A 288,358-nucleotide genomic window follows, 5' to 3' on the forward strand; every position below is an offset into this window, starting at 1 on the left:
CATATCTGGCACTATGCTAAAATAGTTTTTATATCATTATTTTTGTCATTTCTGTTAATTAGGATGAGCATGAATGCCATTTACTCATTAAAATTAAGAAAAAGTAATATAGTCATCTATTGTCTCTCACCATTATTTCAGTTCATACATTGAGGTATTAGGTACTCTCCAAAGTGAAAGAATTGTAATGGTGTTACAAAATGAACACATTTTTTCTGTTCAACAGATCAGATTTTCCTGCTTCAGGAAAAGCAATGGAATATACAGGTATGACACAGGGAGGCTTTTATATTAATCGCATGATCCCATAAGGTTACTGACAGAAACACACAGACAGAGATTACATTAATTTATCCAAGGGGAAAACTGGTCTCTGTGAATTATCAGAAATGTTCATATATACCTTACTGCTGATTTTGAAAGTGAAATATGCATATTCACCAAAAAAGACCCATTAAAGTCTGAAACTAATGAACTTTTCAATGTCTTAAAGTAGAACCATAATTTTTCATCCATGATAGAGTAACAGACTGTATTTCTCTCTCTGTCCCACTAAATTCTTCCACTTCACATGAAGACATTGATAAAAATTAATTACTAATATTACATGGATTAATTCTTAATAACCCTCTGAAGAATTATGATTTTTTCAAAGGAGGATGAAACTTAAAATGAAGGAGTATATAAAAGAAAAAAAGAACACAATATTTCTGAGTTTTAATTTTTAAAGTAAGAAAAAATATATATTAATGTTTTACTCATGGTAAATAATCTATTTGAATCCCAGAAAATAATTATACTTGTTACAAATGCCTACCAAAATAAATGACCTAAAGTCTACAACAGATGAAACTGCCAGAAAGAAAAGAAACAAATTATAGTGGAGTATTTCTGTTTGGAGATCTCAAGAATCTATTGAATGCATTGAGTTTCTGAGATGTAACAAAGTTTCATGGCAAAAGGTACAACTACATTATGGGACACAGAAACACAGGTATTTGTATCTACAGCTCTAGAGATATTTTTTTGAAGGTTTAGACAATGGTATTGATCTTTCTGGAGTTTCTTCACCATACTATAGTATTGAAATGCAACATTTTATATGAATTTAGATGTAGTACGACACCACAGAAATTTAGTTTCCCCAATCTAGTACTTTCATAGGAAGCCATATCTCTTTATAAATAAAAGAAATGTTCAATTTCCATGGCCAGTACTCAAAACAAAATTGAAACACTAAAGGATTTTAGTGTCAGGCTTTTCCTTAAGCATATTTTTTTCTTTGATCCTGTTTGAACTGCTCCTGTTAGCGCATTAATTTACAGGTGGTTATATGATGCTGATGTATCTCATAATAAGAACTTCACGTTTATTTCTATCTTTGGACCTGGTCTCTAACTATGACTGAAATCAAGGCAAGTTAGTTCCTTTTATCACTTTATCTTCCTACGTAGAATGAGGACTTGCAAGGACAAGAGAGGTACCCACTAGGTGCATATGAATAGTGATGGGAATGTCATCGCTACCATCTCCAATACTCCTGCAAAGCAAGGACCACAGAGGCTATGGTCTAGCAAAAAGCCAGGCCAGAAGGAAAAGCAAAATAAAATCCCCACTGCCATTTTTGGATGTCCTCTGTCTACAAGTATATGTGATGCTTTGCATATATGTATGTATGTTTGTGTATATGTATATATAATGCATGTGTATGTATGTATGTATGTAGTAAAATTATCTGAAAAAAGACAAAGTTGTCAGTAAAAGCTTAGAAACACAATGTAGGAAGCAACACATGGAACCATTTTTAATAACTGGAGAAAGGATGGGAGAAAAGTGTTTAATTTGTTCAGAGGAGCCCTAGTAAGATAAAGAATAGACATTTTTTGAGCAGATGAATATAGCAAAAGAGATGAAAAAATAAACCAAAGAAAGAGAAAGGGGAAAGTGATAAGCAAGCATTCCCCAGCACTTTTTCATACACTTAGAACCAGTGCAGAAAGCATGGAACAGATGGGTTTTTTTAAGATAAAAGCTAAACAAAAATGAAAAACATAGCCTCAAGTAGGCTATAACCCTAATTTTATGTGGAAAACATCACCTTCTCAAATATCTTGCATTGTGGGGAGTGTCAAAATTTGGATCTTTCTCTCAGCAAGATAGGAACAGTAAAGACCACAGTGAAATTGTTGCATATTAGCCTACACAGGTAAAAATAGGTACTGAGATATTTGTGTCTGATTTCTGAAAGTTCAGACAGTTAAGGGGGCTAAGGTCAATTCTGCTAGGCAACTTGGAGGAAGCATCTCACCTCCTCATCATCCTAGTCCTTTGAGGTATTCTGGGTCTTCAAAACACTAGTTGTAACCTGCATACTCCCTGGGCTTATGTTCAGAAGTTTGTTATGAGCAAAAAAGGAAATATATCTCATATACAGAACCATGAATTTACAAGTGATACTGTTGGTATTATTATGGCTGATATTGATATATATATGGCAGAAGTCATTACTATTCCAGGTAAAATTATACCCACGCAACACACCAATAATCAAAATTGCTCAACCAAGATAAAAGGGGCAGGGAAAGCAATCATGCAATGAAATCATTAATATTCTATGTTACGGCTGCTACTGTTATCTGCACTTCTTTATCTCTGTTCTGGTCACACATGGTTTCCTCATCCCTGCCCCTCTCACTTAGGCAAGTGCAGGGGAATGGTAGCTATGGTGATCTCTTAGCTTAGTGGTTTTGGTGATATCATATTCTCCAGGCCCTCTGCAAATTTTTGTAGTTTTGCATTTGCATGGGGCTCTTTTTATGTTGATATTTGTCAGTATGTTTATTTGCCATTTGGTCTGCTATTCTATACATTAAAAATTGTTTTCTTATCATCATTTGCTGGACTTTTGATATAAATGATACATGGAAGTACTACCGTATACGGTACTGGCAAGCATTATTAGCTCAAACACGTAAGCATTAGATCAAACATTTTAGTAAAAAAAGTTTGAAAAAGTGCAGAGATTAATAGTAATGCACAAAGCCTGTAATTTAGCAACCGCCACTGTTTGATTTTGCTAGTAGGCTTTAGCCACCTGACTGCTTCATAGCTAGTGCAATAAACAATTTAAGACAAACCAAGACAAGACCTTGGGCTATACTGAGATTCTGCTGGGCTACGAGGGCTACAACAGAATGGAGGAACTGAATGAAAGAAAAAAAGTTTCCCAATGTGTTCACAACAAAGGGAAAGTACAGTGCCTGGGGTCTTCTTTCCATGCCAATACTACTACAAATTCACTTAGTGGAGCAGCAGTAGCAGCTTAAATGAACCTAAAGTCCAGCCTTCAATTTTACTTGAATACGTTTGGCACTTCCCCATGAGAGTGCAGAGTTACAAGGAACGGGATCATGTTCAATTCACTTGGGCTTGTGTTCCCCTAATAATACTTGATATACTGTACTCAAAATTAAAAACAACTGGCCAAAACTGTGTAAAGAAATCAAGGTTTATCCATTGTCTTTCATGGGAATTAACATTATAAAGGAACCATTAGCGTTCTGGAAAGTTTCTGCAAATATTTCTCTTAGATGTGATGTATTGTACCCTGGTTTGGACTTCAGTAATGATACTATCAAATGAACAATTTTTTGAAAAGGCCACCACCATCTGGTGATTAATATTGGTTAACAACACAGTGATATCTCTTGTCAAGTGAGCCTTTTTTAAATCAATACCACTTTAGAAGTCCCATCTATTATAAATAACAACCTTTTACTTATTCAGAGTTTTCATTCCCTTGAGTTTGTTGCAACTTTACTTACCATTTCGGCAAACCTGGTCTGACATTCCTAACATCCTAGCTAGTGCATACATAATTAACAGTAAGCAAACTGTGTCAGGAAAATTAATAGTGACAGTCAAAGCGCCAAGACCGTTTGCTCATCTCTTTTGCCCATACGGATCCAGAAATCTTTCTTACAGTCTAACACAGAAATAGCATACTACCTGAGAATCTCATAAAATAAGTATTTAGATAAATGAAAAAATCCATAAAATGAGTATTTCCAAGACAAGACGATATTGAAATGACATAATGGAAACTTTGCCTATGCCTTGGATTTATCTATACAAATTGCAGCTCTGGAATAATCTAAATTTGAACTTTCTAAATAGGTTCTTTCTCTGTCTTTCTGGATCTTAGATAGAAAGCAGCCACTGTGAAGATATACACTTTTTAATTTGTTTCCAGAAATTCTGAAAATGTATGGCATTTCCACACTCTTTTTTTTTTTTTTTTTTTTTTTAATATTGAAGGCTGCATCTTTGGTTCAAAAGGCAGTCAAAAGATGGAAGATAAAATGAGGACAAGAAATATTCCCAAGTATCTTACGACGCTGCCTAATTGCTTTGAGCTTAGTTATGGAGGTTATAACCCAAACAGGCTTGGTAACAACAGTTCATGACAAAATGTAGCTGGGTTTTTGGAAAAGAGTTTTGTGAAGTACAGGATGACAGAGTGTTGATAAGTCATGAAGTACCAGGCGTCCAGGGAAGAGCAGTAGACAAGTACACTGAAGACAGAGAATTTGTAAAGGGATGAGTAATGAAGAAGCAGAAGTGAGAGGGAGAAGTACAAAAGGGTAAAACCACTTTTCTATTGATGAGCTACCAACTGAGCTTGGATGATTAGGGTCTAGAGATCAAGTCTTATGAGGAGTGGCTGAGGGAACTGGGGTTGTTTAGTCTGGAGAAAGGGAGTCTGAGGGGAGATCTTATCGCTCTCTACAACTACCTGAAAGGAGGTTGTAGTGAGGTGGGTGTTGGTCTCTTCTCCCAAGTATCAAGTGATTGGATGAAAGGAAATAGCCTCAAGTTACACCAGGGGAGGCTTAGATTGGATATTAGGAAAAAATTCTTCACTGAAAGAGTTGTCAGCCATTGGAAGAGGCTGTTAAGGGAAGTGGTTGAGCCACTGTCCCTGGAGGTATTTAAAAGACGTGTAGATGTGGCACTTAGGGACATAGTTTAGTGGGACTTGGCAGTGCTAGGTTTATGGTTGGACTCAATGATTTTAAAGGTCTTTTCCAACCTAAATAATTAGATGATTCTATGATTCTATGATTATCCTCAAGAAGCCTTTTCACCTATTTTAATATTGAAAGGAGCTGCTAAGGGAGGAATGGTGTCAGCAATGTCTGCAGTTCTATCTCTAGATTCTTGTTGCCCACAGTTTCAGGTCATACTTCAGTTAATAATACCAACACAGGCATGGTCTAATAGGTTAGAACATTAATCTCTAGTGAATATATGTAAATTGGTGGATTTACTTATATTTTATTATGATTACTGAGCTAAAGCAAAGTATTTTAGCTAATGTATTTCACTCACCAGTGTAGTTCTAGGGAACAAATGACTGGTAAGTTCAGAACTTCAACACTTCATGAGTATGCAGTTCTTGAAAAGACTGAGATGCCAGTATAGCCTGCATGCATATAAGTGCATGTATTTTACATGTGATATTTGTAACTTTAGGTAACAGTCTGCAAAGCTTGCAGTTCTGCTCAAGCAGAACAGACAGTGAAACATTCACAAAAATAAACTCTTAGGTGAACTCCTGGGGTAACACCTTTGAATTGAAATCTCCATCTATTCAGGCGGTTTGTTTGTTCAGACACATTTTTTCAATATTCATCACTGCCACAGTTTACTTCATCTCATCACTCTTGAAAGAAGCAAAAATTGTAGAATTATAATCATTGTAGAATTACAACCCTTAACTTCAGGATACCTGACTTTGGCCTCTTCAAAGACCTACTTGTAGGAATCTCACGAGCTAAAGCTCTAGAAAGAAGTGGGGTGCAAGAGAGGTGGTTAATATTTAAGCACCACTTCCTCCAAGATCAAGATCAGTGCATCCCTGGGAGCAAGAAATCAGGCAAAAGAGGCAGAAAACCTGCATGGATGAACAGGGAGCTTCTGGAAAAACTCAGATGGAAGAAGGAAGTTTATATAATGTGGAACAAAGGATTTGCCTCTTGGGAGAAGTACAAGAGCGCTGTCAGAGTATGCAGCGATGCAACAAGGAAGGCTAAGGCCCACTTGGAATTAAATCTGGCAAGGGATGTCAAGGACAATAAGAAGGGCTTCTTCAAGTACAACAGCAGTAAAAGGAAGACTAGGGAAAATGTCGGCCCGCTGCTGAATGAGGTGGGTGCCCTGGTGACAGAGGTGGCAGAGAAGGCGGAGCTACTGAATGCCTTCTTTGCTTCAGTCTTTACTACTAAGGCTGGCCCTCAGGAACCCCAGACGTGGAAGCAGGAGAGAGTGCCTGGAGTAAGGAAGACTCTGCCTTGATCGAGGAGGATCAGGTTAGAGATCATTTAGGCAAACTTGACACCCACAAATTCATGGGCCCTGATGGGATGCACCCGTGAGCGCTTAGGGAACTGGCAGATGTTATGGCAAAGCCACTCTCCATCATCTTTGAAAGGTCATGGAGAACAGGAGAGGTTCCTGAGGACTGGAGGAAAGCTGATGGCATGCCTGTCTTCAAAAAGGGCAAGACAGATGAGCCAGGAAACTACAGGCCAGTCAGCCTCACCTCCATCCCTGGTAACGTGATGGAACAGCTCATCCTGGATGTCATGTCTAAGCATGTAGAAGAAAAGAAGGTCAGCATGGATTCACCAAGGAGAAATCATGCTTGACTGATCTAGTAGCCTTCTATGATGGAATAACTGGCTGGGTGGATGAAGGGAGAACAGTGGATGTTGTCTACCTTGACTTCAGCAAAGCTTTTGATACTGTCTCACATAACATCCTCATAGGTAAGCTTAGGAAGCATGGGTTAGATGAGTGGACAGTAAGGTGGATTGAAAACTGTCTGAACGGCAGAGCTCAGAGGGTTGTGATCAGTGGTGCACAGTCCAGTTGGAGGCCTGTAAGTAGTGGTGTTCCCCAGGGGTCAGTACTGGGTCTGGTCTTGTTCAATATATTCATCAAGGACCTGGATGAGGGGATGGAGTGTACCCTCAGCAAGTTTGCTCATGATACAAAACTGGGAGGAGCGGATGGTGCACCAGAAGGCTGTGGTGCCACTCAGCAAGACCTATACAGGCTAGAAAGTTGGGCGGTGAGGAACCTAAGGAAGTTCAACAAGGGAAAGTGTAGGGTCCTGCACCTAGGAAGGAATAACCCCATACACCAGTAGAGATTAAGGTCTGACTTGCTGGAAAGCAGCTCTGTAGAGAGAGATCATCCTCCCTCTCTACTCTCCCTGGTGAGGCCACATCTGCAGTACTGTGTCCATTTCTGGGGCCCCCAGTTCAAGAAGGACAAAGAAATACTGGAGAGTCCAGCAGAGGGCTACAAAGATCATCAAGGGAATGGAGCACTTCTCTTATGAGGAAAGGCTGAGAGACCCGTGTCTGTTTAGCCTGGAGAAGACTGAGAGGGGATCTTATCAATGCTTATAAATATCTAAAGGGTGGGTGTCAAGAGAATGATGTCAGGCTCTTCTCAGTTGTGCCTGGTGACAGGACAAGGGACAATGGACACAAACTGGAACACAGGAACTTCCATGTCAACATGAAGAAAAACTTCTTTACTTTGAGGGAGCCAGAGCACTGGGTCAGGCTGCCCAGAGAGGTGGTGGAGTCTCCTTCTCTGGAGATATTCAAAACCCACCTGGGCATGATCCTGTCCAGCCGGCTCTAGGTGAACCTGCTTTGGCAGAGGGGTTGGACTACATGATCTCCAAAGGTCCCCTCCAACCCCTACAATTCTGTGATTCTGTGAGTTCAGACTTGGTTTGGATAGCCAAGTGAACATTTTGAGAATTTCCAGGAAAAATTACTTCTTTCTATATTGCTTTGGAAACTATTACAAGTAGTGTGCATTTATTTTCCAACAACTATTCTACATAATACATTACGTATAGATAGAACATCTACATCATCTCTAAACCCTATGAGGCATGCTTTAAACTTCCATCATTAATTTAACTACGTTGTAGAAAAATATCTCTGGTCAATGCAGTATATCAGCCACATGCACAGCCTCACTTGAGTCAACGATATTTAAATAAATGCACTTAGCAAAGTACAGGAAACTTATTACATGGTCTGCATGTTGCAGAATAACTTATTCATTAGAAATTAATGCAAGTCTCTTGAGTTTAGAAAGAAAGGCAGGTTATAATATTGAACTGGAACAGAATACAATTGCTCTGCTCCTAGCTCTGACACAGACTTCAGGTTTGACCAGATGTAATCCTGCAGAGGTATGTCACGGTGCCTCTATCTGGTTCCTTGGGGAGCAGACTCAGTTTGCAATGTTAAATCAGATACAGAAAAAATGGCAGCTCTTGCACGTACAACTGGTCTTACTATATAATGGCAATTACTATTAAACATTAACTTTGAGGAAACAGAGGACAGCAAACCAATCAAAGCCAGTAACAGCTGAGGCAGCAGAAGTGTCCACCGAACAGAAAGAAGTCATGTGAGGAAACTTAAGGACTGCAAAAGGGTCAGTCATCAAAGTGCCATCAATCTGCCTGTGGCAATCCAGGAACAGAAGAGGGAAGACAGCTGGTAGATCATGATGCTGGGTGAGAAGCTGGAGTGGAGGATGCCTCGTTCAAGGGATGGAGCTCATTAGCACTGCTTTCTTCCTACTAATCCTAACCTTTTAAGATGTCTTCATCGTTCTTGTATAACAGAGATATTGTTTCAACTACATCTATCTCTTGATGCTGTTTTATTCTCTCCATCTCTAACTCCCCCCTCTATTTCAATGAATGTCTCCATTGACTGTGTCTGACATTTAATAACTGTTCACATCATAAAACAGACCTTTCAAATTTATTTTTACTTCTTTTTATTTAAGTGACTCTGCTGGAAGCTGCACAAAAGAAATGGATCAATTGATCCATTTTTTTACAGTAACTTTTGTTCTGTTCTGGTACTGAATGGCAAATTACTGTAGCAGAAATGGTTTATGTCATATTGGTAATAGTCCTAAAGAAAGTTTTAGTTAATTGAGGCAAAATATCATCAATGATGATTTAGAAACTGAAGTTTACCAAAATGTAGGTTTGTTGGACGGACACCCTCAGCAAGTTTGCTGATGACACCAAGGTGTGTGGAATATTCGACATGCTGGAGGGAAGGGATGCCATCCACAGGTACCTGGACAGGCTTGAGAGGTGGGCCCGTACAAACCTCATGAAGTTCAACAAGGCCAAGGGCAAAGTCCTGCACCTTGGTTATGGCAATCCCAGGCACAAATACAGGTTGGGCGGAGAATGGTTTGAGAGCAGCCCTGAGGAGAAGGACTTGGGGGTGTCAGTGGATGAGAAGCTCAACGTGACCTGGCAATGTGCGTTCACAGCCCAGAAAGCCAACCACATCCTGGGCTGCACAAAAGAAGTGTGGCCAGTAGGTCAAAGGAGGTTATTCAATCCCTCTCCTCTGCTTTTGTGAGACCCCACCTGTAGCACTGCATCCAGCTCTGGAGGTCCCAATATAAGGACATGGACCAGAGAGTCCAGCGGAGGGCCACAAAGATGATCAGAGGGCTGGAGCACCTCTCCTATGAAGACAGACTGAGAGAGTTGGTATTGTTCAGCCTGGAGAAGAAAAGGCTCTGGGGACACCTTATAGTAGCCTTCCAGTGCTTAACGGGGGCCTACAGGGAGTGTAGGGACAGGACGAGGGGTAATGGTTTTCAACAGAAAGAGGGTAGATTTAGATTAGATATTAGGAAGAAATTCTTTACTGTGAAGGTGGTGAGTCACTGGAGGAGGTTGCCCAGAGAAGTTGTAGATGCCCCATCCATGGAAATGTTCAAGACCAGGCTGGATGGGGCTTTGAGCAAGCTGGTCTAGTGGGAGGTGTCCCTGCCCACGGCAGGGGGGTTGGAACTAGATGATCTTTAAGGTCCCTTCCAACCCAAACCATTTTACGATCCTGTGATTCTATATATCTTATCTATGTAGATAATGTGTTGATGTCTTTATGAACTTGGTTTTTATTTAGATTTAAAATATGTGGAGCTTCTGCAAAGAAATTTGCTACAGATTTTGTTGTACTCTCTCAGGAGTTAAAGGCCTATGACCCCCGGACAGGCCATACTGAAGAACATGAATGAAGTTTTGAATAAATATGGTATTGTGTATGACATTATCTCTGTCTGGGAATGCTCTCTCTATTTCTCTCATGAGTATATATTATACTATGTGAAAGATGAAAAAAAGTATTGAAATAGACTAAAGAAAGAGCTCTGTGGATGAACAGCTTTGATTGACTCCTAAGCTGTCTTTGCGGTCTGACTCACAAATACAGTCATTATTTTCCTTTAAAAGAATTATAACTATTGCAAATATTACATGTGTACTTTTGCAATTGCTACTGTTTTCTGGTGAAGGTGTGAAATATGAGAAGATCAATTTAACATATGAAGAGATTGCAGTGAGTGAGTCCTTGCTATCAAAGAGGTTCTGTAACTCACTTGTATAATTTCAGTTGTTACCTTGATCTAATCAGATGAATGAAGGTAATTCAGTGGAAAAAGATATAAAAGTTGACTATAATTCCACCATCATTTAGCTAGTGTATGATTTTGTACTGTGAAAAATGTAATATGTTCTTGTAAACATTGCTCATAAACAATATCCTTTACATTACAGCTTGGGAAACTGCTTTATTTTGGACATTAGTTTTAATTATTTTGGGTAGTCTTAATACTGTTCTTGTATATTTAAAAAAGTTGAAGTAGATAAAATAAGCAAATTTGACAGATAATATTTTAGAAGCTTACAAAGAACTTCCAGAACAAAGCCAGCTGATATTATTTGAGAAAAGCAGCCTGTTTTGCACCACTTAAAATACTTTGGAATTCTCTGTCATGCTGGTAATAAACCAACACAATGTGTCAAGAGGGGTTATGTAAATTCTTTTACTAAATAACCACATTCTCATCATTCAGTCTCTGGGAGCACCTGCTCTGCACTGTGCAGGTAGCACATTCACAAGGAAAAGCACTTCACATCATCCTCTACTGATACTCTGTACTCTTTTGTCCAGATGACTTTTGACCCCAACTGCAAAACTCCATATATGTGGTTTGATCCTCAGGAAACCGGCACTTAGGATGTAAGAAAGCTATGGCTTTTTTCGATTTATAGAGTCACAGTTATAGATGACATTGTGCACAATGTTGTGTTTACTCTTCAACAGATAAGGCATAATTAAAGTACTAATTAACGTCTCTGTCTCTCTTTTCCAGTCCTACTCCTTTTAAAATGAAATAAAATTAAATGCGGAAACACTGGGGGTTTTATGCATTACCTTTGCATTTTAAATGTTTGATTACAGGATCACAGACTTTTGACACTGCGTTTGTTTATCTGCAAAATGTGTGCCTTTTATGTGTTAGTTATAGAGCTCTTCACTTCTGAAAAGAGGTATGATCATGATCAATATTTCTATTGAGTTATTTAATTTAATACAGATGACAAACCTTATATTCTCTTTATTCAGGCCATTTCATGGAAGATGTTTCAGATGCATTTTGGTTTACCTTCACAAAGGTATTACAAGTCTTTTATACCCTATGGTGGTAGAGAATAAAAGAAGTCTGTGATAATAAATTTTCAAACTGTAAAAGAATGGAGTGAAGTCCTCATCATTTTGAGAGCAGCTATATACACATTGGCAAACATCTGCAATAGGCAAGAGCATGTCTCCATCTATTTCCCACACCTTTATTCAGCACTCCATGAATGTTCCTCCTGAGCTTGCTATGAATTTGGATGGAAATGCTTTTTATTATCATGCAGCGGTCAACTGATTGCTATAGAAAATTTCATAACTAAATATTCTCCTTCCTTTGATTGAAATCATATTTTCCACAAAGTTTTTAAACAATTATTGTGTGCCTCAATGGCCAAGTTTATTTTCTCTTCTGGATATTTCACTGGATTTATGTTATCCCTGTATTAGCCCATTGAAGAAGAATTTGCATCAGGTAGATATAAAACCAATTTCATAAACAGCTGGTTTTTAATAGTATTTTTAAATGACTCCGGAAGGATTTTCATCATGATGTAAGACAGTTTCTCTCTTGTGACTTGCAGGTCTAGTCTCTCATCACAAACACCTGGGGAAAAAAAAAAAGAATCATATTAAAAAATTACAGAATCTGCTAGCTGTTGATGGAAAATAAGTAAAGGATGATATTTTTATCATTATTTTCCACAGCGTCAAGCAAATATTCATTATGCAACAAACCCTTCAAGATCAGCCAGCTACCCAGGAGGCTGAGTGAATTAATTGTCCAGCTGCGAGGGAAATGAAAGAGAGCTACCTATGCCTTTACCCCATGCCCTGCTTCTCCACTGGAGGGTCTGCTTTAAGGAAGGGCTAGCAGGGTTTTTGTTGTGTGTTTGCTTGCCCACTGGGGCTTTTGTTTGATTTGTTTATGCTTGTTTTGCATAACATTGTACAAAATATCACTTGCACATCATTTTGCTCCTCCTTAGCTGACTTTTAAAATAGACATTAATAGGATTAATAGGACTTATAGAGCATAAATATGGAGTCTAGCTGTTTGAGCTTGTTTGGCTTTAATAAGAATATCAATAACCAGTAGAGACATGAAATCACTAAAGTTGAAAAGAAGAATGAATGAGTTTTGATTTTTTCTGTAACACAAAATAAACAGCCAACTATCATCACAAGCAGCAAAAAAAAAAAGGCAATTAATTTCATAAAATAAAAAAGATGAGAGGATGAATGAGATATTACAATGAGGTCACAAGCATTTGTTTTGTTGTACTACAATTATGTACATTTCAAATTAATTGTGCCCTGCTATGTAAAGTATTTCAAGAGTCAAATTCAGTACATACTGGTCCTACAAGATATCTGGTTACCCATCTTACTAAATATAAAAACTAAGTTTCTGTAAAACATCTAAATCACTTTAAAAAATATACTATTCATTCTTCCATGCTTTACATCAGTTTTGCATCCACAAAAAATGTGACCTATTAGTTTTTCAGCATTAAAGGTGAAATAAGAATGCCTACCTGCATGCAAAATTCAGTCTTCAGATAATAATCTGTTTTTCAGAAAGACAGCTACCCCATCTAATTTGGTAATGAGTTTCTATATAGCTGGTTTTTTGTTCTTTTGGATGCAAATAAAAGTGCCAGAAATGCGGTGATGGTGGGACTAGATCACTCAAAAGTTTGCCTACATTCAATCGAGAAATTCATAGTTTTATGAACTCATGCCACTTTCCTCATACTGAGATAGAGAACAGCACTAGTATTTTGGATAAGTTTATGATTGTAAAATGCATTTACACAGATGTTTAATCTGATATGGGAAGACACCCTGTAGTGGCGTGCTTTTTTAACAGCAAAGAATAGAAATAGCTGAACAAAATCAGTCATAAACCAGGAATAAACCTGGCAATCAGCAAAGAATTCAGAAATAACTATTGATTTTATAATTCACAGAATTACAGAATTAATAATTCAAAATTTAAATATTTGACTTATGACATGCCAGCTAGTTTGCTATCTTGAGCTTATCAGTAAACATCAGCTTTCAATTTTAATTTTAATTTTTTTTTAAAGCTCAAAGAAGCTTTTACAATTTGTCTTGGAATCAACCATGACTAAGATTTTCAGTAATGATTGTCTATATTTAGTGTCCTATATTCAGTCTTTGAGGAAGCATTGACTTTATGGCATTACGAACATCTTCTCTATCTGTGTAAAAGAAGCTAATGCTGCAGCTATAAAGTTGTCTCTTCTGTAAGTAAGGGCAGAAACAAGCTTAGAGCTTCAAAAATACAGAAAAAAAACCCCAATAGATAGCAGAGTTACCATCGACATTAGAAAAAGTGAGCAGTGCTGGAACAGATATCTCATCCTCTTTTGGTCATGTTTCTTTCCAAGACACCTTAAATTTTAATCTGTATCTTAATAAAATTAAAGAATGAGCCTGTTCTACAATGTCAATGGCAGAAATTCAGCTGATAACTTTTCATATTAAAATAAGGAATCATATCCTGTTAGTGAGGTCTAAATGTATTATAATTTTATATTGTGAATTAAGCATTAATATAAAATCTACAAGCTTATATACCTAGTCATTTAATTCCTGTTTTTTGAATGAAAATAAGCAAAATGAAAGAAAAAAGCTTTAAAAAGTGGTACTCTGCCTTTCATTGCAATGGTCTATAGCAATAAACAGTGGAGCTGCAGCTGTACAATGAAACCTAATGCCATGGTCAAGATACTGGCATACAAATGGTATAACATAACACAAAATGACACATCATAGCTTATTACAGGCTCAGTGACTCAAAGAAAGGAAGAGAGCATATTAATTAAAACCAGCAATAGTTTAGAGAGAGGAGAGCTGTGATGGAGGGAGGAAGTATACAGATAGAGAATGTCCAGAAGAGATCTACCATTGAAATGATTCCCTTCTGCCGCTAAAAAGAAAATTCTCTCTGTGACAAGACAGTCCATTAACTGATGTGGTCTGATTAGGCTTATTAATGCTGCTGGCTGTATTATAAGGACAAATGAGAGGTAGAGAAGCTAGGACTGTGCAGGCAAACAGATCCCACCTGGTTGGGGGCTCCAACTTAATTCTTTCTACACTGCATGAGCAAACCAAATGTCAAAGTTGAAGAGAGTCAGTCAAGCAACCGATGGGATTATAGTTCAGGATGAAAAGATGGGGGGAGGGTGGGGACATATCATGAATGCTCTTTCACCAGAGAAATTACAAACAAATGTAATCTTTCTTGATAAGGTATGATGAGTGCAAAAAGTACGAAACAACCCTGCAGACACCAAGGTCAGGGAAGAAAGACAGAGAGGAGGTGCTCCATGTGCCAGAGCAGAGATTCCTAAGGCCAGTACATCCCAACCTGTATAGATGCAGCATTGTAAACATGCTGAAGAGAGTAACTGCTTGTGAAAAAAGCCCACACGATAGCTAAGTTACTTAGAAAAGAGAGAAGGTCCTATCATTCTCAAAGAGTTTAAAGGTAGCTCTAGACATAAGAAGGTACTTGCTGAGATCAAGACTCGAGAAGTATACTATTGCCAAGGACACAATGTAGAAATTGCTATTATGTGTACAAGTATGCACCAGATTTGATGACATGCATATTCTGAATTAGGAGTACTATGTGTCTCCTTCACATATAAAAGTGACTGGATTCTAGTCACATGGATGGCATGCATGAAGCCAGGCATCTGGAGATAGAAACATCTGTCATTCTGCAAAGACTGAAGCATAGTAGATATATTTCTCATCTAGGTCAGTTACATCTGCATGATAAAACAGTGTGTGGAGACACAAGTTCAGTCAGAGTTTTGTTTGTATATTTCTAGGATTGCGCTTCTCAGAAAAGCTAATTGACAGTCCTCTCACTGTCATTCTGTTTCTGCTTCTAGCATAGTTTAAATGGTATTTTTTTGTGGGCTCTTACCACATATTTCTTGCCCTGAGCAGGTTTAAACCTGCCATTTTGTAAGGAAAGGCCCTAGAAAGAGCTTTATTTGGGCAAAACAACAAAAAAAGGAGTAAATATGGACAAAACCCAAACTATGGGTAAGTATGGAGAGGCAGAAAAGGAAAAGAGGGGAGATAAATTATGAGAGAATAATGGGTATCAGAAACATTAAAAAACTAACCAGTAGAGAAAGTGCCTGGAAATGTGTAAGGAATCTAAACATCTGTAGCTTTTGGACCATGAAGGACTGTGTCTTACAGAGCATTGCACATTGCCCTGGAGACTGAGAAGGAAGAACTGTAAACTTGGCTTACTAGTACAAGATGGCAAAGCACAGAGAAATGTGTGCACAAGGAGGAAGTAATGGTGGCCTGGACATGGACCATATGCAATGAAGAGCAACAAGAAGAAAGGTAGCAAACTGGTCCACTCAACATCTTAGACATGAGCAAACATACACTAATGTGCAACATATTGGGAAGAAAAATAAAAAAAAAAAAGGAGGATCTGTACACCTTAATACACAGCCAAAATTATGACCTAACTGGTTCAGACTTGGACTGGTGGCATAAATCGCATGACTGGACTATTGTTTTAAAGAACCTGAATTTCTAAGTTTCTTAGCATAGGCAAAGAAATAAGTAACAAAGGAGGGTGTATTTCAGGGGTATATCCTTTTGCACAAAGGCCCAGAGTACAGAGGGAAATAGACTTTTTGACATGTTCTGTCTCATGGCAGATACCATTCCTTCCTCAGTGGAAATGCATCTGGTCTACAGTGAAAATTGTCAGAAACGACCAAGAATTTATTAAGAAAAACCCGTATTAAAAACACAGATTCAAAATAGCCATTTTGGAAGAAAGATGGGAGCCTTAATGAAGGACCACTGTGGCTGTATCACAAGTTTTTTTGAAATCTCAGATGAATACAGACAACAGACAAAGTGAATAATGGCATCTACTAGGAATAAGTTCCTAGTACATTAGGACCAAAAATCAAAGTAACATCCTCATTCACTAGGAAATTCATTACTTATATGAGAAAGGGTCAAACTGTCCAACAGTTCTACCCATTAATTTCTATTTTCAAAATTAATGGAGGATATATAACATCTCAGAAAACTAGAAATATTTTGCCTGTCTGAAAGAAAAAAAAATGCCTCAAAATACTATGTATCATTCAGCTGAGGTCCAGTTCTCACAAGACATTAAATAATCCTACAAAATATTTGTAAGTACCTTAAAAGGAAAAAAAAAACCAAAACAAAACAGCAGACAAGCTAGTCAATTGGTGAAGATATTTCTATGCCTAATCAACTTTCCATTTCTGCAACGCATTGCCTCTAATAAGAAAGAATAGGTGTCACATATGTAGACACTAGTAAAGGCTGGGATACTATTTCATGTGCCGTTCCAGGGCAAGTTAGAGGAACATAACCTGGATGAAACCTCAAACAAGTGGATGCAGAACCGGTCAGCAAACTGTGTTCAATGAAGAGCAGCTGAAGATCACAATCAAAACTGAAAAAAAGTGTCAGGTGCTTTTCTGTGGGAATTGGACCACAGTCATTCACTATTCCGTATTTTCAAACTCAGTAATTATGGAATAGCAGGTACACTTACTGTTGTTAGATGTTCTGCATAGCACTCTGCTTCTAATGCCATCAATCAATGCTTTATACACAGCCATGCTATGGCCAGCAATCTGCAGATCATCACCCCTCTTTTACCCCTGTGCTTTATTCATTGAACATTCTTTCACCATAAGTATCATATAGATAACCTGCCACTCTGGTTCTGTCTTCAGGATGGAGTGATATGGCACACTGCAAGTCACTGTATGAGCTTTTTTTTTAGCAGATATATTGTTTGGCTTTTCGTCTCTATTTTTTTCATTAAAAGCCTTTAATATGTATTAGCCTTTAAATGAAATCCACACTCAGTCACCATTTCTTTTTCACTTGCATTCCTGTATTAAAAGATGAATACAAATTTTAGAACTAGCACATATGCATATAAAACATATTAAAGTACTAGTATATAAATGAGAATTCTGTAATCATACAAGGGAAAAAAAAGCCACTGAAACCTTTTAAAAGAGATCAGCATTAATTCTGATTGGTTTTAGTATTTAGCAATTCTAGGAGTTGTGTAATTGCCAACAATACATAGCAAAAAAAAAAATACCCTGTTGACCCACTAATAAACTCCAAATCCTGAAATCAATGCCAGGCAAAGGTCCACTGTCTAATCAAGGCAACTAAAGGATTTTAAAGCTTTCAGCTACTTTCAAAGGCACAAGAGGCCAGCAAGCATACAGAAACTGAGTTTCAACTCTACTGACATAATGAGCAAAAACACTGCATCTGTTTTTAGTAAACACATTAGTGCAAAAGCAAGAAAATTAAGTGTTGTTGCAGCATGGAAACATGATTCAAGCAGCTCTAACTTTCCCTGAGAGTTCTGTCTATCTAATATATAATCACTTCACGGAAACAAAGATAAATATAGAAGGACAGCTATTTTTTCTCAAATTGGGCTGTGCAAAACTGTACATTCAATTATTTTATCAGTTTTATTTGACCTATTTTTACTCTTTAAATCAGTGGATTTATGAAAGTGGCTGTTTCCCAGAATCTGAGATATGACTTTTGTTAGGAAAACTGTCTAATGAATCAAGCAATTTTTAAACTCCTGTAGCAGGTTAAATCATTTTTTTAAAACAGGACTAGATGTATAATCAAAGCAATTCTTTCTAATCTGCTTTTGTCTTTAAACCTGTTTTATTTATAGTGGTCTTTTGAGCAGAGATGGACAAAGTAGCAAAAAAGAGCAAATTCACACAAAACTAATTACACTCTCAAAGCACCAGTTTAAAATAAACTGGTTCTTATTCAAAAGGTAGGGCTACCCTCAACATATTTAAATTTTGAGTGTTGTGTCAGTATGGTACTTGAACACTTGAGCAGTAAAGAATTTCAGTTTTCCCAGCTGGATACACATAGTTGTCTAATGTCTTGCTATTGAACAGGGTTAGATACGTATTTGCCCAGAGACTGTTCATGCACAAAGAATGAGAGAGCACTGAGTATAGCACCTTCTTTAAAATACCAAGTGATATGAATTGGCCGTGTATGATTGTCAGTGTTTTTTTCAAAGAAGCTAACAGAATCACTACCAACTTGGAAAGACCATCCATAATCGGAAAAATCACATTCCTTTGACAGTCGCAAGAATAGACATGATTTGAGGCCATTTTAACGAGATCCCAATGATTGGTATTAGTCTTCATTTCTTTATCATTAACAGTAAGCTAAGTGTACGAGGATGATCCTGCTGAATTAACACTAGTTAGGGAGAGGAAAAGTGTGTGCATGATAAATGGATGCATCTAGATGCCACATTTCTGCATGTCCCTCAGATATAATGTTTTGAAAGCGACCTCCTCTAGGGCAGCAGGACAACCCTATGAGTGATGATTTAAGGTACAGAAAAACAGCCTACGTGTCTGGGTAGGCTGTTTTCTTTTTTTTATTCAGCACATGTTTTTTTAGTCAGCACACATGCATACCAAAATTGAACTGATCCTGACTGAAATTCTTACAAAACTAAGTAAACTGGTGCATTTTTTTAAACAAAAGTCAGATAACTTAGCTTGAAATCTGAATTTCATCGCTTGTGAAGCCATTTTACTATGCATCGTTGAGTCTTGACAGTGTTAACATATAAAGCCTTTTCCCTTCAGTGCAATACCTGAATTTTATTCAGAGATTATATTTTTTATTTATGAATCTTGTTCAGGGGGAAAAAATGGACTTTTAATTTAAGCTTCAAATGTGCTGCATGACTACTTAGCTAACACAACACATGGGAATAGTAATCTCCATCAAGTGAAGCAAAAATGACTGAAACTGTCTGAAAAGTGTTACAAGAGATTTTACGAGAGGCTTGATCGCTGCTGTGGAAAACAAGAGGGACAGGAGGCAGAGTTTAAAAAAAAAAAAGTAAAGAAAGAATTTCTGGTTACTTTTAAAAACTGGTTTAAGTTGTTTTGTTCCCTGCACAAAACTGCCTGGAGTTCTCTGGAATATTTTAAGCAATTAGATTTAAAGGCACAGGAAAATAGTACCTTTTGCCACGCCTGAAATAAAAAGTACATTGTCTTATGCCAAACACCATTATGCGTAGTGATGTCCGGTACCAACTTACTCAGAAAGCAGATGCACTGGATATATATTACGTAGTATTCAGCATTTTCTCCTCTGCAGTACTACTGGAAACAGCAGTACTGACCAAGCCTTAGGGACCATTGTTTCAATAGAGAGGTACACGTTTTTTGTGCGGGTAGTATCTTTTATCACGCTAAGTTATGTTTTAGAGGTTCTCCTATCTTCGTTCACACTGAGAAATCAATCACGCTTCTGTTTGTGCTTCTTCAGATTCAGTTTGAAGTTTACAGGAGTGGCAAAATCTAGCGGCATGCAGGGAATGCACAAGATTTTTCAGCTCTGCAGTCCTGTTTGGTAACTAGGGTTTGTTACCAAGCAGAAAACCAACAAATATATTCTCTGAGCTAGATGTTTTAAATCACATCAGCTGCCCTCAAGCTCTATCCAAAGCAATAAAATAAGAATAATTAGATAAATATTCCATCATCACAGCGAGCTTAGCGTCTGCCCACTAAACATGAGGTGATACTCTTATGTTTACAGAATACAGGTTGTAGGCAAGAACGGTTTATTCAAAGCCCACTTGAAAAGGGCAGTAACACTCTTATTGACTTTTACAGAGGTTAGATCGGCCAAGCTAAGGCAGAGATTAGGGGGAAAAGAAAAAAAAAAAAGTCTTTTGGAAATCATGCAGAATCCAGTTTAGAAGAAAAATCATTTATGTGTATTAAAATCATGGAAGAATCATGGCTATATATTGGGAGAAGATTCTAGAGCAGCTGTACGGGGTGCAGGTACCCTGGTGCTGGCAGCAGGCCGGGCCCCTGTGTTGCCGGGCCGGGGCTGCCCCGTGCCGGACACAGCCGGTTCCAGCCGGCTCCAACGGCCCCAGCGCAGGGCACAGCTGAGCCCCTCAGCCACGGGCGGGCGCCGCGGGGAAAGCCTGGCTCAGAAAGGGCAAAACGCTGCCCGGCAGCCAGGGCTGAGGGAAACCGGGTGACAAACAGCCCTGCGAGCCCCGAGGGGAGAGCGGGAGGACGGGAGGAGGGGCTCCGGGCGCCCCCGCGGAGATGCCCCCGCGGCCCCGGCAGAGACCTCTGCGAAAGGCCCGATGGTGGAGCAGGGAAAAGCGTGAGGAGGACGGAGCAGCGGAGAGGAGCTGTTACGGACTGACTAGAGCCCGGCTTTTGTCTTTGTTTCTCACCATCTTTCTCTGTTTTTAATTGGCAATACATAAAATGAATCATCCCCAAGCTGAGTCGGTTTTGCCTGTGACAGCAGTTGGTCAGTGATCTCCTTGTATTTATCTCACCCCACAAGCGTTTCCATCTTATTTTCTTCCTCTGCCCTGTTGAGGTGGGGGGAGTGAGAGAGCGACTGCATGGGCATGTGGCAGCCAGCCAAGGTCAACCCACCACAGGAGCTTACCAAGAACCAAGGACAGATCAGGCAGGAAAACAAACAAATTTAAAGAAGAAACTTGGTAAGTCTGTGAAAAGGATCGCATGATATAAGTTGATATAAATAGTAATTCGCTTATTGATCTCAGAGGGCTCTTCTCTCACGCTGTTGAGGGCTGGGTGATGGCAGGGCCTGGCAGCCAGGGCACGTCCCACCCCTCAGCCAGGAGCAGGGCAGTAGGAAGGCACGAGGGCAGCCCCAGCCCAGAGCATCAGGCACCTTCCTGGGAACAGGGACTGGCCAAGAATGGGGCAGGGTGTGGGCCCATGGCTGGGCCTGGCTCAGCAGAGCCCATAGCTGGGCATGGCAGGGCTGTGGGGGGCTGGAGACTGACCCTGCTGCGGCATCACTGAGCAGGGTCTGACCCCAGTGCGTGGTTGTCAAGTTAAATGCACAAGAACACTTTAACATAAATCATTATCTAATTGTCTGCCAAAACATGATATCAAAAATTAGCCATGAGATTTTTGAAAGCACTCCAGTTGCTAATTATTTATTTTCCACTACCTGAAGAACATAAGAAAAACAGAAAAGTTCAGGAAGTGTTTTTCTGCGCTAGATTTCCTATTTACTTGTATTTCTGCCATGCCTGAGAGTCAACTCATAGAAAATTCAATAAGTGTAAATCAAATTTACTTACAAATAAAAATCAAATAATAAAACTAGCCAGTGGAATTGCATAAGGGGAGCCTGGGCTTTGTCCCTTCAGCCTTTAGGCCAACAAATGAAATCAAGTCTCCTATTAGAGGTCTAAGTGCCAGAAAACCTAAATGAATACTTCAACTCCCAGGAGTAACGATAAGAAGGCTGTTGAAAGCAGAGCTCCTTATTCCCTCATGCCTATGTTCCTGCCATGAAACATGGTAAGAAGTTAACAGCCATGACTCCCGAGTACTGCACTGGGTGACTTTGTAGTCTTCATACAAAGAAACCTTTCTTGCTGTTGTGTGTCGGGCAAGAGTGGAGTGCACTGCAGTTGGATGTGTGACTTACAGCAAAATTCCATTTAGAAAGCCCTGCTAGGAAGCAGTTTCACTCCATACAGCAATATATAAAAGATCATCATGCCCAGTCACACAAAATTTAGACTTCAGGAACAGCAGTATCTTGATGTAGGTCAGCCTGGTGCTGTGTTTCTGCAGGACAGAGGGATAAAATCCATCATTACCTCTTCTAATACCACAGGCTTGATTTATAAGCAGTTACCTGCATTTTGGCGTGTATGGCATAGTTAAAATAGAAAATTTTTGAATAAAAGACATATGAATCTCACACATCAGTCATATTTTTCCTATACATAATATTCCATAATGCTCTGTAAGGCTCTTAAGTAATGTAGAGGCAACAGTCATGGCTAAAATATAGATTAGAACTGTGCCTGCCCCAGGCTTTTTGAAACAGAAAAATAAATGCCTTTAGTGCATACCACCCACATCATTTCTCTTCTAATACACCCTGGATATCTTGGAATGCAAAGCAATTTTCCCACAGGAAGACTATCAGGGTAGCATCTTTGAGCTAAGAGACAATCTGTGCCTATTTCAAATGGATCCAGCAGAGCAGGTGAGTCATCCCAAAATGAGGTGGTCCCTTCAGTCTTGCAGTTCATGCAACAATGCTAAAAAAGACACACACGCATAAATATAAATACATCATACAGAAATAATCTAGCTCCAATGCCACCTCAAATGACTGAGAATGAATATCCTAGTGAGTAAGTATAGATTCCAGAGGTCTTGTTTCATCTGTCTCAACTCTCAATAATTTCCCCACTTTAATGATTTCCCTATGCCAGACTATACATCACCGAAGAGAAAGCTTTTTTTTTTTCTTGGTGCAACAAAACCCCTTGGTTCCAGCAAATAAACATAATAATAAAGACCATGTTTTGAAGCTTTTCAGTACAGGATAAAAGCTTTCTAGTTTTTACGCAAGTGTATGGAATTTATTGCTGTGCTGTGACTTTCTGCTTCTCTCTTAAAAATGCTGTTTCTCAGTAGTTTAAACTCTTTATTCAAAACAAGTTATTAATTTTACCACATATTTAAAATGTAAAAAATGAAACAGTGTATCAAGGATGTGTTTGTGTGGTGTGAATCTGTGGAAGGTATGGATCTGCTTTACTGACTAAAGTTTGATCTATTAAGCAGAACTTTGTAATATAAGGCTTTTATTTTTCTGGTGTTCCTAGAATATTCTAACTATACCAGGTAGAGTTATTTATGTATATAAGCAAGATTTTCTCTTGCATTTTGTGCAGAAGCATGTTAAATGACCATACCTAACAGGATTATAAGACTTCTGTGGCCAGTATATTGATGCGAGTTCAGGATAAACAAATAGATGTTAACCATGGGTGACAGCTGTCACATTTGCAAATGACATTGATGGAATTAATAAAATGTTGTAAGTTACATATAAGCTTGTGTATCCTGATGAAATTTAAATACAAGAAATAAATGTTCCACTTATCAAGTAGGAAGGAATACATAGCTCACTGCAACACAATTGGTCCCCCCCAAAATCTTAGTGTATTATCAATAAACTCTACGTATGTGTAGAATGCAGTCTTCATTCTGCAAAGGGAAGATAGGAATTATAAGCTAAAACGTATTTACTTTATATGTATATATAGTTGCACATATGTATGAACACAGAAGGACCTTCATAGAGCCATTTATAATCCAAGTCCCATACATATCTTTTATTATAATCAATATGATTATATCATGTTCTGTTAAATTACATGTATGACTTTTTTCTCAGTAATCAGCATTTGGACTTCTTTAATAAAAAGCAGTCTATTTTTATTTAGATCATATAAAACATTTTCAGGTAATATACTTATGAGTAGTTCCTTTAAAAAGTTTAGGTATTGAAAAAAAGAGGAGTAATTCTAATAAGACCGCTCACCAATTTACAGGTAGGAAGTAAATGTGGGTTTGTGACGCATGCTTTTCCTTATGCATAATATAAATAATTTAGTTGCTTATTACATGGGTGATGTAAAATTTATAAGTTTGTATGCTTAAAATATTAATTTCCTTTCTTTCAAATTATCACATTTGTAACAAAAGATGTGATAGTTCAATGCACTCTTCTCAATTACCATTTCCAACAATAGATGGATTTAAACAGTTTGTTGAGTTTGATTTGAATTTCTTAAATTTTAACGTATATAGTCAGAATCCTTAATGTCAAAGTTTTCTTTGAGCTACCCTGATACTGAATAAAGCACATAGCTAAGTTAGTTTCTTACCAAGTATTTTGTCAGCTACAATCTCAAGCATAGTATGAAAGAACCCCATGAATGTCAGAGGTGACGCGATTAATAGTTGAGAAATATAATGGTTCGCATTTTTATTTCTCTTTAAAAGTGATTCTCAATCTTTTATGCGGTTGCCCTGTAATCTCAGCTCTCAGTAATTTAATTAAGTAATGACTCACTTCAGAGCATTTTAAATGGGATAATAGATGCCTGTGGACAGTATAGGATGAGTAGAGGCCAGCAGTTCGTTGACTTCACTTTCATAATTCATTGGACTTTAAATGGACTTGTGGGTTCATTTTCCTGATTGGCATTATCTACAGATGAACAAAGTCAGCTGAAGAAGGTTCATGAACTACATCTGTAACTGGAGGACAGGCAAATTTGAAAGACACAGAAGGGAATAGAGGTAAGTATTACCGGTCTGTAAGTGATTTGGTCATTGCTTCATATTCCAAACAACTATTAGGTATGAAAGAGTGGAACCAGTTTTAACCCTGTAGTCATTTGATCTCATTTTTAGTATCTCTTCCTTTTGCCAGAAGCCAGATTTTTTTTTTCCATTACAACTAGGCAAAATATTTTTTTGGGTTGAAGCAGTTTTTAAAAACAAAGACAGAAGGATGGTGCAGGCCAGCAGCACAGATGTCTGTACCTAACAACATATTGCAACTGTGTGATTCCCAAAGCCACACCTGATGTGGAAAAAAGGCTCTATCAGCTCTGTATCCACAACATGACTTTTACCTCTCCATTGAGCATCACGTGAAAAAGTATCTAGTTTTCTTTATTTTAAATCTGTTAACTAAAAACTCCTAGTTCTTCTACTGTGAAAAATAGTAATTTTTTTTTTTATTTCCTGCATGACAGTTCTAATTCTATAATTTATTTTTATAATTCGTTAAATATTATTCTCATTAATCATTTCTTTTCCATACTGAACAGTCCTATCTTTTAAAATCTCCTGAGAACATTGTTCTTGATTTCTGTGTGCTTTCTCTAGTTTTCTTATGGGACCAGACTGTTTTACTGAAGAGTTGAAATGTGGAATCACTCTGGGTTTTCAAAGTAGTATAAAGACACTTTCTAATTGGTTTTCTGTTATTGCCTAATAATTCTTAACACCAGATTTATTTATGATGGTTTTGATGACTGCTTAGCAGATACTTAAATAGAAGCAGTAACTCAAAATATCATCCCTGAGTAACAGCAATTTATTCTGATCTTATGGTGCAGGTGCATTTTGGGTTGGTTTTGCCTTTGTTCATTACCTTTCTTTTATTTCAATTTCATCCACAACTTTAGTACGTGCACTAAGTATCAATTGATTGCTTTGCAAGGCTTCACACTTTGCTTTTCTAGATTATCTTTGACTCTACCAAACAACTCCAGTCCTGGCATAATGCCTAACAGTACTCTTTATATTGAGAAACCTTACAAAGTATTCCTGCACTTTGTTTCCTGTTCTTAAATCAGTTTTTGAGATCGTGTCATTCAATAATACATTTGATGAAGGACCTTGTCAAAAGCTTATTGGAAATCCAAGTGTACTAAATCAATCAGATTATCCTTATTCAAAGTCTTGTCAACACCTTCAGGAAATTCTAGTAGATTAGCCTTCTACATGAACTAGATTTACTTTTCCCTCACATGTCCAGTGAATTGCTGTGTCCACTTGATTTTGCTGTTTGTGACAGTTTCTAGACACTTTTTAAGAACACTTTAAGAATAGAACAGGCAGGTTTTGAATTTTTCTAGCACTTGCATCCCAGGTTCTTAAAGCACTTAACAAAAAGGGATTTTTTTTTTTTCATAATTTTGAGCTCCTAAATCACTTAATTTTAAGGTTCCAGATCATTAGTAGAAATCATCACCAGGAAGCTTCAGCACCTTTCATTTTAGCATCTTCTGTTTAGTGTATATTGATATGTGGAGAGAGTTTATTTCAGACAAGTGCACTTGAACATCTGGGACTAATTAGTTACACAATGGACAAAATATGAGTAAGTTACTTGCTAATAGACATATATTAGGGTATTTGCTTAAGGACAGTTAGGGAATCAAGAGATGGGAAAAGTTTATTTGTTTATGGATGCATCAACATTTCTTTTTCATGGAACAGAATTTCAATTTTATTACACTGAGTTAAAGGAACAAGTTTTCTTCTACTGTTACTCTACTTACTAGCAAAATATTTGGCCTTGATTCTACATCATATGTATAAAATACATAAAATTACTTTCTTGTCACTAAGTGAACTACAGTTTCATGTCCATTATTACTGTATCCCATATGTTTAGTCCTCTTTCCTATATGTATTGTAAAGTTATCCTTTATCATGTTTAAAAAAAAGTATATCATGGACTTTTGCTCACCCGTAAATTTTCTGTTGTAAATACCTAGAAATATTAAATCACCCAGAAGGTCAACAAGAATCTCAGAATATAATGAGGAACAGACAGGTGATCAGACTGAGTGACTATCTCTTTGGCATTCCTATAATACAGGTTTTCTGTACTAACATTGAAGTGAGATTGCAAACAAATTTCATGTAAAGAAGCAGTCATTTGGTCCTAATTGTGTTTGCATTTCTCATTTCCATTTCAAACATAAACTAGTGACCTTGAACTGAAATGCTCAGTATTTATTTTATTTTTTTTAACAAAAATAAATTTACCATCTTCCTTTTATTTAAAAGTCTGTCAAGAATGGGATGTTCCTTAGCAATACCCAGGACCATACAGACTGCATCATCAACAGCAAACAGCACAAGATTCAAAGAGACAGATTGACCATCACAACCTCTCACATTCAGGATGAATCTTTTCAGGTTGTGGTAACGTCTGACATAAGACACCTTGCACACAAGGCAAAGCTTTTCAGTTTCAGAGAGCAAAAGTTTTCTTTTCCACAAGAACACATTAGAGCAGCATCTTCTCGACTGTCAGAATCATGTAAAACTGCACAAGACACCAAGTATCCCTTCCACACACTTAAATTGGGATGTTTCTATCATCTGACCCATTTTCTCACAAGGTGTTCTTTCCTTCTAAAATACGACTTGGCAAAAGGCAGCCTGAGTTCAAGTCTAATCTGTTGTCCAAAGTCACCTACTTCTCAGTTGACAAACTGCATCTGTATGTACATGTTAAAACTATCATTTCATTGACATGACAGCTGAGAATCTAGTATAGAAGTTGAAGGTCCAAGTTAGCCAAAGAGTTTGCCCTTTTTACTTTCTTCTTGTAGGGATAAAGCTTAGATAGTAAGCTGAATATAGCATAAAGTGCACAAATTGTGCATTTATGTTCCGTGTTTTTATGTTCCATAATTTGTATGACATCTATATTCTTTTGACTTTCTTTTTTCCTCCCACGCTAAACAAAGTGTGAGCAATAAATCATATTAAACTCACATAATATGAAATTTGCTTAGATGTGACAGAGCTGGAAAAGAGTCAGCAGAGGTTTTGGTGTGTACATCATGACAGAAGCTTTCACCAGTATCTTGTGATCTCTGTCAATATTTTGTGTGGATACAAATCAGGCAAAAAGTAATAGATACCTGTAAGTAGATACATGACCATTTTCACTTGCAGCCCTCTGTGTAGCTATTGTGACTGTTCTTGCAATGTGTAATCTTCATCAGAACAATTAAAATTCTGCTACAGAAGTGAGGAAATTGTAGTGGTTTTTCATTACAAAAGTGCAGTCCAAAACTTAGAACAAAGTATTTTCTAAATCCCTATGTAAAATCAGCAATCCAAAAGTCCAAACACACCAGTGGGAATCTGCATGTACATGACTGAGCCAGCAATGTGGGCTATTTACAGTATCAGCAATAGTAATTAGCCTCAGCTGAATAGTGTAAAGAAACACAAATAGATTTTAAATATATTCCTTTTCCACTGTAATTTTTTTCTGAATTTCATAGTCTATACCCTTTATATATCACATATAACTTATGTTTTTATTACCTGTAATAGGAATAGTCATAAAATATTTCAGGCAGGGGGGTTAGAACTAGGTGATCTTTAAAGTCCCTTCTAACACAAACCATTCTGTTAGTCTATGTTTAAATCATAAAGCTTTAGAATAATAATCATAATATGTTACTGAAAAATCTGTCCTGTATCACTGTTTTACTGACTGTATGACTTACCTGCCATCATTTTGCCACTAACTGTATACATCTTGTGGTATTTGCTATCATCTACTCTACTACCCTTCAGTTGCTCTTCACGCTTCCTACAATCCCCTTCCCTCCCTTACAAGCCTTTGCTTTGTAACATTGGATTCAGAAATCTTGCCTTTAAGCCAGAAATTCTTTAGCCAAATAATGTAATTTTCTATGTATGTGACCTAGGACACTAGAGTCTTGGCCAATATAAATGCTTAGTACCACCAAGATTGTTTAGGTTATCAAGCTGATAACCTAAGCTGATTTGTATTTCGTATTATTATGCATAGGAAAAATGTAAGGAATTCAGCTGTGACAAAGTCCCATTAAAAGATTTGCCCCAGAGTAAAAAATAAACACTAGTAAATTTTGCATCAGATACCACTTGTAAGTATTTCCATTTTTCAGAGAGATGAAGTTTTATTCCTAGATTCCCCTGACATTCTTAAGATAAATTACCATACTACAGTGCTTCAAGCATCCAGCACAAAAAGGGGAATGGTGGGGGTAGAAAAGAAAGAAAACATTATGAAACAATAAAGGAGGATATGAAGTGAACAATACATAACTCATGTTTTCAGGATCAATCATTTCTACAGAGCTTGACAAAAAATAATAATGCTGTTTTACCCAAAAATACTCATCAGGCAATCAGTGAAAACTCACTGAAATTTGTGACGTGGGATTATGAAGGGAATAGTTGAACTGCGAGATCCCCGTCTAACGTCCTGCTTTGAAGCCAGGCTTCCACATCCATGATAAAGTGCTTGGACCAGTCAGCTATTGATTAGTCCTTGCAGATATTCATGAGAAGTTCTATCCTGGACCTGGTCAAAGAACAGTCCTTCTGATAGAGTTTCCATCAAATTCAACAGAAGTGACTTCTTAATGTTCTGAAGATATTCAAATTTGTCAAAAATATTTTAGGGAGTCTTTCTGAAATGGTAAAATATTATTGAAAAAAGCATGATAAAGGTACATGAAATGATTATTTGGAAAATAAGTACAGAACATGAAGTGAGCACTAGAGGGGTTTTTGTTTTCATTATTAAGTAACACTACACAGGATAGAATATGCTTATGACGTGGTGATTTCAGATCTGCTTAAAGAATCTGAGCTTCTTTCATGTACAAGATTTGAGAGGTTTACTTTGCCTTTCATTTCCTTCTCTCAGAAAACTGGATGCTATATTTGCAGTTATATAACTCAATTAGTTAACACATAAAGAATACTTTGGCATCCTACATTAAAGAAATTCTCTGTATGGAACTATTTTAAAGAAATCTCAGTCTTGGGACAGACAAAACAGAATTAACAAACACCTTGTTCCAGAGATGTTCCCTTTATATGTCAGGTTTGAAACATTTTAGAGACATATAATAAAAGAAATGGCACCACAATTTCTGATTTGATGGTTCATGATAAAAACAAGTAAGAAAGGACAAGAACATTATTAGTTTTATTATTACCAACATCATATGCAAGTGACTTGCTTTTCAGAGCTGATAATCTGTTTTTTTTTCATAAAGATATTTTCAATTTTAGTCTTTTTAAAATAGTTATAGCAGCTAGAGATTAAAAAGATTTTAATCTCTGATTCATTCTCCTCCGTGTTACCATTTCCCAGTTGAAAACTTACGTAGCACAAAGCATTGAAACTAACTGGAAAATACAAGTTTGATCAAAAAGAATAAATTCAAAGAGGTTGCAAATAGCACAGATTGTGAGCTAATTTTTGCTGCTTTTTTGAGCGATCCAAATGTGGTCTTCATGATATAACCAGGATGTGTGTATTTTCATATACCTTTACACTTCAGGCATCGTTTTAAATCAATAGGCCTACACAAAAAAAGTAGTTTGCTAAGTAAGAGTGAATTTTACATTTTGTACACAACTAGTATTTGATTTTTGCTCAGGCCAAATCCTATAATGAAAAATTGGTTTTTAGATATGTTGTGCTTGTGACTTCAAAACATGGCTGAATTTTACTTTATCCTCAAACCAGTTCCAGAAGATACAGGAAAGAATTACTTTTAAACAAGGAACATGGGTATTAATTCAGATTTTAAGTAGACAATATACAATATTCATACTAATGTCAAGAGCAGCCTAATTTGTTTCAAAATAGTTAATGTGGCAGGTAATGGTGTGTGTTAGAACTGCATTATGCCTCAGAAATGTGTTCACACTGGAAGCCTTGCAAATGCGTTAATGTGGCAGTTCAGATATTTGAATAGTTCACCTGTTTACAGATACATTTATTAGGCTTTCCATTGAGCGCACCAGCTATTTGAACTCTACCAATGAACACGCATGATGACAAGGTCTACTATGAAGGTCCCAGGGACCCTGATTTTGTTCAGGCTTGGCTAGGAATCTGACACCTTTCAAGCTCTGTGTGCCCTCTGATCCTCTAAGAGTCCTAAGTCCAACGTTCTTTTTCCCTCCGAAGGTTGCTTTGCTGGATGAGGATGTTTTCGCAGGTTCTGACTGCCCATCAGCTATAAAATGCTATATTGCATATGCTTCCAGAACAACCCAAATTTAGAGGCAGCTAGTGTGGAAAGAGTTTGTTGGATCTTCAGGACTTTCAGATTGAGGTGTGTTGATGGATTTGTGAGGTGTTCAACAACACAAAAAATGCTACACAGAATCATGAAGCCCACAGAAAAAGTCCACTAAGCTCACAAGAAAAGCTTTCTAGCTTTTGAGGACTCTCTGCACCTAAATATGAACGCTACATTTGGCATGTATGGAAGGAGCAATATGGAATTCAAGAAACCTAAAATTTAATTTAACAATAATATAAGAGGATAATAAGCTTTGCAAGGAAAAAAAAAAGTTCAACGAATCTTACATATGAAAGATGATGTAAAATCTTTATAAACTTTTCTTAGAAAGTTCAAATACCTCAAATGAGGACCAAAACAAAAACCACAAAACCACTAGTTTCTCCCCTGAACTTGCATTTAGATTCTGTCTGACAATATTTGTTTTGTAAGTATTATCTTACCGTAACCTTTTTTTTTCCCCCCTGGGGCTGTGCTGAGGCACATGTGGGAATTGCATAGCATGGTAGTACAAAATCTAAATTGCCGCGTGGGCAATAATGTAGAGCAAGTAGGGTACTATAACAAAAATGTATTTTCATTTCGTTCAACATTAGTTTAATTTTTGAATTTTATGTCAGTCTCAGAAAGAAGGTCTTGCATGCAACAAGTTTCTTGTGAGTCACGGTACCAGTATTTTCTAAGATGTAATTTGTTGGTAAACCCTGTTAATTCCTTTGAGAAAGAATGGGTGATGCCTGTACACTTGTGTTGCACGTGCCTGAGCTTGATCGTTGTGAATGTCCTTGCCTATTTTTATTCTTCTGTTCTGTGTCAATTTAGGATAATAACCCCGGCCGTCACCACCAATCTGGATTCATAGATGTGCAATTCCCTAACTCACTCATGTGGATAATGTATTCATCCTATAACACTGTATTTCAGTTTCAGGACAGTGATGGCTGGAGTGGAATGGTCGCCACAAGTAAAAGTAATGAACCATTTAGCAGTTATACCACAGTCTGTTGCAAAGTATCTCTTGGTGTCCCTCCCTCTCTCCCTACCCATCTGTAGCAATAATCGTGTAAGGCAGTCTTTGAAATAGTGACACAACTGAGTGACTATACCAGCCATTAAAATCTAGTTAAAGTTACCATACCATTTCTGACATTGACCTCATTAACACTGCTGTATCACATCTCATTCTTAAAGGCAGAGTGCCTTCAGATAGTTATATTTCTTTGGTAAGTATAAAATACAAGAGTGAAGAAAAAATAACCCGTTCTAGTTGTGATGAGGAATACAATAACCCATCACCATAGCAAAGAGAATATTTTATTTGAAAAATACGAATAAAAGATTTTGTCCCTTTTGTTTATTAAAAGAAAATGTAACAATTTCTATCAGTAACACTTGCATAAGGAGGTATGCTTTACATAACTCTTTTGTTAAAAAAAATATATATATTTTTGGAGACTTTGGAAAAATAAGGATGGCCCAGTACTTGCAACACGCTCCTAATGTTCCTTAGAATGCACTGTGCCATTTATATGTACTGCAAGTACAAGGTCTTAGCACTTTATAATCCACAAAGTAACCCTAGGCAGCATAATTTCATATTCTTCTCTGCATTTAAAACATTTTCTTGGTTATCCTTTTTTGTGAGTCTATGAGTTTGGTTAACTCCAGACTAAATATTTAGATTTTCTAAAGGATGATTTTACAAAGCCTTAGGCCAAAGAAATGTTGTAATTCCTTTTAAATACCAGTGAGAATATTTTCACATAGACATTTCTTGCAGTATTCACAACTTAAACAACTGCATCAATTAGAATTCAAAACCAAAAACATTTACAATTATTTTGGTTTTCTAAGAAGAATGCAAAAAATAAAGTGCATAACAGAGTGAATTTACTTTCAACATTTACAGTCTTCTATCTGTATGTAATAAATGGTAACAGTGATACACAAATTAATTTGTTTTCAATGTATGAGTCTTAATCTAATGCGAGTTGAATCCAAGCTCTTCCTTGTCTTTAAGGTGTATTAAATTACATTTTTGAGTGGGTTTAGGTTGAAAATGTATTTTTACATTTTAAAATATTTATACAGACCATTTTCTCAGATGATGTGTCAAAATTGCAGCATACTGAATGCCCTCACCATTACAAGAAAGAGGGTTTGTTTGAAGCAGCGCAACAAATTAATTTGATGTAAGTGTACTATTAGTTGAATAGCTGTTGCAGAAATAAAATTGTAAATTGGAAAGCCCTTAAGCACGAATTCGTATGTGCCATTTCACTTTACTCAGTATCTTTCAGTTTAAGTAAAACTGGCAGTTTTCAGTGTTTAGTTGTTAAGCAGCAACAGGATTACTATTTAGGCTAATAGGAAAATATTTGAGAATATAAGTACACAAAGGACCCATGAAAGCTTTAAGCAAAGTCTATACAATCAGACTTAACCATAAACTAGGAAAGAGTTTCCCACGATACTTTCACTGAATGTATACTTTGTTTAAATCAGCAATGCTAAAAAATGATTGTGCCCTCCATGGCATACAGTGTTAATTTTCTTCCAGTTTAACCAAAGTTAACATATAAATGTTTAAACATAGTTTAAATTTGTTTCTAGGATGCAAAGAACCAAAGGAAAAATTTGTGAGATCAGGAAAAGAATTCTGTAAACCTGGTCTTTCTGCACCATGAGGCCTTTTTCTATGGCCCTGAAGATTTAATATTCTGCTATTTGTCATGCAAACAACACGGCACTGTGATGTGTACTTGAGTAAAAAACAGTAAGCATAGCAAGCATGCAGACTTATCGTGATAGAAAAGCACATTTGGCGATCACTGTGGATAGGACATACCAAACAGGACACACCGCAGCATCACTGAAGCAGCGTCTCAATAACCCTGCAGAGTTTTAAAGGATTCAGAATTCCGGGGGCAGTGGGTATGGTGCACGTGCTGTACAGCAGCAAAGAGAGCAGCAGGAATGGTGAAAAGGGGATTCTGATTTCTCTGAGATATGACCTCATTCTCTCATTAACTTAATCAGAACATGAGCATAAGGAGTGCTTATTTGCTTATGTCACTGCACTTTTGTTGGCTTTAAGCCTGAATGTTCTATGATACAAATAAAAACAATGGCGGGAACAGTGCTTCAAGCACAAAATACAACTGATTTTCCCTGTTTCGGTGTAGGACCAGAGGGAACAGACATAAAGGTAACTAATACCTGGCTCTCAAAGCTACAGTACGACAATGAATGCAGTTTTCATGCAGATGTTGTACAAAGTATTATGGCCCATGGTACTGATAATGCTGAAAGATTTTCTTCTTAGCACTCTACTCATACAATATGAAAATTTAGATGTTGGCATAAAGCAAGTGCAATCTAAATCAAAAGAAAATTTCTCCTCAAAATCCTGCATTACTAGTTGCTTCTTTTGGGACAAAACTGAAACGTAACCTAACTCTACCCCCAAAAAAGAACACATAAACCATTCTCAGCTTGAGTATAACTCTTACTGCATTAAAGCATCTCTTTAACTTTAGTGTACAATTGAACATGTCCTTAAATGCATTTCTAGAAGATTCTATATTTAGTAAAAATTAAAAATAAATAAATAAATATGAACACAAATTATTAAACTACTTCCAAAAAATCATCAGAACATTTTTGGGTTTTTTTCCTCTCTAAATTGCCCTGTGGGTTCAGATGTTGACAGTAAGGGAAACACTACAATTTTCAAGTTGCAAGCAAAACAGTGTAGTAAAACCCAATTCTGGAACTACAGTGCAACTAATGCTTTTTAGAGTTTGAAAAATTTCTTACAAAGCTACTTGCTAATTTTTCCAGAAGGATGTTTAAACTAAAAACAGTCAACAACTTCTCAGGAAGGAGTTCATTATGAAAAAAAAAAAAATAAAAAAAATTCTCAAAGCAGAACTGATCAGAAGTTTCAGTCATGTCTAAGACCTATCCAACTACACAGTGAAGAAGGGAAGGATTAATAATCTGCTTCACCTGTGTGGCCAACAGTAGGTCAGCAATAAACAGAGACCTTGCTTGGAGGAGCAAAAGGTACTCCCTTCTGTACTGAGATGAAGGTAAGTGACACCTAAAATGTATAGGGAGGAATCTAGTGGAGTGTACAGATCTGTATCACTCTCCACACCAGCCCAGAGAGTAAAAAAACAGTACACAGCTTCTGCTCTGGACAGTTTCTCTATCAAATGCATATTGCAAGAAGTCCACTTCCCTAACTGGAGCTACAGTTTTCTTACAAGGCAGTAGTGGATGGTGAACCTTATACGTCATAATCTTTCATGGGATATTATGAGCTCCTGGTCCTCTCATAATATTACCACGAGAAAGACAAACGAAAGGTTAACATTTCAAACAAAACAAAGGAAAACATCAGAAACTGCTGGATTAGGTGTTAAGCAGCCTGCAATGCTAAGCAGAACTTTTAAGCAGCTCTGCAACGCTAGAAAGTTACTTACATAAGAAATCAATTTATTTAATCTATAGGAACCACAATAATGGTACATTTTAATTTTTTCTTCCTCCACTGACTTAAAATGTTCCTATTCCCATGATGCTTGAAATAGGGAGAAAAAAGGTTGCTCTGCTTAGATGGAAATTACTCTAAGAGAAATTAAATACCCGTAGGTTGAACTAAAAAGAAAAAAGTATCATCATCTTACTCTCTTTGTTTCAGTCTTCTCTATTCCAGTGCCTTACCAGCAGCTTTTAGTCACACACGGAAATAGAGAGACATTATGATTGAGAACTCTGTGCTTTAAACTGACTGTCATAGCTCGTGGACTCAGACCAGCAAAAGACTTAAAAAGCTTCATTTATTGATATAAGCGAAGCACAGTGAACCAAACAACTGCATAGTTTAATGGTGCTGCCATTGTTGCTTTTATTAAAAGAGCCTATGCCTCATCTGCTTCACTGCTTAAAGAGTACTTTGGACCCATTCCATTTAAATGAATGATGTTCCCATGAAAAGACAAAAAGGAAAAGCACAACACTGGAAACAACAGTTCCTCTAGCACGCAGTAACAGAGCAGGTCTAGCGGTATGGGCTAGAGCCATGTTTGGGCTAACAGCTAATGATGCCCTCCCTCTGTTAGCTGGTTATGGATGACAAGATTATGAGGGACATAATGAAATGACACCATCTCAATGCGACCTGATAATTCAGGAAGATTAAATCATCAAAGGACTGTATATTTAAGAGGACAGGTGTGGCTTATCCCTTCTGCACTTCTCACACTGATGGTAAACCCCATTGGCTACCTCATGTTGCGATCACAAGGCCTGGAGCACAGCTAGAAATGCAAGATCACAACCACCTGCAAGAGATTTACTCCTCTGTTAGTGATCTTCCTAAATAGGCATGACCATAAACTTACTCTAGCTTGGAGATGTTAAGCATATCACAATAAAAACGTCATTGCTTGGCTTTACTTTAGGTATTGTTACAGATACGGTACCACAGACTTTATTGAGCAATTAAAAAATATACACAAGGGACAATAGCTTCTTTTTTCTGTATTTTTCAAAATTTGACTTTCTTCCAATCGGAGAACCCAGTTTCAAATATGAAAAGGGCACTTGTTCTACAGTAACTGCATAAAACTTGCTCAGTTCCAAGTACTGCATTCATTTTTTGTTACCGTTGCTGTCATTATATCTCCAGTCGTTCAGGAACTTCTCTGTTGTGGGAATTACAACTAAGTTGTTCTTTCTGATTCTATTTCCCCATAGAGTTCAGCTAGCTTCTTGAACTCAGGTCCCCAGTCTCCAAGGTAATTATAATCCTGGTCAGAGTGTGTTGTGGCTGAATCCAGAGAGCTGATAGATCCAGCTTCTGATCTATGACCCTCATAGGCATATGTCTGTAGGGAGTCATATGGGGGCACGCTGGGGTCCACATCAGCCTCTGCCAGTCTTTGCTTAATGAACTCCTGGACATCTATACTGTCGAGACTTGAGGAGGGATGATGCCTAGGCACAGGCTTCACTTCAGGACGAACATCCCTCCGGTATTTTAGCTCCTCAGCAGCTGATGGATTCCGTAGTGCTGTGATGTCAAATGCTTCTGTGTCTTCTTCTCCACCACCCTCATCATCATATGTCACAACGTTTTCCCGGACGTCTTCTTCTGAAATGATCAAGGGCTCCTTCTTGCTACGTCTTAGGGTGATGAAAAGGACCACAATTGCTAAAGAGAAAACTGCAGATATTAGATTAGGTTTAAAGTTTGTATTTGAAGTAAGTAGGTACATGTTAAAGAAACAGCAGTTACTAAGTCACGAATACAGAGGTGTATTTTTTTCAGGCTAATATTGGTATTCAGGATCATTACGTTAGGCATGTATCTGCAACAAAGGGTCACCAAACCTGTCCAGTCTGGAAAAGAGTGTACTTATATTCCTAAGTGAGCAATGCCTTTGTTGTGGAACGTGTTACCTGAAGATGGATTACCGTATGCCTGGAAAGCACCCGTGAAATCCAGACAGCTGTGTTTTGACATAGCGACGTGCCAAAGTGCAACAGGCCGAGACCACACAATTAAGGGGAAAATTAATAATGCTATACTGAAACTACAAACTTCCAATACAACCAGCCTGGTCTTCCAAAGGATCACTACAGAGCGCTCTCCTACTGTATCATTTCTTTGCGGGGATTACTGGGATTTCTTGAGCCAGTAATGAAATGTGCTAGTTAGATTATTAAGGATCTCATAAAGGACATAAAAGGGGATAACATTCTTTCAGTTAAACGAGAAGTGAGTAACTAGGGCTGACATTTTTCAGAAGCATTGTTTATGGCTTTCAGTGCTTCATTGAAACCAATATTTAGCATATGTATTGAATTAAAATGTTAAAGGTTTATTTTTTCTCTTATGAATATTCAATCTTGTATGATAAAATATAATATTATAAACTAAATGTATTACTATACATTTAAAAACAGCTTTCTGACAAAGAAGTTCTGAAGTAAGCTGTGAGGGAAGTAATCTTGAGAAAACGTAGAACCTTTGGAAAAAAATCCTCAAAATCTCCTATGTGGGTCACACTGCAATTTTCATTATCTCTTGTCATCTCTATAAGAAAGCAGAAAGACACACAAGTAGTACAGAGATATGTACCTAGCAAGTTGTGCCCCTGCCAGGAAAAAAAAAAAAAAAAAAAAAAAAAAAGAGTATTAACTAATGGGTAGCATTCAAATTGTCCTGGGAAAAAAAAAAAAAGTCGTCAAGAGAAAATGCAAGGGCATTTATCTAATGGAGTCATCTTAGAGTCTCATATGTCCCTTGCCCCTGTGGATTATGGTGTGCATTGCTATCAGCTTATTCCACAAAGGTAATTAAGAAATGGCTTTTGTACAGTGCTAATGGCGCTTCTTACAGTGTAATGCATTTCAAAAAGCTTTCCTCATCTCTTTTCTATCATTTTTCACACTGTTCTAGACAAGGAATTAGAGTCAGTGGCTTTTTGAAATTTTTCCAAATTACAGAAAAAAGATCTGCAGTGCTAATTACTTGATAACCTCTGAAAAATAATTTCCAGTGGATTCCAGATATTCATGAACGTACTTTAAAGGCATTTTTCCCTATTAATTTTAGCTAAACCTTTCCCCCCTAATCACAGCTCTGTGCTTATAATTACCTCCTACTATCAGGCAGCCTCTGGTTCAAAAACATGTCATATTAAAAATTTCTGCCCTGTCACATTCAGAGAGCCAGTGGAAGGATAGCATTACTCAATACTGAAAATGGCTTACCAAGAAGAATGACAACACAGAGTAGGATTGCAATTAAAGCTCCTGTGCTCAAGCCAGCCGAGGAGAGGAAAGCTTCAGCATGGCAAGTTCTCACTCGTCCATCTCTCTCACACACACAAACCCTAATTGTGAGAGTACTGCTGCTGCTGAGAGGGGGCACTCCACCATCAGAAATCAAAACTGGGAGGTAATATATATCTTGAGTGGTTCGACTGTATCTCCGTCGTCTTGTCAGGATACTGGCTGTATTATCTACAACATCAAAACCAGAATATCATTTTAATGAAGCAAAACAATAAAAATGTTATTGACTGTTTCCTGTCAAGTAGAAGCACGGAGCATCTTAAAACTAGACAGAACTAATCTGTGAAAATGCACAATCTGGAATTAAAACTTGGCAGGAAGCATTTGCAGCCAACGGAGGAAAAAGAGGCGGCATAGAGAAGTAATTAGCATTACATATATAGGATTATTTAAGCTCATGTACCTGTTTTAGAGTCTAGATGAACTTGGACAAACATTTTGGGCCCAGTTTGCAAGTGTTTTAATCCCATGTTACGGTAGTATAGGGACACTTGTAAATTTGAATACCTGGAATTCTCAGAATATCTGTTGTAGAAATCATCCATGGCATAAAATCCTCTTGATTCTCAGAAGAATGTTAAAAGGACTTTAGTAAAAGTTAAAATAAGAGTTTCATGTTTTACTGTTTGTGGTAGGTTTTGTAGACCAGAAAACATCTGAAAGGACAGTGGCCAAAGACTCATGCTGTGGAGAGGTCAGGAGGAGGAAGGGAAGAGGGATGGAGGAAGAAAATGGAAAGGAAGGGGAAAAGAGCAGATGTTACGTGTTCTAAACGGGTAGAGGTTAAAGGTAAGTAAGCAAAGGGGACATAGTGATGTAAGATTTTGTCACCATTATGTAACCTATAGATCCATCTGGCATACATTACAGTCAATGCAAATACTAATGCTTATTACACACACATTGCAAGCGCACTTATAGGCACTAATTAGGATAGTAAGCTGTCACCCATTTTCCTTTAAAAAAGAGTGCAGGGGAAGAAATGCTACCATAATATACAGTTATATATATTTTTTTTTATGTGTGTAGAATTTAACTTCATTTTGTTGCCACCACTTTAAAAGTACCGGCCCCTGAATAAGAGCACACAGATAAATCAAACAAAATTGGAGACAGTGAGAAATCAGAGACATGAGCAGTTGTGGAGAGAGAGAGATGGGGACTGAGAAATGGGAAGAGAGGTTGGAAGAAAAGAACTCTCCTCTTGTAGTGCTTGCCCATGATTAACAGTTATACATTTTCCAAATTGCAGAGTTGTGGGTTTGGGTTTTTTTAACAAACACCACAGGAGTGATAAGTGCAAAAATACATCTGCTAGGTCTCTCTTCCTGTTACAAAACACCACCAATTTTTTTTTTTTCACTTTCCTTACCACTGTGGTTACAGCATTGAATGGGTGTATCATAATCTATGGAAAAATGAAGTCTGTGGCACCTTGTGAAAATCTAGTGCAACAATACAGATAGCGTGGCATACTTTAGCCTATAGGATTTATTACTTTCCACAGACATATTTGAATGGAGGAGTTAAGTTTTTGTTTAAACTGGATACAAAGTGTTTACCAGGTGACTACTCTTCATGCCACATCTTCTATCAAGCTCTGTGCCAAATTTTAAAGCATTCATTTTAACTTGCTTCTCTCAACATTTTGCTTACATTTACAACATTTTGCCAACAGTGGTACTGAAAAAACTGGTAGTATAGCCCCACATCAGCATAATAACACAGCATAATGTATTTGGTAACAGGTTTCACACAAGAAATATATATGAGGTGGGAAGTGATACCCTTGCTGCTGAGACAAGAACTGAGCATCAGGTTCCACTGCACTGAAGTTCATTGGCTTTTCTTCTCCACCCCCTCTACTTATCTTCTTGGAAGTCTCCAGCATGGTGAGTTTGTTATAAACTGATTTAAGTTTTGTTCTTGTTTGCAGTGGGTACAAAATATTCTTTTTATTTCTTTATTTATTTGCAGTAGGCCTTGAAGTCCTCTTCTACTTGTTCATGTCAAGGTATACCTTTGATGACTAAATCCCAAGATTCATGCCAACTTCCTCTTTAGAGGCATGACACCAGCCACTTACAATGCTGTTTATATTCACTCCATTACAGAACCCTATTGAAACCAGAATGAGATGAACAGCTAATTCTTTCATCTGAAAAATTCTTACACAGAGTAAGTTCATCATGTTTTGGAAATTATATTTGCACAGAGGTCATAAAATATGATAAAATATGATAAAACATACTGTTTTCCTTACAAAGTTGCCAGATACTATACACACCTCCCCCAAAATAAAAAAAATGTTTTCAGTAACCTGCAGAAGAACCCTAAAACAGATGTGATTTAAAAATATACAGAAAATCAGCATTTTCATTTGATACATGGTTGTGGAAATGATTCCTATATACCTATTGCATATGACATGCAGAAATATTTCTTTCATTTTTGTAAAATCTCTGTTAAACTTTAGCCCTTTTCTATATTGCTTAATCTGGGCTTGTGAAACCTTATAAGAATTTACTGTGGTATTCTCAGCAGTGCTGATTTTATTTTTTTTTAATTATATGATTCCTAAGAAATAAATTATTTCCACATTATTCTGCAACTAAACTAAGGAGGAAAGTGTTCTGTGTTATAATTGAGTCAATTGCTTGAATAAATCAAGCTTGGTATCACGGAAATTCAGATTGCATTTATTACATAAAGAAAACTCTCCCTTAAAGCAGAGTGAGCAGTGGCCATAAACCCATAATTACAGACTGTGCCCACCCATGGCGGTCTTACTATGCTCTGACAGTCTAATTCTAAGATATACAGAAGAGTCTCTAGTCTAATGTTTGAAATTTGGACCATCTTGTTCTTTGATACATGTATGGTGTTCTGCTTTTGATTAACTGCAGTAAATGAACAATCCCAATGATCTATTTTAAAATACTCCTAAAACAATCAAATAATCTTATGGAACACAGATTATAAAGAGGGAGATTACCTGCATGTCTTTTAATTTTTGAGCACATACATTGGTATAATCACGGGGTAAAGTAAGCAGCTGTTTTATATTTCTGCTACATAATGTTAGATAAAAAACTTTCACTTGCTTTCTTAAAAAAAAAAATCTTGCCCATTTACCACTCTCTCCATTTTTTTTTTAATGCTAGACTGTCAGTCTAAACTTCCCTAATACTGCTGGAGGACACAGATAAGATCTTAAGTTCAATGAATACATAGAATCCATAGAATACAAAATGACTGCAGCTGGTCTGCCTGTCAGCTGCCAAAGTGGTGGCAGAATGACCTCTAGATACAGCCCAAAAGCAGAAATAAACTCACATATCTGTGATTTTTGTAGGGCATTTCAAACAAATATATATTCTGCATAAAAAGAAGTTAATGTGCTCAGTTTATATATAAGGTGACAACTGCTGCTTCTGCCTTTCTACATTCATAAAAAAGCATCATCATTTCCCCCATATGCATGAAAAACTCCGCTGACTTTGGCGTTGTTCGGAATCCAATTTATAATGGCTTCCCTTCCTTGAAATGTAACTTGTCACAGATTATTAGCAGAGCTCTTCTCTAACAATTTCTCTTTTTATCTCCTGCAGTCACAGGTTGTTAAACAAAACAGGGCTGGGGAATAAGTATGATCCCTGGAACACCGACTGTTCACACTGCTAAGTTTTAGTACTCTCCCTGGTATTTTGTTGGTCTGGGCCAACTAAGACTCATAACACCCAACCACAGTCAGAGTTAATAACATACATCAGGGACCCTTCCTAGTTGGCAGTATGGACAAGAGTGCACCAGGTTTGTCTCGTCCCCCTTTACACAGTGCTTCAACAGTATTCCAACAGCCTGCAGATCTTAAGCATCCCCAGACAGCCTCATGCTACACATTCTGCAGCACGTAACTTCCTTTTGTGCCATGATAACACTGCTCTGTTGGTCTGCAATACAACTTTCACATTATTTCATAAAATCAGAAAAGAGAAAAAAGCCATAATAATGAAATCTGAGCTCCATTGGGTACTACACAGGGTCCAGAGGAGGTGCGAGGCCAAGTGCTATGTAATGTACACAGCCTGTGTCATTAAGCTTCATTGCAAGAGAGCAGTAACAGTCCTGTTTTGCTTTGTGGGTTGTTGTTCTTTTTTCCTTTTTCCCTCAGCACCAATACTGCAAAAATAAACTAATACGTGAGTGGTCAGCTAGAAGTCCCACTGAAGTCATTAGAGAAGTGCAACACTCCCATGTGCACTTTTTTGCACATGTATTTATCAAGGGAAAGAAAAAGCAATTTCAAAGAAGTGACAGTTTAAGGAGAATTGTATTTCAATGTACAACAAACAAGAAGGTGACAATCATACAACAAAGTTATCCAGAAATAATACCTTAAAAACCTAAGGATATGTTCAAGGACTCGGTTTGAAATGTAATTCCCCATTGGTAGTGACAATATATCCATGAACTAAGCATTAATATTAACATCTGTCACATCTCTCATCCCAAAAGAAAAAATTCTTAGATCTTATACTACTAAATCCAAAAGGTGACAGCAAGTGCTATTACCAATAATGAGAACAGTCTTTCATTTCTGCTGAATACTCTATTTTATTTCTGTTACAGTGTGTACAAGTCCGGAACACTTCAGGTCAGCTACCTTGTCCATATAAGTAAGAAAATCCCACAAAATGTTGTCCATGTGAATCTTCCTGGCCCTATACCTAAAGAAGGCCCAGTATTCAAATCTGAGCAGGAAAGAATAACCTCCTCCTTCCATCCTCTGCCATAAATCTAAAAAAGAGCGAATGATCCAGTATCACTATACAGCTACAGAAGTAGTGATGAAAATGCAGGCTGAAAAGAAAAGCATCAGAGACAAAATATATTGAAGAAAAACTGAGGATTCCTGAGCAGGAATCTAGCTGCAATGAAAGGATTTAAGCACAGAAGACTATTGACAAAGATATAAAGGAAAGAGCATAGAGATGTGAGCATGTATGCTATAAGGATAATGGTGGACAGATGGGGGAAAAATTGTGAGGACAATAAATTAAACCTGTGAGAAAAATAAAAAGAAAAGTACAAAATGACAAAATGGGCAAACTGGACAATTCAAATGTTACAGTGAAAAAATCAGAAAAAACTACAATTAAACCATGCTTCTCTGGTGTGGAAGGTCTTGCCAAACAAGGCACTGACATTTTTATACCACACAAAATAAATACGAATGAAAAAAAAAAAGACATTTTTTATTTTAATGTTATATTTGTTCTTTTACCATTAAATAGTTTTTCTTGTATAGTTAATATCATAGAATTAAATATTAGTATAAGTAACAATTTTAGGCAAAGAAGGAGACAGAATCATATTTTTAATTTCAAATATTTGCCATGGTGAATTTATGTTGTTTGTAGTCTATTTAGTAATAACTAGATTTCTGTAGAAACAGATGTTGCATGACATATACCCAGGAGATTCTGGAACAACATGCAAAATTATAAACATTCTCAAAGAAACAATGTAAAAGCTTTTCCTTCAATGCAATGTCACAATTCTCAACACAAATAAAAAGTATGATTGTAATTTTTTGGGCACTGGCATGGAAATTTTCAGTTTTCAATATCATTAGAGCTCATAATTCTCACTATTGCTCTCTCTATTACAGAGTTACAGGTAGTAATTCTTAGTGCATGCCTCTGTGTACATGTGAATAAAATACTGGAATGTAACACAGCTCTCACATACTATTCTTTTTCATTAAAACTTTTAGAATAGTTTACAGATGAGATCTCTAACATTTTTACAGAAAAGGAAGCTGCATCTAAGAACTGATTTTCTGAAGGTCACTGAGAATCAAGGATAGTGGAAAATGACCAAAGCTAACGACATTGGCGTAATACAGAAATCATATCTCTCATGTTCTAGTCAGAGGTCTATTCTTCAGGACAGTGTAAAGGTGTAAAGGTATGCCAACAAAATGAATAGGTAATAAAAGTTTAGCCAAACTGTAGTACCAACTGCATCTTGACAGCTAGTCTGATATTCTAAGTTCCCATGTTTTAGTTGTTTACATTCCTTATCAAAAACTATCGGAGGACCCACTGAGAGAGGAGCTAGAAAGACAGCAACTTTTAACAGAAGGATCTTAACATGAAACAAAAAAATCCCACAAAATGTAAAAGCTACAGGCAACCAAGTATGAAGACAGACACTGATAACCTAGGAAAGTGTTTAGTAAGGGGAAAATAAAATAAAATAATATTATAGTAACAAAACTAGTTTGAAAGGGAGGAGAGGGGTCATAGATTGAGAAGTTTCTTTGATACCTGGAAACAGGTAGAGCATATAGACAGGAAAGACAAGTGTATAGGCCAGCAGCAATAGCACTAGGATAATGAGAACTACAAATCTGATTCTTATAGACCTAGAGGGAACGACCTTTTCATCTCAATAGATTTAAACTGTGAACAGTTTAAATACAGTAAAAAACACCTGAGAAATATGATAAGGACCAGGACTTGCTGGAGATGAAAGGACTGTCTGCTAAGGGAAATTAACAACTCCAACAAACAAACGGAAGGAAAGATATATCTGCACATTGCCCCATTTCATGATCTACAATTTCTCGTATTTGGTCTGTGCTTTGCAAACATGGTGATTAGAATTTAAGGTTCAACTCAAGTGGGTTTCAGGTTACATATGGGAAATTCTGCATGGCTCTAAAGAAGCAGCTCTTCACACTCTGAAGGCGTGGTAGTTTATTAAGCCACACTGCACGCTGTATACAAGGCTGTTTGTCACATTGTGGCGGTGTGCTGTCCCCTTTTCCCCTTTCCCACCCCCGGCTCCTGCTCAAGCCATGGCCATCAGCGGGAGTTGTTATGAGTTGCACTTGAACTGTGGGGGGTGGCTGGCAACATAACCAAAACACTGTCTGGAGTGGCAACCTAGGTATCTTGTTCCCATGCGAATATGACTATAGGTCAATTATCTTACTCCATAAATAGCGGACAGTCCAAGAGCCCTTTGAGCTCTCCTGCACAGCAGTGGGCTGCACGACAGGATCTCCCCTTGAGTGGGGACGCTTAAGGTTCTACTCCTCGAGGCTGAGAGATTCCTTGCCGCAACAGATTCTTGGTAAGTGACTAATAGCATGCTAAACTTTGAAATCTTAGCTAAGTGATATAAAGGATTGATTGCGCATATATAGTCCTTTAGACATAAACCGTTGACCAAGTCTGGGACTAGGATTGGATCCAGCCGCACCTAGACTCCTCTCTGAGAAGGAGTTTAGAAAGCAAGGGGGTCCTTTCTGAACCTCGTGACTCAACGGGAGGGTCTCCCTGACGGTTCTGTCTGACCCTGGCCTCTATGCAGTAAATAATCAAGCGTACCCTGGCATCGAATCTCGTAAAACACTGTCACATTCACAACTAACTTTGTTAAATCACTGTTTTATGTTAATAAACATTTCACTACTTCTCTCTCACAAGTGAAGTTAATCACTCCACCCGCGACACACATTCCTCTTTCGATCATCTCTGCCTTTTTACATTGAGCTTCTGAAATAAGAAAAGAAAGGAGGGCATAGGAAAATCAAGGAAACTGAGATACAATGATAACACTATGGAAGATGACTACTGGAACACTTTGGAGGATACTCATTTATTATTCACAATTTGAGAATTCCTTTGACACATTATACATTACAGGCAGACACAAGACAAATGGAAGTAAAAAAAATAGAGTAAAAACCTGTTTATAGCTTAAGGCATGTTTTCATTTTCAGCTCTGCTTGGATCAGCAGTTCAACTTCTGTAAATTTTCTGAGAAGTCATAACTAATTTCAAAGAAAATATACTGGAATGATTTGCATTTCTTATATTTCTAAAGTCAGAGCAGTTAATTTGTTTATGTGGGACTATATTGATAGTCATTTCTGTTTCATTTCTTCACTGATAACTCTTTTAAATATTTTTTTTTTCTTTTGTGCTGGTTTCAAAACTATTGCCAACAGGCTTCCTTTCTAGTTCTATGGGTAGCAAAAATGAAAAGCAACATAGCAGACTTTTGGGGCCTGAAACACAGTTGTTTGCTCGTGGGATGGTTTGTGAAACAACAACAGGTAGCTGCACTGAAAAGAAATGCATGAAGAACCTATACACTCTGCACTAACTTACCTGCCTGGTCATTCTTAGATCCATTTTTTTTAAATCAAAAAAAGATCACAGAAGTTCACAGGTCTGAGGAAGAAAAATGTCTCTGTGGTAGCTAGTCCTGGTTTTCTGTCCTTTGTGCTCGTAGTAGAATTCCTTTGATTACTTTCATATGTTGATTCTGTGATAATACCTGCTCAGGCATTCAACCTGCTTACAGTAACAGCACTTCCATAGACTGTACTTACAGTCAGCACGTGTAATGCTAACCTCGCACTTTCTCAGGTATCATTTCTCTCAAGTTACAACTTGTCTTCTTTACAGGATGATATTTCTTGGAAGGGTAGTAGTAACTTGCAATACTACATAACCAGAGCGAGCATACCGCTTTGATGTAAATGAAAGCAGGAACTATGTAGCTGTTTCCCACTTATGCTGGGTTGCAAAGCCAGGGTTTCAGCCTCACCTTTTTTAATGCCATTTCAGATGGTCTAGAGCAACTAAGAGATGGTCTGGTATCTGTCATGCTTATTTGTAACTTTAAAGCTCTAAAGTCAGTTCACCTGCCTGCTACAGACATCTTGTATGTATATCTTGTATGTATATGGCTGTAGATAAGAATTTTGCACATATCAGGGCAGAGGGATAAACAGAAGCTTCTGCGGGGGAAATCATGCTGGGATGGGATGTATTGCTCTCTGGAGGTTGCCCTCTTCCTAAATAAAAACAATGCCAAGTAAAACTGATCTTTTTTTTCACCCATTTTTGATCTGTGACACAGGAAAAATGTCAATTTGCATCACAGGCACGGGTGAATGAACAAATTTCATCTTATACAGATGCCATTGAACTCACTGTGCTCCAGATTTTATAGACAATCAGGTCTCTACTTCTGTGGGTATTGAAGTTCCTTGTGGCATAACATTAAGAAAAAAGAATCTCCAACGGGATAGTATCAGAAAAATGGCGTACCTTTTTCCAACTCCAGAATATTCCCCATCACTAGGCAATTTTCAAAAGGCTAGATCTTTGAGAAAAGTGGACAGAGGGGAAAATTAAAACTGCAAATATTTTTGTTAAATGAAAGCTTTGTCCTGAAGAAATAAAACAAGAGGAGAAAAAATGCTAAGCATTGTCTAGGGAGTTGTTCTTCCTTGATGTAGGACAAAGGTAAACTTTATCTACTCTCAGAAGTCAGCAGTCTCAATTTATTAAAGGAATAGAAAGTACAAATCTTACTGGCAGTGTTGGGTGAATGTGTACAATCTCTGCACAAACCTTATTGCCCAGGAAATTTACAATACCCATAGGAGCACCCATGGTAGACTGTATATCTAGTAAAAAAAAAACAAACACTGGCAAAACAGTGCTTTATAGTGCATAAAATTCATAAATGTTCTCTTGTACCTAAGTGAACTGTTCTCTGGGGGTTTACTCTTTTGTCAGCTCCCAGAAATGTGTTGTGTAACTTCCGAAAGAAGTCTCTAATAAGTAGCAAAATAGGCAGAAAAAGGGAATTGATTTTTTAGACTTGGAGGGAGAGAGGGAGAGAGAGAGACTATGCAAATGTGTGTCTCTATATAGTAACGGTTAGGGATATCATAACAATGACATACGCTCACATGCATTTTCCATCAAACTAACAAATTTTGACAAATATATCAACCATTCTTTAAGCATCTGGAAAAATATTAGGGCTCTTTCAGGATAAAAGAAGTACAATTTTAAAACCCAGTACTTAAAACAGCTCTAGTATGAAGAAGTTCTTTCATCTTTCCACTGATTCCCTAACAGAAGGTGGTTTTAGTCTCATGTGGCCCTGGCAAATTTTTAATGAGAGATCCAAAAGCAGATATTTCTGATTATACAAAAAAAAATGTAAATTCAAGATATTACACACAAATGAAAAAAAGTACTAAAAAATTATCTATGATAACATCCCAAAAAACGAAGTGAGAAGAACACAGATAACAATGAACCGAGTTATGTAGTATCTGAACTGCAACATAAAAGCACCTCCAGATTAAAAAAGTATTTGACTGCTCAGGTTTTAATAGAAATTGTAACATTTTTCTGGACAGAATAACTTGTAAACAGCCCTGTTTTCATTAAAAAGCCTTCATAAGTACAATTCCCAAACAAACAAGAAGGCATCTTCCCTGGGTTTGCTCTGTAAAATTGCAGGAAACGATTACACCTTAATGCGCTTTCTTTGTATAGCAAAGAAATTCTATTGCAGCTCTTGTTCTGTCTTGCTTACATGTGTACAGATAATGCATTATTTTGTTGGCGGTCCTCTTGTTCATACTCTTAAGTCTTTACTCACTGAATAGTACTTTGTCAGTGCTCAAACAGCGCAAAGGATCTACTGTAGCTTAAGAGTCCAGTCAGTAGGGAAAAAGGTATCATATTCTGTCTTTTCCATTTTTTTCTTTAAAATGAAACTTGTAAACACCTTGGATCTAGAACGTTATCCAAGCAACTCTTAGGTTCTGCTGGACTGTATATTTGGTATAGCCCTGTGGCTGCCTCCCGACCTACATTTCCCTAAGGGCTTTAAGCTCTGCATTATGAGGCTGCATATTCAAAGGCTGGAGCTGTAAGATTGTGGATTGTCACTGAGTAAAGACGCAAGTTCAGGCCCAAGAGATAAAAGCTTAACTGTTCATATGATCAATTATCTGGACTGATGCTTTAATATCTATTTCCTCTGCTGATCCAGAGAATGTTGAACCGAATCATACCCATGCAGAGAGTGGATATCGCTGCACTTTATACAGGTAGGTAGGGACAAAATACGAAATCTTATAGTCGTGCAAGTCCTCTAGATCTCAGTCAAAGTGCGTAGATATAAGCATTAATATTTAAATATCCAATTCACTGCTGTAGGGTCTTTTAATCTTGTAGCTCTAGTGATGATAATGGAGTAGGTGAACCTACATGCCGTAGTGTATTGGGCTCAAAGAGCAGAATTCTGTTGTTCTGGGTTATGAAAACAAGGGAAGAAAATGTCTACTGAGATTCTTGTGAAATGAAACCTTTGTCATGAAGAAATAAAAGGAGAGGATGACTGGATACAAAGATGACTGCAAGAGAAACATAGCTTTGCAGTGACAGCTGCCATTGACTACCTCTGTCAATGTGACATCGAGATTTTGCTTTTTATCATTCCACAAAACATTATTGAAAACTCTCTTAAGGCAATTGCTTTTTTTTCTTTAAAAAACATAACGTAACAAACAAATAAAACCCTCCAAGAATCCCAGGCTTTATAGAATTATTAAATCCGGAGGTAAAAATAGCAGCTATCTTGTGTTAAGAGCATTCTGATTCTTTCTAACAGCTGATGCTCAAAAACATGAGTTTTCAAAAGTGTCAGAGACTTGTCACAGACATAAGAAAAGCTTCTTTGGCCCATCATCTCTCAGCTATTTCCTAGAATAGAAAGCATCAGAAATTCCATTTCTGAATAGGAATAGATGATAAATATGAAAGTTTCAAATGCTACATAACTGGATATTGTGAATGCACAGTAAGTGTTTCACTGATATTTTACATATAGATTGTATCTCAAAGAAAAAGTCCCAATAAAGGGCAGCGTTTAGACAGTACAATCAAAGGATCATGTGCCAAGCAAAATAGTGACAATGTTTTTGTTTCTAAGATAAATTTGTTGTTATGATTTGAGTTAAACTGTCATTGCACTAATTATGTGGGCGAATTGGAAACTGCATTTCTGGAGCCTCTGTCCATGCAGAAGTTTTATGCGAGATGCCACAGGAAGTGCATACTTCCTTTTTGTATTTCCTTAGGTGAAATAAAAACATAATACACAACAGGCTTTTACCAGTCTCCCGGTAAACTTTTCCAGTTCCTTCCCCTGCGTCCCCCTGCCAAATCCAACTTAGGATAGTCCAAACACTGCCTTCTGCTGTTGGCGTTAAAGTCATTGCTCACTGCTCTTGTGGAGGTAACAAGAAAGCAGTAAATACTTACTGCTGCATACTTACACCCAAAGCATGACAGCGCCACATTAGAGATTTATGAAAAGTTCTCACCCTCTTATAGAACTGTGTATGTAAATAACTTATGTTAAAGTATAACACAGCATTTTCCATTGTAAAAAACCACGTATAATACAGATCCCGATTAAAATCTGTTCAGAAACATAAAATATCTACTTCATCATGAACTAACATTTTAATAGAGTTATTAAAAAAAAATCTTGATGTAAGTATCTTGTACTGAAATTAACATGGCCGTGGTCTCCCACACAAGATCACAGTCCAATACTCAGTGAATTTATTTCAACCTTGACTCAAATATGAAAATACACAACAGTACACTTTATTTCAGAAACAATCCTCTGGGTTTTGCTATAATGATCCATCATGATCTGAGTGGAATTGATACACTAATTTGGGAAATAGCTGTAGTCATCACTTAAGGAATATTTTTAATATACATGTTGTCCTTCAAGTATTATTGATTTTTCAATATTGATAGATATTGAATTGATCTCTTTTGGGACCAGAATAGGAGGGCCATGAATCGAGTCAGAACAAATAGCCTGACTTGTTTGGTTTTTTTTTTCCTGCTGTGAGCGTAGCTAAACATTGGAACAGATTCTTTAGGAAGACTGTGCAGTCTCCTTCCCTGAAAGGTTTTGAAAAGAGATAAAAAATATCTGTAAAGTATAGTTTAAACATCACTGTATGTGCCATATGTAACAGTGATGGAGTTAATCCTTCTCAGTCATTACAGATGAGTAGTGATCTGTAAGATCTCAGAAAATATTGCATGGCACTACTGCAAAAATATAGCTGTAAAATAAAGCCAACCCCCCACGCTTCCACACATGCTTATAAACAAAACCACACAACACACACATACACAAAAACTGAAGAGGAAAGCTACAGACAAGTATTTAAAGCTTACTCTCATTTTCATCAGGTTGCAAAACGGAAACCATGAGGCAATACTCAACAAATACTAAGGCTGATTTGGGTTTTTTTTGGAAAGGCTGGGTGGTTCTTTGATTCAAGAAATGTTCAGAAACACTTGGTTGGGTGACTGTGAAGGCACTTTTCCTTCTGGGCATACCTGCTATGAATTTCTGATTGTACTTTTTAGGTGCACTTTGTTAGGAAGGGCATGAAGCAATAGACTATCATCCAGGAAGCACTGAAAGACCTGTTCTTGTTATCACGTCCATAAAAGTAAGCACGAATTCAATTTTTTACGCTCCTAAAATTATTTTCACCTTTAAGCAATAACTGGCAATAACCTTGACAGTACCCACCCAGTGCTATTCACCTAGAAATAGACCAAATTGCCAACATTTTCTTCATTAATCCACTTTTTAAAAACATTCCTGAATGCATGAAGTATAAATGTTAAAATAAAATGGAATATAAAAATAAAATGCAACATCTGATTATTCACAGTTTGCAATATGTTGTATACGCTATGTCCTTGATATCAGCTAGTTTAGTGATGACAGATTACAGATTTCCCCTTCTGTCAAGAAACGCATGGAAATTGTTCTGTTCAATCCTAGACAAAACAGAGACCCATTTCTTTGAGATTTGTGTCTGATTTACCTTCATTGTCCCTTAGAGTAAAGTTGGGATTCAAAGAAAGCCCTTCATCAAGGGAAAAATGGAATCTTGCCCCATTTGCAGAGTTATCTTTGTCAGTTGCAGCGATAGTCTGAATTACCTGAAATAAAAATAAACAGTGAATGTGTTGAAATTTGAACTTGACCCAAATAGTACCTGACCTCAGCAGGATACTCAAACGTAGCTTATTTTAATTTTCTACCCCACTGCTGCTAAATTCAACTGATGATATGACTGGGACATTAACTCGATTTCTCTAGCATGAAATATTTTAGGAACCATACTTAAGAGCCAGGTAAAAGCATCAAAAGCATCTATACTTTCTGACATTCTGATGTGGTCAGGACCTGGCACAGAGATTTTCATGGTCTGCATGGCATCTTGGTGACTCAGAATTACAGTTTCACCTAAATATCTGTTTTTACGGAGCCAGAAATCAGGCTGCACAAGGATGGTTTATGCAGATGGTTTATCATCTACTTGCCCTCCCAATAACTGCATGCACTTCAGTATTGGTTAGGAAAAATAACTGCTTAACCAAAATGGCAGGTATATAATACCAGCTCTCTAGTTACAATTCCTGTTAATAATCAGTTTTAAATTGCTGGAGAATAGAACGCGAAGAACAGCAGCCGCTCCTCGTTTTAGTTTGGCTTGCCCAAAAGGAACAGTATTAGATGTAGCAACCATGTATGGGAGAGGTATATTTGAAAGGTAGGATCTTTGCCTTCGAAAGCCCTGGTGGTTTTTACAATCTACTTTCAACTAAAACTGAGCTAAGCTTTTGGAATGTGTGACCAAGCAATATTTCTACCTCTGCTATCATTTTCATGCTAGGCCTGGAAGATCAAATGCTACAGTAGAAGTTAATAAAAGTTGTTCTTGTGTATAGGCAGTGAAGCCCACACAGGCTGCTGCACAGAGCTGATAGACATCCTGAGGGAAACGTAAAAGGGGGAGGGAAAATGCTCTTTTCATGAGAATTTTTCTGTTCAGTGTTCAGCTGTAGTCTGTCTGGACTGAACCTGAAGCCTAAACCGTGTGGGCTAAAGTGGTTTGGTCTGTTTTAAAACTAAAAGACAGCACACAGTTCTTTACTTCCATTCACATAAGAGAAGCAGAACAAATACATTTTAAAGCCAATAGAGTACAATGCGCATTCTGTTGACTATATACAATATAGTATATTACATTGTCTATGCATACCTGAGACAATTAACAATACTGATGATAAATGCTGAAAATATTTTAAAAGTTTATCATAATACTTTTTTTGCTGAACTGTAGCAGAATAAGATAAATCTGAAATGTCTATAATCACGCAGTTTACCAAAGTCATGGCAAAAATGGTGAAAAAGTTTGGCAAAAGCTAATTGTTCTCTACTGAATTTTGCAAAGGTGGCATATCTGTTATTGAGACACCTAGCATGTAAAAACAGAAATATAAGATTATCTTTGATAGGTATACCTAGTTAATAACTTTGGATTGCTATGAGGCAAAGCAAGACCAAATAAAAGTTGATGGAAGAATATTTTCAAGAGAATCAGTTTCTGTTATTACTCAAATACTGAAAAGACTGTTAAATACCTGCAAAACTACTTGTAAACAATTCTGAAAAGACCTTATAAATTAATTTATTAAATATTCTTTATAAATCCTCAGTGGTGTTTATCAGAGAAATATAATTTGTTTTGCCATGCACCTTCAGCTTTTCTGTGACAGCCTAGTAGATGAACTTTTGTCCTGCTGCCCTCTCTTACATAAAAGGTTCAGTGACATTTTACAGAATCTTTCTTCAAGAGCATGCCATTTTGCAACAAAAATACCTTTGATCAAGACCTTGGTGACACAAGACTTTTTTAAGACTAATTTTGAAACTCAACAAAATATACTGTCCGTGTTCCCTGATTTCACACATGGAAATTCAAGTATCCCCTGAATTCACCAGCGTATGTAAAAAGTATAGCACCAGAAGACATAAAAATCACACTTTTCTATGTGGAAAATAAGAAATGTATGTGTAACAGGACAGGTCAAAATATTTTTGACAGAACTGTTTTTAAACAGAAAGTTCACATTCTTTCAGAAAAGGCTCTTGCTTTCTAAGGAAAAGATTTCTAAGACATTAATTCAGAGGTAAGGAACAAAAGCATGAGTCCTCTTGACACCCAAATGTACTCTTAACCTTTTTCTAATTAATAGGCCAACTAATTAACAGACATAAACATACACCTTACCAAATCTGATTAAAATAAAAATGTAGACACAGAACCTCAGATGCTGTAAAGCTCACTTGAGAGCACTGAAGCGATGAAACTGAAGGGTTATTAATTTTTTTTAAAGGTAAGAGTTGATGAAAAAAGAAAGAATTTCAAGAACAACGAACTAATTGAAGAGGATAGAGAGCAGGTGCTAAATTCTATTCAGATCCTTTTCAGAACTGAATCAATAAACAAGTAAATATGCACATGACAAACTTACAGCAGAGGCTATAAGCATCCTTCCCAGCCAACATTGATTTCCATTGCCTATTAGAAATAACAGCATCCAGGCTGTGGTAGCTCATGATGGCAGCACAATATTTATACACCCTGATTCTGAAAAAGTTCTTTGCGTGTGTGAGTGTGTGTGTGCGCGCACGTGCGCACATGAATGGTAATTTACAGGGATAGTGTCAGGGAAATGCCATTTCACTACTCTCACAACTTTTTTTTATTATTCCTCTGAAAAGCACCCAGAAAAAATGTTATCTTTGGAGAGCTATAGCGAATATGACTAGCAGATCTAGTCAAATATTTTCACAGGTTCATACTCTGCCAAGGCAAACACTGAACTTTGAAGCTTTTAGAAAACTGTCAGTGCTTCACTCCTTCACTTTCTAGAACAAAGCATCTGATTATTACTTTTTTTTTATTATACCACTATTTGCTCCCATTGTCTTAAAAATAATAAAACGAGTTGCATTTGAAGCAAAGGAAAATTTCATTTGTAAGTTCACTTTGTGGAAGATTGCAAAATTTCATTTTTCTATATCGGCTAAATTTTACAATCATTCACAAAATCAGTATATTTCTAGAAATCAGAGTTCTCCAAGTCTGGACACCATCTAAGATCAAATCACAGCTGTTTTATCTACTTTAATATATTATATCTACCAGACTTCACCTGGAAGCTGTTAGAGATACTTAGTTTAACTTCTCAACAAGGCAAATGCTAAGGTAGTAAAGCTGTCACTTCAGTGTGGAAATGGTCATCTTCTCACAAGCATTTTCTGTTTGAGATCTCTTAGGAGGGTTCATTTAAGCACCCTTAAGTTTTATTGGCTTTCTTCTTTTTTTTTTTATTTAAAAAAAAAAAGTAAATAAATTGAGCTGTGGAGGAAAAAAGAAGCAGGAGACAACGGCTGTGCAATTAAATGATAATGTGATACCTCTGCATAGAAGCCTCTTCTGAAAATAAAGCAAACACAAAAAGTCTTCCAAAGACAAACTATTGGTTAGTTTATCCCACACATAATAAATTCAAAACAGATGTGTACAGGGCTGGAGCCCAACCTCAAAGCACTAGTCAAGCAGAAGTGCCCAGCAGTACCTGTCGGAATTTGTTCTTTAGTGATAAAACTTATGAATCATTCTCACAAAGTGATGGGTAACTCAGAGTAATTACTGCCTTTACGGTGATTCCAAACCATTCAGCTGGGCATGCTTTTTAGCATATGGAACACTTGTCTTGTTCTGTAATCCTTGTTTATTTGTCCCTCCTTAATATTTGTTGAACACTGTCTTTTCTTTCATCTAACTAGACAGTAAGATGTTCTGGGTAAGAGCGGTGTACTTTTGTGTTTTGGTTTGGTTTTTGTACACCGCAATGGTATCGCAATCTTTTCTGAAGCCTTGTTGTGCAATGCAAATAAAAATTAGTGCACGTCATGTGCATAATGGAGTCCTGTTAGCTTAAGAATACAAATGCATGCGGATCCAGCCTTTCACATTAAACTACTGCTTGTAGAGTCCTTCATGGTAGCATTAATCTTGGTGTTGAACTGCAACGCTACAGAGGTCAGGAGCCGTTCACACTTGCAACAGTAGCTCAGAAAGAAATACAATGCTGACCTAAATCAGGAGCAAATGCTGTTATAGTAAAACTTATTTTATCCTTTAAACATCTCATAAATTTCCATTTGCAAAGCTACTATTGGAGAGTAGTGGATAATAAGAAACATTTGGATAACAAGAAACATTATCTCCTCAACACCAACACTACCCCTGGCAAACAGGGCATTTCTGAGGTAGCTTGACTACATGCTTTGGCTTATCATTAATTATAAAATTATTTAACAATAATTGTTAAATTATATAATTTTAAAAATATCAGAATATGTTGAAAGCAACTGCAATTAATGTTTGAGAGATTTTATTTATTTTTTTTAAATGTCTTTTACAAGGTCTAATTCTATATTTGGGTTTATTTGAGATTTTCAGAACATTATTTTTACTTTAATAACCATGTTAATAAGAGATATTCAGTTGATAGACCTTCTTATATTTTCAAAGGCTTTGAGTGAGGTGTCTTAATAAGAACACTGAAGAAAACTACGCAGTCATGAGATAAGAAGGAAGGTCCTTGCACAAATAATTGCTCAAAAGAAAGGAAATAGGGTCTTTTCTGTAAATTGTCTACTCCACAAGGAAGTCACAGAGATTTCCTGTTCCACAAAGATTTGTGCTGGGGCACTTGTTGGTCGGTGCAATAATAATAATAATCATCTTATAAAGAGTACAACTAATCAGCCCACCAAATCTACTTATGATTACAGAGTTGTTCAAGAAAGAAAAGAGAAAGGGCTGACACTAAAGATCTTCCAATATTCAGTAGCCAGGCAATACAAAGACAGAGGAAATTCATTGTGCAGAGTCATAAAGTCTTAACTTCACATAAATGATGATGATCTCTGAGCTGGCCATTAGTTTTAATGATATTGGTGTTATATGGCAGGCAATTTTTTGCATTCAATGCTTACTAGTGCTTAAAAAGCAAAGTCACTGTTAGAAATTGCTAGAAAAGGAATAGAGAACAAAGCAGAGATCATCATATACTATGAAGCACAAACTATGATAAGAATTATAAACCACTGCATACCTGCACTTTGAATCTTGATTCCTCATCTCAAGGTGAATGGAGAGGAATTGAAGAAAGTTTAGAAGAGGACAAGATGAATGACCAAAAGTCTAGAAGGGCTTTATCATGGCCTGTCCAAGTTAAGTAGAACTCTTCAGTCTGGACAAGGGACAGCTGAGGGGCAATGTGCTAGGGATTTATGAATGGCACAAAGATAATAAATAGGGATCAACTGCTCTCTTGCTCTCTCACAACAGAAGAACTAGTAAATATTGATTGAAGACAGCATGGGAAGATTAAAAAACAAAACAAAACAAAACAAACAAAAAAACCCAGCAAACAAAAAAAAGGAGGTGGTAGGTCTTCCTGAAACGTGCAATTAAACTGCAAAACTCCCTGCTCCACGAGGTAGTAGTTATCAAGAGTTTACGTTTGCCATAGAAAAAGCTAGACAGATTCATATGAGATGGTTATCAGAGGGTTATTAAAAACACAGAAACCCCATTTCCTTGGATCAGATGATGATTTGCAAATGATCTGAGACCAGGGAAGTACTAGGGGTAAGTATCATACGCTTGCCGTGTTCTTATACTGCTCTTTATGTGTCAGCTTTTGGCCACTGTTAGAGTCACAATAACTTTCGTCAGCTTATAGTCTGACAAAGTACAGCATTTTTATAGTCTCACTGTTAAAAACAGAAAGATGCCACTACACATTTATGTAGACTGCTTTTAAAGATTTGAGGAGAAAACTGTTATTACTAGTAATATATTCCTCAGGAAAGATATGACCTCGCAGTTGCAACTTACAATCTGTGTATTGATGCAAAACCAGCATAGAGTGCTGGGTCAAGGTTCAATGTATGCAAAAAAGCAAAGGCACTTGGTAAAATTGTCAAACCATGGACTGCAATGAAGTGTGTCAATCACAGGAGCAGCATCTGGAATGTGATTCTGGTCTCAGTTCTGACCCTCCCCATGCTCATAGGTGTTAAAAACCTGTTTGATGTCTTTTCCATAACAACCCTGAACAGACAAGGCCAATCAACAAGCAAAAAGTAAGGATGGCAGCCAAGTTAACCAGTCATTTCACCGAGCTGTATTTAAACCTTACTACCATGTGGCACTTGGATGAGAGATGTTAAATCTGCTTCATCCATTTTGTTCAGGATAGTGACTTGTCAAATTTCCTCACTTATCTGACAAGACTAAAGTTTTGCTGGTCTTGACTGAAGGTAGCTAGGGTATTTTTTTGCAGCAACAAGAAAGATATATTGAACAAATTCCCGAATCTTTTCCCTTCAGCCTAATACAGTTAAAAATTTGAATCCAATGTGAAAAATGAAAATGAAATGATGACATGTTCCCCGAATCAAACTTCTTACATATGTGGCATTAACAAATAAAGTCGTTCTTCTTTCTCATTGGGAGAAAAGTAACTGTGAGTTACCTGACCAGGCTTTGCGTTCTCGCATACGACTACATCATAATCTCTGGCAAGCTCTGGAGGGTTGTCATTGACATCCAGGATTCTAACACCAACTGGAACGTGGCTCACTAGCCCAGGATTGTCTGCAAAATACACAAGAGAGTGTTAAGCCTTTTGAAATATTCAGTATTCCATGACATCCTCAATTTAAACATGGTTTCTCAACACAATAACTGGATGAGACCTAGATACCACTGCAGAAATTTAGGTAGCAAGATTCTAGAAGATATTGTTTGCTGTGTTTCTAAGAAATGATCAGTTGCTTTGTAATGAATGTGAAAGTGTCATCACAGTATTGAATAAAATCTAATATGAAAAATATTAAAACGTTTTCTTTTTGTCAGTCCCTTAAAGAGTTTAGGAAATAAAATATCAAACTAATAAGAAAATATGAATGCATAGGCACACATAAGCCTTTTTCAAACTTGAGTTCAGCTTCCTCATAAATTATTATGCTATTACATGGATTAGTTAATGAATCTTGCTTTACCAGTGACATACCAGTAAGAAAACACTGTTTAAATAGCAGTGTCTTAGGCTATGATCTGTACTTGTGTGAGACTTCACCCTCAAAAAAAGAGTTCAACCTCAAAAAGCTCAATAAATAGAATGTTTTCAGTGAAAATATGCTTTCCATGATAAAATGGGGGGCAGGGGGGAATATTAGTCCATAATTCTCTTGTTCTTACTACTAAGTGCTAAGAAAATTTTATTTTATTGAAAGAATTATATATTAAAACTTTTTATAATTAGCTAAAATACGTCTTCTGAAGTATGTGTAAATATCAATCCTTTAGATGACAAACTTCATTTTACTTTCACTAATTGAATGAGAATATCAGTAGAAGACAGCAAAGTCAATCTTTCAAACGCAACAAGATGGAAGAATAGGGTCTTGCAGACTAACATTGTAAAAGTGCTTGTCCCTGTGTGTGATCATGAGAAGGAAAAAAAAAAAAAATTAATAGTCTAAACCTCATTCATCTTTGTTATTTTGATCTTAATTAATCCACATCATGTTTCTGTCAAAAAGGGTCGTTTGTGAAATGCCTTAGACTTGTCATGGCTTTAATGGCCTCTGCTCAGAATCCTGAAAAACATTGATTGGACACATATTTGTATTCAAAGCTACCAGTAATGTAGTCTCACAATGAAAGAATATTTGAGAATGTTGAAGTTTCTTCTGACAAAGTGAGAGATTTATCCTTCTTTCTTTTCACTTGGGATGCTAGTCAAAGAGCCTGGGGTTTAGAAGTTCTCTTCAGATTTTTCACATCCTCTTTTTAACTAATATGTCTATGTTCACCTGATGATTTTAATTAACTTTTAGAACTTTTTGATAATCCCTATAAAATGGGAATAGAAAGGAGATCAAAAAAGTCAACAGAAAAGGAAGACAAGTTAGATAATGTAGGAACCTCTATTACTAATTAACTTTAACAGTAGAAGTTATAAGAACACAATTATAGACTTACAAATTCCATTTTCTTGCTCAAATTTTCCTTGACTGCTGCTATTTTCAGTTTTACCCCAAAACTGTGAATATCATTATAGCAGGTGAACTAAGGGACGAAAGTGGGATATCTCAATTGTGTTTGTGCAAGACTGAGGCTTTCCTTTGCTATCTAGAAAACACTTTTAGGGGAAAACTTTTAGGAGTGTTAAAATCCTAGGAATATATGAAGTGAAGATGAGGAAGAATGATACTTGGCTGTTCACTAAGCAGTTGGGAGAAAGGAACCATTAACCTACTTCTACTCTTATTATTGAAGGAAGCAACCTTCTCTCCAGGAGACCCTTTGAAGCATGAATATTAACACAAAAAGATGTGTGGTCCTTCCCTAGAAGGAAGAAGGTCAGTCATGAGATTGTGCAGAACAGCACAAGCAGTAGAGATTGAATGTTTGTTATTGCTCCTTGAAATATAGCTTACAAACTCTTCTGGTAACTTGCTTTGTCAATGTCATCAGACAATCCAACTACAAAAATCTTGTAATTACAATTACAGAACACAATATCTAGCAACAGATGATTTACAGATGATCTACACCTCAAAGGAGATTTGGTATTGAGGCTTTGTACAGGAGGCTCTTGGACACAGTTTGTGAAGTATGTGAACTAGAAAGTGGTGTAAAGGAAAGACACGAAGCAGACAGAGAGAGACCACAGCAAAGCATAGAAAAGAGATGGATGGCAGGGATCACAGTAAATGGTTAAGGACGAGTAAATCCATTTAGGAGTGGATTCATAAACTATAGTGAAGGAATTGAAGATTGTAATACCAGAGAAATCCCGAAAAAGCTTTTGCCAGAAGGCAAAAAAAGTTGTGATTATCAGACAATCACAGGATCACTGAAAAATCTTAGTCGAAAGAGACTTCTGGAGATCACTGGTCCAGTTCCTAGCTCAAAGCAGGGCCATCTTCAAAGCTATAAGGGGGCATAATACGTCTAAGAGGAAGGGAGAAAAAAGCTGGGAGAGCACAGGGCAGTGGGTACCAGAGACAGAGAACTCTTCTGTAGGTCTGGCATGTTTGGAATAGTTACTGGGAAGGAAAATCAAACTTTTTAATGTGTGGCAAAAAATGGGAAATACTTTTGTTCCAGCACAGTCTGTCAGATCTCTTTGCCCCGTCTTGAATGTGTCCTTTTGTATGCCTGTCACTACAACTCAGTGTGGTCTTACTCTAGTCTGGTAAATTTGCATTATTTTCACAGAGATTTCGCGGAGATTCAGAGTTTACCTTTATTTGTTCTGCAGCTACTTTGCAGTACAAAGAATTGACAAATAGCTTACCAGTTCAAAAGAGTTCTTAAAGCACAAGGTATTATTGGTATCTTTCTGGAAGCATTTACCTCATGGGATCATTGAAATTTGCAGGCAAGTTTCCATACTGACAGCCCACACACTACAAAATGCTAATAAGGAAAATACGTACACAACTTACCAAAACAGTCTTGGAGTTTTGTCAGACTGTTTGTACTACATAGACGTGCATGCAAGATGATAGCACAGTTTATAATGGGGGAAGAGAATGAGAATGAATTAAGAGGGATGTTACAAACTTCTTTTTTTAAGGTTTGTTTTTGATGTTTAATTATAAAATAAATATAAACGCCAATCTTTTTCAGGTGTACAACTCACCTGCAACCTCCAAATCACTCTAATAACCAGTCCTTTTAGTAGTACATTTTTGTTAATTACACAGATTTCTTGCAGCAGTTTTCAGGCCTGTGCATTATAAAACAGACATATCCATTCTGTGTCCTATTAGCATTATGTCTCAAGACTTGATTTTTCAAACTGAATGCTCACTGTTTTAAGGGATAACTGAAACAGAAACGTTGCTCTGATTCACCTACATTAGGGACTTGTTTTCTTATGATTGAGACTTTTCCCAGAATAAGTAGTTCTTCTGCCAGAATGCTAAATGTCTGTAAAGTGAATCAATTTCATCCAGTATCAGCCCCTCCACCAGCACGTCCTCTGCAAACTGCCAGAAGTCCCTATCAGCAATCAGTCTGGAGTTGTGAATATTTTTTTCCAGGAATTTCTGTGGGCAAACCTTAAAATCTCTATTTAAGAAGAAAGCTTCTTTTTAATACAGCTACGGCTGTCTGAGACTTCCTTTTCATATTAACAAAATTCCCATGGGCTTTATGCAAATAAATTCTACCTGAATGACATTCAGAATAACAGTCCTGCCATCAACAGTCTTTTGTGGGTTTTTTTTTTTTGCTTGTTTGCTTTTTGCTTGCAAGTTTTTTGGGTTTTTTTTGGTTTTGTTTTGTTATTTTTTTAAGTTAGACTGGTATAGTCAAACAGTTATTATTATGAAAGCTTAGTGAATAATTTAACCCAGAGACAGCCTGAACTACTTTGAAAGGGTGAAGGATTTAGAAAAAAAAATTAATGTTTTCATGATCTTGAATAAAAATCTTCTCCTATCTTAGGATTAGATTGAATGTCTATGCTTTTGCATCATCAATATTAAATACTGATCCCAATCAGTAACCTTTTTTTTTCTCATTTTGACACTTTTTCAAGACGTTACAAGGCAAGCTAATACTTAGGAAGTTCAACTAACTATCTATTCTGGTACGTTTTTAAAGAGAAGTAGAAAATACTCATCACACTTCTCTAATAATGATTAGTTTTGACACATTAGAAGACTAAACATAGATCAAGGAAGAATAAAATATACTACAGAAACAGAACTAAAATGATGAAAGAATGTCTAGTATGTAAATAAGAGTGGTAATATTCAGAAAATACTGTGTTTAATTCAGGATAGTGTATACGTGACAAACTAAATTTTCTGGCAAGGAGAAAATTCTGCAGAATCTAGTAATAAGTATATTTTCCTATTCTGCTTTTTTAACATAGTGGGTATTTTTAAATATTGTTACCTGAAGTTGACTAGAAAATGTGGGGTTTTATGTTGTAGCAAAATTTGACTTTTCACTGATGAACACAAACCTGAAGGCACTGATCACTTCCCTTGGATCATGTTAGTAGTGGTAGCAGTAGTAGCAAAAGGAGCAATAGTGGTAATAATAGCACTGCAGTAGACAAAACATTTAGCGCTCTAAAGCTGGCAACACTCTCTGCCTTAATGCATGCAAAATTCTGCAACTCATAGACAACACTGGTGCTCTTCTCCTAAGCAAATCAAGGCACCACAAAATACAGGGGTTCTGTGTCCAGAAATGTCTATTTTGAGATTCTCGTACTTATTGACAAAGCCCTGAACAGGGAAATGTCTTGTGATCCCAAAGACTGTCTCTTCTTTGGGGACCCACCTTGGTAGCCAGGAAAAGCCATACCCTACACCATAACCAGATGACAACGTAGGAATATCCTCATCGTACCTTTCCCCAAAGACACAGAGGAGAAGAAAATCCATTGTGCCTAGAAGCCAAAGACCAAACCAAGATAAATATGGATATAAGCATCAAACTTGGAATTGGAACCATCACTACTTGAGTAGGATGGAGACCTAGCTGCCTTTCGACAACTGGGGGGTTTTTTTAACAGCTTTGTGTAGGCTTCCCTTATTGCATTGATAAATATATTTAAAAGAATGTCAGATTCTGCTACAAATCAGTTCAATGTGATCTTATGGTCCATTAGTAGCCAACTTGCCAAGGCTGAAAATAAACTCTGTATCATTGGAAAGTTTGGACAGGGTATCAATATTGTGACTATCTCTCACCATTAAAATATATCAGGTATCCAGTTTGTCACTAACCCACGAGCAAAAGAGTCTTAAAACTCAGACCTTGCAGTTTTTAAAATCTACTTTAATCTGGTCCACATTTAAGGAAATAATTTTGTGGCAGATTCTATTTCTTGGAAAAACAAAGTAATTGTTACCAATACCAAAACTCTGAAACTGAGCTAGCAGGCAGAATGCAAGTGAGGTCAAAGATGAAGAATGAATGTGATTTTTTTCCTGCTGTGGGCAGGGCTTAAGGTAACACTTTTATTTCTGGTTCTGCAATGTATCTATAGAGATAATCATAAATGTAGCAAAACAATACCTAAGACAAAAATTCCCTGTATGGGTGTTAAAAAAAAAGGACTTAATTTCATTATTTATGTGTAATCTGTATTGTTAAAAAAACCTATGACTTTTGAAGAAAAAAATTATAGCTGGAAAATCACTATGAGGAATTTTTATATTTAGTGTAAGAAAAAATTCACTTCAAGGAAAAACTAAGACACAAAGCTAGCAACAAACTCATTGGTATTAAACAATCATCCTGCTGTCCACCAGATACGGAGGGTTAGGATGTTATAAAACTGTAACAGCACTTTGTTCTGATTTAGATTACTTTCGTTTAGATCTTGAAAAGGGTTCCTTTTTCTAAAAATGTATTATTTGACACAAGGCGTTAAAGTTATTCTTGATTATGGGAAAAAAAAAGTTTAAAATGAGAAAATAAAATTTCATCCATTCTTGTTCTTTTCTAATTCTTTCAATGCTGTATGTCAGGAAGATTTTACTCCATAGACTTATTTCCTTCAGGCAATGCATATGTTGTTTTCATCTGTTTCAAAATAAACAGAAATGAATTGTGTATTTTTGTCTTCTCTTTTTACTTTTTGTATAATAAAGCAGTGTGCCTGCATTAACAGGTTTATTCTGTTTACTTTACATCTCCACTCTATCTTCAGTTCTCATTCTCCATATGACAATCTCATGTAGTGCTATTAGAAGTAATTTAATCTCTTACCAAAATCTTAAGAATGTCTTTTATGCTACAATGCAACCATAAAAAATGAAAAAGAACTGGCAAATTCTTCTCATATCTTGCTGTTCACTGATGGCAACATGAGGTGGCAATATCCCTGTGCATCTAAAGAAAAGATATAACTGCACCTCAGTCTAATTATATACTTTATATGTTTATTTAATGTAATTATAGGGTGTTCCATATTTATTCAAAATCTCAAGGGGTCTTATATGTAACTGCTGTTAATTATTATTTCTCTCCGTGCATCCTGTTTTCCTCTGAACTGGATAACTATATCTTTCTGTTATTGTTTCTGTTTCTACCAAAATTTATTGATGAAAAAACTGCTTATGTTATCATTAGAACATGCACTTGAGTGTTTTTATCCTAATTCTTGCAAGCTAACTGTTCCAAACTCTTATTCTTGTGAGCTGTCCTGTCTTTTCGCGTATTTTATTTCTGAACAGGGTTTATTTGCCCTCTATGAAAATATCTCTGAAAGTTGTTTCTTTGTGCAGGTTTTGTAATGACTGAATTTTGTCAATGAGGTATTGCTTTAACTCAACACTTTGTTGTCTTATTCCCTGAAGCTACTATGAGGGACATGCGTGGAGAATAAAATGGAGAAGACATATAAACAAAGACAAATATCTTTGGATTTGTGTTTTTTCCCCCCAATATCTGATTGTGTCTGATAGCCTTGGAGATCCTTGTTTTGTCCATAAAATCAATTGCATAATGATGTCTCTTAAGTGTTTTGATTTGTAATACACTGTGGTATCAAAGCTCTGGGTGTGCAGTATCCTTTCATCTGGTCATTTTTTACCATCACTGGCTAGCATTTCTGTAAGTCTGGGGGATCTGACAGAGCCTGGCAGGTACCCTATTATTTCAGTTCTCCTGTTCTCCATAGCCTCTCCACACCTTTACATGTTAGGAACTCTTTATTAACCCTTCAAAGATCAGTTTGTGCATTCATTGCATTCGAATTAGTCCTTTAGGTAAATAGTGTGAAATCTGCTTTTCCATTCTTAGCTGTTGCAGAGAATTTTGGAGACACTCAGGAACACTGCAAACTCATCCCAGAAAGATGGGTGATCTAGTAAATCCGGAAATCTATTTTACACACTGGTAAACTTACCAGCTGCATAAGAGAAATATATGAAAAACTCCCAATAGAAATTATCTTCTAAACCTCTGAAATATAAACTTTTAGATCTGCCCTGAAATATAAGAACTTATCTTGCTTTCAAAAAGTTGTGTTTCTTATTACAACCACAGATACTCATATTATCCATCTAAAAGTCCAGTACTTTATGAATCCCTGTAAGCCATATCTAGAAACTGGTGTCTGTTGAGCAGATATTGGACACACTCAGTTCAGTTGTTAGGATTAATATCTAAAAGGAGTTTCCTGACACAGTCTTCCTTGCTATGTCTCTAAGTAGAAATTTCTAGTGAAAGCTATAATCCTCACTTTGATTCTCAAATCAAGACATTCTCTGATTCCTTCAATCATCAGTGTTTATTTCTTCCTGCAGCTTTTATTCCTTATTGAACACAAAGACTTCAAAGATACTATTAGTTGTCCTATTTGCAGCACTGCTTTGAAAACTTAGAAGTACCTGTTTATTTCTGTAACTGAAATTGGCTTTGGAACACGCAGAAGTCCATCCGTTTATATTTTAGTAACACCTTTCTCTTGCAGGGGCTGTGATTTGGCGTTTTGCTGTTATTGTTGCTTTCGCTTTTGTTATCAGAACTACTATATGGTAGAGAGAAACCTTAATTGAATCACCCACAATTATTTTTACAACCACCTATTTTCTTTGAGAATACAACACTATTTGTCAGAAATAGTCCTCCTTTTTCTTCTCCACATTCAACACACATGGGAACAGTACCACAAAATCACAGAATAGTTGAGGTTGGAAGGCATCTACATAGATCAGCAAGTCCAACTGCCCTGTTCAAAGCTGGATCTACTATTGTACATCGCTCTGGTCCATGTCCAGTTGGGTTTTTAATACCTCCAAGAATGGAGACTCCACAACCTCTCTAGGTGACCTGCCCCAATTTCTGACCAATTCCACAGTAAAAACATTTATCTTCTTACGTTTAAATGGAATTTTCTGTATTGCCTCTTGTCATTTCGCTAGATACCACTCAGATAAGTCTTTCCTCATCTTTGTTCATCTTTACTCATCTTCTTTACTCCCCCTATCAGGTATTTAAACACACTGATAAGCTCCTTCTGAGTCTTCTCATCTCCAGGCTGAACAGTCCCCGCTCTTTCAGCCTCTCCTCATATGACAGATACTCCAGTTCTTAATGAATTCGTGGCCCTTCACTGGTCTTATTCCAGTTGCTCCATGTCTCTTTTGTACTGAGGAGCCCAGATCTGGACCCAGCATTCTACATGTGGCCTCAACAGTGATGTGTGGAGGGGAAGGAGCACCTCCCTCCACCTGCTGGCAACACCCTTCCTCATGCAGTACAGGATGCAGTTGGCCTTCTTTGCCACAAGGGCACATTTCTGGCTTATGTGCAGCTTGCATCCACCAGAATCTCCACATCCTTTTTTTTGAAAAGCTGCTCTCCAGCCAGTTGGCCCTGAATGTGTTCATAGGATGATTCCTCTCCAGGTGCTGGACTCTACATTTCCTATTATTGAACTTCACAAGGTTCCTGTTCTCCCATTTCTCCATCCTGTCAAGATCCATCTGGATGGCAGCAAGGACCTCTGGTGTATCAGCCATTACTCCAGTTTTGTGTCATTTGCAAACTGGCTGAGAGTGCACTCTGTCCTGTCAACCAGGTCATTAAAGAAGAGATTAAACAGTATTGCATCTGGTATCAGCTTCCAGGTATACTCCAGTAGTCATTGGCCTCCAGCTGCACTTTGGGCTGCTGATCACAACCCTTTAAGCCTGCCATATAAGACAACTTCCAGTCCACTTCACCATTCGTTTATCTAGCCCATACTTCAGCGTGTCTTGTTCTTACATGAGTTTCCCTCAATCTTCCTTAATTTTTAGCAGCTAGGGAGTTTATTTGTGAATCTGAATCACTTCTTATCATTGTGTGCTATCATTACAAAGAATTCAAATTGACAGATCCTACACCAGTCTTTAAAATAGCTCAGACTTAACTTTTTCCACTCCCAAAGGAACAACCATTGACTGTAACTGTATTTCTTTCCTCTAACACAGTCTTTCATCTGTTATAAAACTTTAAGTTTTAACTATAAATTTATAAAACTTGGTCTGTATTTTCCTATTTCCATTACTCTTATCAAGGACTTGGTAAAAGCCTTTAATAGACCTAAGCAAATTGTATCTCATTCCTCTTTCAAATACTCTTTTATAAATTGTTTCAAATATATCAAACAAGCTGATGAAATGTGAATAATTCTATGTGAAACAGTATTTTAAAATCCTATTACCATCAATAAGTAGTACGTCCCCCTATCCCAAACATAGTCTGTAGAAGCTTCAATATAAAATATAGTATTATTTTATCACCTTATTCTCTAATACCACACAGAGTTTTCAGGAAGTACTAGTACTGAAATAATCGAAGCAACAACTTCAGTGGTGTGCCCTGGACGCAAAAATCCCACTCTTCCTCACTGTATGCTGCTATTAAAGAACAACGCATGTTAAAGAAAAAAAGGATTGCCCCATCCATCCTCATGGCAATGAACTCTGGTGTGCTTTAGGAAGTATCCACACAAACAGAAAAGAACGCTGACTGTTACATCAATATTACTCCCACAGTGGAAAGTGGTAGAACTCCCACTGATTTCAGGGGGGAGATTTGATCAGTGCAGAGTGTATATCATTGTATATCAGTGTATACCGAGGCCAAAACTGAAAGTAAATGTCTTATGAAAGGTTCAGAAACAATAAGGCTGAAGCCTGAGGATATCATCCATTCGAGGGTAGAAATATTATGTCGATTCTAAATTTCTTTTGCATCAAATAAGCACACCTACAAATAGCTGCCAAAAGGATGACCAGTAGAAACTGAATTCTGTCAATGAAGTGTAGCGTAAAGTCAGGAGAGGAAAACGCTTCAAGAAACTAACTATAACCATAACATTATTTCAGCGGAACACCTCCTATGGTTGAAGTAGTACAATCTTTCTGGGCCTTGCAGATTCTGCTATGATCCTGGCTAAGTAAATGTCAAAAGCTACAAATGCCTTCTACCAGGTCAGATAAACTTGAAAACTGCCACTCTCACAGCTAAATAATGTTTTGTTCATAGCCTTCCACCTATTTTTCCGCTTTAGTCTTAGTTCGGCAGTTCCTTGTGCAGGGACCTGAAAGTGAATGACAGAGAAGGCTGTGATATGGAGTAGATAGCACTTAACATAAGAGTTTTCGCCTTGATGCTGTATACACGACATATGCTCCATCTTCCATTGTAGATCCAACTACTGATTTCACAATGGGTTTGGAAGAGTGCAGCAGTGTTGTAATTCTCAAATTACTGTAAGTAAGAAAATGGCCAAAGAAGTGGACACAAGGAACGGCTGCCTGTCATTTAAGCTGCCTGTCTCATCTTCTCCGTCTCTTCTTCACTGCTGTCTCTTCTTTTTTTCATAACCGAATTGTTTTTCAAACTGGCATTATAGATTTACTTATCTTCCCAACCCCAACTTTAACATTAAGAAAGGCAATGCAAGGTAGGCAAAAAAAAAAAAAAAAAAAATCTTTGTTTTCCTGTAACAAGTTGCACCTGCAATGGAGAATTCTAAGCAGGCTGTCTTAAAAATAAAAAAGGCATTTCAACCTCATTATTCATTCGATTCTCTTTTAGTTATAAACATAATCCTTCTCCATCCTCCACACCATTCTCTCAGCATGGTACGTGTACTACCATTCATTTGACTATGTGAAATAAATAATGTGTAGAAAGCCACATTTAAGTTTAATGCTATTGAGATTTATTTCTGCAAAATAATTACATTTGGATGTCTTCCCAAAAAGACTAGTGACTACTGCTTTTTTCAGTATGCCCCAATGCGGCTTTTAAACCTTAATACAAATTAACACTTACTATCCACCTGCTTATGATTATGCTTAAATTATATTTCTTTTCATGCTGCACTGAAATAAAACATATATGAAGACACTGTCAAGCACACTGAAGTGTTAATGGTTACCTTTTTTTAAAGGGCTTACCATAAACCTCTAGATTTTGCTATTTAAAAAAGAAATTTACTTAGTTACAAATGTGAATTTAGTTGTAAAAGCAGGTACAGTGATAAAAAACAATTTGTTATCCTTTCAAAATATGTACGTGCCATATAATTCTGTAGCATGTGCTAGTGATGTAGCAGCAGAACAGATTCCATTTTATCCCAGAGATGAAACAGATGAAAGCAAAGAGGGCTCAACGATGTCAGTGGCAACTCTTAAAGGTAAAATCTGTATTGTGTCATCTGGCAATGATGGAATACATACACACACACAAAAAAAAAAAAAAAAAAAGAAAAATATACAGGAATATACATAAAAGCAGTTCATAGTTTTGATTGAAATCACTGCCACTGAAAGACAGTATCACAAAGAGTACTTAGCAGGACTGCATCTATTGATCCAGCTTGGGATTTTATTTTTTTTTCCTTTGGTTTGTTAAGTTTTTTAACATTAAAGCTTTGATTGTGCCAAAATAAAGACCCTGTAATAAAAAGGTTAACTGAAATGTCCCTGCCTTATGTAAAAATATTTGTCTGGGACTACACAGTCAGATATTTCTTGACTGTTGCAAGGCTTACTGTTGCAAGTGACTGCGTCAGTGGACAAGGGAAGAGTACAGGCGTCATCTATCTGGACTCCTCTAAGTTCTTTGACACAGTCCCCCACAGCATCCTTCTCTCTAAATTGGAGAGATGTGCATTTGATGAGTGGAATGTTCGGTGGATGAGGAATTGGTTGGACGGTCACATCCAGAGGGTAGTAGTCAACGGCTCAATGTCCAAATGGACAGTGGTGACAAGTGGTGTCCCTCATGGTGCCATATTGGGACCAGTATTGTTGGGACCTTTAAAGGTCCCTTCCAACCCAAACTGTTCTAAGATTCTATGATTATCTGAGGCAATGGAAATTCATCAGACTTTGAGGCCTTTCAAATGCACAGGGAAGTATCTATGGTATCTTAATTTGGCAATTTGCCTATTAAAAGGACAGAGGTATACCCTGACAATCAGCAACTAATAGGCACCTGTCATATCAATTTATATTGGCATATTTAACTTGCAATTCATTAAAACAGGTTACCAGCAGATACAAGAAAGAAGGATGAATTTCTCAGACAGTACTATATAGTGTTATCTTCTAAGAAATACGAAAAACAAATGGGACAAGCTGTTGATTTTAGGACACTGAATGCTTGGAACTGTTCCTGGGTAAACTGGCAGCCATGTATCACTTACAGAAAACCATGGTAAATTTACTTTGGTGGACTCACATAGGCATGTAGGATTTTGTTTAATTGTTCTGTGGAATTAGGGAGTTTACACACACAGAGAAAATTCTCGTTTATCCAAACTGGCTAAAAACCCCATGATGTTAAAAACAATATAACATCTCAAAATAGTGTTTCATAAAATCTGAAAATTATTATTTTCCTTTCTGTTTTGTTTTTTTTTTAATACTATGTGCCAAATATATTATTTACCTATCTCAGAAGCAGCCACTGTGATGTTGTACCAAGGTGTCTCCTCTCTGTCAAAGATCTTGGCAGTCTTAATGGTCCCAGTACTAGCATCAATGGTGAAATACCTATCTTCTTCTGTGTTATGATCAATGAAATATCTATGAAGAAATAAAACAATAAATATATACTCATTATAGTATGTATCATCCAAAGTAACAGAAAGCTACATAAGAATATTACTTTCAAGCTTTTGAAATCATAGACATTTTTAAAAACACCCTAAGAACAATTCTATATTATGGAGACACCCAAAGTACCACCATATCTTATTTCTTTCATAATGTTACATTTCCTTTGATATATAACACTGTGAGTCACAAAGAGATAAATTTTTAACAGGTGATATTTTAAACAGCAGTATACAGTCCTGTCAAGGCTAAGATACGCATATATTTTAACTAAAAAAATAAAAAAATAGAAAGACAGAAAAAAAATTATATTAAGATATTATTCTTCTGCTTATTTGCTTGTGAGTGCAAACCAGTGTGCTCAGTCCCAGTACCTGTTTTGAAGCATGTCTCTCTGCCATGAAGTTGATGACATGATGACATAAGCTGTTTTGAACATAACCATTACAGGGACTAGTAGCAGAAACAGCTGATCCCCAGAGCTGCAATTGACACTAGCCTACGAGCAGAACTAAGCAGCCCTGCTTAACTCCCTCGGCTTCTGGGCGCTTTGCCTAGCAGGGAAAGTAAAAACCTTGTAGTGGGTGATAGAAGCAGGAGGAGGGAACGCAAAAGAAGAGATTGACGAGACATTTTTTCTCAAAGCTGGAATAATTTACAACAGCTTTTAACAAATGAAGCAATTACAGACCCCTATCAAGCCTTCTTCACTAACTTCAGACTTAATGAAAAAAATAAGGAAAAAGCTTCTGAGTCTTTTATATATCATAATTGTTTTTCCTGATAATTCGTCAGCCCTGACTTCCTTCTGTGAAGTTTTTGAAGTATGGAAGCCATATATAGGTCAAAATGATTTATTTGTCCGAGCCAATTGCTCATACGTGTACATCACCAAAAGTGTAATTGCCAGCTAATAAAAAGTGTTGCACATGAAGGCTGCCAAGCTCAAAAAAATTAAAAATAACTTCAGTTTTATTTCTCTCAAAATGTACTTATTTAGACTATTTGTGGAAAGGAAAAACAAACAAGCAAACATTTCATTGAATGATATATTAAAGTAAGATATGACATGTGAAAAAGCAAAGGAAAGAAAGCATTAGAGGAGAAGGCAGTAATTTGAGTGAGTCACCTTAACTGATCAAAGGATAGGATACTCAATGGAAAAGTCAGCCAGAAATTGATGGCTTAGGTTAAATCTTCCTTATTGGAGAGAACCCGAACCCAGCTCTCCCACCTGAAAGAGGTTATTTTACACCTGCCTTACAATGGGCTATTTTCACTTGTGGCACTCTTCCATGCTTCATGCTTCCAGTATTATCCGCAGTTAAAGAACTGCAGGTCAAGCACTGGAAATCAAAGCAATCAAAACCAGGCTAGAAAATCTTTCCTTCTTGCCTTCTCTCCATCTTTCCTTTCGACATTGTGAAGAGTGAAGCAGCTCCCATATGACTGTGGAAGCTGTTGGAGAGACAGCAGACCTCAGTTCCCAGCCATTTTCTGCTTCTCTGGAATAAGGAATTAACTTTCTGTCTCCCATCTGACCTACAGTCAGAACCTATGTACGGTTCATTAACTACCAACACCTGAGAATATCTCATTATAAAATAGTCCAGAAGTGCTCAATAAAGACACTTTGGATGTGCAAGATGGCAGCTGAAGTTGCTTCAAACAGGTAACAGACTAGAAACTTAAATTCTTAAAAATTATTTTCCTGTTCCCTACAATTTTTTTAAGAATTTAAGTCAGGAAATATTTTTTTTCAGAGGACATTATTTAATCAGTGTGTGCCCAACTGGATGAAAAAAAATCAAGACAAGTGATGTTGCCAGAAAAAGAACTAAAAAGATATATAAATTGCTGAATTTCTAGTTGCTGAATCACAGTAAGCATTGCAGAGACACTCCAAAAGTTGGTACACTTCTCAGTGCTCAGTAAACTCAGGAGATAAATTAAAAGCAAACTCTTGACCAACATTCATCAGTCACTGATCATGACACGCTGAATGTTACAGCTTTCCAAGAAAATTTATGTTCCTTTCAGGGAATATTGGAATCCTCTAAGGACTCATTACAAAACAAACAAACACAACTGTTCTGTTGACATTATTTTATGTGGCAATATTGGCCCAGGCTACCCACATCTCTCTGTTTGGGAATCAGGATTTGCTTTTCAATTTCAGAACAATTGATTTTTCCCGTGTCTCTGCAGGTCTCAGTCTTCCATGAAGCACAGATTTTCAGGTTCTCCAAGTGTTATTTGTCATGGAAATGTTTTGAAAGATTGTGCAATATCAGTGAAGAAGTTATATCTCCTATGCGCATGGCAAGTCTTACCTTTTACTAATTACAAAGACTTTGGAAAAGAGTGGTATCAACCTCTAAAAGTTCATAAAGCTGCCATGCTTGCCACAGAGTAGTGCTGAGATTTTAACTTTGTACAGAAGATAGATGTTTCAGGTGGAGAAATACCCCTTGCCTTATATCTTATACTCGGCAGTGTAGGAAACATTAGCTGTGAAAAGTAGTTGGAGCATCTTGACTATCCATTAAGGCAGAAATAATGAACGTTTGATTGTGTTGGGGAAGATGGACAGTGCGCATATACACAAACATCTTTTACAGAATGAATTGGAATGCAGACAGAGGAAGCACAGGAAGTATAATTGTCCCTCAGTTTTCTTGGAGACTTTAGCAGGACTCTTTCCTGGTAGAGCTTACAATTAGGCATGCGATGATCAAATTGAATTCCTTCTCTCCTACTACTTGTTTTTCTTGACTCTAGTGGTCTCATGATAATGACAAGAACTATTTGCTAAAATAAAATAAAATATGCTTCACTGACCTGTTTGTATGGTATTTGTACTGCAAATCCAAAACAATTTATGATACAAGAGTCTTGTCCTTGCAAACATTTATTACTGTGGACATTGTTTACTTATTACCAACATCGGGCACAGTGACTACTCTGTGAGTCAGTTTTGTGCTGACCACAGAACCATAAAAATAGGTCTATTTAGAATTTGTAGACAGTAGCTTAAAAACAGTATTTCAAATTGGGCTTAAATGAGAACAAAACTTAAATCAGTAAAAATACTCAGCTGCTTTTGTGTGTGTCCTTACCTCTGAGCAAAGTAAAGAACCAAAACCAACAAATATCTGTCCCAAATATGAAGCTTGTGTAGAAAAACTGAAGTTTGATTGTTATGAATTGTGACTACCTAACATTTAATTTTCACAGACATGTAGTGAAAGATGGTCTTATTTTTAAAAATATGAACACCTTTTTCTAAATCAGTTATTTAAATGTATTCCGTAGAAGCTCAGTTTAACTGAGACCAAAGCTCTTAGTTTAAATAACTCAGCATTGGATGAATAATTTCAATCGTATTTTCAGCGTCATTAATGGAAAGAAAGTGATCCTGAGGTAACTTATCGTACTAACATTTTTACTTCCAGTGATACTAGAATAATGAAAAATGTTTTTAATTTTTCCACAGTAGCACTTCTCCTTTGTATGCTGACTTTTGCATACGATTACAGACATATTGAAACATTGACAACTTGACAGAATTTTTCTTGACCATGAATAAATGAGTGGCCCTTTCTTAATTCTTTACCATTATTGTAATGTCCAGTTCTCCTCCATAACTCCAGATTCTTCCTTAAAATTGCTTAGTGCATCGTATCCAAAGCAGACATTTGCACTGCTGTGGTTCCCTTCATGAATGTCTCAGTAAAACAAGTTATAGAGGATATTCCCGCACAGTAGAAGAACTAGGACTGCTAGTCTAAAGCACTGCTCCCAAGTGCTATAAGAATATTTTGTACAAGAAACTCCCTTGGTAGAGCCACTCATTTTTGTCACACGTAAGAGGACATTTAGAACAACTTTCATTGTATTTATTAAGTGCTTAGCATTTTAGGCTTTTATGAATATTAGCCACTGATTTATCTACACATTGAGTCCAGTTACATCCATAAATATAGCATACTCCAGAGGCAAGGATGCTTCACTTTGGCGTCTGAATTTATTTCCAGTAAAAGATTTACTTTCAGCTAGACAATAGTGGCAACGAAGATAGTTGTACCCTTCCCCTCCTGTCCTTCCCTGCACCTCCACTGAGCTGCTTTTCAATGCTTTTTCTAGACCGCAAAAAGCTATAGTGCAAGTTTGGAATTTCAAAGAGTTACTTCAAAAGTGAATTTTCACCTTAATTCAGTTGACTGTTTCTTCTTACTTAGAATGAGTTCATTTAAAAATGAATTTATAATATTCATTGCAGATATCTGTTTACAGACGTTTACTCCTGACAATGCTGTGTATATTAGCATACTTTTAACCATTAAATCAGCACATCTGAGTTGCATGGCACATGTTAATAAAGAGACTTAATAACAAGACATGCCTAGGTGAACAGCTCTCCATAAACTGTTTACGTACAAACCAGCAACAGAAACCAATCTTAGAGAAACTACATTAAAAAGGATCATGAATATAGAAAACCTATTAGTCACACTATCTGAAGAGAATCTGAAGGAAATTAAATACCAAAACTCAATCCTGCTACCACTGGGAAATGCAAGATGTGCCGCCTTTTTATTAGGCAGTCACTCAACAGAAGGGCATTCCCAGCCTCCATCCATGTCCTTATTTCTGCTTCTGACCAGAGCAAGCCCCTGGCTCCTGTGACTTCATTCCTCACTTCCTGTCTTTTAGTGAAGATGTGGTTCAGTGGCAACAGATGTCCCCACTGTTTTTATTGGAAATTAAAAACATTTGCGTGAATTAGGAAATAAAGAGAAATGTATATGCAAGGTGGGCCTTAGGCAGAAGGGCACTCCAGACATATAAATCAGTGTGCAGTATTAAAGCAGTCAGGCTCTAATAATACAGACAATGCTTAGAAACTGAGCAAGTTTTAAAAGGTGCTAAAGGAGTTTAGGAACATTAATGATTTCCAAAACTTTTAGGAGAGTTTCTGAAGCTAAAACCCATAAGCATTTTCAGAATATCTCCTTCTCTAAATTATTCAGTCTTAAAATAATATTAACATCAGTTTGTCACTTGACAGACAAGTGGCAGTCTGCTACTATTCCAGTATGTTTCTCTCCAGTTATTATGTTTTAAGGAAGAGCCTTGAGTTCGAGTTTTTAAATAGTTTTGAGGTTTTAAATTGTATTTTTTTTGTTGTCTTTAATCAAGTCTTTAGCTTATCCTTCCATTATGCTATTTTTAATTATTACTCTATTCCCCAGCTGTAAACAAGAACTCTGTTACAAATTTCCACCCTGGCTACAGACCTGTTATTGCTAATGAACTTCCAAAACCACATTTCAGCCAGATGTGGATTCACAGGTCACAATACTCCTTTGGGCTTTTTAATTGAGATACAGGTAAATAGCCAGTTCTCTAATAATAAGTAAAACCGGTTACAACGAAGCATTTAAAAAAGTCATGGGAAGAGGATAGATGCTTTGCCAAACCAATTACTCACACCATCTGAAGACCTAACAATATAGAAATCAAATGCCACTATAAGGAAACCTGTTTAGTTAAAAATTTGAGCAAAGAAAGTTTTTCAGAGAGAGATGCTCAGACTCAAAGCATAGAGGTTTTTTTTCTATTAAAAATAACTTAGAAAAAGAAGCATAAGCAACAATTCAACAGGGTGAAGGAGGGAGTTATACCGAGACGAACAGTGAGAGAACTGATCAGCTGAAACTCCCTGTTTTTGGCCAGCTGGAGAGCAACAAGAAATGGCCCAAGGTGGGACATAACTCTGGTGCATGCCTTTCATCTCCTCTCTGCCTCCTGACAGCAGCACTCTTCATGAGCCTGGGAACCAGCAGCATCCCCTTGAAGCCAAACGAGGCAGTGGGGAGACTTTCTGTTGCCATGACTGTCTTGCACTACACTACCTCCCTTCCAGGGCCAATCTATTTCCCCGTAGTTCAAACAAACTTCTCCAGGAGAGAAAAGCAATTGTGAAGTGTGAGTCAGAAGTCGGCTGCCAAAACAGCAGGTAACCAATTTTCTCCCTGCAGAGCGTCTGGTAGATTAAGGAGACATTAGATGTTCCAGAGCTCCTCAGCGAAGACGGCTACTGAGAACTACAGCCTTCAACTGTGCTTTCCAGTTGTGAAAATGAAATACATTTGGAGAGAGCTCGGAGAAGGCAATCTCTCTGTTTACCATTCCTTTGCTTTTTTTTCAGACAGGCGTAGCGTAACTTTGCGAAAAATACTGTTCCTCTCAGTGTTTGCAGGAACTCAGTTTGATAGGCTGTTCCCACTGAGTTAGCTCTGGTGCTGGCACCCAGCTGACATCCCTCAGCTGATCAGCAGTACCTTGTTGTCTCCCATACAAGACTCCTGGCTCACCTCTCATACTACAATCTCAGCTCAACAGAACTGGCAGCCTTCCCTCTCCTTGGGCTGGAGATGTGAGGTGGTGGATCCTGCGAGGCACAGGGGGCTTGCAAGCAGGGAACCACTGCCTCCCAGGAAACCCTCTGAGAGGCAGCTACGACTGCATTTCATGCAGAAGTTGGCTGCCTGTTCCTGTTCTCATCCCCATCCCCTGTGCATTGCTAGCACACTCTTCACCTTGGACACTGGAAAATGGGAATGCTGTTCAGCTGAAGGAAATGAGCCATTTCTGTACACCCATCTTTTCTAGCTGACAATTTCTGCCTGCATGTGTTAACCGCTGATCATCTTTTCTAGCTAATTCTGCCAGTAAACGTAGGCTAAGAACAGCCCACACCCTTAGAGGCATAATTCAGAAGTCAAAGCAAGATAAAGGTTTGTCCCTTTTTCCTGACTTTATGAATCTCTTCAGAGGATTACAACTGTCCGAATGCATTCCAGGTAGATGTGTTGATGTCAGAACTGTTATATCGAAGTTGCTTTTTATTCAGAGATTAACATTCAGATTCCAATGCTGCTAAGAAATAAAGTGCAGTCAGTGTTACATAAGAATCACTTTTTTGTTCCTAAAAGGTTTACCAGCTAAATAATGGTATTCTACTTACATATTATCTTCTTTTTTTTCTCCTCATACTAGAGAATAAACCAAATAAAACCAAGATTGATAGATTTATGCCTATTTATTGGTGTTGAATGGCCCTCTCAAAAGACTACATTACAGAGATGTTCAGGTATGAAGGGTGACTCCTAAAACCATAAAAGAATTGTAAATACTGGAGGCATTCTGAAGTCAGTGGAAATTCTAGAAGCATAAAGATGATGTCCTGGCATGAAAAATCAGGCTCTCAGAGTCACCATATAAAAATGATCTGTCAGTGTTTTCTCTTACAGCTCTAAGTGAGAGATGGAGGTGGTTCTGGTTGCTGTGAGATTTTGACCACCATGACGAGGTGGGTGCTTCTTAGTCAGAACAGCTGTCAGAACAGCTTTCCAGTTCCTGCACAGAGAGATGGACGTTTTTGTTAGTGGGAGGTCTGGGACACACAGCTTGACAAGAATCAAAAATAATTTGAGGCCCCAGGGAAAGAGTCAGCAACAGATCTCCCACCTCAACACTATAAAGAAATGTTTTAAAACGGTTCCTCCGTATGAGGACAGAGAGAGAATCAGAGAAGAAACTGGAGAAAAATTCCGCTCTGTCTCCAGCCGTTCAAAATAGGGTGTTCTTTTTCTGTTTTGATTTACTGACAATCTTAGAGGAAAATAATACTGGAGGAATACAGCGAGCAAATGCATGAAGGAAGTGAGACTGAGGAGAAGGACAACTCGTCTCAGCTAACTGACTGTGAGCCACTCACATACCCTGGGAAGATATTAGTGTATTCCTGTAGGTGTTGATCCCAGCGTTATGACAGTGTCATGCTTGGAGGGTCTGAGCAGAGTGGAGGACAGATGTCTGCCTTTGCCTCCACAAGTGCAGAGCTGGCAGGATCCGGTGGGGGGGAAGTTCCCGCATCGGCATGTGAGGGAGGGACGGTCGCTCTACACGATGGCACTGATCTCAGCAGGCTGCCCTAAGTACAGCTAGCAAAGCGTCCTGTGCACAGGGTAGCAGAAAGCAACTGACCTTATTCCACTTATACGACATTCAAAGTGCAAGCAAGACAAACGAATACAACTAGGTGAAGAGGCTTTTATATTTTCCAGCAGGGGATCAATCTTATCCCCTCTCCCTGCTGCCAGTAGGGGGGAGCGGCATAGAAACTGATACTGATCTCAGAGGACAGGAAGAAAAAAAAAATACTTAGAAAATACCAATTTTATTTTAAACCTCCTCCCCCTCCCCTGATCTCCTTGCACAGCTCTCTCCTACACCTCCCTTCACTTAATATGCTAGTATTGTATGACCAAAATTTAAGTGACTGATTTTGAATCAAAAGTTCAGGTTTTATTCTACCTCCAGTAAATATAAACTTCACATCAGAAAAATAGTCTATAACCAGAATCCTCTGCAACACTTTATGTCTTTAAGGTTCTTAGAAATAATAATAGGAATGCATGAAACTCCATGGGTATGTTCTTTCACCTACAGATGACCAGGTCTCTTAAAATTCCATTTGCTGAAAATTAACATGACTTTCTAAAGAGTGATGCCAGAAAGTATTGAACTTATGTCTATCTTTTACTACCGATTAATAAGTTAAAATAAGTTTCTCTGCCTGATGCAGAAACTGAAGAACAATTTCCTACACCAGATTAATTGTTATAATCTTATGTACTTGTCATTCATTAATTTTTCAGTATTCTATCCGAAAGAAAGAAGAGAAGGCCGTCAATTTAAATCAAACTAAGGTAAGGCAACTTTGACTTTATTATAGCTTCTAGATATCAGGTGTGGTGTTGGAAATAACATTTTTGTACTCAGTAGTATATATATTTATCATAACCATTATGATATGATATCCATTATAATGAAATACCATAAGACCATTGGAAAGTGAGAAGCCAATCAGGGCTGAGACTGTGCTGGTATTCTTCACTAACTAGTGCAAAATTAACAACCTGATATTAACAAAAAACAAAAAAAAAGAAAAAAGAAAAAGAAAAAGCTCTTGCTGACTTTTCATGATTATTTTTGTTTGCTACTTTGTTTTTATTGTTTTGGTTTTGGTTGGATGGTTCTGTCTTTCCTGGAAATAAAAAAACTGTTTTCTATGAAAGGCAACCATGTACATCTTTATGTTTCATATTTATTTCTTCTGTGTTTTACTGATTTTTAAGAAGTAGTGTCAAGAGCACAGTGAAGAAAGAAGTTCATTTTCTAGTGACATCAGGAAGGCATTAAGACTATTTCAGTTTCCTATAGATAATCAATTTCAGTACTAGTGAATAAAATTCATTATAGTGAGGTAGATTACAGATCGGTTAGGGTCCAACACAAAAATTATTTGAATTCCAGTGCATTAATACAACAAAGCCTAATCAACCTTCCAAGGATGCAACAAAATATAAGCTTATTTCTAACCAAACCATGATAGACATCATTCTGAAAAGGGAAAGTGCTTATAGTTCTTACTGTTTGACACTACCATCACATGCAGAGCGCTGATCAGTACCCATACCCTGTTTGCCAGGAGTCCTCTGTTAAGTGGCTGGGAAGAGACCATTTCTGCCCAGAAATGCAAACAACCAAAGTCAAACATAATAAGTGGGAGTCACAAATGACCACAGGAGACAGAAGCCCTATCATTAGCGCTCAAAACAGTGATTTGTCTCAAGTATCACTGCATGACAAAGATTGCACAACAGCAGCAAAAGGAGTGAGCTGATGTAACAGTATTTTCATAATAGCATGACTTTTTTCTCAAAAACTACTCCTACCAGGATACAGTGTTAATAAACGCTTTCAGTTCCTCACAGGACAGTATCAAACTGGGATCAAGTTAATATGAGGGGACTCGCTTATGTCATGCAACTATTTTCACTATTATATCAGAGTTTCAGAAAGTATCATGGTCTTAAAACTATGCCTTTGCTCTTTTCTGAATCACTAGCTTGGAGGAGGTTTGGGGAAGAGTAGCAACATTATTTTGCTGAAAGCCGCTCCACTGAAAACAGACCAGATGCAGTCAGAAAACTCCAAGGATCATCAGGACTGTGCATGGTGGCTAGATGGACTTACCACCCAAGAATCACCTACAGGAAGATGGCAGGGTTTCAACAGGCACTACCGCAGCCCTGAGGCAGTACTAGCAGCTTAGGGCTGCTCCCAATGCACATATGTAACTCGCCAATTAAAAGCTGTTTTCACCCCTAATCTCCATAGAAGTCTTCAGTGTATGGATTCAGGGGGGGGGAAAAAAAATGTTTAATTTCTAACTAAATATTGAGAGATTTAAAATAAATAATACAGTAAAATAAAATTATAATCAGACCATTTCATAGTTACGCTTTCTTTCATATTATATGGAAAACTTTCAAAACCCGCTTGCATACCAGATATTATTATAAGGCATGACTTAACCCTGATCTTTTCAAGCAACAAAAGATTTTGGTATGGAAGGAGACTACTTGACACAACGCAATGAAAAGGGATTAATTTCTCATAAATGTTCCAACAAGGCAGTAATCCCTGCAAATGAATTACAATTTAGGATGTTTTCCATTAATTTAGAATACAATTTTTTAAGTAAACAGCTGTTTTTCAAACCACTCAAAAAATTCCTTATCTTCAAAATTAATACATCATGGAGTTTTAATATCTTTCTTTTTTATGCTGTCTATGATTATGATTGCTTTTCATATTTCAATAGAATAGTAATCTTTTATTTCAAAACATAGCATTTTTAAAAGTTTCTCTGAAAATGCATTTATATCTATTTGAAGAAATAAAAATCAAATTAAAAAGAAAAATCCTTTAAAACAGACCAAATTGCCAACTAGATAATGTCTGAATAAAAGAAACCTTTAATAGCTACATTTGTTATTACAGAGGTTCTTCTGCTGGTGTTGAAAAAGTAAAACACTAGCACAACTACTAGCATAACAAACACTAGCATAACTACTCCTCTAACCTTTATTCTGGTTATAAGAACTATTCCTGCTACCAAAATAAACTGTTACTTAATTGGGCAGTGAACAAATCACAGCACTATATCTCTTTTAGCAGCTGGACGACAAAGTGATATGGTTGCAACTGTGTGGGCCTAATGCTTTATCAGTCTCACACACAGCAATAAGTGTCCTCAGAAACTGAAAAGGATGCACAAGTAGATTAGGAAAAACTACTGAGCAAATTGCTGCTCCATAGCTTGTCCTGTGGACTTACAGCATTTGGAGATGTATCTGAGCCATTTGGCTGAGGAAACGTTACTCCATTACTCCATTGCTCTACACAGATCAGCTATGCAAGTCCTATGCATAGCTTTCTTCCCCGAAGACTGTGCGATCTGTGCTTTCTAGCAAAGTCATATTGAATCTTCCTTGTTTTATTTTTATAATCACTATTTTTATTTTGAATGAACTTGGAATTGCGTGGAAACAGGAGAGTGATGCCATCACATTACCCTCAGACTATCTTTCAGATTCATCAGGGTTTCAGCCAAACAGTGGAGTCGTTTCTTGCAAACCAGCACAGAAGGACGTAAGCGCACCGTGTGCGTGCTTCTGAAAAAAACAGCCTCCTCTGAGCTGCTCTTTGACTCATCGCTGTGAGCAGAGCGTGGGGCAGGACCCTGCCTCCGGTGGAGCAGCAGCTCAGCCTGGCTGGCCTGGCCCCCTTCTCAGGTCATGCACCACTTCCAACACATAGTTTCCCAAGCCACGGCCAAATCTTGAAACAACACAAAACCCTTCCGCACCATGTCAGTGTTTGTGTGCAAAGTGAGGTGAGGGAAGGGGGGGTTAAAGTTGCCTGTTCCCAGAACAGCCTTTCTTCTCTTATGGGAGGAGGGTCAAGGAGAACCTGAGGACACACCGACCCAGCCTGATGCCTCTTCAGAGTCCCACGCACCAGCGTGTTAATCCAGGCCTTAGAGGATCAGCACCTTCATAAAAAGCCTCCACACTCACAAATTATATTGATTGTCAGTTCCACCTAGACGGATAAAGCCTGGCTAGAGAGTGGACCTGGTCGTAATATAATGATATGCCAAGGATGTCTGAGCTGCTACTGCCCTTGCCAAACCCCTCTCATGTAACTGAAGGCTGGCTCCTTTCACAGTTTCATGATTCGGTACATTTTGCTAGCATTTTATATTTTTCTCCATTGGAACAGAGAGAGATGGAAGAAACAATGCAAAAATGAATGTTAATGGGGGGGGAATAAATAGGATAGACAAAGGTAAGGACGATTTTTCTCCTCAATTATTTGAATAATACGGGCATTCTGGCTTCAATCACAGGTTACAAATTCCTGTTTGGGAAAAAGGCGGCCAGTAGAAAAAGCAAAATATTTGGAAATATTTTTCCTTCCAAGCCCCCTATCTCCAAATTATTGCCTGTTTCACCCAGAAAACCTATTTTTGGCCTTCCCAGCCTTTGTACAAACTGCTGCTTCCTTTTTACCATGATTGTCTTACTGCTTTCTAGATGAAACACTTAGGGGCCACAGACAGTTGAATTATGGAGGAACTAGTCAAATCTGAACTTTCCCTTCCTACTCCCAAACTACCATGATGGCTAATCTGTCTGACTGTGTTAGCTGTTGTTTCAGAATTACAGTATTAAAGCTACAGGCACTTTGCAGTTATTTTCTAATTTATGTTATGATACTATAGCAGCAATTTTTCAAAGGCGATAACTTTCCACTAAGAAATTGCATATATTGATTGTGTGACACTAAACATTTTGGATCTTAGGCTATTAGCACAAAAGAACTATAAAAACCTGATGCTTTCATTGTTCTGCAAAAATTGTTTCATCTTACCAGCACTATAACACATACCCATCAGATTTCAACTCAGTCAAGAGACTAGAAATGCCCGATTAGCTCAAGAAAAACTGTTATCCAAGTAATTACTCATATGATTTCCACAAAGGTTATACCATTATATCACAATATATGTATTGTTCCACAAAATTCTCATGCTGTATGTCAGTTTATAAAGTAACTCATCCCACAAATGAAGCCAGTAAAAAATGTCACTGGATCCTGTAAAAGCTGAAAACATGTAACTGAAAACTTTACTCTAAACCAGTAATGAATTCAAGCTCCAGTACCAGAGCATTCAAGGTTAACTACAAATGCTTTTAAATTTAGAAGAAGTTAAATTAATATCCATATGTATATTTTTGGCATCAATGCTTTTTCAAGCGTGCTGTGGGGGTATTTCCAGCTCAATTTCAGTTCCTTAGCTCAGACCATGACCTATTTCCAAGCCAGTTCTGTTATCACATGAAGTATTCTGGCCAGAGGAGCAACACAGAAATCTTCCTTGCTTTTTGATTTGTTTTTATTTATTTATTTATTTATTTTTTCTTTTTAATGAGAACATTTTCTTTAAGAATGAATTTAATTAAGACTATCAAAATCTTTCCTTCCTAGTATGTCACATATTCATTTAGTTTTCAAATCATGTATCTGATGATGCAAGTTCTTGCTTCTCAGCACTTCTATTTACCCTGGACCTGTCAATTAGAAATGACATAACATGGCCCTAGCAACATCAGTAGGGTGCATTATTACACCCATTCTATTCTTTTGATATCCCACTAAAACTGAAACATATTACAAAATAATGGCTTCCTCCTCAAACACAATTTTGCTAAAATTATACCGCATGTCTGCGAAGAAAAGCATACCTAAACCAGTTCCTGTCTTGCACAAGCATCTGGGACAACTACAGGTCGAGGGAGGTCATTCTCCCCCTCTACTCTGCACTGGTGAGGCCACAACTGGAGTACTGTGTCCAGTTTTGGGCTCCCCAGTTCAAGAGGGACAGGGAACTACTGGAGCAAGTCCAGCGTAGGGCAACCAAGATGATTATGGGACTGGAGCACCTCCCTTATGAGGAAAGGCTGAAAGAGCTGGGACTCTTTAGCCTGGAGAAGAGAAGGTTGAGGGGGGACCTGATTAATGTTTACAAGTATCTAAAGGGTGGGTTTAAGGAGGACGGAGCCAGGCTCTTTTCAATGGTTACCAGTGACAGGACAAGGGGCAATGGGCACAAGCTAGAACATAGGAAGTTCCGTTCAAATACACGGAAAAACTTCTTTACAGTGAGGGTGACAGAGCACTGGAACAGGCTGCCCAGGGAGGTTGCAGAGTCCCCTTCTCTGGAGATTTTCAAGACCCGCCTGGATGCAGCCCTGAGGGATGTGGTTTAGGCAATCCTGCTCTAGCAGGGGAGTTGGACTAGATGATCTCTAGAGGTCCCTTCCAACTCTGAAGATTCCGTGATTCCATGATTCCGTGATTCCGTGGCAAGCGTGCAGAAGGCCAGCACAGTATTGGCATGACAGGGGAAAAACGTCGTTATGATCCTGAGCAGATTTACAGCTGGTGGCAGGATAGTGTTGGCTGCAGGCCAGTGAGGTGCACCATTTTACATGCTGCGGTACCAAATACCGGCCTTGTTCAGTGGGGTGTTTGGAGAGGTGCTATTACAGGAACTAGTGCACGCAGACCTTTGCTCAGACCAATGGCTAAATAGCAATTTCAGTGCAAACCAACAAAAGGTTGAGGATTACATTGTTAAATCTATTCCATACAGACTGATAATGAGATTGTTCTGACCTATGTTTCCCTTTATGTACTAAAATAGAAGACATAGTTTCATACATCCCATGTCACATTATCCCTTTAGCTGGTGGAATTCAATCCCATATAATGTGGATTTACTATACCTCACTAAACTGTTGGCAGCGTCAGGATCTTGCGCTGTCACTGTGCCAACAGCAGTCCCGATCTTCGCATTTTCATAAACTTCCATGACATAGGAAGGCATAGTGAAGAGCGGAGGTTCATCCACATCACCAACAATGATCTTCAACATTGTTACATCTTTGAATGGTCCCAAGTGCGAAAAGCGGAAATCAAGGTGAGTATTTGCTCCTTCTATATTAAGTGTATATGACTTCTTTTTTTCATAGTTGAGCGGCTGTTGACAGAAAAAAAGATTTATCAATGCCATTCTGTGCTTCGGTTTTGCCTGCTAGCAAGCTAACTACATCTTTTCCATTTAACTTAAACCAAATTTCTTCATGTTACTGTAAGGGGCAATATTCTGTGATATTCTGGCAGCCACTGACATAACTTGTAAGTAGAAGAATATACAAGAAGCAGGATGGATTCAGGTTTTCTCTACAACAGAATTGTGGGCAAGATACCGGTTTTGATTAAACTCAGGGTTTCAAATGAGCGTCAGATTATTCTTCCATGATAATGTAAAGTCTCTGACTTGTATCACCTTTCAATTTGTATTGGTCAATGCTAAATATTAAAAAAGGTAGAGACTGATGTATCCGGAATTAAATCAAGTTCATAGCATTAATACATTTAATTGACAGTGATAGGGATCCTAAAATTTCTTCTCTTAAATCCTCAACTGAAAAAAGCAACACCTTGCAGGAAAATACTCAGTTCCGAGAAGAGACAGGAACTTAAGTGTGTAAGAATAGCCTAAACATGTGCTTGTGTGCTTTTCTAATCAGAAAGGTGCATCCCTATATTCTAGACCATTTTCTTTTGAATTCTTCACCAGCAACAATGAGAGAGACAACTCTTCAGCCTATTTCACCATGCACTGTTGCGCTGCACATGGATTATGCAGTCATAAATAGGAAGAAAGTCTGCAGCTGGGGATATGCTTTCTACAGGGCCGAATGTTCCAATAAAACCCGATAGAAGGCACATCCTCGGCTGTACCATCCACCAGAAGCACCACTGCCACTTAAATATTCCTACTAGGAATCCTACGTCTCTACTAGGAAGGAAGAGCTGGGGGTCTGACTCATATACCACACAGCTGGGATACTTTCTTTCTTAGGAGGCCCATTTCCGGCTTGCTATTTACACTTGTGAAAATTTCATCTCCCTCATTCAGCTGTTTTTCAGATCATGGTGAACTAATTTTACTGACTTGATATATTTATTTTAACCCTACATTAGCATGCTATTACACCTTCTTATGCAAGACGTAAGATAAACATGACGGACGCAACTCTCAACTCTTTCAGTGTCAGATAGTTACGTAGTAGAGGAGACTAAACAGATATTTTTCTCAAAAGTATGCAAGTAATGAAGTTGCATTAGCAGACATAGAATTAAGCAATGTTTTTACTAGAAGCCATGTTTACAGGACCGCAACTATTCTGAGTTGGTTCCTCTAGTATCACTACAGTAACTGACTACTTTCCATAGACAGCCCATCAAGAATTTCATGTGAGAATTTATTTTTTCAATGTATTGTCTGTTAGTGCTAATTACTGAAAAGGCTTTAAAAAATTCCAGTTCCATTCAAGGCAGTAATAGAACAGATTTCAAGTTTCAGATTGCGGTTTTTTAAATCTGCTTCTGTATTGAGCAAAAGCACTCATTCTTAATTATAGAAGCCTCAATACTTACTGGGTTACAAATTTCTGCCTTCGGCCAATTTATAAATAAGGACAGATAGATTAATATTTATTATCATACTGAGCAAGGCAGGTAGTCTGTACAGATGTACATACTACCATTAAATTTCCAACAGTCTCAGAACACAGGCATGGCACTAAAAGAAGTTGCATATGTATGGAATTTTTTTTTACAATCAGAATTATTATGAAATTATGGCATGGCAGAATTCCACTATGACTAGCATCATTCTGTGTGGACCTGACCTCCTGCCTGAACAGAACTCAGTACAAGTATTCAAGCCTTAGACCAAGGCTAAACTGCTATTTCCTATCACCTCAAAGAGTGGAAAAGTAGTACTTAAGGCCAGAAATATGAGGAACTCAATGTGTGATTTGTCAATGTCAGTGTGTATTTTGTAGATAAAATCTACAGTAAATTCGACTGATGATGTATAAGAAAAATAGTTGGTCAGGATTTATATATGCTATATATATTTCTTTGATTTCTCCTCTGTGTATTGAAGGACGATTAATTAATTTTCTTAACTCTAATAGTATAAGACTTTTTTGTATTTTGTTTTCTTTGTCTTCCTTTCCTGAATGTAAAAATAAAAATGTAAAGGCATGGAAAATTACCATAACATGGTAAATCTAGTACTATAAATAAAAAAAAGCCAAGTATACTATTCAATTAAATCAACTCATAAGGAAATATAAGTTTAGTAAATTCTAACTCAGATGTTCATTCATTTATGTTGTATTTCTGTTATGAGCAGGGAAAAATTAAATAGTAATTTGCATTGCTCTGCAGCACATATATTCTAAGAGTAAACAAGTTTACAATAGGATTTCAAATTGTAACTATGACGCCTCTTTTGAAAATTAACTTAAGTTTGTACTGACAATAACTGGATTAGGTTGTATGGGAAGATTCATTTCTCCCTGAAAACACACAAGGAATAACACAAAGTCGAAAGTCTTGTTTTCCTTCTTTTCTGTATTTATTCAATCAGACAATACCAACACTTTTTTTGAGTGCGTGTGTGTCTATAAATACAAGAATAATCGATTCAGATAATCAGAAAAAGCTGATATTTCAACCATAGTCAAAGCAGGGTTTTTTTTTTACTTTTATTTTCTTTTTTCTTCTTCCCATAATGTCTCTGAATTAAAGATTCAGATAATGGGACAGAAGTTAAAAATAACTTACTCTTCTTCACTGTGAAACACAGAGGTTAAAAAGCAATACTATTTTACACATACTGTACTAAGGATTACTATTACCAGGGGTCACAACTAGTTCAGGTTGTTTTGTTGTTTTTTTTTTAATTTTCCTTGTTCTCTCCTGTGGAGAAATAAGGAAATTCACAAGCGAAGTAAGCCCTGTGATATTCCACATCTTTGAACAAATCCCAAGTCCAGTTGCTACATCACTTTTCCTTTCACTTTTGATAAAATATTAAAAAAAATAAATCTGGTTTCAATTTGAATTTACAGAACTGTATTTTGCTGGGCTTCTGCTTAACACTGTGCACATGTCAAAATTAACATTTAACACTTGAAGAACAAATTGGGCCCCCATTTATAGCCTGTCTAATGCTGTGCTAAGAAATTTGCTCACAGACTCATCCATTATTTCAGATAATCTGAGCTGTTTACCAGTAGCAGGTCTTTATTTCAGCCTTTTTTTTTTTGTTTGTAATTTATTCATCATAACATTCAGCTCAAAATAGCCAAGCTGTTCTAATTCAGCAAGAGTTTGGGCATAAAAATGATAATGCAAAATAATTTATATTTACAAAGAAAATATTTCAAGCATCCCATCAGATTCACAGTGGGACTCATTTAAGTCCAAACAGACAAACAGGAAGATGTGGCTCTGTTGTGTCTGACCCCTTGCTCTCTCCAAGAGAATCAAATACTCAAATAAATGACTTTTAAAGATGTTCACTTGTAACATGTAAAACCTAAGTTTAAATTCTCCCTCATTTAACTCAGAGAGAGGCTTTGAGTATCAGTCACCTGTCTCAGTCATTAGCTGTAGCTATAAAATGAGGGGCAGCACTTTCCTGAATCGCTAGAAATCTGGATGATAATTTCTAGATTTACTTAAAATTGTCCCAACACTGAAGATCATAACTCTTTCCTGGAAAGAAAAAAAAAGCATTTAAATTTTAGATGGACTTAAACAGATTTTTTGTTCATGTTTCTTATTCTCCCAAAGCACAATGTCTTTCCGTGGCAATTACCCACATATCTTCAGTATGTATTCATTGCTTATTATGATTTTCACGCAAAACTGAAAATACTAAATGTAGCTCAAGTGACCAGTCACAGGTATAACTGGAAAATACTGCTGTTCATTATACTGCAGTTTGTGTTCCTCAAATCAGAGTCTCCCAAAGGAATAGCAGAATTTTATCATAAGTAAATAGTTGTTTTCTGAACATTTCCAGTCTCATTATACAAAATGGAAGAGACATGGGCTTCAGACCTTTTTTTTTCTGGGAAGCCTGAATGACACTTGCTGACTTGAGGTCAGGAAAGTTCCAGCATACTTCTCCGAAAGTCACAAGAAGTGGGGAACGTGCTGAACAGTCATTCTCTGAAGGAACCAGAAAGTAATGGCTTTCACTGTGCTATTTTGTTTTGGTTTCCTCTAGTCTCCCACTCAAACAAGAAATTGCATGAGGCAAAGGGGAAAATCCTGCATAACAGTTTGCGATCAACCCCTTGTGGCAGGGTCTTTGAAACTGAAGGGTGGCTCCACAGGACTTAGCAGTAGGGGACACAATGAAAGTACCAGACATTTTGGGTCATCCCAGAAAAGATTTCTTCCAACACTCACGGACTTTGCATGCCTGTTGAACATGTAGGCACTAAGAAAGTTGATTTTTACATCAGAACCTCAAATAAGTGAAGTTTTAAAAGGTTTGAGGAGGACTTAAGATCTTCAGACACAATAATATATTTACTTATGGCTTTTCTGATGTGCCTGTGCCATGGTTTAACCCCAGGCAGCAACTAGGACGATGCAGCTGCTTGGTCAGTCCCCGCCCCCTACCCTGTAGGGTACAGAGAAGAGGAAGAAAAGGAGAGCAAAGGAAAAAAAAATTGTGGGTTGAGGTAAAGACAGTTTAACAGAACAGTAACAGAAGAGCATAGTAACAATAACAATAATAATGGTAAATGAATATACAAAATCAAGTAATACAATACAAGTCCCTCTCACTACCCAATGATCAGTTTCACAGCCTGTCCCAAGCAGTGATCACAGATTCCTGCCCACCAACCAACCCCCATTTATATACTGAGTATGACATCTATGGTATGGAATATTCCTTTGGGCAGCTTGTCCTGTCTATACTCCCTCTCAGTTTCTATGGGAAGCTGAAAAAGTCCTTGACTAAGGTAAACATCATTTAGCAACAACTAAAACAATAAGTATTATCAACATTCCTCTCATACCAAATCCAAAACACAGCAGCCACTAGAAAAAAAATTAACTCTGTCCCAGCTGAAACAAGGACAGCCTACTATACATTCTTCCAGAGAAGTATTAGAGGACATAACATTCTATTCTACTGTTATTGAATGTACTGGCCTATATGAAACAAAACCAATTCTGTTCTTAGAGAAGATTATCTGTTTTGGGTAGGCTATCAAACTGATTCAGCTTCAAATCCAATCTAAATTAAAAGTAATTACAGCATAGTATATAAAATACTTACTAAACAGCATACAAGATCTGAGTAAAAAAAACAATTAAGAAAATGAGATCACCCGTTTGTACTGTACAAGGGGATATTATAACTTTTCTGAGGAAAGAATGGAGGTATTCCACACTGATGTATGTAGCTTTAAGTGCTGAATTTCTGCTCAACTGAAACATGTTACCTAAGTAAAATGTCTTGATTAGAAAATGACTCAAATTCCTGTCATGTGTATGTATAACAGGCAACATGTGCATTTGTCATATTGTAAAACATGGTGAAAATTCCTCTGAAGCTATTTTGTCTGCCAAAACCAGTAAGAATTGTGATTTCACACTTCTTATTCAAGGAACATTTCATTTTGTTGCAAATTCTTCCCTTCCGTTTCATGTTCTCAATATGACCAAATTTAATGAACAATAGTCATGGTGAACTTTTAAACAGAGAACAACGGTCATTTTGAAGAAGACATAACAGATTATGGCATTAGTTAACATCAAGGCCACCAGGAAATAATTTCAATGGTATAAAAAAGACTTTTATGTGGCTGAAAGAGGCGGGTATTACACAACCTTTTGAAAAGACACTGAATTAAAGCTTTTTATTATATTGAGAGAGATAGAAACCTTTTAAAATCAATATGAATTATAAAAATAACATTTCCTTCAGTTACAAAATCATTTCTAAGGTGTTAAATAAAAATTTACATATATACATATCTGTTCAGATGCAAAAAAAATAACATTCTTTATGATAGTTTTTATATATTTTGTTTTCCCATATTTTCTCTGGTTTTCATTCCTCCTACCATTAATCAGGCTCAGAATTTATAATACCAAATATGAATACAAAATCACTTTTATTTTTCAGGCTGTATGGATATAATTGATACCTACAAGACACAATAACAACAAATCCACATAAGAAGCGATAATTGATGTCTTTTGGTCCAAGTGAAAACTGAAGAAATTATTTCCCTTTGTTGGAAAGGTTTTAAAAAATATTACTTAAATATAATAACCCATCTTTCCGGGTGATTATGAAAGTAAATTTAAATCCAGCCATTGAATATCAGCATAAATTGGCAGACACTTCAGGAAACATGCATTATGAACTCAGTTCAGAGGACTTAATATGGAGATGAAATTCTCTATGGAACTAGACTTGTGCATGGAATTCAGTTAAGAATGAAATTAAATGGCAAGTACACTTTATAATTAGTAGTTTAAATAGACTGGGATAAATATAGGAAATTGATATAAATGATAACTGTGAGATGGCATGACCAGTTACTTTTTGAGCCTTTACAAGCAAGTCATTTTTTACCTTACACAGTGCATGATATGCGACCCTTTAGATTATAGCTGGCAAGTCAAAGAATAATGGTCTGAAAACTGAATCACAAATTCATTGCCATGGATAAAGTTTCTATCTCAAGATTCATGCAGTTTGGGGACAGCAGTATAACTTTCAGCCAAATTTTACTTCTTCCAAAGAAATTTAATTTGCAAACCCATCACTCAGAAAAAAAATAATCTTAATAAAATATTCAGTAAGATTTATTTTATTGTAAATATTAAATATGACTATTCAAAAAGCACAGATTTTTTTTTAAAATGTTTCTTTCCTTGAATTTCTTTTCTCCCTGCCTTTTCTGCAAAGATTTAAAGTGTCTCAGGAAGCAACGCATAGCAGCTTACACTGCTGAAGTTCATGGTTCAATAGGTTTGTGTAGTAAAATATTTTCATCATGGTACCTTCTTATTCAGCACTCATCATTGTATTTTAATTACATACACAGGGAACTTTCAATATCTATTGCTTACCTTCTTCAGGGAAAGAATTCCTTCCCTTGTTTCTTTGTCAGTAGATATGGAGAACACTCCAGAGCCATCACCATTTATAATTGTGTACTTCATGTCTGCGTTTGAACCAGTGTCTGCATCATTTGCTTTGATTTTCCCAACTGCCGATCCAACTTGAGCTGATTCAGGAACATACAGTTGATAATGTTCTGAGGGGGGAAAACACCAAACACAATAACATGAACATTTTCTTGCCAAACTAAAGTAGAGAACAGTTATGTGCTTCATATACTTCTGAGTAAATGGAAGAGAATTTCATATGCAAGATTGAAAAATAAACCTATGAACTTATTTAGATTCCTGAAAGAATTCAAAAGGGAATGGTATTATACTTGGGATGCCTTCATTCCATATTCAAAATCCAAAATACCTAATTCAGGATTTTGTTTTTCACAGTTATTTTTGCTGTTCATCACATAACACAGAAATTAGCTCTGAAGCTTACTTCACACCAGTATTTTTAAAAGTTTATCTTTTATATAACTAAAACATATTTTTCTTCACCAACTTACCATCAAATGAGTAGTCAAATGAGTACTTTTGAACTGGAAAACCTTTGTATCTTATATTTCTAATTTGTTTTTATCTGACATCAGATCAGTTTTGCAACATTGCATCAACATTTTGCAACATTGAATCAACACAGATTTTGCAACATTGAATCAATACTTTTTTTTTTTCCTACAGAAAAATGTAGTAAATCTTAATATTTTACCATTACCACTTTGTAGTGTTTTTGTTGCAGCACAAAAGCCTTTGCACACATTTTATTTGGTATCCACAGTAAAGGAAAATGAACATAATGGGTACATAGAAGTATTACACAATTGTGCCTATAAAAAGCACCCATAACAACTATGACCTCCTTTCAGTGTTTTTATAACCTGTTAGGTTAATCATTAGAAAATGAAATATTAACAAAAAAAAAAAAAAGGTTTTCTTAACTGTCTCTATCCTTTAGGATTAAATCTCCTAACAGGTATAAAATTGCCTGGGGGACAAGAAGGTTCCACAAGTAGAAAAAAGTGGCAAACAGACACATTGTGATTACATAAACCTCAATTTCAGTCTGAAACTAGGCCAGAAAGATGTCTCAAAGAAATTTTCTCCAATAATGCTAGTGTTGTAACACAGCGGGGATGCTGAAGCCTACCAGCACTAAAAAGAATACACATTCAATAGAAGGTGTGCTCGTACCAACCTGCTTCACCCCCCCAAACAAACCCCTATCCAAATCCCTCCCCAACAGTTTTCACTGTTTATATCAGAGGGCAACCACCAACGCAGAAAAGAAAGCAAAATAACAACTTCTGTTGCCACTTATCTTCTGAAACTCTACAGACTATCTTCTATATTCCCCACAAGCATTCTGTAAAAGCAAATGCAATAGTGCAACACTGAGGTGCAGGACAGTGGGTCGGGAGATGCTAAATATCAAAGTTAACATGTTGTTACAGTTTGCTGAGTTTAAACCAGCCAACATGGCTGCAGAAAAGCCCTTGGTAAGCATGCAGAAAGAAAAAAGGCAAAATTTAAATCTAATTCAGAGATTAAACCTGCATTATGGCAGAAAAACACTATATGTTGGATGGATTGAAAAAAATTATGAATCTACAGAAGTTGCAATTGCAGAGGGAATGGATGTTATCACTAAAATACAACTAACTTTAGACACCTGTTAGAAAATAGAAGATTTTATTATTAATTTATCAAGTCTCTTGCACAATGGTTCCTAAACCTATTTATAGTCTTGAATTGTTTCTGTAATGCTAGCCCATAGCACTAATAAACAAATAGTAGTATGAAAAGGATAGATGAGTGCACTAAATTTTGTTAGTCCAAAAGGAAAGAAAGGTTTCTTAGCAAAACAAAAAATTACCAAGTTACCATGCATTAGGGAAATCTCAAGGGAAACAAGAAATGTCCATCGAGACAAAGTATAATTTAGCATGTAAAAAATAAAATACAATTAAAACACATCGTTAAATCTTTGCTGCAATTCTTTGACATGCATATAAAAGACATCTTCACAAATTCCCAAATAAATGCTCTGCCATGCATTCTTTTGCAGTGCTTCGTGCTTACAGATGACATCAACTGACACTTTCATATTGCTGGTTGCATTATTTCATACATAAAATGATAGCGATGGGATGAGATTAATTTTGGAATTTACTTATTGTTAAAATAAATGTGAAATGTGGTCTTTTGACACTTCTGCTCTGACTAATGTATTCCAAAAAGGAAAAGGTTGAGGCCATAAAGAATATGTTACGTAGTGGCCGCAAAGGATATGTTATATAATCATACCACTTCAGGAACTGGAAGTGTTATAACCCATACAATGGGGTGAACTAATTAGACACTTCCAAATAGTCAAGCTAGTTCAAATATATCCACATGACACTACACTCTGCTTTACAATCACACCCCAAGTGTTAGCCATCTGTTTCAGAAAATCATTTTACTGATACCAGCTTCAAACATTCTGAAATACTAAAACTTCAATCAAAACAAATATTTGAAATCCCTCATTAATTATCTGTCAGTATTGTAAAACTGAAATGTTTCAAAAAATGGATGGAATGATAGCTGTTAAAAAATAAAAACTCCTAGATCATAAGGTCAAAAATGTCTCCCAATGAGTATTTAATCACTGCTTCACAGAGACAGCCTGAAGATATCTCATACAGACATGAGCCAAACAGATTAATTACAAACACTACTATCTAAAACAAACACATGCATAAAAGGATAAAATTCAGCAACATGAAGGAAGGTTAGATAAAATATTTTGTAAATATTTATTTAGACTAGTGGTGAGAACTGGAAATGTTTTTACTAAACACTAAATCCTTGCAAACTTCATTACTGGAAAGTAGAGCAACTGACTAAAGGCTCAACTGAACATTTCCTGTTCAATTGATAGGACATTAAAAATAATGTGGGATGGGTGTACTGTGAATTTATGATTCTTTATTGTAAGCTATGAGTTTGTTTTAACCCTCTAAAAATTAGTAGGGAGGTTAGGAACCCTGGGGATCAGGTGCTGCTCTTCATCAAAACTGTTTCACCAAATCTCCCCAAGTTGAACAGATTGTGCCCAGCATCGCAGCCTTCCAGGAGCTGTTGTAAAGCAGAAATTTCAAACAATCTTGGGGATGATCTAAATTGTTCTAGACGAGGCTTATGGATTCTGTAGAAGTCGATACGGTTCTCAGTTTTTATGTTAACATTCACTCAGATGCATTCACTTAGCTCACAAGTTAATTATACTCTTTTCCAGTTAATGTACTGTATAGGATAGTCATACCACTTTGTAGGAATTTAATCTATGTTAATTGAAACACTTTTCAAATACATATAGGCGACCTTCATCTTTCTTTCAATAAACTATATGGCTTATCTGTCATTATGGTACATAAACAATTTATTGATCTGTACAATTATTAATATCTCATTTCAATTAGCCTACAGGCAACTTATAATGCTGTGTTTTACTCTCACAAAAGCAATTTCTCTGTCTGAATCTTTCAAAAAAGAAGTATGACAGCATTCAATGCAACTCAACAGGCATGTTATTCACTTTCTTTTACCATTAATCTATTTTGTTGATAATTTTGATTTACTTTTCTAGGTTATAATGTCTTCTTGAACCGTAGGAATTACCTTACTTAACAAAGGAAGGCAGGAGAGGCATAACATTGAACTAATAGAGAAATAAGTAAATATCTGGCCTGCTTGTTATTTGTTTATCCAAGGCATAGTTTTAGTAACATGAGGATAAATACTGCTTGGTGGTGAACCAACAGATGCACTCATTCATACAGCACAGCTCGTACACTGATGCCTTTGTTTAGCTACTAGCAAATTGATAAACACAGCAACTGATTGCCTTAACATAAAATAACACCATATCTTAAATAAATATCAAAGTGCTACGTGAAGAAAGTTTGCTTGAACCTATAGGTAGCTAAATACTCAGTCGTGAGCCAAATTGATACGATATGGAGAACAAATGGACAGTGAACCAGGCTCAAAGTCTGATGATTATAAGCAAAATATTCAACTGGCAACCAATTAACAGTAGTTGTTCTGGAATCAAAACTGTGGCCAAAATTATTTAATGTCTTAATTAATGACCTGAATGGTGTGTTGCATGTACTTGCAGCAAGCAAGTAGACAATACCATCTTGGGAAAAAGAGGTCAGTAAGCTGGAAGGCAGGCCTGCTGTTATAAGGGACCTAGACACGCTGGAGAAATGGGCCGACAGGAACTTCACAGCTTAAGTAACAGCACCAAGGAAGGAATGACACCATTCATGGCCCCAGTACATGCTCGGGGCCAACCACCTGTAAAGCAGCTTTGTAGAAAAGGACCTGAAAAGGATCCTTCAAGACAAGGCCCTTAGCAACTCAATCTAACTGAATCTGACTTAAAAAGGGATTTGGGTCAGATGAACTCTTGGAGGTCCCACACAAATTTTTGTTCCTGGCATTCATGAGGTTATGTCTCACACTTTCCTGCCAGCCATCTTTGATAAAACTAAAGTGCAGTACCAACTGTGGACTATGCTCAAACCTGCTTGGTGACCTTCTACTACAAAGTTATTCTTCATTCAGAGTTGGTTGTTTTCATTACATTCTGGATTTCTCTTTTGAGACTGCCGTTTTTTAGAAGTCCATTTCTCACAGTATTTCTTGGACATTTGTTACACCTTTCTTCACTATGCTTATTTTTAATATAATAAACCCAATTTTAATCCATCATCATTATGAATACAGTAACTTTTGTGATTCCAGAAGCTCAGTCAATTTTGTATCTGTTTTGTTCTGAATGATCTTTTTAATGACAATATCCCTTTCATACAGCTAGACTAAGGAAGAAATTTTTAATATGGTGTTTGGCTTATTCTTTCCTGACAAAAAAAAAAAAAACAAAACAAAATAAAAAAAAAGAAAAAAAACCTGCTTTTGTACTTTCTAAAAATATTTGAAGTGTAAGTAAGTGAAGTTATTTCTTATTTGCAAATATGACACTAACACAATCTTCAAAATTCAGACATTTTGCTTGCCCTGAAACTTTGGAGAACATAATACTCAGGTCAATTTGGAAAAAAAAAAAAGTTCTTCTTAGATGCAATATACTCCTTTGGCTGGAAGACTTGTGCATCCCCATGCCACTGCTTTTTACATCTCAGTGCAAACCATGAGTTATGTTTGTGATTAAGATTATAATCAGTGAAGAATTTAATTTACTCTCCATGCAACTTTGCCTTTACAAACAGTAACTAAAAGTACCTGAGAACTTTCTGACTAATTCTCAGACAAAAAGTATTCCGACTCTTGTGAAAAGTGTGAAATTTATGCCACTCATAGGTAAAAGCAGAAACAGAAAGAAACTACATTTTCTGTATTTTCAGATTCAGTACTTTCCCGTTGGTAATGAATACCCAAATACATATTTTTAATGCAAATTGTATGGGAAAAACAACATATACACTCAATAATTATCACTAATGAGCAACTTAATGGTTGGGCGTGATCTATAACAGTCTCTAGAGCTGCGCTGTGTTGAGCATATTCTTTGCCGTTTACAGGGGGACCACGGCTACACCAGGCAGCTTGGGTCAGCAGAGAGCAATAGCAACACCTGTAAAAGGGATACACTCCATTTAGACTCTGCTTATTTTTACTGAGTGTTTGTTTGTTTTTCCCTGGCATTAGCACAGCTAGGATTGTGGTCCCAGTGGGGTTTAGTGTCATAAAGGACAATTAATGCAGTTCTGAAGAACAACCCTTAAAATGGAGTGGTCCTGCTCCCAGTTCTCCACTCAGTAAAAAAACAAGACAAACAAACAATCTTCCTCATTCCCAAACCCACTATTGCCTCATTCAGAACCCTTATATAATATTATTATTTTTTTTTCTGTCCAGGACATTTCAAAATAATTTTGAGATGTATCATACATTTAAAGAATAATCTACTTTGTACATAGAAATCATCATAGACAATACTAAACTAAGTGAAATAAAAAACACTGCTAGACTCCATCCTACTGTTAGGAGTAAAGTTGATGCACACAGCTAGAATTAAAACTCAGTATACAGAACTCATATTTTCCACAAATATTTAGTCAGACTTTGACATATATAAATATTTGCCCGTCCCAACTTCCCTTTATATTTGATTCCGTAACCAATTACGTGATGAAGTTTTATTGTCATTAATTCTTGTCAAAGGAGAGTTTTAAATCAGATACTTGAAAAGTATTACATTTACTTCCTTTAATTTTTACAGTAAAAATCTGGTTATGGGAATCACCTGATCCTGCTCAGGAAACATAATACTATGAGACTTCCTATATGATAAATACTGTTAAACAATTTATGTCAGATTTCAAGGACAAATGAAACAATTTTGTAGCTTTAACTTCAAATATTGTGTAAATATAAGAACTTATCAATCTTCTTACAAACAAATAGAAAAAAGAAGACAATTAAACAAATCACGTCATACAATATTTTTCCAGTCTATGGAAGCATGTACTACTCAAACATACATACATTTTACTTCTTATATCTTAAATCTCTTACGTACTTAATGAACATCATCATCTCTTAAGTAATGTGTTCTTCATCTCACAACTTCATCACTTTAAGCATATTACAGATTAATGATTGATTCTAGCATGTTAAAAAGCTACAACATTAATTTTAGAATACCACTCAGATCACTGAGCCTTTTCCTTCTTAACAGTCCGTTTCCTCAGGACAATATTGATTCTAGCTGCTTTTTAGACAGCCCATTGTCCTTGTGCAGCAGCCTTGCTCGGCAGTTTATTCTAGATATTTCTTCTGGAGAATCAAAAAAGCAACATATTTGTCTTACCCCACTTTCATGGGATAATACAAGCATGTTATAGCATTTTTCACCTTTATATGGGCTCCTGGTTGTCAGAGTTAGAAGGAAACTCACGTTCTGTAAACTGACAGAAAGGAAAGCTTGCTAGTTCGTATCTACCTGCCCCACGTTCAGTTTCTGGTGTGACACATTAGACTTTTCTAAAGATAGAACAATGAAGGTCAGGGGGCTTGGAGATTTACAGATACAGATGATTCTCTGTAAAGGCAGAAAATCAGTATACTGAACACCAACCATACTCACAAAGGAGATGTCACTCAGTGGTCATTCACTTTGGAACCTGAGCACACACCTTATAAACACAATTAATTTAAGAAATTATCCACCTTTAACAATATGAGAGAAGCAAAATAGTCATTAGCACCAAATTTATGCCATGTGACTATTACGTGAATATGTACTATAATCAATTTTAATAGCTGTTTTCTTTAACAAAGAATACAGCTTCTAAAATGTATGCATCCCATGAAATGCATTGCCAGATTTTTACAGCAACCTTAAACATAGTCCTAACAACATTCTTGACAAAAGAAAATCTTGCTACCCTTCTTTTCTTACACAAATAACTAAAACCTGATTTATGTAGATAACATTAAAATTTTAAAAGTCTATACTGAAATACTGTTTATATCTGATCAGCTCTAACAGCTAGAGTTTCTAGGTTACAAGTAGTTATTTCTATGTCTTTTTCATATCAAAGTTCCCCTGTAATCTGAGATTTCCTAATTATATACTAAAATGTTCTGGATTAATCTTTATATGTGAAGTTAGTTGAGATTAGCATGTTGGGCGAGAATTCAGTTTTGCAGAAAACTCTCCGTATTAACCAGAGCTGTTTTAAGAATGCAACAAAAGGAATACTCTTTCAGCAGCCCTTAAATTTGCTCATGAGAGTCCATCCTTTAAATCTCATTATGTTGACTCAATTTCACAACAGTACTAAAAAGAAGCTACATTTAATTTTTAAGTACTACCTGTTTTGGACATAAAATTAATATAGGCTGCTGTATTTCCTTATCACCTAGAAATATTTCATTTTGTCACACTTCCCCTGGCATGTGCATATATGTTACTCATTTTGTCTTCTAATGAGGTGTTAATAATTGCCTTTCAGTAGATTGATCAGGCACACCAGACTCATCCTGTCTACTGTTTACCCAAAGAGCTGTTTCTGATGCCGGCTTTGTCTAACTGCTATGAAGGAAGAATGATCCTGCCTAAATCTTACCAATGGAAAGAATAATCATACAGTATGATTATAATCTGTACTTCTTTAGACATCCTTGAACACATATATGATAAAAAGTGTAATATGTAAACTATAATTCTAGAAAAGCACATCCTAAATTGTGAACCACCTGCGGAAACAGAGAATATGGTAGTACAAAAAATTTGTCCGTGGAACACAGAGATGAGAAAAATGAGACTAAAATAAAATTTGCAGGATGGTAGCTTCACTTTTGAAGAAAGGAAATAAAGTTATTGCAGGAATATATCTTCTGAAGAACAAAATATTAGGATTCTTTGCAAATCCAGCTTTAAACCAACACTCTACCTGTCTCTCTGGACTGATTTAAGGTCTTACTAAAAGACCTAGGCATCTCTTCAGCAATAACTGATACTTGGGACAATACATTTTACCTTCAGTATATTATAGCTAGTAGCTATTGGCAATAGTCACAAAGTAGTAAGTGTTGCAGCATGAAGTATGAAAAAGGCATTCCTCTAATTATAATGAAAAAGCATCCTGTTAAATAAGCAACATTTAAATGTAGAACAATTTCTGGAATAAAATGCTTCCTACTTCACCCTGGACATTGGACTCACCATCATCTCATAAAAAACCACAATGACCAGGGAACTCAATTAGTAGGTGTGAATAAAATCTAATTTATAAAGGTGCAGTTGATTAGATGTCATCAACCTTAAGCCAAACCAGTCATCAAGTACTTTTCTTGCTTTGTTTTAAATCTTAGTTTCCTGAGGACACACAACTTCTGTTATCATTTTGAATTCAATAGTCTGCGGTAACTTTTAACCCCTGTCTAATTTCAGGCAAATCTAAGAAAAGGGCAGAGGCCTCAAAGACATTAGGATTCTACCAGCTTCTGAACAACTACTGGTTGAATAAAGGAGAAACACCTGCTAAAAGAAAATCAGAGAAAATTGCACTTTACTGATCTCGTTTGGCAGCAGCCAAGCGTCACTCAGCAGGCAGGTGGCTCTGGACTAGTCCCACCACAGGAGGATGGGACAGCATTACAGTGCACGGCAGCAGCGAGAGGATGCTGATGGTTACGTATTTGGATCATAGGAACTGGATGTACTATGTGGAACTATGGATATGGAAAGGACCACATTGGAGTACAAATTCTAAAAGAAAATCAACAGCAGATACTTTTGTTCTTAATTAGCTAAGGGGTTATATTAACAAGGTTGGATAGTAGACACCTTACTAGCACAGAACAGAGTTAACGTCTCCTTCTGGGATGTAACCTTACTTTTTCAGAACTAACTGGAGTATCTTCATACAACATTCCTATTTAAACATGGCTATGTACTTTTCATACAATGACACAGTAAAAAGTGAAGTCAAACTAGTTACCCACACACATAATTTCACTATATACTATATACTGCCATGAAACAACCAAGCCTCAACAATGAAGCTTCATAAAAATGTTTTAAGCCATGACTTTTTTTTAAATTCTGCTTTATCCTAAAGAACTGAGCTAGATGTATTAAATGACAAAATCTACAAATGGGGTAACAAGGAAATAATTTCCCTGTAAAATTAGACTCTAAACACAATAACTAAAGGTTTCCTACATACTGTCCAGAGTGTAATCTTTAGTACTTCATGTACAAAACATGTCAGTGGAAGTATCTATCTAGTGTGATGATCTTGATGCAATCAAAATCTATTCATCCTAAACAAAGCAAAACATGCAGAATCTGTTAATCCTAAACAAGACCAAAGAGAATTAATGACAGAAAAGTATACAGAAAATTCTGGTGTAATTCAAGGCTGATAACAGTGTCATCAGTAGATGAAGAATTTTCTATCAGATTACTGAAATAAATTTATGACTATGAAATTAGCTCCCTCAGTCATCAATGAAGTGGATCCATCAATGGTAAAACCAACACGGACTGAGAGATGCTGATTATTGAAAAGCAAAACACCTCCTATGCAGAGTATTGTTTGTCAGCTTACATTAAATAGATAGTTCATTTATAACTGGACTCTCTAAAGAAAGGAAATCTACAGTAACAAAGAAAAAGAAATCAGTATTGTACAAGATGTCCTAATTGATAAGCAAAATGTATTTGAGGTTTCAGGTTATTCTGCTGAATTCAAAACCGTGTGCCTAGTCCTGAGACATACTACTGTGTTTTGCAAGCAGAATTTTTCAGCTATGTTTCCTATTCCAGAGATTATTATTACTATGTATTTCAGAACTGCAACCATCAGACTGATAAAATTATTCAGTAATGTTTCATACTCTTCCTCCTAGACTTTTTGATATTTTGGAAGTATATTAGTAATGCGTTTGAAAGAAAGTCAGCTATATTTAGAGTGAGTACAGAAAAAACAAAGTAAATTCATTTAAGTAGATATATTTACAACCTCTATTTCTAAGTTTTAAATAGATTTTTAAAGTATTTCTTTAAGGGTGACAAATCCTGCATACCTGAGTTCATATGCATCTCTAATGAACACTGATCTACCAAAGCCAGAAAGATAGGATCTTTTAAATATGTACTTTAAAGAATATTTCTAAATTAAACAAATAATAAAAGCATGAATCAGATGTACTTCACAGAATGTGCTCAAGTAAAGTACTCATACAGTTAGAGTCAGATTTAAAACTCACAAGTATGGTAATGGAGAAAAGGAAACTAACCAAAAGAGAGTGTGCGGTTTAGCTGAGGCTCAGCCTCTCCCAGTTCTGGTTAGCACTTTCCTTGAATTCAATTCTGAATGTGACAAGCCTCAGTAAGTCTCATTTAGCATTCTGTCTAATCAGGAAATTGAAGAGAAATTTAACTGAAAATTATGGTATCCAAAGAAAGGAGAAGAAAAATAAACAATGAAGTTATTTCTATCAGTGCAATGCTCATGTATTACTGTAATAGTCCATGATGCTAAAATGGCATAAATTTAGATTGTCTATCCTTCCGTTCTGTATTACTAACATACAGCTACCATTTTTTTGCAAAGGGTTTAAATTATACTTGTTGAAAAGGAATTAAAAAGCAATGTTACAGCCATAACTGTGGTATAGGAATCTTGTGTAAAGAAAGATAAAGCAAATGTTTGTACTCTACAAGATTTGTTCTAGGATTAGTATTTTCTGTTAAAAATGATAAATGTTAAATACAATTTTTTACTTTGCTTTGTTAAATAATGTCTTTTCATTAAATATAAAATTATGTTTTGTAGTTTTCAATGTTATTTTTTGCAATTATTAGAGTCCCTTAAAATGTATTGAATATAAACTGAACATTTTCTATTTCTTTAATTTCAGAAAAAATATTAATACAGGTAAAGAAATATATGTGCCAATGTACAGTTCCACCTCCCAGTCAGTTTAATATCCTAAACCTTCTATTCAAAATAAAAGAGGCCAGTTCTTGAAACCTGAAAAGTAGGGATTCATTTGTCTCTGAGTTTGCAGGAAACTTGGGACATTTTTTCTACTTTAATTATTTTAGATGTTATATTTGTTCAAAGATATGCCTTACCTTTTGCCTTTCCAATAGTTAGGAAGTACTAAATAGAGTGATGGATGTAATGACAATTCTGTGGAACATAAAACCAAAGATACTTTATTTAAGGCTGTGTTTCAAAGGTTTTATGTTTTTACGTGTTTGTGAGGCACAGAAAAAATATTCATTTTTACGATACTTTTAATGAGCCTTCTTACTGCTTGACCGGATTTTACATAATGAGTATTGCCAGGGAGCTTTGTTCTTCCCCAGAGCTTTGCAATCTCTATTATTGTTTATAAATCTTCTCATTCAAACAGCTTAACGCATTTCTCGGTGGATGTACCTATAGCTACTAGTCCATTATGTTCTACAAGGGATCATGCAATGCCGGAGTCCAGATTACAATGCTCTTATTGGCCTTGAGACAATCTGCAAGGGAAAGAAGGTTTAGCAATGCAATTACACTCCAGAAGACTTTTAAACGAATTGTCAACTGAATTCAGAATTCCTACAAGACTCCAGCTGCTCTGTCAGATCAATGTGCACACCATGAGTTGGATAGAAACAAACTCCTATTAGTGGTCATATTAAGATATTCTAAGAGTATTCTAGCATATACTTTTCATATATGCATGTCCGTACATTCAGTTTAACAACAACATCAACAATTCATTTAACTAGCGTAAAGGCAAACTCCACCGTAGCTCAACAACAGTGAGAAACAGCTTAGGCTTTGACCATTTGTAATGTAAAAAGTGATCTTTAAAGTTTGCATGGGTATAGAGAAATAAACAGAAGAAAAATATTGATAGATATGCATGGAAGCAGCCAAAGGCATGCTGGATCCAATCTTTTAATATGTTACCTTTTGGTGTTGTCTGCCATAGGAACAATGAAATTGACTTGTGGGATCAAAATCACACAGTTATTGAAATATACATTCAAAAAGGACTGGAGAATAACCCATATATGACAAAAGTTTTCCTTTGTCACCCATCTCGCTCTTACTGAGTGTTTAATGAAAAGGATTCTTCACTGGTTTCAATATTCTAGCTATGCTATCTCTGCTTCATCTGAAAACATTGGAAAACTGAAAAATATGGATGAATCCAAACACTTCCTGAGCTGCCTTCTCCCCATGAATTTGCATACTAATTGGATTCCACTAATAGCTTCTTACTGCGCTGAAAGTCCACACAATTTTCAAATCAATTATAGGGTGAAATTGTACATACTCTGAGGAAACCTGGGTGGATTGTCGTTGACATCAGTGAGTGTGATATTTACAGTTGTTGACCCTGACAGCCCTCCGACCTGCCCAGCCATATCTTTGGCTTGAATGACAACGGAATAATGTTCTCTGGCTTCCCTGTCCATGTTGTGCAAGGCAGTCCTGATGACTCCTGTGACGGAAAGAAAACAAACAAACAAAAGAAAGGTCAGGATTAGCTTGTTCTAGCAAGAGGAAAGACTGGGCATTGCCTTTCTTTTCAGGAAAGGTGGGGCATGACAGATTTTCTGGAAATGAAAAGCTTTTCTACAATCAATCGTTTGTGGGGTTTTTATATATATACATATAACTATATATATATATATAAAACAATGTTAATTGCTGCTGGACAACCAACTTGCTTGAGGATATGAAGAAATTAAAATGATATACACTAAACCAACTATTATATTAATAAATAATTGATCCAACTTATATAATAGTGCCAGCTGAAAGGTACATTGCCAAAACTCCAGTGTTTTCTCATCTATTGTAACTGTTTAAATAGCTACTTAATATAAATATTAAGGAATAGGAATTCTTAGCCCACTGAAGAAGACACAAATTCCTTTTTAAGAAAAGTTACATTCCGTATTAAAATATGACATCATTCTTAAAACTACCCAAAAGTCAAAATTTCTTAATTGAAAAATCTCAAAAAAACTATACTTTATTTGATACACGTCGGTCATATACATTTATGTTCACAAGTCTGACTTACCTAATACATGTCTGTAAAATGAAAGATAAGCTATTATTAACTACAGTATAGAAAGAAAGTTAAAATTGAGTGATCCTAAGATTCTATTTATTTTTATCCATCACCATCCAAACTTTTTTAACATTTAGTCAATTACACATGCAGAAGCAAAGATTACAACAAAGTAGGAACAGTCAACCTTGCGGGCTCAGTTTCAGTTATGGGGTATTTTTCACTCATGATGATGCCTGCAAATTAGCCCCTGGTAATTTCTTTTATCATAGGCTGACAGAAAACTCGTAGAGTTCAATAAAGGGAAATGTCAAGTCTTGTGACAGGGAACCAGTATATGCTGTGGACAGACTAACTGGGAAACAGGTTTACAGAAAAGGATCTAGGGGATCCTCAAGTTGGTTCTGAGCCAGAAATGTGCCTTTGCAGCAAATAAAGCGAACGGCATCCAAGGCTGCATTTTGAAAAACGTTGCCAGCAGGTCAAGGGAGGGGATCCATCTCTTCTGCTCACCACTGGTAAGGCCACATCTGGAGTGCTGGGTTCAGTTCTGGACTCACCAGTACATAAAAGACATTGATAGACTGGAGCGAGTTACATAGAAATAAATAAAGAAATATCTGAAATGTTAAATTTATTAACATTAAATTTTCAAAACCCTAAATTTTTAGCTTAACTTGGTTTTGGACTCTTAAACTGAGTAAGAAACCCTTAAACTAGTAAGATAATATACCTTAGCATGATCAGATATTGCTTATGGGTAAATTTTAAACATATAAGAGCCATTAACACAAAAAAACTTAAGAGCCTTGCTCTTCTAGAAAACCTGCTGTACAGCATGATTCTCAAGGGTTTAGATTCCCACAGTCTCAGATGACGTAAAAAATTATTTCCAGAACACTACTTTTCTTGTACTTGAAAATCACTTCCTTTGCATTTCTTCAGTAAACCCATTTAGCCAATATTACATATGAAATGGAAATTTTCAGGTAGCTTATACCATTGTTTCCATTCTATTCTGAAAAAAAATTACACATAAATAATAGAACTACCCACAAAGAATAATATTTTAAAGTATCCCTGAAGATTCGTAATGATTTTAACACAATTTTGCACTACAAATTCCTTTTCATTAAAAATGTAGCTTCTGGACAAGCTGGCTAAAAATAGTATACCAGTCTGTTCTAGTTTTTCCTCTAAATGACACAGTTGTAAACAGCTCTTTTTCACAAATTTCACCATGATATACTGAAATTAACCACAATTTATAGATACTATAACTGAAAGTCAAGGAGAAATTTGGATAAAAAGGAACTGATATGGCTTAAATATGTTACTTTATCAAAATAAATATGGTTCACAAAATCTGGTACTACAGTTCTGAAATTTCATTTTGCTGAAAAAAAAAGGAAGATAGAAAAGTATTAAAATTAAAAATGTCCTGCTTTGACAGTTTTCAAATAAATTGCTTCAATTTTTCACATTGAAACCAAATCTATTGGAACATTTGATGTTCATGTATATGCATGGAGGCAGTATGGGATTATTTTTATTTTTTTTTTAAATTCCATTTCATTTTGATACAGATCATATTTTTCACAGTGGAACATGTGTCTTCTGTACAATCCTCATAACTACACTAGTCATATTTTTAAACTAAATTATACAAACAGAAATTCCTCTGAATTACAATTACTTTCCTCTTCCTTTTTGCTTCAAGGAATATGGTACTGAATCAATGCTTGTAGACAGTTAACAAGGATTTGTGGATGACTAGCCATTTAATCTCTCCTACTTGCACCAGATTTCTCTTTTCTGAAAAACAAGTAAATTAAAATGGGCAAGTTTTTGATTACAAAAACTTAGAATCATAGAATTGTTAGGGTTGGAAGGGACCTTAAAGATCACCTAGTTCCAATCCCCCTGACATGCGCAGGGACATCTCCCACTAGATCAGGTTGCTCAGAGCCCCGTCCAGCCTGGCCTTAAAAACTTCCAGGGATGGGGCTTCCACCACCTCTCTGGGCAACCTCTTCCAGTGTCTCACCACCCTCATGGTCAAGAACTTCTTCCTAACGTCCAGTCTGAATCATCCCATCTCTAGTTTTAATTCATTCCCTCCAGTCCTACCATTACCCGACATCCTAAGAAGTCCCTCTCCAGCTTACTTGTAGGCCCCCTTAAGATACTGGTAGGCCACTATAAGGTCTCCTCGGAGCCTTCTTTTCTCCAGACTGAACAACCCCAACTCTCTCAGTCTGTCCTCATAGGAGAGGTGCTCCAGCCCTCTGGTCATCCTCATGGTCCTTCTCTGGACACGTTCCAGCACGTCCATATCTTTCTTGTAGTAGGGTCTCCAGAATTGGACGCAGTACTCCAGGTGGGGTCTCATGAGAGTGGAGTAGAGGGGGAGAATCACCTCCCTCGACCTGCTGGCCACTCTTCTCCTGATGCAACCCAGGATACGATTGGCTTTCTGGGCTGCTAGTGCATACTGACAGCTCATGTTGAGCCTCTCGTCTACCAGCACCCCCAAGTCCTTTTTTTCAGGGCTGCTCTCAAGCCAGTCACTGCCCAGCCTATATCAGTGCTTGGGATTGCCCCGACCCAGATGGAGGACCTTGCACTTGGTCTTGTTGAACTTCATGAGATTGGCATGGGCCCACCTCTCCAGCCTGTCAAGGTCCCTCTGGATGGCATCCCTTCCCTCCAGCGTGTCAGCCGCCCCACACAGCTTGGTGTCGGCAAACTTGCTGAGGGTGCACTCTATGCCACCGTCCATGTCGCTGACGAAGATGTTAAACAAGACCAGTCCCTGTAATGATCCTTGAGGGACTCCACTTTGGCCTCCACTTGGACATGGACCCATTGACAGCCACTCCTTGGGCACAGCCATCAAGGCAGTTCTTTATCCACTGAATTGTCACTCCACAAAGCCATATTTTATCAGCTTGGAGACCAGGATGTCATGCGGGACAGTGTCAAAGGCTTTGCTCAGGTCCAAGTAAATGACGTCAGTTGCTCTCCCCTTGCCTATTGATGTTGTGACCTTCTCATAGAAGGCCACCAGGTTTGTCAGGCACGATTTGCCCTTGATGAAGCCGTGTTGATTGTACCCAATCACCTCTTCGTTATTCTTCTGCCTCAGCAGTGCCTCCAGGAGGATTTGCTCCATAATCTTACCAGGCACGGAGGTGAGACTGACTGGCCTATAGTTCCCTGGTTCCTCCTTCTTTCCCTTTTTGAAAATGGGGATTATATTTCCCCTTTTCCAGGCAGTGGGGACTTCACCAGACTGCCATGACTTTTGGAATATAATAGAGAATGGTTTAATAACCTCATCCTCCAGTTCCTTCAGTACCCATGTGTGTATCCCATCAGGTCCCATGGACTTGTTCACTTTCAGGTTCATCAGACGGTCACGAACATGATCTTCACTTACGATGGGCAGTTCTGTCCAACCCCTGCCATTGTCTTCTGTGACTCCGGGAGTGTAGCTGGAGCCCTTGCCAGTGAAGACTGAGGAAAAGAAGTCATTGAGAACCTCGGCCTTCTCCATATCACTTGTCACCGTCTCCCCCGTTTCCTTTCTGAGAGGGCCCACACCCTCCCTGGTCTTACTATTAATGTACCTATAGAAATTTTTGCTGTTTCCCTTGATCTCATTGGCTAGATTTAATTCTGACTGAGCTTTAGCTTTTCTCACCAGGTCTCTTGCTGTTTGGACAGCTTCCTTACATGCCCCCCATTCCAGCTGTCCTTTCTTCCACTCCTTATAAAGTTTCTTTTTGTGTGACAGTGTGTCCAGGATCTCCCTGTTCATCCAGGTAGGTCTCCTAGCATTCTCTCCTGCCTTCCTCTTTGTCGGTATAGTTTGGTCTTGGACACGGAGAAGGTGATCCTTGAATACTGACCACCTGTCCTGGGCCCCCCTTCCCTCTAGAGCTTTGTCCCACGGCACTTTGGCCAGCAGATCCCTGAAGCGATCAAAGTCTGCATGCCTAAAGTCCAGGGCCGTAAGCTTGGAATATATCCTCCTAGTTGTCCTGAGGATCTTAAATTCTATCGCTTCATGGTCACCGCAGCCAAGGTTATCCCTGCGCCTCACGTTGGTCACCAGCCCTTCCCTGTTGGTGAGAATGAGGTCCAGCATAGCACCTTTTCTTGTTGGTTACTCTACAATTTGGAGGAGGAAGTTGTCATCGATGCATTCCAGGAATATCCTGGATTGCTGGTTCCTTGCTGTGTTGTCCCTCCTGCAGATGTCAGGTTGGTTGAAATCCCCCACGAGGACCAGGGTCTGTGAACACGAAGCCACTTTTATCTGCCTATGGAGGGCCTCATCTGATTGGCTCTGCTGGTCAGGTGGCCTGTAGCAGACCCCTTCTGTAACATCGCCTTCCCCTGTCTTCCCTTTAATCTTAACCCATACACTCTCAACCAGCTCCTCGTCCTTCCCCATGTGGAGCTCCATCGATTCTAGCTGGTCACTGATGTAGAGGGCAACACCTCCTCCCCTCCTACCTTGCCTGTCCTTCCTAAAGAGCTTGTATCCGTCTGTCCCTACATTCCAGTCATGGGAATCATCCCACAAAGTTTCAATAATGGCCACTATGTCATGGCTTTCCAGCAGCATAGTGGTCCTTAATTCATCCTGTTTATTGCCCAAGCTGTGTGCATTCACGTAGAGGCACTTCAGCTGGGCTGGCCATGTCGCCGTTTTGCGCAAATCCCCCTTGATTCCCTTGGGCTGTCCCAGTGCGTCATCTCCAGCTTGCCTTAGGGCAACAAGTTGAGAGCCCTGACTAGAACTCCATCCCTCTGCCCCTGATGTGCTGCCCCACTGTTTGTCACATGCAAGCATGAATTTATTGACCCCTTCCCCCTTCAAATCTAGTTTAAAGACCCATCAATGAGGCCTGCCAACTCCTGCCCCAGAATCCTTTTCCCCTTCTGGGATAAGTGCATCCCATTAGCTGCTTGCAGCTCTGGTGCCTCATATACCAAGCCGTGATTGTAAAACCGAAAGCCCTGTCTATGACAGCAGTCCTGGAGCCATGAGTTGACCTGTTGACTCCTCCTATATATTCCCTCGTCCATCGCTGATGTCAGAGGGATGGAGGAAAACACAACCTGAGCTCCTGATCCTTTACCAGTTGCCCTAAGGCCCTGAAATATTTTTTAAATGATTGTGAGCCTCTTAACTTGTTCCAAAGTTTAGAATTAAAAAAAAAAAAAAAAAAAAAAAAGATGTTGTCTAAAACAGTGAGGAAAGAAAATGAAAAAGAAAACTGTCACAGGCTTTTTGAACTTAAAAACAGTCTTAATTTCACCTCATATTTTTTAGGCAACACTGTGACACTGTTAACTGAGTACTTTTCAGCTATGTTTCCAATATTTATTCATCTTTACTAAGAAAGGAAATCAAGAAAAAAAAAAGCAAGACGCATATATCATTACAGGGACATTCCACCCTGTTTCTGGTATTTCAAGAAGAATCTTTATAGAAGTTTGACTGCTTTGTCAAAAATCATGTACAACATGTGGTGGTTTGGATCTATTGGAATGCAGTCGAGAAAGACACAGCTCTGGACCTCTGGCCTGCCGAGTTTAGTCATGGCTATTTTCATCTTAAAATCATGTGCAACATGTTTTCCCACATGGAAGGCTCTCTCAGAACACACTTTTTTTTGTCTAAATTCTTCTCTAACGTTATTCACATCCAAATGACATTAATTTTTCGGGTTTTTTTCTCTGTCAATCTCTGACAATTTCTACCGTCTTGGAAAGCACATTTTGCAATTGAATTTATCTTCCTTGACCACGTATGACCAGAAAGCTACCTATGTTCCAGGAAAGATTTTATGACCACCTTTTCTAATTACAACAATGACTCTTCCAAATTAATGAGACAAGCATTACTGTAAAATCACAGAATATCTCAAGTTGGAAGGGACCTATAAGGATCATCGAGTCCAACTCCCTGCTCCTCACAGAACTAAAACTAAACAATATGAATAAGAGGGTCGTCCAGGTAGTCTTATAATTAGTCCTGCAACATGACCTTTACTATTGTGCTAGTTTTGGCTGGGATGGAGTTAATTTTCTTCATAGCAGCTACTATGGGGCTACGTTTTGGATTTGTGCTGAAAACAGTGTTGACAACACAGGGATATCTTAGTTTCTGCTGAGCAGTGCTTACACAGTTTCAAGACCTATTCTGCTTCTCACACCACCACACCAGCAAGTAGGCTGGGGGTGCACAAGAAGTTGGGAGGGGACACGCTGGGACAGCTGACCCCAACCGACTATAGGGATATTCTATACCATATGATGTCATGCTCAGCATATAAAGCTAGGGGAAGAAGAAGGAAAGTGGGGACATTTGGAGTTATGGCATTTTGTCTTCCCAAGTAACTGTTATGCGTGACAGAACCCTGCTTTCCTGGAGATGGCTGAACACCTGCCTGCCGATGGAAAGTAGTGAATGAATTCCTTGTTTTGCTTTGCTTGGTGTGTGTGCTTTTGGCTTTACTTATTAAACTGTCTTTATCTCAACCCATGAGTTTTCTCACTTTTACTCTTCTAATTCTCTCTCCACCAGTGGGGAGTGAGAGAGCAGCTGTGTGGTGTTTAGCTGTTTTCTGGGGTTACACCACAACAACTATATAAGGCTATTAAACTTCATTATGTTCTTCTTGCTTTTGCCCTCAAAGACATAATCTTCTTCCTCTGTACTGGCAATTGCTCACAACTTCTTGCAATCAGGAAATTTCTTCATGACGGTCCTGCATTTATCCTCAAAACATCAGATAAAATTGATTGAGAAGAACATTGAAATGTCAAGCTCTGGAAAAAGATTGAGATGTCTACTACTGTGGATAGCTTCTTTTCTTTCCTTTTACCCAACACCTCTGGATTTGAGAGAGCCCTGAAAATAAGTTTATTTTTGGCAAGTTTTACTTCCTTCTTCACTCAGATTCTCCAAATTCATTCCTCATACTGAAATGTAGTCATTTCCTTTCTTTTTTTCCCCCCAAGTTTTCTTTAAGATAGCTCTGCAGCATCTGACAATGCGTCATGGTGTCTTTTTTAGCATTCTGTGAAGAATCATTTTACTTGCATGTAAGAAGAGCTACAACAGAAGGCTCAACTGTAAATGAGACTGTAAAAATCAAGACTTTTTAATTCAAGCGCAGACAAATATTAAGAAAATGTGTGCCAGAGCCAAGTGCCGAACTGTGCATTTACCGAAGTATTTAACTATGTACTTACCTGACAGTCTGGTACATTTGAAATAATTTATCTTATTATTTATACAAAATAAAATATTTTTTTAGATTCAGTAACGACTACAGAATTTTAGTCAGCTTTCTCTTACAGCCTGCTCCTGCATGATGTGTGAATGGAACCTTCCCAGAATAAACCATGGTTCATTTTAATATTTTGAGCTCAAAGTTTTTCTATCTAGTGGGAAAAACAAAAGAAAACAAAAGAAAACAAAAGAAAACAAAACAAAGAACAAAACAACTCCACTTTAATGACAAATAACTTTGTCATGGGCAAGTGATTTTTTTTGTTTGGAAAATTTCCATTTTGTTTCTGGTCACTAGAGAATTTCTGAAGGGCCAGTAGGTCACACTAAATGCCCCACAACGTATTTTCTTATATATCTGTCTTCTTATGATCACAACCAGTAAGTGGCTCAAAAAACTTTTAAATATCTATTTAATAACTAATTAAAATGTATTATTTTATTAATTACTGAGGAAAATAAACTATCGCAGATGGCAATTTCATTAAAATTATTTTTACTTTGTGAATAAAAGCTCTATTTTTATCACTGCTTTGCTTTAGGATATGTAGTTAGCTTATTTTATTGTAACTTAATATTCTGAATATATTGTATATATTAATATAATTCTGAATATAATGTATATATTCAAAAAGATTTCAAAATCTAATATTATTCTACCTTGAAAGAATTAGACACATCCCTTTTTAAGAGAAAGAAGTATGTTTTTTGTGTTTTTTGCATTTTAGGACAAATACTGAGCAAGTACCAATCAGCAGATGCATTTCCTTTTTCTTAAAACTTAAAAATAAACTTCCAATTTATAACTCCTAATAGACTTTGACTTGTATTTAGTGAATTTAGTTCAAACTATTTCTGTAAATAAAATGGGCAATATGAATATTTTGGTCATACCCCACATTCTGAATGCTTCTATAACAGATGTTTTTAATCGAGGCCTTTGAGGCAGATCTGCTTTATATAACTAATATCATACATTTTGCTCCTTTACAGGGACATCACTGTACACTTCACAGCTAAAAGTCAAAGCACTATAGAAATGACAATTAATGGTCAATTTTCTTCTATGGTCATGATTGTAGTACTGAAAGACACTATGCCCTTTCTTAAGGAAAATTATCATTGAAATAAAATACACGAATCCAACATTGAAAGACAACTGCTGTAAAAAAAATAGAAATTGCTGAAAAATAAGTAATTTTAAAAAGAAAGTAATACTTTTATTTTAAAAAAGTAGGTCATAATAATGTTCATTTGGTATTGAAAGAAAAGGGTGTTAAGCAGACTGATTATATTACAATGGATACCCCCCAGGAAAAAAAAAAATCAATCAAATTAAGAACTTGCTGCCATGCTGCCTTCCAGAAAGCAGACAAGAAACTCTAATGTGCCATATGCAATTTCTGCAAACCAAAGGAATGTCTGTTACAGAAATACCATAGCAAGTGGCCACCCTATTTGACCATGAAGTTGTCATTTTTTCTCTTGCCAACAGTTAAAGCATATGTCCATGGATGTCAGGTTTGCCATATCTGTTTCAGTTAGTATGGTTCACAGTTTTTTAAAGTACATTTCTCTCAGCCTCTTGTAGGCTGGTTTAATCATCAGGACACTATTATCAGGGATATTTTTCCACTGAAGTGTTGTACTTATCCCATTGTCTTCAGATTGCTTCTACCTCCAAATCAGTATGCTACGGAAGGGATATTTTCTGGGTTTAACGGTAGTGGATTGTTGTTTTATTCCACTAATTGTTGTCATTCCTGTAAACGTCAGCTTTTCACTTTGGTCCAAACATCTGCATCAAACTTTTCAGAAAACTGAACATTTCAACCAACTGACTGTTTTTGGTGCAGATCTCATTATCTAATCACAACCCAAACCCTTTTAACAAACCCAGGTTACACAACCTTATGCATCTGCAGTCAAAATACATTCTTTCAAAAAAATAAGGTATTCAAGCTTAATGGTGAATTCTTTATCTAATGGATTCACTGTTCAAAGAGAGATGGGACCACCAGAACTTCCACAGAACTCAGACCATTAACTGAACTAGCGCTTTACTGAACCTAGCAGTTTGATTTTGGCTAAAGTACGTCCTCCTGAAAGCATGTCATTTTGAACTGAAGTGATCCAGAGGCAGAAACTATTACTTTTTTCCTTGACTTAATATTCCAGCCATTAATCATAAAGTCAAAGATCTGCCCTTTATTTGGTAGTGTGCACTTTCTGTTTCAAACCATTGACTCTTGTTACTCTCTCTCAGACTATTAGTTCCCAGTATTTCTCCTTTTAAAAGTACTGCTATATTCTCATGAAGCTAACCTTTCTGATAAACTAAATAGCAAAAAACTTTTCACTGTAAAGCCTTATACAGCTTAAAAACTTATAGTGTCATTTGCTCTTTTCAGATTTCCATTTTTTTTTTTAAATTCCAACAAATGAAATTAATACTGTTATTTCAACAATGCTACCCACCCATTACCAACCTCTGATGTAAATTTAACTTTTCTAATCTTTTACAATAGATAAAAACTCTATTTAAGGGTTATATTGGACTTTTTTTTTTTTTTGCTCATTACTGCTTTGGGAACCCATTTTGAGCTGCTTTACTCTTAGCTTACATAGTTATAGTTCTCCTGAATACAGTCCCACCCTCCTCAGTTGTAATTGTAGGACTTTGCATTTATTGCACTAAGTGGCACAGGTTATTGAACAATCTGGGTTATTTTGATAGAATGTGCTGTTGTCATCTTTAATCACCATTCTGCCATTTTTGTGTCATCCAAAAATTTTATCAGCAGTAGTCTTACGTTTACTTTTAATACACACAGAAAGAAGCTGAATAGAGCTGGTCTTACACCAATCCCTGTGGAGCCCTGGTGGAATCTCTTCCTTTCATGATGATTCTGCCTTGATGACAACTTTTTGCTGCCTCCCAGGTAGCCAGTTCATAGCCATTTAGTATAAGCTTTGTTGATACTACTTATTGCTATGTATTTAACTGAAATATGGCATGTGACACTGTAGTTATCTTTTTCAGTATAACTTGACATTTCATAAAACAAAGAAATCAGGTTTCTTCAACATGACTTATTTTCCAGAAAAACACATTGAAAGGCATCATTGCTATTTCTATTTTTATACTGGCTAAATTCTTTCTCAGCTTCTCTATTTTTCTTTTTTTTTTTTTTTTCTTCCAAAATTTGCCAGCCTTATGTTACAGACTTCCTTCTGCTTGGCCTTCCAGCAAACTGACACGCATTTACAGTCTGCAGATTTCCTTGTTTACTTCTTTATTCAAGGAGAATCTATCACTCTCCTAGTTTTGGGATGGGACAATAATTATAGTTCTCCATTTATCTAATCCTGTTTCTAGAAGAGGCAACATTTCAGGGTGAAAAACAGGAAAATTCTGATATTTTTTATTTATGTACAGATTCCGAAAAGAGTTCACAAAGGGGATAATTCCTCCATTTTCAGAAATCATTTCTCAATATGTTATGTCCTGAAAATGTACAAGTTGTGTCTTTTGAAGTATAAATTACACATAAATTCCTATGAATTTTCAGATGGCAAAATAGAGTTAAACATTCTTTCAAGCAAATCTTCTGTCTGAGTGGTTTTGACCCCTCCTAAAATTGCTTCTCAGTTATTGAAGATGGGTTTTTTGTTTGTTTTTTTTTTTTTTCTACACAAAACTGTTGGAGATGAGATTTGGAAGGGTAGAATTAAGCCTTAAAGACAGATTTTGACTTGAGTACAAATATTCTTTGCCTAGTAGCAACATGCCACTATATGCTAGTTCTCCGCATAACTGTGCATGATGAAATAATTCTATTTATAACAGAAGACACTTCAGTGAATTTGCACGGGCTCATGTGATTTCCTTGGAACTGAATCTGAATTGGGGACATTTCTATAGTTCTGAAGAAACATATAGGACATATAGGTAGGAGCAAACAGGGCTAAGTAATGAGATTCTACAACTTCAACAATACCGTACTCAAACTCTGATGTGTTCCTGTTAATGCAGTAGGCATGTGTCTTGGGCAAAACCGCATGAGGCAAGCCTACAGAAGTATGATGGCACTGTTGTGTTGAAAATTTATTTTTCTTTTTTGGCAATTCATTTTAAAATGTATTTAAAAAAAAAAAAAAAAAGCATCTGTACCCAACTTAGGGCGGGAAGAAAAAGGATAATTGTTCGCTCAAAGATGGTAGCAAGTGACTGCAGGTCGTGTAATGAAACACTTAACATATTAAAGTTGAGTATAGCTATGAAACATACCTAGATACGGATATACATGACTAACAGAACTTAATGCTGCTAGATATTGTTGAATTCTCCATAACAGACTACTTGTTAAGTAAGGAACCAGAGGAACCAAGCAAATGATGTGAGTGTGAAGATAAGGCAACTTCAGATATAAACTTCTTATAGGTGTATTTAATACTTGGTGAGAAGTAACAACCTTATGACACATGATGAACAAAACAATTAAGTAAAAAGGGGATGCATTCAGTAACACCTGAACATAGCAGATGGGAATTAAGTACAGGAATCTTCTCAAAGGAAATCCCATTTGACAAGAAAGAGCTTAAAACTATCTGAAAACTACCCACCTATATTCACAAGCTTGGGAATAACCCTCTCTTAAAATAGAAATAATATTGTCTGCTGGTAACAAACACTGCTTCATGTAATGTCACTTACTGTCAGACCTCCATAAAAATGTATTTAATCTATAGTTTGTATGAAAATGGCAAAATAATAGACAGCTGAAGGTTAAAGCTGCTAATATTTACTCATAATCCAAACCTCCTTATTACTTCCTTCATAATGGAAAGAAAAACAAAGATGAAGCCCAGACTTGACCTCATATTTCTCATCTACTATCATTAAATTAGACTTTAATGCAAATTAAATTTAACTTTTTGTCTTTAATAAGTTCATGATAATGTATCCAAATAGTTGGAGATAATTAACACAGCTGCCCATTATGTTGAATAATATTTTGGTTTCTTTTCAAAGTAGATCATCTTGATAAGAGAGACAACGATTATAGATATGTCAAAAAAAACTTTCAAATAGGATCAAAATGGTGTCCTGCTAATTAAAAAACTGAATGCAACTTACAATCTTGGAAAGATTCCACATTTGGACAAAATTTCCTGTGCTCACCAATTTAATTACAACTGACAAATAGGGTCTAGACATATGATTCAGATTATCTATTAGTAAGAAAACTTGCTTAGCCAACAGACCAAGCATTTATTGGTGGTTGTGTTCTTTTCTCCCTGTGATACTTACTCATTACATACCCATGAGAATTCCACTTCACCGCAATGCTTCACTGACCCATGTGTAACACGTTAAGGACCTTACAGCAGTATAGCATAATTTATAAGTAATTGTTAAACAAAGTTAGAGTGCAACCCTACTGAGCATTTAAGTATGCTTGTTTGTAAAGTGCAAATGAAATACAATGAGACTGGTGTCAATATGGATATGTGAAATACTTTTTTCATTTATCCTAGTTTTTTGTGGTTTCAATTGGGATAGAGTTAACTTTCTTACTAGCAGCTGGTATAGTGCTATGTTTTGGACTCGGCATGGGCTGCTAGTAAGAAAGCTAACTCTGTCCCAACTGAAATCACGACACCTAGGTACTCGAATTATGATGAAATGATTTCTGCTTGACGTGTTATGATAGTGACCATGCAAGCTAACGTTTGTTCAAAGCAAAATCATTAAATTCAACAATTAGTGAAATACCATCAGCAAAAAATTCTTCATTTTGGAAGTTGCTTTAGTGCTAGGTTTGGTACATCAGAGTGTTGCTTAGTACTTGCAACAAAATCCCGATCTATTCTCACAATGATCCCGATCTATTCTCACAAATATTCTCAAATTCTGCATGGGAGAAAAAATGTCTAAGTGCACTCTGGGTAAACAGAATACTGACCAATGAACCATGGTAGAACACAAATAGATATTTTTGAATGCTGAAAATGTGTCTGTGGTAGCATTACTTGTACCACAGTTTTCTCAACTGTCTGATGCACACTAAAAGATGATGTTATATTGATAAGATTTAAAGAAATCCTATAATAAAACTTCTGACACACGCGCTCACAAACATTATTTTCTTTCTTAGACCCAACACCCACAAAATCTTTGTCTATTAGGTGATATAATAGGTAGCTATTGACTTCTGTTGAGATTCAATCAGGATTTGTTGACCTGAGAGTAAGATATTGATCTAGTCAGAGAAAAGATAACTTTCTACCTAGAGGTACAATAAATCTTACAGTTGGCTGAAAACAGAAGTCTGTGTTGTTCTATTGTTACAGATGCATTGCTATCAATAAAATGACCACTGAATTAGTGAAGTGGTGTAGCTTCTTGAAAAGAGGCACGCTTACACTACAATAAATTAAAAAGCACCACAGTAAGGTCACACAAAACATAAAATATGACCACTCCATGACAGGACAGAATTTTACAAAGTTGTTTCTCTTTCTGATTTGACTGAATACATTATTCTTCAAGGTGGTCAGCCTCTGCTAGGACATTATTAGTATTTAACACTTCTTGATTTGAAACTGGGGCTTGCCTGCATTTGGCACTATCCTGAATTTAGACAAAGCTCACATTTGAAAATACAAGTGCTGACACTTAAAAGCTCTTACTGAAGCAAGACTTAGTTAGGAATAACTCCACCTATGTTTTGTCATCAGCCTTGGGTAAACCAGGACTTTGTCAAAGATCCCACCTACAGTGAGTAAAGTTGCACAAGTTTATGAACCAAGTCACAAGTGCCACAATTTTATACACTTTTTTATTACAAACTTTTATAGTGTGTACTGTAAAAAAGGAAAAAAAAAAATAACAGATCCTCTTTCCTTTTCCTCTTCCTACCTATCATTCTTATCTACAGTCATTGAAAAATGCAAAAATAGCCTTCGTTTTGTACTTTCAGGTTTACAATTTTCGTTGAGAAAATAAGGAAACCTACCAACTTAGAACTTGATTTTCTTGATTAATCGTCAACCAGCTTAATAAACTACATTAATTTACGTGACCTCTTCTGATGAACACAATACTTATATAGTTGCATAACAAATGTACAAATGCACTCAAGCACAGTTTAGATAAACTAAAACACACAAATTTGATTAAAGACTACGTAAGCCTGTGTAACTGGGATCTTTCAAGTGTCTCAAACTTTTATATAATTTGGTTATGCATTGGCAACATAACATGCTGTAATATTTCAAACCTACACTGAATCATCATTAGCTGTTTAAATCTACCAAATTTCCGCTAGGAAATTTTTACCGACTGCAATGACATGCCAAAATATTTTAGGATACAATGGAAAGACAATATTGAAAAACTGCATGACCAAAGACGAAGAATTGAAATATAGATTTTTTTACAGATAGAAATATTGCAAAAATGTAAAATGCAAAAAAAAAAAAAAAAACCTAAATAAAAATGCTTGCAAAATTCCACATAACTTTTTTAAATAAGGTTTTCCTAAAAAAATATTTCAATGAGTTTACTTTTCTGGATAATTAATTTGTGATCTACACAGGATGTTAAAACAGACCAGCAGCAATGTCATAGAGCTTTTTTCCTTCTCTAGGGTTCTATCTAGTGCAAATACTTAGCTTATATGAGCCTGGAAAGAATCAAAAAAGTGGATTTCAGTACTCTCTCCTCTTTCTAAAGGACATCCTGGTGGATCAGAAGTTGATCATGAGGCAGCAATGTGCCTTTGTGGCCAAGAAGGCCAATGGTCTCCTGGGGTGCATTAAAAACAGCATGGCCAGCAGGTTGAGGGAGGTCATCTTCCCCCTCTACTCTCCCTGGTGAGTCTGCATCTGGAGTAATGTGTCCAATTCTGGTCTCCCCAGTTCAAGAAGGACAAGGAACTATTGGAAAGAGTGGAGGGCTACAAAGATGATCAAGGGACTGGAGCACCTCTCTTATGAGGAAAGGCTGAGAGACCTGGGTCTGTTTAGCCTGGAGAAGAGAAGACTGAGAGGGGATCTTATCAATGCTTATAAATATCTAAAGGGCGGGTGTCAAGAGGATGGAGTCAGGTTCTTCTCAGTGGTGCCTGGTGACAGAACAAGTGGCAATGGACACAAGCTGGAACACAGGAAATTCCATCTCAACATGAGGAAAAACTTCTCTACTTTGAGGGTGACAGCACTGGAAAAGGCTGCCCAGAGAGGTTGCAGAGTCTCCTTCTCTGGAGATATTCAAAACCCACCTGGGTGCATTCCTGCCCAGCCTGCTCTAGGTGACCCTGCTTTGGCAGGGGGGTTGGACTAGGTGATCTCCAGAGGTCCCTTCAAACCCCTACAATTCTGTGATTCCGTGAGTCAATGATTGTTTACCAAATGTACGTTTCAACTAATGATGTGAAGGTTATTCAAATGAAGCTGTGAAATGACCACTAAAAAAGCAAGGCTGCCTTCCTTAACATTGTTGACCTTAAATTAGTGTTACTGTATCTTTTGAATATGAGCACCAAATAAGAAAATATGATTCACTCTTCTGCTAACATTTGGGAGGAGTAAGAGTGCTTTTAAAAGTGCATAAGGAAGTAGGCTGCCTATTTAAAACCCAATCCTTCACTTTGTTTAAGGACTTATCCCAAGGCTAAATTATTATTCTTGACTTAATTGTTCTTGAACACTACCTCACGGGCTATATAAAAGTCCTTCATTTCTAATTATTATGACAAGATAAAACAGAGATTCTGAGCAGTATACCAGTTTTCATTCTGAATTTCTTTCACTGTGTTTCTTAAACCAAATGCAACACAGAAACTTATTATTTTCCCGGTGTCTTCTTTGTATATGCCTGTGGAGGAAGTCTTTCCTCTAAATTTAATCTGTAATAGCAAGCATTTCTGCGTATGTGTAGCTCAGTTTTCCAGATCTCCAGAATGACCTGAGGTAACAAGAAACAGTATACCTAAAGCAAGTTACAGGTACTTACATATACGGTAACTGATGTGTAAATAGAAGAACAGCATTTTGTTTCATGTACCAGGCAAGAACCTACAAAAATCCCCGGTATCAGGCCAGCCATGGGGAGTCCTAATCAGAGTGGACAGGAGCTTTTCCTGTGCAGAAAATGCAGCAATTATGGCTTGCCATATTTGGAACTGTCAAGGGTTTTTCTTGTCCACTCTTCTTAAGATCTTCTCTAAGTACATATGTGATGAAGGTGAGCAGGAGCTTACATTGTTGATTTGGCTCTGGTATAAATCCGCATACTTCAAAGAAAGATAATGAAGCTATTGTGAATTACGTTGGTAAACAATCTTATCTTTTATTTTTAGGCAAAAAGCTTCTTACCATGATTAGGCTAAGTTGTCAATCTGGTTGATGAGTTTTCACTCTGCAGGTGTTAATTGTGAGGAGTATTCGTAGCAGGGAAGACTGCCTTGTATGAGCAAGGTTGCTGTTACAGCTCCTGAGAATCTAGTGAATAATTACACCTTTTTATACCATAATGTTTCTAAAATCACGCCTGAAAAATAAATGAGGAACATTTTTCTGTATATAGGACAATTGCCAGCTTGACCGCAGAGGATATACTATCCTAATAAGTTCCTTTGAATACTTTCAAAGACTTAGTAAAAAGTTGTATTCTGATCATTAGGAGTCTGAACAGTAAACCTTTAAAACATATTTTGACATGCATAAAATTTTTGCATGGTGATCCATTACAGTGGCAGAATATCACTTAGGGGTTTTTATGAACTGTGTTGCAGAAGCCATTTACAGAAAGATTGCAGAACAGGCTTTTATTACCCTTTTTAAACATGTCATTTATCAAATGGACAATGACACATATATCCTCAGAATCTTAAGATAATTTAACAGTTTACACATATATAATTTGCAAAGGACATAGCTTATCGTTGTGCTCTGAACAAATTATTTAATTTTTTTTTCAAGAACAAGATATTAAAAGTTTCTAAAAGCTGTCTCAAAGCATTAAATCTTCTATTTTTGGTCCTAGCAAAATAATTTTCTTGCAATAGCAAGACAATATATATAAAAGGAGTAATTTTCAAACATACGCGTCTGGAAACAGTCATTTAAAAACGTGGCCTACAATTAAGTGTGCCCACTTATCCCTGAGAAATCACAACTAACACTGGGCAATGATATTTCAAAATATTGGCTTCACCGTTAGTTTCTTGTATCTAAAAAACTGGTCTTCAGGAGAATACAAAGGACGTGTTTAAAGATTCATTCTTGCTGTGTAAAACAGGGGAAAGTGATTAGCCTTGCTAAACTCTACAGTAGAAAATGGGAGAAACAGGGGTTCCATCATTTATTACGTCATAACTTGGATGATGTTACCACATATTAACTACTGATAATTTATGACTGCATATATAATATTGACAAAATTGTTACTAGTACATTTCGGATCACAGTCCAAACAGACCAGTGGTGGACTATCATTTCGCAGTCAGTCGATCTTCCCAATCAGTGGCAGGTGAGAATCATAAACTGGGACTCCCATGTCCTGGGGACTGAATGGATGGCCTTGACACACCTAGTGCTTCACAGAGCACTAGTCAAACTGACTTTTTGCTGCACATGCTTCTGGCCCAGAGCTCCTTCCAATATTTATGTGCAGTCATAATGCAGAGCAAATACTTAGCGATGATTACAAAGCAGCCCTGGCCAGCTGACTCCAGAGCAACCCCTTTGACCCATAGCTATTCTCCCTTTATATTTTCAAGCTCTAGAAAGGTGCTGTCCCAGTATGACTGCTGCAGTTTATACGCAGAATACCATTATATCTCGATTTCAGGGAAAGTCCTACACTTTAGAGTACAGATACACAATGCCTTCCCTTGCAAAATCTGTGGTTGTAGCTCTGTGCATTTTACAAGTTCTCACTATTTATTTGAGCTTTACATATCTAGCATGGAAAAAAACTTTTTTAATGTCATTCCAATTCCACATAGCTGTTTCTAGAGACATTTTTAAAAGCTATTTCTAGCAAAGGACTGAAGACATGTCCGTGTATGACAGTCTTGCACAAACACCATAAATTCTTATAAATCTGTCAAAATGGAATTTTTTATTTTCTGTTGTAAGACTATTGTTATTATAAAGGCATAAAAAAGACTGACTTCTCAGCACCTGGGATTATGAATTAAGTCTATATTCCATAATGGCACAAAGAGCATCTCGGTAATTGTAGATCTGTTTACTGAGTTTACTGAGTGCAATATTCAAAGGGACATAATGAGTGAACAGTAAGAAAATATATGAAAAAATTAACTTTCTCTCAAACTCCAAAGAAGAGTTTAAATTTTTCTTGACCCGCATATATCTTAAAGACTAAATTCCAGACCTTTATTTCACTCCTTCCATGAACAGGGATCCACAGACTGGAGTCCTGTTTCTCCATGTTGTACTATGGAGGACTCAAATCTGAAGTAAATGAACGTTTCCTAATTACCTGTGGATGCATGGCAGTTGCCAAAAAAGTCAAAGTTACACGCACAAACTATTCTACCAGAAATCCTCTGTAACCACCAGCCAAAACGTCCAGTTTTGCTCTCTGAAATGTTTCAGAGCTGTAGTGAATCTTCCCATTAAGCTATTTCCAGCCTTACATCTCCTGACAGCTGTGTTCTGATTGTCTAGCTATTGCCAATGCAGAACATAATAATGTGAAGATTATCTGCCTCTAAAGATTGCTCTCCATGGAAGGACGATTGTGGTCGCTGATATTAAACACTAACTCCTTAGGCAAAAGCACGCCAGTCTTGTCATTTCTCTGTGTACTCGAACAGGCACAATTCCCAACAGCTGGACAACAAAAGAGAAACCCCAACATGAAATATTACAAGTAATCCAGATCATTCAACAAAGATTGCAATGTAAAGATGCTTCTTACATAATTTTATTTTAAAAAGTCTTCAGAACTAATTGCTTGAAATGGTTAGGAAAAACATCAACAACTGTGGTAGTCACACTGTCTGACAAGGCTTGGTATAGCAGCGCAGGCACTAAATAACATAAAATGCAAACACTGCACACTTGAAAACTGAAGGCAAACAGAGACCTGCTTGACAAGTCCTACATATAGATGCAATCTATTCCCTTGGAAAGAGACATCAGAAAACCTGTATCATAGAATTGTGTCAGCAACTTCTGTATTCTTTTTCTTTCAGTAATTTTTTTTTTTTTAAACTGTCAGTCCTGCAATTATAACTTTAAGTCTGAAAGCCATGGAACATTTTTTTGACTTGCACCTCATTATTAAGGCTACACTTTCTCTGGAGGAAATATAATCTATTTTTAATGGTGCAAAATGGAAAACAAAACAATACATCACTATACTATGCATATATTTTAATGGACAGTACCAATGAAATGATGCTGTCTGATGTTCTAGAAGTGCTGATGCAGGTTCTTAAGAGTTTCCACTAACTTTCAATGTCCTTCAGCTTTACTCTGAGCAATTCTAAATAATAGAGGGTCATCTATGAACTGCTTATTCAGGAACACAGCACACCTCAAGAAATCCACTGAAATATTCTGCAACACTTTAGCATAGATTTTTCTTCACGTTAAGACTCATATTTAGATGATTTAAACACTGCACCAGGTCAATAACTGCGAATACTTCTGCATCGTTAAAAGGAACACTTTTTCTTCTCGTTTGTTTTCTTACGTGGTTACCTATCTTAGTTTGCAGTACGGTGATGTTCTTAATTCCCTGCTTATGAACAATACATTGAACTAAGTACAATGAGCTGCTTTGCGCAACAGGAATACTGGGTAAAGCATAAAATGCAAGAGTTACCAATAACTCATCCAAAAAGAAGGAGTCACACAAAAAAAGGAAGAGGTAAAGAAAATACGATAAGATATTCAACACTCCTTCCACACTGTATACGCATGTGTGTCTGTGTCTAAGTTCAATTCCTTCCTCCTGCTTTTGAATTGTGGAAAGAAGGGTCATGAAAGGAAATATTTATCATATGATATTCTAGCCTCCATTTTTCAAATTAACATAAATTACAATCTTACACTGAAAACAATGCTTCAAGACTAAACCAAAAAGATAGAAAAAGGGACGAGATTTCTAATCAAATCCTGCCATCCATCCTGTTTTTTTCCAGGTATGTTCTGCATACCTGTCTGAAATTTTATCCAGACAGGCTTTAAGACAGGTGTGGTTTTCAGATACACAGCAAATCTAACCAGCTGATGCTTTCAATGTGATGTCCCATACATCCCACTTTGGATTTATTACGGATGTAATACACAGCCAATAAGTACCTACACAGCCAGTTTCATGCATTCAGGGAGTAAAGAGACCGTCCACTGTAAATTAAGTCTTTACTTGCTCCATAGTTTGGTGCATCCTGGAAGTAATGAATTTACTGACCATGCTCAGAGCAACTACAGTTTGTATATGTAGGTGTCTGACACAGATGAACATGTATTTCTGGAAATGTGAGATGGAAACATGAGACCCCTTCCTCCACTGAGCGAGCTCTGTTTTTACTTGTCTCCTAGTGTTTCTATGTTTTGTTCTTTACCTACTTTTCCCAGTAATCCATTGAGCCCATTCATCCAAAGCAGCTCAGGAGCAAGCATGCTCATTCCAGGCTAGGCTAATCCTGCATCTCAAGAGAACACTCATTCGGTCACCTCAACAGCTCTGGGTTATTTTTTGCCTGCTATATAACAGATTTTAAAAATAAAAAAGTTTGAATTTCACATTTTTTAAAGAAATAGAATATATTTTCCAGGAAAAAAAAAATTAGTTTCACTTTTCCTATGAGTTAAGAAGTGAGTATTCAACCACAAAAATCACTGTGGCAGCAATGAAAATAATTAGTCTCTATCATCCCCCCTCCAGACCAAATTATTCTTTAATCTCTACATAGATACAATCTACAAGAATATCAAACACCAAGTGTCACTGCTATAAACCGATCTGCCCAAATATAAAGTAAACGAGTCACAGAGAAAAAAGTCTGCCTGTCCTAAGGAAGGATAAACTATATTTGAAATATTATTGACACATTTGCCTGACACATTTTAAAGATATCCATTAAGAAAGTTGGCATTTCTTAACCAGGCAATCTATTCCACTCCTTTAACAATCCCATCATAATTTTCCCTAATGACTAGGCTGAATCTTTCCAGATACAGTGCAAATTCATTGCTTCCTGTTCCATTTTCCATAACAATGAAATTTAGTGAGATACAGAAGGGCCAGAATACACATCACTGACTACAATTTTTTTTTGTTTTAGTTTATTTATTTATTTATTTATTTTTATGCAGTTACTTCATTTATAATCAGAACCTAAATTTATGAATAATATCTTAATAAGAAATTTATGTACAGAAGTGCTGTTGTTGGATAGTAGTATCCTTTTTTTTTTAATGATTTAATGAGAAGAAAGGCTAATCTGATATCTTATATTACAATGTGCCAGCTATAACTATATTTCACCCTTTTCACAGTTGTGTTAACTGACAAGTGTTAACTGTACCACACACTACGTTCTCACATACAGCTGTTGCAAAACACTGAAATAATTTTCCAGACCATTAGGTGCATTCCCCACCTAAAAGACTGAGATGCTGATAATAGTGCAGAGATAATTCAAACAAGTACATGCAGGTGCAAACCTGTCAAATGGCAAAACACTGCAAGGATAATGGGTTTTCAGTCATCGCTTATAATCCTCTACTTGAATGCAATGTTTGTGTTTAGTATATAGTTCTCCCATGCAGCTGGGATATTATTGCCCCACAATAGCAGAGTATTCACAGAGCCAAAAGAATGAAACCAAATTCTAGTTAAATAAACTGGCTTCACCAAGGAATTCTGGAGGGGAGGGGAGGGGAGGGGAGGGAAGGGGAGGGAAGGGAAGGGAAGGGGAGGGAAGGGAAGGAGGAGTCACCACATTTTTCAAATCTAAATGATATGGTTTCTCAGGTATAAGCCGTATGACTATGTTTACATGTATAAACAAATATGAAACTCAAGTAGAAATAACAATCATTTGTTTCATGACTTTCATAATTCCTGTGTAAAACATCATTATTTTGCAACAGATACTACAGAAAGTGAAATACTAAAAATGTTATACAGAAGCCTTAGTTTGTGACTTTAAAAACGATCCCTCTAAAAATTAAATTGGTTTGAATGACTGTAGCCATAACACCCTCATTTGGTACTATGGTTTCTGCAGCCCAGCGGAAAGGAATCTGGGGGCGTTGGTCGACATATGAGCCAGCAAAGTGCCTAGGTGGCCAAGAAGGCCAACAGAATCCTGGCTTGTATCAGAAATAGAGTGGCCAGCAGGACTGAGGAAGTCATCATCCCCCTGTACTCGTCACTGGTGAGGCTACATCTCAAATACTGTGTTCAGTTTTGGGCCCCTTTTGGCAGACATTGAGGTGCTGGAGCAGTTCCAGAGAAGGGCAACGAAGCTGGTGAAGGGTCTAGAGAACAAGTCTTATGAGGAGCAGCTGAGGGAACTGGGGTTGTTTAGCCTGGAGAAAAGGAGGCTGAGGAGAGACCTTATCACTCTCTACAACTACCTGAAAGGAGGTTGTAAAGAGGTGGGGGTCAGTCTCTTCTGACAAGTAAGAAGCGATAGGACAAGAAGAAATGGCCTCAAGTTGCACCAGGGCAGGTTTAGGTTGGATGTTAGGAAAAGTTTATTCACGGAAATGGTTGTCAAGCATTGGAACAGGCTGCCCAGGGAAGTGGTTGAGTCACCATCCCTGGAGGTATTTAAAAGATGTATAGATGTGGTGCTTAGGGACATGGTTTAGTGAGTGGTAACTTGGCAGTACTAGGTTAAGGGTTGGACTTGATATTAAAGGTGTTTCCAACCTAAACAATTCTATGATTCTACGATTCCAGATGTATTTCTGTTTTATTAAACTCTGTACTATTTAGAAGTATAGCTAAATAATGCGACAAAATAAGAGAGCTGTGTGTCAGTTCAAATGCTGCAGTTCCTAAGCTTGTCTCGTTTCCATCACAACGTTTTACAATTTTTTCTAAGCCTCGTGGTTAGATCATGCAGAAAATCTTGAACCGCAACAGAATCTCGTTACAATTTCATCAGTCCCCCACATCCAGTAGATGAGTTCTGTCCAGTTTGCAAGTATTTTGTATTTTCCAAATAAAAGATGATATACTTATTTTAGGAAAGAAGCAAAGGAACTGCAATTTATTTCAACATACAGGACAAGATATCCCCCTTCTCCACAGTGGATTGTGCTCTGAACCGGCAAGCTGATACTGCTGTAAGGGACATACTGTAAATTCCCTGACGAAGGGCAGAAGGCCCTCCAAGCCTTCAATGGAATGCCTCAAACACTCGCAAGGAAATAAATAATGCAGGCCTGGCCTTCAAAGAACTGATAAGGCTAACACTTCTGGCACCTGAAAGTGTGGGAGAACTGTCTTGTGAAGACAGGATAGTTCTGCCACTCGTGTGGTGAGCTTGCTAGTTCTCAGTTCTCAAGGCCATTGTGTCTGATGAGTGACCTTTTCTTCATTATCCACAAAATGCATATGAAAGCGTACACCCCTGCATATGCTAATGAAGATTATAGAGATCATGCTAAACATGTATGACTATGGCACTCGTCTCTCCACCCAAATCATGCTACACTTCACCTGGGAGAAGGGAGAAACCTGAGACGAGGTTGTCCTCAGCAAGGGGATGGACCATGCTGATTCAGCAAACATAAAAGGGGAACAAAGAAGAAACAACAGAAGAAGATAGTGCCTGGAAAGATTCTTCCCAAGAAAGAAGATTGTGCCTGAGAAGATTCTTCCCAAGAAAGACAACCGTACCTGGGAAGATTTTTCCAAGAAAGAAGAAGATTATGCCTGGAAAAATTCCCTGAAAAAGATGCTGGAACCAGCACCGGTGATCTCTTTATCTCTGTCTTTTTCTCTGTCTTTTCCTTTCTCTATCCCTCAGTTTCTCTTTTCTCTTAGAATTGTTAAGTAACAGTTAGAGTTGTTAAGTAACGACCTTAAGTACCGCTTGCCATAAGTCGTCCTATACCTGTTGTTAAGTAACACAATGCATACCTCACCACTTGCCATAACTTGTCATATACCTAACCAATTATCGTGGACTTGTTAAGACCTATGCTAACCATTTTGGTAAGCTAATAAATGTTTCTATATGGACCTTGAGACTTATCTCAACTTAGTCTGCACCGTTGAGAATTTACAAATCTGAAGTCACTTAGCCCCTCTCTTTACTGAGAGTGGGACGCGACAACTGCCCATCTTAAAAGTGAAAACACTTCAGTTACAAATATTTTTAATTATAATTTTACATTGCCTGGGTTGAGAAAATGTAAAATACTGTATGAATCTCTGGAAACTAAAATAAGCAGTGAAGTTGCTCATTTTGATCAGACAGATTCCTCTTACTAGGTACACAATTTTTAATTTGTGGGTTCTCATATCATTTGTCAGGCATGTTATCTTTCCTGATTTGATGCATTATCGTACATGAAACAGGGAAAGATAAAATGACTGATGAATAAATTTGAAGAAATGTATTCAAAATCTCTGATCTAAGGAGGAAAAAAGTAGGAAACAAAGTCAGACACTCAGAAATGTTGTACACTGAATTGGCTTTACACAGGTCCAAGGACTTGTCTGTCTCTAAAAATTCATCCATTGAATCCAAAAAATAATGTCCTGTTTTTAGGGAATACTGTAAAGCTTAAAGTTAAAAAAAAAAAAAATAAAATAATGAAATTATGAAATGCCCTGTTTATGCTTTGTATAGTATGCGCTGCAATAAAATTCCTGGCAATATATTAAAGGGAAAGGACAGCCTTAACCAGTGAAGTTTTATGTTCATCTTTGATGCAAATCTATATGAGTTGTGCATCACATTACTACTACATATTTACAATCTGAAGGGAAACAACCCATATGATATATGAGTTAAATATACGATTTTTAAGTCGTAGGTTTCTATTGATAATGGTCAGTTACAAATCCCACTTTTTGGCTAAAATATATCATTCTTTGGTTCCATGTAGTTATAGAGTTTATTTTTTCAAAGAGAAGCTGTTGCTAGTTTCAGATATGATCTCTAACTTGTTTCGCATTTGAACAGCTGTTCATGTGAATCATAGAATCAGAATCATAGAATGGTTTGGGTTAGAAGGGACCTTAAAGGTCATCTAGTTCCAAATCCCCTGCCATGGGCAGGGACACCTCCCACTAGACCAGACTGCTCAAAGCCCCATCCAGCCTGGTCTTGAACACCTCCAGGGAAGGGGCATCCACAGCTTCTCTGGGCAACCTGTTCCAGTGCCTCACCACCCTCACAGTAAGGAATTTCTTCCTAATATCTAATCTAAACCCTCTTTCAGTTTAAAACTGTTACCCCTTGTCCTATCACTACATTCCCTCATAAAGAGTCCCTTTCCATCTTTCCTGTAGGCCCCCTTTAGGTACTGGCAGGCTGCTATAAGGTCTCCCCGGAGCCTTCTCTTCTCCAGGATGAACAGCCCCAACTCTCTCAGCCTGTCTTCATAGGAGAGGTGCTCCAGCCCTCTGATCATCTTTGTGGCCCTCCACTGGACCCGTTCTAAGAGATCCATGTCCTTCCTGTGCTGAGGACTCCAGAGCTGGATGCAGTACTCCAGGTGGGGTCTCACCAGAGTGGAGCAGAGGAGTAGAATCACCTCCCTCGACCTGCTGGCCACGCTTCTTTTGATGCAGCACAGGAGAAGCATACTATATTTCTCAGTAGCTTTTCACAACTATGACCATAGCTTTTCCTTAGGAAACAACATTTATTTCTGTTCCTTAAACCATAATCACTGTCATCTTTTCTGTCCAATTTCATTTTATGTTCAGTAGAAAAACTAAAGTTTTTCCCCAGACATGGAGGAGATTCAATTTCCCTTTCTCTTAAAGCCTTCAAGTTATTCTCAACTATGGAAGTTTGTTTGCATGATGATATTAGCTAGATATGTTGAAATCTGTGAAACACAGTGTCATTTACAGTTAGCTATTCCTCATCAATATTTCAATTACTGATAGTATTCCTTCATGGACATGGAAGGGACATGTAAATTAAATGTCTGACTAAGACTCTTGACATTATTTCTGACTATCTCAAATATATTTTGAAAATGTTTTCCTTTGTTTGTCGAAGTTTGAAATAGAAAAATATTTCCCCATTCACAGTCAGGATGAACATAAAACAACGTCAGGAATCTTTATGAAAAAAGATTCTAAAGATCACCAATATTGAAGACCTTTGTTTTAGTAATGTTCTTTTATTTTGAGTTTAATGCCCACTTATGAACATAAAATCTATTTCAAATACCTTTTTTAAAAAATAAAACTGACTTATCTGTATGAAGTGTTTTAATTTCAGTTATCCAGGCTTTTTCAACAAGAATATATTTTCTAACAGAATCATGGTCAGCTGTCATGGAAAACTGTATATATTCAAAAGCAAGAGGGGGATTTTTTTTAGCCGCAAAGTTCTTATTTTTATATCTTGATGACTTTGTGAGAAAAACATGCATGCATGTAACTAAAACACTTGAGTATTACAATCTCCTGCCAGAGGTGACTGTTGGCAGCTTTACAGTAGTTTTTATAGCTAGTACGGAATACAGCTTGCTGGCTTGAAAAACTGTTCAATCATCATTCCTGTCTTTCAGGCTGGCTGCCTAGAAGGTGGTAGATTAACTTTATATTGTTAAAGTTATTTTTTGTTAAAAGCCTTTTATAGCATAGCCCCTAGCTATCTGTCAGACTTCCTTCTTGAGTCTTGTCCTGAGAAGTGACTATGCTTTTATGAAGTTGCTCTTTACAGATCATAGCTAAACCTCCTACTTTAAAATAGGTGATTTTATCTGTGCTGACACATTTGCTTAGATTTATCACTCCTATCACTTCCATTTCCACTCACCCTTCCCCGTCTTAGAATTATAATAATTTTTCCTTACTGACCACAGTATTTTTTAATAAGCCCTCTCTGACACCGAAGTGTCCTGATTGCCGGTTTTGCTTAGCTTTTAAACCTTTTAGCAAAGCAGTAGGGATGAGTTGTTAATAAAAAGTATTTTTCTTACTACAGGTGAGGTAAAATAGCAGTTGCATTGAAACATGCAATATTGGAGAAATATCAATATATAACCAGACCTTAGTTTGCAGCTAGATCCTGTTACTGTCTCTGACAATAAAGATACTTTACAGCCAAAGGTCCAAGACACATTTAAAAGCAAAGTTTGTGCAATACTCTTGTCGGTGACTCTATCAGGAATAAATACAGTGTAAGTGCATAGACCTAGAACTATATAAACCTGAAATGAATGAAACAAAATAAAAATTCAAGGACTGCATAAGCTTACTGCAAAACTGGCCATGAAGCGCATTACGAATACAGAAAAAGACTATTCCCTGATCAACTTAAATACAGTCTGTGGAAATTAAACCATGTACAGGTTTGAAGTGCAAGGAGAGAGACTTGCAAACTCATTTTATCTTGATTATTCCATTATATAACGACCAGTTACAGCAACATTTGGCTTTATTTTAAATATCCTTGCTAATATATGTGCAGTCGGTAGGAACTGTCAGGATTTTTTTTTTTCTTTTTTCTTTTAATAGTGATTGCCCCATGTTATTTATTAGAATCTGGAGGAAAACTAACAAGGAAGTTGTGGGTTTTCCCCCCCATGTCTCCTATGAGAACTGTATCTACAGAACATGGGGTTTTTTTCCTTTCAATATAGGAGCAGGGATGCAGAGACTATACGTATTGGCTAAATGTCACAACATGCAGCAAGAGAAGATGTTCTCTAAAACCAGCTAGAAATCAGCCACCCCTGCTTCCCCAAGGATCAGGTTGCAGCACCACCCTCAGTACAGTGTAATTAACTCTGCATGTTTGTGACAGAAAAGAAGGGAAAAGGCGCTGATGTAGTGAGTTTATTCATTCTCCAGACCAGAAGCTGCTGGCACTGAATCCCCGAGCAAGAAAAAATTGGTATTTTTTTTACGGAATATATAACATCTTAAACAGATATTGGATCTTTTATGAGTTATTACATTTATCATTTGGATAATATGCAATACCAGCCACTGGTTGATAAACAATGCTTACAGGAACACTGCTCAGAAAACAAACTTGTTTTCATTTTATAATACCTCAGTGCTAGTTTCCCACTCACTCTTTACACTGAAGAGCATTTTTATTTATTCTTCTCTCCCTTTCTCATCTACACTCTGCTTTTCCTCCTATGGCACTAATGCACTTACTTACTCTAAAATCCAGTAAGTTAACCAAAGGCAGACACTGGCTGATGCATTCATCATAGTAATTATGTGTTGCATGCTATGTTTCTCCCATCAAGTGCCTCCTACATATTTGATATAAACCTTTCAAATGAAAAAAGAAGAAAAACGAAAACACGTCTAAAAGCCAAGCTGTGTGATTGAATCACTTATCCTAGTGTCACTGAACTACAAAATCAATTAATATCTTCTATCATCTTCAGAAAGTACTGCCATAACAGGCAGCCTGCAACAAATTACACCAGATATTCCAAAAAGCAATCTCTTGTTCCATTTAGGATTAGAATGCAGGTAAATTGACCCTTTCTCTACATGTTCGCAGTGTAAGGGAGCAGGTCACTTTTCTTCTGCAAGCCTTTCAAAAAGATTCTGAGTGGCTTGCTACGACAAACCAAGATGTAATTGAAATTCTGGTTGAGGAATTTACAAAGGAATATTTAACTGAGGTGTAATTTCTATGTAAAGTACCTTTCCCCAGATGCATTAGTGCTTCATATAATTTAAACAGTGGAATTGACCTTGCCTCTAAATAGTTTTAGAGAAAAAGTCAACGCACACAGTGTCTTTTCAAGTAAACAAATCTGCACAGATATTTCATTACCGTATTCAGTATCTGTGTTTTGGTTTCCCAAATATGATTAATCATTTTACCATCAAGTAGATGTCTGATTCTTTTTTTCATAGCACTTTGCCAAAATTCGTCTGACAACATATCCAAGTTTCACAGTCCACACTACATTCTAACAACAAACCCTTCTCCCTTTCCTCTCTCAGTTTGGAAAAATAGCATTTTTCGGAGTAAGTGGAAGAGGACTGGTATTATGTCTGGGGGTGGGGGGAAGCCTAAATGGCGGGATAGTTCTTTTGCCGTTGTATTACTATTCTCTCACTGTAGGCTGGTGTCGGTTACTCAGACACAACTTCCTTCTGAATGCGAAGGTACATCTATTTATCTTTCAATTTTGTCAGAATGTTTTGTTTCTCACCTGTTTCTGAATGGAAATCGAGCTGTAACTCTTCACAATGTAGGTACCGACAATCATAAAGAATACCTTGCTTTCATTCACCGTTTCAGTTAGCCCAATGATCTAAGATAGCATTCACTAAATTGAATGAACATCTGGATTTTAAAGCTGGCAATTTTCAGTAGAAAAGCCATGACTGAAAACTGCATGAACCAAATGCAGCTTTGCTGAGGCACACAAAATGCTGCAGAGCTGCTTTACATAAACTTTCCTTGTGTGATAACTGATCTATGACATTGACTTCTCATTTACACTGTGCAGACCACCATTATGTTGTGTGGAAAGAGAAGTAAGAAATCTGAGCTCTGACTTCTTTGCCTCCCTTTCTTCCTAACAGGGGCCACACTTTTCCTTCTTGCCAGAAGCCATTTTCCTGAAGTCATAACAATTCTGAGATCATCGTTGACAGGTTTCATGGGTGATGTTCTTCAACCTTCACCATATCTTAAATAAACTGAAAGAAATACCACTGCTTCATTCCTTATTTTGGTAGTCAGGGCAAGGGATAGAATTAAGAACCATTTCTCCTCATGGGCCCCTAAGTACTCCACTTGGGGCCGGCTTTAAGGTATGATCCACTGACATTTTGTATGTTTAAATTCAAAGCATAATTTCATTATTGAATAAGGGATAATAAACCAGTCCACCTTTCACTGACTATTTTTTAAAAGGACAGCTACCTCACCTGCATTATCTAAACTATGAACAACAAATGTATTTCACATGTAAATATCCTGATATGGTTCAAAAATACATAGCATCCGAATAGCTACAAATTTAGCAGATAGAAAAACACAGAAAGGACAGTGTATTTCAGGAGCCTTCGTATAATCTTCCTTTTGGATATGTCATTTGTGCATTTGGTGTAGTTTCCCCCTGTGCAGATGGTACATTACTATCCCAGTAATGGAATATCTTCAGAGCCAAAACACAAATTAAAAATTCTGGCAATATTAGATAGTCTTAAAAAATGTCACAGGGGGAAAAAAATGAACAGTATCCAAAGGAAGTGTAAGTGTGCCATTTTTGGCTCACTTCAGAAACAAGCAATGGTTTATGGAAGTCTTAAATTCCCCCTTTATTCTCCTTCCTTCTATTCCAGAGGCCCCATATGACTGTAACCATCCTCCTAGCTAAAAGAGCTTGGATACAACTTCAGGTGTCTGCCAGAAAAGGATGCTTCTGAATGACACACAGTATTCCCAAGCTCCAAGGTACATTTGGTTTCTCTGCAGTAGTGAATATTTATATAAAGGGGTTTTGCAGCAATGGAACAGGGAGGAGGGAAATACTGCTGTGATTTTTTTTTTGTTGGATTTTTATGTTATGTCGAAAATGATATTCATTATTCTGAAAGAAGCAGTAAAACAAATAATGCATTTCCATTTATACACAAGCTCTGTTCATTCACTTCAGTACCAATCATTCTCACATGCAAATCCTTTAATTACATTCCATTCTATTTAGAGCCACTGTATCTATTCTTTACATGCATATATATACACAAGCCTCAACATACTTTTTTTTCTTCCCTTTGATGCTTTTAAGAAGTACCCTCCCTAAGCCTTTACCTAAGCATGGAAGTGCGAAATAGTACCTGTGAAAAACCATAATAGGATGAAAAATTCTTAATTCTTTTGTACTTTCTATGTGAACATCTGCAGGTATGCAAAAGTAGGGATATGAAAAGTGGATATGAAAAGTCTATGTGATTGACTGCTTAACTATGAAGTGGATGCCACCCACATCAACAGTTGTCAGTAATTCTATTCTTAGCACAAATAGCATGGAAGTCACATTTATGTCAGGCTGTTTCTTGGGTAGACAAGCCCTGTACTATGTTGATCTTCTTGTTTACAGAGAACTAATGCCCCTCAGGTTTTGGTGGGTTTTTTTGTTTTGTTTTCATTTTTGTTTCCTTTAATTTTCTAAGCTATGATAAGATATGAAGTGACACAGAGATAAACTTTATCTTAATAACACACTCTTCCAAGTCAGTTGAGGCTCAATCTTTTTAAGAACTGATTACTTGACACATTCATGGCCAGGAATGAATTCTTTACACACAGGGATGTCCACTTGAAAAATCAGGCAATAAATCTGAATCTAAATGCTCTCCTTTGATGTAAAGGAGCAACAACTCAGATATTAAGATACCAAGTTCTTTGCTCTTGTGTTGTTATTACTGGCAAATACATACAACTAGGATATATAATCTGAAAAGGACAGTATGGCTTCCTGGTTCTCTTCTTTTTGCTAATGAAGGTCTATTCTCTAGTAGGTAATCAGCAAATTGACAATCTCATGGTGAAGCAACACTTGATGGATCTTTCCTTTTTCCACCATGCTGGTGGAAAATTGTTTTATTACAGTGAACCCAAAGCATTACTGAGTAAGCTGAAACAAACATAGATTTATGAACTATTTTTAAAATGCCTATTAATAGAATAAACTGATTTTCCTTAGAAGCCATATCTCCAAATATTTTTGCAGCCATTTTGTAGAACTGAAATAAAAATGCAGTCTATAGAGACATAAACGATCTTAGCTTTCCCCTTGTATCCTGTCTATATCAATATGGTAAGGTGTGTAACACTGTAGGCAGAGGGGCTTCAGAGTCCATACAGTAACAAATCTGGGCTTTTGTAAATTTTCAAAAAACACCACTGTACAGTGACATCGCTCATACTGTGAACAGTTGAAACGCTTATTCACAGTAAATATTCCATGCATTCCTGATGACAGCTCAGATAAGGCTGGAGGAGCGGTGTTACACTGTGTGGCTTTACACATATGAGTAGCCTGTTTCTTATTCTAATGCCTTCCATGCTGGTAGCAGCCCTGACAGGGATCTTGGTCTTCCAAGTTGCAGCCTCACACTCCAGCACTCTTCCTCTTTCTCCCTCTCTCCCTTACTTGCTCCCTCCCTTGCTAACTCTTCACACGCCACCACACACCTATGAGGTCCCATGTCATCACGTGCAAATTCAAGAACCTCACAGCAAACATTTTTACTAGATGTCATTTAACCTGACTTTAGAACCTCCAATGGTAAGAGGTTTCAAACCCTCTTCTAACCATGCTATTCCAGTATGTAACTGTTCAGTTAGGACTTTTTTTCCCTTGTAAAACCTAAGGCGTTGGGGTTTATTTTTTGTGGGTTTTTTGTTTGTTTGTTTGTTTATTTACTTCAAATTTAAATCAAGGATGGCATTATATGAAATCTGGCAATCTAAATTAATTAATACTCCATCTGCAACAGACACAGAAAACAATCCTTTTGTTTTCTTTTCTTTTGTTTTGACAGAAGTACTCATTTCCCTCAACAAACCTTAAAAGGAATCGAGACTGACTACCACAGACATAGAAGGGTCTATTTAAATAGACAGACATATGTAAGTAACACAATTTCAGAAGACAAAAATTTTCTAGAAGAGTAGGAAAAAAAGTGATTCAGAGTAAAAAATGTAAGCTATGCTAAAAGATTTATGATTTTAAGGATTTGGATGTTCCACTGATACATCCGTTTGTGTGTGAAAGAGAACGGATTTTAAGCTCTTCATTTTTTTTCCCTTGTTATTGCTAATGGGCATTTTCTAAAGCCTTTCAAAGGATGACACTCTCCTAAGTAAAACAAGCAAACATGGAAGAGGCAAGGAGCTCTCATAGCTAAATTATTAAATTAAATTGTTTAATTTGGTAATCATCTAGGTCATGTTAAAATTTGTAAAACTGAAGAAAGTTGAGCTGTACAGTTCTATAAAAGCCACAGAAAATAGAAACTATCAGCTTAATTTGCTAAAGCATAATTTAATAGCAGCAACAGGCTTGAGATCAATGTTACTCGTTCATTCCTGAGATCAAGTAAAAATTAATGTATAAGAAAATAATATATTTTTTTATTATTATTTTTTAAAAAAACAAAGCTCATTAAAGACTACTAAATGAAACAGTACAGGATTGTGGCCTCATGGCTATCCCCAAGATTTTTTCTATAAACTGGGTTTGAATTTCTTCAGGAATTTCTTCAGGAATTTCTGAAGTGATAAATATTACACATATGTTATTCAAGTAAAAATACAAGCGCTACCCAAACAACAGATGGACCAGTGCATGCTAAAGCCAATGGTAATTCCCCTTTCTATATTAATTGGGCATTTGTACACTCGTCTGATTGAACTTTAAATACCTGCAATAACTAAGCTTGAGCTGATTGTCTAGATTTTCCTTCCAACTAACTGTGAGAACCAGATACTTCTAGGATGCTTTAGATGTTTCAATGAAATGAGAAGTCACAGAAATTCCCATTTCCCTCATCAAACCGTAAAAGGATTTGAGGTTGACTAGCACAGACACAGAAAGGCGAATTTGAAAAGACAAATTCCAACCTCACCAATGATGTTAAATAGGTACCAGTAACTGATAGAGCATAAAAGTTAGTAATGAATACTAGGAAGTCTAAAATATGAATGTGATGCTCTAGTCTTTACACACAGTGGTAATTTAGCCAATGTCAATTTCTCAAGGAATCCCGATCACTCCGTGTCAGTGTCCATCCTCTCCATCATTTCCCACTCAGCTTGTCAATTATAGCAGTGATCACACAGTATTCAGTCATGATCACACAATTTTTTCAGTCCGCTGATAAATTTTTCTTAATGTACTGCAAGCAGATCATATAAAGACCCACCACGACAACCATGATTACTTGACAACACCTTTTTCCTATTCTGCCTCCCTGGAACAGCTAAGAAAATCTGAAAGGTCAATAGCTGAGGTCTACAGGAATATTGTAGAACAATTTCTCTTCCACAGCAGCAGTGGACATAAGTTCTTGCCACCGAGTACAGGAGTCTCAGCAAAGGAGGACACCTAGCTGAGAAAAAGGGATCTAACCCATTGGTTGTGAGACCTGTCCTGATGCTGAAATTACTTTGCTCTCTTGCAGGATGCTGCAAGAACACTCCCACCACAGAAAGGAATGTCAAAGACGGAAAGAGACAGGCAGGTGATGGCAGTGGAAAGATTTAACTATTAGACACATCGGTAATGAAGTTTGTGACATCTGAGAGGACACAGATTAACCTGTTTGCTAGGTGTAAATGTTACATAGGTCTCCTAATATGTCTAGAAAGCTGGAAGGTGCAGGGAAGGACTCAATAGGCATACTTCATGTTGCTATTACTGATGCAGAAAAGTGCAGGAATGATGCTCTGGTGGCTGATTTATGCCTGCAGGGGCAGGGGACTGAAGTCCAGGATCTCCATGGAAAACTGCCAGGTTCATATATAAAGCCTGACATGCAGGTAGAGATTTATAATCTCACTATGTGGATGAGAGTATGGTGTAGAGAGGAAGAACTGTGGCGAAGCAGGGACTAGAGAACATTTCAAGACAAGAGAAACCTGGACAGAACCACCAGGCTACACTTTAACAGTAACGGAGCCAGGCTGCTGGCACTGAAAACTAAAAAGGTCACAGAGAAGTATTTAAATTAGGAGCATAAAGAAAGCTGACAAATACAGAAAAGTACCCTGTTCAGTCTGATGCAAGTCACAGGGAAGAAACTGCTATCATTTATTGTGCATCTGAAAAGGCCAAGAGGGAAATATAATCAGCACTATAACAGTAAATATCAGAAAGACAACTCAAACCACCTACAACACCAACACCAGCAAGAAATTCTATAAGAAGCTCAAAAAACTGGCCAGAAAGGTGAAAGATGAGCTGTAGTGTACAGAAATGTAAGGTGATACGGTAAATGCTGCCTATGCACACTGGCAGTTACAAATATAGAAAACAAAGGTTTTAGTTATTTCTGGCAGTTCTAGATCACAGGAATAATGGCAACTACCAAATCCAACAAAATGCTGGGCACACCTGAAAAGGTATTAAGAACAGGACAGAGGATGACATTGTGTCACTTAAAGTGTCACACATTAAAACTGAATGTGCCCACACCTCGAGCACTTAGAGAAGTTCTGGCCTTAAAGTGTAAGAGCACATCTTAAGGTCCAAGCAGAATTAAGTAAGGTACAGAAATGAACAAGTATATTGATTGTTTGGTGCAGGTGCTTTATGAGGGGGGACTAGAGAGGCTGACATTCTTCGATCTATTGGCTGAGAACTGCAGGAAGACATGTTCAAGGTTTACAGAATCAGGAAGGTAATGCATTTTGTTGCAGGAAAAGTAGGATTGCAACATCATGCTATTTTTGTAGTTTTATTTGTATGATTATTCACTATTTCAGCCAAAGACAAAGGAGTGTTAAGTGCAATCTCCAAGTCAGTAGATGACAGTAAGCTCTTCTCGGTAATAAAATGTAAGATAATATAAACACAGAACTATTATTCACCAAATCCAACAACACTAGAATTGAGGACAACTGATTAAACTCATAAGAGAGGCTGATATAAAACAGATAGAAAGTACTTCTTTAAAATGCAGGTAGTGAAGTTTTGGAACTTGTTGTCACAGGATAGTACCAGCAGGTTCATAAAAGGATAAACTCATGGACAACAGATTCATAAATGGATAGTATAAGGACTAGGCAAGGTGACACCCCCTTACAACTAGATTGCAACAGTTGGGGATGCTGCAAAAGTATTAGGGGAGAAGACTAATGAAAACGGTCAGGCTAAACAGCGTCTCCCCACTGACATTGTCAGAGGCAAGATACTGGTCTAGATAGACCACTTTTCTGACCCAGAAGGCTTTTATTATATCCTAATTTCTTAAGACTTCCTTGTTCAATAGTGTTTATTAGAATTAATGTGGATTTTCTATTTTCTGTATTCTCAATCAAGACTGAATCATTCATGTCTTCATTCAAGTAAAATCAAATAAAATATATCTAATAAAATACAGGCTTATGTCTGAAAGGATAGTTCAGTTCTATGAGAAGATGGCAGCTTGTGCCCAAGGCAAGAGTTGCATAGATTTTGAATTGCATTCACTCAGGAATCCAAAATACTGTGGTGTTTTACAGCAATGTAAATAATACTAACAGGCTATAAGATAAGGAGCACACAAAGAGACAACAACTGAAGATTTATATGTCACATGTGGGGAAACAAAGGAAATGATACTAGAAACAGAGGACAATCTGTAGACCTGATCTGATCTAACCATTTCCCTTGGGCAGCTACTACTTGTGAAATGATAAGCCAGGAACATTGCTTTCCAGAAGCAGCAGCAGCTGGTGCAGGAGTAGTTGAGAATAAAAGTGCAGCACAAAATTACAACAAACACAGCAGGTTATTATACAGGACTTAAACACAGCAAAGAGGTATGAATTTTGTTAAATGGATTAGCTCATTTTGTTCACTTGTATTTAAGTCTTCACTCTGTCAATAATCAACTCAAAAGACAGCCACAATTTTAGTCAGAAATAAATTAATTTGTCTGGAGGTGACAGTCAGGGTGCAAAAGGATATTAAATCAGAGAAAAAATGATAATTTGTACTCCCTCCTTCTTTTCTGTGTACATGAATTAGTACAGTAAAATCCTATTATTAAGGACTAGATTTTCAAAATTGTGTTTTCTCCAAGTAATTTCCCTTTAATACTAGGGACAACTAAAAGCATAACTTGAAGCAGCACTCCATCTTTTCATGAAGCAAAACCTTAGGATTCATCTAATTCTGCAGTCCAGAAAATGTGTTAATGATAGAAGTTAAGAAACATTGCAAACAGAGTATGTCAGCTTATGATTGCATTATAAAGAATAAACACTAGTTTATGATGATTTCAAGTGTTTTAGTTCTTCATCAGGGTAAAAGACAGCAGCCTCTATTATGCTTTTAAAATATTGTCAATACTTCTTAAACATGTCACTAAAGGGCTGTTTTACTCCAAAATTGCAGATCTCCTTTCTTCCCTTTACCTCACCGGTTCTCACAGGCAGCCGTATCAGATTGGGAGCCAGCTGCTTATTCAGACATGGGTGTAGCTATCCTCATTCACATCAGCTGAATATCTGGGCATTACTAATAACGAGGAATTTGTTTTCCTAGGGAAGACACCCAACATGTTGTCTCTGGATATATTTGCTGGTTTTCTTCCTCTTCCTCTTCCCTTCCTTTTTGTTTTTCTTTTTTTTTTTTTTTTAATACAAGAGTTTAGGTTATTACACTTTTGTTTTACAGCCTGAGCTCTGTTTTCCTTCACCTTATAACAAAGCCACAACACGCGATTACGAAGGATTTGTGTACCTGTGGAATTAGCCATTGTAACCACCAATAAACCACAAAAAAATGACTTCATACTCCAGGCATGAAATGATGATAAATGCAAAGCTCCCCATTAAACTACACGCTTACCTAAACGTGCGGGTTTACTCTTTTCACAACCTCAGACATACTTGATTTCGCAAAGTTGTATGTGAATTATGGTTTTCTTGTACCTTGTATTTTGAGTTCTCTATTTAATTCAAATGAACAAACAAACTGCAGTTCTGCAGTGGTATATGTTAAAAGCATTATGAAGATAATGTGAATGGAAATAACCTCGGAGTTCCCTCTTTTTTGTAATATTCTTTATAGTTTGTGCCCTGGCTCCTTCTTTGCCCACAGTTGACTTATTTTCCTTCAGGAGATTTCATTTCCCCAAATGTCTGTTTTTGTTGTATGTGGTCTACCTGAGGAGGGTAGATTTTCAGAAGAAATATTTTATCTGAGGATATATTTTCAAGGAACAACACTCTGAAAAGTGACAAGTGTTATCCATTGGAAAACAATTTCATTAAGGATACAAAGCAAATGTAGTTCCCAAATAAAGAGAAGAATATTTTCAGATGGAAGGCCTTAAAAAAATATGTAAATTTGCTGTTCCATGTTACGGCATTTTTTTTTCTTTCTTAATTTCCATTTAAAAAAAAAAAAGCTTTTCCAATTTGCTGTATCATTATTGTGGTAAGAGTTAAATAAATTATTAATACCTTGCTATTCATTTCAATGTTTTTTTTCACTAATTTAAAACATTTCCATCAAACTGTTAATTTTAAATGCAACTATTATTGTTTTCACTGGCTCTGAATAAATGATTGAACAAAAAAATTTGATTTCTTTTTTTTTTTTTTTTTTGTAGTTTGGTCTTCATTGAAGGATGGTATTGAAAAAAAATATATCAGTTTGACATGAATTTTTCTACCCTTTTCCTACCTATTCTGGCAATCAAACTATATAAACAAATTATTCTCTTAATCCTAAATTAGCAACACTGAAAGTACTAATCTTTTTCGAGATCAGCTGCAATGTCTTGTGGTTTCACTGATACCTACACTCTCTGCTGATATAATTTTGAGGAGCTAAACAGAGATCCATAACCTATTCAAGTGAAGAAAAGTATTAAATTCCTTCCTTTAGAATTAATTGCAAGTGATATTTTTCAAAATTAAGCAAAAATGTAGCTAAATCAACGACAGAACAAATAATATTTGATTACTCTTGAGAAAGCAGTCAGGACAACAAGTATAACAGCACAAAAACATTCAGTCAGCTTCTTTTCCACATGATTTTCTTCATCACTCAGTAGTTAAACTACAATAATTTTACTTTATACTATTCAAGACATCCATGGCTTTCAATGAAAGGAGAATTCAAACAACTGTGTACCAATATGTAACTTATTTTCTTGATATTAATGTTATTTTCTCTAAAGTGAGGCTGGGATACAAAACTGACCTTAAGAGAACTGAAAATGCAAATATTCTACATCAAAAGGAAAGTTTTACCTCAAAAATTATTTATTAAAATTAATATTATCTTTCCAGATATATTTATAAAACTTGCTCAACAACAAACGTACTGGAATTGTCAATAATAAGGCATAAGGTAAGTGTGTGCGTTAAAATGATGAATGATTTCATGGACCAATCCATATTACACCACCAACACAACAGTGTCCACTCACACAGTAGTAGTGAAAAAGGGGTGCCTGGATGTTGGTTATGTATTAAATATACTTCCAGTAATCAGAGAATAAGAGTATGTCAGAAAATAAGATACCAGAACATTTGGTATGACCCACAGCCCACTTCATGCCCCTGAGTGAGGAAACACAGAAACAGGGACAACAAAATTTTTGGCTCCAGTGAGTTTTTTCTCTTGTACTGGATCTGACAGGCGAGATTTTGGTAAGGGTACATGTTTTTTTTTAAAAAAAAAAAGAGACAGAGAGAGAGAGAACGTAAATTTCAAAGAAAGGTATTGCTTACATAAATATATTCCTAAGGGAATGTGTCTCTAGCGTCACAGACCAGTAAATTATAGCTATTATAATGAAATACTTCAATTCTACTAATTCTATTTCAGCTAAGATCTTCATTCATTATTTCATTTTGTCTTGACTAGACTAGTGCAGTAATTTCTTTCACGGTTTCTTAAAATCCCATTTTTTTAATGCAGAGACCTGAAATATGCACAGTTCATGTCCATCCCTGAGATAATTCTTATTCTTCTTCAACGTCACATTCAAAATAATTTTTGTTCTTGCAGTCTTGAAAATAATAGCTTACAAACTCTCCCAAAAAGTACACTAGTTGTTTTTTCTACCTTCATGTTTGTCTAAATCCATTTTTATTCTTTAATATGTTCATCCTGTTACTGGTAATATCCGATGTTATGGTAATATCCAATGTTATGGTAGTATCCAATGTTATGGTAATATCCAATGTTCCATCCTTTTGAAATAGCTTTTGCATGCTTCTGTACCTCATGGCTTCTTAATTTTATAAACGTGTTTCATATTCTATTTGTAACAAAGAAGGCAGAAAATTCTAAGTCTAACGTACAAGAAAATATTTCTCTCCTTGTCCTGGAAAGATATCCGAACTGTGTATATGTATGAAGTGCAGGAGTTTACTCCAGATTGCAACAGTTAAAATAATTCAGTCGCATTAATTTAATCCATTTCACATATGTTAGGGCATTAGCCAATGTAGACGCAGGCTAGTATTAAAACTAAGAACTCATACAATTACGAGATCATGGCTTTACCTTGGAGTTGCAGAAATTAATAAACACAAATAATAACAAAATGGGAAAACTACATCTACCAGTTCAAATAGGTCTGGATTATGAAAGTCTAAACCGTGATTATGTATTAGTAATAATCAGAGCTATGGTTGAATGTATTTATTGATTTATTCTATCATGCTAAATCTAAGTGTAAACACACAATCTCATTGAAGAGAGCAGCTCCAGATCGAGATTTCATAGTGGATATTAGATTGTATTGCACAGAATGACTGGAGATATAAGCAAGAAAGTTAACTGAAACTGGAATCCAAGATATTACCAGCATTTACTCTTCATAAATGTACTCTTCATGTACTAATAAACTCTACATAAATACTCTTCATGTATATTTACTCTTCATATACAGTGCATAAATATAATTTCTGTTTATAAACTAAAATATTTCTTTAGAAGTTCTAAAATCCTAGTATAAAGGATCTTAAATCTCTACATGAGATTGTCCTGTGTGCCTTCATAAGTGCAGCATTCTCTTTAACACTGGGAGAAAGAGTAGTTGTCTTGAATGCCTAAAGGCAGCTCCAGTTCAGACACACATAGGTAACTGTTAATTTCATTTAACTGCAGACAAACAAAGTGTTCTTTTACATGGTAGAAATACTTTCAAAATCAAGGTACTGCAGAAAGAACAGTTTCTCTTTCGGCATCAGCATCATTTAGCTTGTTTTGCTGGCACGCAAAAACAACTGCGCTTCATCTTTTCAGGAACATGGAGACAGGGGAAGCAGTGTGTGACGTGATTCAAAAGTTCATCATGTGCACATGAAGAGCACATAATATAGACTTGTAGACATAAGTCTATAGACTTAGAAAGTATTACACGGAAACAGCTAGTTTTTTTCCATAGATATACACTTTTGATCTATCTGTTCTATTATTATAGAAGATACTAGCAAAAGCTAGTTAAATAATAGTTTAGATTTTGATGTTATTTAAGAAAAATAAAAAGAAGTGACCTAAATCAGTGTCCTTCCTGTTTTGTTTTTTTTCTCTTTGACAGTGCCAAGAGAGGAACCATCAAGCATCTTATACTTTCAGCAAGTTTACACTGGGCAGAGTTTGTCAATTGCTGAGATTTATCTCCAAGATTTCTAGACCTGACCTACTGTAGTTTCTCAGTCATGTCATCCTGTCATCCATAAAGGCCTCCAGCAATAGCCTTTTGTAGATCTGCTCAATAGTAAGGCCCTGGAGCTCAAAATTATAAACATCTGTAAAAAAAATAAAACTGGGAGTGACCATTTCCTCCTTTCTGGTCAAATAAGTGACAACAATTACTGTACTGTTGTTACTCCCTTATACAGCTTCAGCACAATGGCTTAGCACTTCTGTTTAGCCCTGCTTAATGTGGCTGGAGCCCACTCAGGAAATCTATTACAATCTTTTTAAAAGTGCTTTTGGACATGCGGAAATGGTGGTTCTTCAGAGGATCGGAACTCGGTCAGACCTTCAACAAAATCTGTCTTTTTAGTTCCAGTAATATCTTCCTCCTGGTTGCCACACTCTCGCTTCAAATCAAAAATGTTTACAAAATGTGAAAAATAATACTAAAAATTAATTTCCTTCACTGGTCACATTCTTAGAAACTGCTTTTGCTGAACTAACATAATCATCAGACATAACAACAGTTAATTAATAGATCATTTCAGCTAAAATAATAAAATCTAGCAAAGTCTATATGCCTTATAATGGAAACTGTTACTCAACCTTAACTATAGGCATTGCTATCAGCTCTTCCCAGACTATCTTAAAAAACCCCAAACTTCTGAAAGCTAATATTTTCTTCCAGTTAGCAGAATATGTGCTTTACATAATTAATTCAGAGAGTTATCAGCAGTCTAACCTACCACCTACCAATTGCAAGTTCTAACTTTTAATATGTCACTTCTTCTGTTGTGGTCTCAGTACTACACCCCTATTTCCAACAAGCAAAATAGAAAAATAAGATTATTACATACTACTTCATAAACAGTTACTGAATCATGGAGCACAAACTGTCAATATATATGGAAATGGATTGTCTAACCTGACAAGTAGCAAACCCAATATATTCAAAAGACAAAAGATGAGTCTGGTTGAAAATTTACGGTAGATTTTTTTTTTTTCCCAAAATAAATGCAGTTTCCTCATATACAAGGGAGTTTGTGTGGTTTTTGTTGGGGGGGGATGAGGCAGGTGGGTGAGCAGGAAAAGTTCTTCCTCCTCACTTTTCCACTAGACAGGAATCCTTTAACTTACAGTAAACTATCTAAAAAACCCCTGTGATTACCAATCTGAACAGTGATTCTTGCAAATTGGAGGTTTGATGTTAAATCAGAGGTGCCTCATTTCTATTATTTCCTAATTGAAACTTTATACCTACTAACACATTACTAACAGTTTTATCTTGTTTCAGAAAACCAGTTAAAATGTCATTTTTCACAATTTCTCGTAGGACAGTTATTCAAAATATCCTCAGCACTAATCATTTATTTTCAGTTAAAACTATAAGGATAATGAAAAACACTCCATAATGACCCTTTCAATATGTTATCATGTGATATTTTAAAAGAGGCTGGGAAAAGAATTTGGATTTTTTTTAAAATTCCTATCTATTTCAAATAGACTTGATTTTTTTTTCTCTCTGTTGTTCTTTCTAATGGGAAAAGAAGACATCCTGAAACTAAGAAAGCAAACACTGACATAAAGACACTAAAGTACAGTTAGATCCTGTGTTGTTGTCTTAATAATTTCTGATTCAGTACTGAAAGGTTAGACTTCAGAAGCTTAAAACAGATTTCACTGAATAGTAAAAGAAAATTTCTTTGTAGAGAGTTTAATCAGATTTTCTAAAACTGACTTGTATTATCTCTAAGTCACGGAAGTAGCCTATCGCTGGTCAATGAACAAGTAGCAATGCCGTCATGTTACATTGCACTATGGACTACTATGGTCCACTAAGCCATTCTCTCAGAAAGTAACATAGTTATATACATATTGCTGTGCTTGTAAAATTATATCTATATGAAACTGATTTGGAGTGGAAGATCGGAAGCGCTTCCTATAAAACTAGATGGTACCACAATGTCACACAGGCACCGCGACGATTGCCACCAGTTAGGAGATGCTTTTTGCCATCAGTATGAGGAACGGTGATCCTCAGACAGACTTCCTTGCCGTTTGATGTATAGGTGTTTCAGTGTCTGTGTTATAAGAAACTGGCTAGCAAAAGGAAACCACATAGAACCATAACACAGAATCATTTAGAATGGTAAAGACCTTTAACATCATCAAACAGGTCTGTCTCTTTCCACTTTGACTAGTCAAAAAGAGAAATGCCAACAAAGCCTTTTCTATTCTTCTGTTCACTATGTACCAGGCAGGGTCTGTGAGCAGAACGTGTCCACAGCAGTCCACAGCTGCAGGGAACACCAGTTTGAAGTCTGGCTGCTCCCTTCACGATTCCCAGCAAATTCTGAGAGGGAACAGCTGCCCTCAGCCCCTGCTTGCTCCTCAGGACAGAAAGCACATATGCAGGCAGGGGACCCCAGCAGTTTAGAATATACTGGGGTGTCCCTTTGTACAAGTAAATAGAGAAAGCCCTAGAGAAGGACCCAGATATAAAGTGAATTGAGCTAACTATGGCACTACAGAGGCAGGTGCTCTGATATCCTCTTGAGCCACAGGCAGCTTGTAGCACAGCCAACATCACGGGCTGGCTTTCAAAAGTACAACAAAAGCTGCAAGTTCCGAAAAAAAACACCTGGCTGGATATTCTTCCAAGTCCAAAGTCCTGTAATAAAAAAATATTTTCCTCTATACGTTTGTGCCAATGAGTACTTCAATTCATATGTTCTACAGGGAGGAGTTATTCGTCACACAAAAAACTGTGCAAATTTCTTAACTACAGGTAAAAATGGATAGTAATGCAGCGAAAAGGTGAGGTAGATTAAAAAATTCTAGCACCTAACATGAGTTTAAAAGCACTGCTCCTTTTTAACCTATTACTTCTTACACTCTTCCTGTGTGATACAGCCCTAGTAAAAATGAAATTTTCACTAATAATTTAGGGTCTTTTAAGTAAAATAGCTGACTTGAGAGAAAAATGTAAAGGGTATTTGTTTTTGATTTTTTATTCTGCTTCTGCCTAGGAATATGTGTCAGCAGCTACATGAATCATTTTTAATTTCAAGGCCTTGAAATTCACCCTGAGGACTCCTGTCAGAAAGAAAAGATCTTCAGAGCTAAAAGAAGAAAATATTAAAAACATAGCACCATTGTGGCTGTCATCTGGCAACAGCTGTTAGTTGTATTATTAATCGAAAATGAATCAAGAGGAAAAAACTCTTATTAGATTTTGACAAGCAGCCTATTGCAGTGCTTGGTGAATGCAGTAGATACCCCACAACTAACGTTTGTGGAGGTTAGAGCATTCCTAAAGTCTTGCCAGTGAGTCCCGATTCAAAGGTGGACAAAATTTCTGCGAAGTCAGATTAAACCACATTCAAATGAAAGATATCTGTGGGGTTTTCATCTCTTGTGTGGTTAGCTGATCAAGACAAATACAGTCAATTCCATTTATCTCAGTGTTTGTTTCCACAGAAGATAGGTGGTAATAGGTTTCTGACATATAAGCCAGTGAAAAGTTACTATCCCTGGAGGCCACTCCTATGAGAAACAAGAAATTAATTGTGCCTAGTACCTTTAATGAACAACACATCCCGAGAGAAGCACATGGATGGTAAATAAGTATCACCCTGTCTTTGAGCCATGCCGAAAAGTCACAGCCTAATCATCTATGTTTAAATTTGAATTTTTTTAAGTTTCATTTTGCATCTGCTCTTCTCTGAAAAGAGGCAACTCCAGAAATGGTTATTTCAAATGTTTTTAGAATTATTAGCTGTTGATTTGATGTACATTTGCTTCATTTGTTTCAGTAATCCAGATAAAAAAAAAAAGAATCCTCTTGCAAAATCTTTATCATGGAAATACTACCAGGGAAAAAGAAGGTTCTGCTTGAAGAGAAGTGGAAAGACAGCACTTACGAGAATGATGAATATCCAAATGTTACGTCAAGAAACAGTATTTTAAAAACAATTACACAAGCCAAATTCAATTGTACTACACATGTACTTCAGATTACATTGCACTCGCTCTTAGTTTCCTGACTTAATAGGATATTAGCTGAACAAGGAAATGGTGTTTCAAAATAAAGTAAACAAACCTACATGTTGAATATGAAATTAATGTTTTCTGCACTTTAATGTATAACTATGTTAAAATTATTAACATTAGCGTAGCAATTATTAACAATAGCGTAACAGCAGTCTACCACTTTAAGAAAAAAATTTATTATTCCAATATGGTTTTTACCTTCTTTCATCTTTTGTGATAGTTTACAAGTAAGATTTTTACATTAGAAATTGATATATCTATAACTAATCTTTGTCATGGCAGTGATCACACAAAATAATTTGCAGATACATCTTACAGCATTTTGTAGTGCATTGTATTATTTTTATTACCTCAGTATACCTTGCAACTGTTTTTTTACCAGAGCATCCTGAAACTCTTGCAGAACATGCTACACTACACAAATTTGAGGTTATAAGCAAAATTCTTGGAGTAATTTCCAAAAAAAATATATATATATATATAGCACTTTATGTCAATTTTTCCAGACTCAGAAGATGCAATTGTTGACATATATTGTCAACACCATTGAGAATCCCTTGGCGATAGTATCACATCTGAACTCATTGTAATCTATTTAATAAAACAGAAGCTTATTAAAAAAATATCCAGAAGGGCTATTGCATGTGAATGCAAAGTTCTGTTAAAAAAGAACAGGATGAGTTGTGTCTGCTTTCCTAACTTAAAGCAGGTTTGTCTTTTTTTTTTTCTTTTCTTACAAAGTAAGCCGTTTACCATAAAGACGTACACTTTGAAAATAGAGGCTTCTTCTCTACAGCGCAGAAGGTTACTGTATTTAAGTAAATACAAAGGATCAGATAAGTAGACATACTCGTACGTTCTTGCAGTGAGTGATTCATCTACGTTTACAGAAAGAATATTATGGCTCAGATGAGTAGTCCATTTCACTATGATATTAACATTTTATCAGAACTGATTACAAATGGATTAAAGCCAAGACTTGGGAAACATATTCAAGTGAAAAGACCTGTTTTGTGTTACCAGTCCTTGCTATTTCATGTTGAAGACAAAAACCTAGAGAAAATCTCAAAATACGGAGAGATTCTCAGGAAGAAACAGCCTTAGCTGATAAGTCACTCATTTTATTTTCATCTTCCATTCAAGTAAAGTGAAGCCCACCTTGCATGGTGGTTAGATATACAGAGAGCTGTTGCACTTTCTGCCCAAACATTTTTAGACGCAACCTATTGATCTAAAATATATTTCTTGAAAGAACAGTTTGTGAGAGTGTAAAACCTCATTTAATCTACCTTCTTCCCTTAGGACTGTTCCTATGATGGCTATATCTGTTTCTGGGACTGCAAGTGCTTTACTAAATTCCAGGAAAGCTTCTAGTCTTACACCTTCCCCCATATTACAAATGGAATTGAATTTTTCCTTGCAAACACTGTAAGCATGCTCTCAAAATACTATGTAACAGAAATACTGAGAATTTTATGGACCAGCTAAGGAAAATGGAAGAGTAACAGCATCTTTAGAATATTTTGAAATTGTAATCATGACCAGAAATACAAAACATTTCATGCTTTAATCCTGAAGTGTGTACCAGGAGAAAAAGAAGACAAAACTTTGTGAAAAGAAAAAAGGTTTCCTTCGGACCTAAATTAAAGACTGCAGGGCACCAGGGCAGCCCCAGCCCCGGGCATTTTGCACCTCCCTGGGGACAGGGACCTGGCTTGGCAGGGCCCATGGCCAGGCAGGGCAGGGCTGTGCGGAGCTGGAGACCGGCTCTGACAAGGTGTTGCCTGGGCAGGGGCTGATGGCTCCTGGGGGCTGCAATGGGGTCCTGAGCCGTGGGCACGGTGATGGGTCCTGTTAGTGGATTCTGGACCCTGACAAGCAGTATGGCAAGTCTATATGGAGCAAATAAAGACAGAGCCTTTGATTTGATAACATACCTGTATGCTTTTGTCATGTAAACATTCCAGTTCCAAATATGGTGGTGATTAATCTGACCTTCAGAAAAAAAGATCTAATTCCTACTGTCGTTCACCAATTAAGTCACGGAATACATGTGAAAGCAAAGACAGATGAAAAAAAACCACCAAAACTAGTACTGAACAGTCTCCTGTAGTACTGAACACTCTCCAGATTCCTCTCCTGGAATTGAAGTTACAGAGTCTCAGGAATTCTGCTTATAGTCTCTCCTAAGTTTTAAATTTACAAATATGCTGGCAAATCATAAAGACAGTTACAAAGACATGAGGTAAATTTGCTGGCTATTGTGTTTGACTAGTGCCTATCTGCAGTCTTAAAGACCAAAGACCACTGCTTCACCTGCTGCTCTTGGGCTTGACAAAGTCAGCAAGGGAATGAAAACAAATTCTGGGACAAGTTCAGAAAAGATGGGCACCACCTAAAGGAAACCGGGAAATGTTATTGTCAGGCTTTGTGTTCCCTTTTCACACAGGCAGTGATGGCGTGCAGGCTGCAACGTCAAGTAGCGAAGGGAGGACAAATGCTGACATATAGCGGGTATGGTGGTTTCTTGAGGTAGTTTCTTTTTCCCTTAATATTCAGATAAAAAATGAATTATAGAGGTTTCCCAAATGTCATCTTTGTTGTTACTATATTTTAACACTGGTACACAATTGGTTCATAAATACCTTGTCCTTGTTTGTTTCTTAAGTAGATGGTCAACAGATACACAGCTGGTGTTAATTCTATAAAGATTTTGTTCAGTGTTTCTTAGGAGCTATCTCAACTGCAGTTGAATTGTTTTTGCTGGGCAATATTTCTTGAGAAATTTTGTTTTTACACATAGTCTTTGGAAAAGGATCATCACCGTACTAGGTTTGTTGTTCTGTATGGTTTATTACAAGACAAGTTGTTATCAGACACATTTATTCAGATTGTAACTGAAAATGTACGCATTGTTGTGAAATATGAAGACTGATGGGAAACCAGATGCAGGCATACTTATTGATCCAGTGTAGATTATGCATGAATTCTGAGTGGCTACATTTTTAAATCACAGGATTTGTATGTATTATAAAAATCTCTGTTTAGATGCAACTACGAAAGGAAACAGCATCCTCAATCAATTCTATATGCCTGATTTCCTTTTCACAAGTCTACCACTACTGTTTTTTTCCCCATCTCCAGTGTGAACTAAACGTAATTTCTCAAAATATGAAAGGCAAAAATGTGAACTTACTCAAACTTATTATTAAAGCAATAGCATTATTAACACAATATATTTGTAAAAAAACCCCTCATACAACAGAGACAAGAATTTAAGCCATTTAATAAATATATAACCAATGTGTCTCCAACCATAAGCAGGCATCTTAGCATTACCAAACTGGCAGATAACACAGCTCCTGGAATAGTACCTCAATATTGCTCCCTTTCATTTTCATTGCCGCTGCAAAGTTTCATTGCCACCCTTTAGCTGCATTTCTGAAATTATTATCCTCAATAATACTAATACCCACTACAGACTGTGAAGGGAAAATTAAATTGGAAAAGAGAATGTGGATCAAGAAGCAGAACTGTGTACGAATTAGGGCACCTCTATAAAGTTCAGCTTAATGCTTTACTCTATATCTTCATTTCAGTCCCTCAGCCAAAAATTTAAGGCAGGGAAAAATGAAGATACAATGTCCCAGTAATTCTTTCTTGTAGAACCAGAGGTGCCAATAGTAACCTATTGTCTAGAAATATGATACCTGTTAGCACAATTAAAGGCAATAAAATCACTGCTTAATTCCACAACAATAAAGACTGATCTGGAAAAGTATTACTAACATGTGGACTGGTCCTTGGAGGCAGAGCCTTTAAAGAGTCTAGTGCATTAATCTTCTGAGTCAGTGTCCTGGCTCTCATCCCAGATGAGCTAAACATTACAATAATGTATTTATGGCTTTAGGGTGAAATCTTATTCATTCTCTTTCCCTGAAGTTAAACACATTTTATCACACATGCAGTTTCCACACTTTGTTTGGATGGAACATTAACCTTCCTTGTTTAAAAACAGAGAACTTACAATTAATGGTTCATATATCCCTCGTGAAAAGGTCAAAGACACAGAGAGAAACACCTGTTCACAGAAGTAATCCTATTCTGGAAAAAACAGACATCTTACAGACACTTGCAATGGAATGCTTTTCTCACATCTGTATCTTTAAATTTTGTAATAGACATAGCACAGTGACCTTTAGAAAACAGCAGGCTCTTTACAATCCTCAGTACATATGCAAAGACGTGAATGTCTAGAAGTATGTAAAACCAAGCTTAATAAACGTGTCCCATAGAAGGCAAAAGCAAAACCTCACAATGGTGAGCAGATAACAATTTTAAACCTAAGAGAAAGACTAAAGCATGCGGCAACAGAATCCAGACTACATGATCATCTGTGTCTCACTGCTTTCACATCAGGACTTCAAATCTGGTTAAACAACTAAACGTAGTGTTTCACCAGTGTACTGGTCTTGGTTGGGACAGAGTTATTTTTCTTCATAGTAGCTACTATAGGGCTATGTTTTGGATTTGTTGTTTTAGCCTTGCTGAGCAGCGCTTACACAGCGTCAAGGCCTTTTCCGCTTCTCATGCTGCCCCACCAGTGAGTAAGCTGAGGGTGCGCAACAAATTGGGAGGGGAGATAGTTGGGACAGTTGACCCCAACTGACCAAAGGGGTATCACATGGTGTATATGATGTTCTGCTCAGCAATAAAAGCTGGGGGAAGAAGGAGGAAGGGGGGGTGTTCGGAGTTACATTAATTGTCTTCCCAAGCAGCCATTACATGTGATAAAGCCCTGCTTTTCTGGAAACGGCTGAACACCTGCCTGCTGGTGGGAAGTAGTGAATGAATTCCTTATTTTGCTTTGCTTGCATGCATAGCTTTTATTTCCCTATTAAACTGTCTTTCTCTCCCGCCGTGAGTTTTCTCACTTTTATCCTTCCCATCCTCTCCCCCATCCTACTGGGGGGAATTTAGTGAGCAGTTGAGCGGGGCTCAGCTACCTACTGGGGTTAGCCCACAATAACCAGGCATTCTGTTGGAAGTGTAAAAATGTATCTGTGTATTTACAGATCAAAGGTGTCTACCAACAATAGGAATGCAGTTACCATATTGCCGTAGTCCTGGTTAGAAAGCCAAGATAATAATATGGTCTGGGAATTTGCCAATTGTCAAATAACAGTTACAGAATCATGTGCCAATTCTTTTTTTTCTTTTTTTTTTTTTTTTATTAAGGATAACTTATGGCTGGACAACACAAATTGTCCATACTAGTTGTTCACAACACCAGATGATGAAAGAATTGCAGACACAGAAACAAACAAGGGCGGAACAACCAACGAATAGTTTCCCTATTTCTGAAATCAATCTCCAATACGCATGGTCCACCTCATAGGAGAGGGAAAAGAAGGTTAGAACATCAGGCAATTTTTTTTGCCCTTGTTTTTCTGCCTCCTATGCCTGTCCTTTTTAGCTATATGACTGATGTTGGAAGAGAGAGTGGTGGTAGGTAACCAGCAAAGAAAGCAGAGTGCCAGAATGCTAGTCCTGACAAGTGATTGATCCACCTTCTGCTCCTCAAAGTCCTGCTCCAGCAGGCAGACCACAAAATCTCCTGGGGGTAGATGGCAAAAATTGCATCAGGACACACAGGAAAGAGGATGGCCCAGCAAACATTAGTCACCATAAGAAACACTGCACTAGGCTGTAGAGACCTTTGCTCCAAAGCAGTGCTGCTGCTTCCGTATTACCCTTATTATGCATCTTCAGCACACCATTTTGCCCCTCCTCTTTGTATACTTTTGATTAGCAAGGACTCTGTGCAGTGTCTAGGCTAGTGGAAAACAGGGCCTAAACAACAAGGTTTCAGCTGTACCAATGCCCTCATAAAATCTTCAACTGTACCAAAACAGAGCCCTTAGAAAACTGAAACAAACAGCGGATTTTTCAGCTGCTCATATCTTGCTGCCCATTCATCTGGTGACCTAAGTTATACATTGAATAATTCTAGGGAACACTGTAATAGTATATATATATTTTGAACACACAAGAAAACTGTGAGAATTGAGTCCATTGTTCAGACTTTATCTTAAAAGTGTGAAAACTGTAGGTGTAGAAAATCCAATATTAAAATTCAAAGCAAAGGACACTACAGTATTTACATTATTCTTAGCTGAGAGTTCGCAGATGACACTCTCAAACAAGTTTTCATGACAATATTTTTAGATGGAGCATGTATTTCTGTTCCTTCAGGAATGAAGCAGTGCATTGTACAGTACTTGGTAGAACTAGAAATATGTGGTAAGACTCTTTCAAGTTTTGAGTTTGAATTTCTAGTGATTCTCTTGACAACAAACTATAGACTTTCTAACGATATACATTAGAGATGTAATTCATATTACAACAGTTCAGAAATTCCTTAAGGGAAAATAAATATATGAAAAACTGAATAGGGAATGCATTTCCTGCAACTTCAAGATAAAATTACAGTACCCATGCACAAAACAATCCTACGCACTGTTAGCGAGATGTATCAGTAATAAAAATAACTCAACTTTCAGATTGATTCTTCACTGTGACCTCCTCTTGATACTAAATAGAAACCAATCACATATAATTAAGTTGGATTTTCTGCTAATCACTGTAAGTGGTCTGCAATGAAAGCACTAGTGAGATTTTGAAGGTTCATCATAGATATTTCCTTACCTAAAGGAAACAGAAAGTGTCATTAGCAAAATTTTATGATAAATGCAATCACCCATACTGGTTTTTATAAAATTTAATTATTGAGCAACAACAGTTTAAGAGTCCATGTGTAAAAACTGTGATAGAGGAGATTAAGTTTACTTTAGGACCACTACAGGAACCTGGGCATCAGCTGCGGTGTCTTAGTGGAGTTAGAGGGATGTCAAAAATATTGCTTTAGAGTAGAAGCATTCAATTTATGTAAGATATTTCTATAGACCCATAAGGTCATTAAAATTATATTGGATCCTCTCAGCGTGAAGCAAAGAGATAGTTAAACACAGGATTCTCCAGTTTCGGTTCTCACTCTAACATGAACCAATCTGCTTATCGGCAGGGGATCATTAACTGCCGTAAACATGCTTATTTTAAACAAATGTCACTAAGAAAGATATTTCAACTAAAAAGTAAGAATTCTTAATATCGAAAATAAGGATGGTCACTCACATAAACAGCAGAATTTGATTTCTGAAATTATTTTACTAATATGATTTCCTGTGTGTGGCAGAGACATAGGGTCATGAAATGCCTCAGCATTACTTCAATTAGTACAGCAGATTTTTATCTGGGAGGCCACAACAGACTGTTCTACTAAAGTGTGCAAATGGTGCTCTTCCTCTTTGTAGTGGAAAGTCTATGAAATTCTTCTTTACACCAGTTTAAGATATTTTCCCTAAAATAAGGAAATGAGGTAGACCTTAATCCATTAAATCTATAATTATTACCTCAGTATTAAAATAACTTCATTTTAACAGATTCCATTAATTAACAATTTAAAGCATTAGTACTTATTTAGCAGTATGAAATCTGTGAATAACTTTATAAACAATCAATATTTTTTTCTTGTTTCCCGGAGGAATACACATGCAGCCTTAAAATATTATTTATTATAATGCCAAAAAATCTGCCATTCCCATATGAATGCCATTCCCACTTCTAGAAAAGGACATGAATAATAGTTACAGATGAGGACAAAAAGTCTTGAACTTCAAGGATTGCTCATTTGGTGTTCATGAGGCCCATCTTTATATTTGGAAGCATCTATTCAGCCATTGACTATGTTTATTATTTTTATTGTGCTCTCAGTCAGGAACAAAACTAGATAAGCAGTGAACATGTCATTTCTTAGAGGGATGCTTGAAGGCATTGTTCATTTTCTTATGAAGACGGAAAGCAGAGGGAGGTTGACACTCTCCTCACACTTCGTAATTAGTCTGTACTAATTTGCAGTGATGTTCTTTCATAAATAGGCATAAATATTTCTTTACTATTTAATATCTTCAAGTAAAAAGCCCTGAACAAGTTGATACATGATTAAGAACTTTGTAATACTACTGCTGTAACAGCAAATCATTATTAATACAAATAAATACAAATATGTAGTCTTTTTTCACAGTCATTCAATTCAATGATGAATGTGTTTCCCATCTATCCAACCAGTGTCTACATTTCAACTCGAAACTGCAAAGAACGAGGCTTTTACCTCTTATTTCATCACAGTTACAACCAGAACTGCTGATTTGAAAGGAAAAATGCCTCACGGATTAATTCACTCTGTATGTTCTGTTCAGAAAGGCTGATCCATCTGGGAAGAGCTGTGTGTAGCTAACATCTTCCAGATACGGGTTTACTATGTAAGCAGCAGAACTGGACTATGGGATTCACTTTCATTCCTGAAGCATGTGGCAACTGAAAGAGAGCTTCTACAGCCATTACAAAAGAACCCACAGTCTAATTCGAGGTTTCCTCAGAAAAAAATTAGCTTCTGGGGTTGGGTTACCAGTCAAATGTTAACTGTTATGAGCCACAGTTAACATATGCAAAGAACAATCCTACACCAAGTTCATGGATCAAAAGACCTTATGCTTTGGGAAAGGCGGGTATTAAATTTGAAACTCATACTCCCAAGAAAAGTTTTCATGTGTTTTTGGGCATTTCAAAAGATGCTCAGATGTTCTGTGGTGAGGGGGAACCATATTAAAATATTAATGTATGTTAATAAAATAATATATTAATAAGTATATTAATAAACTACTTGCTTGACTCTTTGTTAATAACTCATTTTTATTTTATTTTATTTTTACAGTGATGTTAATGGTACTGTAAAAGGATAAACGACTCATGTTTTCTGAGGTTCCCTGAATATTTTGATTTAAAAAATCACATAATCCTACACACATAATCTTTGCAAATGCACCAAGGATCTAGACGTTAACTTCTCTCTCTTTCATCAGCATTATTAATACATACTTATTTATAAAAATTCAGCAGAATATTTTGCTGCAACTGGGGAGGAAAGCAAAGAAGAACCAACAAAGGCTATCACGGCTAATTACTAATTACATAGCTAATTACTATTACATCCCATAGCTAATTACTAAAAGTAATTAATAAACATGAATACAAAACCCTTCCTAGAAAGCCATTCAAATTCAAAGGACTTTGAAAACCTTACACTTGATGTTATGCACGGACAGTAGTTCTGACATTCACAGTCATAACAACACAGTTGCAGCAAATTTCTACACACTCACAGAGTTTACAATTCTTCTTTCCCACGGGAAAATAAAAAAAAAAAAAAAAAGCAAAACACAGGCCCTGGAGCCAATCACCTGAAAAACTAAAGATTGTTAGGAGCTGGCAAATCTGGATGGAGATGAGGTTGCAGCAACTCCCTGTTTCTAATCTGTGATTCAGAAGCAGTAGTGAGGCTGCGCGCGTGTTCCCAAGCGGCACTCACACAGGTGCTGCACTGACACGCAGCGGGCAACACACCGATAGAAACACTCAGCGCTTAAACAGACATGGCACAAACAACCTCATCCTTCTCCGTCTGATCAGGAGGAAGGACAGTTTAGTTGGAAATACGCACATGTGCTCAACATGGATCCCTCCTGTAACTTGCCTTAGACACTTGGCATATCCAGTAGCTGGCACCTGGATCCCCAGTCTCCCCACTGCTGGCACCTGAATATACAAGTCCAAAGCCTGCAGCTCCCCTCCAGTTGCTGGTACAGATCTGCTTTTAAACTTGGACACACTCACACATCCCCACATCCCCGCCCACCCCAGCACACTCCACACCGTTCAGTAATGGGCCTCAGGTACTACCATGTATCCAGTAACTGGCCCTGGACCCTCCAGCCTCCCAGTTACCTTGCATGCCCACTGACACCCCCACATATATATTATGGGCTCTCAGTAGCTAGCTTTGACACTCAGGACATCCAGGAGCTGGCTCCTGACTCCCTGGTCTCCCCTTGCCTCATGCAGAAAGACACACAGGCGCAAACAGGCCTCTTGGTCAACCCACAGATCATACAGTCGCTCCCATAGTCAGTCTGGACTTCTGGACCCCTACAACAGTTCACTCATGAACTCCCTGGTCTTTCCAGTGTCTGGCCCAGACTTTTGGTCACATGGATACCTGGTACCCAAGTCACTCATCCAACTTACTGGTTACTCCAGCCTGACACTCAGTAGTGACCCACAGTGACACTCACTAGTGACCCACAGTGACACTCACTCCCATGCAATAAGCACGCACTCTGTACTCTCCAGTTTGCTGACACCACAGATCCATGGAGACCCACAGAGCCATGGTCCAGCTCCAGTTGCTGGCACTTAAACCTCCAGACACACATGCATACAGAGGGTCCCTTTACTCAGGAAAACTGTTAGAAGTGGAGCATAAGAAGATACAGGACAGACTGCACTGATCAAGCACAGGGCATGACTAGACAATGGTGCCGAGTAAGAGCCTGTTTACACAGGACTGGCCCCTTTTAACTCCTTATCTCTCTATTTTTCCTTGTTTTTTCCTCCCTAATCCACCTCAATATCTACCTTTCCTTGCTTGTTGTTTTTCCTCTATAAACATCCCAGAATAAATCTAGTACAATACCATAAATCTCTTCCCTGCATTCCATAGTGTGTCCCATACCCCTGTAAGCAGTAGCTCCCTCAGCCTGAAGGGTGATCAAGGCAGCATCTCCTGTTCACTCCTCATGATGGATTTCAGCCTTGGCCCATGGGGCTGAGGATCTCCAGGGACATCCGTGGGATCAGCCCAAGATCGAGTCTCTAATTAGGGCAGGGATACCTGGATACGTACTCTCCCAGCGCTGCACCTCTGCCCTCCTTCTTGTGTGTAGACATGAGCCTTTTATCAGATAAGCTAACAGAGGTGTTCTTCTGCCAAGAATACAGCTGTTTTTACTTCAAAGTTTGTAATTTGGTGCTGGCCTGCTATTTCATTTTAGATGTATGAATTATAAAATCCTATTTAAACTGTACTAAACTAAATTCCTAAAAATCTATAATTTTAAAATCTTCAGATAGTAAGTTGGTTAAAACAAAGTTTAGGCAGCATTAAGCTAGAAGCAGAAGACTTCTTAAGGTGAGTCTTCACACTAAAGCTATGAACAGCTTGATGTCTGCATCCGATAGGTCCAAGAACCTTTACTGATAGCCATAAAAGATCCTTAGGCTTCACAAAGGTTACATTCAGTCATGAACGTTGGGACCTTTCTTTGTCTTTTTCCCTGTTTTGGCCCTTCTACATCTTTACTGTAAAGGAAGTTTGTGCATGTCACGGTAACTTCAGAAAACTTTCAGATAAAATATAACTAAGATGGAATTGAACAATTCAAGCCTTCGGAAAAATAGGTTACAGAATGGCTTGCAAATTCAGAAGAGTGATGTTTTTAGAAAACAAGTGCCTTAAACCCCAGAAATTCAAAGGAAATTTCATAGTAAAACACCCAGTTCTTCAAGACTTTCCCATCTTTTCCAATATCCTACTTCTTCCTATTATATCATGTAAAATTAAATTAACTGCTATTCTGGAATTATAAAAAGACAACTTACGCAATCAGAAAGTCTTCTCCAGTTTTTTTCCCTGTTTCACTATCTACTTACCTCATAAGGTATTTTTTCGTTTGCCATTTTAATAGACTAAGGTATCAGAAACATTTTGATATTCTATACACATATTAAAAACAGTTTAAGTTCATAAAGTGTTATTAAATCCCTGTCAAAGCCTAAGGCTTGGGGACTGAAAATACACTCCCATCTGCTTTCTTTATAATATACAGTTATATAACAATACTGTTTTGTTTTGTGATACAGACCTGACACTGAGAACATCCATTATAATTCTTCACTGACTAAATAGCAGCTCCAGACTACAAGTTCCACACCATTATAAAAATAAAAAATATAGGTCATTGCCTCAGAGTGACAAAACAGAAGCAGAAATGTAGACCAGCATCGTATTTCTAAGTAAAATAAGGGCAGAGAAAGCTTGAACACTATACTGCTGTACCATAACCCTTAGTTGTTAATATGTACCTCAGAGTGGTTTTGGCCCGTGCCACTACTACTCACGCGTGGCTGGGCGAGGTGTGTGCCGGCGGTCATTCCCAAAACACCATATGTATGAACAGGCCTGCATCAGGATTGCCTCCCAGCACCTTATATAGTCCCCCAACAGGATTCCGTCAGGCTTTGCACTCTTAGTCCTTTCTAACATGAGCTTACAAATTTCTAGAATAATTTAGGTTGGGAGAGACCTCTGGGGGTCATCGAGTCCAGCCTCCCACTCAAAGGAGGCCTAACCTCAAAGCTAACTGTGATGGCACAGATACACTCCTCTCTGTAATGAAGCAAGCTTATGCCTCCAAGTTCCACAGAGGTTAAAGTACACAAGCAAAGACACTTAAATGTTAAAACATTACGATGAAAACTATTTACACTACAGTTACTTCACTTTAGCAAATCATTATTCTTCCTTACAGTCAAGTGTAGGGATCACTATATTTCATTCTTTCCCCTCACTATTAAAGCTTTGAAATAGGTAGTGAAAAATACTTACAAAATTCAGATGAAAAAAAAGTACTTTCTTAAATTATATTTACTCATTAGTAAGGACTATAAATGTGCGCTAAAAATACTCCATCATATTAATATTTAAGATAATGCTCTTCCGAAAATCCAAAACTAGTAAGAACCCCTATCCCCAAAAGAGATTTCTTCTCTCTTTAAAGAAACTAATTTAGATTCATTACACATATCCTACACTTTGTGGAAAAAAGGAGAGGGCGACGCATAGAGTTTAAGCATAAATATTTCAACTCATTCTACTTCTTGACTCATAGAATAAATTTTCAGTGAAATGGCAATACTGCAGTTTTATAAATACAAGAATAATATAAATTCATTATGGTATATGTGTTGAAGCACACATTCAATAATCCTCCCAAGCCTATCCTTCAAGCAAACCAAAGCATTTAAAATCATAATGTATTATGCACACTTGAGTCACTTCCTAAACAGAGGATTGAAAATATGGAAAAGTGCTATTCCAGTTTGGCTGAATGGTTTACATCACGGCATGGTACAGAATTAATTCTGTACGCAGTAGGCTCATTTTAGTATTCAGCAAAACACAGCAACCCCTGAATTTCACAGTGTTAAAGCAAGAAGTAGGATATAATAAGAATTTAAAAAAAAAATAAAATCCCACCACCTGCATTTTGTGCATTGGATTTCATTTACCAGACTTAATTAACAGCAACATATTAGCCAAATCACTCTGAGAGAAATATAAAATACTCACCTGTTTTAGGGTCAACAGAGAAATATGGCTGTCCCTGAAGAATACTGTACACTACTCTGGCGCTGTTTCCATACGTAGGGTCATCTGCATCTGTGGCTGTCACCTGTAGAACAGACGTACCTGTACATACAGGAAAATAATGGTTAATAAATAGAATTTTCTAACAAGTATAAATATTTTTAGTTGTTTTTTTGAAACCTCGACGCTCCTCACATTCTACAATTGAGAGATAAAGAACATTTTCTCTATATGTTATTATCCTATCGTATTTTTAAGGTAAACTATTTATACTCATTTGAAAAAAACTTTTTTATCTTTCTCTCTATATATGTATATGTAACAATTACATATATATAAATGTAAATAGTAACTACATAGCATGCATACATATGCATGTTCACACATATACAAGTCAAACTTGGATATTTCTTAGACTTCTAAACAACTCGTATTTAAAGACTTCGTGATTATCTTCATCCACAATACAAATTAATGTTGAATTGCATATTTAAAATAATTTGCTTAAACACCCCCTAACCAATAAGAAATAATAACGGAATCAAAAAATCCAGCTATTGGAAGGCATCAAAACTCTGAAAATGAAATCACTACTAGAACCTTGTTGGAATTCCAATGATGGATCCAAATTAGAATGATAAGGAGTTCAAAAGACAAATATTTGTATGCTGTTAATAAACACCATTAGAAAAATAAAATCAGTCTAGTATGTCACTAAGTGGGATAAGTTATGAGTAACACTTTGTAGCAAATAAAATGCTTAAGTACTGCACAGAGATGAGTGATATTACATTTTACTGTATTTTTCAAGACGTTTAATGATTAATCTTTTTTGCTATCACTGCCCAACACTTCACACAAGAAATCAGTAAATGAAAAATTGGCAAGTTAATAAGGTTCAGTCTTTATCCCACTTGTTTATCTTTCTATAGACTTCTTTGTCCCAGTATTAAAATACAGGAAAAATAATAACATTACAAGCTGTTCTCTTGTAATTCTGTGTCTGAAAGCGGCTTCTCAGTTAAATTAACCACTGAGGTATCACCTCCACTCTGGGGTATTCATTTTCACATCTTAGTTTTAAGGGGAAGTATGCTTTTGAATTGAATCCCTTGATCTCCCTCACTTGTCGTACTTTGATTTGCCTCATGGAACAGTTTCAGAGCATGCTAACTGGATTTCTTTGGATGAAACTAAACCAGAAGATGCACTTTAGCAGCATATCTGATTTATTCTGACTGCTAATGGCCACTTAGTCTCAGAGACCAGACAAGAGCTAGTCTGAAATAAGACTTCCAAAAAACATAACTGAGGATATCAGGTCCTCAGTTCCAACTGTTTAACTTCATAGATCAGTTTCTATTGCACAGAACTGTTTGTTAATGTGCACAACCTCAGTGTATACTGGGAATAGAAATACCTAAAATCAGAGAGTCTCACTTCGAGTACAGCAAGCAAGCATGCAAATCTTCACAGATTTGGATTCTTCACTTTGAGAAACTATTCATTCATTTGTGCCACATTAACTTGGACACTGAAAGTTGCTTTTTTTGTATCTCTACTGGAGATTTAATAAAAGGTACAGCAAATGTTTCTACATACTTAAATATAGTGTCTTCAGGTCTCTGAATACACCAAATGCATGCAGTCTCATAGACACATAGACGCACATTCACACAGCAGATATAAGGATACCTTGATGAATTTGAAGTTGAATATTGTAATAAAATCAAGTTGGACCTAGTACTCTGTTCATAGTTATTGAGGAGTTAATGGTAAAACTGACTATATTACTGTATTTGTGTTTATGTAACAAGGTAAACAGAGGCGAATTAAAGTTAATGCAATTTTCTTAAAATGGTCTAGGGAACTATTCAGTTGTATTTATTTGCTATCTAAACTTAGAATAAGAGTTCCTCCAAACCACATCAGGTCACTTCAAAGAACAGAAAATGCATATTTTCCCATATTCTGTAGCTTCTTTAAATACTATAATGATGTATTTCTGTAGCCCAGTTTGGCAATACTTTCTAACTTGAGGTAGAAAAGCTGTAACCTTTCCGTCTTCTAGTTAAGCTTGTTGTACTCAAGGATGAAGGGCTGTCCGCACTAATTTGTTGTTTTACCTTTATTCATGGCTTCATTATTTTATGTTGGAATCTCGTGGAATTATTAAAGATTAATAGGCTACCGATACATATTTTTATTTTTTTTTAATTGCATACAACAAAATCTTACCCATCCAATAGGTATAGTCAGTCACCTACCAGAGTTTGCTACCCGGAGTGCTGGGCAACTTCTGTACCTTTTTTTCTATAGGTCTTCCTGCTTCCAGGAAAACAGTGACCAACAGTTACCTACTCGTCTAACCGGCTGAGTTCCCATTTGCACTTTTTCTCTGAGTTCTAGAAAATCAACGTAGGCTTTGGAATGAATGAACAGATTTTGACTATTTCAGAACAAGAAAATAACAGAAATACTGAGATTTCATGGTTCTCATTCTTCAGAGACTTTCTTCTGTCCTCTCTGTATTTTAAAGGGTCGGGGATAGAATCTGAGTGCTTGTATTGCTCGTTGATGTGGGACAAAGAAAGAGGGCTAGTGAAAGGTGATATCTCACATAAGAAGTTGACAGGTCATTTTTGCATGAATGGAATGCTATTATACCTTAAAATCTGCCACAGTGATTTTCTAATACATCTGTATCTCTCTCTGAAGAAATACCTGATAATAGTAATTTGGTACTGAATAGTATTGGATAGTGTCAAAGTGTTTTCTTTCCATAGAAAGAACACTTAGAATCACAAGTTTTAACTCAACCCCCCACCCCACCTCTCAAACCCTCATTCAGTGCGATGTAGCTCATCAGATGCTTAACTTTTTCACTGTATTACACAAGAATGCTAAGCGTCTTATAAGATATACTGGCCTTTTCGCTAACTCTTCCCTGGTTTGCTGAGTCAAGAGGAAAGGCAGGTCGTGGAAGCTGGTGGTTAGAATGCCTTGTAAGAAAAAAGGTAAAGAGGGTACCTTTACCTTCCAATCACTCCTTTCAAAGTTAGCATCATTCAGCTCATCAACATGACAGACAAATCATGATTCCACATATATTTGTACCATTCAAATGCAGCATCAGTTTTTGCTGTTGAGCTATGTGTAATGAAGGATTTAGATGGAAAAGTATACAGTACAGCTGCCTTGCTATTTTTAACGTTAACAATTCTGAAGAAAATAATCTAATACAAAAATAAGGATCTAATTTCCCTGGAGACCTCAGAACAGATATGAACATCAGACCCAGAGGCATACCTTCCATACTTTATTCACCAACTTCTGTGAAAAAGCCTGTCAAGAAAAACTCGAAATTTTGCTATGAAAGCATTTTGACACTCCAGTTAGGCAATAAAAAAGACTTTTTTCCCCAAAGTGGAGGCTCTGCTTATTCATAGTACAGCTACCATTCCACATGATTTCCCGCTACAGTTTAGAGATTACATATTGGGAATTCTGTTTTCTTAGCTAATGCTCTATACAGAGCTGTGAAATATGTCTGTATGCTCTGAACACCACTCTGTAAGCTTTGCCTTTTTTCTATTATCAAGAAAAGGATCATTTCATTTGGGAAATCAAATTGTAGTTTTATTTCAAAATCTCTTCTTTTGTTTTGCTCTTTTTTTTAAATATGTTTACAATAAAAAATTTTGTAAAGTTATATATAAAAGAAAAGCTCAAGGGAAATACTTCAATTTTTCTCTCTGAAGACAAATTTTTAATGTTTAATGAGGCAGTTCAATAAAACATGTCTGTTGAGAACACAAATCTGTATGCATGACTTTCCATAGTTTGCTGCACTGTTAAAATCTCAAATGGATCAATATTGAACAAAAAGTAAGATAAGTGAAAAAAAGGTGAAGTTTAATGAACACAGGGATTTCCTGCCTAACTAAACTAATTCTTAAAATTGTCTTAAAACACTAACTAACAAATCAACACAATGTGTTTTAGTTTCATTCTACATTAGAAAATAGTGATTTCACCAGGAGCTCAACACTTTGAGTCCAGTGGCTATATTACTGATCCAGATCCTTACTGTAAAAAACCTCTTTTTTTTTTTTTTGTTCTCTATCTTCATTAGAAGATAAAAAACAAACAACACAGGAAGATAAATAGGGACTTTTCATACAAATCATATTTACGAACACCATGAATATTGTCTTCCAGATTATCCGAAATGATGACTACCTCACATTATGATACCCTGGAAAGAAGTTCAGAAAATTCCAGTATGTCTCTTAATTTCCTACATAGAATTTATTGAGAATACTCTTCTTATGCATGACCTCAACACTAGAAAATTTAATATGCAATATTTCACTCATTTTGAAGCTATCTGAAAATCAGCAGATATGGAAGGCTTTTACTGATTGAAAAATGTTTTTATTTCCTTTTACATTTAGATAATGATGACTCTTAAACCTTAAAACAGAGCATAGTTATAGGTCTCAATGAAATTGAGCTTCTTACACTGTAGAAGAAGTAATTTCAGATATAAATGTTGGTTCTTGAGCCAACTTTCAGGAAAAAGGTTCAATGAAGGCAAGGGATATGTGTTTTCTTTCAGCTCTTTCAGCATAGTTCATAAAGCTTAAATAATATGTTCACTTTGTGCCACAATGAACACTGCGATCTAATATTTGAAAAATAAGTTAACAAAAATTACCTGTACCTTCTTGTCAGTGACCTAAAAAAAGGAAGGCCAGAAAGGTCCTACAGCTTTTAGAGGCAAGAAAGTTTCAACTTGCGGGAAAAATACCAGCTAACTTCTTGAGAAGACAGACAGGAACCTGCTGCTGAAACTAAACAGCACAACAAAGATCAAAAATACCACCTGCCACTCAGCATGAGTGCTGTTACAGAGAGACAGTAACACTGAAAGTTTTTTAAATGACCATGTAAAAAAAGTGGAAGAATTTTTTAAAGTAATGAAGCATCCTTAGGAATTCATAAAATAACAACAAGAAGTTCAATTATGTATAGACTCCACAACTAAAGGTAAAAAAAATGTACTCATTACAGAACTAATAAAAATGGCACAGGGATCTTGATTATTTGACTGAAAGAATGTATCCTGTGGAAGCAATAATAGAATTAGTCTTCCTGAGACTGCAGATAATAAAATTATTTCAGTATGCAACAAACACAAACAAATCAATAAGGGAAAAAGAAAATAATGATCACAAATTTACAACAAAATTATATACTGACATCAGATCGCCTGTATGGTGGGATGTAAAAATTCAGCTTTATTCACACAAGAAGAAAGCTTTTTGGAATAGATATTTTAATGATTTACCTCAGGTACAACCAGTAAAGTATTTCATTTATAAAACATACACATTAATGCTTTATTTTATGACTAAATCTTCCTTGGTTTACCATAACCCACTCTGCTTTATAACTCAAGTTGCCATCCCAGATTAACTATTCAAATTGTTCTTTGGAAAACAGTAACTTGTATAACGCAGTTGTTCAGTAATACCAAGATTCTGACTACTATAGAATTATGACTAACATCTATGTAAGAATGCTACATCTTGAGAGCATGAAAAAAGGAGAACTTCTATAAATAGAATGAAAAAAAAATAATAATAATATTAGCTGCTTTTGACTTTGACTTTGAGGATAACATTGATTTCCTTTCCACTGTCTTTCCTCCTATGCAGAAAATAAAAGGCTTCCACAGGGGAAAAAATAATCAATTAATTAAAATGGTCTCCATTAAAGACAAAAGAAACTGAAGAAAGAGGAAGAAAGAATTATGCATTTTTGGAGACAGCCAATAAAGGAAATGAATTTCACATCAAGACAGTGTGTGATTGATGAAAGCTGAGATAAGAGCTTAGATGTTACTGAAATGAAGTGCAACTCTAACAGGAAAGCTTTGTGCCACAGTGAATTATCAAAGACAACTGAAGAGGTGTCATACAGGCCCACAATATTCTCACTGGCAGCTCTATCCCCCCACTGTCATACAAAGATGCATTGCTTAAATAGTCCTGGTGTTAAGGCATTACTCACTGAAATTACCCCTTCTGTACTTCCATAAATTTCTCATGGGAATCATATTTGCGATAGTATGCTTAAAATAGGTAATTCTGCATGTCCTGTTATATGCACTAGCATCACTGTGTAGATGGAATGGTGATCTATATGTTTATAGCTCTGAGAAGTAGCAGATGAGATCAAGAAGTCAGTATTTAAGAGGTAGCTTGATTTAAAAGAACAATAAACAATTTGCAAATGATTTTTATGGAATGAAAATATATTTGAGCTATAACGTGAAAATCTTTATTAGCTAGATACTGACCAAACAAGAATGGCTAATAAAGATTGTTTTTTCTGGTAGAGACCCAGAAGAGGCTATTAGAAATAATAATGTTAATAAATAGTTATAATAAAATGTGGGAGGAAGGGGAAACAGAAATTACAAGCAAAGATGAGGTAGCAATTCCTAGTTAGAGGGAAACACACTGTGGAAACGAGAATATTCGTAAAAGGGGAGTTGAAGGGTAATATGGGAACAATGACCTATGAAAGAAGAAGAGAAAACAAAATAAAAGGGGACCGAAGGAAGATGTTTCTCCCTTCATGCATTCTTGGTGCATAAAGGACCACAGGAAAAAAAAGGCTTAGAACTCCCCACAGCTGGGAAGAGACACCTGAAGTAGCACACTGTGGGAGGACTTGGAAGAGAGAGGACTGTAAATGAAGAAAGGTATTGCAAGTACCTACAAAGAACAAAGTGTTAGGACAAGACAAGTATGATGCAGACAGGTAGATAATTTTTCAGAACGTCATGTACAGAGGACATTTTGAGAAGAAAATCAAGGAACTATTCCTATGTGTCAGTGTAGTGGCACTGGCGCTGAGAGAAAGAATGAAGAGGTAGTAATAAAGTCAGGGGAAAAGAATGAGAATTGGGGAAAATTTTTATATCCTTTTAAAACATGATATTTAATAAACTTCAGAGTCTATTTAATACAATCTGATTTTGCATGGTAGATAGGAAAGAATGCTTATTCTCTACTTTATACAAGATTAACACTACTTAGGTCAATGAAGAAGCCACTGGTGTAAAAATCAGTCTCTGTTTCCAAAACGACACACCTTTGAAGTCTATGGTTGAGAAATAAATTTTAATATATTTTGATCTTTCGAGGACTAGTATGATTACCACCTGTTTGAAAATATTTCATATGCCACACTTCATTTGTATCTGCAAGAAAAGAATCGTAGATGTATTTGGAATGCACTATTTTTACTCTGCGTATCTGTAATGGAAGCTGTGGTTTTGGCCTGTTTAGTCTCTCCACATGAAATATGTCTTTGCATATGGCGAAACTGTATGCAGTCCAGACAGTATGCAGACTTCCACAACCAGATTAAATTTCCCTCATTACACAAAGACATATGTCTGAACTCAGCATAATAATGTCAGGTGGTACCATAAAAGGTGAACCAAATGCAGATTCCCAGTTTAAAATGAATTTCACCTATTTACACTAAGAAAGTTGTACAAGGTACCTTCCCATGCAAAATAATTATATTAACAAAATTTTGTATCTGACTTTCAAGTATGGAACCTAACACTTCTGTTAATTTCTAGTCTATTTATATGAGTTATCATTACCATTCAAAGTGATCAAATCATGACAAAACATTAAGATTCAATGACACTAGTCATTCGTTCTTATATGTATGATCGATATTGTTATGAGAGTTGAATGTATTTTAATATTTTTCCCTTTTAATTTTCAAAATTCTACTCTGCAGAAGTTAAAGTCTATCACCTGCTTATCAGACAAACAGCAAGAAGAAAAGAACAAATGATCTACTTTTCACTTGGGAAAGTTAGACATGACTTGGACTCGAAGGTTATTTCCTAGATGGGATGTTTAGGGATTTGGGGGGAAAGGGAAAAGTGTGTGTTCACGAGGTAACTGTTTATATTGTCCATTCAGTAATAAAAGACAGCAGACATCTTTCACAAAGACCAGTCATGACAGTTAAGTTTTCTGAAAGAAATATCTAGCACAAAAGTCATATTTCCATGCATCTATCATAAACTAGCTATGCAGCTTTGATGTTGTGATATTAGAGGAAAGTTACAAACTAATTTCAACACCAGACAAGCAACAAATAAAGAAACCTGATTGCATAATGTATCACCTCAAAGAATAAGAACATCTGAACTACATTTCTAGCAGGGAAAAACAAAGAGCAGTGGACTTCAGTTCACTTTGTAAGAAACTTAATCAAGGTAAATAAACATACGAGACTACGGTGTAAAATAATCTAGAAAACTACCGTTCCTTTATATTTGTTTCATTCTGTGAATTGCATAGGCTACTCATGTAGGCATAAGAGAATGCCATAAAGTGTGTAGTTGAATATGGATATATGAATACATCTTCTTTCTAGACTGCAAAGTACCATTTGCCCCAGAATGTCTGTTAAAGCATTCCAGAATAAGAGCGACTCTCCTCTACAGTCAATGTGCGTGTCTGTACTGTTTTCTTAATATGAATGTCCCAAGTAATTTGCAAGGTTACATTTAATGTCTTCTTATCATCTCTTATCAGCTGTAATATCTTTTACAAACAATCAACAATACAATAATGTGTCATAACTTTGTCAAACGGTATGTGGCATTTTAACTTGTTAAAAAATTGTTGAATAGAACAATTTGTTTTCCTTACCCATTTCAGACATCTCTGGCACAGTAACAATGTATGGTCCGTCTGTAAATTTTGGTGCATTGTCGTTGATATCCTGCACTTTGATAATAAATTCAGATTCAGGCTCGAGTGGCTTGTTTGTCCGTCTATCAATAGCTTGGGCATGAAGCACATAGTGTGTCTTCTGCTCTCGATCTAGGCTTTTGGTTGAATGGATGTCTCCAGTTGTGTCATCAATAATAAATATAGTCCCCGCCCCTTCTCCAGTAAGAATGTATTTGACTGATCCATCACCTTTGTCGGAATTGGAGTGCAGCTGTAGAATATATACACATAAAATCATATGAAATGACATATTAAATTTCATAAAAGGTTATTTCACATAAGATATAAAAACTATAATATTTCTGTTAGCATCATTCTACTTAGCTTTTAACCTTCCCACCTCTTGCCATAATTCCTTATGTGCTATTTCTATCAAGTCAATCATTTTGTTCAGGGTGATTTCCATCTAGCATAGTTCATTTTTTAAGCTGGGACGTCTTGGATTCTACGTTCATCCTAGAAAACTTCCTAAGTCAAGAAAATTCTGGTAACTGGGGTGGTCTTCATTTTACTTTGGTTTGGTTTTAGTCCTTCTAGTAGTTATCTCACAGATCTCGTTGCTAGAAACTCTTCCTTAAGCACTAAGCCTGAAGCAGTCACACTGAGGATTGTTTGCTTCAATGACTGTAGTTCAGTCTCACCACCTATGTTATCTTCTCTGGCTCCAAGGACACCATTATTTACTGCAAAAGGAAATTGCATAGTGTGGCAGTGACAGATGTCTGTCCAGGATTACTCTGTCCCTCAAAAAACCACATCCATTTTCTCTGGTTTTTGTTTGTCTATTGTTAATTAGAAAGTCACCTAATTTGATTCTGTTTAAATTATTTATAATGAAGTAATGACCTTTGACTGATACTTCCAGCATTTTCATTGTTCCTAACACACACTTTGTGCTATTAAATATACGTTAAATATATTATACCCTTCATTGAGTAGAAGAAAGTTTATATTTATTGGGGGGGAGGGAGGAGGAATAGTCACTAAGTAACCCGGTGTATTAAGAGATAACATGAAACAGCTACTCATTAAGTCTCAGTGCTTCTAACTTGACTTTAAAGAATTGCCTGTTTAGATTAAAAATGAACATGTGTTCTATGAGAAAGAGGGGTGATTTTTTCATAGATTGTGAGGCTTTGTGTTGTTTTTTTCTTTAAAATGACTTTGAGAACAGAATGTACTTATAGAGGTGCACAATGAGAACAAAGTGATAATACAGAAATGAACAGCTGCAGGTATTGTGCAGTTATATTGTGATGTTAAATCAGAAGGGAAACTTTCTAATTTTAAGAACTCACTCATTCTTATTCTTATCCCACTGCCCTGTCTCTCAATATCTGCAATGTGGTGTTACTAAGTTTCTACATAGAATCTGAGCAAAAGGAGTAAGCATATGAGGGTTCATGACATTTTTCATTTCATGTATTAACTCTATGAAATTATGGTGTCGCATATAATTTATATCCTGTTCAGTAGGGGGACTTGGGAGGGGGAAAATCTAATAAAATTAAGATTGTCAGCTCATATAAACTTCAGCATAACATCAGTCAACGCACCATATACGTATCTGGGCCACAAGAAGATCTGATTGAATAACCAATACAAAACTAGGTCACAACTGTGAACCAATTTTTTTTTATTTTGAAAATGGAAGAAAGAAATAGGCAGAGAAAGAGTATTTGCTTGGTTTTGCTGTTGTAGGACAGCAGGACAATCTTACACATTTTCTTTAGAGCAGTGACGGGCAAAATTCTCATTACATCTCTTCTTATCCTCAGAATAATACTGTATTCTATTAACAAAGGAATGATTCACTTAATGTAAAATGCCAGGGACCCAAAATTCCTATAAAGTCAAAATGTTTTCTGAAGTGATTTATTCCTAAAACCAAGAATAGTAGGTATTCTAATTTTTCAGAAACAATCAGAATTGTTTTTCTCTTGCTGCAGGTTCATTTTTTGATAAAATGATTCCTAAGTGTTAGTGTTTGCAAATGTTAACATTTGCCTTAGAAAGATTGTCTCTAATTTGGGGGGGGGGGGGGAGGGGGGGGGGGACAGGCGACAAAAACAAAAAAGAAACCTAGAAGAAAAAATGGTATGTCTAGGAAAATGGCAAATTTGCTGAGTTTATGAAGATATAAGGAACTAAAGTTAAAACTATCCCAAACTGAAAAAGATCAGAAGAATCTCCATTCTCATTCTCTCCTTTTAACTCTGCATGTGTATATGTAAAAACTTATTTGGGTATACCATACAGAGATCCCAGCAAAACTTACTATATTCATAACTGAAATTATGAAATTACGAACCAATTAAGACATTGGTTACATAGGTAAGAAAACAAGAGAATAAGGAACTGCTGTAGAATTTTAAGAAGTAAGTTTTCTTCAAAAACCACAAATATCAACATAAACATGGCATTCCAATACCATACTGCAGAAAGGCACATTCAGAAATTCATTGTGATAGCAGGAAATGCATGGAACATTGGATAAAATTAATAACATTAGATATTTTTTGTTGTGAAGAAACAACTATTTGTACTTGTCAATAGTGAAGAAAATCCAGGTACATTTTGAGTCAGAGGGCTTTTACATCTAACAAGTAATAAAAGTTAAGAAACACAAAAGATTCCCAGCTGATTGCATGGCCAACCAATTATACATTATTCCTGCTAAACATCATGTTACCCAACAAACTTCAATTCAAAAATGCAGGCAGGAATGTCATTAGAAGAAAATAATCTGTCAATAAACACTCAAAGCCTTCAATTTGCAACTATGTCTTTTAAACTGTAGTTGTAAGGCAACCACTGAAAACAAGAGAAAACTAAGAGAAGTTTCTGCTTCCCTACTTCCTGATATTTATTATATTGTTTTAAACATAACACTTTGATCTATGCTTTTTAATTTCTAATGCTGAGTTTTAAGTTCACATAGGAGGATTTTGCATAGCACTTCTACTGCATAACAAAAGGGTCTTTCCTTTGTCACTTGGTTTATATTTCATTTTTTTCCGTAAAGTAAAGATTAAATAACTGTTTATCTTCTTTAATACTTCCATCTCAGTACAAATTGGCCCAAGTAGAAAAATACCAAGGCTTCTCTCAAACACTTATTTGCAATATGTGTTTTGCTGAAGAGAGCCCCTAGGAATCCCTGCTTAAGACAATGTCTTCCACATTAATGAGAGATTCATGTCCCTGTGTATGGCACACTTCTTTCTTTTCCCTGCGTACTATGAAATCATCTCCACAACAGGTGGTTTATTCCACAAAAGCATTTCTAATTAGAATAGATGTGATCCACCACTTAGGTTACAAATACATGGTTTGGGAGACTGTGTTTCTGCAGCTGTCACTGTAATGATTTATAAAAGACAGCAAGGGAGGAAAATCTAGCTGGGTAATAGTGGACTCTCTTTGCTTGGGACTGCTGTAGCTATTTCTCTTTCAAATGAGGGATGACACTAAGCAACGTAGACTCAAGCCAACCCACGTTCTGTTCACCAGTTCAAACCTAATTTGTGTGGCCTGGGGATGTAATCTCAACCCAGATCCCCAGAAAAGGTGTGGATATTTCATTTCAATGAGATGCCGCCACCTCTGACAATGACTACTGCAAGAACATGTGCACACCAGAGGATGAGACACTCACATGCTGTAGTAATGTGAATAAATAGCTTAGATAAACGCAAAATGTGGTGTTATTTTTTCCCCTACTGTGCCAGTCAGAGACAGAAAGTTGGAACATTGCGGGAGTCTCTTAATTTAAAAAGAAATACAAACACATGGCAAACTGAAACATGATTACTCATCTTGAGATGAGCATTGAAAAGAAATGCAAGGGAAATATGCCAAACATTAAAACACAGCTCTCTGATTTCTGTATCAGAGGTTTTAACTATGACTATGAAAACATTACTGAAAATGTCTTTCAGTAAGTCTTAGTTTCTTATTGTCCACCTCATCTAATGATTATATATTGATCCGTTATATTAACTTTTAAACTGTAACTTAAAGAAACTGTTTTTTTCCTTCTTAAGTTGTTTCAATTTGCTGCCCTAAGCAATCTCACCTTAGATCCCAAACCCTATTTTAAAAATGACTTTGCAGACCCATAGTTTGCTTAGCTTGTATTTAGCCCTCCCTAGCTCCCCAGGGTTCCCCTGACCTTGCCCACGGCTCAGGACTTCATTGCAGCCCCTCCAGGGCCACCAGCCCCTGCCACAGTGATGCCACAGTAGGGCCAGTCTCCATTTCCCCACAGGCCTGCCCTGGGCACCCATGGGCAGACCTGAGGGACCATGTCCCATTCTGGCCTCAGCCTGGCCTGCCCTCAGGGAGGTCCCCAATGCCCAGGGCTGGAGCTGCCCCAGTGGCCCTTTGCTGCCCTGCTCCTGGCTGGCCCTGCCATCAGCTACCTGGAGGAGCCCCCAGTGCCCTAGCCCCAGGGATTTGCCCCACGCTGCTGCTCCCTGACAGCACCCTCTCCAGTCCCCCCACTTTCCAGACAGTGCAGACTTCTGAATTCCTTATGGAAATGTCATTTCTATCCTATGTGATGGGCTGGCTTCTGAAAACATAACTAATCACTGCTGATTTAGTTATGCTCCTAACAAGAACATACCTATTAAATATTCTGAATCTGTCCACAACCAGAAGTTGCCAGAAAGTATTTAATTTTCATCCCCTGTTGGACATTATTCCTGTCTTTATTTGTCTGCATTTTTAGGGAAAGGAGAAACTGAAAATATAGCTGAAGAGCATATCTGGAATGTCACCTTTATCAACCCAGTGGACTCCACTTCTTGACATATTTAATAACAGGTTGGATTCAGGATGATTTATGATGGTTCCTCAATCTTTAACTAGCTTATATCAGCAGTGTATGACTGATTTAGCAGAATAGCAACCAAGGTGTCCTTGTTTTGCTAAGACTTAAACATTCTTCTTCCATCAGTCTATTTAAATGCTTAACTTTCTTTTAGTATTCCTACACAAACTGCAGGACTACATTACCCAAAGGCATGATCTGAAGAGGTTTACCAAACTTCTCAGTTAATGAGTTTTCTTTATATTCTATTAATTTTGATACTACAAGTCTTTAAATACTTATAATTTAATGCACCAGCATATTAACTGCTTTACAATGAATGCACAGATTGTAGGCTTATTGTCCAGCTAATATAGTATTGTAACTGTTAGTAACTCCAAAGTGATCAGGTGGCTAAAGCCTAATTGCAAAACCAAATGGTTGGGTGGCTACTGCTTAGCTACTGGCCTTATTCACTACCCTTCAACTTCATACATCTTTTACTTATTTGTTTTAGCTAATGCCGAGCTACATCACACATCCAAACATTTAAGCATACACACTTGTCTAAAGTCAAGCAAATAACCTCAAATAGGCAGAAGCTACTGGAGAATATAGAATTGGGGACCAATGGGAAAGCAGCACAAAAATAAGGACTATAAAACCAATAAAAAAATTGAGGAGGGAGCCAACACCCTGCTCCTGCTGGGAATGTGGGATGCTAACAGCTCACAGTGATCACCACACTCCCTGCACTTGCTTAAGGAAGATAAACTGGGACCAGGAAACCATGCATGACCAGAAGAATGAGAAAGAAGCCTGGATAAAAGGGGCAGTTGTAAAGTATAAGAGTTAATTATATGACTGCTTCCCCCTGTTTGGTTTAACTGAAAAATTTGGATTCTTGGTCTGTTGTGTATGTGGCATTTTAAGCAGATTAGTAATGACTTTTACAGTATTTTAACTGGACTACCAATAAATTCTTGAACCCCAAGTAAAAAATGACAGGACAGGACAAAATGGCCTCAAGTTGCACCAGGAGTGGTTTAGATTGGATATTAGGAAAAATTTCTTCACCAAAAGGGTTATCAAACATTGGAACAGGCTGCCCAAGGAAGTGGTGGAATAGTCATCCACGGAGGTATCTAAAAGAAGGGTAGACATGGTGCTTAGGGACGTGATTTAGTTAGATTTTGTCAGTGTTAGGTTGATGGTTGGACTCAATGATCTTAAAGGTCACTTCCAAACTAGATGATTCTATGATTTATGATATAAGATATATGTTGTTCTGCTGAAAAAAAAAAATTATTAAGAGATTCCCATACATGTGCTAAATTCAAATCCGAAACTGATCTGAAAAAATCAAGAACTGTTGCACTAACACGATGAACTTAATCAGAGTAGAAGTCATTATGTAAATATAAACTTAAATTATTTTGAAATAACTGCATAGAATTAATTTAAAACCTATTGTTCACAAATAATAACCAATAAAAAATAATATGCATAGAATTCCAAAAGCAAAACCTGAGTTCTGGTAGTTATACCACCGTTATATCTTTTGAATAAAGTATTGTCTTCAGTTTGAGGAGCAGCAAGCTCTTTCAAGCAGGGCAACAGAACCTCCCCTTCTCAATTCTGTTGTCATTGCCAATCATTTTAACAAGACAACAAGAGGGCCCCAGCGCAACACTACCACAGCAAAGTCTACCAATGTGTTCCCAATGACAAAATTATTCCCAAACAACATGAGCTGTGACCTTTAGCAATATATTTGAAATATATTAATATATATTTAGTAATATATTTAATACATTAACAAAAATGTATGCATGTTAGTTTACTTATGTTCCGCAAAACTATTTAATGCTTCACTAAAAACATCAAAAAGTAGACACATAAAAGAATTAGTGGTACAGTACTAAAACACTGAGAGCAAAACATTTTAAACTTCTCTCTAATAAGAATTACAATCATGTTGACTTCCTTTGATGTTTATGTAGACACAACGTAATTTAAAAGAAATGATACAATCACTTAGCAGTAGTAAAAAACACATATAAAATTATTCTGAATGGTGCATACTGCAAAATCAGAGTCTAGCTGATTCTACTGAAATGTTCATTGTGCCTATGCAGTAAACGCATCCTCAGATTTGCCGCAGACTTACTTCCTTTGGTCTGAGCTATAAAATATGTTTTAATGAAATATACTGCTCTGGGCAATGTCACACCTTTTGATGGAATTCTCAGAGGGAATCATTAGCCCAGGAGATAACTGTGTTATCCATAGCAGTGCCCACAAATCGAGAAGAAGCTATTTCACAGCCTTGTCAAACAGAGGAAGAAAATACAGAATTGCAATTGCCTCCATCTGCTGAATGGGTTTTCTGAGATAGAAAAAAATAATTGGATTGCAATCATCCAAGAAAAACACAACTGAAACAGTATTAACTTCATAGTATAACACTACAGCATGCAAACATCTGTTCCTGAAAGATGTACTTATCTGAAGTCCCCTTCTTTGCTGCTGCTTTTGGGGAGACTGGGTAATGGCAGATGTATGCAGGTGCATAAGCAATCACATCTGAAATAGCATCAGGTGCACTAAAGCTGACGCAAGTGGTCAACATTAGCTCCTATTTTCTCTCCGTACAAAGGAGGACTCCAGTGAATGACAGGAAAAATAGAAAATGGAATCTCAAAACAACACAATAAAGGTTTATGTATAGAACTGTTGTTTTGTTTTCAAAGAACACTATATATTTTCAAGAAAAATTGAATCCAAAATTGTACTCTCAGTGTACTGTGTATCTAAATCAATATAGAAAAAAGTACTTCCACTCTGCTGAAGTTTTCATCTGAACTCTCTTTACAGCAGTAAGCTTTCATTTCAGACATCTTTTACTTGGGCAAATTCTATGATGGGCATAGAAACTATTCTTTTTTTCAAGAAAGTAGGATTTACACAGTATATTTGTTTTACATGTTTTAAAGAGCTGGACAGTCATCCTGTTGCAGAACATGCTAACCAAAGTTTTCTAAACGTATAACTATGTAAATATACTTCTTTGCAGGTCCTAGGGCTAAATGACTACAGCTCATTGAACCATTACTCTAAAATATGTCTGAAATTAAGTTGGTCTTTTTGTTTGAGTCTTACTGAATGTTGCCAAAGAAGGGCAACAAAGATGGTGAAGGGTCTAGAGGACGTCTCATGAGGAGCGGCTGAGGAAACTGGGATTGTTTAGTCCGGAGAAGAGGAGGCTGAGGGGAGACCTTATCGCTCTCTACAACTACCTGAAAGGAGGTTGTAAAGAGGTGGGGGTCAGTCTCTTCTGACAAGTAAGAAGTGATAGGACAAGAGGAAATGGCCTTAACTTGCAGCAGGGCAAGTTTAGATTGGATATTAGGAAAAATTTCTTCACGGAAATGGTTGTCAAGCATTGGAAGAGGCTGCCCAGGGAAGTGGTTGAGTCACCATCCCTGGAGGTATTTAACAGATGTGTAGATGTGGTGCTTAGGGACATGGTTTAGTGGTAGACTTGGCAGTGCTAGGTTAAGGGTTGGACTCAGTGGTCTTAAAGCTAAGTGCATATTCTCTTTGAAAACTCCAAGAGATGCAAGAGTCTGGGGCTTAGAACTTCACTGGAAAACACTGCACATTTGAGACAATGATGGAGTAAAAACACAGTTTCTGTTTACCTACACTATTTCTGCAGACTTCCTACAGATGCTCTTGACCTTCATTTCTGTTGCTTGCTCAGTAAAGCTACCCTTATTGCACGTTGGGGGTTTTTGTTTGTTTTGGGTTTTGTTTTATATGCACAAAGAGAGAATCAAACTCTGCTTTTCCTTTCTATATGCAGTGCAGAGGGAAAAAACGGGAACACATCCATTGTAACAGGGTCTTCCAAAAAGAAAATCTATTTCAGATTTTTCCAAATGAGAAAGAACTATTAGTTCTCTAAAATCTTGATCAATGAATTCCACATTAGGTGTTGGAACAGGTTGCCCAAAAAAGTTGTGGATGCTTCATCCTTGGAAATGTTCAAGGCCAGGTTGGATGGGGCTTTGAGCAATGTGGTCTAGTGGGAGGTGTCCCTGCCCATGGCAGGGGGGTTGGAACTAGATGATCTTTAAGGTCCCTTCCAGCCCAAACCATTCTATGATTCTATGTTATCTCCATGTATACAGCTTCTCCTGCTATTAATGTGAGTGATAGAAATAGCTCACTGGACCACAGAGCTATAAGTGTAATAGTACTCAAACTCTTATGAAAAGTATGATTTATTTGTTTGTTTGCTTGTTTGTCTGACAGCGCTACAGCAAACGCTGTTTACTCTATGAAAAATCTTAAGACAGCATATTCATTTTTAAGCTCTGGAAAAACAACTCTGCAGTGTACCCATTAGATATTCTAAATTGCTTCTTTCTCCTTTGCTCTTCCTAATAATATTGTGAAGATAAAAACAAATGTGTGATTTTCTGATGTAGTATTTTTGAGACACGAAAAATCAACAAGAGAAAACTTTATGTTAGGGAGTCAATTACTTACCCAATTACAGAGTTTGATTAGGAAAAAAATATTATGTGGAAAAGTTCAAGGAGAGATAATTAATTTACCAGCTTCCTTTCATCCCATCCCCCCAAAAATCTTTCACACATTTTAGGTTTTGATGTCTTTGAAGCTAATTTGCTGAGAAATTTATAAGGCTGTGGAAAGAAAACAGGTTAGCTACTGTCCAATGGCTTCTATTTCAGGTGAAAAAGTTGTTTCATTCTGAAGAAACTGAAAAGAACTGAAAAAACACATTATGAAGAACTGGAGAGACCATTGTTTCAAAAGGATTTAATCTCTGTCTTTTTGTGAGCTCCTTATCAAATCATGTTAGTACACTTTTCCAGGTAAATCAAATGCATGTTTTCATTATTGAGGGTTTTTTTTTGGTCATTTTATTTGTTAAGAGTTCTTTGTTATATACTTTTTAAATATTAGAAAGTGGTATGACAATATTGAATATCAGACTATAGATTTATTGGGGTATTGATTCACTGCTTCAACAGTATTTACCATTTAAAGGCATGGTTTTGGTTTTGCATCTGGAATGCCATTTCATCTCTTTTATGTGGCCTATAGCTTGTCTTCTTGTTGGGTAAAATTTGGATTTGTAAAAAAAATTGCCTCTGTATAGTTTCCATTACACAACTCACAAGTGATGGCTCTTCTTCTGTATCTCTCTTAGAAAAGAATATGATTCTTTTCCTATCACAGCCACTTTTCTTCTTCCTATAGTGTAGTGCTCCTCCTGTTTGCAAGAAGCAAAAAGTACTACACGACACAGGAAAAGAGCCTTGCATCATCATGATGAGGAAATGTTTCCACAAATTTCTTTAAAAGGTCACTAGTGCCTCAAAATAGGTGATAACGGAGAATGACAACTATGCTACTTTACTCCACTCCTGTGGATGTAAACCAGGGGATTTCAAGAATCTTTTTTTGTGTATTTCCATACTGGACACATGGATTACCAAGAACTAGTATAGTTTGTGAGCCCAAGATTTTTTAATCAGATAGTTCTTACCAACGAACCCATTTTTTTCAAAGGGGTAGCATGCTACTCCTGCTGGATTCTTCTAGAGTCATCATGCCCCTATCTGTCCATAAACATCTGTACTGCCACCACTGCAAGGCTTTGATTGTAAGACACAGTAAACCCCTCATTACTTACATTTCATTCAGTACAACTTCTGGACAAGTAAAACACAAGTTCTGAAAATGTTTACAAACCAATTTTATATCACAATTTATGACTGACTGGCATTTTGAGTTAACAGCATTCCTATAGAGGCCTTGTGTAACATGTAATCTTTTGCTACTTTTTCCACCTGACAATGTAATTGCAAGTCCTGCGTGATATCTTTTCAGCACAGTACAGAGCATTGCCGTCCTTTCGTAGACAACAACCATTCTTCATTGTGACTGACAACCCACATTCTAACAATGAAGAAAAGAAATGATGCTAGGCTTTTGAAATAGCAACCAAAAAGATCAAGCCCTGCAAATTTCCAGAAACCCACATTTAGATTCTAAATATGCTTAATTGTTCCTGCTTTGAATCCATGAAATGTCTATTTCTAAAATAGTTTTGGTATATTTTTGTATAACGGGATATACAAGAAGAATCTACATCCATGAATCGGGTATCTGCAGATGAAATTTTAATGTAAGATTGTCTAACACTTGACATTTTAATATTTCTGAGCAATAAATTTTACATTAAAATTCTCCCATATTTTAAAAAACATGGAAAGTGTGCTGAAGAATTTATCTTACATATCTTTAGATATATGGATATTTAAAAATTAAATAAAACCTTCTCCACAAAGTTCTGTATTTCTCACTGAAAAAAATATTTATGTTCTTTGCTGTCCATTGTAAAGTCACAAATGTTCGATACTTTGACTTGTTTTCATTTGTCTGCAGGATAGATGTATCCTGACCGTGGAACTATCTTGAATTTAGCATGAGAAAAAGCTAGCTGAGAACTACTTTCTTCCACAGTTAAACACCTTTGATGGTGTTTAATAGAAAGTACTTCAACAAAGCAAGTCAGAGCCTCATCAATTTACTGAAACTAATACATTCTTCATGTTACATTTAACACAAAATTTATGTTTTTCATTAAGGACTGTACTGTATTCATCATCATCTAATTCCAATAGGGAACACTAATGTTCTCCTTCTGTACATGTAAGGAATCCCAGACATGCTGTTCCATTCACTGCTATCACTTATTAAAATGAGTGATTAAAAAAAAGTCTGTTAAAATTTGACCTTTCTCCAGGATCAGTATTCCAAGTAAATGCCATAAACAAGGTATTCACACTCAGAGGTAATATATTTCTCTCCTTCGTGTTTGTCATATGTATGGTGACATATCAATACAAATGTCATTTATCATGAACATTTCAGTGATTTTTCTTCCCAGAGACTCTCTGACACCTTCTTCTCTCTCAAAAAATGTTCAAGCAGAATTGGATTACAATCTCTGAAGTTACTGGCTGACAAGAAATGGTGAGGTGTGAATGATGCTTTAAAAGGGTATGTGTAAAATGATAGGGAAATTAATATAAAAATAGTTCATTTCGGGAAGTAATGAAATGACCATTACTCTATCTGTTATTAGATATTCTTGCTAGCTGTACAAGGAGGTGTCAACACAGAGTACCTATAGACTCCTTTGGATGTACAGTTCATTCATTAACACATTTTCCATAACAGACTATTTTCTTCACATTTAAGGAGCCCAGGAGGAAGTACCCATATGGCCTAGCAGAAGACCTGGGTGTCTGATCCTTGTCTCCCAGTGTCTTTTTTCTAACCTAATTTCACTAATACTAGGAAGTTCAAAGATATTTATTCTTTTTCAGGAAAAAAAAAAATATATATAGCGTGGTACTTCAAACACTCACTGAATACAAGTTTTCACTCAGTCATCCTAAAGTGAGGGGGGATCTTATCAACACTTATAAATACTTAAAGGGTGGGTGTCAGGAGGATGGGGCCAGGCTCTTTTCAGTGGTGCCCGGGGACAGGACAAGAGGTAATGGGCACAAACTTGAGCATAGGAAGTTCCACCTAAACATGAGGAGGAACTGCTTTACTTTGAGGGTGGCAGAGCACTGGAACAGGCTGCCCAGAGAGGTGGTGGAGTCTCCAACTCTGGAGACATTCCAAACCCACCTGGAGGCGTTCCTGTGCAACCTGCTCTAGGTGACCCTGCTCTGGCAGGGGGGTTGGACTAGATGATCTCCAGAGGTCCCTTCCAACCCTATGATTCTATGATTCTATGTTTCTATGAAATATTACTCATGTCACTAAAATCCAATTTATTCCACATAAGGCATATTCTAGTAGGTTACTATGATCACTAGTGCAGTATAGCCCTAACAGCAGAGGTCAGGGCAACAAAGCAGACTGCTAGTTAGGCAGCAGAAATAAAAAAAAATATTTTGTAAGAGGTCAACTATTTTTTTTTCCTCGAGTGATAATTTTTAACATTTTAACATTATTTAATCAGCTGGACCCTAACAATTGCGACCCTAAAAATTTTATACCATCAGAACTAAAGAAAACTGAGACAAATGTTGGAAATGTAGTAAATATAACATTCCTTAAATGCGTACTCAAGCAAACTCTGGAGAGAAAGAGAAATGCCTCCCACGTCCTGCCTCCCACTACTTCTGTTACTATAAATAAAATCTTTGTTCAGTCACAAATCCATACCATGGAGAATTTCCTGTGTGCATGAGGAGCAAACCTACAGGATAAGTACTCAGCATCACAACAAATGGTGATGTGAGAAGTTAAACAAGAAGGATTGTATCAAAGCTATTCCTCTGTAAATGTCAATGAGATAAATTTTGTCTTTCATAAGAAGGATAAATTCCTGAATTGACCTAACTTGTAGGGAAAAAAAATAAAATAGCTCCATTCTGAAGAACAGGCATTAATCATTTCCATTAGAGTTTGGTAACACTAGCACTGAACAAGTTTTGTTTTATTTTAGAGTGACTTTTGATCTGGCTCACAACTAGTTCCAAAAGAAGTCACATTAAAAACATTGCAGATATCTTGTATCACTTGTTGTAATTTGTAGGAAATATGCTTCAAAATTAAAGTTTCTAACTTTCATTATTTGATACCTGACTTTTCCTACAGATGCATAAAATTAGAAAAATGGAAAAATTAGTGTATTTTAAATATGTTTATTTTTATTTAGTCATCAAATGCTTGGTTGGTTGGTTGTTGGTGGGTGGGGGGTTTTTTTGTTTTTTGTTTTTTTTTTTTTAAATCATATTAAGTACTTATCCTTACAAATATCCCGTGGTTTGAATTCCACAGGTTCTTATGCTTTACCTAAAGGAGAAGTATTTATTTCTTTGGAGTGGGTTCAGAGTTGCTGCTTATCATTTTCATTGACATTTTTCCTTTCTTTTGAATTATAAAATGCAGAACATGAAGGAAATCCCACTGATATCAGTGGATTTAGGATCAGGCTATTAATTGTTTCAATAATAAACAGTAATTTCAGAGATGTTTGCTTTGATTTATAATGCACTATTACATATTTTATATATATATAAAACGCATGACAAGATATAAATCTTTAAAATAAATCTAGGTAACATCATAAAGGGAGAAAAACGTAATTTCAGACCTCAGATTTTCAGAACTGAAGAGGAGGGGGAAGAAAAAAAAGGGGGTGTCATGGAATAATTTCCTATATCTGCAGTTAGATGACCTGGAAAAGAGCACTAAATTATTTCATTCTCTGATTATATTTTCAAGAATATGGTCATTTCACTGCCCCTGAAGTATTTGGTATTTCTGCAAACCAATCACATTGACATGAATATGCGATGTTTGGCCATGTCAAAATAGCAGTACTCAGACACCATTAAAGTAATGGCAAGCTATCTGGATACAGATATTAAAAAGATAGAGTTTCCCTCTCTTCAGACCCAGGACTAAATTCAAACCGAAAGAAAAAGGAACAAAAGGAGATAATGTGTCCTATTCTGAGGATGAAGGCCTATTAAGATAACAAATGATAATCCTTCAGCTGTCAGCAATATCTGCAGACATCACGTAGCTAAAATACTACTTAGGCACTATGTAGTACAAGTATCCATAGTGTTAATTCACACTAGGTCATGAGTGGCAGGATAAGATGGTTCTCTAAACATTAGATGGCTATTATCTTATTAATTGCCTGCTCAGGCCCAGCTGTCTGCGTAAGCAAGTTCAGAGCGGGAGCAGTGACCTCTCAACCAGGCTGAATTCTCAGCTGCAGACTACTCAGTGGTATGGAAGATCAAAGGGAGAAGTTACATAAACTGTAGAGTTCAGACAGAATTTTCAGAGTGGAATTGCCATTGTGTGGGTTTTGGGTTGGTTTTTTGTTTTTTGTTTTTTTTGTTTGTTTGTTTGTTTGTTTTCAGAAACTGCAGGTGATTTGTTGTATTGAACCTTTACTCCAAAAAGACAGAAGTCCTACTCATCAGCTCAGGATACCACATCCCCATCTGATTGATCTCCCCCCTTAGGTCCTTCAGGCTATCTTACATCCCCCATTTTTCAAAAACTGCCATCCTGCCTCTTCACTTTCTTTTGCTTTTCGCTCCTTTACCCTGTGTTCCCCTATGCATCCTAGCCTGTAAAACTCATCTGTTTGTACGCTCCGCTAGAGTTCTTAAAAGCCCACCTCCAACTGCATTCACGTTGAATGCACTGATAAACTGTGATGCCAAGGACACATGAAAATTTAAACATCAGCCTCTGGCATTTAAAATTTTTGCTGAATGAGATGGGAGGATGATTGGGTGCAAAGCTCCACAGTGAATAGAGAGTTATAGAAACCTATATGGCAAAAAGGTATACCTTTGCAGCAATATATAGATAAATATTCATGAATAATTATAAAAAAATATGCACTTATCACTCCTGCATGATTAAACAGGACATTTTGTAATAGAATAGAAACATATATAGAATAGAAACATAAATATAATAGAATAGAAACATAAATACTGTTTACTTTTAGAAGTTAGGTAGCCAATGCGGAAATTTCATTGAAGTAAAGAATTCAAAGCTATGGAGCTCTCATACACATACAGCACACATGCAATCTTTATCAAGCTGAGAAAGACATCTTATAAATACAAATATTTTAGCATACTGAACTCCCATTTTTCCCTTTTCTTTTGAACAGAGAATTAAAACAATTTTCACCGTTCTACCTGTATTTCTAATATAAAGAAGAAAGCTTCCAACAGTCAGCTTAAAGCACATGATATGGCTGTGGTAACAGCTTTGCAGAAAGACACCAAGGACACAGGCATTCAGTAAAACACGAGTTCGCATGCTATTTATTTCCTCCCTGGAAGTGGTGCTTTCAGTATCATGCTGTTATTCAGAAAATTAGCATTTGAAGGGAATACTTGCTTGTGAAATACTCAAAATTCTCAAGGACAAGTGAAGCCTTGTGAAAGCAGAATTTAATTTACAATAAAAATCCAGAAAATATTTTCCCAGCCCACAGTACATTTGGATTAGCACAGATAGTTACAGATTAATTCCCCTTGTGTCTTACTGTAGTAAAGTTATAGCTTTACATTTGTCTGTGTAATTTTACATCTTGCATTGCACACCCCCCTCATGCTATGTTTTGTGAGTTCCGTTATTTTTTTCTCCTCATTTAAAATAATTATTTCTCAAGTTTCATTTTGTCTTAAATATGTCCTCGGGAAAAATGAAAGCTGGTGAAAAAGAAACAAAATACTACCTGACAATAAACCACGAAATTTCTTTCTAGTGAATATGGATTTTTCACACCTACCCCTGACCAGCAGTAAGCATAGCTTACTGTATATGAATACATCCAACAAAAAAAAATTTCAGCTATCTTTCAATTTCAGTTCCAGTATATATTCAGTAACCAATGGAAGATTTTTGCCAAACTAGTCTGCTCACGAAAAATATTCTTCTCACTCCTATTCTGGACAATCTTCTCCAATAATGATATTAACATTCTTGTTATTATTATCCAACAGCCAACCGCAGGAAGTGGAAAAACTTTTCTGTTCAACTGTTAAAAAGCTTGCTAAAAATCAACTTGTTATTGCAATAATCTGTAAAGTTATCTTCCTCCTCCTCCCCAACCTGAAGAACTTCTTTTAGTTGTTCACTTCTTTAGGCAATAAAAAAAACATATTCTTCATGGTAGAGGAACAAATTCTTTGTCATGGCTGTGCTTCCTGGCCTCATGCAACAGAAGAAAAGAGAGCTGGTATTTCAAAACCTTAATTGATGGGGTAACTGGACTTGATTATTGGAAATGCTACCCAAGATTCAAAATACCTTTTTTCTAATAGTCTATATTTGCGTTTTCCAAGGAGCCTCTGCATGGAAGAGGTACCTCTCTCTGCAAAAGCTGCATTGGCTCAGGGAGTCCAGAAAACAATGATCTGGACCCTGGAATGTCCAGCATGGACCATACCGCACCAGGGACTCTTGGGACATCTTCTGATGTCCTGTGCACTTAATATCTATGCACTAAACAATCATGCTAAGCTAGATGAACATTTCTAGCTAATTAGTTTTGGATATGACTTCATTTTAGTTTGTGATTATAGTTATTTCCCTCCAACATCCACAACTCATGCATGTAGTTTCAGTAGTTAATATACAAGTAACTCTGACATGTGGACAACCAGTTTAGACCCTCCCCCCAAAAAAAGGAAAAAAAATAAAATAAAGCGGGTGAGAAAATGAATGAATGAATGAATGAATGAATCAATCAATCAATCAATCAATCAGATGATGCAAAATAGTACTGATTAAATGAGACAGAGTACACAAAAAATCTGTTAGGAGAGTTTTAGTCATAGCTGGTCCCACAACAAGCTATGGTTATGGAATGGATGATCTCTTGAGGTTTCTTCCCGACTTACAATTTCTGTTTTAAAAAGCATTTTAGGTACTTCACATATAAATCATCTCCTTCTAGTCTGTGATTCTTCCTTGATTAAGGATAGGTAAACTAGTTCAATTCTATGAATAAATCAGACTCTAACATTCAAAGTCAGCATTTATAAAGGGTTCAAAAAAGGTCTCATTTTTTTCAAGGAATAGTTATTTCATACATCAGCAACACTTAATTTATCTTACAGATAAGAGTGCTGAAATACTACCAGAACACATTTTTCTTGAGCCAAACAAAATCTGAAAACAAACCCAAGGATCTTGTAAGAGAGGTTGTTCTAGCTCAAATTCTTAAGAGGTGTAATGTTTGACAACTAACAGATTTAACCATTTTCTTATGTTTCTTAAACCAGCTATTTATGTTTAGGATTAGCCCTCATAGTAATATCCCTATGTACAAAAATAATATGTTATCATGCCACTAATGCTAATATTCAGAGTATTTATCATGTGTTAATTACTCTTCTTTCTTAATAATATATATACACACATGAGAGGGCAATATTCTGCTGTATTCTGCACACATACTTTATGCATAACACAAGTTCATCAAAAAAACTTCATCACTTATGAAATCAACAGCAAAAGTTTTTACTGAGGTGAGGCTTAATTATGGAGGAACATTTAAAGAAAATAACAAATTTTCCACTCATGGGAAAACATACTTATTTGTTAAATGTGTCCTTTTATCTCCTGCCCACCATTCCAACAGAATGGTGAGACCTCTCCAAATGTTTGGGGGTCCTCCCATTTAGAAAGGTTCCATCTTTTCTCATTTTTAAGCAAAGCATGACAAAAGCTTCTTCCTTCCCTTTTACAGCTATCAGGCAGGACAGAAAGGAACAATGCCAATGCTCTTAGGCATCTGTACACTGATCTGTACACTAAAAAAACAGTATTTATTTTTATTATTATTATTTTTAAAAAGGCAATGTAAAAACTGTGAAAGATAATGCCAGTCAGTAGGATTACTCAACTCATAGATACTATCGAAAATGTAACAGTACTCACTCTTATTTAAGTAATTCTCTTTTCCACTGCTCCAGGAATCTGAAGATCTCAGAGAAGTTACAGTGTAATTTAAGTTAGGATCATTCATTCTGCTTCATAATTGCAGCTGGTAATTTAATGGCAAATAAATGGTGAAGCCAAAACTGATTTGAAGCTTTACCCTCTTTTCACAGTGCTCATGCTTCCAGCTCTGGCTGTCAATCCCATCTCATCAAGCTCTCTTGTGCATACTTGTGCCTCATCCTTTCTCCCTGTTTCAGCTAATGACTCACCACTGCTCCATGCATGGTCCTTCTTGCTGTCCTGAGCTATGAGAGAATGTGCTGCTTGCACTGGTCCTTACACGAGACTGAGACCTAACACTATCACTGGCCAGTGAAGGGAGCACTTTTCAGCAATGCTTTCTGCTCCACCTCCTGAATCCAGATTCTGTCACTCTCTGTTGCCACCCTGCCCTCAGAAGACTATCCAATTCCTCAAGGCAGAGCATTGTCCCTTTTTCAAGAAAAAAATTGATAGCCAGCTTAACCTATTTTAACATTATAAGCATTTTTGAAAGCAAAACAGCAAAAAAGTTAGTAACCAGCCCCAATTTAAAGACATTAACACAGAGAATAAAGTAGCTCTACAGAAGATAATATTCAGATCCAATGTAAAAAACATCATGTGAGACTCTGACCCATAAAAATATTTTTGATATCTTTGACAAAATAGGAAATAAAAATGAACAGTGAAATATATACAAAGTATAGCACTGGTCTTGTTGTTGCACAGTTCTAACTAGTTTAAGCAGGAAAAGAAAAATTCTTCTCCTACTATGCATTTTATTTTCCAGTCATATAGTTAAATTTTGAGTTGAATGGGGAAACTTTTCTTCTTCCTCATCTGGAGGTTCATACATATGTACAAACAGATGCCTTTGGTGCTCACTTTCCCTCCTTGTCAGGAAACTAAAATCAATATTTAAGGCCATAAATCAAGACACTTACAATCACCTAATCAACAAACATGATGGTTAATTAACTAATCAATTAATTAATCAAGTTATATTTGTTGTACATCTCATTTGCATGATTAATCCAGCCACATAGCTTCTCAGTGTGTCCTTTGATAGCCATCCCAGCTCTGGATAATGGTCGACAACTGTCTCTTTGAAACTCCCAGTGGATGAATAACACAGATTCTTTCCCTCATTACTGCACCCAGGTCCGGCTGCCTCCACATAACAAAAATCTATCAAACAAAAGTCAAGTCCAAATTTAGCTTCTGCTTGTCATTTGAATTTTAACAAAAACTATAAAACATTGCTACAATGCTCAGGAACCTTTCTGAGGTCAGTCAGGGTTCTGCAAATTCCCCAAAAGTAGAAATACTGATTATGATGAAGCCCAAAACCTCTGTAGTTTAATTTCATTTTTCAGAACTACAACTAAAATTTCATTTGTAACTGCTTTGTTTTAACTTGAAAGGCAACAACAACAACAAAATCTAGGTGAATCTTAGTGATCTGCAGATATGAATTACAAAAAGTGTTCTGCATAGCCATCAAAAACAAGTCATCCATTTTGTTCTCATAGGTGAACATTTTAATTTGTTTCAAAATTCAGACATGTCTCATATAACTAATGTAGAAACCTAAAAATATCTATATTCTTGTAAGGGGGACAGGATGGAAAAAGCTGACACAAATGAGAAGGCTTTCAAAAAGAGATGAAATAGCCAGAAGGGTGACCAAACAAGTCATTCTACGCCTGAACTCTGTTTGATCTGAAATTAATCTGTACAGACACTGTATAGTGACCACCTGAGTAAGTTCTTTCAACACTTGCCCTTTCCCTTGCTACTATAAGCTGTGTTCTGTATTTCCTATGTGCTTTTGCTCCACACATGATATTTTTCCAATGACTAGCAGAAGAGAAACCAGGTTCTTCATGTGTCATCTTATGACCACACGTACTTCCCAAAACGTCTTACTATACAAAGCTGATCTCTCCTCCGGGAGAGCTTCACAGTCTAAATTTATAACTGGTTTCTGTCAGAAACTCTTCAGAGGGTGCATGAAATAAACAACAACTAGGACACAGACCTCAGCATATGGTTATGTTGTATACAATTCTCCTTGATTCTCTACAGACATGGCAAGATCTTCAAATACAATTTAGAGAATAAATCCAGTGATTTGCCATTTATATCGGCTGAGAAGCTAGTCTGTGAAATTCAGATTATTGACATATCAGCTTGGCTTGCTAGAGTTGTTTAGAAACTCAGTAGAACCACATAAAACTCTTTAACATGTTAATATGATATTAGATGTTATTAATTACCATATGAGATGCTATACCTATTGTCTTGTAGGCTACAGATCTCCAAGATTTAGTGCTTATTTCTGCTAAATCAAGACAGTAGAGATACAGATTTGTCTCTGCACAATATCTGCACATAGAAGAAAACAAATAAATGGTAGGTGCAGAGCCTGTTAATCATAGGCTTCAGTGGAGTGATGAACATTTCAAAATACAACACTGCTTGTTAATTCCCTTGTTTTGTGTTCTTGGATTATGCCTTCAGCCATATTGGAATAGATACTAGTAACAAGTCTGCATCTGTCTGGCTTAAAAAGCATTTGCCTGTTGTGGTGCCAAGAGCCAAGAAAACTGACGGCCACTACATGCGTACTTAGGGGGTATATGTTAGAGTAAAAGATCTGGAGAGGTACAACTCAACTGAATCAAAATTGAAGAAGAAACTTAGAAATTAATTACTTTTTTTTTTTTTTTTTTTTAATAAATGCTGCGACGGGAAGAACAGACTTCTTGTTATGTGATCTTTGGGAACCCAGTTTACTTCCCAGTGCCCCAGTTGAACTTTTCATAAAGCTAAGTTTCAGAAGCATGCTGTGAAGATGAATTAACTAATAACTCCCAAGAATCTTGGGACTCTGTAGGCAATACAAGCCAAAATAATTCACTTTTTTTTTTTCTATTTTGTTTTCCATTAGCAGTTCATGTAGCTGTAATGTATTAATGTAATATGTAGTCTTGAAACATACATTATCTTCCTATTTAGTATGTTTCAGAATGAGAAAGGTTTGAAGAAAAGCGCATCAATCAGCTTTCATTCAGCTTCTAGTGCCGACACACGTACACTATTCAGTTCACACATTAATATGATCTTTTATCAGCCTCCACATGAAGCTGAGGTAACACGAAGATTAAATAATCTCATAACTTCCAAAGGATCCTTATGAGGTCAGAGAGCAAGGCGCTCTTTTAGAATCACAGGTACAACACCACAAAGGAAGATTAGAAGTACCAAATACAATCATGAATTACTGGAAACTGGGAACCGCAGTCGTAGAGTGAAATTTCAACACATGAAGGGAATCTGGCTGGAAAATTGAGAGGAGAAAGCACTTCTGTTGAACCTCAACAAATTCAAAAAGTTTGTCTCCACTTTAACAGCACTGCTGATGGTGTAGGATGCAGGTATTAGGAAACACAGTAACTATAGGCTGGAAACAACTCAGCAGATGGGGATACCACAAGAAATGAGGGATAATTCAAATGAAGATTATTCAAGATAAAACAGAATGACTGGCAAACCAGAGCACTCTTGCTCTTCCATCTGTAAATTGCCACACTGAGAAGATTCCTTTTCTGCTCTTACTTGGTTTTCAATAGACTGAAACATTTCAGATAATTTTTCTAGGAGGAAAAATATTGTCATTTGGATGTTTCCACTTCAATAAACCAATATTGCACTTGTAGATGTACTTAGGGACTTACATTGATGAAGACACCTCCTGAATAGGAATGAGTCTTAAATTCTCATTTTTTGTGGTTTTTTTTTGTTTTTGCTTTGTTGTGGGGCGTGTGTGTGTTTTGCTTTGGGTGGTGGTTTTTTGTTTGTTTGTTTGTTTTTTGGGGGGGGGAAATATTGATTTCAGAAATGGTTCTAGCAATTCTGAAGAAAATTTAAGTTACAAAAGTGTCAACTGAGAAAGAAGGGAAACTTTTACATTCTCCCTAGGGTAGCTGTGTGGTTTGATACTTGTATCACACTTCCATCTAGAGATTTTTTCTTTATGGTTTGCTACAAAAGGTTGCCAGAGAAAAACATTGTTCTCCCATAGAAAATAAAATCAACACAAATAAATGTTAATATTCTATAGGTTAGAACACTTCCGAGACATGTAGAAGAATGTCTGTTTACTGTGTAAGTGATAAGTACAAGCCTTGTGTACTTAAGTTATGCTGAAATAGCAGCTTCAGTGATAAGGATTACTTATATTACTGTAGGACCTCATTGGCCCCATCTTCTCAGATAATAGATACAATAAACAGTAACTTCACGAGTCTTCTCCAAAAGCTACATCTAAGTATATCAAAAGAAAAAGTAGCCATAGTAAGGTTACTGTGTATTACTACTGGCATTATGTATTGCTACTTGATAGTATGTCTTTTTTTTTTTGTGAAAGAACCAGGAACATTATGCTATCTTTTTGATTTCTAGCCAAGTCTATTCATACAGGCTACCTAATTTGGTGATATGCATTCTTTCTGCTACTATTAATCACTGTAATAACTATCAGCATCCACAGTGAAGTCATAGAAGTCATTATATTTGAGGGACACAGAAGTGTCTCTTTAATAAAAAACTATTGGTCTGCAGTGGATTCATCAAGGGGAAAATGATACATAATATATGTATCGTAGATGAAAGACAGCATAGTTCAAGGTAAAGATTAAAAGGTATATTTGTAAGTAAGTGGCTACAACTAAGAGCAATTACAGAATTTTCACATCTGGCAACACTTTTTTTAAATGAAGATATGGAAGGAAGAGAACTCTGGGTATCACTGATTTGGGATTACTACATGGAGGCTACTCAGTGGGATCTCATTTTCCAGAAGTACCAAATATCTACTCCCTGAAGTCAAAACTGGAAAGAAAAAAATCAAACAAGCCAACAATATGATTCAGTTCCTAAACAGTGCACTAAATTAGAGACACTGAGTATCACTAGTCACTTGTAAGATGGAAGGATTTTTTGGGTTGTGTTTTCCCCCCCATAAACTGTAGTTAATGTTATAAACAATACCACTACACATATATTTGGAATCTACATCCCAATTTCACATGATCCTAAGTTTAATGATTTAAATAAAAACAAACTTTGAATGAGTCACTGTAAATTGCCAGTTTGCTTTAAGTATGAAAACCATCTATAATGAATGTATTCCTTGTGCTCTGAAAGAAACACGATTTCATACAGTATTGTCCTGGTTTGACAAAAACAGAGAAAAAATGGAGAAACTACTCCTCCAAATAAAATGTAAAAGAAGGCTCGCTCATGCTATTACAGACACGCTGAGGAAAAGTTATCTAAGGGAGAATGGACTGGAAATGTTGATTTCATCAGTAATAGCCTCTGACATAACCAAGCTTGGAATACTGTTTAATACGACAACAAATCCTTATGATACAGGTGTGTGATGGGCAAAAGTGATTTTTGTTAGCGTTTATTTGAGATAAAGCTCAGCTATCTATATTTATGGACATGCAGCTTTAACTTCTTGACTGCATGGATTTTTCTGTCAAACTGTGGCTTGCTCTTAATCTCAATGTGCCATGGTTTTTACCTGGTGAATTACCTCAATTCATTATTGAGACTAATTAGGAACACCGATGTGGCATTAAACATCAAAGCATCCTATACTAAGCAGTTTTACTAATTTCATATGTGAAAAACCGCATTGTTTTCTTTATTTCTAGTCTGTTGGTGCGTTTGGGGGTTTTTGTTTGTTTGTTGTTGTTTGGTGGGTTTGTTTGTTTGGTTTTGGTTGTTTGTTTGAGCTTTTGGGGGGTTTGGGGGGTTTTTTTTTTGTTTGTTTGTTTGTTTTTTTCCATTACTTCTGCTGCTTGTAGGAGGGAAGGAAAAGAAAGTGAAAAATCATTCCTGATTCACATTCATCACACAATTCATGATGGTCTAGGTCACTATCCAACCCTTCTCACTTCATCTCTTTTCAGTCAGAAGACCCCTCCTCTACTAAGGTGATCCTCAAACTACATCCAAGAAAGTGAAGCAATCCCTTCCCATAAAAAATCCTGTACTCAGAAAGAGAACAGATGTAAATACATTTTGTAATTCCAGAATTGAAGTCATTAATTGAAAATGTGGACTTGCTCAAATAAAGGTGACTGTTTGATGGTCTGGTTTGATGGTCTAACTAGTCATTCCTCATACAGAAACTGTTCTATATGCAAGATCAGCCTTGTAGTCCTTCTCAGAAATGTTTCTTTTGCAAGACTAGGGAAAAGATAAGAAAATGAATGAAAAGTATGCTTTGCATTTGAGACACAGGTGCGCTGTGGATTTATAGAGCAAGTTGTGTGTGTGTGCGTATGTGTGTGTGTGAGTCCATCCCTTCCCTATGATTTTTAATATTCAGTTTGTTCAATGGATTGTTTCTAAGTACCTAGCTGATGGAGGTTTACCTTAGAGCTAATATAACCTTACAGTCTCGTTAATGACTGCTGTCAACTCCGTTAAAATTGCTCAACTCAGCTACTGCTCATATGACCTATTCTGCACCTATCTGTATTGAATTTGCCTCAGTCGTGAAAGATCTTTGTGCTGCATTTATTTATGGTTGGTCTTTCCTATTCTTTCTTCTCAATACCTTTGTATAATTAATGAAATTTGACACCTGGCTATTAACCCTGCTTTCCACACATGGTTTTAAAAGCTAAGTGGCATTGGTTTTCCCCACGTGCCAGTTTTTGGAGGGTTTTGAGGTTGGGTTTTGTTTGTTGGTTTTTTGGTTTGTTTTTTTTTGTTTATTTATTTGTTTGTTATATTGTTATTACTGAACACTTTGGCCCTCAGATACCAAAGTAGTTTTAGATAAGTATTAATATACCAAAGTTATTGGGTTAGGTATTTCTTCTTGGATTACTGCACCAGGTATCTGTGATTAAGTACTGTTCATTTGTTGATTTTTTTTCCATAGCCTTTTCTAGAGTCCCTCAGTTTGAGACTCTTCCTTTGACACTTTCTTCATAAAATGACTCTGTTGTGCTCCCCAAGGTGCCCCATGGTAAAGACATTTAAAAAAAAATCTTTTAGCTTTTCTGCAACAACCTTGTTTTGCTCTCTCTACACCTTTTATACCTCAACTGTCTTTTATCACAACAGTCTCTGGTAGCATTCCTTATCCTGATGTTTCTAAAGAGGTTTTTATTTTTATTTTGTATAGCAAGTTTTTCTTCAAACTTTCTTTGATGGGCTACTGTGCTTCACAATAAACATCCAAGATTTCTCAGTCCTTTCTACTTCTCTCATTTAGAAATAACCATACTTTTAATTTAAAAGACTGCCTTTATTTGCCCTCTCTACTGCACCATTTAGTCATTCCAACTCCCTTTAGCCCTTTGCGTCTTTCTGCACGTGCTTTTAAGCATTGCTTAAGACCAAGTTTAGGTTTAGTTCTTCTTTTGGAGATTTGAAGACTAGATAATTTGTGAAGCAGCCATTTATTACGGCGAGAGCCTTTTGATAATAGGGTTCAACCTCAATGTAAAATTTATTCTGCCTTCCAGGGAGTAAGTGAAGTCCTCCATGACTGCTGCATTTTTCCTATCCTAGAAGCTGTCTGAACACCCTCAACACATCATCAGCAACTTTGTTATTTCAGTCAGCAGGCAAATTATAATGTTCTTGTAGTTTTAGTATTACATCTGAAGCATCCATACAGATGCTCTGATTTGTTGAAATGGTTATGTTGTCATGATTGGCCTCAAGGTTTTCAGCTAGAAAGTATTCATGTACCAGGAGTGTGCAAACAGGTCCAAAATTATACCTCTTTAGGATGTTATTGATTTTTACCATAAAAAATTGTAATTAATATTAAATAGTAAAATAAATATAGTAATACAAACATATTAAAAAATGCATTAAAAATTTAAAATGGGCCATTGATTCCAAAAGAGACTACATTTATATTAAGTAAAAACATTTATATCTGTTTTGTAAACATATACAGAAACCTCTTCCTCAACAGGCTTTCCTAATTTAAAGGAAGTGTTCTGTTTGTGAATATCACCCCTTTTATTATCAACATATTATCACAAGTATGGCTCAAGTAGGTCTTTTAACTAATATGAAAAGATCTCTTGAGTAGAACTGTTCTATTGCTGTCTTTTCTATGAGACTTTGAAAAGCTGTATTATTTATACTGATACCTTAAGTATCAAGTATGCTAATACAGTGGAAAATAACAAAACAAACAAACACGTTTTGGCAACAGTTTACACATACCTGACAACAAAACAAACAAGGACATACCAATACCCCATGCTACCCAAATTAATTATACACTAAACCCAAGTGTAAATTATGAATACAAACTATTATCCCTGATTATTGGGATTTTCATTTGTTTGTAAACTAATGGAAAATTTCAAACTATTGGAAGAGGAAAAATGAAGACTGATATGAATATGCAATGTACAGAACAGCTATACTACTACTCTTGAGTAACAGACTTAGAACAAGTTCTTCTGGTGAGTTTATTTGACAAGTCCTTTATCTGCAGAGAGGCATCTTTACAACTATCCTATCTCCTATCTTGAACAGCTCCACACAGGCAACCTGACTTTTCAAAAACCTCATCTAAATTCTGGAGGGAACAGACTCTTTAGCAAATGGACGCAAGATTATAAGAATATAAAGACATCTTCAAAGATATTCTGTTCTAGCCCCAGACACAGATTTACCTCTGCTCAGGTTTTTCCTCTAAATCATTGACCATAATCTGAATGCAGATATCACCTCCTCACTTTCTATACAAATAAAGGTGTCTGTGTTGTTTTCATTGTTATTTAAAATACGTTGTTTAAGTTGCAGCTAATAAACTCATGGGAATAACTATTTAAGTGAAAACTAACTCCTTGTCAAGAACTAACCAGAGTTAATCCTGATAAGCGGAAAAAAATATGAAGAAAATCTGAAAGAGTGCTTTCACATTTTTGTGCATTGGTATTTTCCACTACAGTTCGGGGAAAAAAAAACAACCTATGTATTTTAGAAATGAAATATTTACAAAGGTGATTAATCTGAAGATTTACCACTGTGATTTTAGTTGCATAGACTATGTAAGCGCTATATGATTAGAAATAATAGAGAAGTTTTAAATTTGAGCCTGAGACCTCCTGCTTTACTTCTTATTATCTGACAAATTTTTATTGTCATTAAAAAATGTGTATCCATTCTAGGACACAAAAAAATACAAGTTGAGCTTTAGACGTAATACTGAAACAACTGAAAGATGACATGTAGGCAAAGTACCTAATAAGGAAAAGAAGCAATTGCTGAGAAGGCAATACACTCAAAATCAACCAATATGAGTCATTACCTTTAGTGCTGTACAGAATATGCCATGAAAATAATCCTTTGCAAACTCCACTAAGAACCTAACAATATTGCAGGTTCATACTTGCCTTTTTTCAGCCATTTTGAGATGAATTAATAAATTGCTATGCCTGAAATATCTATTATTTTACAGCCATCTTTGCCATAGAAAAAGAGGATATCTTCCTGCTAAAGTATGTCCTGCATGGTTTCACTTGTCACACCCTTCTAGATGGAAAGAAGGAGAAAACACCAAACTGTGGTGATGTACGTTCTATTTGCCTAATTGTCATGTTTGACTTCCTGCACTTTTTTTAACCTTTGTTGTTTGATACACAATAAATAGGATTATTTAATCTAGAGTTTCAATCATTCAACCAAAGTGTTCCTCTCATTGTACAAAGAACCTAAGTAAAAGTCCAGCTAACGTTTCCTTTCATAAATACATCTCAAATGAGTTGATAAAATACAATGAATAGCCAAATGATGCAGCAGTATCTTTAAAAAGACAAGAGGACATATGGGCATGAAAAGATACTCAGGCAACTGAACACGAATGAATACCTCTCAGAATAAGTTTGAGAAGGTACTTGAGAACTAATTGACATGCTAATTCATGCTTGAGTGTGTCAGCATACCTTCACGTTCATCAACTATTGATTTAAGATTAGCTGGTAAATACCCTTAAAAATTAAGTTACAAAGTTCAAGATGAATATAAAAGGATGCAGAATTATCTTTATTTCCTCATTGTACATCTCATAGATGTAACTGACCCACCACTTCTTTTGTGGTTTGTTGGGTTTTTTTAATACAGAAATTAAGTATTTTTGGCATTTTACAAATTTGAACTTTGGCTGTGCCCTACTTAGGGGCCATTGGAGCCGGCTGGAACTGGCTGTGTCCGGCACAAGTCAGCAGCATCCACTCCACACAGGGGCCCACCCTGCGGCACCTACTGCCTCTGCCGGCACCGGGGCACCCGCACCTTGATGCAATTATCTTCCTGCTGCACACAATGTGATACAGAGTAAAGCGATGAGGGCATATGATAATAGTTAGTCAAATTCCATTTAAGACTGCATAGAGTCCTTGGTCCTTTATTTTCTATGGACTGGAAGGAGCCCCTCAGTGAGAGAAGCTGCTCTTACTTGAAAACAGCTCCACGAAAGGGCCACAACTTGGTATAGTTTATAAAGGTCACTATGACAGCAAGAAAAAGTAGTAGTAAACTAATAAAATGACTAGCTTCCAAAAAACTCATGGCAGTCATTCAGCTGGGGGAATCAATAAATGAATTCTCAGTTTGACACCAAATTACATTTCTCTAAGGAGACATAAAGTGTATTAGAAGTAATGCCTACGCAATCAAGCCTCCATGTGTGTATCAATACACACATGTGCTTGTGTGGACACCCCCGCATTAGTGCCCCTGGGGCCCATGGCTTTTGGAGCCTTGGACAATGATCTTTTATAATCTGACCTCATTGTAAGAGGTTCTGACTGAAGGAAATAATAGCATATTATTAAAGACCAGAAAATTTGTGAGGGAAACCAAACAACAGCAGGGGAAGCATTCACTGAAGTTCACCAGTGACCACGCCACACATACCTGTGGTTTTGAGTAACCATGGTACTTCCTGCTTTCAGACGTTACTCATTTGTACTTTAATACGAACAAGTATTAAACATTGCAAATAAACCTAAATATTACTCAGAAGCACAATTTAAAGTATCTCTCTAGTATTCATGTCAGACAAAAACTCAATTACTTCATCTTCTAACCCAAAGGAATTCATCTTACTTTGACTGCAAAACTTATCTCATTTTAAAAGCAAAAGGGGTCTGCCAAAAACCTCTAAGATACACCTCAGGTCTAATGGATTAATTTCTTCATAAAGTGAATTTAAACTCATACAATCCCACACCAACAACCCTCTATGATTTTTGACATGCACAAAGTCTGTGTGCGCCACAGTCTTAAGACTGTCCACGCCGCAAGTATTTCCTAATTTTTGACATTTCAAAAACCTAATGTGAAGAAAGCACTTGGTAATCTATAAAAATTCTTGAAATGTTACAGAATGTCAAGACAGTAATTAACATTGTTGAGGCTCTGTATCAAGAAACAGTATTATTAAACATAAAGATTAGCCTGGTCATTTTACATAGACATGAAAAATCAATGATTCTCTCAGTTCTCTTCCCTTGAACATTTCCAGATATTTAATTAACAGAAAAGTGTAGATATTTAAAATATAAGCATCATGTTCATCGCCACTAAGCTAAGTGATTTTGATTTTGCCAATGATGTAGCTTTTCTCATTGTCTTCACTGACCTTCTAGTCAAAAAAATCCTGTTTGTTATGCAAAAGTGTAGTTTGCAGTTAGTCATCAGCAAAAAACTACTAAAAAAAGAAGGACCCACCTTAAAAACAACAGACAACTTCAGCAATGTCCAGCTTCTGCCTTAGTTTTTAAAGTCAATACCATTTAATAAACGAAAAATTTAAATAGTTTAGGCAGGAACGAGGCTGGCTTTCCCCACAAAAAATCACTGCTAGAACAATTAAGTGAAAAATGGCAGTTCCACCTAAAAGACGTTGATTTCATCAGTACAGTCGTTCATTGTAAAGAACATGTAAAAGCCACAGAACTTCAGCTGCTGGTGTGTCAAAATCATAAAAGGGTAAGAAGTAAAGAATAAAAAAAAGGTCAATTTTTGTACAGACTTTTTCAGTCCACAGGAATCTTGGGGAAGATTAGATCACCTTGACAAAATTTTTTTGAACCATTAATTGAAATAATGGTCTCCACACAGCAAACTGATGTTTTGCAATACAGAACTGACAGAACGTATAAAGCTTCCTCACAAAAACAGTTATTACTTTGACATACTAGATTCAATGTGGCTGTTTTGACATAAAAGACCAAGTTTCTTCCCAGTGCAATTGCACATTGACTTAAATGAAGTTAAACCAGGTAAACACTTTATCCTATGTCTTTGGACCAGGACTGAACTTCAACTTGTTCGTGCTTTTCTGCTTGTTTGTTGGTGTGTCACCTCAAAATGCCCTTGTCAGTCTGTATACAGACATCTTCTGTTAAAGGACTGCAATGCAAGTACTATGCTTCAGGAAACTTCAAGTATGGCTGAACACGCTGGAAGAAAGCCTTATTGATCGGGTTGATGAAAACACTCTCTTCCCTTGAGTTTGATTTTCCCCCAAATAACCTTTGAATGTTTAGAGGTTCCATTTAAAAAATAATAATTGAAACCTAAAGGTCTACAGTGTTCAATGACTTGTAGAATTTGAGTAATGTGCCCTCAAGCGCTCAAAAATAAACCAAATAACAGCTGTTGAACAGAGGTAGGGTTACTATCAGCATGGAGGTGGCAAATGGGGCTGTCAGTACCAACAGAACTCAAAAAAAACCAAGTTCACATGTGCACATTTTTATTTTGAAAAGCTTCTTGGTTTGGCAATGGGCTTGAATTAGCTTTTTGTAAAAATAAAGTAGAAAATGAGATGGCTAACATGATATAGGACCATATAATGTTGTGCAATACTGACCTCGGATTTGATGACAGCAGTTAAGATGGAGAGGGCACATTTCCTCTGTTTCTTGGTAAGGCTTGGTAAGGTTGCCATGAGCAACAGTGGGAGACAGATAGCAGAATAAAGAAATAGGCACTGTCCTACATGATCAGTGTCGGCTTTCCATCAACTTCAATGGTACTGAATCAAAATGTTATTTAGCAACAGTAAGGGAGACAAGAATTAGGACCTGAGTAATCAGAGAGCAGAAAAGCATCAAGAACAAAATAGATAAAGAAGTACTGTAAAATCTGAGGTTAGTGACCTAATGCAATGAAAATGCTGTAACAGGGAAGAAGATGATTTTGAGTAATCAGAGAATAGAAAACCATAAAGACCAAAGTAAATAGAAAGTACCATAAAATCTGAGGTTAGTGACCTATGGAGAAACTGTAACAGGGAAGACTTTTTTTTAATTAAAAGGGATCTATTAAAAATACAAACCTCTATTTTTTCAGTCTAAGCATCTATAATCTCAGTCTTTCACAAATTTACTAAGAGGTCTTTGGAAGAAGCTGCAGACATCTCACTCTTAAATTGAATTAAAAATTGTGAAGCTAAAATCTTTGCTCAAATATTAAGTGTATCCATTCAGTGTTGGTCTTCCCCCTTTCTAAAACCCCTGGAAGAATTAAGAATTTAATCTCTAGCCACATGAAATATGTGGTTTTAAAGCTTGCTGAGCCAAAATCCCTCTCTTCCTTTTTAATTTATTTTCTACATAGGTCTATTTTAGTATAAAATTCTAAAGAAGCAACCAAAGTCTATAAAAGAACAGGAAATTCTGTGCTTGCGTATTTAGGTATTTATTGCTACCACATTTTCACTAGCTATACAGGAAATTATTTTATCTAAATACATTATTTGTGAAAGTAGCAACCTAAAAGGCAGAAAATTAGATGCATGATATTCTAGATGCTGATTATGCCACCTGCACACCTTTTTACAAAGGCATGAAAATGGCTAACAAGCCATGTGCAAAATCTTTATACCATAACATCTACACTTTCTTTTTTTATTCTCTTTATCATAAAAGAAAACACTTTCTTTATCAGAATAAATTCTGGAACTCTTTGTGTGTGCTTATGCTGAAACACCTGATATGCTTTATTTTATGTAAACCTCTAACATTGAATAAAAGCATTTTAATTGTAAAACTCCACTTTTGTTTCTTACTTAGCACTTATTCTAAAGTATAAAATTTTTCCCCTTGCTGTCATTAAATCTGAGATGTGAAATTGTCTTGATATGATCAGGAAAGATTAGATTCACTCTCCTGTATGAGAACTAATTTATTGCAATGAAATGTCACTGTATTACCTTGAAAAAGAATTTTGAATTACAAGTCTGTTATGCTGTATTTCTGTTTTCAAGAGTAAAATAACAAATTAATAGAATTACTACCTTGAAAATCCAATATAACACCTGGGATTTCTTTCCTAATCTAACTTTCAGTACAATAATTTCAGGACATTTTAAAAGCTGTTACTTTCCTCTTCCCTTTCCTGTATTCACACCCATACTTCCTTACCTCCCCTATCAACACAAATCTGAAAGTGGCTTTGAATTACAGGGAAAAATGTAGGAACTAAATAAAATGTCACTTCCCTTACCCTCAGATTTGTGAAGAATGCAGTTGAAAAACAAGACAGAGCTGAATACCCAAAAAGCCATTCTTATTTACCCTTCAGAGGACATCTGAAGTGGATTAAGAAGTATATGTTTGGTATTTCAGAGACGCAAAGGATGAACAGAGTAACCAAGTGTCAGTCTTAGAATGGCTCAGGTTGGAAGGGACCTTAAAGATCACCTAGTTCCAAACCCCCTGCCATGGGCAGGGACACCTCCCACTAGACCAGACTGCTCAAAGCCCCATCCAGCCTGGCCTTGAACACTTCCAGGGATGGGGCAGCGACAACTTCCCTGGGCTACCTCTTCCAGTGACTCACCACCCTCACAGTAAAGAATTTCCTACTAATATCTAATATAAAATCTACACAGTTTGAAACCATTACCCCTCATCTGATCACTACACTCCCTGATAAAGAGTCCCTCCCCATCTTTCCTGTATGCCCCCCTTAGGTACTAGCAGGCTGCTATAAGGTCTCTGGAGCCTTCTCTTCTCCAGGCTGAACAACTCCAACAACCCCAACTCTCCCAGCGTGTCTTGTTTGTTATATTCCTCTGCTATTCCATCTAATAGCATGACTCTCTCAGCCTCAAATGAACACTGATCTTCCCTTTACCACTGCACATTTACTTCTCTTTCCAAAGAAGGACAGTGAATGTGTAGTTATGATGTGCTTCCAGTGCAACTCACTTTTAAGAAATATCAGAAGGAGCAGACCTTCTGGAGGCAAAGAGGTGTGAAGGTTCAAAATGAAGAACGTTATGGACTGAAACGTGTACTCCATTCCTCTTCTTTCCTTAAATTCTTTATTTGTTATTTTTTACTGTTATTGTCCATATCCTGGCACACGAATTATCTAACCTGGAAGCATACAGAAAATGCGAGAGAAATGCAAACTGTATCAGCCATGGCAACTGAGAAATGTTAAAGCTTGCCGCCCTACAGCACAAGTTTTTCTAGCTTTTCTCAGGAGAATCTCCATTCCTCTGAGCTGGTGCAGTCAGTATCTGACTCCTCATCGGGTCATGGTGCATTCACCAGCCCTGCCCCTTTCAGTGCTCACAGATATGTATTCATTAGAATAGTTTTCATCAGAGAGATGCAAAGGACAAGAAGTCTCATGTAGCTGAAAGCTCAGTTCTGTGTATTCAAGATGCTTATTTAAGACAAGGATATTTGTTCCCGCTTAATCAAATTTCCACAGTTTCTCCATTGCACGCACACACACACATACTTGCACCCACAGATCTCTGTCAGAACTAACGTTGCTGAATACTGTTGATCATTGGGAATTTTTCAAGAAAACCTCACCAAATAATTCATCATTTTAGAAAAAAGAAGTCACTGTGGTTTTAAATTCTTTAAAGATACCTTTTTAAATACAAAACTATTTTGGGGGGTGGTTGTTTGGCAAAACATATCCTAAAACACTGAAGTCTTATCCCAAGTGCAACAACAGGGAATCAGTTGTATAATACCAGAACTACAGAAAATCCTTAACATCTACAAAAGGATCATTTCTCATTTCTACACAACCTCATCTTTCCAGGACCTGTGTTTTGCCATGATTCTATAAAAAACTTCTGAGTATGGCTAATACGGATTAATTTTATACAGATTTCCAGTCTCCAAATGACATTTTTTTAGAGAAAAGAAATAATGACTGAGGAATGGGGATATGCTTGATGTTAAAATATAATGATGACTTGTTGTCCTAACACTTGCTGTATAACAGATGATGGTACTAAATTAATCCATCCTCTTGACAGTCATTTCACAATAAGAATGACAAACCTTATTATTTTCATTGCCGGCCTACCCTATTCTTGTCCTCAGTGTACATTTCCATGACAATGACTGTAATCATTATAACAGCGTTGTACATAATGACTCTGCTTTCTGTGATGTTACTCCCAAATTGGGTGTGAAAAATGTGAAAGGACAGATCTCAAATGGCAAAACTCTCACCAGTGAAACAGAGTAGTCTACAGAATTAATAACTGACAGAATAGGCAGTGTGTTGCCACCAAACAGAAGCCTGGAATTAAAGGGCACTGCTCATATAGCCTTCTTTCATAAACTGAGGGGCTTTGAATGAAAACCTCTTGTCAAATTAAAGACACATAGAATGAGACCTTGATGAGGTGTGTACATTTAAATGCAACATCAGCAAAACATCTATTTTTCAAAATGAAAAGGAACTCAGGCACAACGACCACTGCTACAATTGTGCTAATTACTAGTGTTATGTCAGTCTCAGCCAGGTTTCCCTTTTTTCCTGAATTAAAAACATAAGCCTGAGATAATATGACTGATCTTTGCAGTAAATCAGGTCATCAGAACCATCACAACAAATGGAAAACAGAGTACAGATGCTTCTAAGTCCCACAAAGCTTCTGCAAAGATGAGCTTACTAATGTTGTGAAGTACTCAAAGCACAAAATGAGGAAAACGAAAGGGAATTCTTAGAGGAAAAGGGGAGAAAACCCAGTAAGTACAGAAGAAGAAATGTCCTCAAACAAGGCATGTAGTCAGATTCTGACCACGAAGGATTAAAAGAAATCATATTTATTCATCTCCATAAATGTAGCACCAATAGAGTGGTCAGAGGATGAAAGAAAATATATAGCTATCATGGGAACATAAAATTGAAAGGGACCTTTAACTCACTGAATACAGGCCTCTGTTCTTGCATGCATTCATATCTATAAATGCCTTCATAAAGACGAGCACACTTTACTTTGAAACCTCTTCAGATTTTTGTTTACACTTTTCCTATTAGTACACTCTTTCAGAACCTCCCTTATTTTCTTATTTCCACTCTAAATTAACTCATGGTCACCAAAACCTAATTTTTTCAATTATAAGCTGAATCAACTTAACTAACTCTTCTCTTTCCCTTGTGGTTTCTTCTGAAGTGTATTTATAGAGTAATTCATGCTCTCCACTATTATCTGCAGGAGTAATTAAATAAACATATTTTATTGTCCATGACCACCCCAACCATGGTATTCAATTTTCTTTGTACGGCTTCATATATAAACTCATTTTTCTTGGCCAAAAATAGTCACAGCAGTAAACAGGTTAACAGTATTTTTCACCATGGCTTCAATACCACTTTATCTCTGTTTTGATTATTTCAGCTTTTGCAGCTTGGTATCATATTTACCTTATTGAAGGTATTCAAGTAGAAGCAATAATTGATCTGGTGGCCAGATCTTTCTCTTCCTCTGTCACTTGCACCTAACAAACCAATAGTGTATAACAGAAATTCATGGTATTGTTCTTTAAGAGCCTTATCACATTGTGGTCCTGAGGTTTACTCTGTATCTCCATATCCAAATCTTATTCATGCTATCTAGCTCTTTCCACACAATGTTTTTATTCTCCTGCATCGCTTTGCATCAGCAACATGTTTGTAAAATGTTTCTTCTATTCCATAATTATTCATGAAGATGTTAATCAGTCCAGAATGGGTCTGGAAGCATACCTCCTCATTCCCTTACCCATTATAAAAGCTTCTCTTTCAATGCAGTCCATTGTCTCAATTTAGAAAGGTCCTTCCCCAGTTTACATTTCCTGCACAAATCTCAATAATTTTCAGTATACTGAAATACTTGGTATGCTACTAAGGTTGGCATAATTAAATATTTTTTTTTTAGTCTTTTTGTTAAGAGTATCTTAAATACAGATGTTTCACTTGCTATTTTTCAGTTCAGGTGATACTGTTCTAATTTGAAAGCACTTGCTAAAATACATCTGTGATTTCAGAAGCTATTGGTTTCCTTGGATATTTTTCATACTCTAAGATATAATTTTCAGGATTCCCAACTTGAAGGCAAACTAAAATGAAATAATTCCTTTTCCTTGCCCTCATCCCCGTTAATAATCTTTCTTCACCCCTCATATTCAATGTCTTTCTCCATTTTCATTAAGGAAATTAAGATTCATCTAGAGTGTGTAATAAAAAATTCTATCATAATGCTGAAAGGCAGTATTCAGGTGGAGAAAAGCTCCATCTGTCATACAACTTGCAATAAAGCTGGATATAAAGTTTTGTGTTATTTTAATGCAAATTTAAAACGCAAGCTATACAGACATTACACATGATAAATCAGACTTCAGTTGACCATCCTAAGACTGCATCAGCATGCACTTTATGCCTGAAGCTCACTATATATGTCAAAACATAAATGCAGGGCTTTTTGTTCTCACAGGCTTCTGAGGAACTGTAACAGGTAACACACTTCCTGCCAGTTTTTGTGAAGAAAGTCACGGAGGATTTCCCTTTGGAGAAGTCCTTTTCCACCCTACCCTCAGAGTGGGATGAATACCCTATGGATCCTAGACTGTATTTATAATATTCCCTGAAGCAGAACTGAATCCTATTCTGAAATAGTCTAGAAAAGTCTTTAGCAGTGACATATTTAAGTCCCATGCATTTGGGGTTCTAGAACCTGATGTAAGAGGATCAGCTGCACTCATTCCATGTTTAGTTGAGCTCCGAAGAAAAGCTATTTTATCATATTTTAGTATCTTTTATTTCTCTTTTTTCTTTATAATAAACACAAAAGGTATACATAGACAACAAGTTCAGTGTGCACGTATGTAGCAATCCAAGAGTCTTCTCTTAAAAAAGGAGGTGCCATCTAAGAAGATACCTGGTTTTCCTCTATCAATGCCACATTTCAGGGGATGGGAAAAACAAAACCAAAAGGACAATGACCTTACCTTTCCTACATACTGAGGATCTGGTCCCATGTGTTCTTCTAAAACAAAGAACTGATTCCACACCCATCCACGCTTGGGACGATGATGCACTTCTGTTTCGCCTTCTACGTGTTTGGTTTGATTTCTAGTCACCTTGATGGAGCCATGGTGAGCAGATCCATAACACCTCTGCACAAAACAGAGACAGACTAGGACTGGGCAGATACAAGATGTAATTCTCATTGTAGGATAAGCTTCCTGTTCAAGGTTTTCTTTCTCTTGTCTTTTTCAGCTGTAATCCTTTAATAAGTTCCCGAGACAGAAGGTGAAGCCTGGTTCAGAAATACAGTCCAAAATGTTTTTTTCTGCTTGTTCATGGTTTAGCTGCCCATTTGGGAAAGCTCAAATTATATTTACATCATGAAAAGCTGATTGGAAAAAATGGTATTTCTTCTGAGGTCTTCACAATAGAGTTCCACTGCCGACCATTTTCTGTCTAATAGGGAAAGAAAAGAAAGCCACTTACTTATCACTAAAATCAGAAATTTTCAGGTTTCTGACCTTAGATTGCACTCACAGCTGTACTAACGAGTCTCTCAAAGACTCTCATTGCAAGTAAAGTTTCTTTTCAATCCTTCCTGTAGAAGTGTTCTCAGATTGTTTTTATTAAAATACCTTAAGAATTAGTGTGGCTCTTCCAACCTATGAAAACATACACATTATTAAAAACTGGATGATTCAGGACAGTTCCTTTGGCCTTTACCTGTAAATCACTGACCTGGTCTGGCAGTAAAATAAAATCACTGCTACAGTGTCATTAGATAGATAGTGTTTGGCAAATCATTTCACATGAGTTCTTGATCTTCCATACACCACACAGAGATCTAACATGGTGAAAAATACCAAGGCTATGATTGCTTTTGGAAGAAAGCCTCCAAAATGGCCTTTGAGGATTCCGAGTCAAAATTAGAGCACACTAAAATGAACTTTCAGTCAAAAAGAACCCCCTGTGCTTTACATAAATTCCAACCAATAAACCACTATCATACTGGAACCTCAGAAAATTATTTCATACTGACAGAAAGTTCAAGTCTGTTGTTTATTTTATCAGTATTATTTTTGTAAAGGAATCTAAGTTCCTAGTGACAATATTTTCTCAACTTCAAAAAGGAAAATGTAACCTGTTATACTACAATAGTAAAACATGCAAATGTGCATGGAAGTTGATGTAGTGCTTAAAGCAAAGTACCTGAAAGAAATAAAAGAACTCTTCAACCTCAGAGAAATAGTTACCTTAAGGTAATTGTTTGTTCAGTTATCTGAAGATCTTAAAGATCAGTCATTTGGGAGCCCCAAAACATGCAACTAAATCTACAAATATCAGAACTGCCTTCCAATATTGGCTTTGCTTGAGTATCATAAAGCCATTACAAGTTATGTAAGCAGAAACACAATAAAATTAATTTTGTTTCTAAGTTTCACGGGAACCCAGCAGAACAAATTCAAAATCTCTAAAGAACCACCAAACAAGAAATTAGAAATCAGATGGAAAAATACTGCAGTTGAAGGAAGCTCATCAACTCTTTTTTTCTGCAGATTTTTTTTCCTCATGCTTCTTTCAAATCCATAATAATACTGGAAGTCCAACCATATTTTCTTCTGTATTCATATAAGTACAGTCTCTCATCAGAACAATGGAAGAATACTTCAAGACTGCTGTACATTAGAAATACTCTGAAAGGACATACTTTCTGTTGCTATTACTCAGTTCAGGACAGTAGATTATGCTGAAGTGAAGAAAGAACTCCAGCATCTTATGGTTGATCGGGAGTTCAGAATGAAACTCTGTACAGTATTTTCCATTGAGGAAAGAATTTTTTTAGACATTTTGCATTATCCTGCTTCTTATTCCCATATCAATGTAGTCTCCCCTCAATCCATACAAAAACCAAGACACTGGTCTCTTAAAAGCCTTACATCCCATCTCAGAACAGATTCATACAATGTGATGTATTATTACCTTCTTTAAGTACCAGTGTGATTTAATTGGATTTTTTCACAGCTAAATGTTGTATGAAGTCTAAGCTAAACCAGGGACAGAATCCAGCCATTCCGAGTCTCATAATTGTTTCTAACTACATATTCTTCTTCCTTGCTTTCCTTGCCTTTCCGCATTCTTTCCCGATTCTTGCTAGAAATCAGTTTTTGCCTTGAGGCATGCAATTTTTTTCTAAAGATTTCTATATTTACAGATGAGCTATTTAAATAGATGAGTCATTGTTATACTTCAGATGTACATTACAATTAAGCAGTACCTCACAAAATGATAAGGCTGCAGTTTTATCCTTTCAAGTATTATTTTTCTTCCCTTTGTTTCCATCTTGGGAAATGCCTGGGAGCAGTTCATAAGACTATAAGCAGTGCATAATAAGTTAAAAATTGTATATAAAGTGCATTGAGATTGCTCAGTATGGCACATTTAAAATTTATTTGAAATCATTACTACTGAAATTTCCCTTATAAAAACTGTGCGGGTGGTGGTGGCAGAAAATTCTTGCCTTATAAAAGAGTAAGTATATATGAGTGCAGAAGATACCAATAAATCAAGATTTACTATACAGAACTTTGTTTCTCCCCCCTCTCAGAAGTCATGCACAGAAAAATATCAAACATACCAAAATGGTGCCTCTAAACTCTGTTATTTTTACAGTCTAACTCACATATGACTTAGAACAAATAAGAGAAAAAAGCAGAAACTATGAAGGTCATCTTTATCTCAAAAATATCTGTTCTTTTTAGCATTAATGTTAACTAGGAGGCAAGAAATTTACATTTTGCCAAAACTACTGTTATTTAACTTAATTCAGAGAGTAAATGTTAAACAGCTGTCCTCAAAATTAAATTTTAAAATTCTTTATTCTGAACAAATGTTTTCTAAAATAATAATAACAGTAATAAAAATAAAGACTACAATGGCATCTACTTCCTGTTATGCTTAGAAATTCAGGCCTCAGCTGTTCCTGAATTGCGTGTGAAGACTGGAGAAACGCTCCCATTATGAGAAACTCAACAATTAGAAGAGGAAGGATTTTTAGTGAAGATTCTTTGAAGTGTTTTTGCTCTACTAAGCGTCTTTTAAAACCAAAGTCTAATTAACGCTTAGTACAAAGGTCCTCATTCTTAGTTACTCAGCACCCTCCTACTAAAGGTCTAGCATTAGCATTCGTTCAAAACCTGCCCCACCCCCTGAAAAGAAACCTCAACTCTGCCACAAAGACAGTGAAGTTTGTCTAAAGGGGGAAGTACAGATGGAAAGACCTTGAATGCTTAACACAGAAGAGAGGTGAGTAAGAAGAGAGAAGAGTAAAGCAAAGAACAGACGAACTTGAACCGCGAGTGACTAAAAAAAAAAGGATTGAACTTTTTGAAATGTCTTAAATTGTTGCCTTAAGCCAACATACTGAGACATTGACTGCTCAGTGCTCTTGTCTGCAGCTTCAGATTAAGTGTCCTGCTTTATGGGTTTGGTTATAATGATGCATGCAACTGCAGAGTAGACTTGTGTTATTGCTGTCTCCTGAGAGCCCTCATGAAAATGAGCTGTGTGTCTCAAGAGGCTGTCAGAGTGAGTTAAAACTAAAATAAATAATTAAATAAGATGAGGTGGGAAAGTTCCACCAGCATTGCTGGAAATCATTACAGCAGGGTAGTTACTGCTTAGTATGGCAGCAAGTCACTCTAATGAATTCCCAGGAAACCAGTGTAAGCACAGTGATGGAAAATGCGGATGCTTCACCACCATGAGGAGATGCATCCTTAGTAGTGGAGACTTGTCCTGAATCTCAGTGTCCCCTATCTCCCATAATCAAGTTGACCACGTATTTGAGTTCATCTGAATGATTCAATTTTGCAGATGCACATTCAGCACAGCTCTGCATATATTCTGTTACATCCCTCGGGGTCCCTTTTCAGTCCCACGGTGACAGAGTGACAATTAGTTATGGAACTTGTAATAAATTGCATTTCTCATATACTTTCTGACTTTTCCCTCTGCACTTTGCCCTCTAGACTTCCTCCCTGTCAGAACAAATTTTTCCATTATCATAATCCAACCAGCTTCAAATCAACATAATCATTTAGATATAAATAATCAGGCAGGAAAATATTTCTTTCTTCCTACATTGCCTGTGCTTAGTCTATTGCCAATGTTATATCCTTCAGGACTGCAGAAATAATGCTGTATTGACCTGGAGATGAAAGGCAGAATAATGGGCTAGTATCAGAAAGAAAAATTGGATGTTATTTTTTGTTTCATCCTTCTGAAGAAGAGGTTGAAAGATTGCCAAGAAAATATACAGTACTCCTGTGGACCTCTGGTAATTGGCAGAAAAAAGTGAAATTTCTAGGTAGATGAGGGGAAATGGTTCATCTATAGTTCATCTCTATTCTCTTTTCCCAAGGCTGGTAGAGCTGAGCTATGGGACTTTTCTTGAAAAAATAAGACACCAAGGTTTTCTCAGCCTATGCGATACAGACACGATATATAATCATTACTGCTTTCTAAATAACAATGCCTTCTGCACGTGCTAGTCAATCTGACAGGAGTGTCAAAACTGTTTTCAAAAGCATTTAAAAACTATTTTACATGTTGTTATCTTGCCCCTTTATTGTAGTTATGTTGTAGCTATGTGTATGAGACTAAAAACTAGAAAAAAGTGATTAAATAAAATATTCTTAAAATAGTATAATATTAACTTCAGTAAGTACAAATGTTTTGACACTGTAGTTCTATATTGACAGATCGTCTAGAAATGGGAAATTGCACTACTTTTCTACTTCAATAGCGTAAGGAAATGTTCTTTAATTTGTAAGATAACTGCATGAGATACTGAACTCACAAATTATTGCTAAATTTACTCGTAAGTATATTGTTATTCTGAAATCTGATCTTTATCTTCCTGGAACTCAAGCAGCTTCCTGAAGAAACTGAGAGAAAAGAGCATTGGAAATCCCCTCCTCACCTCTTTAAGCCAGCAAACCCAGCTGATGGGTGTACTGTGTCAATGGCAGTTATTCCTTGTACCTCTCTTTCACATTTACACACAGTCTTTTGATAAAGTCTGCTTCTAATCACCAAAAACCAAAAAGCGTCTATATTAATCTAGAACTAACTGTTATTTCACCCAGTAAATTATTTCACACAAACTCCCTGTTACAAAATAAATAGAAATAACCACCAAAAAAAACCCCAATAAAAAATAAGGATTGTTCTTTCATATAAGGTAATAGAAATTCTGTTGTGAGGAGAAAGGGGGTGTGTGCGTGAGAAAATAAAAAGGGATCCAAAACCGACAAGCAATCAGACATTATAAAAACATAAATAACAGAAGAAAATTTAGAATAGATGCAACAAAGACACTGAAAAAAATCACTGAAAAAAAAATCGAGACAGAGAAGCAAATTGGAAAGTTCAAGTGGTAACAGCTGAAGCTGTGAAAGCTAATATGTGAAGCTATCAGAGATGATTTTTCTTTCAGACCTGCAAGTATGTGTGTATACAAAATAAAAGCAGTACAATTTCTGTGAAATGTAGGAAATCCAGTTAATACAGTTCAAGAGAAAGACAGTTAACCTAAAGAAAACATTAACTGAAAACAAAAATAATGAAGCAAAATTCCACACAAAATATATGTATCTGTGAATTGGTATGCAGAAATTGCCAAGGGAAGTTCAAACCGAGTATTTATTTCCCTGCACTTTTCTCTTTCCATACCCAAAAAGCTCTTCTAAATTCCATATCAAGTCAACTGATGACACATTTGATTCAGGAAAGAAAATGTGTATAACACAATATAATAATATAAGGACAATGCATAGACTTAATGATTACAGGTTGCTATGCAGTATGTGTGATAAGCCATTATATTCTTAGGTTCAATTTACAATCAGAGAAACACATTATGTAAAATTAATTACTTAGATGAGTAAACACCACTTTTGCTGACACTGCCCAAATAAAAAACAAGAAAAGAAACAGAAATACCCTCCTTTTCTGTTTCTTCTCCCCCTTTACCTCCTACCCCTCAAAGAAAGAACAGTCATACCAAAAGTGAAGGAAGACCCAGGGGTAACAGGCACAAACTTGAGCACAGGAAGTTCCACCTAAACATGAGGAGGAACTTCTTTGAGGGTGGCAGAGCACTGGCACAGGCTGCCCAGAGAGGTGGTGGAGTCTCCAACTCTGGAGACATTCCAGACCCACCTGGACGCATTCCTGTGCAACCTGCTCTAGGTGACCCTGCTCTGGCAGGGGGTTGGACTAGATCATCTCCAGAGGTCCCTTCCAACCCCTACCATTCTGTGATTCTGTGAAGACACAGAAAACAACATTTGTATCCTGGGATGTTATTAAGGAAAGGGAAATCACACATTTTTGGGCATTCTAAACCAACGAAACCAAAACTCCAGACAGAAACTCTTCATTTGGGATACAAGATCTGGAAAGTAAATTATAACACTACATAACAAAAAGACAGTTAGACAGCATGGATATGTGTTTTACATGCCCTACTGTTGTAGTTAGATACTCAAAATTAGTCACTGACAAGTGATTAACCAATTACTCTCCCCAGCTGATTTTTTTAAAGTTGACAGTAGCATTCAGCTGCAGAGTTAGCATTAAATCCTTTTAAATTAATCAAATTATTTCAGATAGGAATGCGTGATGAATTTTTCAGTATTATCCTGACTGACAGACATATATCAAACAGTCCCTACTTATGAATCTCTCTTCTTCCTACTGGCTCAGACATCCACAGAGACGTCAGAAGCCTCCATTAAGTCTACAGTTTGTATCACATAAGTTTTCTTCCTAAATGCTCATAATCCAGGCTACTTTTTAAACCTAAGAATGTCTCTTTTTCTCTCTCCATTTCTTCCTCCATTCAAGGCAGATATTATGTCCAAATATTCCTTTTACTCTCAGTGACATACTTCGTGAAGTTTATCGCTAGCTTTTTATTAATTAACGTTTCTCATTTTACTGACTCAACTCTGTAAAATTTCAGTCGCTTCTAAGACATAGAAACCAACATAACATTATTGTTCTGTGAAGATCACAAAAAAAGTTCGTTTTCATTTTTCCTTGACTTTTATCTCCAATATCAAAGCAGTTCAGAATCCAGACTCTGTGTTAGCTTAACAGGCCTTAAAAAGTTACCTTTCCGGCTAGAATATGTTGATAGGTTGCATCATTTAAACTATCTGTGGTCATAAAACACAATAGACATGGTATGAATAAAAACTTTTGAGATTATTTAAGGAGGAGGCCCCACATTCCTTACAGAAGGAGGCATGTGAACTGGAATTCAGATTTTATTATGAAGAAAGTTGTAAGGAAAGCCTAGCAGCATCTGCAATTAAAAGAGAACAGAAATGCTGAGGTAGTGCAAGCAGCCCTGGGCAGAACCACTTCCTGCTAACACCTAAGTTAAAGTAGATTAGTCACGTGTTATATCTAGATGGGCTTCCCCAGAGGACAAAACCCCACTGGAACCCTACCTAACAGCATCATGAGGATGAACACAGAGTGTGAAAAGCTGAAACAGCCTTAACAGGAGATAAAATAGTGACAAGAAACATTCAAAAAGTTTAAATGTTGCTTGTCACAAAAGAAACTCCTGAATAGTTACTAGGCTGGCACCTGCTTTATCTTCGGGAGGTTTTTTTGGTTTTTTTTGGTTGGTTGGTTTGTTAGTTGTTTGGTTTTGTTTTTTTAATAAACAAGACTGTCAAGACTGTCTTGTACCATGGTCTTAAAGTAGCAGCTTTAATAGTTCAAGGAATTTATAAAAAGCGATGTGGACTAGTGATCAAGGTACTCTCTTCTGGTCCTATGTGGAGCTATTCACTACACACAAGCTTTAATGGATTGCTTAATGGAGAGCATTAACTGAGGCACCACTCACAAAGAGTAAAAATTAGCCATATTATAGCTGGGCAACTAATCCAACATATTCTCTGGCAAAGGAGATTGATACCGCATGGCCCAAATAAAGGATTCTAGGCACACTGACGCTCAACATGATACGAAAATGAAGATAACCTCTTCAGTTATTTTTAAAAAATGCTTTGTTTTCAAAAAAAAAAGGTGGTGTTTGGTTTTGGGTTTTTTTAACAACAACATTTAAAAAATTGGGGGGCATCTAGTCCTTTATATATCAAAAGAAATATTTTTTTTTCATATAAACCACCCATGCCATGAAAACCCAAACCTATCAGCCCTTGAAATTCCCAACAGAAAAGAGATTTTCATAGCTAGAATACAAACAGGCAAGTCACGTTAAGATCCTCACCTGCCCTGTTATATTGGAAATACATTAGAACCACTATGGAATTCAAGTCTTATTGTCATAACAAGATTTTTAAGTGTATCTAATTGATGCTTTGGCTAGATGACATGCAAGATGAGCTGTGATCTGCTATGCTGCCTTCAGCAATAAATGGCTCCAGTGAGTGGTTAGCTGTAGAGATGATTTAAAAGACTCATTGATTTTGGAAAAAAAACATTGGAGAGGGTTATTAGAAGCCATTCTTATATTCATGAATGGGTACAGGAAACTATTAAACACTACAAACCAATGGATTTTTTACCCTGTTGAGCAAACATATTTAATGAAAGAGAGTGCAAATGAGTAAAGAAACATATGATCTTCCTTGAACAAAGGGAGATCTGCAAAGTTTGCAAACAAAACAGAAAAAGTACTTAATTTGCAAACAGCACTGCATGTAGACAGGCAATTAACGACTACAACAAACAGTTGTAATATGACATTAAAACAAGATTAAGGGATTCAATGCCTGTCCTCAGTTGGCATACAAAACTTTTTCGTGTATGATAAGCAGGCACATAGCAACTTCAGGAGAACAGAAGTTCTCTGCCACAATGAACAAATGAAGACATATTTTTTGCAACTATACCCATATGGTTTGCACAGAGTGACTGTCGGAACCACAGCACAGTAACAACACAATTAGTCAGATAAATTGCAGCCACCATTTCTATAACTATAATTGCACACACAGCCATGCTAGCCACTACCTGCTGTGAAAAGAACAACTGTGAAACACAGAGAGATGATTCATGAATCTGACTCACATCTTTCTATTTTTCTCAACCAGAGACCAATCCATCTACATTTGTATCTGGAGTCCATGTAGCTAGTGAAGGATAATACAGATATGCAAGACAGTGCAAAGGTCCTTTTACATTCCCAAAGCAGCAGAGGCTTTTCTTCTGTACTGTTTCTTTTCCCAAGGAACTTGCTAGCAGAATAAGGATTTCAGTGATTTCTTGAGTCATTCTTCCCATTTAAAAAGGTCAGGTCACCCAATCAGGGAACAAAGCAAATACATGAGACTCTGATGAGCAATTACCCAGTTTAAACAGGAAGAACTTGCAACAGCCCACTTGTGTATAACCCACAGGTACTGTTTATCCTAACAAATTGTTTCTCAAAAATGAATAGCAAGAGCTCCCCTGAGTGGTATGGTAGCATCCCACATGACTAGTAAAAAATAAAGAAAGGGAAGGGAGATCCAACGTAAACATTAGATGCTTAAGAAAGAGTTAAAGACATTTACCTCCCATAGTTTGCTACCAGCTCAGCCCTGTGTAAGTGAAATTCCTTAAAATAATGTAAATTATTCATTATATTCTTGTTATAGAAATTCTGGCAGCACATTATATACTGTGTATATATACATATGTTTAGGTTAGAAAGGTGATAAATATGCTATTGTTTACATAAACTTTAATATCAGTGTTTTAGAGAAAAATATTAAATGCCCACACCTTTTAAACAAATCTTACTATGTATGCTTGAAATTTGAAAACAATCCTTTCCCAGTGTGTCAAGAGCAAACTTCACAAGACAGGAAGAAAACCAAATCTTTTGTTCCATTTTTAATGTAGCAATATTACTGAAAAAAATAAGGAAAATAGAACTGAATAAAGGTAAATAAGCCACTTCTAATTAATAAAAAGAAAATATTTTGTTTAAATAGAATATTTTAACATTTAAAATCAGCTAGGATTCAAAGCAAAGGTCTTTTTTCATTTTAAAACATCTAAATGGCATAATTAAATAACTTTGAGACTTTTTTTTTCCCTTTGAAACATCCCTTCTATAAAGTTTTGCTTTTCAAAATTTGAAACACTGCAATTTAATAGCTTCCTGACTGAATATTCCCAAAAAGCTCTTTATTTAGCGCAAGCAACTTACAGATTTTTTTTTTCCTTAAATAGTAATCATGTTGAACTTTTATTTATCACTGTCCATCACAATTATGACTGACTTAGCCCATTTTCTGTACGCTGGATTCAATTCCCACTAGGCGAATTGCAAAATTCCAAGTTCAGCAAAGATAAGCTTTCACTTTAAGTTCAGTGGCACTCAGCATCAACTGCTTTCCTCAGTAAGGGAGCATCTTGTGTATATTTTATTTTTTTTTAATCTATATAAATACTGTTTTGAGTTATAAATGTTCTAGAAGCAAAAACCCACAATAAAAATATGAACAAATCCTTAATTACAGCAACATAAAAAAAGAGGAATTTATGAAAAAATATTTCAGTGCTCAGAATGCCTTTTATGGACTTCAGTTTTTGAGAAATCAGCATTAAGATGTCAAATAGTGCCCAGCTTTTGACAGTTAAGACCATCTCTTTGGGTCAGTTATTGGCAAAATAATAAAAAATGCAAAGACCTTTTTTTCTTGTTCTTTGCAAAGAAGAAACAGTAACCTGAATTCTATTTCAAGTTTGAATTTGTTTTGAGCACTACATGAAACCAAAGCAAATTGTTTCTGGCTTCAGCGAAAGTGGCATGAAGAATTTATCTACTTATTTTACAACTTCCTGACACCATGTGTGCAACATCACAGAATCCTATAAAACAGGATTGGAAGGACCTTTGGGCATCACCTAGTCCAACACCCTGCTCAAAGCAGGGTCAGCTTCTAGGCTGGACACAACTGTTTAGCTGCAGAGAAGCTTATGGGAAAGAGGATACGTGAACTGGCCTGGGATTAATCTAATTGAACGGGAAGTCAGAAACCACCAGATGTGACAAAACTTGCTGGACGCAACAGATAACAATGTAAGAAATTCCAGACAGAGCCATGAGCAATGGCTGGATTTCAGAAAGATCTATGGGAGAAGCAGCTGAACTTCACAGACCATTCCAGAAGAATACAGGGGCTCTCTTGGAGAGTCAAGTCTTGCAAGGTCCACACTGCCCAGGTAACTATCTCAGTAATACTTTTTAAAGTTGAGACTACCTAGGAAACACTACCAGAAATACCGAGTTTGTGTGCACCTGTAGAAAAACTAAGACAAATAAGGAAAAGGTAATTTTGAGTAAGTTGTTGATTTGGGAGGGAACAAGAAGATGGTAAAATAGAAAACCTGAAAGAGTGGGAGGAAATGTAAAAGGCAGCAATTCATGTGATCAATATTTTTTGGAGATCTCTGTAGAGCAGCCCAGTGCCTGACCACTGCCATTTGGAGCAGGACAATAACCATGGTTTTTGCACTGTATTAGTGTCTGACTTGCTTCTGCAGTCAGAGGGACAGGGTATATTTTCCCTGGATCTGCTGAGGGAGGCTTGGCAGCTCTTCTCCTTGGAACGATGGAGGAATCCCTGGAGGGTACCACCTAATAACTTTTTCTTCTCAGTTCTCCTGTAACACCCATCAGGGACCCTCTCCTTTTAGGCCTCCATGGAGTCTGTCACAGCTTCTGCAGGCCTACAATAATTTTTATTACAAATATATTTAATGAAGGCTATAATTAAGTGGTACCAATTCAGTTAATCCCTACTCATTGTTTCACAGGTGTATGAAGTGAATCAACTCCTGCAACTACTGAATCAGGTCATTCTTTTTCAGTTCAAATAAAAAAGGAATCATGGAAGTCACAAAAGCCCCAATAAAAGTAAATCCTCTTCAGAAGTAAAACTATCACTCAGGAATCCAACAGTGAAGAAAATGAATAATTTTAACTGACACAAAGGTGAATGAGAGCTCTGTTCAACGGTCACTGGCAGTGCCAGGATTTCTTTAATACAGCTATAGGAATAAATATCATAAGTAAAGAGAAAAGGAGACATCCATATATGTTAAGACTAAATTTGAAGTCTTTATTTAAAAACGTGCCTTTTCAAATCACACTTTAACTGAGATCTCCTTAAGTATTTGATTTCTCCTGTGACATTACTTCTGCCAAACATACTATAATCACTGTCAACCACACAGCATTTCTGCTAGTATGTTGCTTTCTTATCATTTCCCTAAAAATGTTTTGGTTTTCTTCTACACAGTGCCAACTAGATTTTGTCTTTGGCTGCACTCATCCTTTCATTATGTTTAGCATTCTCTATTCTCTTAAAATGTATATACTGAACATAACTTTTTTTTTTTTTTAAATAGTCTTATCTTCCTCTCTTCTTTTCTCACTCTTTCAGCTCAGCTACTGTTAAACCATCAGGCTTCGCAATTTATCACTTCCATCAATAAATGTATTTGGTTCCATTTTAGACTGAGTTATTCATAATTCTTCCAATGGAATGTTGCAGCTTCCTCATCGATATCTATAGTAAAATATGTTATCTGTTAAATGCAAACAATATAACTTAGCGACACATTTTGCGAAGTATTCACAAGTCAGAATTGATATACAAAACAGTCACATAACTTGCAAAGGCAGCTTTGCCCAGATGGATGAATGAAGGGGATATAGATAAATGCGCATGTGTTTGTGCGTATGTAAACAAGAAGTGTCTGCCTATATGTAACAAAAAACAAATAAACGAACAAATTAGTGTAATTTGGTGTTGAAATTTTCTATGGATAATCACTGTTGCAAATAAAGAAATACCTGAGACACCTACTTTTGTTATCTTGGCAAGAAAGAAATCTCTAATAATTAGAAAAATACCAAATGTCTTACAGAAGCCTATCTGAACAGACTGAGTAAAGGCAATTTTGCATGACAGATTTTAAATGTTCTTTTACTTTGGAATAAATCATAGCTTTGTTTGTAGCAATAAATATTTTTATTGTCACTTTGTAGTAGAAATGAACACAAGCATCAAGCATTTACTTGTACTTTTCACCCTAGGGGCAAGCTAGACTAGCGGAATGGATTTTTTCTGAGTATCTTATTTTTTAAGATCTTTATTATGTTGGAGGATTCCCCAAATGCAGATAACTAGGTTTTCTTTCATGGCACATTAACATGAAAATGCAATGATTTGTACTATGTAAGAAACAGCTTCTGTATTTTCCATCAGTGCAGTCACTACAGATATTGAAAGTTTCCAAAATATCCCAAGAAAACATTTTCATAAGCTTTCTAGCTTGCCGCTTTGCAAGTTCAGAAAGGAATGATGTACTAAATTCAGGTGAAATCCAAACAGAACAGTTAATTGAAAACTATCTCAAAGTGAGTTTTGAAAAGGCATGGAAATGACTGCAGTATTTTATGTGATTTCTGAGGACAGTGTATTTAAATGCTTATGCATGGCTACACTAGAAGTGCATCACAGTCTTCTAATTAATATATATTATCAGAATTATCATTTCTGCTATTAGAATAGCAAAACATCTTTAATGCCTACTTAGATACTTTGAAATACTCCTGCCTCTGATCACTCCTTTCTTTATTTAGTAAATCCATCCCATATTTTTCAGAACTTTACACCCAAGCATCCAATTCAGGACCACATAATCTGTAAGTAAAAAATTCTACAAATCCCCTGAAATCCACAGGAAAATAGGGACTTTAAAGAAAAGGCACCTAATTTAGTTCTATGCCACTAATATTTATGTAGTTCTAAAGTTCATTTTTTCTAATTAAACACTAGAACCTATAGCTAAAGAAGATCAAAGAAGTATTCTTTCTGTTTAAAAATACTCTGATATTTGAAGGCTGTGTAAACACATACACACACAAACGCCCTCCACATAGGTATGTACGTGTGTACCTGTGTGAACAAAATCTCTGCAAGCTCATATTTCTCAGTAGTTGCACTGATCTGTTTCAATTTCTAACTAAAAGTTCTCTAATAAATTTATTTTTACTCACTTTCTATTTCCATTGCTCTAAGTTATGAAAAAAAAAACAAACACAAAAACCAAACCCCAAACATTAAAAACTCTTAAAACTTAATAAATATCAGTTCAACAACTGATTGTCATTTTAACTGAGAACTTCTTTAATGTTGCATTTTTCTTAACAGAAAGTAAAACTACTCTTATATGCATACTTATTTGCATTGTGTATGTATATGCATTATTTTTCTTTCCTTTCTTTAGGGAGGGGAATGGATACAAAGAATGAGTGGAATGTTTTTTTGTCTTGAGAAAGTTTGTGTTACGTAGTATGGTATTTGAAAAAGAGGTGAAAAATAAATAAAAATAACAATGTACGTTGGTAAATAACTAAGTCGAACTACCAGTGGAAGTCAATACTGACATGAAGAAGATGGTAATATGTTCTTTTGTTGTTGAAACTATCTGATACCTTTTTTCCAACACCTACACATATCACCGCTTACTTTCTCAGGAATCCAAAACAGTAGTTTGTCACAGAAGGACACCAAAACAAAAGAAAAGGTCCAACTCTTTCAATCTTAATGCATGTATTGGTGTCTTTGAACACACAGTATTTCATTAAATTCATTCATGAATGTGAGCATATAAAAGTAATTTTTAAAAAATGAATCATGTGCTAATACTAAAATACACAGTCATCTTCATTCTCACTCATCTCTTCCATATTTTCATATGGAAATATATTTCCATTATTTTATTTCAGATTGTTCTTTATTGTTCTTCCTAAGCTGCTTTTCTGAGGAAGAGAACCTGTCCTTCATTTCAGCCAAGGTAGTCTTTTGTAACTTTTACGTTATTCCACCATTATTTTTGTCTAGATATAAATTATGTCAATGTTCTACCTTGAAGAGTTCTCTATTATTCTAGAAATGCGAGTGTACATGATTTTTAATTTGAACGGCACAAAAGCCCGATTAATGGTCTTAAGATAAATTTAGGTTTTATACAGCTGACATTTTTCATGTACTAGTTTGTATTAATGTTTAAATAGTGAAATTTGTTAAATACACTAACCCCACTGAATTGCCATAGGCTTTGTATATGCAACTTTATTGCACTCTGGTGAAAATTTTAGCTTCCATTCTTGTCCAAGCAGCTTCCCAGGAACAGATAAACAGGTAGATAAATTGAGATTTAATGTTCAAGCCGTAACATCAGCAAATCCTCAGAAACAGAAGGGGAAGGAGAATCAAGGTTAATCAGTAGGATCAAGTCTTAGGTTCTGATTGTGCAAACAAAAAAAGACTTACTTAACTTTAGGCCTATTAATGAAAAGCTCATTCACATTAATGGGATTGTCTGCTTAAAACTAAGCTTAAAACTGAACTTATTAAAGATCAGGTCACTGGTGTTTTAATGGAGGAGCTGGAAAAACAGCTTCTGTAGACAAATAACTATATATACTTAAACGCACCAGGAAAATTTCAGAATGCAGCATTCAATTTTAAAATGTGTTTGTCTTAACACATTAATAATAGTATAATGGCAAGTGAAACATTCTAAGACTGTTTTCATATTGTTCATAAATAAGAGGTAGGGTACGTAATACTAGGTTTTCTAATGCGGATTGAAGGTCTTCAAGAAATTGTTCGCAGTATGCTTAATAGAAAAAAAATGGATTCTTTGCACCCCAAAGGCACTTAAAAGTGCAATTGACATGTTTTCTGGAGATTAGGTTTTTTCCTGTTAAGTAAACAGGATGAGGGTTTTGCACTCATCTGGCATTATTAAAAGAGCACCACAGTCAGGACTGAACAGCCAGACAAGTTGCACTGTTGCTTTAAGAAGGAAGCATTTCACAGAAAAGGTCAGTTTCTGAGCAAAACCTTGTCTCTCTATCTCATTTTGAGCTTTATTTGACAATGCTTACAACTACACTGTTCCCAAATTATTCTTTTCAAGTGAGTCATGAGAAGTGGTAGACTGAGGTACCTAAACGCAACATGTAAACTATCTGTGGACAAGCTGGACAAGCTGTTAATAATACCTTATTTATGAAAGTAGTCATTCAATGGAGTTAGTAGAGAGAGAATAATTTAATGGGTAATAAAACAATGAAAAAGAAAATTAATAAAAGTGTGACAGCTTCCAGACTTTTTTATGAGGCCTGGAATATTTACTATGAAAACAATCAAGAAAAATAGTAACTCAATATTGTGTACCTATAATTTCGTCTCTAACCAACCAACCAAAGTGAGATTCAAGCCTTTTGCTGGTGGTTCTTCTCTTGCATTTCAGTGTTTTGTGTTTCCTCACTGGCTATCTGCTGCTTTTGATGAAAGCAAATTGGTATTTCATTGACAAGAATACACAAATTTCCACATATTCTAGCATAGATCTAGCATATTACTAGAAAAGGATGGGGCTATTGATGAGGCTACCAGCAAACCTTCATCATCCTTTGAGAATTAAAAGAAGTACACGGTTATCAAAAGGAACTGCCACGAGCCTCACAACAGAACATCAGCACCAAGAAAATAAATTACCCACAGTGATTAGAAAAGCTTAAAAAGCTCATAAAAGTTCAGGGTACTGATCTGATGTAGATATAATAGCATTAAGGAAGCTTTAGGCCTATTCCTTCTTGATAGAGAAATTGCTTGCACGGGAGGCTAAAGCAACTTGGCAAATAGGAGACTTAGGGGCTACTCCAACAGGTCTGTCACGAGCATCTTTAATCCCCAGGTAATGGCTGATAGAGTAAGAGCTAGTGTAGCAATGATGCTCCATCCCAAACCCCACCCTAGACTGAAGAAACAACAGTGAAATGTTTTGTTTGTTTGTTTTCTGAGGGGACCTCTCTCTTAAAGGAACAGAACAAAGCTGGGTTTTTTTCCATGTTTATGAAGTCACCTCCTACACACCATTGTGCAGCTTGCTGCAATTTTAAAACTTGAATATTAGTTTTCTTTCTAAAACTCCGAGTTCTGAGGTGCTAACATTGCTGGAACTATACATCTTTCAAGACTGAACAGAGTGTGTAAAAGGTACATATGTCAGATTTAAGCAACTCTGACTAGTTAACACTTATGCATGTCCCTTGCATGAAGGTGAAGGGCTCCTATGTGATTATTGTAATAATTCCTCATGCATGAAAAGGTACACAGACACATAAAAAGATACATTTACACACAGATGGAAATATGCAGTAAAGAATGTCACATTCAGCGTTTAATCAAAAGATAATGAAAATAAATAAGATTCTTGTAGAATTAACACAGTTCTGAATCAACACTGATGACTTAATAAAGTAATAATATTTAAAGTATTTTCCCTAAATAACAGAGAGTAAAAAATGACACTCATCTGTTCTACTTTTCCAAAGAGTTAAATACTCTTTTTTTCCCCTCTAGAGAGCCTTCTAATATAAGGCATGAAATTTAGAGAACAGTAAGTTCTAAGTTTTATAACATTACATTAGATTTTGTAACAATTTACCTAATACTCTTTACAACATTTTATGAAAACAGATATTCTTCACCTCAGTTAATTAAATCAATGGAGAAGAAATAATAAAAAGGAGTTCAATATTAGATTGCACTATAAACATTACTCTTGAAAAACACCGTGGAAAGGATTTAAAGGAGAATTATTCATTAAATTGCACCGTTACCTCCTACAAGCGTTTTCGTAATTAATTGTGTTGGTCTGTTTGGAATCCAAGTTTTAAACTAATAAAAAATGTGTCACTTGGTTCTTTTTTAGATCTTATCTTTCAAAATATGAATTTATATTTACTTTAAAAATATACGAGAAAGAGTTGAATTGAATAAAGTGTATGTAATAAAAAAGAAAAAAGGAGGAAAAAAAAAGAAGAAAAAAACATAAACAGGAACGCCAAACGCTTCTAACACAACTGCTTTCTTGATGCGTCCATTTCCAGTTCTTCTGTCTGTAAATGGGGAATACATATCAGAGGAGTTACTTTTTGTAAACAGCACCTCTCCAGCTCTGACAGCAAAGGACTCGGACTGGGCTCCGCGGCATGACCAGGCATCTGGGTAAAAATGCAAATGGCTGCCTGCAGTGTGCTCAGACACTACATGTGCACTGATACACTTGGAAGATAATTTTTTTTAGAGCTCATTTAAATGTACCTACAGTATACCAGAGACATTGCCAATCAGTGACATCTACCTCTGTAAAAAAAGTCAAGAACAGACCAACGTGTTATTAAGTGATAGAGTTCAAGCCTATTTATTTCTCTAAGAAATCTGGCCTGCTATGAGGATACAAGAGTTTTAACACATGAACAAGGGGCATCTGTTACATAATTTTCCTATTTAAAACTCAATTATTAAAGGCTGCCAAAACAATTATATAGTAAACATAAAAATATTATGGGGTTTTTGTCCCCTTTCATCCTTTACTTTCACTATTTTTATTATGTGGACAGTAGCTAATGAAAATCATATTGTTTTTATGTAATTAGTTTATATACATACACTATCTTATTCTAAACACAGGCATTCTAAATACAGGGAAATCTCTCTATTTCCACATTTCTAAAATCCGCTTTCTACTGGATATCTATCCTCCATTGATAGCAAAGATAAAAATCTCTTCTTCATAACCAAGGTCTGATCCAATTTAATATAAGGAATATAAGGAAAATATGGAAGTCATAGACACACGGAGCTCAATATCATCTACTACCGCTGCATTAGTAATTGCATTATGAAAGTAAGGCACCAGAAACCATAATTTTTTCTATTAATTTTTTACTGTATTTTCACCAGGGAGAAAGGAAATGGGACTCTAGGGAAGCTGACTACACACACTAGTAGTAAGACACAGCCCATGAGGCACCAATCCTTTGATATGTACCAAAATAAATGACTGAGAGCAAATAATTTATGAGACAGTTGCACTTCTATTTTGACTCTAAACCACAAAATTCAATGTGTAAAAAATTTACATCCCATAATAACATCAACCACCCGAAAAACATCAACACACAATAACAATGGCTCATCTTCATTTGTCAGTATTTCTTAAATAAACATAGTGACTGTTATCACAGAATCACAGAATCTTAGTGGTTGGAAGGGACCTCTGAGATCATCGAGTCCAACCACAAAAAAAAAAAACAAAAAAAAAAAACAAACAAAAAAAAACCCCACCTACTAAACTCCACACCCACAACCCCACACATAACACCCCACCACAAACAATAATCTTGGGCACTAGAGCATGCCCTGAAGAGCCATGTCTACACGTTTCTTAAATACCTCCAGGGATGGTGACTCCACCACCTCCCTGGGCAGGCTGTTCCAGTGCCTGAACACTCTTTCAGTAAAGTAATTCTTCCTAATATCTAATCTAAATCTCCCTTGCCGCAGCTTCATACCATTTCCTCTCGTCCTGTTGTTATTCCCTTGGGAGAAGAGGCCAACCCCTGCCTCTCTACAGTTTCCTTTCAGGTAGTTGTAGAGGGCAATGAGGTCTCCCCTCAGCCTCCTCTTCTCCAAGCTAAACATGCCCAGTTCCCTCAGCCTCTCCTCACAGGACTTGCTCTCCAGACCCCTCACAAGCTTGGTGGCTCTCCTCTGGACACGCTCCAGCACTTCAATGTCTTTCCTGTAGTGAGGGGCCCAAAACTGAACACAGTACTCGAGGTGAGGCCTCACCAGGGCTGAGTACAGAGGCACGATGACTTCCCTACTCCTGCTGGCCACGCTATTCCTGATACAAGCCAGGATGCTATTGGCCTTCTTGGCCACCTGGGCACACTGCTGGCTCATGTTAAGCCAGCCATGTTATGTGCTAGTAGTGTCAATATACTCCCACTCTGCACAATTTCAGACCATCAGAACAAGTGTTCATCACTGTCCTGGTTCCGGCTAGGGATAGGGTTAATTTTTCCTGGTATTCCATGCCATGTGAGCCATGCCCACCCTGAGCTGCCGGGGGAGGGGGCAGAAAGTCGCCGCTTGGAGCGGGCGGGGGCGTCCCGGGTCCGGTCGGGGAGCGGCGGTTCCGTAATCGTGTTCGTATATGCCTCTGTCCGTGTTACTGTTGTTGTTTGCTTGTTCCCTTTGCTGTTCTGTTAAACTGCCTTTGTCTCAACCCAAGAGTCTTGCCTTTTTCTTCTGATTCTTCCTGTATTAGGAAGGCCCGAGCGAGCGGCACGTGGCTTTTTGTTGCCGTCTGAGGCTAAACCACGACAATCACTGACTTAATAGTCTCAGAAACCTCGAACCTCATCATATGCATAAATAAAGCACCAGATAACTAATCACAGAATCACAGGATTGTAGGGGTTGGAAGGGTCCTTCAGAGATCATCTAGTCCAACCCCCCTGCCAAAGCAGGGTCACCTAGAGCAGGATGGACAGGAATGCATCCAGCTGGGTTTTGAATATCTCCAGAGAAGGAGAATCCATCACCTCTCTGGGCAGCCTGACCCAGTGCTCTGGCTCCCTCAAAGAAGTTTTTCCTCATGTTGAGATGGAATTTCCTGTGTTCCAGTTTGTGTCCATTGCCCCTTGTCCTGCCATCAGGCGCTGCTAAGAAGAGCCTGACCCTATCCTCTGACACCCACCCTTTAGATATTTATAAGCATTGATAAGATCCCCTCTCAGTCTTCTCTTCTCCAGGCTAAACAGACCCAGGTCTCTCAGCCTTTCCTCATAAGAGAGGTGCTCCAGTCCCTTGATGATTTTTATATCCCTCCGCTGGACTCTTTCCCTGTCCTTCTTGAGCTGGGGGGCCCAGAACTGGACAAAGTAATGTCAAAGTAATGTAAATGTCAAAGTAATATTTCTTAATCCCTGACGCAAGCTCACTCAAATGTGTTGTGGTTTCTGGAAATACAGGAGAAGACATCCTTCAGACCCACAACACAGGTACTTCCTCCCATCTATTCCATTAAAATAAGAGAATAATTAGTGCCAAATATGTAGAAAAATCATTAGGTAGCAACTTTTCTGATCCTAGTGGATTAGGCAGGATTTGTACCAGTAATCTAAATTGGATTCTCTATTTCTAACAATAAGGTCATCAGTTATCTTATTGCCTCCAAAATTCAGGCAAAGAGTTTAGAAGTCTTATCATCTTCATAATTCTTTCCAATATTTTATTGAAAGCTTTTATTTTTACTTCTATCATTCTTACAATTCAATGACCGCTGTCTACCACACAGCCTTGGCATTGATTTCCAATAAAGTAATGCAATAATTTTTGCATGGTAACTTGTTTTCAGATAATTTCTCAAGCCATACACCTACCAACCACAGGAGATGGCCTATATTATTACAGTCATTCCTAAAGTATGAAATATTTATTAACACCCCCCCCCAATCTTCTATTATTAGCTTACAACCCTTATAATTTGTGTAATTTATCAATTCTCTCACTTTCTCAGTTCCGTCCTTCCTTTCTAGCAAACCAGTATTCATTATTCAGCAGTTGAAGTGAGCTTCCACCCAAAGCCTAAGGAGATGGCAGAAGGAGGTGTGCAGTCCCCCAGAGACAGTGGTATTGAATCTAAATTTCATGGATGGAGGAAGGTTGTGGCTAGGCAAGACAGATGATTTCCTCCAACACTCCAGAGCTATCGAAATATGCGGTCTGCTTCCTCTGCTTTGTTTTTTTTTCTCATTCCCTGCCATCTCACTTCAATCTATCCCACTTAATGGACAGAAAACCCTTCAGCTTTTTAGCTGAGTCAGTCTTGCTCTGGTTATTGTGCTGCAACTTGCTTCCCAAGGAAATGAATGAGCATCAGACATGGTACCACAAAGGAGAGAGGAACACAGCTGAGAGTCGTGCATCTGGTAGCAATGAACAAGAAGATTGGTTTGACCATGTCCAGTCTGCATTCCAGTTACATCCACACAAAAAATACTCCACGCTCCTTCCATCCACTGAAAGACAACACTGTTCCTTTGCTTCCCAAGCCTGCTGTTTGTTGCTCTACAAGGATCAATATTCTGTCCATTCAAAAAGCTGCAAAGAGCAGCTTGTCCCAGAGTCAGGGAGATCTTGTGGCATTCTCCTTCCCTTCACTTGTGTATAAACAAAACCCACTACAATATATTAAAGCCATATTTCTAATTCCTAAGCTAATAAAACTAAACCAGAGTAGTATGAACGTCTGCCTCAGCTGCTTTCATATTTTCAATTCTAAGAAAAGCAAAAATTTCAGGTTTATATTTTCATTTACTGTGAAGGTTTTAAAGATATTGTATATTAGGCGCAGAGTTTAAATATTTTTCTTTTGTGACTGTCCTCAAACAACAGCTTAAGTGCTTAATACACTTGCAAATATGTCTAAACATTTCTAAGCCTGAGCTTCATACATTAGTGTTCCAGTTAAACTTCTCACATCTAAATCTACCCTGTAAGATTCATTATTATATATTGCTTTCTGCTGTAGAAGTATTTTTCTCCTGGGGAGAAATAGAAAGCAGCTATCACCTGCATTTTGAAAAAGAAATTTTAATCTGACATGATTCAAAAAAGCATTTGAATTAACAGACAAGCATGCTGCAAATAAAGCTGACAGTCATTTATGCTATAAAACAGTGGCATTTTTAGTAGCATGCAAATACAGCTGACAGGCATGTCTTTATTCAATTAGTTCCTAGTTTTCAAGGGCAGATTTGTGTGCACACATCCAAACTGCGCCCTCTAATTTTAGAGACTTCCTATATTGAATATTTAAAACTACTTAGTATCCGAATCAATTTAACAGAATGTCACTTAACGTAGTTCTCAGTTTCCGCTTTCAATAATTTACTCGACATACCTCAACACTGCGCCTGACCTGATCCACAATTACATCCAAGCAGATCTCTTGGCCTTTTTTTTTTTTTAAAGTATTTCAGTTTCAGAATACTTAGACTTCCATGTGTGCACAATTTTATATGCTTCTCAATATTATAAAAGTTTCATACCAATCCATCTGTGTATCCTACTTACTTCTGTGGCTAAAATAGCAGGTAAAACAGGCACTTACTGTTCAGCGTTTACAGGGCACTTCTCCACTCCTCCTTTTCCAAATGACTTGCCAAATCAAACCTACTGCCTCTTTAGCTGCTGGGAGACAGAAACAGAATACCCCCACACATGTCAGAATTCAAGGAACTGAGGGAGAGGGTACTTTACTAAAAAAGTCTCTTTCAGAGGAAGTAAAAAGCAGGGTAACACTGGTATTAACACTTTTTCTCATAACAGCTATAATAAGAATCTCTGAACATGAAATCCCTTCACAAGAGTACTGTGGTGGGGCATACGGCTAACATCTTTAGACAACAAGAAAGAAAAAAATCACCAGAGGCAATGACATTAAAAATATATAAATAAATATTGAAGAAGCAAATCCATCGCCTTCACATTAGCTCAATTTTCTATCTTTTTACGGTACTGTGAACCATGAGTATTTCAACAGTGAGTTAATTTTTTTTCCTAATGCCTTCTCCATTGGTCTGCTGTATTAAAGGATTGGTTAGGGTTTGTGCCTACCACCATATTAGTATCACATCATTGTTTGGTTTTTTTTTTTTATTTTATTTTTGATTTTCAAATCAAAAGTCAAAATATGTTGCCCCCTCAATATGGAATTTAACTTTTTTGAAAAAATTTTTTAATTTATTATTTTTTTTAATACAAAAGCTGCAAATTTCCATTGGACAAAATGCAATTGAAAAAAAGACATCTGTAAGAACCTTGTATTTTCTGAAGTACATGATAGCTGCTGCTGACTTAACATTTCCCAAAGGTATCAGTATCAGCAAGCAATGCAGTGCTAACACTGTCCATTCAACACAGTTATTAATAATTGCAATTCTAACACAAATCAAATATGTCGGAATTATTTCTATAAAACTAGCATGATGAAGCATCTATGATTTACAGTAAGCCTCATTTACAAGACACCAGATAGCATCTTAGAAAATTAAAGTTTAAACAGTCATTTCAGACCTAATATGTTAGAGATGTCACCACGCTAAACACAGTTCTGTTTCACAAAGTATGTAAAACTCATCACAACTGAAACATGAAATAAGAACAGTCTGCTTTCTAAAAGGAAAGTCAGCGGCATTCTCATACCTCTTGTCAACACTAGACACAGCTTTTAAACAACCACTGCCAGTTACAGAATTTCTGCCTATTCGTATCAGTGGGTGGTGATGCTGAGAGACTACATGAAGAGCCTTGTTGCGCTACACATGCCCACTCCTTACAGACTGCTAGGGGAGAGCCCCTGTACTCCATAGGTAAAAATGTATTAAAAATGTATTTTTGAAGAGAAGCATTCTCTGAAGGAAGACAGCCATTATCTCCATCTTACAAACAGAAAAATGAGGCACGCCAAATGTCATGGGGTAAAATCTACTTGAAGGCAGCGCTAGGATACAATGAGGTCTGAACAATGTCTGCCCACTCTACTAGTGTAGGTACGTGCGGGAGAGAAGCACAGATGGGCTGCTACCGACTTCACATCCTTGCAATGCCTTTGGGGCAGGAGACTAGAAAGCAGCAGCAAGCTGCCTAACAACTGCTTATTGGCTTTAGATGTGGAGAAAGTCAGAGAGAGTGGCTGGGGCTGATGTGATCAATGAGGCCCCTGCTAACCACCCAGGTGTAAAACGATGAACAAGGGGGCAGCGGCCTCTCGGCAGGCAAAGCCCGGGGGTGAACCTCTGCGGGGGAGCGGGGACGCCCAACAGGCCTGGGCCACCACCACTGCAGGCACCGAATGGCCTCTCCCCCAAGCCTGCGGTGCTGACCACGGCCATGACCAGGGGCATTGTGGCTTCAGTGGGTGTGAACATGCACAATATACTGAAAACACGACTGTATCATACCCCCACCCCCACGCACACCCTGCCCCAGCTGTCCTCTGGCGATACCCAGACAATGCAGAAATGAAAACCTATGTTAGTCAGCGGAGTGATACTCTTCTGGTGACTGACCCAGCCCCAGACTCCCCATGACACCAACCAACCTGCAGAAGTACAGCGAGACAGCTGTAGCAGAACGTGAAATAGGTTTTTCTAATATCCAATCCATTCCAAGTACCTTAGCCACCAACTTACTTCCCAAAGTTTTTCTTTATTTTCACAGAAAAAAAAATTATCCTTAGTATTATATTTAAACTTCTCAACGCTACAATTAAAATTTTATCAAGAAAATAGCTTTTTATTTGTTTTTCTTAGGGAGTAGTATTTTTTTAAAAAAAATTTGTGTTATTATCATTTACATTTTTGCACTGCAATAAACCTCTGGTTAGAGACAAGAGATCCTGTAACAAAAAATAATGTTTCTTTTCTGAAGACAGAGTACTTTATCAAGTGCTTAATTTGTCTCCCTTCCTCACCTATTTCAAATTAATTTCATCTTTCTCATCTCCAGAATGACACCTGCCAGTGCAGCTGCTCCGCTAGGCATCTCTGTGTGCGCTCAAGTCCTGCAGAACAAAAACAGAGTCGGAGTCAGGAGACAATGTTGCAGGGGCAGAAACCAGGACATGGTGGTTCCACTGCTCTGGTTCCCAAGGCTAATCCACAAAAAATAAAATATTAGCACTACAAACTTTGCAGAAGAGACCTGGGAAAAAAAGGTCAAGGAATAGAAAGGCCAAAACACTCTTCTATCCTCTTTTTTAGAACTCATGGAGAGATAAAAGGGAAGGAGATTGCAAATCACCAACAGAAAAGGAAAAGGTGAAGTAAGGCCATGGGGCTACCAACCGGCTTTACCATTAGATCACACGGAACAGCACAAGTGAGAGCTGCTATGAGACCCCTTTCTTCCACAGAAATATCAAGCAGTACCTGACTGAATGGCTGCCTTTCTCAAATTCTTCCCTTGCTCACTTTCCCCTGCTGGCTCAATCCAAATGATTTCATGTTAATTCTTAAATACAGGATGTATTTAAATTTTTTATGGGAACATTCAGGATAGAAATATGCAAGGTGAGGTAAAAAGGCTACAGTGAGTTAAACTTACATGTCAAGAACTATCAATTTAAAAATATTAAAAAAATATGTTAATAATGCTTTTTGAAGAATATTTGAATGATTACATATGAAGCTGGAGACAATACTCGGAACTAATTACTCTGCAAAACAGGGTAATAGAAAAAATCTCAGCAATAAAATTAGAAGCTTATAGTGTAAAGTGCCATGCTGCTAGCATCCTGAGCCCTACAGTCCCACTGCTTTTGCAGCATTCCAATTGATAAGGGCATTGATTTGAAAAGAGAAATTCCAAATCCCTTTTTCTAGACAGAAAGAATGTAAAAACTCTGCATTTCATTTACTATAGCATTCAAAGCTAACCACATTTTACTTTCTATATAAAAAACCTATAAATTTCTTCTGTGGCTTTTGATTTCCCCTATCCCTTTGCAAAGGGTTACAATGAAATATCTTTGGGAAAAGAAAAGTTGTTGTATCTTATTTAGTTCTCCTTTGCATCACACAAAACCAATTGTGTCAGTGAATTTTCACCTAAAGATGAATAGAAAAGGGAAATGAGTACATCCAGGGTGTCAACAGCTCAGTGATGGAGACTGGTTACAAGTAGTGTCCCTCAGGGGTCCATACTGGGACCAGTACTGTTCAACATCTTCATCAATGACATAGACAGTGGGATTGAGTGCACCCTCAGGAAGTCTGCAGATGACGCAGAGCTCAGTGGTGCAGTTGACAGGCCTAAGGGTCGGGATGCCATCCAGAGGGACCTGGACAAGTTCAAGAAGTGGGCCCATGTGAACCTGATGAGGTTCAAAAGGCCAAGTGCAGGGTACTGCATGTGGTTCGAGGCAACCCCCAGTATCAATACAGGCTAGGGGATGAAGGGATTGAGAGCAGCCCTGAGGAGAAGGATTTGGGAGTACTGGTGGATGAAAAGTTGGACATGAGCTGACAATGTGTGCTCACAGCCCAGAAGGCCAACCGCATCCTGGGCTGCATCAAAAGAAGCGTGGCCAGCAGCTTGAGGGAGGTGATTCTGCCCCTCTACTCTGCTCTGGTGAGACCCCACCTAGAGTACTGTGTTCAGCTCTGGAGCCCTCAGCACAGGAAAGACGTGGACCTGTTAGAATGGGTCTAGAGAAGGGCCACAAAAATTATCAGAGGGATGAAACCCCTCTCTTACAAAGACAGACTGAGATAGATGAGGTTATTCAGCCTGGAGAAGAGAAGGCTCTGGGGAGACCTTATTGTGGCCTTTCAGTACTTAAAGGCGGCTTATAAGAAAGATGGGGAATGACTTTTGAGCAGGTCCTGTTGTGACAGGACAAGGGGTAATGGTTTTAAACTAAAAGATGAAAGATTTAAACTAGATATAAGGAAGATTTTTTTACAATGAAGGTAGTGAAACACTGGAACGGGTTGCCCAGAGAGGTGGTAGATTCCCCATTCCTGGAAACGCTTAAGGTCAAGTTGGATGGGGCTCTGAGGAACCTGGTCTAGTTGAAGATGCAGGGGGGTTGGACTAGATGACCTTTAAAGGTCCATTCCAACCCAAACTATTCTAAGATTCTGTGATTTGCCAATATTTAATAAAATAAAAATTTTAAATAACTTTTAATAAATGAGAAATTATTTTTCTCCTTTCTGGATTGCAGTATAATATAGAAATTGGACACTATTTTCAAAACAGGAAAAAACAGTCTATTAACACTGTTCTTATTTTTAGTCCTGCTCTTTCTTCTTGAAATTATAGGTGTGATCAATATTCTATTTTCTTACTGGTATCCCAATAGGATTCTAGAGGAACTAGAACACAACTGAGGCATTGCTATGCAAATTTTGTAGTAAAGGTTTTTATACCTCACAAAACATATACTTTGAGGCAATACTGTTACAGCAACTGAAGCAGTGAACTTTCTTATATTTAACGTATGTAAGAAACTGAGTTTGAACTGTATTGAATAAAAATCTTTCTACAGAAAAATTATGGGCTGCAAGAAGTACTGGTGGCTGTTCGGTGTGATCACTGTGAGAGCAACTGCTTAGCGTAAGGAAATGGTTAGATAAGGAACTGGTCAGGAAATGAAAAAAATGGGTTATCAAGGAGATCAGTAGCACATGGGGTGGTAAGACATTATGTCAGCTCAATGGATTTAGGAGCCCAAGATGAATTGGCTGATTACTGAACTGTAGGAAGATAATCTGAAAAGGCTCTCTTCAGCGTTGTGGTATTTTCGGCTTGTTTTTTATCCCTAAATGATTAAAACAGAGTAGGCTAAACAATCTACCCAATAGTACCAGGCTCTTAACACTCAATCTGTAATGGCTGGACCTCAGCCACCTACACGTCTGCTACCTTTTGTATTCCAAATAGTATTGCACATCTTTTGCATTAAAAGGGCCTGAATGAATATTTTAAAACAATTTTTAAACTAACCTGCTCTTCCTTCAGCACTTCAGTACAACATACCATAAGGTGTATTTGGAAATTTATTTTTTAACAGTTGATCTAGAATTGGAAAAAAATAAAACTAGAAGGAATGTATTTATGTTCTTGAACTCTAGCAAAATAAAGCACAAAAGATACCATCAGAGTTACTGCAACTACACCCATTTAAATCAAATGCAGAAATATTCAACTACTCACAGCAAGAAATATGAGTTGATAACTCTGCTTATAAACATTGGGTAATTCCTGCAGGTTTTTTAGGTCAAGGTCTGATATCTATTCTTTTTAAGATTAATATATATTTCACAATTTCTAGTGGACACTGTTGTAACACCAAATGTAGTGTGTCTATTTATCATACCAACCCATTAACTTTGCTTAATCCTGTCAGTTCCTAAGCTTGCCTTTCTCATCCTGCATCTTTACTTTGTTGTATAAGAGTTTTATTCTTATTATTATAATTAAGACTAGAAATGTGAACTCTAGAAATGGGTTAGCTTCACCAGTGACAATTTTATTCTCAGGTAGAAATAAAAAGCTTGTTAAGTGATTTCAGAAACCAATTACTTAATTTCAAACCATTCATGTGTAGTATCTCTTAGAAGTTGATGAAGGTTCTGGATTCCTATAGATGTCATAATGTTATAACTTCAAGTAATTCTTAATGAAGAATATAGTTAGTATGAACTATCCATCTGCTTTATATCATTATTAATATTTTCCCAATTGTTTTGTAGAAAATTACAGTGTAGCATCACAAATCCAATTACAATACACATAATGATAATCTCTGCTAACAGAATGACCCTAGATGATCCTCTGGAAATCTGAAGTATTTATAAAACGTGGGCACAGTAAAAAAGAATGCATTTCTATTAACAGAAGTATTTTCTGTACATGCTAAAGAAAGGTTACTTATATATTCATCAGTCCTGACAGTGACTGACAGAGGAAACCTTTAGGAAACAATTCCTGTGCATCAAATTAAAGTCCTGAAATGCTGGTTCTGAAATGGCTAGTTAAATTATTTCTAAAGTCACCTCTGCCACTGTACAGTAGTTATTACCAGGGAGGAACAAACACTGTTAGTGTTTGAAATCCTGAAAGGTTATTCCTTTCACTAGTGATTAAAAAAAAAAAAGTGTCCTAAACAGTTTAGTACATCTTTTGACCAAGCATTAGACAAAATGGAGAGTGTATAATTAAAGCCTTTACTTGCACTATGTGAGGCCTCATCCCTTGTGTGGATCCTGTAATTGCTGTGGGTTTACAGCAGAAACAGACTGAAGCTCATTGTACAGAGCAGAACACAGTGCTACGTTTTGTAAACTGCTACACATCTCTGATCAGAGCAAGCAGTTATGTTTTAACTCATATTCCAACTGTGTCACAAGAAAAGCTCCTGGCAGATTAAGAAAAGAAGTAAAGTTCAGCCCTGCCTTCTATGTCTTCAAGCAAATACAACATACAGATAGCAATTTAAAATAATAGGACAGATACTATCAAATAAGTTTGAAGTGAGCAAAGCGGGTTTTTTTGCTTTTCTCCATTTCTTGCTTGAGATGCAGCAGAGTAAGATCACTAAGACCATTTGCCATTAGCAAAGCTTAAAGTTGGAAGCTTTCAGGTCTCTGCTAGGTGCATGCATTCCCCAGTGTGCTGTTCTTGTTTCTATACTTAGCTGGAATCCCACTGAGCAAATGGATTGCATGTGCAAGAGCAGAACGAAATCAGGCTTTTAGTGCGACAGCTTTTCTCCCTATACTGTCTGGGGAGAAAGAAAGAACATTTACAGTATGAAAGGATAAATATAAATAATTTCACAGAATCTATTTACTAAGCAAATGTGTAACAGTTTTTAGAAAACGATAACTGAGGTTTACATATAATCAACATAAACTAAATACTTATGCCACAACATATAATCAGTAAAGTTCAAGAAGTAGGCAAAATAAATTAGCTGATAAGACATTTAACTCTCTTTTCAGCAGTGTTTAGTCACCACGAAAGCAGAGCAAACAAAATCAGCTCAATAATGTGAACTAACTCCCACCTGACATCAGTACTTCTAAACTCTTGGATCCAGGAAAAAACAGTGGATCCAGGGAAAGTACCCTGGAACTTCCAGGCTGTGTTTGTATTCCACACACAAAAGCTCAGGAATCCTGAAACTCACTGGGACTTTGGTGCCTCCTGCTATGACACTGAGGCATGAACACATGGTGTAAGCAGACTCCCAACCCCATACATATAAAGTCCATGGAGTCTGGAAAAACTCTGATCTACAATCCCCTAACATGGACTCAGGCAAAGGTCTATAAAAACTGTCTACCAAATGAATCAAGCCAAACTTGTTTCTGATTAAATGTTTTGACTTGAGCTACTCAATGCCTTCTTCACCTTAGTCTTTATTGGAAAGACTGGCCTTCAGGAATCACAGGTCCCTTAGGCCAGTGGCAAAGTCTGGAGTAAGGAAGACACCCTTGTTGAAGGAGAGTCAGGTTAGGGAACTTACAGTCTGGACATATGTAAGTCCATGAAGCCTGACAGGAAGCACCTGCTTGGTGGATGAGGGAAAGGCTGTGGATGTTGTTTACCTGGATGTTAGTAAGGACTTTGATATGGTATCCCACAGGATTCTCCTGGAGAAACTGGCTGCCCATGGCTTAGACGGGAGTACTCTCTGCTGGGTAAAAAACTGGCTTGAGGGCCGGGCCCAGAGAGTGGTGGTGAATGGAGTTAAATCCAGTTGGCAGCCAGTCACGAGTGGTGTTCCCCAGGGCTCGGTGCTGGGGACGGTTCTATTTAATATCTTTGTCAATGATCTAGAATAGCGGATTGAGTGCACCCTCAGTAAGTTTGCAGATGACACCAAGTTAGGTGGGAGTCTCAACCTGCTTGAAGGTAGAAAGGCTTTGAAGATGGATCTGGACAGGCTGAATCGATGGGCTGAGGCCAATGGTAGGAGGTTCAACAAGGCCAAGTGCCGGGTCCTGCACTTGGGTCACAACAACTCCGTGCAGTGATACAAGCCAGAGGAAGAGTGGCTGGAGAGCTGCCTGGCAGAAAAGGATCTGGGGGTGTTGGTTGTCTGCCAGCTGAATATGACTCAGCAGTGTGCCCAGGTGGCCAAGAAGGTCAACAGCATCCTGGCTTGTATCATGACTAGTGTGATGAGTAGGACTGGGGAAGTGGTTGTCCCCCTGTACTCAGCACTGGTGAGGCCCCACCTCGAGTGCTGTGCCCAGTTTTGGGCCCCTCACTAAAAGAAAGACATTGAGGTGCTGGAGCGTGTCCAGAGAAAGGCAATGAAGCTGGTGAGGGGTCTGGAAAACAACTCTTAAGAGGAGCGGCTGAGGGAGCTCGGGTTGTTTAGCTTAGAGAAAAGGAGGCTGAGGGGAGACCTTATTGCTCCCTATAACTACCTGAAAGGAGGTTGTAGAGAGGTGGGGGTCGGCCTCTTCTCCCAAGTGACAGGCAAAAGGACAAGAGGAAATGGCCTCAAGTTGCACCAGGGGAGGTTTAGATTGGATATTAGGAACAACTTTTACACTGAAAGGGTTATCAAGCGTTGGAACAGGCTGCCCAGGGAAGTGGTTGAGTCACCATACCTGGAGGTATTTAAAAGGTGGGTAGACATAGTGCTTAGAGATATGGTTTAGTGATGGTTTCTGTCAGAGTGACGTTGATCGTTGGACTCGATGATCTGAAAGGTCCTTTCCAACCTAGGCAATTCTATGATTCTATGACTTTATCCTGAAGTAATCCTAACAGATAAGTTTATGACTATCTAACCTACCCTGCTTTTGCAAGCAATGGATGAAAGTGCCCATAGCATTAAAACTCTTAAAAACACATTTTTTTTTTTTGTGATATGAATGCCTATAATACAATAATACAAGGAGTTAAAAAATATCTATTCTTAAAAATGTTTTTTTTTTCTAAACTATGACTTTTGTCTTGCCTATAAGTGTCTTTGAGGAATGGGATTTATAGCAACAACAATAACTACTTCAGAAAATCCAGATTTAAGTATCTTCACTAATTTTCTATTTGCATGGCAAAAGGATTTTTCTGATGCTGTTTCCTACTTATTCTTCCCAAATAAAACTAATTTATTCCCATATATAACCTGGGGTAAAAGATAGTGTTGCAGATTATTAAGTGGATCAAAACATTTTCTCTTTTATATTCCTCAGAAAATATCTTTCATCAATAATTTTGAAATCTTAGTGGGGAAAACGAGAATCATCATGTCAGCAAGACTTCTTTAATATATATACTAAAAATGTCTGATGCCAACAAGGTTTGGGGATGTATCATGCCTTCAGTCACTATTCTGAACAAGGAGTCACTCCACTTACAGTGTCACAGAGACATGATAGTTCAAAACCACCATCCAAAACCTATTTCCCTCCTTCTCCGGGGTCACCTCAGTGGATTAGTTCTTCTGACCAGGGGATGTATATTGAAAGTACGGCTAAATCCTTTCCATTCTTCTCTTCCACTCAGATTCCCAGTTGTACATAAAGTCTGACTAAGCCCAAAGAATGGCATAAGTGGGGCAGATCATAAACGAAGTGACAGCCTAGCAATCGTGTAGGGTTATGAGGGACTTACATATACATTTAACCTAGAATTTGTCACTGTTCTTCTGACCAGAGCTTTAATAAAACATCCAGAACCGAGGGGTAATCAACATCAGGAGAAGGATATGTTTTACATTATAAAAAAATATAAAAGAATATATATAAATATATATATATTTAAAAAAGGAGAAGGATAAGTTTTAAAATATAAAGATGAAAATTAAAATTCCTTTCTGCATAAATTTCTGAAGATTCAACAAAAATAGTTGAAGCAATTTTGACAAAAATGTTTATTTGTTCCCTTCTACTTTTTCCTCTTATATTGACAAGGATGTGCTAACTGATGTGCTATTAGTTAATAACTTTCAAGAATATTTTTGTGTTCACATATACACCCAAGGTGCCAAATGCTACCTTTCCAAAAATAATCTTTGCAAAGGTGCAAGCCTCTACTGTAGACACAATTATCAGGGAACAGAGTTAAGCATAATGGTTTTAAATAGCTCCCTTATTTTGAAATCAATTTATTCACTTTACAAGGATATTTGCTGGTGGAGAAAGACACGCCAAGAAACATCCAAGACAATTAAACTGGAAGATGAAGAAAAATAACCCAAAAAGGATACCACAAAAAGCTTTAAATGCTAGAGGTGAAGACAAATTAGATGCAAAAAACCTATTCTATTCATAAATGGATCTTCTTTCAAAGCTCAATCAACTTGCTGGTTGTTTTTTACTAAACACTCCCCAACAAGAAAACTAGCTCCAGGACAGTATTTTATTTTGGTTAGCGAGGGAAATTGAGTTGGAAGAATTATATTCTATGGACTTCTAATTGTAAGCACAAAGTTAAGCAAGGGTGTTTTGCCTCTGGAGTAGTGGAAGGTGACAAGATATTTCCTGAACTTTAATTTCTAGAAAAACTAAGGTTTTTTTAGATTTGGTTGGTTTCATTTTCTCCTGTATAGATCACCTTCATTGATGCTGTTATCATTTGAATTTTCATTAGACTCAGAAAGGTCAATAACCACAGGTAGACAGTGGATAAATTGGATTTTTCAAGGATGGCGAGGCCACTTATTGGAGGAACTTAAAACCCTTGGGAACACTTTGCCAAGATTTTATTTATGTCCAACTGTGGCATCTCAAGTCTGTATTTTGATAACTAAACCCCTGATTTGACTTTCAGGTGTTATGCACACAGCAGTTCCCAGTGAAATATCAGGAGACACTCAAAAAATGCATAAGGATTTAGCCATAAACACTCCCTGCCTTCTCTTAAGAGAACATTTCTCTCTCATTACAAAATATAAAATCTTTCTTCTCCTCTCCCCCTCACATCATTTTGAGCAACATTTGAATAGGGGTGGATAAACTAAAAAATGTGTGTCTCAGAAATTAGAGATACTATCCTGGGATACGTAAAATTTATGTTTCCTTCCCACCTCAGCAAGAGACTTGTGGTGTTTTTTTCCACTTGTGATAGCCCTCTTGTACCTCAAACAGCTGTGAACGTGACATCCATAAAAGATTGAGAGGTAAGCTAACACTAAAGGAGTACAACCTATATGAATAAGCAAATTATTACCAACAGAAGAGCACATACCGTTATGAAGTAAAAGTTATAAAAATCTAAGGATTCACATCAAAATATGCTTAGAGTTGCTCATATCCAATACTAATCCAAGAGTAATTTACAATTTGCAAATATAAAAACACATGGCCTGAATAAGGTATTAATAAGACAAATTGTTAAATGGCAGAAGAGATTTGACTAAACTGTATGGATTTTTTTTTTTACTTTAATCTCTATTTTCCTTAAAACAAGATCTGCTTTTCAGATCAAAGAATTCAGAAAATGGTGAGCAAAGACGTATTTATAGAGACAGTCAAAGCTGGCTTTCGAAACTTCCTCCGATCTCAAATGCACAAACGTTCTGTTCAGAGAAGTATTTTGTACAAAACTGTTGATATGATACATGAAAATGAAATATGATCACTTTTGTCTATTCAGGAAGAAAAAAATCTTTAAAAAAAAAGGTTCTTCAACTGTCTGAAGTTTTCAAAGAACTGCTTTGTGTAAATCCAGAAATTTTGTACACCTAAAACCTCAAAAATCTCACATTCATATTTCATATACAGAGATTACAATGCAGAAAGAAAGAACTATTCATATCAATTCAGGCTTGAAAAATTAGGGGACAAGCTCTGAAATTCAAAAATTCATAAAAACATAATTCAAGATTATGTTAATAAAAATTACTTAGATAATCACTGAATAATATTTCATAAGCTAAACCAAAAAAAGTGCTTGGCTGTTTACTAGAAAAGAATATCTGCAAGGATAGTTAGCTGTCAAGAGCAGTTAAATGGGATAGTTAACTAAACCCAACTAGTCATTAAGGGGTTAAGTTTTCTGAGTGCTGCTCTTATTTTTTTCTTGTTATTTTATACTGTTGGCCATTTTTCCATCAAACTGTAATTTCCATTCCTTCTTCAATGTTGTCCATGTGGTCCTAAAATCACATGAAAAATTAGGATGAGCAAGGCAAGATGGCTCAGTGACTTGACACAACGTTCTTCAATGACTACTACTGTTCTAATCCCACTGATGTGAAAATGTGGAAGCTCTCATTTTAGAGTTAGGGAACTGCTGTTGTAAAAAACAGAAGAAATTCCTCATATATTCCTGTATCACTTCCCTTTTCTTTTGATGGACATGCCACATCCTGTTCATATTTAAATAGCGTGCATGTCAGGAGGAGGAACCATGACAATGTGTTTTCTTTTTAGCTGAAATTACAGTTGCAATTGGGATGCAAATGGGATTTCAGTTTGCATCTGAACCCTTAGAAGTTCATATCATATCCTTCATCCCAGTATATGTTCTAATGCAGCAACAGCCTTCCAAAAGAGCACATGAGCAAACTGCTTGCTTTTGCCTAAGAGGTTTCCTGAATGATGGTCTTAATTTATTGCATAGATAATTTATGACCAAGAAGAAGGGACAAAATATTGATCGAAGACCTGAATAGCCAGTAAGGAGTAGTGTTGGAAAAAAATATACAAAAAAAAGGAAAATAGCTACTCTTCCCAATGCAGCTTTTGTGGTGCTTAGAAGAGAGATAAATACATACATATCCCTAATAATTAATGTACATTGTTAAAAAAAAAAAAAAGGAAAGAAAAAAAATTCTACCCTGCAAAATGTACTCATTTTCTAATCCTTTGTATTATGTAGCAATGCACAATCGGTTTGTTGGTGGGTAAGCTACAGGCAGGACTGTTATTTCTCTACAGTCTTTAAACTCTACCAACAGTTTACCCCCAAACCTGAACATAAACAAGCACACAGAGTTTGATCCAGCTTCTCTCGCAGCTTGCATGAGTCTTTCCATAAAGATCACTGAAAATCATCACATATTTTATGTCAAGTCTCAGGGTTTAGTCTTTTAGCTCAATGGAGTAAACAAACTTCAAACTAAAATTCCCACATGGGGCAGATTCTAAAGGCATTCTCCATTTTTAATGGAAATGTAATTCTCTCTGATCCCCCAAACCGTTCCTTTCCTGCAGCTTACATTCATTTCAGAGTCGGATGTACCCACCTCTCAGTATTACTGAGATTCATACAGCTGGATTTTTGCATCTGTGACTGAAATTGCTCAGCAAAAGTATTTCACATTCTTCTTGCAAAAGTCGGAGAGGCTACCAGTTCACACAGGATGTAACCAATTTAGCACAATTCGAAAATCATCTGCCAAGCTCAAAATCCTCCCAACAATCAACTAACTTCCCCCAGCCCCTGATGATTACTGCAAAGTAGTTGAGTCAATCAATCAAGTTTAGTATTTGTGAAATAACTACTTTATAAGAAGTTATTAGAGGATTCTCAGGTACACTACACACGGACTGTCATGTCTGAAAGTTATTCACTTGCAAATGCTTTAAGCAAAATAGCGCAAACTGAATATTGCAGAATATGTAAGAATAAAAGTGTAAAAAATAATTATCACATGCTGCTTAATGTTAGACTAGCCATTTAATATGTATAATTACAAGACTCTTTCTTGTTTCATCTATGTTTAAATTCTATTCATCCCACAGAGGGTATGTTCTAAGAAAAATTCCATTCACTCATGGAACTAACTAAGTTTCATGGGCTTCAAAGTATTTATTTCCTCTCCACCGTGTCATTACTTTCACGTAACTGTCAAATGAATAGGCTCAAATATGTAATTTTAGGCCCTTTTATAAAGAAATCTGTGAATAGGCCATCTTCCCAACAGATTTCCAACTGACAGCTAATGGGAAGTAAAATTATAGCTGCAGTCTGATCCTCAGTCCTGCAGCAAAGTCTTACAATAAATCCCACAGAAGGGTCACCTCCTTTAGTCCGTCTCTAGGTAGAAAAAAACAACAACACAGCAATCAACATGTCCCTGGCTATAATTTTGACAGTTTTGACAGTCAAGACCCATAAGGTTTATCAGGGTGTTGTTGATGCTGCAGTTAACAACATATAAAAATTTGTCTCCACTACTTTGGTATCAAGAATTACCAGTAAAGTTCTATAACTACTTCTTTCTCTTAGTTGGCATAAATAATGTTTATACTCATTTACTAACACAATGTAAGTATGTATCACTGTTCATGTACTTCAGGCACATTAAAAGGAAATAAGTTTAATTTGCATAACTGTGAAGGGCTGGAGACTAAGTACAGTACACTGTGCTCTTCACAGTGATATAAACCGCTAGTTTGTATTTATGTATTTCTTTAGAGCCCAGAATTCTCAGCAAATTAACAGAATTAGAATTTTTTGTCCAGAGGAGAGCACATTTCTCAGTTCAATGGATTTAAAATGAATCAAGAAACCAAACCAACCAAAAAACCCAACCCCTCCTTTAAAATCCAAGTCAGCCCTAATTACCACTGGGAGTTTATTTATTTATATTCTCAGATATTCAGATATTTCTACTAGGAGCAGAATATGCTTCCACTGCTAGAAATATTAAAGACTGAGAGTGCTTACTGCAGGCTCGCTTTCAGGTTAACCAGGGATGTTTTTGTGGGTTTATTTCTTTCTGTTTAAATAGTGTTATGAAATGACAAAACAATATTAAGGTCCTGGCTCGTCTTCCAATAAAGGTATGAATTCTTTTAATAAAAATGCAGCAAATGGTTTTTACTGAACGATGTTCTTATGTAACAAAAATATTTGTTATACAAAAGGCCCTACTAATGTTTTAGGAACCTTGTGAAAAAAAAAAACCAAAAAAACAAAAGAACACAAAACCAGAGCTGGACTCATCATAAATAATGAATAAATCTTATTTTTTTTGACAGTAGAGTTCAATTCAGATAAATTCAGAAGCATCTGTAATGCTTACCCATGACACTTTTGAATACAGCCCATTTCTGAAAGTCAGAAGGGAAAACTCAGGAGCTCCTAACAAGAGCTTTCCCATTGTTGTGGTTTAACCCCAGCTGGCAACTAGGTACCACACAGCCAATCACTTACTTTCCCATAGTGGGACAGGAGAGAGAATCAGAAGAGTAATAGTGAGAAAACTCATGGGTTGAGATAAAGACGGTTTAATATGTAAAACAAAAGCCACACATGCAAGCAAAGTGAAACAAAGAATTAATTCACTGCTTCCCATCAGCAGGCAGGTGTTCAGCCATCTCCAGGAAAGCAGGGCTCCATCACGCCTAACAGTTACTTGGGAAGACAAACACCACAACTCTGAATGTCCCCCCTTCCTTCTTCTTCCCCTAGCTTTATATACTGAGCGTGACATCATATGGCATGGAATATTCCTTTGGTCAGTTGCGGTCAGCTGTCCCAACTGTGTCTCCTCCCAACATTTTGTGCACTCCCAGCCTACTCACTGGCAGGGTAGGATGAGGAGCAGAAAAGGCCTTGACTGCTTAGCTACAACTGAAAACACCAATGCACTATCAACACTATTCTCATCCCAAATCCAAAACACAGCACTATACCAGCTGCCAGCAACAAAGTCAACTCCATCCCAGCCAAAACCATGACACCCATACACCTTTTGCTGTTTCTGCCAGAAATAAACTGTCAATGTTGCATTTCAGAGTTTCTGTCTAGTTGCTCAGAAATACAACAAAGCTGTACAGCAATATATTAAGCAAGAAAGGAAACTTTAAGATTAGAAGTTAAGTATTTTAAATATTTTTTTACACTCATGCCACTTTTTTTGTTTGAAATTGCCTAACTTATTTTAAGCATTGATAACAGAACTGTAGAATTACTTAGGCTGGATGGGACCTCTGCTCAAAGCAGTCACAATGAGATCAGGTTGTTTAGGGACTTTTCCAGTCAAGTTTTGGATATGTTCAAGGTGGAAATTCCACACCACACTGAGAAACCTGTTCCAGTATTTGATTGCTCTCGTTATTTTTTTTCTGACCAAAATTTCTCATGCCTCAGCTTGTACTCGTTGCATTTTGCTTTATTGTCATGAATCACTAAGAATCCATCTTCTCTGAAGTCTCTCATTAAGTAGCTGAAGACAGCAGTAGGACCTTGCTGTAGCCTTACCTTCTTAGGGCTAAACAAACACAGCGCTCTCGACCTCCCCCCGTCCTGTCCCGTGGTCATATCCGTAGCTCTTCTTTGAGTTTGCTCCAGAACATCAATGTCTTTCCTGTGACCGAGTGCTCATACTGGGCATAATATGCAGTCTCACAAGTGCTTAATAGAGGGGAAAATTTTCTCCCCTCAACCTGCTGGCAACTTTCTTGCTTCCACTTACTTTCTGGCTACTTACTTGCCTACTACTTACTTTCTTACACTACAGAATGCATTTGGCTTTCTTTGCACGGCTTGCTTTATGAGGACCTGCCCATCGCCTTTTCTGCAAAGATGCTTTCTGTCCTGCTGACACCAAGCCTGCACTGCTGCATGGTAAATTATTCAAACCTAGATGCAAGACTTAGCATTTGCCTTTGTTGAATTTCATGAAGTTTCTGTCAGGTCATTTGTCCTGTCTGTCACAGTTCCTCTGCAATCAAGAGTGCAGTCCACCCCATTTTACAGTTATTATACATTAATATAGACGTGAAAACAGTGCTTCCTCTAGCTGTAATACTTGAGGGACATCGGTAGTCACTGTCTCCCAAGTGAATTTTCACCACTGATCACAACTGTCTTGCTGGTGCAGTCAATTTCCACCTTACAGTCAACATTTGCCATCAGTATCCCAACAAATATGGCTATAAGAACAGTATGGGAGACAGTATCAGTGTTGCTAAAATCGAGGTAAAGAGCATCCATTCCTATTGTCTTCAGAGCTGGCCATCACAGATGACAGTTAAGTTGTCAGCCATAGTTTGCCCATGGTAAATCTTTGCCGATTGCTCCCAATCACTTTGTCGTCCTTCATGTGTTTACGTATGATTTATAAACTCCATAACTTTCCCAGAAACTGAGGTTAGCTGACCAATCCCAAGTTGCCTGGATCCTTCTTGAAGATGGGTGTATGCCTTTCTCCAGCCATCAGGAATCTGTTCTCATCGCTACAACCTTTCAAAAACAAGAAAGAGCAGCCACATTGCAACACTGGTCAACTGCCTCAGCACCCTCAGTCAGACAGAGTGCACTTGGTCCCGCAGACTTGGGTATGTTCTTCAATTGGCTTAAGAATTACCTAGCTCTATCCACCTGTATGGAGGGTAATACCTGACACCCTAGTCTTTGCCGGTAGGCTCAGAAGCCTGGGAGGTCTAAAAGAACAGAACTTAGTAATAAAAAGCGAGGCAAAAAAAGGCATTGAGGACCTCGGCCTTTTCTATGTCCTTTGTTATTATATCCTCTGCCCCACTGAGCAGTGAGCCCAGTTTCCGTAGGCTGCCTTTTGCTGCCAATGTACTTACAAAAGCCTATTTGTTTCTTTTACAGTCCTTGATCCAACTGAGCTCTGGCTTTCCTAACCTCATCTCTACATGCTTGGGCAATGACTTTGTAGGAAATAACCAGGAAGCCCATCCTAGCTTCCACCTTCTGTGTACTTTCTGGTTTGCTTATCTTCAGTCAATATTCTCCTGTTCATCCATGGTAGTCTTCTGCTATATCTGTGTGGCTTTCTGTACACTGGCATAGCTCACTCTAACTGATGAGGTTGTCCTCAAAGGTCAACAGCTGCCCTGGGCCCTTTTGTCCTCCAGTCCTATGGGAACCTGCCAAGAAGATTCCTAAACAAGCTAAAGTTTGCTCTCCTCAAGTCCAGGTTTGTGATTCTATTTGTCTTATTCACTTTTTTTTAGAATTTTAAACTCTACGGTCTCATTGTCACTGTAGCTAAGTCCACCACTGACCTTCACATCTTTGCCAGTTCTTCCTTGTTTGTGACTAACAGGTCTGCAAAGCACCTGCCCTTATTGGCTCGTTGATCACCTGTGTCAAGAAATTGTCTTCAACACACGACAAGCATCTCTTGGTTTGCTTGTACTCTGCCATGTTATGTTGCCCTTCCAGTAGATAATAAGGGTGTTACAATATTTGATGATTTTACCAGTCATGAGATTTCCTTAAGCTGGTCAGAGACTTCATCTACTTTCTCCCTTTGGTCATGAAATTTGTAGCAGATGTCTACCACTATGTTACTCAGGTTGGTCTGTCCCATGATTATTACATACAGCTTTTTACTGGCTTGTCACCTACCCCAAGGCAAAGCTCTGTGAGTTCAAACCACTCTTTTGCCCATAATATTACTAAGATAAAGTGGCACAGTGCACATTCTTTATGGAGAGAACTATTTCTGTACTAATTAACTTGCTCGCACCTCAAAGACTGTTGTAGCTTCCAATGTATTTTTGCAATTCAAGTGTTTGATTTTAATCCTACAACTTTATGGGAGCAATAACCTCAGGGTTTGTTTTCCCCAGTGCTTTGAGATCCACAGATTAAATACACCATGTAATCGCACATTATTAATTTCTTTTCTCTTGCAGTGGAACAAAAAAAAGCACCCCACATTTAAAGCATGTTCCACATATAATGGGACAGCTAACATTTTATTCACAGATGTAATAGAGAGTTGCATACAATTCACACAGTTATGTCTGCTTCTATGTATAACTAAAAGATCTGTGTTTTGAAGAATCATTCACTTCATCTGAAGTGGTTTACTAAATCCTACCAGGTATGTCACTCATCTGAATTAACTGTTTTTTTTTAAATTTATTGTATCAATTTATTTTCATTTATCTACTCAGTCCCTTTGAGTGGCATGCAGATAGTCCACGATAGAAATGGAAAAAAAAGAGCATTTTGGTTTGTTGGTTGTGGGTTTTTTTTAATAAAGTATTTTTGAATTTATATATAATTAGCATGAAATCTTTGGATTACTATAAAGCAAAGAAAGAAATCTTATAATTTATAAATAAGTGCACCACTGTATCTTCATACAGTCTCATACACTTCATGTGTAGATATCATTCTCCTGTGAGAACTGTATATAGATAAAACTTCTCTTTTGTTTCATTTTTGCACAGTAACTAAAAAATACTTGTGTCTTTCATCACAGAAACATGGCTTATTGATACAGTAACTTTTGTTTTGGTGCTTTAACTTTAGTAATTCTTCAAGAAGCTTAATACTGATAACCCCAAGCATTAAATTACCAGAGGTCATTTTTGGAAAAAAAAAACAAACTTCACAACAAAAAAAAAACCATAATGAATTGTGTCTTCTTTTAATTTGCTCTCTGAGCATGGAGGGTACAGGGAGATAATGTTTTAAATCTTTCTTACATACCAAGCAAGCAGATTTCCTTTTTAAATTAAAGCTCAAATTCTAAAATAAATTGCTTGGTTCTGGAAACTGCGGCTTAAGAAAGCCCATATCAATGGAGAAAAAGGCATTGATGGAATTCTGTTTTCTCACACGCTTTTAGGAGGAGCTGACTAGCCTACAGGCGAAAGAATCTTCCAAAAAAGATCTTTAAAAATAACAGCAAGAGGAACTGATTGACAGTATGGAAAAAGGCTATCAGAGACAAAAAAAGTTTATGAAGTGTAAAAACACATTAGTTCCTCCTCTTTCTTCGTAACATCATAGAATCACAGAATAGTTTGCATTAGAAGGGACCTTAAAGATCATCTAGTTCCAAATCCCCTGACATGGACAGGAACACCTTCCACTAGACCAGGTTACTCAAAATCCCATCCAACCTGGCCTTGAACACTTCCAGGGATGGGGCATAGCTTCTCTGGGCAACCTGTGCCAGTGCCTCACCATCCTCACAGTAAAGAATTTCTTTCTTGCATCTAAGCTAAATCTACCCTCTGTCAGTTTAAAGCCATTACCCCTGGTCCTGTCACTACATGCCCTTGTAAAAAGTCCCTCTCCAGCTTCCTTGTAGCCCCTGTTAGGTACTGGAAGGCCACTATAAGGTCTCTCCCAAGCCTTCTTTTCACCAGGATGAACAACCTGAACTCTCTCAGCCTGTCTTCATTCAGGAGAGGTGCTCCAGCCCTCTGATCATCTTTGTGTCCCTCCTCTGGACTCACTCCAACAGGTTCGTGTCCTTCTTATGTTGGGGGCTCCAGAGCTGGGCGCAATACTCCAGGTGGGATCTCACCAGAGCAGAATAGAGGGGCAGAATCACCTCCCTTGACCTGCTGACCATTTTTCTTTTGATGTAGCCCAGGATGCGGTTGGCTTTCTGGGCTGAAAGGTACATTGCTGGCTCATGTTGAGCTTCTCATCAACCAACACCCCCAAGTGCTTCTCCTCAATCCATTCTCTGCCCAGCCTGGATTTGTGCCTGGGATTGCCATGACCCAGGTGCAGGACCTTGCACTTGGCCTGGTTGAACTTCATGAGGTTCACATCAGCCCACCTCTCAAGCCTGTCCAGGTCCCTCTGGGTGGCATCCCTTCCCTCCAGCATGTCAACCACTCCACACAGCTTGATGTCGTCAGCAAACTTTCTGAGTGTGCACTCAATCCCACTGTCCATGTCAACAACAAATATGTTAAACAGCACCAGTCCCAGTACTGACTCCTGAGGAATGCTACTTGTCACTGGTCTCCACTTGGACTTTGAGGCATTGACTGCAACTCTTTGAGTGTGACCATCCAGCCAATTTCTTATCCACTGAGCAGTCCATCAGTCAAATCCGTGTCTCTCCAATTTAGAGACCAGGATGTTATGTGGGATAGTGTCAAATGCTTTGCACAAGTCCCTTTTTAAAACTTGACGTTATGTTTCCCCTTTTCCAGTCAATGAGAACTTCACTAGTCTGCCATGACTTCTCAAATATGATGGACAGTGGCTTAGCAACTTCATCCGCCAGTTCCCTCAGGACCCACGGATGCAGCTCATCAGGTCCCATGGACTTGCACACCTTCATGTTCATTAGATGGTTTCGAACCTGACCTTCTACTGCAGTGCGTGGTTCTTCATCCTCCCAGTCCCTGTCTTTGCGTTCTGTGACTGGATGGTGCGGCTAGAGCACTTACCAGAGAAGACTGAGGCAAAGAAGTATTTGAGTACTTCAGCCTTCTCCATATCCCAGGTAATCAAGACACACATTTCCTTCTGGAGAGGGCACACATTTTCCCTAGTCTTCCTTTTATCACTAATGTACCTACAGAAGCTTTTCTTGCTGCCCCTGATGTCCCTGGCCAGATTTAATTCTACCAGGGCTTTAGCTTTCCAAACCTGATCCCTGGCAGCTCAGACAATTTCCTGCCAGGCTACCTGTCCTTGCTTCCACTCTCTGTAGGCTTCCTTTAGCCAAGAATAAAAGAAAAAATATTTTGCATGTTCCTCAATGCCCTTTTTTACTGTATCTGCTAAAGACATAGCCCTAAAAAAACACCTCAGTCACTTTATTAAGAGCCACAGATCATCCTGTCAATTTATAGTCCACATAACTTGTATGACTCACACATGCAGTAGAAAGCAGCGTGCAATAGTAAACTCACCGCAGGATATAATCTCACACATTCCTTGATGAAATATGTCTATTTTTCAAATAATAATGAAGCTCCCCAAATGTGAGATGTAAAGTCTAACAGCAATGCAGAGAGGTCATACTATGTAGGCTTAAACCTGTGCTTCTTTGCTTCTTCGGATTCACACTCAATTACAGAAATAAAAATTAATATTTTATTGCACCTATGTAAGAATCCAAGTCCTAATTCACTAAGCTATTATGCACTTATTTGTGGTTTACTTTATTTTGAAGAGGTTTATAAAATATTAATGAAAGCATCAAAAGAAAATGTAAAAATACTCTTTACTTGTAGGTCTCTTACATACTCACTGAAATACTCAACAGTAAATAAAGAGGACTAATGCTAATCATATTTTCCCTAGTTAGATAAGCTCCACAGTGGAAAGACTTGGGCACGATCACAGCTGTATCAGTAAAGAAAATTTTCTCTTGTTCTTAGGGCTCACCACTAAGGGAAAATTTAGGAACAACAGCGTTCACGGCTTCTTTAAGAACAACTAAAGCTCATAATCTGCTGCTGTCATAATTCCAGAAATAAGATATATTTATGTAAAATAAGAAAATTCTTTCAAGAGGTAACTAATCCCATTTTGTTTGCTTTAACTTTCTTTTTTTCACCAGATAGTCCCCTGTACAAGAAATACGTATTTTTTTCATCAAGATATCTCTTTATCATCTAAGTCTACATAAAAGCAAAGTAACTAAACATGCTGCAAGACAACGCTTGAGAATACAACAGCACAGAAGGTTTCTGTACATCTATTAAACCTAGCTCACAAAACTGAGCTCAAGACAAAAATATCCTCCATCAGATATCCCATCCCCTCTCTACAGGTTTTCTTACATGCATTCAGCATATATGTCTAATTTTTTTGACAGTTGCTGTGAAATAAGATTATTACAGAAATATCTTCAAAAGTGATGCTACTGATGGAAAAGAGCAGGGGTTTTGGCTCATTTGGACAAAGCAAGGTATCTTGTGTGTGTAATAATATTTCACCAAAGTTCCAGCATATAAATATATAAAATGGTATGTGTTTGACTTAATGCCCATTACTTGAATGGGCTGAAAGAGTCCCTCAGATTTGGCTGTACAGAACAGAACACTACGTCAAACTAAATTGGAATCTCTCTACAAACAACAGCACCTGTCTCCCTGTTATATAAACACAGAATTGTGGAAGACATGGAACTGGGAAAAGGTCACAAGAGAAGGAAAGGGCATACATTTTTTAATAAGCTACTTATTTATATCTAAATATGCACAAGTTTCTATTTATCTACATGTATACATGATATATTGTTCATCGATTTTAATCAGGTTTTGGCTTCAGCCTGTATTTATATTCCTGCACATAGCATGCTTTTCTATGCCATAGAATATTATCCTCAGTGGTTCTCTCCTACTTCTTCCATTCAGATAGAACCGACAATGCAAGGGCACTTTGTGTCTAGGTTGGATGGCTCACTTACTGGATAAGAAACCCAGTTAGATTTCATAACAAAATGAAATTACATTACAAAATCCACTTTTTCCATTTAATTCTGATAAATCATAAAGTTGTTCAACTGGGACTTCTGCAGTGTGTTTGATCTGCAGTGAATGACATTTGGCTCAGAAAACACCCTGCTGCAGTTTTCACATCAGAAGATTCAGGACAGGGAAGGTTCCTCCTTCTTCTTCCAGGGGTCAGGTCTTAAAATCAGGATCTTGGATCAGAAGTGGTTCTTTCTACTGAGATGCACCTTTTGCCATTAAAAACCTGTCCTTCATTACTCATTTCAGGAAGCTGAATAAGTAACACAAAAACTTAACCAGCTTCAGCAGTGACCCTTCCTATTGGGGCGTATAAGTCGTTAATACAAAGGCAGCATGGTGCAACACAGACTGAGGCACGGGAAACAGAGTTCATACTTAGTGCAGGGAAATATTTTCCTATGTTCCTTCTTTCCTCTCCATTAACACAAAACAATTCCAGCTGTTTTCACATCAGTTGGAAAATGTAAAGGCTTTTTAAATACTCTCTATTATTACTACTTTTTTAAACTTTTTTTTTTTTTCCCCATGACTTAACATTTAATGAGAATTAAAACCTTGGGATCCTTTTTATACAAATATATATCAAAGCCCAGCACAAAAGATCTTCATTCTCCTCAGACCATTCAAACAAACCCTTCATGTGTGAAATGTAAAAGAAGTAAACAAATTCAAGCACAGGATCAGTCTGTATCTGACACTCTCCTTACTACAAAAGCATCAGTATTAACCACATCCTATAAAAACATCTCTGATAGCTTTGTGTGCTGAAGGGTTTTTTGCTTTGCTTCTTTAAATATCTGATCTAAAATAAAATAAGATAATCACACAGGAAGCAGATTTCCTTTAACTAATCCTTTAGCTTTTACTGTATACAGATACACAGGGTATGCGTCGTCTGCAATCATGTTAATAGTAGCATAGGGAGAAGGGAAATGGTAATAAGTAAGGGTCTGTGAGACTCAGGCTCCTATACAACATCAATAAGCCTCTTCACACTTATCATCATCATTTCCACATTGTCTTGGATACAAGTGTGGAACTGCAAACTCTGGACAATTATGCCAAAATAAGGTAGATATAATTCCAGTGATGGCCCTGCCAAAAGAGACAAGCATCTCTTTACTGAAGGGGAAGAGCAACCACAGAGGTTACTCAGGTAACAGCTGGAGTTTTGATGGCTGTAATACAGGGAAAAAAAGTCCTTTGGGGATAGTTAAAGGGTGTGTATATGCTTAAGCACTATGATTGATACGATTTAGGAAGCAGCTTCTGTCATCTTTTTTTATATACCCTGAGATTTCCAAGGCACTCAGGATGTTTCTATGAATATTATAATAAACAAGAACATGTTATAAAAAGAGAAAAAATGAATTATTTTGAATTTTATGAGTTGGTGGAGAAAAACAGGACTAAATGCTTGTCACATTGTAATCAGTTTGATTTGTGTGATTGACTTCAGTAACATTAGGTTTACATCCCTGATTCCTGGTTTAATGGTTTTGTTGGTTTTTTCCCCCCTCAAACAAGTTCTGAAGAAATAGCTCACAGCTTTTTAATAAATGGAGCAGAAAACACACATCAGAACAAACTATGTGACTTAGTTCATAAACTCTTTGATTCATGAGAGAAAAAAGGCATACAGTTAAGGAGGACTCCCAGTTTTATGTCAGTGTACTGTCAAAGACAATTTTTCTGTGAAACTCAGAAAATCTAATATAATTGCAGATAGCCATTGAAGTCCTACACATTTCTTGGCTATAATGGTCACAATTTTTTAGTTTCTGCACAGACAAAATCCCTACTTTCTCTTTCAGTCATGCCCCCACACCCAAGGGGATTGATGAGGCGGTAGGGATGGGGGGGAGGGGGGGCACGGGAAACAAGGGTAAAACTCCTAATCTGCAAACAATTTCATTTGAAATATGGTCCCTTGAGGTTCTAGGTCAAAGGCAGCTGTGGCTGTGATGCCAGGAACTATGGCTGACTGCCCAATGGTCCCAGCAATTTTGGCAATTACTCTTGGTGGACAGATAAAAGGGAGACATTCTACAAGTAAACCTCAAAACCCATTATAATCAAATGTTCTCGACCTACTAACTAAGAAGGCCTCCTGTCTAGCTGTTTCTCTTCTAAAATAGGTCCTGCAACTTCTTTATCATACTATGTCTGATTTTAAAGAAAGGAAAAGAAATGTTCAATCAAGCTAACTCTAATGAGCTCAGAGCACTTGCATGAAACTGAGTTGAGCAGATGGAATTTCAGTTCTTGGCTGAACACAGCATTTGAATTCAACTGTCCTGTGATTTGCAAATGTTAGTCCATAATATTTACTCTTTTGGTCCCTGAATTGCAAAGAATGTAACTTAAAACATAACTCTCCAGTATACATCTAATTTTTTGCATACGCACACATTATATAAAAATAACTTCAGATTTTTTTATTGTATTGTACCTTCTCTTTCATTCTTATTCGCCTTGATATATTTCTAATTCAATTTTAATTATAAGGTCATACAAAATCCAGAAAAGAAGCCCAAAGCACTACTATGTTTCAATTATAAATGAGAACATACGTACCTTACAAGATAATAAACTGTTTCAATTTTCATAACCACCTCTTCAGCTGTCTCACTCCTCGCTTGTACATTAAGACTATTCTGAAATTAAAGAATAAGGTTTCTTAGAAGGAATGAAAAAAAAATACGGTTAGGAATGCACATGCTTATATCATTGGCTCGAATTTGCCTTATCTTTCCAGTATGTTGATACTTACAAGATTCTCTAATAATAAAAAAGATTGAGTCCTTATGGAGGCAGTGTTTAAGACAATTTGGCTTCCACACCTGAGAAGCTTTGTAGAATTAAGAGATTTTAGTTTCTTCTTAATTTATCCTGGATTCTGAATTTTGTCAGCCTAACATTTTTTTTGCATTATTAAGCATTCACATGGAATAACACCAACCTGAAAAGTTTTTTATTTAAAATTTAAATTTTTAAGGCTATTATAATAATAATGAAATAAGTTTTGTTCCATTCTATAATTCAGGATGTTGAGGAGAAACAGCTCAGATAATCATGAAGAGTCATTGCCAAAGAGTAAATTCATGAGCAGGGCCCTATGCATTTTGCCAAGGATAAGAGTAACTCCCATCATCTTGAAAACTACTCCAGAGAACTGGTCCCAAGTCACAAAACTCTTTCTGTTTCTATCACGTAGCCATTGGCATAAACATATATATTGCTACAGCTGAATCAGGTTAGAATGCTTTTGTTGTAGAATGCATAAATTCCATAGGAAATTGCTGTTGACTACATCTATATCTGGAAAGTAATTATCTTGTTATTTTAAAATGATTGTTTCAAAATATTTGAAAACAGATTTTATTAGTCATATTCTTAAAAACAACAACAACAAAACAATGATTTGATGATTTCAATGACTTGAAAATATGTTTTCTGGAAGTTTTCATTTTGTTCTAAAACAATCTTCTCCCAAGCTTTGACCATCGGAAGTTAGAACAAAGAAAAAATATACAAGCTTTGATACCACACTTGAAAATGCAAGGTATAGCAGTGACAAAATATTATAAAAAGAAGAAATCAGCAATATTAAATAACAACAAACAAATATCTAATAGTCTATAAGGTTCAAGCTCTTCCTCATTGGATTCTTAGAATACCTAGTAGTACTCTTGTCACAGACTAGCAGCAAGGTTATATTTATTTATTCATTAATGCAGGAGAAGGTGCATTATTTTTCAAAATATATAGTTGCATTCTGTTAGACCACTCAAAGTCAGAGAAGTGAACAAAGGCAATACAGTTAGACAAAGTGGGAAACATACTCTACTGTAGAAAAAGTTACTGCTGCAAGTAAAGCTCTCATTATTAAGACACAAAGAATTAAAGGAAAACAAAAGATAATATACCTACTTAGGTGTTTGTGGGGCAAATTTTACACTGACACATATAAATTTAGAGAAAGAAATAATGTTCAAATATTTTTCTCAATAAAAACTGATATGTAACATTGTAAGAATGCTACTTATCACATTACTGTTCTGATAAGAGATAAAATTGGCTGCAAAAATTTGATGCCTTCATAGTTTTCAGGCTGGTAATAAGAAAACACCTGCTTTTTCTACATGTGACTCTAACGTTAATGTTAAGCACCTCTACTATAGCTTGGGATTTTGATAGCAATCAGAGCACCCTACCAGAACCCACGCTGCTCAGTGCTCCAAAATGAATGGCTGAGCTGGATAAATGCCAAGAGCTTAAGGTATCTGTTTTCTATCTTCATAATTAGTGACAAGGCATGAATCGAATACTTAAAGGAGTGAAAATGTTCTTAGACTGCTTCTTAGTATGCAAAAACCATCCTACTAAATTATCTCCTTGGCTGGCATCGTGAAATGTGTGATCTGGCACAAGGTATAGCTCCAGCTCAGACAAAACGAATGCATTAACTCCCACAATGTTATAGGGAATGGAATTGAAATATTCTGTGATGGCTCCGAAAATAAAGCGTGTCAGTGACATGGTGAATTATTTTATGCATAGGATGCAGAAAAGAACAAGCCATTTGTTCCAAGTACTCAGTTAATTGCAGAAAAAACAATCCTCAAAATAGAACAGATTCTTTAGTGCATTCATTGAGGAGGCAGATTAATTTTACAACAGTGATATATTTCACATTTTCTAAAATAATAATTATATATGGCATTATGCCTCTTTTCAACTCATTCTGATCTGAAAGGAAACTTGTTTGTACAAAACCCTGCACTTCCTATGATGTACTAAAAGCCATAGTGAATAATCAAATCAGCTATGGACAAAAATGTGTTACACTACCAACAGTTCACTTACAGTACTAAATGGGTACCCCAAACTGCAACTTTATTTAAACTTGAGATAGATGCTAGCATAACTCTCCACAAATTAATATATGAATAAAAAAAATAAACAGCAAATCTTTGGGTATTTTGAAGGATGTGAACTGTTGCGTATTTGCTGCAGACCGTGTGGGTGAGCAGTTCTGATAAAAGCCTGGAACAATGTGATAAAGGTGATAACTAAAAGCTATCCCTTCATATTTATGAGATTGTGTGACACAGAACATTAACACCCCCCCAAAAAACAAACAAACCAAAAAAAAAAAAAAAACCCCAAAAAACCCCCCACACCAAAAAATATCACCTTCCTGAGATCTATTCTTCACTTACAAGTTTCCACTGTTGCTACAAGATATGTCCTGCAGATGCCATTTTTGCCTTCGTGTTAACTTGGCTACACTGTCTTTCAGTAGAATACCAGCAAATTGATAAATTGATGACAGGAGCTTTTCAAAACTTAGTAGAAGTGTTACATACTCCATCGGAGTAGCTGATGATCTTAAAAATGTAGCTAAAACACTCCTTGTATTTCATTCTCCTTGTTTTGTAAAGTTTGGTACTATGTTTTATGAAATCCGGGGCCAATACCGTAAACTCTCACTTGAATCTTATTTCACCTTCAGAATCAAGAACAACAACTCCTCATACAAGTGGGAATAATTCTCTTGTTCTACAATGCTAACATTACTACAACAAGCATTCTGGAAATGAACAAAAAGTATCTATTTTGGAACACAAATATAATATTTTACATATTATTATATTTATACATTGTATAGGAAAAGGTGTTCATAACTAGTATTTAGAATACCAGGATTTCTCTCACTTTTTTTTTTTTCTAAACAAAAAGTATTGAATTTGACCTTTCTTTCAAATTAGACCTCATGAGTTGCAATTGCCTATCTCGAAGGTGACATACAGCAGTGAAACATTTGGTTTTATTGGTTGCTATGGAAATTAAGTGGAAAGTTCATTCCATAGTCCTTTCTGTTTGTTCTAATTTTTCATTCTGCAAGATATTTTTCTTTCAGATGGTTACAGCACGTGACTGACAAAGAGAGCTTTCCTATTTCCTTGTTTCGGTATATCTCATGTACTTATCTTGGACAACAGAGATGGCATATCCAGAACTATTCTTAAACCTAATTGTGAGAATGCTAATTATTCTCATTTCCATATATCAATATCCATATCAAACCAGCCTAATACTCACATATCCTCCAATCATTTTCACTTGCTAAATCAGAATTTTCTATTTACCCTCTTTTTCTTACCCACTGAAACTTCACCAATCTGATTTTAACATAGTGTGCAAGTACAAATCCAACATCCATTTCTTACTTTCTGCAAAGGAACCAACAACTACTAGTCAACCTCGTTGAGTATATCTACGGATTCTTTAATAATGGCAATGAGAAAAAAACGAGAGCTTTATCGTGCTTTTAAATGATGGAGAGGAAAAAAACAGCCCAATAATTGCACAAATGACTGTTTTCTGAAGAATAAGGAACAGTCTCATAAGATCTGTGATGACTACAGACACATAAATGACTTCTTGAGCGAGGAAAGAACTTGTCCTTTCCTGTAACACCAAGCAGTCCATTGCAAATGTGCAGGGTACACAGCGCAGTAGTTTAAATAACAGGAGCCAAAACCTTATGAGGCATTAAGTCCGACATTGTAAGCTCAATAAAGTATTTAACAATCAGATTCAAATGAAAAAATATTTTGATTAATGGGAGCTGCATATCATTCTGAAACATTGGGAAGTCACACACATGCAAATCCCAAACATGCTACAATGCTATTATATATTTTTATATAGTAGCATTGTAGCCTCTTTGGCTACCATATAGGGAGAGAGAGATATATATCAACATTGGGAGATAGAGATATATATATATATATCTATACACACACACACATATATATATTAAAAGCACAGTCTTCAAAACTTTTGCTTCAGTGGCCTTAACAATGCAAACCTAAAATATGATATACATAAATGCACGTTCTTTCCTGAGTCACAGAACGGGAAGATTGAAAGCATAGCAAGTACATTATACCTAAATTATTTTCAAATGCCTTAAATACATATGTTAAATACATCAGCAGAGTGATAACATTCACGACCATGTTTCATTATTGGGTACAATTCTAGACCAGTGAGAATGTCATCTCCCTTCTTGTGGAGAAACCTGAGGAAACCTGAGCTGCAGAGGCACAGCATAAGCCTTCAGTTGTGCTTCAAGCTGAGATTTGGACTAACTTTCTGTGGTTAATCAGGGGTGATCCCTACAGAGGACAACTCTGAGAAGTCCATACCTTGTCCCTGGCAGTGCTGTTGCTGCCCTAGGAGCAGAAGTGTAAGACAAGAGTGAATGATTTGGCTACTACTTCAAACCCATTCTATTGCAAAATAGATTTTATCTTATTTATTTGTGCGGTCTCCAACCTCACAACCCCAGAGTACCTTTTGGATCAGGGAATTGAATATGACATTCATAGGGCCTCAACTTATTAGAGCATCCTTTCCCTCGTCAAGCAGGATAAAAAGAATATGGAGTGACGAACTGCATGCTTGGCTTCTTCACTCAGTCTATCAGCAAGTAACTGTACAGAGCACAGCAGAGAAAATAAGATGAATTATTGTCTGAGCTGGAATAAATTACTTGCTCCATATAGCAAAAGAAGGGCAGGTGCTCTTTTTAGAGCAGAGCAGTGTGCTCTGGTGCTCACTTAATAAGTCAATCGGACTCTACTGAGACAGATTGAAGATTTCAGTTGAAATGTACCTACTACCAAGAATTCTGTTTATCTTATATTCTCCCAATACTTGTATCATATTTGTCAAGGCTATTTAATGTAAATCAACTCTTCAGGAACCAGAACCACAACCAGCAGAAATCTATAACTATATGGGCAGCAACAGAGTTACACAGCCACCAGCTCAGTATTTGTATATCGAAATCATAATAAAAAGCTTAAAAATAGATTTGAACATACTGCTGTTGCTACTTCTTTAGCGAGAAGAAAAATGTGGAATAATACAAGGATTTGCTGAACAAATAAAACCGTGGAAAACCAAGTTACTGAGGTAAGCTTGATAGAAAATGAATTTATTCTGCCCAACACTTTCTACATAAAACTCATTGTTCCCTCTATAGCAGGTGATCCCAATTGCAGAGGCTATTCCATCTTGTACAGTGCAGTAAGCTCTTGATACATATTGAGCAGCATTAACAATAGGCAATAGGCAAAAAGTTATGAACTACAGTGTTTTTATCCAACCATTTTTCTCAGACAAATTTTGTTGTTTATATTCTGAAAAAAAATAATCCACTTGCACAATGTTTGTGCAAGGGATATGGAGGTTTTGGTTAATCAATATGAGTCAACAATGTGTGCTGCCAGCCAAAAACACCAACCGTATCCTGGGATGCATTAAGCACAGTATAGCCAACCAGCTGAAAAAAGTGATTGTCCCGCTACGGTCAGCATTGGGGCATCCTCACCTCGAGTAGTGTGTGCAGTTTTGGGCTCCACCATATAAGAAGGATATAATAGAATCTGTCCAAAGAAGGGCAACAAAGATGATGAAAGGCCTAGAGGTCATGACTTATGAGGGGCAGCTGAGGATACCAGGTTTTTTCAGCTTAGAGAAGAGGAGACTGAGAGGGGAGGAGAGAAGACTCCTCATTGCTGCCTACAACTTCCTCATGAGGGGGACAAAGAGGGAGGTGCTGATCTCTTATCTCTGGTGTCCGGTGACAGGATGCCAGGAAATGGCTTAAAGCATCAAGGGAAGTTCAGATCGGATATTAGGAAAAAGTTCTTCACTGAGAGGGTGGTCAAGCACTGGAACAAGTTCCCCAGGAAAACGATCGTAGCCCCAAGTCTGTCAGTGTTCAAGAAGTGTTTGAACAATGATCTTTGATATATGGTTTAACTTTTAGGTTGCCCTGTGTGGAGTCAGGAGTTGGACTCAATGATCCTCATGGGTCCCTTCCAACTCGGGATAATCTATGATTCTGTGAAATATATTGGCTTCAAAAACTTATACTTCCTTTTCTAAAATGCATCATGTAGTTGATAAAAAACATAATCTCAAGACTTTAGGTTGCTTTTTTCTCCAGATACATTTTTTACTAAATACTTTTGAAAAGGGTATTACTTCACATGAGCAGGAAGCAAGATATTTTTATGCGGCAATAACTTTGCATTACAAAGAAATACAAAACTACTTTCCTACTTCATAAATAGAAGCTTTTTTATACTAAATAGTAGGTATGCAAACAAGGTTAAAGAGGTTATTAGGAAATATATACACCTTAAGTGATGGCAAATACTGTATCCAAATCCAGGCTGAAAAAAGAGGCTTTTGGATATACTTGAAGCCCATTCTACAATCCAGGGTTGAAAATGAAGTTTGTAATTTTTATTTTTAGGCACTCAGACAGTAAGTGGAACACAACAGTCAAATTAAATCTCAAAAAGTTTTTATCTATGTTTGTCCAAGTTGCATCCATCTATTTATAAAGTACTAGCTTTGTTATCAGAAGTCTGGAAAAACTAAATATTTCAGTGTTGAGATGCATAATTTATTGCCATTTTGGGTATTAAGAAACATCACAATACTGAAATCATGCAAGCAAAGCATTTAGCAGGGTGCCTGCAAAGAAGCTTATTGGTTTATATAAATTGCACTCCAGAGGGAATGGAGAAAAATCAGTTCATCAGCTAAACAAGGTATTGAAATCAACACTATTACAGTGGCTGCTTGATAAATACACAGTTCATTATCGTTTTATTCATTTGCTGTTTTACATTGGTGATAAAAGTGCAGCTAATCAGTCAAAGGCATCTCTTACACAGTTGGCTACAGAAATAATCTTATTTAATGTAAACCTCCTGAATACCCAAGGTTGATACGTTTGGTTAGAGTGGATCATCCAACAATAGCTGTTAAAGCAAATTCTGAGACGATTAAATGTTTTAGCTGATAATTTACAAAGTTCAAGGGTTTAAATTGTTTATTTACCAACATATACAGCTCAGGGTTAGAAAAGAAAGTAAACAACTATTCCATTTCCATTGAGACTGAAGTGATATCATTTTGCAGAGGTCTAGCTGGAGATACTCAATTAACATTCTAATGAAAAACATTTCCCAAAAAGTAGAAGTAAAATGTACTGTCACAAGGATAATTTTAATTCAAGGTTTCTGTTCCCTTGAACACACAGACCATTATGACCAAAGAAAGAAGTAATTGTTGTCAAGTACAGTGAAATCCAAAATGGAAGTTTTCAGGTACTCACAAACAGAATAAGCATCAGGCTCACCTTCTGGCTTACAGCAAGTACTAGCTTACTGAAAGTAGTTAGTTACAGCAGAATCCTCACCAATGGGCCATTCACTGAAAAGTTTGAGTTTCCTGGTTATGTAATTTAAGCACAGAATTAATAAATAATAATGAAAGTTTACATTAAACAGGAATCTTTCAAACTCCCCCACTAGTGAGGAAGACAAAGAAAAAAATTCCGTGCTAATCCTTGTGGGGTCATGTAAATGAAATGCCATGACTTGAGTGGTGAAAGTTTTTTTAACAATGTCTAAATGATATAGGTCCTTAAGTTGTGTTTTCAAAAGACAAATAGCAAGAGCTTTGTCACTTTAAATTATGATTTGAAAACTTCAAAGTTTTTCAAGCTCTGATATTCTTAACTGTAAAAAAAAATCAGAACATTGTCTTGCAAATATTTATTCACTGAAATAATTCTAAATCATTGTCCTTTATAGGACAAAATTCCAGCTCCTTGAGTCAGGGTTTCTCCTATTTTCACCTGTACTTGTGTTCAGGCATTAAAAAAATATATATAAATACACTTCCCCACACATACACATGCAAAATCTATTAATTTCTCATCCTATATCCAGAACAAGTTTGTTGTTAGAGCTCGATTCTGGGAACTCAGTCTTTTTTCACTTGGTAGTCAGTGAACTACAGTTCCCTAGTGCATACAGTCCTCCATCTTCTGCTCAAACACCATCTATCACTACAGTGCTGAACAAACTACTATTTAAATCGAACTGTCTTTACGTTTTGTGTCACCCACCTTTGACTTTTAGTAAGTGACTATCAAAGTCTTTCATTGGTGCGTTTTGGTGATAGTGCTATATTATGCTTGCTATCGAGACATCATGAAGTGACTCCTGCCTATATTTGTAGTTCACTGTACTGAACAACAGTTGCAGAGGCATCATCTTTTGTTTGCATCTAAGAAAAAACCTACACATTAATATTGTTTAATTAATACCTCCAAAAAGAATGTATCATAAATATGTATATGGCAGTAAACTGGTGTTCCACATGATGAAAATGTTTTCCTAACATTATTTTCCATAAGCTTATAAAATTCTTATCTTAACAGTCCAAACATTGTCATCCTTCTTACAGTTTCTCCCTCCTATACCCACGTTCCCAAGTATGACTGCCTTCACCTGATAGTCAAAGATGAAAACAATACTCTCACTTGATTTTGAGACTTTTTTCTGCAGTTAAAGCATATGTTGTTACTGTATTCTCATATTGGGAGGTTCTAAATACTTTAGGTATCTAGAATAATTTTTCAATTATCAGCATTTTATTCAGAATAGGATTTTACTTAGACTTCTTGATGATGTTTTCTAACTCTGCTTTACAAATTGCATTTAAAAGCTGCTACATAGCAGTTTCAGCTATTTCTCATATATAAGCATACTGTAAGAGAACAAGAAAATAATCATAATAATCCCCCAGAAGGTTCAATAAAGTCTGATAAAGCAAATAACAAAATCTCCTTTCAGAGGTACTAGCATAGTTCAAGAATAACTTCACCATTTTGGCCAGCCACTCTGTTATAACACTGAATAGCTTATAGTCCAGGAATGAAACAGAAAAAAAAAAAAAATTCCTTGCACAATTTTCCACTGGTATATTAGAAAATTTGCAAAAATGGAATTAACTCGTATAGAAAATTTTTATCCAATCATATATTTACAGCAGAAATGAGAAAAATACATCAGTTGAAGTCCTTTCAATTGCAAACCATTTTAACTTTGAAGACTGTCCCTTTGTGACAGAATTAGCACCTTCTTTCACAGCATCCCTAGAAAGAAACACACTTCATAACACTACAAGCTCAGAAATACATAGCTGTATCATAAAACCAAAATCAAAATAACTCAAGATGTTTCCTGATTGTGGGATACTTAGTAGAAGGTGTTATCACACAGCAGTCTTTTCCCCTAGAAACAGTACTTATTTTTGTAAAATTTATAGGAAACTTCATATCCTTGAGACTTCTAACCATCTGTGGAATTTGGCAAGAACTGGCCAATGGTATAAAAGGTGTTAGCAATGGAGGAGGGCAGGATACACATACATACACAGAGAGTATGTATTATTAGATTGAGATCCTTTACACGCTGCAGCAGTGTACTAACATAAAAGATATTTAAATATAAATCCCAGATTGTCTTTACTCTGTCTAAAATTAAAGATTTAACTAATCGGGATGGAATCCAGACTATGGCATACATGATGTATGAATGTTGAACACACAACTCAATTTTAGAATATTAAATCTAAAACATGAGAAAAGTGTCCTCCTGGTTACAACCTGTAAAGGAAGTAGCTATGTATGAAATTACTTTTTCTGTTTTGTAACTTACTGAAAGAAAATCTATGAAATTCCTTCATTATTCAAATAAAACCACAAAGTTAGATTTCTGAAGAAATATATGAAGCCATTCCACACACAGAATTTCCACTGTGTAGAATATGTCAAGAATTTTGTACCTGTTTTTTCTAAATGGCAATGTGTCGAAATACAACCTGAAGATGCATCAGCTCTTTCCAAAATGAGACTAGAAACATGCATACAATGACGCTAAGAAGATGTGAGAGATACAATCCGTATTTTAGTTAAAATTTATTGGCATGTGGAGACAATTCTTAACAGACATGCAAAACATTCAAGAAATAAAACCACCGCTTACAGGTGATTTGTCCCCTCTTTATGGAAGAATCTCAAAATAAAGACCATAAAAGGAATCTAACTATATTAATTAATCTCAGCTCAGGTATCAACAAAACATTGATAGAAGATTTTTACAGAAGAAATTACTGCAAATGAGATATCCATAACCACACTGGTTGAATCAGAATTAAGCTCAGGTCTTTCCCTTTACCGGTGAAACACCCTCTTGTGTACAGCTAAATACTACCTGATCGTTTTATTTGCAAAGTGATCAGAGTATCACTAAACACAGCAATACTCAATGAGGACCAAGGATGACTAATGCATAAAATAGTCTGTTACCTATCCAGTAAAAGACCTGATCATGATCTTTATTATGCACAAGCTGCTCTAATAGGCAACATTTGGAACTGGAATATCTAGGAAATACATATTCAGGTCCTCATCAAGAAATAGGTTCCACTGGTAGAAGAAATGCTATCTGAAATACTGCAAAAGAGTTCAACGACTGATATTATTACCTGCTTCACTTTGTTCATTAGCCAGTACAGACCCCATAAATTTTATACAGCTATTTGAGCAAACAGTACACACTATTTTAAGTTATAATTATCCACTAGATATTAGAAGTTTCTCTGTTACAGGCAATTTAATTGGTTGAATTATATTTTCTCCTTTCATAGTAAGGCCTCACAAAAAATTCATCATAATGCACTAAGACAAAGACTATTCTTCTTTAATTTCCAGGACAAATGTAAAAGTATAGTGTAAAGGTGTTACTGTTCTCCTGTTTCTTGGAAATAACATATAGAAACATATTGTACATACATGGCACTACTGTTGGCACCTTTTTATGCTAAGAGACCAAAGACAATAATATAAATGGAATCTTTTAAAACTTAAGAAGGAATACGGGGGTTTAAGTATGTAAGATGCTCCTCATCATTCAAACGTACATAAAGACATACAATTGAGTGACTTGGTACACCTAACATAAATTATCATTCTGAGAGTAAGAAAAAGAGAAAGAAGAGCAACAAATACTATACGGTTCACCAGTTATAGTCCACAGTTCATAATCACAATACAGCCTTTTCACAAATTGCCTCAGTCTAATAACATTTTTATGAGCTATGGAAAAGGGAAAGCAGTGTTATAAAATAAAATGTTTTTAAAAGGTGTCAGGATATGCCTAGCCTTTAAAATTTCTCAATATAAAGATATGTTGGATCCCCAGGTTCTGTAGGAGTTTAGGTAGCACTATTTGTCAGGAATACTGGTTTTACTTAATATTTGGAAAGGAGATTAAACCTTTCTCTTTCAAATGACATTTCAACCATATTTTCTATCTGCTCTGAGAGAGATAATGTTCTTTGGAATAAACTCTGTACAGGTTCATATCTAAAAAACTTACAGAAAGAGCAACTACTACACATTTCACTTAATAAACAATTAAGTGTAAATTATTTCAGTTTTACTCTTCCATTTCCCTTCTCTGAAAGCTGACATCAGTTGAAAACCTCATCTGCCAGAGAGCCTGTCTGCAACTCTTTTCATACAACAGTATTTGTTATGATCACAAGCTTTTCAACCAATAAAAAACCCAACCCTCCAGTCTGTGTGGCAAATAACAGGATGCTTCATGTGAAAAATATTCTGCAAATTACTTCCTTCCTAGATCTGATCACTCACAGAACACAACACAAAATCCTTCTCCCAAGCATAATGGACAGAGCAAATGGAGTAAAGCAACCTTGAAAAGGTGTAAATTAAGTGTTTCCATTAAGATATGCTCCAGTAGTAGTGCAGTACTAGACAGTAGCATATCAGCCTAAGAATATCATCCAATGCAAACTCAGTATCTTTTCATAACTCATCGGTCTCTTTTCCTTAGTAACAAGTGATAGGACAAGAGGAAATTGCCTCAAGTTGTGCCAGGGGAGGTTTAGATTGGTCATTAGGAAAAATCTCTTCACTGAAAGGGTTGTCAAACATTGGAACAGGCTGCCCAGGGAAGTGGTTGAGTCACCATCTGTTGTAGTTACCCCAGGCAACAGCTAGGACCACTCAGCCACTTGTGCAGTTCTCCCCATTAGCCCCCAGAAAGGTAGGGAGAAGAGGGAGAAAAGGAGGGCAAAAGGAAGGAAAAAACCCAACCTCGTGACTTGAGGTAAAGGCTGTTTAATAGAACAACAACAGAAAAAGGAAAATAGCAATAATAATAATGACAATGGTAAAAGAATATACAAGATGAAGTAATACAACGCAAGTCACTCTCACCAGCCAGTGAACTGGTTGCCCAGCCCGTCCCAAGCTATGACTGAGGATTCCCACCTCCTCTGGCCAACGCCCATATATGTACCAAGCATGACATCTATGGTACAGAATATTCCATTGGCCATTCTATTGTTCTGTCTACGCTCCTTCTCAGCTTCTATGGGAAGCTGAAAAAGTCCTTGAATGGTATAAACATGACCTAGCAATAACCAAAACAATATGCATTATTGACATTCCTTCCATATCAAATCTGAAACACAGAAACCACTAGAAAGAAAACTAACTCTATCCCAGTTGAAATCAGGACACTATCCCTGGAGGTATTTAAAAGATGTGTAGATGTGACGCTTAAGGATATGGTTTAGCTGTGGATTCGGCAGTGCTAGGCTTATGGTTAGATTCGATGATCTTAAAGGTCTTTTCCAACCTAAATGATTCTATGTTTCTATGATTCTATGACCTTTCAAGTCTGTCCCTCCAATGTTATATATGTGCAATCCCTAAGCAGAGGCAACAAAATGAGAAAACATTTTCTATTAATTTATTCATTTTTAAGCAAAAATACAAATAACTTTGCACCATCTTCTCAGCTACATCTCCCTGCTGAGTATTACAAAGATCTGTAAGATCTGTCTGAAGTGGCCATCCCTTTCAGAGGACACTTCTCTTACACTCCCAGCCTTTGCTAGATCAGAAAAGGGTAGCATCTTTCTTTCTTTTCACTTAAAATTTCCCTCCTTGCTACTCTTTCTCTTCCATTGAGCAGCACTACATTCAACTTTCATCTTAGTATCTGTCTAGGTCCAACATCAATCTCCTTTTTGCTGAATTTCCAAATAAATCTCCCTGAACTTTCTCTCGTGTCATACTTCACGCTCACAATTTCTCCATAAACATTACTTCATTCTCCAGTTTAAATCTCTCCTTTGCCACCATGCTAGAAATTGAGCCCTTATGCATCACACTGACCCACATGTTTTATTTTCTGTTACTCCTAATTCCATCAGCAATCATTTATTGCCCACACCACCTTTGCTGGTGATTTGGTTTCACTCATAAATTTTCTTTCAAGCCCAGAAGAATTAGAATTTCGACTCTTTTGACCTGTGTGCTGGAATTATGACAGTAGTATCAAAGCAACAGGAACGCATTCACAAGAAGAAACTAATGAAAACTTAAGTTTTAGATTGCATTTTATCTCCATTGCAAAAGAAAAGATAACAGATGATGCAATGTAGCACGCAGAAATTAAAGTATCAAGAAGCCACTGCATGGCTTTCCGTAAGTCATTTAACAAAGGATATGTTGCAAGTTTTCAGAGATCTTACTAGCAGTAATGTTGCTGTTTACGAATAGAGACACCTTAAGCCATTCATTAGTTTCAATACTAAGAGGCTGTGAGATCAAATTAGCTATAAACCTACTCAGTCTGCAAAATTCTGCTAGCAATTTTGTATGAATTCATTCTAAGTAGTGTCTTTCACAGCTTTAGAAAAGCAATGATCTTCTTTCTTCACTCCATTAAAGCATATTTACTGAGTGATGGGCTCCACGGCATGAAAAACTTAACCGATTGAGTGAGTTCAAATTCCTAGATATTGATTTCTCTTGACTTTGAAAACACGGTGACAACTGTGTGCAGACATTTCCAGCTTTGTAATATTCAAAGTAGTCCTACTGGAAAAGGAAAGATAAAACTCTGTAATGTCACATCCCTGTCACTGCTATGTCACTGTATTGCCAACAATGTTGAAGGAGGTGATCCTTCCTCTCTACTCTGTACTGGTAAGGCCACACCTGGAGTGCTGGGTCCAGTTCTGGGTCCCCCAGTACAAGAGAGACATGGACAGACTGGATCAGGAAGATGATGAAGGCACTGGAGTCTCTTTCCTATGAGGCTGGGACTGTTAAGCCTGGAGAAGAGAAAGCTCAAGGGAGGATCTTATCAATGTTTATAAATACCTGATGGAAGAGAATCATAAAAACATAGAATGGTGTGGATTGGAAGAGACCTTAAAGATCATGTTGTTCCATGGGCCACAGCACAGGCACCACCCACTAGACCAGGTTGCTCAAAGCCCCATCTAATCTGGTCTTGATCCCCCCCTGGGAAGGGGCATCCACTTCTCTGGGCAACCTGTGCCGGTGACTCACCACCCTCACAGTAAAGAAGTTCTTCCTAATATCCAATCTAAATCTACCCTCTTTCAGTTTAAAACCGTTACCTCTTGTCCTGTCGCTACAGTCCCTCATAAAGGGTCCCTCCCCATCTCTCCTGTAGGCCCCCTTTAGGTACTGGAAGGCTTGCTATAAGGTCTCCCCAGAGCCTTTTCTTCTCCAGGCTGAACAGCCCCAACTCTCTCAGCCTGTCCTTGTAGGTGAGGTGCTCCAGCCCTCTGATCATCTTTGTGGCCCTCCTCTGGACTCATTCCAACAGGTCCATGTCTTTCCTGTGCTGAGGGCTCCAGAACTGAACACAGTATTCCAGGTGGGCTCTCACAAGAGTGGAGTAGAGGGGCAGAATCACCTCCCTTGACCTGCTGGCCACGGTTCTTTTGATGCAGCCCAGGATGCGGTTGGCTTTCTGGGCTGCGAGTGCACATTGCCGGTTCATGTTGAGATTCCCATCCATCAACACCCCCAAGTCCTTCTTGGCAGGGCTGCTCTCCATCCATTCTCCACCCAGCCTGTATTTCTGCATGGGATTGCTCCAACCCAGGTGCAGGACCTTGCACTTGGCCTTGCTGAACTTCATGAGATTCACACAGGCCCACCTCTCAAGCCTGTTCAGGTCCCTCTGGATGGCATCCCTTCCCTCCAGTGTGTCGACCGTGCCACACATCTTGGTGTCATCTGCAAACTTTCTGAGTGTGCACTCGATCTCACTGTCCATGTCGCCGACAAAGATGTTAAACAGCACTGGTCCCAGTACTGACCCCTGAGGAATGCCACTCATCACTAGTTTCCACTTGGACATCAAGCTGTTGACCATAACCCTTTGAGTGCAGACATCTATCCAGTTCCTTGTCCACTGAGTGGTCCATCCATCAAATCCACATCTCTCCAATTTAGAGACCAGGATGTCATGCGGGATAGCGTTAAACACTTTGCATAAGTCCTGGTAAATGATGTCTGTTACTCTCCCCTTATCTACCAACGCTGTAACACCGTTGTAGAAGGCCACCAAATTTGTCAGGCATTACTTGCCCTCGGTAAAGCCATGTTGGCTGTCACCAATCGAATAAGAGGAAACCAGACTCTTCCCAGTGGTGCACAGTGACAGGACAAGAGGCAACAGGCACAAACTGAAACACAGGAAATTCCAAAAGAAACAAGAAAATAAGTCTTTACTGTGCACAGTAAGACAGTGGAACAGGTTGCCCAGTGAGGTTGTAAAGTCTCCATCTGTGGAAATATTCAACACTCAACTGGACATGGTCCTACGCAAACTGCTGTAGCCGACCATGCTTGAGCAGGGAAGGTCAGACTAAATGATCTCAAGAGGTCCTTTCCAACCCACACGATTCTGTGACTCTGTAATTTTTAAAAGGTCTTCTACCAAATATACATACAGATATTGCTAGGCAGCCACACAACACCAGACAAGCAATTATATTTAAACATAATTAAATAGCAAATGCTGTAACATTAGACTATAAAGAACTATGACACAGTAATTCCAACAAAGACTTTTCATTTTTAATTCTCTCAGTGCAATACCCTGTCCCATGCATTATCCTAACAACAGCCTGTAGGTGGTATCATAATGCAAATAATATATGAAAGATAATATTAATAGCCATAAAGCCAAACTGTTGCTTTTTTAAAAAATGTTCATTTTTTGGTCACTTTACCGTCTGCCTTTGAGAGTACAGATGCAAGAGTGTATGAACACAATTTTTATGCTGTATCTGAGATTTCTTCTTTCTGTACCACACCTCTACAGGCCTCTAAGCAACAATGATCCAATGTTTAGGAAAATGCAATACAGTAAACGAGAAAAGAAAATCTTAAAGTTACTTCAGTGTTATCAGAATTCAGGTGAGATTTCTCTGAGCTTTGTTTGGACACATCAAAAGTCTTTCAAGCCTCACAGATACGGTTTTGGAAGTGTACTTCTACACAATACTTAACGGTACCTCAGATAAAGAAAATATGAACAACAGCTCCTCACAGTGAGATCTAGGTAATTAATTAGCTCATGCCTTTGGTATAATTAGCCTGTTAGACATTATGGAGCAGTTGCACTGAGACTGATGAATACTATCCCAGCCTAACAGGAAAGGAATAACTATTCTGATCAGCCTGACTCTTCAGATGAAAAATGTTCCAGAGGAAAACTAAAGCCTACAGCCTCAAGGAATCTGTACATTTGAGAGTTTGATTTACAAATTCTCCCTGTATATTTTCCCAGCTCCTAGATTTCAGGCTCACACTTGCAGGTCTTCTCCTACTTCTCTAGAGGAAGACCTAGATTGCATTTTTATCAGGTGACTCTCAAGTTTAGGCAGTAAGGGCAAGTGATACAACAAAAGAAGACAATATGTCAAATAAAGTGGGTGAGCAGTGAAGATGGTGAGAATTGTGACTGGATATGTCTGAGATTTTTTATGACTAAACAAACCTTCATTTTAGCATAAATATGTCTCTGTAAATCAACATTTCCATATATGAAATTCCATGCAGTTGTTCACATAATCTAAAATTTTTATTACTGTACCAAGCAAAAACAGCCAAGAGGTTCAGAAGTTGATTCAAGGTTCCATGCAAATGTTATACTGTTAAACTGGATAAATTCACACGTCCCAGACTTTTCTGATCATGGACATACTCATTTTCAATTAGTTTTACTAGACAAGAGGCACAAGAAAATTCCACACCATTGCCATGACTAACATTTTTAAGCATGTGAATCTATAATAAAAGCTTTACATTGCTGCAGTTTTATTATAAAGCCACTTCAAAGCTGACCAGTTTTTCCTTTTGGGGGAAAAAAAATTAATCAAGTAAGACAACTTGCTTAAGTTACCACTTATAGGCATACTTGCACAAATTGACACTTGCTGAATTATCAGAATAGTGCAAGTTATGTGCTTATTTTCTGTCCTTTTATGTGTACAGAAACACTGTATCTCAGACACCATTTTGTGGTAAAAACAGATAAAGGATGACATGTAATGTCAACACCTTTCCATATGGTATTTGCCAAAAAAAGACATGCTTTTTATATATGGAAAATATATCTCATATACACAAACTAGATTGTTCTTCAGCACCGGCAATCAATGGGGCTGAGAAAATCTATGCACTTTACAGGTATGCCATCCTAATCAATAAAAGACTTTGCTGAGAACGTGCAAGATAATTAGGCAATGAGGAGAATACAAATTGTATTAAAAAAAAAAAAAAGATTTAAGGCATATTAAAATGAGCTTCAGAAGGCAAAACATATAAGCAAACATGTAACGGTTAACAGAGATCACTCTGAATGTTGGATACATGACTGCATCATTTTGCAAAAATTGGCCTCAAAGCACAAAATTCAAATCTTACTTTGTACACTAAAATATACTTTTTTACTCTAAGATGAACTAAAAAGGTAAAAAAATCTAGCCGTTCAAGTACACATGAAATCTAAACCCAAAAATATATTACCTGCAACTTTTAAAAAGCACAGGGTTTAGATATATGAACACATCATTGCACTTTTGAGATGACGTAGTTAACTGTGAATCCAGAATGTGTTTTATAGGTTAGGTAACAATGTACTAGCAAACCACATAAGTGGTTAAAAGATAATATATTGAATTTAGGTAGACATCCTTTCCAAATGTCAACTATTAAATCATCTCATGATATAAAATGCTTCTCGCTCTTCAAAAATGAGGGCAAGGTGCAATTTGAAATGACTTTATTTGGATGTACAGTATGCAATTCAAAAGAACTGTATTTCTGACTTACATTCAAGCAGAGATGTAGGAAATATCATAAACCACAGCAATTCACAGTAGTACATATCACACACCTGAATAACTTTACTATATAAATAATCACTGCTTTTCTTTCCACACTCTGTTCATTTGTGTGCCCGAGTAAATCCATCCAATGAATAAACACTGCATAAGATTACAGAAGTGTTGACATATGCTACTGAGTTGCATCACAGAAGCATGACACCCATGGCTGAGAGTGCTGAGCTAGGTGCCTGCTGCCTATCACTCAGGCTCATCTGAAGTACAGTTGTCTTTATACCCATCAGTTGTTTCCTTCCTTTCATAAAATGGAAATAAGAAGAATGTCCACAGCCAATGTCATTCATAAGTGAACCTTATTAAAACATAAACTAAGATCTATTTGACTATATAACTACGTAATAAAATACAGTTCTGACTTGCAAATCAAAATGTTGCATTCTACAATATTAGGTGAAATCCTTTATTTAGAAATATCTAACCCATTTAGAATTTAAATGACCCTGATTTACTATCTTAATGAGAAATTTTGTAAATCTTAAAAATGGTGGTGGGTGCTAATCCTTGAAAATATAACTTGAAGACCTTTGAAAGAAGTAATCACAGAGCTGGGATAAATCTAGTTCTAAATTCTCTCTACGACACTTGTAACCATGCATTGGTCTTTGATTAACCAGCACAATAAAGGAGAAGAATTACCCTTGTAATTACGAATATCTTGTAATAGGTAAATATAGTAATCAGATCATTTATCATTAATATAAAATATTAATTCCTTTTAATTTTTTCTGAAACCATCAAGTGGTGATTTTGGTTTGGTTTTGTGGGGTTTTTTTAATTTTTTATTTTTTTTTTTTAAACACAGTTGTTTCATAGAGTTACCAGGATGTAAATTGTGGTCTTTCCCCTAGAAAAGCTTTGCATACCAGGAACTAAAGCCTGCTTTAAAATTTTAACTGAAATTCTACAATGTCATGCCGAAAGTTTATTTCCTATGACATAGGATATTTTTGCAGTTATGATTAAAACAAAATAAATGAAAAATAGATACATACTGCAGCCAAATCCTGAGATAATTACTGAGTTTAAAGTATTACCAAAAGAATTCTTCCATGTATTAAATCAGGGCATTTTTGCAGTGATGAGGGTATACACTGAGGTTTATTTTCTTCTTTTCTTTCTTTGATTACTTAGTTGTCGTTACTGATATAGTATAATACATATTACATTAATGACCTAAACAGTAAATATTTTCTACGATATTAGTTACTTTCAGCCTTTGAGACATGCTTCTCTTTTTTTGGTCCTCACACAGCATCAGATTTCAGGAATTTGGGGAGTCTGAATTTCCTTCAGTGCTAACCTTATTCAAGACGTTTGTTTTTCTTCAAAATATCACGCTTCCCAGGTATATTGAAATGCACCCACTACAACCTAAATCCTAGTATAATGAGTTACATTCCTCCTTCTTCCCCTTTTTGACCAAAAAATGGTGACTGAGTAATTTGATATTTGTTTAAGCATTTAAAGCTTCTACAGAAATGTAAAAACCTCTTTCTATGTCCCAAATATTTCTGCATGTTGTGAGTGTTTTGCACATATGTAAACATCCTCTTAATGATCACTGGAAGACTTTTTCTCCTCTGCTAATCTTTTCACGCAGGCTCTGAAGCCAGTCTTTTACTTTTGAAACCTCTAGAGAGCGTGCTAGAAATCCCTGCTTGTGGTAACCTGCAATCCCGAGCCAGGGCAACATACTCAGCAAATCCAGTTCCTTTTTTTTGGTTTTGCTTTTTTCAAATAAAAACAAAACAAAACCCACAAAAAACCTAGTAAAATTAAAAATAATTACAAACAATACACTTGTAAAAGGAAAAATGCTTAAAATGTTTACAACAAGGCTAAATTTGAACTACAGCCATCTGACTTGCTTTAGGCTCTTGTTATCTTTGGTGGCATTTCATAGACAAAACCCTGTCATTGTGGAGCACCGCTAGTTTTCACAGACAAACTGTATTTTGTAGGCCCAACAGACCTAATTTCTTTCACTTTCACTTATGCACTCTTGAAAATAACTTTTAACCTATCCAGAAGACATTTTTGACATCTTGACATTTTTCACTTTCTGGTATTACTTTAAGCATTGTTTCACCTCTTCAGTTGTTACTTTCTTAGACGAGGTTAGCCTAGTAATCAGCCACTTCAGGATCTGAGATAATAGAAAAGGAAAAAAGATCTTTCTTCTAAAGATATAACAACAAAAAGATCTTCCTGGGAAAAAAATCAAAGATTTTCACAAAAATATTTTTCCACAAGTTTTATTTGCTAAACCACCTATTGCCCAAGAACCATCCACCTGAGAAGAAAATATGACCTTCCACTCCATGTGCCTTTCATCTTAGTCATGCTTTGCGGGTACTTTTATAGATCTAACAATTGAACCTTCCTATATCATGTCAAATATGTCATATCTAAGGAAAGAAGCTACAACACTGAGTCTTAGATGCTCTTTCAGCCTTTGTCACCTACAACTTTGTCACCTGGCAAGTTACCCAGTTTTGATTCTCTGAAGGTTTGTCTGGATCCCCAACATTACAGACCAAGTTGTCCCACCACTGGAACATAATTAGTCACACTACATAAAGTTAAGAATCTGCGGAAGTAGAGATCAATGCCCAGATCATCGTCCCTCTACAATTTTCAGCAAGGCTGTAACACTAGACAAACATGCTCAGTAACCATTTTGGTATTTTCTTTATGAAAGTTCTCTGTTAGGAAACTTAGCTTGATCTGTATATTTAACGTGCTGTGATTACAGTGATTGCAAAATATTTGTGTTATGAACTGTAAACTGAGTGCAAAAATAAGCAATGCTGTAGCTAACTAAGGCACAACACTAGTCTGATCCAGAAAAGAAATCTCCTACAATTTTATCAGCTCCAACCAGTTATCAGTATCTACTGACAAATAAATAAAATTGGAACAGTCTCTCAAAAGTGTGCTATGTAGACCATAACCTTTTTTTTTTTTTCCCCTTAATAACTAGACTGGTACATCTAGCTACAAAACCACCTCTATTTCATTGTTTAACAAGCCAACTCCAGGCCCATTAGAACAAGGGAACTGCGCATAGAAACTTAGTAGTCCTCCACAGTTCTACAGAAAATCATTAAATAAATGATGACTGTAATTTAAAAGGGGGTATAATTATTATTAAAAATAATAATAATATGTTGAGATATAGAGAGTGCAGCTCCTGTGTCTTTCCACATGTATATTTTTTGTGGGTGTTTACCACAAAGTAAGACTCCATATGAGCACAGATAACCACACAGACGCATACAAGTATACATCTACCGAGATTTATACTCTTTCATATCTTCCCTAGTAAGTCTGCATTTCTGAGAGGTGTGTCAAAGAACATTTACCTATAGTGCCGCTATAACGGTATTGAAAACAACCATGATAGGTGCCTCAAAACTTCCAGGGTTATCTTTGGCTAGAAGTTTGTTGAGGAGAGAAAAAATAAGTCTTTAGACTCAATGGACATTACATCAACTGCCCTACCTGCAGGCCCAATTATGACCTTTGACAGCAACGATGTAGACCTCCAGGTACTAGGAAATACTTGAAAGAATTCGAAATATTGCCAAAGAAAGATTTCTGCACATGTTCAGAAACTATTTCTGAGTTACACTCTATGCAATAATTTTGACTTCACTGATGCTGCATAAGGCATTAATCAGCAAAATTTCTGGATCATTGTCTTCAGAGTTAATTTTAGTGAGCCCTGCTCATTAAGCAGGGTTCATTCCCCAATTCTCTAACTTGAAATTGAGCATTTAAAATAAAAACTAATCTCATACTGAGGCATCAGTGCCCACTTGCTTACAGGATAAAAATATATTGTTATGAGGAGAAAAACTTGCATCTGGGGACAATCATAGCAAGACAAGAAGCAAAAAAGAAAGTCTAGAAAAAATTATTTTTATCATCAAATCTATGACATATTTTGCTAGTTTTCCACCCATCTTTTCACACTTCTAAAACTACACAGTTGTTACTAGATATCTTTTTAGCTCACAGTGAGTTAAGTGAAAAAGTTACCATCCATGACCTGCCCCAGTTGCTCATTAACATCTTTGTTCTCCGTATGTTGCTGCCTCCTCAGATCCGCCAGCTTAACTGCATCCGTAGCCATTCCTGGTGCCAGCCAAAACGTTTAGTATCAGATTAAACTTTGTTTTTAAATGCAAGTTATTTGACAGAGACAAGTCAAGGAGAGGCTACAGATGCAATTCTACTGTCAGACAGGAGGATATAATAACTTTTGGGAGGATGTGGTGAAGAGCAGCTGAGATAGGCTTGGAGCTGTAATCTTTCCACCAAGCTCAGTGTCAACCAAGATAGCATTTCAGACCACAGCCTTTAAATTTTGGAGGACAGAGAGGAAGAAGTGGCAGAATACCACAGACACAACAGTAAAGTCTACTAGAGATTGACCATGGCTTTAAGAAAAAGCTCTGTCTTATGGAACTAAAAAAAAAGAACTTATGTTTATCTTATATTTATGGAATAGATAAAAACAATAAAAATATGAAACAGAAGGAATATGAAACCAGAAGATTCTCACAGGGCAGGTGAGGGCATTTAATATTACTATATCCTCACAAGAAGAGACTTATTCCAGGACTGGCCACATTCATACAAGGAAGTATCTGACTTGAAGCACTTACTGAACTCAGCAGCATTTAAAATTTAGAGTCCCTTAAGGAGATAGTCCAGATGCTTTTACCTTGGGGATTCCCAATTCTTCACCTTCCTTAGTCATCTTATGGTCACAAGAACCGGCTCTGGCGTTTATGAGTTGGGTACATGTAAACCTGTCCCTAAGAGCCCATTTGTTGCCAAGTCCCACAGACCCAGTGGTAAAAATCAGGTAGTGGTTTAGCACTTTGACTGGCCATTAGCAGTCATTTAGCACTAAGACTGGTCATTAAAGTCAAGTAAATGTTGCCTGCTACACAAGACAAAAAATTTCTCAGCTGCAGTAAGTAAGGAAATAATGAATTCACCTTCTTCTTGGTCTCCAGATCAGTGCTCTAGCCAGAAGGCTGCGCTGCTTCTCTCTGCTTACTTCAAATAAAATTCATTCTCTGACCATTCCACAACCCCTAGAAATGAAAAAGAGGATCTTACTGAAATAGCATGGGAAATATTCTTTTAATTTAGTCCCTTTTCAGTAACTGCATTAAGAGGTGTTTTTAGGCCTGGTTCTGTACAGAAGAGAATACAAAGGAACTGCAAAGCAATGTTACTGTGATGCTAACTCTGCATCTTTAACCCTTCAAATTATAAAAAAGACTGGTAGTCACTAATAAACACCAGAGATATACCTTGTTTTCTTTCTCCACGGTCAGTAATCTGTAATAAATTCAAACAGATGACACACTGCTTCCATGGAGAAGAAACAAAAGTTAAGAGTGAAATAGTTACTTAGATAATTTCTGTCTGGACAGAACACATTCTAATTTGATTTCTATGCTGAAAAAAAACAAAACTAAATTACCCTTTCTTGTTCAAAAAAAATAGAAAAAAAATTAGGGGTTTCTAGCAGACACAGCAGCAGCAAAACTGATAGAATATTCTTGCCACTTCTAAGAAATAGGAACATTTTATTATTTTGAAGTAGCTGGCCCGAGCTGGCAGTTGAACTCAATTACAATTCCATCAGGTGCCAGCTGATACATTCAATAGTGTTTGAGAGAAGATGAAATACAGTAGTCCATGCAAATCATAACAGAAAGTTTTCTCACTAAGCTGATTACTTGCCTAATAATAGATCCCACATTCCAGATAAAGAAAATTTAAAACATTCATTAAAGCTAATGGATAAAATCAACTTAGAAAAATAATTTTAAAATACTTTTGTCTTAAAAACACACTCCCACAGAACTTAAAGGAGATAAACATATAACATGGTATTATTCTTCTTGAAAAGTTCATAAATAATTAAAAAGATGGTATCTTGGTTAATGTAATGTCCACACTTTTCTGTGTCCATCTGCAAGAGACCTATTTTCTCCGCACTATTTAGCATATTCTCAGGGGAGTCAATAATAAGGTTGTTTGAGGATTTCTCTAAAGGTTGCACAATGCACTCCACACCTAGCATTTACTTAGCATTATCAAATGCAGCTGCATTGGAAATTAGGAACGTATTAAACATACACAGAAGTGAAGCAGTAGACTCAGTCCTTCAGGGGGGTTGGTGCCTCCTTTTGCTTAATGCCAGTTAGGCCCCAACCCACTGAGAAAAGCGCTACAGATTAGTATTTTCTGCCAGATGACACTTTAAATTAACGTTCTTAAT

General features: G+C 36.8%; 1 protein-coding gene across 2 annotated transcripts; it reads right to left on the reverse strand.

The window, feature by feature from the left end:
• Positions 1–36,932: 36,932 nt before the first annotated feature.
• CDH18 (cadherin 18) lies at positions 36,933–214,384 on the reverse strand. Of its 2 annotated transcripts, none has more exons than XM_054191265.1 (11): positions 214,163–214,384; positions 176,330–176,624; positions 167,553–167,672; positions 107,500–107,667; positions 94,585–94,772; positions 87,336–87,589; positions 72,395–72,531; positions 59,427–59,548; positions 52,841–52,958; positions 38,989–39,240; positions 36,933–37,423 (listed from the first exon to the last, which is right to left on the reverse strand). In XM_054191265.1, exons 1-11 carry the CDS (start codon positions 214,382–214,384, stop codon positions 36,933–36,935), a joined length of 2,367 nt encoding a protein of 788 aa, XP_054047240.1. The 2 variants fall into 2 exon arrangements, with proteins under 2 accessions (XP_054047240.1, XP_054047239.1); XM_054191264.1 differs by having other exon boundaries at positions 36,933–37,435.
• Positions 214,385–288,358: the final 73,974 nt, after the last annotated feature.

The sequence above is a fragment of the Rissa tridactyla genome, chromosome 2, assembly GCF_028500815.1.
Source record: "Rissa tridactyla isolate bRisTri1 chromosome 2, bRisTri1.patW.cur.20221130, whole genome shotgun sequence".
NCBI classification, from domain to species: domain Eukaryota; kingdom Metazoa; phylum Chordata; class Aves; order Charadriiformes; family Laridae; genus Rissa; species Rissa tridactyla.

Bases quoted from the DNA above. Each gene is read 5' to 3' on its own strand.
- CDH18 (XM_054191264.1), bottom strand. From the start codon at position 214,384: ATGAGAATTACATCTTGTATCTGCCCAGTCCTAGTCTGTCTCTGTTTT. The intron at 176,625-214,162 runs GTAAGGTCATTG...TATATTCTACAG, and splicing joins ATCCTCAGTATGTAGGAAAG to CTGCACTCCAATTCCGACAA. The intron at 72,532-87,335 runs GTATAGTAAATC...ATTTCTTCATAG, and splicing joins GCTGCCAACAGTTTAGTGAG to ATATTTCATTGATCATAACA.